General features: G+C 36.9%; 1 protein-coding gene and 1 long non-coding RNA gene across 4 annotated transcripts; both read left to right on the top strand.

Annotated features, from left to right (window-relative positions):
• Positions 1-54,768: 54,768 nt before the first annotated feature.
• Positions 54,769-57,800, top strand: LOC126818844 (uncharacterized). 2 transcript variants are annotated; one of them, XR_007679356.2, is made up of 4 exons: positions 54,769-55,993; positions 56,208-56,520; positions 56,805-57,045; positions 57,322-57,800. It is a non-coding gene; the product is annotated as an uncharacterized LOC126818844 (long non-coding RNA). The 2 variants fall into 2 exon arrangements; XR_007679355.2 differs by lacking the exon at positions 54,769-55,993 and having other exon boundaries at positions 56,020-56,520.
• Positions 57,801-72,108: 14,308 nt separating this feature from the next.
• Positions 72,109-222,871, top strand: LOC126818831 (nucleolar protein 4-like). 2 transcript variants are annotated; one of them, XM_050546466.2, is made up of 7 exons: positions 72,109-72,220; positions 153,526-153,713; positions 165,537-165,680; positions 179,707-179,910; positions 180,286-180,402; positions 215,814-216,123; positions 218,871-222,871. In XM_050546466.2, the coding sequence occupies exons 2-7, from the start codon at positions 153,552-153,554 to the stop codon at positions 219,029-219,031; spliced, it is 1,098 nt and encodes a 365-aa protein (XP_050402423.1). In that variant the 5' UTR covers positions 72,109-72,220; positions 153,526-153,551; the 3' UTR covers positions 219,032-222,871. The 2 variants fall into 2 exon arrangements, with proteins under 2 accessions (XP_050402423.1, XP_050402422.1); XM_050546465.2 differs by lacking the exon at positions 72,109-72,220 and adding an exon at positions 117,543-117,818.
• The last annotated feature ends 12,173 nt before the right edge of the window (positions 222,872-235,044 follow it).

Genomic DNA, 235,044 nt, shown 5'->3' with positions numbered 1-235,044 from the left:
ATTATTTCACCAAACCAAACATATCTAGTAATAAACTATATATTTCTGGACATATGAGGTTCGCCAGGCAGATTCTCAAAGAGGACACCCTAGGCCACTAAAATTAATCATAAAAAAACAACTTTGTATACAATTTCCAGGTTCACTCGAAATATTGGGCTTGGCGACCGGACTAAACCTTGTTATGGATAGGACAAAATGGTCCCATAAATAGTGGTTGATAATGGGCTTGTGAAACCGATAACATGACATCACGACAGTATTAACGCATTCATACGACACTTTATTCTGTCGCAACATCGTGTTATTATTGTCGTGGTCACGTATCGTCGACCTAACGCATTTAGTCTCTTTCTACAAGACACAAAACCATACTTTTGCAAGCACTACAGTAGCTTATATTTGGGGGTCATTACATCATGTAAGAAGCAGAATAGATAAATATAAGTTCAAAAGTAAATTATTTTTGGTAGTTTTCAGGTAATCTAGAATTACAACTGCAGGATGAAAGTTAGTTAGTTATGTTAATTCTTCGAATAAGAAGTGGTAAAGGGAGTACTCGAACCAGTCAGCATAGCCTGCCTCGTGTGCGACACCCGTCAATAACTGGAGCGATAGCTTAAAGCGGGATTTCAGAAGATTTCACATTATTGTTCTACATAAAGTTGGAAAAGGAATTGTAGAAAGACTTAAATCAGGAAAAAAGCTCTCAAATACCGCATTGGTGTTAGCACACTCCATTGACATTATCGTATATTCATTCTTCCGTTTGCCGTATTCGCTATTGGGATCAAGACCTGGATGATTGAAAATAGGCACAATATTGCCTTCAGCGATTGTGAACACTCTCTAAAAGTTCCATATTTCTCCAATGGAATGATCCCGGGGTTACTCGCCCCCACACGCACTTATTTGTTTTATAATTTTGGAATCAACAATGTAATGGTATCAATGATATTTGATACGACTGGAAAATAATATAAGCCTAAAATTGATTAACCGAACTAGGGTAGTAAAGAGAAAATATTAACATTTGGATCCGTATCAACAATAACGTACATTTACTCAAAATATTTCTTCCAATGAATAATCATTGAACATGACGACCAAAGAAAAAAAAAAGATTCATGATCATGCCGAATTTGAACCAAAATCCATTAAGATTCGCGGCCCGTAGAGTGTTTACACACGAAATGTAAACAAAAAAGCGTCCCTTGGAGTTGAGCATTCACCAATATTTTAATATTAAAATAGGTACCATAGCGGTGTTGAAATCATTGATCATGCCGAATTTGAGCAAAATCTGTTAATAATTGCAGCCTGTAGAGTTTTAAAGACAGGGTATAAACAAAAAGTGGGCATTTATTTCTATTAACCTTGGCCAGTATACAAGAAGTTAAGCTGCATATTGGTTGCATTGAAACGTGTAAGCCCATCCCCTAAAAATGTCAATGTGCTAACAAATCCAACCTGTGCCCACATAAGTAATACTGTTAAAGGGATATAGCTAATAGCCATGTTCTTCTATCCCTGGCTTATATACATACATATAAACACAGGTACTTGTAAGAAATATGAATTATTTATTAAAATATGGGTTGATCAATTTAAAACAAATGCTGTATTTAGGTGATAATTAACCACTGTAATAAAGGTGTCACAAAACACCAAATTTTTTAAAAATGGAAATATTTCAGTATTTAAAACACCTTAAATATCAGGAGATATCCTTGAAATTACATAGTGTAATTATTTTGTGAAAGTAAGCTGTTTTAATCATTACATCAATTCCCTGACAAAATGAGGAGGAAAAAAGGAGTTATGACATAAATCACAGTATAAAAAGGAGTATGAAAAGGCTATTAAATGTTTTATTGCTCTGCAAGTGTCACATGTTAAAAAATCCCCACAGATAATAGATTTACATCCAAAATGTACAATATTAAGCTGCAAGAGACACATCTACAATATATCCATTTTGATGTGTACTCATTTGAAAGAAATGTCATAGGATTATATGTTTAGCCGTAAACAAAAAGTCTTAGAAATCCTTAAAATCTTAAAAGTAACTATTTGTTGGTGCAAAACAAAATGCCCAGTTATAATTCAAGCTCACAATCGAATTGCTGCTGATTGAAGTTAATGTATGTTGAATTAAATATCCACAAATCGTGTTCAAGAAAAGGGGCGGGATGGTGAGGGTGAGCCAGACTCGATGATATCAAGACAGAGAAATTTCTCTGTAAACACATGGATTTTACTTTCTCAGGAAGGGCAACACAACAATTTCAAGTTTTAAAAGATTAAATTTGTGTTAAGAGGAACACAGCAGCAAAATGCAGTTCATCCATGGTTTGAAAAATCTAACATACCCCAGCAGCACATAACTAGACTAAATTTCTGAATTTTTAAATTTCTGTGAAAATATTGAGGCATTTTCAATATCTGACAAACACATGGATCTTTTCCAGGTTATTAGCCGTCAACAAAAAGTCTTAGAAATACTTAAAATCGTAAAAGTAACTATTTGTTGGTGCAAAAAAAAAAAAAAAAAAAATGCCCAGTTACAATTCAAGCACAGAATCGAATTACTGCTGATTGAAGTCAATATATACTATTCAAAAAAAGTAGGGGATATTTGATTTTTAAGTGTTATTAAAGTCACCTAATGAAACTGACGAAGAAACAAATGACAAAATGAAATGAAGTTCACGTTCATCGATTTATTCCAAATGATCGTTAGACTAAGTAAGGCACAGACTGACCATTATAAGGGTAAAATGATACCCGGGGTCAAACAGCAAAGTTACCACAGCATCACAACCAAGTCAGTAACGGGTAAATCCTCCTCTGTTTGCCAAACAAGCATTGATCCGACGTGGCATACTCCTAATGAGACGTCTAAGGTCATTTTGGTCCAGATTGTCCCATTCCTGTTGCAACGCAGCAGCAAGTTCTTGGACATTGGCAGGACGTTGTTGACGTTGACGTAACCTCTGTCCAAGCATGTCCCAGACATGCTCGATGGGGGAGAGGTCGGGACTCAGTGCTGGCCAAGGTAATGTGGTGATGTTCTGTTGTTGGAGGTAACCTGTAACGATCCTGGCCCTGTGACATCTTGCGTTGTCATCCTGGAAGATGAAACGGCGGCCATGACGTCGTGCGAACGGCACAACATGGACTGCCAAGATGTTGTCCCGGTAGAACTGGCCTGTAACACGCCCTGCAACAACATGTAAAGCCGTTCTTCCAGCAACAGTGATGCCTCCTCACACCATAACAGAACCACCCCCAAATCGATCATGTCTGATGACGTTAACGTCTTGGAAGCGCTCGTTTCGACGACGCCACACCCTCCTACGTCTGTCCAAAAAATCAACAGTGAACCTTGACTCATCTGAAAACATCACATTGCTCCAGCGTCGATTATCCCAGTGTTGACGATCCCTACACCAACGACGTCTTGCCTGAATGTGATGATCTCTCAAACAAGGGATCACGCGAGGACGTCGGGCGCGAAGGTGACCCCTATGCAGTCGATTCCGAATCGTCTGGCCACTCACTCTCACACCAGTGTCTGTTTGAAGACGAGCGCTGATCTGATTTGCTGTGATGACACGATTTCTCAAGGCCAAGGTACGGATAAATCGATCCTGGGCTTGAGTTGTCGCCCTTGGTCGACCTGAGCGTGGTCTGTCCTGTACAGATTGTGTATCACGGTATCTGGACCATAGCCTGCTTATGACAGACTGAGAAACATTCATCGTCCGCACCACAACCGCCTGTGTTGTGCCGATCTGTAGCATGCCAAGGGCACGTAACCTTTCATTTTGGGTAAGCCGACGCATATCAAAATTTGTTTTCTGGTCACTAAAACAATTAAACTGATGTTTCCACCCTGGAATTCAATGCCACAATGACTGTAACATTCAAAGTCAGAGTCGTGCAAATCTTGGGTTGGACCCCCATGATGATCCCAAGCATCACCTGCATTCCATGCGGTAGCTATTGGTGCGTTTGGGCGTCACATGTAACTGGAAATGTTTCTTCTGTTAGGTTCTATAGTGACTTTTTTCGTAGTCATTTGCATATTTTAGTATTATGCCCCCAAAATCAAATATCCCCTACTTTTTTTGAATAGTATATGTTAAATTAAATATCCAAATATCGTCTTCAAGAAAAGGGGTGGGATGGGAAGGGTGAGTCAGACTCAATGACATGAAGACAGAGAAATTTGAAAAATCTAACATACCTCAGCAGTACATAACTCGACTAAATTTCTGAATTTTTAAATTTCTGTGAAAATATTGTTGCATTTTTAATATCTGACAAACACATGGATAAAAACAATTCTATGGATAACAATTACTGTATTTATAATAAAGCTACATTTCAAAAATGATTCTCTTGTCGTTATCAAGCACAATACTGATACAGACAGAAGGTACGAAATAAATATACTATCTACTCGTAATACATTTACATCCTCCAAACTTAACCATTCCCGAGATATCGGAGTTTTAAGTTTCAATGGCGGCCATATTGGATTTATGCATCTGTACCACTTTCCTATCTACCCGTAGTACATTTACCCCTCCAAACTCAACTTTTTCCGAGATATTGCAGTTTTAAGGTGCCAATGGCGGCCATATTGGAATTATGCTAATTACTCGAAAACCTATCTTTTAATTTTGGGCGATTTTTGTTTGGGAGACCTTCAGGTACCCCTCTACCAGATTCCATCGAAAAAAATTATGTTGCAATTTTTTCTAGGTATCCACTCCATATGACTTATCTTTAATCGACTAGTGTATTATTATAAAATGATCAATTTGCTTAGTAAAGTGAAAACATGAACTTGTGTCTTTTGTAGAAGAGTGCCAATATTTTACTACATGTAAGGCTTATATAGTTTATCTGAAAATGAAGAAAACATTTAGTATTACCAATATACTGGTATGAGTATTATAGCTGTAATGCAATTTGATAGAATGACATTATTGATTGTTGATATTTTTTTGTAATTGGTGATTGAAAATGTGTTTCACATGTAATGCAATTTTGATCAAATAGTATAATTTGACTGTTGATATTTCTGTAGATTCTTCCGTTTTCTTTGAAACTGCTGAAAATCTGTAGCTAATTGCATTAATACACCCGAACTGTAAGCCTATTTACCTGTATTTCACCTGTGATGCAATTTTGATCAAATAGTCTTCTTAACTGAATATTGAATTGATTAAAAGTTGATTTTTTTTATCCTGTTATGTTTCATTGAAATTGAAGAAATGGTTACATAAGTTGCTTATTTATTACACCTGAATTTACCTGTATTTACCTGTAAGTGCAGTTTTCACCATTGTTGTTGCTGTTATAGTTATTACTATTTGATATATTTTAATTTAAAATGGTTAGTGAAAAATTGGTGACAAATTGGGCATTTCTTTGTACACCTCAGTTTAATTGTATTTCCATCTGTGACACTCCTTTGATCAAATGATATTATTGATTGTTGATATTTTTTGTAATTGGTGATTGAAAATGTATATATTAGTTGCAACTGTATTTCAAATGTAATGCAATTTTGATCAAATAATATAATTTGATGTTGATATTTCTGTAAATTTTTCTGTTTTCTTCGAAACTGCTGAAACGGTCTATGCTAATTGCATTAATACACCCGTGAGTCTGTTTACCTGTATTTCACCTGTGTTGCAATTTTAATCAAATAATCTTCTCAACTAAATATTGATTTGTTTAAAAAGATTTTTTTTTATCCCGTTAGGTTTCATTTAAATTGAGGAAATGGTGTACACAAGTTGCTTATTTATTTATTACACCTGAATTTACATGTATTTACCTGTAAATGCAGTTTTCACCATTGTTGATACTGTTACAGTTATTATCATTTTCATTTGATGTTTTAATTTAAAATGGTTAGTGAAAAACTTGGTGACAATTTGTACATTTCTTAGTAGACCTCAATTTACCCGTATTCTCACCTGTGATACTCCATTATTTTTTTCAAAGTTTTAACTTGTTGTTTCGAAATTCACTATTTATTTGGTTTTTACTTAATAAAATTTTGAGAAAACAAAGTATTTTTTATCTTTGTTTATAATTTTTTTACCTAAGCTACACCTGTATTTACCTGGGTAAAATTGTTCCAATTACAAAGTTTTTGCATTTTCAAGTGATGTGGTGTATAAGCATGTGTCTCACCAAGTTTCGTGAATTTTGATAACATAGTTGTAAAGATATAATGATTTTAGGATTAATCTCGGCTTCAAATTTACTCACTAATTATTGTTTCTAATGTTTTGCATAGAGTTGGTGTGAGACTGATTGGACGATAGGGCGTTGTTTCATTTTTGTCCTTGTTGTGTTTATGCAGGGGAATGACTGAGGCAGTCTTCCATTCGTGTGGTGTTTTTTCTTTTGACCATGAGAGATTATAGATATCTAGGACTAACGCCAGTGCTTTCTCGGGTAGACATGTAGCCTGTGCTTTCTCGGGTAGACATGTAGCCTATAGTACGTTGATTTTATCAACCAATTACGCAGATCCACTGGAAATTCTCGAATTGGTTAACGTTGACAAATCTAACTGTGATGTGCTTAATCTTGAGATATCCAAGGAAGAGATTCGGAAGGCAATGAAGGAACTGAAACCTAGAAAAGCTTCCGGCTATGATCAAATACCAGCGGAAATTTTGAAAAATGAGACTGCTGTAACAATTCTCCATCTTGAAACCAAACTCTTGATGATAAACAGGTATCAAATTATAGAGGTATATCATTGGTATCTGTACCGAGTAAAGTTTACTGTCACATTTTAAATACTAGATTAAATAAATGGTTAGAATTTAATAATTTGATATCTGATTGTCAGAATGGTTTCAGGAAACATCGGGTATGTTCAGACCACATTTATTCATTATATAACATAATTAATGATAGAAAATCGAGCAAAAAATCAACATTTATATGTTATGTCGATTTCAAATAAGCATTTGACGGTCTGACTCGCCCTTATTTGTAGTATAAACTGCAGGGTATTGGTATAAGTGGAAAGATGCTTGAAGCTCTTAAATCACTGTATGAACATACAAAATGTGCTGTCCGGATAAACAACCAACTCACGCCATGGTTCGGTATCGAGTCGGGTGTAAAACAAGGCTGTTTGATATCACCAACTTTATTTTCTATATACATTAATGATTTGGCAAGGGATATTACAAAAATAAACTGTGGTATACAAATAGGAGACACTAACATTTCAATATTGTTATATGCTGATGATATAGCCTTGATAGCCCCAGACGAACAACCAATGCAAAAGCTGCTACGGGTGCTTTCAAACTGGTGTGACAAATGGAAAATGAACCTTAATACGAGTTAAACCAAAATTGTTCATTATCGAGTGTCCTCTAAAACAAGATCCTGTCATGTTTTTAAATGCGGTAAACATGAGATTGTATATAGCGACACCTATCGTTATTTAGGGTTATGGTTAAATGAACATCTAGACATGTCAAAAACAGCAAAAGAACTCGCAAAATCAGCTAGTAGAGCTTTGTGGGTTCTATGCACTAAATTTAAATATTCTTGTGGAATGTCCTATAAAGTATTTACAACTCTATATGAGGCTTTAGTAGAGCCAATATTGTACTATTATGGTGGCATTTGGGGAACACGATCTTATTCATGTATAAATTCAGTACAAAATAAAGCAATGAAATTTTTCTTGGGCGTGGGTAGGTCCACTGCCAAATTATCAGTTAGAGGCGATATGGGCTGGACAAGTTGCTTTACTAAACATTAAATAAGAATGTATCAGACAGCTCTGTAAACTGTATCGCCTTGATAACAATCGCTTACTATTTAAGATTTGTTCATATTTATATATGTCGTTCTAAAAAGAAAAGGGGGTGGATAAATAGTGTTTAAGTTTGTAAAATCTATTAATATCAATAGTATTGTCTTGAATGGTAATATTAGAGTAAAATATGTATCAAATGTTGCAAAGTGTAAACTAAGAGAATTGGATAACAGTGAGTGGGTATCAGAGGTTTTCAATGACCGTAACAATGTTAACGGTAACAAGCTGCAAACATACAGGAAGTTTAAATCATGCTTATCACGCGAGGCTGAAGTCACTGACCTAAACATACCCAGATACCAAAGGAGATTGATATGTCAGCTGAGAAGTGGTTCTTTCCCAATCGCAATAGAGACTGGCCGATATTCAAAACTCCCAACTCCCCTAGAACAAAGACTATGCAAACTGATTGAAGATGAATTCCATTTTATATCCCAATGCCCGTGTTACAATGACCTACGGTCAGAACTTTTACTAAAGTAAAAACATCAAGATTTTAATCTTTTAGCCACATATGACGAGTTTCTATATATTTTAATATATCCCATTGAATGCCAACTTGGAATGTTCTTAGACAAACTTAAAAATAGACGAAACATCCTGAAAAACACTGTATAGTTTTAAATTCTGTGATTGACTCAAAACGTTTACTTTTAGAATTTGTTATGATTGTTTTTTTAAGATATTGGATGGAATTTTATTATTAGAATAGGTATTTTATATACATACTTTGTTTTATCTCTATTTTTGCCTTATAGTTTTGGATATAGTATGGACTTTTGTGATTTTGAATAGATATTTTCAATAAATGTGATTACGTAATTAATTGTTTTACCGGTATTTATTGTTTTATATCATATTATTTAATGTTTTATCTGTAGTGTCTCATAGGCCTATGTTGACCAGGAATCATTTGTATCATGTTGTATAATCTCTGTAAATATTCAACTGATTTGTGACACTTTAATAAAATAAATTATTATTAGGTTTCGTCTGAAAGCCTATTGAGATTACTAAAATTATTATTAGGCGTTCAGACTTTCGTCCTATTGAGATTACTAAATTTTTTATTAGGATTTCAGACTTTCGTCTGAAAGCCTATTGAAATTACTAAAATTATTATTATTAGGCTTTCAGACTTTCGTCTGAAAGCCTATTGAGATTACTAAAATTATTATTATTATTATTAGGGTTTCACACTGCGTAGCTTGTGTGAAACACTATTGTTTTTGTTAAAATTATTCTTATTATTATTCTTCTTCTTATTATTATTTATTTTTTTTCCAATTTGATTGTATCTCAGAAACTACTTGTCGGATTGATTCGATGTCTTCGGTTTTACTGGAAAAGTGGGTGTGACTTAGAGATTAAAGCTATTTCGAACGTTCTGCGACAATGCGAAATGTCCGAAATCGTCGAATTTGTCGATTTTTGAAATATTGCCGTAATATTAACAATAATCGTCGGATTTTAACATTGGATACATTTTGACATAGCCAGAGACAAGGCACATAGCCACGGTTCTTTAGATTTTTGATTTTCCACGAATCGTCGGAGATATTAGGCGTCAAATTTTGAAAATTTAAATTTTTACAAAAAACTTTTTTATTCATGAATATTTTAATGTGGTATTTTACCCAGGGTTAAAGAGTCATCTGATTTGACCAAAAATGGCAGAATTTTTTATCATCGTAAATTACCTTGGCCGCCATTGGCTAATTCGGTTTTTCACTTTTGGATTAATTATTTATTGTATAAAACAAAGTTCATATGCTCCGTAATCCAAAATGTCATTTTTTTTGTTACCGGTAAAGTTACCTTTCGGCAACAGAAGTGACGTAAATTTAGCAAAAACTACAATTTTGACAGTTCGGTACCACTTTTTGAAAGCAAATATTATTTTTTTTCAAATCTGGTATGACTGAAAGTGTGTGCCCTGTAAAGGCGCAGAAAACATCGGGCTCAGTTTTTTTAATTTCGATTTCGTTTTCGGGTCATTTTGATTTAAAGGTGAAAAAAGGTGAAAAAATGAGCTATTTACAACCCATTCAGGCTTTTCATATTTTAAAATATTTCTTCGCAACTTTGATAAACTTGTAGCATTAATCCATACGAAGAGAATCTATCTCAAAATTAGTTTGTAATATGAGCAGTTGCCGAGAAATGGTCAATTTTGCATGAGTCACTCTTTACGCTATTGTGTCTGTAAAAGAGTCAATTATTATTGGATTTTCATAAAAGTGACACCATTTGATGCGTAATGTCAATTGTGACTAGTTCAACTCAATTTAACATTTTCCATGTCACCGGAAATGACGAAATTTGGGTAAAAACTGTATTTATAGCCTTAGAAACAAATAATTTATTGAAATGAGTCGTATTTGTTGTTTGTTTAATATTTTGATATTTGATTCTAATCAACTAATAGAATGAACCCATACGATCATATAGGTATCACAAAATGGTTTCTAACTTGTTCAGTTGTAGAGAAATAGGTAGTTTTCAACAGGTCACTTTTCAAGGTTTTTTGTCCATAAAAGTGTCAGTTATTATTCGATTTTCATGAAATTTTCACTATGTGATACCTAATGCCATTTACGATTTCATACAAGTAATTTAAGATTTTCATTATCACCGGAAGTAACGTCATTTTGGCAAAAACTGTATTTTTAGCTTTCAAAACAGATATTTTATTCAAATGAGTCTGAGTTGTTATGTTTTTAAAATTATGATATTTGATTCCAATCAACAAATAGAATAAACCCATACGATCATACAGATTCCAAAAAATGGTTTCTAACTTGTATGGTTGCAGAGCAATTGACGGTTTTCTACAAGTCACTTTTTAAGGTTTTTGGTCTATAAAAGTGGCAATTATTATTCGATTTACATAAAATTTTCACCATGTGATGCCTTATGCCATTTCTGATTTCATAAAACTAATTGAATATTTTCATTATCACCGGAAGTACTGTACACTTACATGTAACAAATATATAAAATGAATTGATATTGCTGGATTTTGTTGATTCGGCGTCCATTTTATTTGATGTGTGCAATGATGAGGTGGAAACCTGTTTAATGGTTTCATTGGTACCGGAAGTGACATATGTTTAGGGTAACGTGGCACCGGTGAAACCCGTCATTACTGCATCGCAGTTCTAGTTATTAGGGTTTCACACTGCGTAGCTTGTGTGAAACACTATTGTTTTTGTTAAAATTATTAGGGTTTCACACTGCGTAGCTTGTGTGAAACACTATTGTTTTTGTTAAAATTATTAAGCTTTCATATTACATATGAAAGCTTATTGTTTCTGTTAAGATTATTATTGTTATTTTTTTTTTGTGTTTTGTCCACAAATCGGATTTCTCAGAATCTAACCATAGGATCGTTCTGAAACTTTTACCTATCCCCCCAAAAATGGGTGGTGGCTGTTGATTAAATATATTTTCAAAACGTTTTACGAATCCGAAATCACCGAATTTTACGAAGGAATGCATTTGACCTACAATGCTGTAACTCTGTGACTATTTGACCTATTTTACTAATTCTTTTTTCTTTGAGTATCTTGAAACATTTACTTCAAATCTGCAATTTCGGATTTTGGCATTTCGAAAATTCGTTGCTGTCATTTCGAACCTGTATTTATGACCAATTTGACAACTTCTTTAATAGTTGTGCGATTTTCGTAAAATTTAGAATGTTAGTAGATCTTGCCAATGCGACTTCAATGATGTCCTTGGAAATTTTCTAAATTATCTCCCCTTGGTGAAATTAAGGATCAAAGTTTTCAAAAAAATCGACGAAATATAGGTCAGATTGCCTTGAAATTTTTTTTCTGTACTAGCTAAGACAGTACTGATGAGTACACAAAACATGGAGTTTGTCGAGCAAACCGGAAGTGCCACCATCTCAAAATGTGAAAAGTCCATACGGCTTTTGCAATATTTTACTTAAAGACATAAGAGTTACATTTTCTGAATGCTTGAAGGAAAGCCTAAAAATCTATCGGTTTAGAATTTTGATTTAGGTCAACTGATGGACGCCATTTTGAAATGAAAATGAAAATTAGTGAAAAATCCACATTTATGGGCTTGAAAACATACACAATTGGTCGTGGCTTAGAGAATCTGTCTCCTATTACCGAAATTAATACATTTGAGGATAGCCTGGATCATGGTCGAATGTTTGGTATTTGAATATTTCAAAAGTTCGAATTTCTCCTTTGATGTTTTCCGTGCCGACAAGGTTGTTTTCGAGTTTAGCTGGTTTTGATTTCGCGCATGCGCTACACAGGAACCAACGGTACCATGAGTACTAAATTCCGGCGAGCAACTTTTCACGTTGGTACCTAGGCACCCTGAAAATTTCAAGGTGATACCTGCATTCGTTCAAGTCGTTTGTTCTTGTCACCTGCCTTTCGTCAATTTACGGCTTCCATGAGGGGAAAAAAGTGGAATTTCGCCGTGACACCGGCACCGATTGTCCGAAAACCATGAAATTTGGACACAATACGCCCATTACCACCCCGGACTCTGTGCTTTACCCCCATTTTGATCCCATTAAAAAAAAAGAGTTTTAGCAAAAAAACGATTTTCGGAATTTAATATTGGTTTTAACCCTGTAATACCCAGACATGATATATTATTATAATCCCTATGAAATATTTTAATTATTTACTGCTATAATATGAATTAACACTTATTCCCCGTTAAATAAATATCGGTCACCTGGTGCCGCTGTACAACTTAAAGGACACTGGCCTCGAGTCAATTTACGGAGAGAGAGAGAGAGAGAGAGAAATGGGGTTTAACGTCCACTCGACACAAACTAGGTCATTTCGGGACCAACATATGGTTTAATTTTATTTCAATAATTCGCTTGCGCGTAGGGGTCTTTAGCAGTGGGAGGAAACCGGAGGACCCGGAGAAAACCCACAAGGTTGGACAGGCGACCCTACTCCTTGCGTCAATTTACGGCTTCCATGAGGGGAAAAAAGTGGAATTTCGCCGTGACACCGGCACCGATTGTCCGAAAACCATGAAATTAGGACACAATACGCCCATTACCACCCCTGACTCTGTGCTTTACCCCCATTTTGATCACATTAAAAAGAAAAGAGTTTTAGCAAAAAAACGATTTTCGGAATTTAATATTGGTTTTAATTAATTTTGAAATTGGAAATGCAAAGAGATTTTATCGCCTCTTCCGTATGTGATAGGTATTGGTACTATACACATTATCCTTAAAAGACAATTTTTTAAACTGACCGTAACGATGCATCGACACTAGAAACCGAAATCGCCTATTTTGACCTATTTTGACTGCTGGGGTATCTTTCCGTACGTGACAAGGAGTAGGTCGCCCGTCCAACCTGTGTATTTTTTCAGGATCACCCGGTTTCCCCCCACTGCTAGACCCCTACGCGCAAGCGAATTATTGAAATAAAATTGAACCATACGTTAGTCCCGAAATGACCTAGTTTGTGTCGAGTGGTCGATCAACCCCATTTCGCTCTCTCAATTTTAGCACTCCTAACTCTAAAACTAAATGCAAGGAACGGGCCTATTTACAGAGGTCACAATTTTAACCTACATGCACACCTACATGATATACATATTATTATAATCCCTATGGGATATTTTAATTATTTACTGTTATAATATGAATTATCACTTATTCCCCGTTAAATAAATATCGGTCACCGGGTGCAGCTGTACAACTTCAAGGACCTTGGCCTCAAGTGCATGGGACCAACTCTACATTTTCTGAAATGTCAATAAAAGCCCTGGAATGATTTCATTAAAAAAAAATAATCAGAAAGTAAATCTAGTTTTATTTATATGCTATTTGTTGCCAGAAAATATATTTTGTTACGAGTCTAATTCAAATTTAAAAATAAACAATGGGTCTGAGGCATATTTTATTGATATATAGAAATTAATGCAGTGTTCTCATTATGTGATAAAAGAGTGCCAGAAATGTCTCGAAATTCAGCCATTTGTGTATTTAGTATATCAAGTATATGCGTGTATTACAAAGCTCTGATTTGTGTACACCCCGCTCCCCCCCCCCTCCTCGTGTCACTATCATGTACATATCAATTCTGCTGCCAACCCACCCACGCGAACATGACTAAATTATGAAACATTGTCTAGTCGTTTGTATGTTACGACAAAACGAGGCCAGCGTGGCTCATTTGCTGCAGAACGGAAGGCCTTGCAAGGATTAGTGTCTAGTCGTTTGGATGGTACGAAAACCCGAGGTCAAAGTGGTTCCCCGTTGGCAGTGGTGAAGTATGGAAGGCCTAGCAAGGATCTGTGTCTAGTCGTTTCGATGAAACGAAAAACGCCCGTCCCCTCGTCCATGGTACAAGGATTAGTGCCTAGTCGCTTGGATGGTATGCAAAACAGAGGTCCCCGTTCTCTCCCTTTGTCTGTGGTTCTTGACCGAAGGCCCGACAACTAACTTTGCGTGCAGTTTTTTAGGTAGGACGAAAAATCGAAATCCTGTGTGCATATTGGCGTGCACGAAAAATAACCCTTTGCATTTGGAATTTTATGCACCCACCCCACCCTCGAACAACGCTTAACATAACATTTTGTTTTCACTACCTACATTGTAAAATTTGTTTGATTTCAGATGACTTAGCCCCGGTTTTTCACAGTGAAAGATTTTGATGAAACTTGACATGCATGTTTATAACCCAAAGATATGGTTCCTTTCGATATTTGCGCATATCGAATCGTAACTTCATGAATTATGGTCCCTGATTGTAAGAAAAATCACTTTATATTTCGCGTGTTCTCTATCTATCTCTCGGAAATGGAATATGGAAATACACAAGCTAGCTAGTGTATTACAGGTTGGTGGTGGTGGGGATGAGGTCTTCTATTTGCAATGATTTTTTGACTACAAAATATACGCTCTAACTCATTACTCAAACTACAGCAAAAAAAAAGCGGAACGGAAACCCGATTTTATATATTCTTACAATAGCAACGCACTTCGGGATTAACTTAGAAATGGTTCCACTACTGATGTCTTTTGCCTTACTCCTGCCACAGTAGTGGCTTGTCCTACGGAGTTCCTTTCCGCAAGTTTTTTTTAGTCAAATGACTACAAAAAGGTTACTGGCCTATGTATAGCTCCCTTAATTTACACATAAACTGACCTAAAACTGCACTGCACATATAATAAACCAATTCCCATTGAAATAAAGGTGAAGCCGTACCGCATAATTATATGATTTGATGAAACCCAACTGCTACCTGAAGTTTCTCGCCTATCGAAGTTATAATATCCGCCGGTGTCATGGCGGCTCGCACATTATAAGAATCATTGCTTTGAAAATGTAGAACGCATTAACACAAAGAAAAACTGATGGGTAACTAGTTTAGTGGTCCAGTCTTCACTATAATTTGTGATAGAATTACTTATTTAAAAAAAACTGAATGATGTAAAAATAAAAATGGTTGGAGTGCCCAAGTTTAGATTTGTCGTTGATTTCATAAAGATGTTAGGATATAGAACGTTAAATACTATGTGATTCAACATGGCGGCCGAGGTGTTTAATATGATATAAGTACGAAATACATGTACATGTAGTACCAAATGGTTTATATGTATGAGAGTCAAGGTTTGGACTAAATGTCTTGGGGAAGTAGGGGGCGACTAGCATGTGCCTCTCTTTAGTGGACCGATGTGAGATTGCCCATTGTATTAACTGGACGGGTAGGCCTATTCACCTTCAGTTATGTGTCAATGTCAAATAAGCGGCTTCGTATCAACACGGTCGGCTCTGGGCCGGTTTAATTCTACGTATCTCTCGTAGCTGAGAGAAAAAAGATTTTTTAGCCCAGAGAATATCTTCCGTCAGAGTGGTTGTTGATTCATAGATTCTAATAACCCCTTTTGAAGTTTATATGAAAGCTTTGATATCTGCTATGCAGATCTAGTTATTCTTATTCTTATTATTATTCTTCTTTTGTTTTGAGTAGATCTCAGCAACTGATTGTCGGATCGTTACGATTTCTTCAGTTTTACTGAAAAAGTGGGTGTGACTTAGAGGATAAAGCTATTTTGAACGTTCTGCGACAATGCGAAATGTCCGAAATCACCGAAGCTATCGTTTTTAGAAATATTGCAGTAATTTTAACAATAATCATTGGATTTTAACTTTCGATGCATTTTGGCATAGCCGGAGACCGGGCACATAGCTACGCTACTTTTGATTTTTGATTATCGGCAAATCTTCGCAGATATTAGGCGCTAAATTTAGAAAATTTAAATTTTTACAAAAAACTTTTTTATTTATGAATATTTTTTAGTCGTGTTTTACACAAATATAACGAGTCCTCTGACTTGGACAAAAATGTGAAAAATTTTTGTCCCGGTAATTTTCCTTGGCCCCCATTGGCTAATTCAGTTTTTCAGTCCTAGATTAATTATTTATTGTTCGATTTGTATAAAACAAAGTTCATATGCTCCGTTGTCTCAATTGTCATTTTTTTTGTTACCAATAGTGTTATCTGTCGGCACCGGAAGTGGCGTAAATTGACAAAAAACTACAATTTTGACAGTTAGGTACCATTTTTCGAAAGCAAATATTATTTTTTTCAAATCTGGTATAACTGAAATTGTTGGGACCAGTTTTTTTAATTTCGATTCCGTTTTCGGGCTATTTTGATTAAAAGGTGAAAAAAGGTGTAAATTAAGCTATTTACAACCCATCCAGCGTTTTCATATTTTAAAATATTACTTCGTAACTTTCATAAACTCGTAGCAATAATCTATACGGAGAGAATGTATTTGAAAATTAATTTGTAATATGCGCAGTTGCAGAGAAATTGGCAATTTTGCATGAGTCACTTTTTACGCTAGTTTGCCTGTAAAAGAGTCAATTATTTACAACCCATCCAGCGTTTTCATATTTTAAAATATTACTTCGTAACTTTCATAAACTCGTAGTAATAATCTATACGGAGAGAATGTATGTGAAAATTAATTTGTAATATGCGCAGTTGCCGAGAAATGGGCAATTTTGCATGAGTCACTTTTTACGCTAGTTTGCCTGTAAAAGAGTCAATTATTATTCGATTTTCATAAAAGTGACACCATTTGATGTGTAATGTCAATTTTAACTAGGTCAAACCAATTTAACATTTTCAATATCACCGGAAATGACGTACTTTGGGCAAAAATTGTATTTATAGCCTTCGAAACCAGTAATTTATTCAAATGAGTCATATTTGTTATTTGTTTAAAATTTTGATATTTGATTCAAATCAACTAATACAATGAACCCTTACGATCTTATAGGTATCACAAAATGGTTTCTAACTTGTTCAGTTGCGGAGAAATAGGCAATTTTCAACAGGTCACTTTTTAAGGTTTTTTGTCAATAAAAGTGTCAATTATTATTCGATTTTCATGAAATTTTCACTGTGTGATACCTAATGCCATTTACGATTTCATACAAGTAATTTAAGATTTTTATTATCACCGGAAGTAACGTCATTTTGGCAAAAACTGTATTTTTAGCCTTCAAAACAGATATTTTATTCAAATGAATCAGATTTGTAATGTTTTTAAAATTATGATATTTAATTCCAATCAACAAATAGAATGAACTCATTCGATCATACAGATACCTCAAAATGGTTTCTAACTTGTACGGTTGCAGAGAAATAGGCGATTTTCTACAAGTCATTTTTCAAGGTTTTTGGTCTATAAAGGTGGCAATTATTATAGGATTTACATAAAATTTTCACCATGTGATGATGCTATTTCTGATTTCATAAACCAATTTAACATTTTCATTATCACCGGAAGTAATGTAATTTTGACAGGATCACTGACATGTAGCAAATGAATTGATTGCTGGATTTGGTTGTTTCTGCGTCCATTTTATTTCATGTGTGCAATGCTTATGTGGAAACCTGTTTAACGGTTTCATTGGTACCGGAAGTGACATAAGTTCAAGGGTAACGTGGCACCGGTGAAACCCGTCATTACTGCTTCGCAGTTCTAGTTATTAGGGTTTCACACTGCGTAGCTTGTGTGAAACACTATTGTTTTTGTTAAAATTATTATTCTTATTATTATTATTCTTCTTTTGTTTTGAGTAGATCTCAGCAACTGATTGTCGGATCGTTACGATTTCTTCGGTTTTATCGGAAAAGTGGGTGTGACTTAGAGGATAAAGCTATTTTGAACGTTCTGCGACAATGCAAAATGTCCGAAATCACCGAAGCTATCGTTTTTAGAAATATTGCAGTAATTTTAACAATAATCATTGGATTTTAACTTTCGATGCATTTTGGCATAGCCGGAGACGGGGCACATAGCTACGCTACTTTTGATTTTTGATTTTCGGCAAATCTTCGCAGATATTAGGCGCTAAATTTAGAAAATTAAAATTTTTACAAAAAACTTTTTTATTTATGAATATTCTTTAATCGTGTTTTACACAAATATAACGAGTCATCTGACTTGGGCAAAAATGTGAAAAAATTTTGTTTCGGTAATTTTCCTTGGCCCCCATTGGCTAATTCAGTTTTTCAGTCCTAGATTAATTATTTATTGTTCGATTTGTATAAAACAAAGTTCATATGCTCCGTTGTCTCAATTGTCATTTTGTTTGTTACCAATAGTGTTATCTGTCGGCACCGGAAGTGGCGTAAATTGACAAAAAACTACAATTTTGACAGTTAGGTACCATTTTTCGAAAGCAAATATTATTTTTTTCAAATCTGGTATAACTGAAATTGTGCGCCCTTTAAAGGCGCACAAAATGTTGGGACCATTTTTTTTAATTTCGATTCCGTTTTCGGGCTATTTCGATTAAAAGGTGAAAAAAGGTGTAAAATTAAGCTATTTACAACCCATCCAGCGTTTTCATATTTTAAAATATTACTTCGTAACTTTCATAAACTCGTAGCAATAATCTGTACGGAGAGAATGTATGTGAAAATTAATTTGTAATATGCGCAGTTGCCGAGAAATGGGCAATTTTGCATGAGTCACTTTTTACGCTAGTTTGCCTGTAAAAGAGTCAATTATTATTCGATTTTCATAAAAGTGACACCATTTGATGTGTAATGTCAATTTTAACTAGGTCAAACCAATTTAACATTTTCAATATCACCGGAAATGACGTAATTTGGGCAAAAATTGTATTTATAGCCTTCGAAACCAGTAATTTATTCAAATGAGTCATATTTGTTATTTGTTTAAAATTTTGATATTTGATTCAAATCAACTAATACAATGAACCCTTACGATCATATAGATATCACAAAATGGTTTCTAACTTGTTCAGTTGCGGAGAAATAGGCAATTTTCAACAGGTCACTTTTTAAGGTTTTTTGTCAATAAAAGTGTCAATTATTATTCGATTTTCATGAAATTTTCACTGTGTGATACATAATGCCATTTACGATTTCATACAAGTAATTTAAGATTTTCATTATCACCAGAAGTAACGTCATTTTGGCAAAAACTGTATTTTTAGCCTTCAAAACAGATATTTTATTCAAATGAATCAGATTTGTAATGTTTTTAAAATTATGATATTTGATTCCAATCAACAAATAGAATGAACTCATTCGATCATACAGATACCTCAAAATGGTTTCTAACTTGTACGGTTGCAGAGAAATAGGCGATTTTCTACAAGTCATTTTTCAAGGTTTTTGGTCTATAAAATATGGCAATTATTATAGGATTTACATAAAATTTTCACCATGTGATGATGCTATTTCTGATTTCATAAACCAATTTAACATTTTCATTATCACCGGAAGTAATGTAATTTTGACAGGATCACTGACATGTAGCAAATGAATTGATTGCTGGATTTGGTTGTTTCTGCGTCCATTTTATTTCATGTGTGCAATGCTTATGTGGAAACCTGTTTAACGGTTTCATTGGTACAGGAAGTGACATAAGTTCAAGGGTAACGTGGCACCGGTGAAACCCGTCATTACTGCTTCGCAGTTCTAGTTATTATTATTATTCTTCTTTTGTTTTGAGTAGATCTCAGCAACTGATTGTCGGATCGTTACGATTTCTTCGGTTTTATCGGAAAAGTGGGTGTGACTTAGAGGATAAAGCTATTTTGAACGTTCTGCGACAATGCGAAATGTCCGAAATCACCGAAGCTATCGTTTTTAGAAATATTGCAGTAATTTTAACAATAATCATTGGATTTTAACTTTCGATGCATTTTGGCATAGCCGGAGACGGGGCACATAGCTACGCTACTTTTGATTTTTGATTTTCGGCAAATCTTCGCAGATATTAGGCGCTAAATTTAGAAAATTTAAATTTTTACAAAAAACTTTTTTATTTATGAATATTTTTTAATCGTGTTTTACACAAATATAACGAGTCCTCTGACTTGGGCAAAAATGTGAAAATTTTTTGTCTCGGTAATTTTCCTTGGCCCCCATTGGCTAATTCAGTTTTTCAGTCCTAGATTAATTATTTATTGTTCGATTTGTATAAAACAAAGTTCATATGCCCCGTTGTCTCAATTGTCATTTTTTTTGTTACCAATAGTGTTATCTGTCGGCACCGGAAGTGGCGTAAATTGACAAAAAACTACAATTTTGACAGTTAGGTACCATTTTTCGAAAGCAAATATTATTTTTTTCAAATCTGGTATAACTGAAATTGTGCGCCCTTTAAAGGCGCACAAAATGTTGGGACCATTTTTTTTAATTTCGATTCCGTTTTCGGGCTATTTCGATTAAAAGGTGAAAAAAGGTGTAAAATTAAGCTATTTACAACCCATCCAGCGTTTTCATATTTTAAAATATTACTTCGTAACTTTCATAAACTCGTAGCAATAATCTATACGGAGAGAATGTATGTGAAAATTAATTTGTAATATGCGCAGTTGCCGAGAAATGGGCAATTTTGCATGAGTCACTTTTTACGCTAGTTTGCCTGTAAAAGAGTCAATTATTATTCGATTTTCATAAAAGTGACACCATTTGATGTGTAATGTCAATTTTAACTAGGTCAAACCAATTTAACATTTTCAATATCACCGGAAATGACGTAATTTGGGCAAAAATTGTATTTATAGCCATCGAAACCAGTAATTTATTCAAATGAGTCATATTTGTTATTTGTTTAAAATTTTGATATTTGATTCAAATCAACTAATACAATGAACCCTTACGATCATATAGATATCACAAAATGGTTTCTAACTTGTTCAGTTGCGGAGAAATAGGCAATTTTCAACAGGTCACTTTTTAAGGTTTTTTTGTCAATAAAAGTGTCAATTATTATTCGATTTTCATGAAATTTTCACTGTGTGATACATAATGCCATTTACGATATCATACAAGTAATTTAAGATTTTCATTATCACCGGAAGTAACGTCATTTTGGCAAAAACTGTATTTTTAGCCTTCAAAACAGATATTTTATTCAAATGAATCAGATTTGTAATGTTTTTAAAATTATGATATTTGATTCCAATCAACAAATAGAATGAACTCATTCGATCATACAGATACCTCAAAATGGTTTCTAACTTGTACGGTTGCAGAGAAATAGGCGATTTTCTACAAGTCATTTTTCAAGGTTTTTGGTCTATAAAGGTGGCAATTATTATAGGATTTACATAAAATTTTCAACATGTGATGATGCTATTTCTGATTTCATAAACCAATTTAACATTTTCATTATCACCGGAAGTAATGTAATTTTGACAGGATCACTGACATGTAGCAAATGAATTGATTGCTGGATTTGGTTGTTTCTGCGTCCATTTTATTTCATGTGTGCAATGCTTATGTGGAAACCTGTTTAACGGTTTCATTGGTACCGGAAGTGACATAAGTTCAAGGGTAACGTGGCACCGGTGAAACCCGTCATTACTGCTTCGCAGTTCTAGTTCTTCTTATTATTATTATTCTTCTTTTGTTTTGAGTAGATCTCAGCAACTGATTGTCGGATCGTTACGATTTCTTCGGTTTTATCGGAAAAGTGGGTGTGACTTAGAGGATAAAGCTATTTTGAACGTTCTGCGACAATGCGAAATGTCCGAAATCACCGAAGCTATCGTTTTTAGAAATATTGCAGTAATTTTAACAATAATCATTGGATTTTAACTTTCGATGCATTTTGGCATAGCCGGAGACGGGGCACATAGCTACGCTACTTTTGATTTTTGATTTTCGGCAAATCTTCGCAGATATTAGGCGCTAAATTTAGAAAATTTAAATTTTTACAAAAAACTTTTTTATTTATGAATATTTTTTAGTCGTGTTTTACACAAATATAACGAGTCCTCTGACTTGGGCAAAAATGTGAAATTTTTTTGTCTCGGTAATTTTCCTTGGCCCCCATTGGCTAATTCAGTTTTTCAGTCCTAGATTAATTATTTATTGTTCGATTTGTATAAAACAAAGTTCATATGTCCGTTGTCTCAATTGTCATTTTTTTTGTTACCAATAGTGTTATCTGTCGGCACCGGAAGTGGCGTAAATTGACAAAAAAACTACAATTTTGACAGTTAGGTACCATTTTTCGAAAGCAAATATTATTTTTTTCAAATCTGGTATAACTGAAATTGTGCGCCCTTTAAAGGCGCGCAAAATGTTGGGACCAGTTTTTTTAATTTCGATTCCGTTTTCGGGCTATTTCGATTAAAAGGTGAAAAAAGGTGTAAAATTAAGCTATTTACAACCCATCCAGCGTTTTCATATTTTAAAATATTACTTCGTAACTTTCATAAACTCGTAGCAATAATCTATACGGAGAGAATGTATGTGAAAATTAATTTGTAATATGCGCAGTTGCCGAGAAATGGGCAATTATGCATGAGTCACTTTTTACGCTACTTTGCCTGTAAAAGAGTCAATTATTATTCGATTTTCATAAAAGTGACACCATTTGATGTGTAATGTCAATTTTAACTAGGTCAAACCAATTTAACATTTTCAATATCACCGGAAATGACGTAATTTGGGCAAAAATTGTATTTATAGCCTTCGAAACCAGTAATTTATTCAAATGAGTCATATTTGTTATTTGTTTAAAATTTTGATATTTGATTCAAATCAACTAATACAATGAACCCTTACGATCATATAGATATCACAAAATGGTTTCTAACTTGTTCAGTTGCGGAGAAATAGGCAATTTTCAACAGGTCACTTTTTAAGGTTTTTTGTCAATAAAAGTGTCAATTATTATTCGATTTTCATGAAATTTTCACTGTGTGATACATAATGCCATTTACGATTTCATACAAGTAATATAAGATTTTCATTATCACCGGGAGTAACGTCATTTTGGCAAAAACTGTATTTTTAGCCTTCAAAACAGATATTTTATTCAAATGAATCAGATTTGTAATGTTTTTTAAATTATGATATTTGATTCCAATCAACAAATAGAATAAACTCATTCGATCATACAGATACCTCAAAATGGTTTCTAACTTGTACGGTTGCAGAGAAATAGGCGATTTTCTACAAGTCATTTTTCAAGGTTTTTGGTCTATAAAGGTGGCAATTATTATAGGATTTACATAAAATTTTCACCATGTGATGATGCTATTTCTGATTTCATAAGCCAATTTAACATTTTCATTATCACCGGAAGTAATGTAATTTTGACAGGATCACTGACATGTAGCAAATGAATTGATTGCTGGATTTGGTTGTTTATTTCATGTGTGCAATGCTTATGTGGAAACCTGTTTAACGGTTTCATTGGTACCGTAAGTGACATAAGTTCAAGGGTAACGTGGCACCGGTGAAACCCGTCATTACTGCTTCGCAGTTCTAGTTATTATTATTATTATTATTATTTACCGCGGGAGCCTAGATCTCCATGATCGAAAACAGATATCCATCTGGAATTAGATTTTCTATCGGGAAACCATGTGGTGGCTACTTGATAAAATATTTTTGAAATTTCTGCGCATACCGGAAGTGACCGAACTTTGTACGTTGTCTAAAAATTGAAAATTGGCCATAGTTTCGTCAATTCTTTATCCATTTTCAAGCAAATTACATTTTTGGAATTCCTGAATCTTTTCTGAGACAATGGCTATCTCACATTTTTCAATTTCGAACATTCGTCTATGACTTTTATCGTTCGAATATTGAAAACATGTTGTTTACGAGACAATTTTTGTTATTTTTCAAAATTTTCAAATTTGACTTACATTTTTGGATACCTGAAGTCCATCCGATTCCAGTAACATAAGTTTTATCCAGAGTTATCGCCCTTTATTTTTCGATTTTTTTCGAATTTTCTTCCCATTTTGTGAGCTCGGGTTTCGTTTTATGGCAGCATTGACGTTTCTGAAACTTCTGGAACATGAAGTTATAGTCCAATACCAACTTATAAAGCAATTTCGACAAGAATCCTTAAACCGGAAGTAGTCGAAATAATATGCGATATTTTGAAAAAAACGTGAAAAATTGGTGTTTTGGGTAAAAACACGATTTCTCCGTCCGATATCAACGGATTAAACAAATTAAGGTATCATTTGGTCGGGCGGTGATTGGACCACTGAATGATACCCAATTCCTGCGGATACTATGATCAGGCAGCAAAATATGGCACGCTGAAAATCAAGTATTTTCTGATTTTTAGCATTTTTGGACGCCTGTATCTCAAAAACTACGCCAGCGATTTTTATGAAACTTTCTCTATCGACAGACCTTGTGGTAGTCTTGTGTACGTAGCATTCCATTACGACTTTGAAATATCTGGAATAGGTGAAATAACGGACTGAAAATCGAAAAAAGTCTAAAAATCGTCAAATTTTGGAAAATGCTCTACTATTTTTTTATTTTAAGAGATTTTCATAAAAAGGTTGTATATTCTTATAGCTGACCTAATTACGATTCTAACGATGTATAATATGTATGTAGTTATTGAAATTTAATTTTCGATATTTTAATTTTTTTGCATTGTTGGCACTTTTGAACATAGGATTTCTCAGGGCCATTTTATCTGATCAGATAATGTAATATATCATTACAGAGCCCTGTGGCTATTTTTGTGCCCAAACCGGCTATTAAAACTATTCCGACAATAATAACCATACCGGAAGTATTCAAAAAATGAAAAAAAAAAAGGTTAAAAACATTGTCGCACTTGCTAAAAAATTGATTTCTCCCTTAGGTAATAGCGGACCAAAAGAACTAAAGTGTCGTTGGATAGCCCTAATAATGGACCATCATATGGTATCTAAATAATACGATTTTGATGGTAAGGAAATAAATTATTGTATGAAGAAAAATCTAGTATTTTCCGATTTTTTAACATTCTGATACGCCATTTTCTCGAAAACGACGCCTACGATTTTTCTTAAACTTGTCTTACTCAAAGTCCTATCGGTTGTCTATATAGTGAATCCAAAATAAAAAGCATTGAAATAATATAGGTGGTCCAAAAATGGCCTCAAACTTTGAAAAAAATTGAAAAATCGTTAAATTTTTGGAAACGCTCTTTGATTTATCTTTTTTTCCAAAACTACTCATTGGATGTTTCTGACACTTCTGGTACAGAAAGTTAAGTATCCAAAGAACTTCATAAAGCTATCACGACAATGATCGTAAAACCGGAAGTAGTCGAAAAAATGTCCGATATTTTGAAAAAAATTTTTTTTTTACGAAAACCTTTTTAATTTTTTTTTACGAAAACCTTTTTTATTTATGAATATTTTTTGATGGTATTTTACACATGGTTAAAATATCATCCTACTTGAGCAGAAATGAGAAAGTTACCTATTCAAACAACATGTTAAAACTATCCCGACAATGATCCAAAAACCGGAAGTAGTCGAAAAAATATCCGATATTTTGAAAAAAACAACTTAAAAAGTAAAAAATGGTGATCTTGCGAAAAAAGTGATTACAACGCCATATTTCAACGAATCAAAACAACTAAAGTGTCATTGGATAGCCCGAACAATGGGCGATCTTATGACATCTCAATGGTAAAAAATCGCTGGTTACGTAATATATTATGAGATGCTGAAAATCTAGTATTTCCGTTTTTGGAGCCTATTCAGACGCTTTTATCTCGAAAATTACTCTTATTTCCTTTCTTAAACTTCTGTTACTTAGAGTCCTAACGCTGGTCTGGGGTGTGAATCCAAATTTAAAAGCCTTAATATAGTATAAATGGTCCAAAAGGGATACAATATTTTAAAAAAGTCGAAAAATCGTTATATCTGTAAATCTGCTTCTAGTGGTATAAGGGAGGTAAAACTGTCCAATGGATCTTCCTGAAACTTCTGGTACAGGAAGTTAAGTTCCCATACCACTTGTTAAATCTATCCCGATAATGATCCCTAAACAGGAAGTAGTCAAAAAAATATTCGATATTTTAAAAAAAAAGACAGTAAAAAAATCGGTGCTCTTGGAACAATCAGGATTTCACCGTCGGGTGTGACCGGATAAAAACATCTAAAGTATCGTTTGATAGCTCGATAAATAGGCTATTGTATGACACACTTCCTGTCTGATTCCTGAAAGCCGGTTCAGTGCTGCTTGCAGGTCTAGTTATTATTATTATTATTATTATTTACCGCGGGAGCCGATTTCTCCATGATCGAAAACAGATATCGATCTGGGGTTCAATTTTCTATCAGGCAACCATGTTGTGGTTACTTGATAAAGTATTTTTGAAACTTCTGCGCAGACCAGAAGTGGCCGAATTTTGAACGGTAGCAATAAATAAAAACGCGGCCGCGGTTTCGCCAATTCTTTACCTATTTTAAAACAATTCACATTTTTGGAAATCCTGAATCTTTTCCGAGACAATGGCTATCTCACATTTTTCAATTTCGAACATTCATCTATGGCTTTTGGCGTTCGAAATTTGAAAATTTAAATTTTTACAAAAAACTTTTTTATTTATGACTATTTTCTAGTCGTATTTTACACAAAATTAACGAGTCATCTGACTTAGGGAAAAATGTGAAATGTTTTTGTCTCAGTAATTTTCCTTTGCCGCTATTGGCTAATTCAGTTTTTCAGTCCTAGATTAATTATTTATTGCTCGATTTGTATAAAACAAAGTTCATTTACTCCGTTGTCCCAATTGTCATTTTTTTTGTTACCGATAGAGTTATCTGTCGGAAGTGGCTTAATTTGACCAAAAACTACAATTTTGACAGTTAGGTACCATTTTTCGAAAGCAAATATTATTTTTTAAAAAAAACCCTGATATAACTAAAAGAGTTAGGGAAAAATGTGAAATGTTTTTGTCTCAGTAATTTTCCTTTGCCGCTATTGGCTAATTCAGTTTTTCAGTCCTAGATTAATTATTTATTGCTCGATTTGTATAAAACAAAGTTCATTTACTCCGTTGTCCCAATTGTCATTTTTTTTGTTACCGATAGAGTTATCTGTCGGAAGTGGCTTAATTTGACCAAAAACTACAATTTTGACAGTTAGGTACCATTTTTCGAAAGCAAATATTATTTTTTAAAAAAAAACCTGATATAACTAAAAGAGTGTGCCATGTTGGGCTCGTTTTTTTTTTAATTTCGATTTCATTTTCGAGCAAATTCGATTAAGAGGTGAAAAAAGGTGTAAAATTGATCTATTTACAACCCATTCAGGCTTTTCAGATTTTAAAATATTTCTACGTAACTTTTATAAACTTGTAGCTATAATCCATACGAAGGAAATGTATGTTAAAATTAGTTTGTAATATAAGCAGTTACCTAGAAATCACTGTTTTCGTTATTTTGCCTGTAAAATAGTCAATTATTATTGGATTTTCACAAAAGTCACACCATTTGATTCAAAAAGCAAGTATGCGTCGTATCAAATTGATTACAATTTAAAATTGACACCGAAAGTGACGCCATTTTGTCAAAAAATGCATTTTTAACTTTTAAAATCAATATTTTTTTCAACCAAGAATTATTTAATATGTATTAATAATTTTAACTTTTGGTTTACATTTACATATTAATAAAATTCATACGGCCATATAGATTTCACAAAATTCTTTCTAACTTGTTAAGTTGCGGAGAAATAGGCGATTTTCAACAGGTCACATTTCAAGGTTTTTGGTCCATAAAAATGTCAATTATTATTCGATTTTCATAAAAGTTTCACTGTGTGATACCTAATGCCATTTACAATTTCATACAAGTAAGTTAAGATTTTCATTATCACCGGAAGTAACGTCATTTTGGCAAAAACTGTATTTTTAGCCTTCAAAACAGATATTTTATTCAAATGAGTCTGATTTGTAATGTTTTTAAAATTATGATATTTGATTCCAATCAACAAATAGATTGAACCCATACGATCATACAGATACCAGAAAATGGTTTCTAACTTGTACGGTTGCAGAGAAACTTTTGGTCTATAAAAGTGGCAATTATTCGATTTACATAAAATTTTCACCATGTGATGCCTTATGCCCTTTCTGGCTTCATAAAACTAATTGAAGATTTTCATTATCACCGGAAGTACTGTACACTTACATGTAACAAATGTATAAAATGAATTGATATTGCTGGATTTGGTTGATTCGGCGTCCATTTTATTTGATGTGTGCAATTATGTGGAAACCCGTTTAATGGTTTCATTGGTACCGGAAGTGACATTTACCGAATCAAAACAACTAAAGTGTCATTGGATAGCCCGAACAATGGACGATCGTATAACATCTAAATGGTAAAAATTCTCTGGTTAGGCAATATATAATGGGACGCTGAAAATCTAGTATGTTCATTTTTGGGGGCTATTCAGATGCTTTCATCCCGAAAACTTCTCTTATTTCCTTTCTTAAACTTCTGTTACTTAGAGTCCTAACGGTGGTCTAGGGTGTGAATCCAAATTTAAAAGCCCCAATATAGAATAAATGGTCCAAAAAGGGCCACAATCTTTGAAAAAAGTCGAAAAATCGTTATATCTTCTTCTAATGGTATAAGGGAGATAACACATTGGCATCAGACTACCAATTATTTGCTAAATATTGTTAAATATCTTCTAAATTTCCTTTCTTTTAAAAACTGTCCCATGGATCTTTCTGAAACTTCTGGTACAGGAAGTGAATTTCCCATACAACGTGTTAAATCTATCCCGACAATGATCCGTAAACCGGAAGTAGTCAAAAAAATATTCGATATTTTAAAAAAAAACCCAGTAAAAATCAGTGCTCTTGCAAAAATCCTGATTTCACCGTCGGGTGTGACCGAATCAAAACACCTAAAGTATCGTTTGGTAGGTCGATGAATGGGCTATTGTATGACAGACTTCCTGTCTGATTCCTGAAAGCCGGTTCAGTGCTGCTTGCAGGTCTAGTTATTATTATTATTATTATTATTATTAAATAATAGTTTTACCCATTTTCTTGCCAACGCACATGTTCTTGCCAATTGTTTAAACCACACCAGGCATGCTCACCGGGCCTATTCCTTTGATCTACCAGTTTATTGGGCCAATAAAAAAATCAACAACTTCAACTACAGACATCTAAACACCAATTAGCATGCAAGTCTGTCTGTGTAAAAAATACCTTTCTTATACTGTACTTGTGGACACCCGAATTAAGACTTTGTATGGAATTCAATTTTTAAAAAAACAAAATTTGTTTTGACGGTACACTTTACTTGTGTTAATTATATGGAAAAAACACAAGATTTTATAAATCTACTCAAGTTTGTGTAGAATAATTTTCACACAAGTACTTGTGTTGAGATCCATCAGAAGAGTTTTTTAAGTGTACACAAAAGATGTACACTGATGCATTAAATAACATACCACAATATATACAAATCACTTAAAAGATTAATTTATGTATATATGCAAGTTCATAAAACAGAAAGTTTGAATACATAGATATAACATGTATTAACAAATGTACAATATGTACATGCGTATAATATGGAGATATACAGAATACATGTACAAATACTTGTAATAAGAAATATACGGGGGGGGGGGGATTTTTTAGGATAATATAGTTGGAGTAGATTTAAGGTAAAGGAGAAGTTTTTTCCTGAAAAAGATTCAAGTTATTTAAAGTTTTTAAGAGGGTGGCAACGAATTCCATAGCGTATACAGCTTTTAACTATGTTAATGTTTGGCTTGAGGGTAGTAAGTTTGGTAAGAGGTCAAATAAGTAATCAGTAATTGTTTTAGCAGAATGGGGGTGATAAGAATATACCCTTCGTATTTCCTGCGTGTCGTAAGAGGCGACTAAAGGGATCCCTGTAATGGGGCTGTGCGTTGCGACCCGTGTCGGTGGAGAGTGGAATCCTGGTAATTTAGTGGAGATTTGGCTTGTATACGGGAGGTCAGAGTAGCCCACTCTGATCAATCGGCTATGGTCGTTTTAGCTCTGTAGAATGTACCCTTTTCCAGTATAATGCTCTGTTGTTTATTCACTCAGCTATTAACTACCTCTGTGTCCTTAATACATTCTACAGAGCGGCGGCTTGGGTCAATCAGGTTGGAGTAGTATTTTTACTTTCTGGCTTGAGTATACCCCTCGTCGAGCCCTGAGGCCACGCGCTGGTTATCCGTGCTAGACCCCCCCCCCCTTAGTAGGCAGGGCAGTAACCTGGGGGACGGCGAGGGGTTAAATAAACAAAAAAATATGTTCATGGATACCCCAAATCCCCCGGGCCATACTATATACCGGAAAACACCGGAAAACAACCGGAAAACACCGGAAAACAACCGGAAAACACCATGTTATACTGAATACCGGAAAACACCGGAAAAACACTAAATACCGGAAAACATCCTAAATACCGGAAAACACCCTAAATAGGTAACCCGGAGCCTAGTCCTCTGTGTGCGGTTTTGGACCAAGTGAGCGCCGATGAAGGAAGGTCAAGGTCATTACGATGTTCATTTTACAAATAGCCCCCCGTCCCCCCCCCCCCCCCCAAAAAAAAAAATCCGATTGTTTTTCTCCCAAATTTTGTTGATGTCTATTATGTTTTGAATGTTTTAAAAGACGCAATCAGTCTACCTCCATCATTGACCATATTTTATTTTGTATTTTAGTTTTCAGTAAATTTCAGTAGATTTCAGTGTTTCAGTATTTCAGTAGATTAAACACTGCCCTCGGAGGGCCCCATTATATGCCGGTTGCGCCGGTCTCCTGATTCTTACCAGTAACGCTGGCATCAGGGTGGTACGAATTAGTGGAAGGCACGACTAGGCCAACTCCTCCCTAGGTAACAAAAAATCGCATCATAAAACAGCAAGTATCATCAAAAGCGAGTTAATAAATCTCTGAATAGTTCGAGTTGAAGTTCCAGGTTTAACCGCTATGTGTCCTAATCACCAAACGAAATGGATGCCACGCAATTCTCGGACAGGCTGTAATCTGAAAAGTGTCTATCCTTTCCAAGAGCTATCCATCTCGTTGGAAGGGCACAAAATCTACTTGTTTCTGAGCTTACTTTCATTCCAGGGTCAAATATAATCACTTGAACCATAATAATATTCAACATATTCCATCATATTCCGAGGGCCGCACACAGGATTTTTTTCTGGATTACTTTTCGAGCTTTTTTCCCCAACTTGTTGACCAGTTTTCCTTCAGAAAACCCCAACTTTCGCCCAACTGTCCATGAGAAAACTACATATTCTATCTTACTGCATTGACGGGAAGTGGTAAGCTGTACGTCTGTGAAAAGGGTTGATCGATAAATTTTCAAGGAAGCAATTGTTGTGTTTGCTTGTGAAATAGAGGACTCTAGCCGATGAGGCTACTTCCCCCCCGAGAACCTCAGGCAACCAATTTGTTTTATGTACTACTATCGTAGTAAAACATTACTATGTTAACCACTTCCTGGTGGCTGAAGACTTACAACGAATGCGTATTCGGAACAAAATGTCCCCGAGAAAATGTTTTTTCCGATAATCGATATTCGAGATGTCTTCTGTTGCACAAATTATGCTACACTGTGTAAGAACTTGCATCCTTTTATCTGAAGATTGTAGATGGAAAAGTATCATTTGCACTATTTCAAAGTAAACCTGCATTTTCGTATATCATCCCGTAATTTGAGATGACTGTGGAAATAATATGGGTTGAGGAACGGACGATCTATGTTCGTCACGTGACTGGACAATTCCACCCCCGTCCCACCCTGACGATGATCCCTCCAGGAGCGGCGCGGCGCGGCGCGCTCTCTAAAAAAATCTCGGGCACAGTTTACTCTTCTAAGTTTTCCGGTAGCTATTTAGTAACCCGGAGTTTGGTCCTCATGTGTGGTTTTGGACCAGGTGAGCGCTGATGAAATAAGTTCATTAACATACATACGGTCAAAGGAAAATTTCTTTTCAGATTTTTTTAAACAATTTCTTCTCCCAAATTTCTCTCAAGAAAAAATCAAATTTTTTTTCCAGTATTTTTCTATGTAAAATTATTATCTACGCAATGTTTTTTTTTTTAAACCAATTTTTCGGAAAAATTCGAATTTTTTTTTTTGTGACAGAAAATTTCTTTCGTCAAAAAAATTTCGGAGAAAAACAAATCGGAAATTTTTTTGGGGGGTGGGGGTGCTATTTGTAAAACGAACATAGTAATGACCTTGACCTTCCTTCATCGGCACTCACTTGGTCCAAAACCGCACACAGAGGACCAGGCTCCGGGTTACCTATTTAGGGTGTTTTCCGGTATTTACGGTGTTTTCCGGTATTTAGTGTTTTTCCAGTGTTTCCGGTATTCAGTACAAAATGGTGTTTTCCGGTGTTTTCCTGTGTTTTCTGGTATATAGTATTGCCGCAACCCCCCCCCCCTCCCCAATCAATGAACGACAGCATCAGAAACGTCCCAATTCGGAGGACGTTTGTAACATATTCAAAAATAAATTGGCAAAGTCATGGCTGAGGTTTCTCTTGATTGAGAGTCCCTCTACTGACTTACCTAAAGTCTCACCTTTTTTGGTAGCTAAGAGCATTGCCGGTGAGTCCAAAGCTATTAAAAAATTGAGAAATGGAACACTCTTGATAGAATGTGTCAAGGAGCTTCTCAAATCAACAACTTTGGCAGACATTCCTATCAAGGTGTCTCCACACAGATCATTAAATTCTTGTAGAGTTGTTATTCGATGTCGGGACCTTGAAGGCAGCAGTGAGGATGAAATGGTTGAATACCTTTCTTCTCGAGGCGTCCAACATGTTAAACTAATTAGTGTACGCAGAGGAGATCAGTTGATTCCTACAAGCACCTATATCCTCACTTTTAATCGTCCCAACATACCGAAATCAATCAAGGCAGGTTATTTAAATATACCTGTCGATTCTTATATTTCCAACCCTCTTCGCTGCTATAAATGTCAGAAATTTGGACACAGTAATACCGTCTGCAGGGGCAAAGACACCTGCGCTCGTTGTGGTAATGATGGCCACGAGAGCGCTGCCTGCCAGACTAAGTTTTGCTGCGTTAATTGCAAGGGTAAGCATTTTGCTTATTCTCGCGAATGTCCAATATGGCAGAAAGAGAAAGGAATTCAACAAGTAATGTCCGAACGGAAGATTCCATATTTTTATCACTCATTCCCATTGCACGACAAGGGAACTCTTTTTGGAGTGTAGTTAAAGTATCTACTAAATCCATATCTGTTCAGACAGGCATAACCTGGCCTTACAAAAAAACGAACCCGAAGACTTTGCCTACAACATAAGATCATGTAAAAGGGGTCTGGAGCTCCACTGAGAGCACTAACTCTCTCCCTGATGAGATTGCCATACAAAATGGCAAGGGGGCTCCTCCCTTGCGCCCCTCTAAAGCTGACACTGCTGATTCCAGTTCCACTGGGCCAGGGGTGCAGTTAAAGATTCAAAGGTTTCAAAAAACCATATCACTCTCTTTAATAAATATGGTGATGAGCTGATAGACGACATTACTGTAGTGGATGTCCATGTTGACCCACTCAGTAAGCCGCCAAAAATTAAATTTCCCTGACAATGGTAAATGCCATTATTCAATGGAATTGTCGTGGTTTAAAACCAAATTTTAATGAAGTTCAATTACTAATCCAAACATACAATCCTTTAGCTATTTATTTACAGGAAACCTTCTTAAAGAATTCTGACTCTTTGTCTTTTAGACATTTTGTTGGTTACCATCATCACTCAGTTGGTGATGGTAGAGCTCATGGGGGCGTTTCTATTATTCTTAATGGAGATATCCCTCAGAGTCAAATCACTCTCAACTCGCCTTTATACTCTGATCTATTTATCTTCCACCAAGTTTACATCTTAAGCCCAGAGAACTTGATGACCTTGTTGCACAACTCCCTCTCCCGTTTATAATTACGGGAAATTTCAATGGTCATCATTCCTTCTGGGGGTAGTTCATATGATAACAACAGAGGTAAACAAATAGCGGACTTCATTAACCTTACTAAAATGTGTTTATTAAATGATGACTCGCCTACTTATCTACATCCTGTCACAGCTTTTTTTTCTTCCCTGGATCTCACCGTTTGCTCTCCGGTCCTATTTCATGATTTTACGTGGAGAGTAAATGGAGATCTATGTGGTAGTGACCACTTTCCTATATTGATTGATAATAATGGTTCCTCTCCGGTCGAAAGACCCAAGAGGTGGAAGTTGCATAAGGCTGACTGGGCTCTATTTGAATCTTTGTGTCTCTTCTCTTTAGAAGATGCAGATTAGCCCATGGCCTTATTCGCTTCAATTCTTCAAGATGTAGCTGAGCAGGCGATTCCAAAAACCACGACTGAATCAAACGTTTCAATAAACCATGTTATAATGACGATTGCAAATCCGCTCTTAAAGAGCGTGATCGTATCCTGAGACGACTAAAGATACATCCTTCAATGGAGAATATTGCGGCATACCAACTGGTCCAGGCGAAGGCCCGTAGAACCATACGTCAACAAAAAAGTCTTCATGGCAAGGTTATGTCTCAAAGATCAAATCCCGTACCACATCCAAATCGGTATTGGATCGGATTCGTAGGATTAAAGGTTAAAGTAGTGCATTATCAGTTAACCATCTCTATGTTGATAATAACACCTTAAAAACATTTCCTGATATTGCTAATTCTCTGGCCAGTACTTTTTCATTTAATTCATCATCCAATTTCTCCTCTGATGCCTTTCGGGGCATTAAAGCTCAACAACTGAAAAGGCGACTTAATTTCAAGTCCCGCTATGATGAATGCAACAATGATAGTTTTTCCATTGTAGAGCTTCGCGATTCGCTAAAGCCATCTCGGGATACTGCAACTGGTCCAGATGAAATACACTACCAAATGCTAAAACATTTACCCTTTTCCACTCTCTTAATTTTACTGGATCTTTTTAAACGGATTTGAGTTAATGGGAAGGTTCCCTCCTTCGTGGCATGAAGCCACAATAATTCCCATCCCTAAACCGGGTAAAGATCAAACGAATCCTACCAACTATCGTCCGATCGCTTTAACTAGCTGTATTTGCAAAACCATTGAGAGGTTGATTAATCGAACGCTTGTTTGGTACCTTGAGTCCAACAACCTTATTACTGACCTCCAATGTGGATTTCGGTCCCAAAGGAGCACTCGTCAGGGCCTACGAGGCCGCTTACCTATCTTCATTAAATATTTCCTGGAAGATAGGTCATTTAAGGTACGAGTCGGATCAATATTCTCTGACCCATTTCCTGGGGAAATGATGGTTCTAAATGCAAGTATTTTATCTCCAACTCTTTTTGCGATAAAAATTAATACTATTCCAGCGTGCCTTAAACCTGGTACAAATTGCACTCTTTATGTTGATGATAATCGAACGTAAGTTGCAGCTTTGTTTCAATTCACTTCAACAATGCGCAACCGAAAATGGATTTCGTTTTTCGAAATCCAAGACTGTCTGCATGCATTACTGTCAGAAACGAGGTTTGCATCCCGATCCAGAACTTTTCTTGGATGGCAATCGCCTTCCAATCGTGGATGAGACCAAATTTCTGGGGCTGATATTTGATAAGAAATTATCATTTACCCCCCACATTAAAAACCTCAAAAAGAAATGTCTGAAAGCCCTCAACATATAGAGAGTCTTATCAAATACTGACTGGGGGGCAGACCGCAAGGTCTTGCTCAGATTATATCGAGCACTCATAAGATCAAAACTCGATTATGTGTATATTGTGTATGGGTCTGCCCGCGAGTCTTATCTCAACGACCTCGACACCATACACAATCAGGGACTTAGAATCAGTTTAGAAGCCTTTCGTACATCTCCAGTGAACAGTTTGTACGTCGAGGCGCATGGGCCCTCATTGCACAACAGAAGTGATAAACTGGCCCTGCAGTATGCTACGAAAATCGCATCTCTTCCAAATCGCATCTCTTTAACACCATATTTAGATCATATCACGAGCATCTATATCTGCTCAAGACTAAAGTTATTCCACCATTTGGTATTCGCATACAACCCCTTTTGTCTGAGGCTGGTATCAGCCTTAACAGTATTGCGAATACCCCTTTCTTTATTACCCCACCGTGGGCTATATCTCCCCCAAAGATCGATTTTGATCTTACTCAACATAAAAAGAAAGATACTAGCTCTACGGTTTTCCAATCTCTGTTTAGAGAATTAAGGTCTAAGTATGGTGATTATGCTCCTATTTACACAGATGGTTCTAAAGATGGTGATCGGGTAGCTTCGGCTACCGTGATGCCATCCGAGACTATTTCTGTGTGTCTTTCACCTGCTGCTTCAATATTTACAGCTGAGTTCCAGGCCATTCTTCAGGCCTTGGAGTTCGTTCAATTCTCTTCATCCTTAAACCATATCATCTTTACTGATTCTCTGTCCTCCCTTCAAGCAATTAACAATAAACAGCTTGAACACCCATTAGTAGCAGATGTTTATCGCCTGCTACTATCACACGAGTTCAACGGCAAAGACGTCGTCTTTTGCTAGCTCCCCAGTCACGTTGATATAAGGGGAAATGATCAAGCACATTTAGCTGCCAAAGCTGCTTTAGATCTTTCCCTATCAAATATTTTAATACCATATAAAGATTTTAAAACATGTATTAATCATTTTATTTATGACCGCTGGCAATGGTCTTGGGTTTTACAGACATAAACAAACTTCTTCACATTAAGCTTGTCTTAGGAGACTGGCCAAGCTCCTACAGGTCTAACAGGAGAGATGAAGTTGTTTTGTGTCGCTCTCGCATTGGTCATACTTTTTAACGCATGTGATATTGATTTTATTTATGCATGTAATTTGTTCTGTGATATAATTTAGTCTGTCTCAAAATAATCACCGTATGTTTGGCGCAATATATCCCGGTTGGAGCTTATGTGCCATTAAACAACATTTCATTCATTCATTTATTCACATCTAAGATTAATTTTAAGGTCATTATTTGCTGCCGAGAAAGACGATCAAGAGATTTAGCGTCACAACGGCCCCATACTGAGGAAGTTAGATTATGATTGAGAAAAACACCTAATATTTTTTTACAGAGGAGACGACTTCTAATGGTTCATTACGTAATTTAATATTCAATGTAGCAGGGAGGATAATTTTTTTTTGTTGCGTCGTAATCAGCATAGTTTCGATATATTTAATCTCATATGGTTTTTATCACACCAGGCTAATACTATATTGGCATATAGGTGTAGACGGTTATGTCATCCGCAAAGAGGTCAGTTTTAGAGGATAGGTATAAAGGTAAATACTTTTTAAAAGTATCAAATAATATGGGTCCTCATATTGATCCTTATTCTCAGATAATATGCCATTAACAGACGTGCACTGACTTCTGTTTTTTAAATATGATTCTAGAAAGAGAATTGATTTTCTAGAAAATTTAAAATGTTTACATTTGTCAATAAGAATGTGATGATTTACTAAGTCGAACGTATTTTTAAAGTCAAAGAATATTGCTCCACAAAGGAAATTGTTGTTAATATAAACATACATGTTTTCAATAATATCTGTTAAGGCTGTTTGACTCTGATTGCCGTTAACGTGTGTGGAGACGTCTTGGGGAACGTCTTGCAGACTGCTTCGTCTTCGAAACAAATCGATGGGGTGGGGGAAGTGTAATGGTGTGGGGAGGCTTCACATTTCATCACCGGACCGCCCTACACATTTGTAGGGGTCGCGTTAATATTGATGATGTCTTGTAACCAATTGTTGTTCCGATGTTTCGAGCGCACCCACAACTTCAGCACTTCCAACAGGATAATGCACGTCCGCATACCGCCCGTTTTAGTATGGACTACCTGGCTGCTAACAACATCAATGTCTTGGACTGGCCAGCCATGTCTCCGGACATGGCACCGATAGAACATGTCTGGGATGAGATTGGACGCCGTCTGTATCGGAGACTACAGATGCACACCATTGCTACTTTAGAAGCTGCTCTTGTCCAAGAATGGAACAATTTGCCCCAGGCCTTCTTTCAAACATTGGTAAATTCCATGCGACGTCGCTGCACAGCGTGCGTAAGAGCCCGTGGAGGACACACGCGCTACTGACATATGTGTCGTACTTTTGGTTTTGACCCCTTTGACTTTGTACGTTGATTACAGATTAAACACCCATAAGTGTACAAATGTGTTGTTATTGATGTGTTCCCATTTGAATATTGTTCACAATAAGAAGCAAAATAAATAAGATATGTTTACAGGATCATTTTGTTATACGAAAAACCTAAGTGATGCGTTTTCCATGGCGCTCAGTATATTTGGAAGAATTGATATCGGCCTATAATTATTGTGGTCATCTTTGGTACCTCCTTTATAAAGTGGAATAACTTTATCTTGTTTAAATAAAGAAGGGTACATGTTATGATTTATTGACAAGTTAAAACCGTGCGTGAGACTAGCAGAAAGTTGAACAGCACCTAAGCGAAGAAAAGGTAGATTTATTTAATCAAGACCGACTGCTTTGAAAACATCTAATTATTGTAGGGAATTAACCACATCAAGATACGCCATCGGTTACTTTAGAGTTTACATAGGTTTTTAAATTATCATCAAGCCTTCTATTACTATGGATATTATCTGTATGGGCATGAAGTATTTTATCGCGTACGTTAGAGAAGAAGTTATTAACTATATTGCTGTCCAGTGGTATGTGGGGACTGCTATTACTATTGTTAGCTGCTGAGTTTAATGCATTCCATATTTGTTTAGAATTTTTGTTATCTCCGACCAGATCCTGGAGGTACTTTGATTTAGACTGACAAATCATTATTTTTAAATGATTTCGACATTTTTTATATTCGGTGTCCTTTTTCTTACTTTTATGGAAATCACGCTGTCGCATTAAATTTAAAATTTCACTAGTGAGCCAATGAGGTTTGATAGCGGTCTTAACACGTCTGATAGAAGCATGGTGGTCAATTATTGGAGTTACTAACTAATACCAAATTTAAAGAGCACCTGTTGGGTTCTTTATCAGGTACATATTTTCAAAGTTAATTAAGCGTAAGTCATGCATGTAATTATCTTCAACGAAATTTCGAAAGGATCTGTATGCAACATATAATATATGTTTTGTTTTGGGGATCTGTACTCCTCTTTTGGACAATGTAAATCAAGTTGGAAAGTGGTCTGATATAGAATAACATGGCACTTTAATTTCAATAATATGGTTTGGGGCAGATACAATGACGCGATCAATTAACGTAGAAGTTGAATTTGTAACACGGGTTGGAGAAGAAATGATTTGAGTTAAATTGTAAAAATTGAGTGAATCCGTTCAATAAGAATTTTTGTTGTCTAACAGTTTACTTCCTTGATTCCAAGCAGAATCAATCCTTAATTTAAATTCATCATGCCATTTAACATTAGATGCCGGATTTCTGTATAAACAACATATTAAAATAGGTGATGTCTTTTTCATAGTAATTCCATTCCAAATGACTTCAAGAGTATCGCGTTCCAAATCAGTTCTCCTTTTACAATTAATAGATTCTCTTACATATAACATAGTGCCAGTAGAACTAAATGTAGTTTTATCTCTTCTAAATGGTGAATGAAAACCTGGGAAAATAATAGAACCATCATTTCCAAAGTCTGATCAATGTGTTTCAGTGAAACCAAAAATATCAAATTCTTCAAGAAGTAATTTGAGTTCCACTGCTTTGTTTATAAAATGACAAACATTTAAATGTCCTATGTGAAGACCTTTCTTGGTCAGAAAATTAAACATACCGGTATTGAAAACAAACAAAACTAAACTAATCACAATTAATCATCAACAAACAAACTGGTTAGTGCATTTATAGCGAGTGTGTAAGCTGCGAAAAATTCTCACTTAAATACAATGACTGTTACCTGTGTAGTAGAGTAATTTTATTTATTGTATGGACATTTTAATATGGTCACAATTCTAATTTACTCTTAGATAATATGTTACACATCACTGCATCTTTAAACTGTTCTGTTCTATACACTCTTCTTAAAGGTATACAGTGAGTTAGAGTTCACTCAACCTGCTCACTGGTGTTTCATTTTCACCTTTGACCCGAAGGTTTCTTGGAGTTGTTTGTAAAATCACCTTGGTCACTATTAGATAGAATTTGGTAGAGTAAGGTTGTATGTTTCATCCAACCTTGGTATCATTTTTATATTTAGAGTTTCTTGTCGATTCGATTGTTATTTTCATCAATCATGTGTAATAGTATTTATTAGTAGCAATATTATCTACAGATTTGTTGTTTACAGTTAAAGAGAGCGTATAAGGTACTTCACCTCATTCCAATCTCTGGCTACTTCCATTTAAAAACCCCTTCTTGGGTTTTTTTTTTACTGAATATTAAATAAACTGTTGTGAAACTGAACCCTTGTGTGGTCGTTTTATAGATAATTTGACCCCCTACAACATTTGGAGCCCGATAAGGGACTACAACAGTTGAAACCTAACAAGGTGTACAACATTTGGAGTCCGATAAGATGTAATAGTAATGGTTTATGGTATATGGAAAAAAACAGTAATGGTGTGAATTGAATCTTCTCAACAGTGAGCTCACACACGTGCGCGTTCGCGAAATCTCCTGAAGGATCGTATGTGGTAGTGCAGTGACATTAACTTTATTTGTGTGTTTTCATTTCTGTGTTTCATATTTGGATCATTATGAGGATATCTATATAAGGTTCGTTAAAATCTATTTAATTTTCATATATGTATTGATATGTGAATTATCTCCCTTACAAGTTACAATAAGCTTTATTATATATATTTGTTTACTTAAGTAAATTTAGAATTATTAGGTAATTAGCCTACTATATTAATTAGTATATGAAAATAATATTTTCTGCTAGGTATTCATTAAACCTATATTATTTGCATTTAAGTGCTATTTAGTGAAAATTAGAGCATTTGAAATTTTGTGTCCATACAACTTTAGCCATTTTGTTTACATTTTCAACTTCCTGTTGACATATATTTATTTATAGCTACTTCCTGTTAACCTACATTAACTACTTCCTATTCATCTACATTAGCAACTTCCTGTTTACCCATTTCATTCACTTCCTGTAAGTTTGCATACAGATTTGTTTTAAAATAACAATATTCTACATTTACATTAGGAAATAAACATTAGTACACACTACAGACATTCAATAACTTTATACAGTACTCATAAATTGGTGTTTAAAAATTAGTGATTGTTTTCAGAATTCATTTTGTTTTTTCAGAATTAGTATTTTTTTTCAGGTTCAGACTTTGTAAATTTAACTTTGGTCTTTACTTTCAATTTGTGGATTTTGATTTTCAGATTTTGGATTTTGATTTTTGGATTTGTAACTTCGAAAATTTTCTGTTTTTGAAATTGTGTTTGAGTTCAAAGGTTTTGTTTACATTTGAGTTGATTATTGATTGAAAGTTTTGTGTATTGAAGTTTGGACTTAAGTTTGTATGAATTTATTCTCATGTTTTGATTTTTCAGCATTCTTGTTGTGTTGATATTTCTTCATTGTCTATATTGTTTCGACTTTTCATTTTATACTTATACATTTGAAAAGTATATTTTCTTGTATTTATATGGAAGATTTTGTCTTCTGAAGTATATATCCTACTCTGATCTGTATTTTTCCGTCTTCATTTCCGTCTTATACCACTGCACTTAACCACTAACTAACAACCTGCACTCAGAATATTTATTTGATTAATACCTAGGGTTGGGTTTGAATTTTTATATCATTGCTGAATAGTTTTGTGTATTGATTGTGGGACTTATTTGTCAGTTTGGTATTTCGAATTTTGTTTCGGAATCATTTTCAGTTTATATCGTTTTGATTTGAGTGTGATTGTGTTGTTCTTAGTTGGTCGTTTGATTACCAACTGATGTATTTTACAGTTTATTATTGGTGAACATATCCAGCATTCGAGTTTATTGTTTTCCTGATTTCAACGTAATAGTGTACTTCATACTACGTCTTCAAGGAACAACAACTTAGTGTATTTTATTGTTGGATTGCGTCTGTTTTCTTATTTTTAGTTTTAGATTTTGATTATTTTGTGTGTTTTCTTCAAGATGGCAACAGGTGGATCTCATGAAAATCCTAATAGTACCTTGTCTGAGGAAGAACATCAAATTTTAAATGATGCGTTTTCAGATATGGGCGTTAAACCTAAAACAGATTCGCCGGAACAGTTGATTGATTGGATGTACGGTTATCTCAAGTCTATGGGGAAGGTAAAAGATGAACCATCTGAAGATGTACATACATCAGCCACCACAGAAAATGTTTTTGCCCCTCCACCAACAACACCACCAGTTGACAAACTTCGTTTTGTCCCGCAACTTCCTCGTGTATCAACCTTTTCAGGTGATTGTCTAGTAAAGGGGATACGTCGTTTGACTTGTGGAGATTTGAGGTAATGAGTCTTTTGAAAGATCGTCAACACAGTCCAGATTCCATCAAGATGGCAGTTACAAAATCGTTAAAAGGTGAGGCAGCTCGAGTAGCAATGCGTTTAGGTCACAGTGTCTCTACAAGAACTTTGGTTGACAGACTTGAAGGCAGGTTTGGGGATGTTCAGCAAGGCCAGTGTTTGCTATCCCAGTTTTACTCTACCAGCCAAGCACAAGATGAAACTGTTTCCAAGTGGGCCTGTAGAATTGAGGATCCTCTTGACAGAGCCAGAGAAGAGGGTGAAGTTGATGTAGATACTTTTGACTCGAAACTTCGTGCAAAGTTTTGGAGTGGACTTCATCAGGACTTAAAGGACAGATCAGCCCACAAGTATGATCGTATAACTGATTTTGAAGATCTTCTAAAGGAGGTGCGTCGGATAGAGCGAGATACTGTCATAGCCTCAACACCTACTCCTAAGCCTGCTCTAAGATCCCACATGAAGATGGTGCAGCCACCAGCAGAGGAGGATTTACGAACACTGGTAGCTAACTTGACTGCATCAGTGCACTCTTTGCAGAAGGAGATGAAAGAGATGAAAAATGATAAGGAAAGACAACCAACATCATTCTTTTCACCATCTCAGATGTCAACACCAAAACCATCTTCACGTCATCAACCTGCGACAGTGTCAAAGCAGCGCCAGAAGCCTTCACCTGTAGCTGACAATTACAGATGTCGCCGATGTGGGGAATGGGGTCATATCGCGTTAGGTTGCCGAATGATACTGCCTGATTTAAACTAGAAGATGTCTCTGTCGAGGGACAGCCAGAAGACATGAATATTTTAAGTCCCAAGAATGTTATTGGACACAGTAATACCACAGTCATTAAATTAAACAATAAAGTATGTTCCGGGTTATTAGATACAGGATCTACCATCTCTACAGTATGCCTGTCATTTTTTGAGAAACACCTTAAGTCAGAGGATTGTTTTTTAACTCCACTTGACCAGCTGATAGTGATAGAAGGTGCAGGAGGACATACTTTGCCATATTTAGGATGCGTTTCTGTAGCAATACAGATACCTAGTTTAAAGTCAAAGACCATCGATTGTTTGTTTCTTGTTGTTCCTGATACGCCATTCCACAGCAATACACCAGCTCTAGTAGGAACCAACGTTTTGAAGCCTATGTTAAACCAACAATGACAATGACATTCAGATGTATGCAGGTACAAGAGAAAGAACACAAGAACTGTGCAGGAATAGTCAAATGTACAGAGGATTCATCAATTGTGCTGAGCAGCAACCGATCCATCTGCCTAATTGGAAAGATTGACAGCCTGAAAATAACTCGTCGTCAACGCTTGCTTTTTCAGCGGTCACCTGATTCGCTGATACCATCTTCAGTAGAAGTGACACCTACAGTTTTAGAGGTGTATCCTGATGAAGAGGGGAAAGAAGTGGTTGTGCAGTTATCCAATCTGTCATTGACACCAGTTAGGATTTATCCTCATACCATCCTCTGTGAGTTACAGATAGTTGACTTGGCGAGAAAGGCATCGGTTAACAGTATTTTACCAACCACATCTACCAATGAAACATCTAGTACTGGTACATTTCTTGATAACATCGATCTTTCATCATCAGCCTTAACTGAAGAACAGCTCAAGTCTTTCAAGAACTATCTTCTTGGTTGGTCAGACATATTTTCTCAAGGAGACAACGACATTGGTAGCATCAGTTTGGTGAAACATAAGATCAATCTTACTGACGATGTTCCGTTCAAGCAACCTCATCGGCGAATACCACCTGCAATGTATGAAGAGGTTAAAGATCATCTCCAGGAATTGATGGAAGCTGGTATTATAAGACGAAGTTGCAGTCCTTATGCGTCACCTATAGTTCTAGCCCGGAAGAAAGACTCATCGCTTCGTATGTGTGTAGACCGTTCGTGATGCCTATGCATTACCACGCATAGAGGAGATGTTGGATAACCTAGTGGGATCGCAGTATTTCTCTGTAGTTGACATGAAGTCTGGTTACCACCAAGTCAGTATAAAGGAAGAAGATATACCAAAGACAGCTTTCACTGTGGGACCATTAGGATTTTATGAGTACAAAAGACTTCCTTTTGGGCTTACCAATGCGCCAGCGTCTTACCAACGACTTATGCAAGATTGCCTAGGAGACCTGAATTGGAAGATCTGTGCCATTTTCATAGACGATTTAATCATCTTCAGCAAGACCTATGAAGAACACATCGAGAGGTATCCCAAGTATTTGGTAAACTAGCGGAACATGGAATCAAGCTATCACCCAAGGAATGTGAGTTTTTCAAAGAAAAGGTAAGGTATTTAGGTCACATCGTTTCAGCAGAGGGTGTATGTACTGACCCGAAGAAGACAAACAAGGTAACTTCTTGGCCAACTCCCACCAATACAGATGAACTGAGACGTTTCCTCGGCTTTGTAGGATACTACAGGAGGTTCATTAAGGATTTTTCCAAGACAGCAAAACCACTTAACGAATTGCTAGTTGGAGGTCCAACTAAAAAGAAGAGGGGGAGAGCAGCTAAGGACAAAGAGACCAATAAATGGAAATGGGGAGAAGATCTCTTGTGGAACCACCAGTCCTGGCATATGCAGATTTTTCTCAACCATTTATTCTTCACACTGACGCTAATGGACATGGTTTAGGTGCTATACTTTACTAGAAGAAGGATGACACGGAGAAAGTGATTGCCTACGCCAGTAAAAGTCTGTCAAGATCAGAAAATAATTACCCTGCGAATAAGTTGGAGTTTCTTGCTTTAAAGTGGGCAGTGACAGAGAAATTTCATCAGTACCTGTTCAATAACACCTTCACAGTGTACACAGACAACAATCCTCTGACTTATATCTTGACCACGGCGAAGTTAGATGCCACAGGACACCGTTGGTTAGCTGCTTTAACCAACTACAACTTTACCATCTATTACCGTGCGGGAAAGAAGAATATAGATGCGGATGCCCTGAGCAGAACGACACAACCAGATTTTGAAGAAATAGACTCTGATGTAATTGGTGCTTTGAAGAACATTGACCTAGAAGATGGATTTATACAAACCATTAGCATGTCTCACCAAGCAACACCAGCTACAACGGCATCTACAACACCTATTGTGAGAGACGATGAATGGGAGAAGAAACAGAAGGAAGATCCATTATTAGCCCAGTTACACCATGATATTCCAGAAGGTAGACCAGCTAAGCGACGTAACTACTCACCTGAAGAATCTGCTATATACAGGGATTTTGAACACTTCGTTCTACAGTCTGGTGTATTGTATAGACGCAGCCATGTATCAGGAGTAGAGACTTTTCAGCTGGTGCTTCCAAAGGCTTACAGGAATCTGGCGATGGTAGGAATCCATGACGATATGGGACACCAAGGCAGGGACAGAACTATTGGTCAAGCTCGAGAACGTTTTTACTGGCCGAAGATGACATCTGACATAGAAAGCTACATAAAGAACTGTTCTCGCTGCATCAGGAGGAAATCTGTACCATCAACCTGTGCACTGATTAACATTACATCGTGTCAACCGCTAGAACTGGTGTGTATGGATTACATGTGTGTGGAGGAATCTCGTGGAGGCTATGACAGTATTCTCGTCATCACCGATCACTTCACCAAGTACACGCAAGCTGTTCCAGTAAGAAATACTACAGCCAAGACAACAGCCAAGGCATTTTTCGAAAACTTTGTCGTTCACTATGGAATTCCCCAAAGGATACATAGCGATCAGGGTCAGCAGTTTGAGGGACGTGTCATAAGAGAGCTGTGTCAACTTACTAGAATGGAAAAATCGCGAACCACAACATATCATCCACAAGGGAATGGTCAATGTGAGCGATTCAATCGGACTTTGCTCAACATGTTAGGTACCCTGCATCCTGAACAGAAGTCTAATTGGAAAACTTACATTGCACCTATGGTGTATGCGTACAACTGTACCAGGCATTCTTCGACAGGGTATTCTCCGTATGAGTTGATGTTTGGTAGGAAACCGACATTGGCGGTAGACGTTATGCTTGGACTCGTGGGGCGTAAAGAGGCCATAAAAAGCTACAACGCCTACGTAGAATCCCTGAAGGAGAAACTGGAGTACGCGTACCTAACCGCTTCAGCCCTTGTGGATGATACACAGTAGGAACAACGGAAGCGTTACAATCTACGAGCCAGAACTAACACTTTGGAGCCTGGCGATACCGTTTTAGTAAAGAGGTTAGCATTTAAGGAGGGCAGACATAAGATAGCTGATAAGTGGGAGGACAAGCCATACAAGATCCTCAGAAGACCAAATCAAGACATTCCAGTGTACGAGCTGCAGGAATTAGGAGGCAACCGAAAGAGAACTCTCCACCGTAACCACCTTTTACCCATCAGCAGTCTCCCAGCGATCGAACCAATCAATAGGGGTCCAACACCAAAGCCAAGGAAATTTCAACCACCAAAGGTGACAGAAACAGAAATCAAGGAACCGGAAGAGGCAGAGAGTGAAGAAGATGAGCTTGTGTATCTGGTGGAAAGTGCAGTTTTCTGCACCCAGCTTGCCCAGCAGAGTCACAGGTCATAGAAATGAAATGAAATGGGGTTTAACGTCCTACTGTTCTGCTCCTAACCTGGGCTAATGAAGACGGGCATACGCCATACAGTGTGCTATGAGGGAAATTTTGCCCGGGCAGCGGCACTACGGCCTACTCTTATATCGAATTCCAACTGCCTAGGGATCTTTTACGTGCACGCCAATGTGTACACGGGACCTCGGTTTTTCGTCCCATCCGAACGACTAGACAGCTTTCCTTGTCAGCCCCTCCATCCTGCATCACTGACAAGGGAGAACCACGCCGGAAAATCTGGATGAACTTTCTCGGCCAATGCAGGGATCGAACACCCGACCACCAGGCTAGCGAGCTAGCGTCTTACCCACTTAGCCACGTGATCCCCACACAGGTCATAGAGGATGTGGTAGAACCTGAGCTTGATATTTCACATCAAGATGATGCAGTTAGGCCTGAAGCATCAGTCTCAGATTCAGAGACATCAGAGGAATCACACTTGCCAGAAGATCCTACTCCCAGAAGATCGGAGAGAGAGAGAAGACAACCAGCCCGGTATACCGACTACGTCATGTCTCAGCAACACCCAGTAGCTTCTACTCCACAGTTCCGAGCAGATTTGGCGAAGTCTCTACTACCATCTGATTTCATGAGCTTATCACCTGATCGTTTACAAATTGTTTAAGTTCGTTACCATCTCTGTGTAAGAGTCTGTTTCCGGATGTGTTTTACTAGTTTATGGTTCGTGTGGTTTTAAATGTTAGGGACAACATTTTCCCAAAGGGAGGGAGTATGTAGTAGAGTAATTTTATTTATTGTATGGACATTTTAATATGGTCACAATTCTAATTTACTCTTAGATAATATGTTACACATCACTGCATCTTTAAACTGTTCTGTTCTATACACTCTTCTTAAAGGTATACAGTGAGTTAGAGTTCGTTCACTCAACCTGCTCACTGGTGTTTCATTTTCACCTTTGACCCGAAGGTTTCTTGGAGTTGTTTGTAAAATCACCTTGGTCACTATTAGATAGAATTTGGTAGAGTAAGGTTGTATGTTTCATCCAACCTTGGATTCATTTTTATATTTAGAGTTTCTTGTCGATTCGATTGTTATTTGCTCAATCGTGTGTAATAGTATTTATTAGTAGCATTATTATCTACAGATTTGTTGTTTACAGTTAAAGAGAGCGTATAAGGTACTTCACCTCATTCCAGTCTCTGGCTACTTCCATTAAAAAAACCCTTCTTGGGTTTTTTTTTTACTGAATATTAAATAAACTGTTGTGAAACTGAACCCTTGTGTGGTCGTTTTATAGATAATTTGACCCCCTACAACACCTGCACAACCAAATGAAATATAAAGAATCAGAAAATAGCATTCAGCTGGTTGAACAAATCGAGTTTCTGTATCTTGACACACCTTGCAGAAATTATTGTTCAGTCCTTTTACAGACAGGTTGAAATCTTTGGAGTCTCTGGGTAGCAGTTCCACTGGTACAAACCAATTCACGAAATTCAAACTCAACTGTCATTATGGTGTAACGGTAATATATTAAAATGTTTTTTATAATCGGATAAAAATTAAACCTGCATAGGTTCCACAGGCTCAAAACACGTTTTTTTGTTCAATCCGGGGCCATAATCCAGGAAGTTACTGTCCGATATGCGCCAATATCGCAAGGAATCGAGATCTTTGCGTTATAAATACACATGTTCAGTTTCATCAAACTGGGCTAATAATTGTGACCTCTAGTGTGTACAGTCACGAGCCATTATCCATGAAGTTACGGTCCCATACAAGCCAATATCGAAAGGAACCGAGATATTTGAGATATATATATTTCAAGTTATGACCTGTAGAGTGTCCACAAAGAATATGTGAAAATGTGGGCGTATAAAAACGTATCATCGATCTAGTGCCGAACGTACTATTAACCGGATAAGTGACATATAACGGAAGGATTTAAGTGGAATTCTTTATGTAGAAATCAACATTCGGTCATGTGACATTTCGGTAACTATGAAGCTTTAAAGTAATTTCATGTTCTGTAATTTAATTTGTTCAGAGAATAAATTATCCCAAAATACATGTTCATTTTTCAGATACTTGTCTATTATTGGTATTTTCTTAAACAATCGTCTATTATTTATAAAACTGTCCATTATTTTTTGAAAATAATGGAGAGTTTTATAAATAATAGACGATTGTTTAAGAAAATACCAATAAATCAACAATCGGTCATGTGACATTTCGGTAACTATGAAGCTTTAAAGTAATTTCATGTTCTGTAATTTAATTTGTTCAGAGAATAAATTATCCCAAAATACATGTTCATTTTTCAGATACGTGTCTATTATTGGTATTTTCTTAAACAATCGTCTATTATTTATAAAACTGTCCATTATTTTTTGAAAATAATGGAGAGTTTTATAAATAATAGACGATTGTTTAAGAAAATACCAATAAATCAACATTCGGTCATGTGACATTTCGGTAACTATGAAGCTTTAAAGTAATTTCATGTTCTGTAATTTAATTTGTTCAGAGAATAAATTATCCCAAAATACATGTTCATTTTTCAGATACGTGTCTATTATTGGTATTTTCTTAAACAATCGTCTATTATTTATAAAACTGTCCATTATTTTTTGAAAATAATGGAGAGTTTTATAAATAATAGACGATTGTTTAAGAAAAGCGTACATTCTCCTATATACTGGTTAAAAATATCAAAGGGTGACGTTATATCTATGTTTTAAGTTCCTCAGTCAATGTTGTAACCTTGGTCTTAAAGGAGTTAAGTCGCTAATATTTGGGATCTAGAAATTGACACAAATGGGTCGCAACACATATAATAATGTAAACTGTATATAAACTGATTTACATTCAATCATTTCTGTTTTTACTGTAATTTCTAATCAGTTATATTCGACGAAATACGCCAGAAGTCTCGATCGAATGGCAATCTCTAGCGTCTTGTTATTCCAGTCTACACCGATAGTATTTATTACACATTCTCTCCAGATAAGAATATGTCGTCACCATTTGATATGTCTTGTAGAATATGTCTAAACCCGTTCATCGAGTCCCTTGTTAGAAATGGCGCTGAAACGCATTATGGTACACGATTCGTGTACCAATGGTAAAATGTTTATTTTGTCTTAAATATTGGATACCAGAAGTTCATATTTTCCCGGTAAGTTCATAACATCAATGTTGATTTAAATTGACAACTAATTCGTGTTTTCTGCATTAGATTTAGTCAGTTCACAGTAGGCTGATTCAAGTTTAAGTTTCAAACGTGAGACAATATCCGGAAGTTCATCTACCTCTGTACTAGATTGGGGAATTTTTGGTTTAATGACTGGCGGTTTACTACATGTGCTGTGTAATTTGGAGCTTCTAGTAACAGGCTTGCTGACAACTGATTTTGTTATTGATTTGTTACACAAGCCTGTTGATGAAGAAACACAACTTTTTAGTCAATGTTGCTTTTGGAGTAATGATATGTGTTGCACGTCGTGATGTACCTGGTGTGTGTTCTACTGCTACATGCGAAGAAGATATGTGTTACCTGTGTGAGGTTAGATACTTGATGGGTATGTTTAACTGCAGGCGACTCGTTGTTGCGAAGTCGATCAATTGTAACTTTATTTTGAAGTGTATCTTTAAAATTGTCGTTGAGAGAAGCAGCTGCGTCTAAGTTCTTGTTTTTCAGAACATTAGGTAAATGATCAGATAGAAAAATATTTTCATTTACGCCGTTGAAAAAGATTTATAGTGTATCTACAATCTAGGTTTTTCCCAGAGGAGTTCACTCTGGTTATAGAAGATTCAACTTGGGATTTAACATCAACTTTCTTAGTTATGCATACCTACTCCGATGATACGTCGAAAATTCAAGACTACGTCTAAACTCAAGGTAATGTCCAGAAACAAAATGTAACCTGATCCCACGGCCTGTTTTGTAGATTGTGATGTAGTCACAAAAAGTGGCTTTCAACAGTTTTTCGAGGGTTTTTTGAATGTTAAGTTCATACGATTGTTGTATAGTACATGTAAGCTGTGGCTGACAAAATGGTGTAGATTTCCGATTATAACTGGCAAACGACTTCAGTTTGCACAAACTTGAAGCTGAAACAGACGCATCTTTAATGTCCGACTTTAGACTTGAGTCTGCCATTTTGTCAGTTTGAATTATGAGAACAGGAACAAGGAAGATAAATAAAATCGTTAGATATTCAAATGTTAGATACTTATCACATCAGATAAACAATATAGAAAGAAGAGTTTCACATCAGAATCACAAACGTCATGAAATAATCCATAAAAACGAAGAAATGTCTGATAGAATGCAGGTAAACAATCATAATTTTAAAGAGAAAATTCAAAAGCTGCCATCTTGGTTGCTACGTCCAACGATACGCGTTCCCTCAAATATCGATATAATACAGTTTTATACTTGTATATAAAAACAACAAATTTAAAATTGATCAGTGATATTGAAAATGAATAAGTTTCTAGCTGTAAACGAATGAATATTGTGCTCTCTCTGACGTCTGTGCTCACCGATATCTGTGCGATATGTATCTTTGTGTAATAATGTTATTTTAGTTATCTAATCCTGTATTCGTGGTGTAATATTTATACCCTTTGTTTTTCACCGAGGATTACTCCACTCTTATTTTAAGTATCTAAGGCTTTATGGCAGTGTGAAGTTTGATCGTTTTTCGTTATTCGTTATTCACCAATAACGAATAACGAATAACGAGGTGGATCACCTAGTTATTCGCGAATAACGAGGGATACGCCACCTCGTTATTCGTTATTCAGCTTTTTATTCGTGATTCAAATATGCAGCTAGCCATGACTAGAATGATGGATGTCAAGTATCCCCCAGTAGTATAAAAGACAGCAAAACGACTTCTAGACGAAAACAGTCCACATTGTTATTCAAGCAGCGAATAACGAGCTGTTTGTTATTCGTTTTTCACCTCTTTATTCAGGATTCACATATGAAGAGGTTCATGCATCTTTAATGAGGATAATTCAGAATTTAATTCAAAACGATCACTATACAATATTAGAATAATGGATTGTAAAGTATCCCCTAGCAGTGGAAAACTCATTAGTAGACGTATAGTACTTAAATAAACCAGATTGTTATTCAAGCGGTGAATAACGAATAACGAATAACGAGCTGTTTGTTATTCGTTTTTCACCTCATTATTCGGGATTCACATATGAAGTGGTTCATGCATCTTTAATGAGGATAATTCAGGATTTAATTCAAAACGATCACTATACAACGATAGAATAATGGATTGTAAAGTATCCCCTAGCTGTAGAAAACATTAAATGAAGTATAGTCGATAAATAAACCAGATTATTATTGAAGCGGCGAATAACGTATAACGAGCTGTTTGTTATTCGTTTTTCACCTCGTTATTCGGGATTCACATATAAAGGGGTTCATGCATCTTTAATGAGGATAATTCAGAATTTAATTCAAAACGATCACAATACAACAATAGAATAATGGATTTCAAAGTATCCCCTAGCAGTAGAAAACATATTAAATGACGTATAGTCGGTAAATAAATCAGATTGTTATTCAAGCGGTGAATAACGAATAACGAGCTGTTTGTTATTCGTTTTTCACCTCGTTATTCGGGATTCACATATGAAGTGGTTCATGCATCTTTAATGAGGATAATTCAGAATTTAATTCAAAACGATCACTATACAACGATATGGAATGTAAAGTGCCCCCATGCAGTAGAAAACATATTAAATGACGTATAGTCGATAAATAAAACAGATTGTTATTCAAGCGGTGAATAACGAATAACGAGCTGTTTGTTATTCGTTTTTCACCTCGTTATTCGGGATTCACATATGAAGGGGTTCATGCATCTTTAATGAGGATAATTCAGGATTTAATTCAAAACGATCACTATACAACGATAGAATAATGGAATGTAAAGTATCCTCTAGCAGGAGAAAACATATTAAAATTAAATGACGTATAGTCGATAAATAAACCAGATTGTTATTCAAGCGGTAAATAACGAATAACGAGCTGTTTGTTATTCGTTTTTCACCTCGTTATTCGGGATTCACATATAAGGTGTTCATGTATCTTTAATGAATATATTTCCGGGTTTAATTCTAAACGATCATTAGGCAACAATAGAATAATGGATTGCAAAGTATCCCCTAGCAGTAGAAAACATATTAAATAACGTATAGTCGGTAAATAAACCAGATTATTATTCAAGCGGTGAATAACGAATAACGAGCTGTTTGTTATTCGTTTTTCACCTCGTTATTCGGGATTCACATATGAAGTGGTTCATGCATCTTTAATAAGGATAATTCAGGATTTAATTTCAAAACGATCACTATACAGTGATAGAATAATTGATTGTAAAGTATCCCCTTGCAGTAGAAAACATATTAAATTAGGTATAGTCGGACCAGATTGTTATTCAAGCGTTGAATAACGAATAACGAGCTGTTTGTTATTCGTTTTTCACCTCGTTATTCGGGATTCACATATGAAGTGGGTCATGCATCTTTAATGAGGATAATTCAGGTTTTAATTCAATGATCTTTTAGAATTAAATCCTGAAATATCTTCATTAAAGATACATGAACACCTTATATCTGAATCCCGTATAACGAGGTGAAAAACGAATAACAAACAGCTCGTTATTCGATATTAGTTATTCACCGCTTGAATAACAATTTGGTTTTTTTTATCGAATATACGTCATTTAATATGTTTTCTAAGGCTACGGGATACTTTACATTCCATTATTCTATCGTTGTATAGTGATCGATTGAATTAAAACCTGAATTATCCTCATTAAAGATGCATGACCCACTTCATATGTGAATCCCGAATAACGAGGTGAAAAACGAATAACAAACAGCTCGTTATTCGTTAGTCACCGCTTGAATAACAATCTGGTTTATTTATCGACTATACGACGTTTAATATGTTTTCTACTGCATGGGGGTACTTTACATTCCATTATTCTATCGTTGTATAGTGATTGTTTTGAATTAAATCCTGAATTATCCTCATTAAAGATGCATGAACCACTCCATATGTAAATCCCGAATAACGAGGTGAAAAACGAATAACAAACAGCTCGTTATTAGTTATTCACCGCTTGAATAACAATCTGGTTTATTTACCGACTATACGTCTACTAATGAGTTTTCCACTGCTAGGGGATACTTTACAATCCATTATTCTATTGTTGTATAGTGATCGTTTTAAATTAAATCATGAATTATCCTCATTAAAGATTCATGAACCCCTTCATATGTGAATCCCGAATAACGAGGTGAAAAACGAATAACAAACAGCTCGTTATTCGCTACTTGAATAACAATGTGGACTGTTTTCGTCTAGAAGTCTTTTTGCTGTCTTTTATACTACTGGGGGATACATCCATCATTCTAGTCATGGCTAGCTGCATATTTGAATCACGAATAAAAAGCTGAATAACGAATAACGATTAACGAGGTGGCGTATCCTTCGTTATTCGCGAATAACGAGGTGATCCACCTCGTTATTCGTTATTCACCAATAACGAATAACGAAAAACGATCCAACTTCACACTGCCAGCCTTTATTCACAAATGTATCAGTAATAGCATATGGTTTTTTGTGTGATTACTTATTATCCAATGTATGTAGTAGATATAAAGCTTTCGCATCTTTGCTCATTTGTTAATTGTGTATGCTTGATAACGCATATTGAAATCTTGTCGAAACGTCGTGTGTGTTTAATATGGTGAGTATTTTATTTATAGGAATGTGTTATTGTTTAAAGGGATATTCCCAGATCGATTTTGGAGAATAAAACTGCTTAATTTTGTGTGAAAACCCCTTAAAGACATCTAACTTAGCCTCGCGCAACTACGAGTACCACAAGCCATGTGATATGTTTTCAAACAACTTCCAATCGTCGGTATTGCTCTATGTATTACGACTGGCATCCAGGTTACACGATACAACGTCTCTGGATAACACTATACAATGTTCTGCGCGCGCATTGACATTTCCGGGTTCCTTTCTGGGTTTTTTTTGTTCTAGTCCCGTGACAAATGATTCTTAGGTTTGATCGTTTTTGTTGTTACCGTATTCTGCGCTAAATATTTATATTATAGACATAGCCACAACTAAACGCCATTTGAATCTAGCGCGGAATTATAAAATATCCTATTTCATGTATCTCGAGACTCGAAATGTTTCACTTTTCATTTCGGAGTCAATCAGCCATGTCATGACAAATGTAAATTATAGTTTGTTACTATAACCATGATCACGGCTTCCTCGGTGCTCTTTTGGTCAATCTTTTGGATGGGTTGTTGTTTTTATATTTTTGTGTGATCAAATAGATACTTTTGATCTGCAAATAATATATTGTATACTATACTAAAATACAGAATGGATTCTTTGTAATTGGGAAGAGGTAATTAGTGATAGCATGGGGTTGTCCCGTATAAAAGGAATGGCAGATAATTTTTGTCAGATTTTGTCAGTTGAAAAACTGTCATTCAAAATGGTTGAGAAGTGTGTAAAGTGTAGTAAGGCTGTGAAGAAAAACCAACAGGCAATTTCGTGAAACAAGTGAGATCAGTGGACACACAGGATTTGTGGTACAAGTATGTCTTCTTTCTTTATGTAAGTTTTTTGACCAAATAAAAAAGACTATCTTTTGTTGAAAGACTTGAAAAAAGTAATTGTGTATTACAATGCGTATATTTGTTTTAAATTCAATGAAAGAAATCTATGACTAATGTATAAACCAAATGGCAATATCCTTGGAATGATTTTTGTTGATATTTTCACGAGGTGTGAATGTTTTGTTTTCTTCAGAATTGTTTAGAAATGTAGAGGCAGCAAAAGTGGGAAAGCTATCGATTTTTTTGTGCATTATATTCCGAGTGCATTGTAGGTGACACATCAAGTAATCCATCCACCAGTATTCCTACACCACTATCAAGTTCTGATGATATTGAAAGTTTTCCGGATTTGCCAACACCATAAGACCCATCCACAAAACCTTCCCCTCTACCAAAGCGTAGGAAAACTGTGCACAGATGTGTTGTGAGGCGTCCAAGAGATGTCACAAGAGACCACAGAAGAAAGCGTGGCAAGGTTGAGATTTTAGAGAATTGATGGATTGAAGGTATAAATAACAGTAATTTCTTTACTACCACCCTTATGCTGTCGTATGCTTACTGTAGATGAGGGGGTTTTGTAGTCCCCCGTTAAAAAACCCAGAATGATTTTGTTTAGAGCGCCAAATGACGGCAAACAGATAACTGACAAGTTTATATCATTTACATTTTGTATGGCATGCAAATACGTATAAAAACAAATCATTTTAATTCTCTGGCTGTTATGTGAGCTTATTTATTATAAAATTACAAAAAATATTTCATTACATATGATTACATTTAATATTTACAGATGTTAATATCACGACTGGATGATGAAAAAAAATGTAATTGCTGGTTGGCATAACAGAAAGACATCCAGGCTTGATATATGCGACAGATTGACAATTCCAGCTAGAGACACACCAGTCACATCCCTACCACGGACAAAAAATCCTGACTGGTGTTTGTGTAATAATTGTCAAGAAATGCCAACAGACAGAGAGAACCTATGTTGTAGGTTTTCGGCTCAAAATTGCTTATCTCCAAGACCGGTATGTACTTGTAATTTATAAAATCTAACATTTCATGCAGTGTTAAATTTTATAGTTGGAATATCGGTGAATTAACTGTTACTTTATGGTAACTTGTGATTTTATGACAACCAAATAATTTTTACATCAACAACTGGTATACTCAGAGACTCTTAATATTTACATTCAGGACAAACTATGTTTACAAAATACAAAAAAAAAGCATTTGTCAATAAACAACTAATAGTTATATAAATCTATAATATATTTATACATATCTTAACATTTTACTTTCAGGAAATTGATCAGTATTGTTTAGATGACGGGGTGCTGCAGATCGCATTACAAACAAGAAATTACATTTTTAGGCTGCCAGATGGCGATGAACAGGAAAGGTTTCGCCATCAGTTTATTTACTGGAGGCACGGTTGACTTGGAAGAGATAACAGACAAGTAATACCAAGCTGGATAGACTGCAAAGTAAGGAGGACGTATTACCATGGATGAAGGAGCACTGTTCAAAAGACCTACCAAAATTATCAAGCAAAACATTTCTGCGTTTAATCCTCAACAGATCTTGAACAGCAGATCAGATTTAAATCCAATGAAAATCGGATATATAAGACGCCGTCAAGTGTTGATTATGGTCTTGGCATGCTAATATATGTCTAATTAATAGTTTATATAACATTTAAGGCCTGAAGAAAGACCTGCAAATAGGAAGATTTACCTCTTACATAATGCATGTTTATTAAACATTGATGCTATTACACACATTCCGGTTTTCTATTGTGTATTTAATTTTAGTCAGAATATATTATATTCTGTAATTTTCTTAAAATCGTGTGGCCTGAATCTTCACAACATCTTCCAGAGTGGGTGGATTTGTGGGAGCGAGGGATCTTCGTATTCTTATTGGAACAGTTGGGTCATTATCTACTCGGGCAGGTATGACTGCCCCAGATTAAGTGTTACTTAAGACTGTCTTATCAAGTCGGGTATATAACGGTATGTTTTCCTAGGCATTAAAGGTACTGCTGACCATATTGCCGATCTTTTTGAGTATATTTTTTGCACCTGAAAAATAAATTAGATTAATGGAAATAGGAATATGTCATGCGGTGTCATATGTGGGAAATTATCGAAGCAGTGATATTTCGATTGTCAGGGGATCTGTATCATGCTACTAATGGTATACCCCCCCCCCCCCCACATCCTGTATCGCCGGCCGTGAGAAAACAATGATTCAAAATGTAGAAGAACTTTCTTGGACCTCATGGTTAGTGAGCCAGCTCAGTTTGATTGTACTGAGATGAGACACAATAATTTGACGTTTTCTCATATTTAAGAAACACATTTGACCAGTGGTTACAATTGACCAATTAATTTCTTACATGATTGTTGTCAGATGTTGTTGAATGTTATTACATAATTAAAGCTGAACTCCGTTACAAAACTACAGAAATAATTAAAAAAAAAAATAAACAAAGGGTAACGCCCGAAACAACCGCCATACTTGTTTTCAATTTGTAGAACAAACATGGAGATCGCTTTGGGCGGACAAACACACTGCTATGCCACGCCCACTTCCAGTGTATGCCGTGTCAATCGAAGTGTCCACATCCGGTTACCTAGTCCACTACCAATTACCTCCTGACTGATTTTATTTTTTTACGAAATAAGTCAACCACGATGTACTTTTGCTCTAAAAATAACAGAAAAACGGCCTTACCCCAAACAATAACAAATCTACCAGCACCAGCCAATTTTTTCTTATTTCGTGAAAAGTTTTGTTCAACAGAGTAGAAACACCAAATACTTTTCTGCGTCATAAAGTCTAGTATTATCGTTCCAAAATATATCCAAATTGAAAACTAGTATGGCGGCTGCTTTGGGCGTTACCTTTTTTTATTTAATTAATTCTGTAGTTTTGTAATCGGAGTTCAGCATGGAAATTAACTTCCACAGCTACCAACAAACATCTTGCATGGTAAACCGATGGACTGCAAAATAATGTCATGGTGTAATGTAGGATGGTGTATGGATTACACAAAAAAAACTGTTGCGCTCCTTGAAGCAGCATATTATGTTGGGGCTCTTTCTAACATTTAAAAAGAGTTCAGGGGTAAAGGGAGGTAATCAGGCTTTACCTGTATCCTAGAGACTGGGATAGTAATTGTGTCGCGCTTTGATCATAAACTTAGTTTGTGGAAATAGCGCATTATAAATATGCACATTATTATTATTAGATACATTATTAACGTTGATGTCGAACATCTTTCATTAATTTTACTTTTTAAAGAAGGAACGTAAAAAAAGTGAGGGAGAGAAATGGAGTTTAACGACCACTCATCACAAACTAGGTCATTTCGGAACTAATATGGTTCAATTTTATTTAAATAATTTGCTTGCGCATAAGTCTTTAGCTGTGGAAGGAAATCAGAGGACCCGGAGAAAACCCACGAGGTTTGGCAGACGACCATACGCCACTTGACTCAATGATCCAACGCAAGAGTAGGCCATAGTGCCGCATGTCTGTCTTCATTAGCCCAGTAGGGCGTTAAACCCCAGTTCATTTCATTTCTGATCCAACGCGCACGCGTTAACCATTCGTTCATCCAACCGAACTTCAAAAGAAAGTGGAAATCATAACAAATCATCAAAACTACCAGGCCTAGTTTGAACTACAAATGCGGGTATGTATTGGTTGTAATTACCTGTAACTTAGTGATATGGAATAATAATAATAATAAAAACTTTATTTAATGAGGCAACATATTTAGTTTGCAAGAAAAACCCCCCTAATCTTTCATAAGTCCCTCCTAAGCTACAAAGACATGTAATATCAGGATAAACTCCAAATCATTTGAAATACAATAGCATTTTAAAGTGGGAAGTTTGATAAGTCACTCCTAAACTAAAAAAACATATATATTATACAAGTAGAATATAGGAAGAACACTATAATTACACACAAAATAAGATAGAATGCAGTTTCAAGTTAAATATAAGCATGTCATCAGTTGAATATTGTGTTTTTTTCAGTGCTCAATATAAATGAGTTTTCAGTTTAATCTTAAAATTTTCTTAAAATTGTTCCATAAAAGACATGCAGAATAATGAAAAGTACGTTTCATGGATTCCGTTTTGCATTTTTGAAGGAAAAGAGATTTACTGGTCTGTGAATGGAGCAAGATATCAGTTTTGGAAACGAAATGAAATGAAATGGGGTTTAACGTCCTACTGTTCTGCTCCTAAACTGGGCTAATGAAGACGGGCATACGCCATACAGTGTGCTATGCGGGAAATTTTGCCCGGTCAGCGGCGCTACGGCCTACTCTTATATCGAATTCCAACTGCCAAGGGATCTTTTACGTGCACGCCAATATGTACACGGGGCCTCGGTTTTTCGTCCCATCCGAACGACTAGACAGATGTTCTTGCCAGGCCCTCCGTCCTGCATCACTGGATGAACTTTCTCGGCCAATGCAGGGAGTTTTGGAAACGAGAGATTTTTCAATAAAATAGGAGTTTAGATAAAGTGGAGTATTAAATGTAATAATTTTGAATGGTAAGACAATTTTATTACAAAGAATCCTCTGTATAATGGGAATCCAACCGAGTTTAGTAAATAAAGAGTTGGACGGAGTTTCAATTGGTGCATTAAGAATACTTCTTGCTGCCCTCTTTTGTAATTTTAAAAGAATGTCTAATCTACTCTTGGTAGCATTCCCCCAAATTATAGAGCAATAATCAAATATTGGTAGTATGTAACTATTATAAAACAAAATTCTTGTCTCGTAAGGTAAATGATCTTTTATCTTATTTAGGAGAAATACTTTTGATGCAAGTTTTTTAGACATATGGAAATGACTCAACATTTCCTGTGTGCCTGTAAAATAAAGAAGTCCTTTTATTTTATTTTTGTATATGTTTACATCATAATATATTTCTGTACATTAAAGCATATAAATAAATGGGAAGTTGAAGGTATCAATCACAAATCAGAATAATAAATTGAAAATAATATTGGCCCTTTTATTCTTTCCTATATCGAACAGAGCCATCAAAGATAAAACTAAGTGAATGAAACTGTATGTAATATCACTAAAAAAATAAAATAAAAAATTGTTAAAAATAAAAGCTGTGATGTACTGTAGTACATACGTCTCTGGCAAAAATGGAAGATTCTGAAAGACAATAAAAAATTTTTTTTTATGTTATACCAGTACTACTAATGTACACTATTTACAGATGATTCCTCCAATAAAATTTCATATTGAAAGTTTTTTATTGCTTCAGATTTATAGGCGTTCTTGTCTGCCAGCAGGCCCTACTAGTAGGCCTACACGTAAATATCATCAGAACATGTTCCTTTTTGATTGGATTTTTTTTTTATACTTTTGAATTGTAGACATGGCAAGGTTTGGGGGCGTTTGGAGTGTATTGGGTCTGTTGTGTTTTTCGCCACAAGAGTTCCACAAAATATTAGACTTTGAAAAAATATCATTATTTTCAAAAATTTCTTCTTAGACCTCCCTATATGCCTGTGTGGTACCACATTCCACAAGATTTTCGAATAATTTTGATAGAGTGTTTTGGGTCTGCGGTGTTCTACACCACAAGAGTTCCACAAGAATATAGTACCACACAGGCCCAGAGGGAGGTCTGAGAAAAAATATTTGAAAAAATTGATGAAAAACACCACAGACCCAAAACACTGTATCAAAATTATTCGAAAATGTTGTGGAATGTGGTACGACACAGGCAAATAGGGAAGTATGAGAAGACATTTTTGAATTTTTTTTTTCTAAGTCCAATATCTTGTGGAACTCTTGTGGTGAAAAACACCACAGACCTAAAAAAACTCTTATCAAAATTATACTAAGTCGAAAATTTTGTGGAATGTGGTACCATAGAGGCACATGGGGAGGTCTGAGAAGAATGTTTGTGAAAAATTGATTTTATTTCTAAGTCCAATATCTTTTGGAACTCTTGTGGTGAAAAACACCACAGACCCAAAACACTCTATCAAAATCATGTGGAATGTGGTGCCACACAGGCACATAGAGAGGTATGAGATGAAATTTTTATGGAACTCTTGTGGTGAAAAACACCACAGACCCAAAACACTCTATCAAAATTATTCTAAGTTGAAAATCTTGAGGAATGTGGTACCACACAGGCACATAGGGAGGTCTGAGAAGAATATTTTGAAAAATGATTTTTTTTTTCTAAATCCAATCTCTTGTGGAACTCTTGTGGTGAAAAACACCACAGACCCAAACCACTCTATGTATATTATTTTTAGTCGAAAGTCTTGTGGAATGTATTTATTTTCAGAAACCCAGTATCTTGTGGAACTCTTGTGGTGAAAAGTTCCACACAAATGTCCCCAAACCTTGCCATAGATATTGAATTGACACATATAAAAAATCAAGTAGCATTTTGGCAACGTCTTCGTGAAGTTCGTCATCATTGCAATCAAAATTGCCAGAGTGGCTTTGAAATCATTCCAATTTTCATCTCGCTTTGACCCTTTCGAGGGTTATCCATCATGAATTGAACAATATAATTCTCCCAACTTTCAATTTTACCCGAATGATTAACTTTTCTGGCGGATGTACCTTTAAACTATAGCGATTGGCTTTGTAAAAATAAACATCCAATCAGGTTTCTTATCTCAAATTATAGCTTACCGCTAACAATCTGAGTGAATCAAAGCTCTCTATTGGTATAGAATAGTCGCCCTTATCGAGAGCTAGCGAAAGGTTTGACGCGAACTTCTTGAAAATGCTCGTGTCCGGATAAGCGGTTTTGACGTTCACGTCCAAACGACTCAATATTTTGAACTGGACTTTTCAGACAATGTCAATACACAATTCCACTATATTTTGGCGTTTAAATGTCATACGTACACGGACTGTTATGTCTTAGACTCTATCAAATTCGGGAATAGCCCTTTAACAGTAAATATTGTATTATAAGAAATTGACCAATATTGTACCCGGTGTATATATCGAAACTTTGAGTGTAATATATCGAAAACGGTTGCGACCGACATAAACTTTGATGATGAAGAGGTCAAAGAAAATCTTGGATATAGAAGCAAGAAGAGAGGATTATCTGCAATTAGTTGTTACGGCTATTTAAAGTGTTGGACATGAAATAATCTGAATCCGAATCTAAAAGGTATATTGTAAATCAGTATGTTGGTATTTGAAAGATGACGTTGATATGGGTCAAGCACGTGCATGCGTGACGCGTGTTTAGCTGCGGTTGATTGATTAGGGCCACACTGATCAGAAGTGAATATTCGCTAGGCCGCTACAATCACTGATAAGGATAACATCGATGCGACTTAATGAGCCACAACTATTAACTTTTTTCCTCCGTCAAATTAAATTCTAAAACATTTTTTTATGTATTAGAAAAATAAATAAAGCCGTTTGAAGTATTTTTAGGTAAAAAATATTTCCTATTTAGTTTAAATGGGTATTAAAATGAGTAAAAGGCACAATTCTGCCCGAACCAGTAACGTCTTATGTAAACAATGCTCGCGCCATTGAGTCAATGAACGACGCCGCGTGATGTGACGTCACGTGTTGAAGGCAATCATCTTTTACAGAGATATTAGAAGACTTTCCTAATCCTCTGTGAAACAGATCGGATTAGGGTGTGTTGCCAACTCCACTACGATAAATAAATTAAATGTCTGATCTATTTTATTAATGATTTTGGGTGAGCCTGTTCAGCCTTGTTGTTCCGCAGTTGGTATTTGAAGGAAGACGTTGACATGGGTCAAGCACGTGCATGCGTGCCGCATGTTTAGCCGTGATTGATTGATTAGGGTGTGTTGCCAACTCCACTACGGTAATAAATGTCTGATTGATTTTATTAATGAGTTTGGGTGAGCCTGCTCAGCCTTGTTGTTCCGCAGTCTAACCTGGAACATACACCAAGACTAGGTTGTCTTGATTTATTTCTACTGTGTCGACAAGTAGTAAAGTGAATCTTCTTCTTTAATAATTTTGGGCGAGCCTTGTTGTTCCGCAATCTAACATGGAACATACTATAAGGTTGTCTTAATTTATTTATATTTAGTCGGCAACTCAAATAGTAAAATGATTGACCTCTTTTTGGAGTATATAAGAGGGCTTACCGTGTGAAAGCAAAGTTAAGGGGCTTACCTGTTTGGAATCAAATTAAGGGGGCTTACCTGTGTGGAAGAAAATTAAAGGGGATTACATGCGTGAAAGCAAAGTTGGAGGGCTTACCTGTGTGGAAGCTAATTTAAGGGGGATTACTAGCGTGGGAATGAATTACGGGGGATTACTAGCATGGACGCGAATTAAAGGGCTTACCGGTGTGGAAGCAAAGTGTAGATAAGCTTACCTGTTTCTTTATTTCAAAACCGGTAATCCCCGCTTAATTTGCTTCCATTTTGGAGTATCTTCGTAGTTGCAGTCCCGATAAATTAACCCTAATGATTTTAGCTAAATTTTAATGCTCCATATGAAAACGTCATATGACCATTATAGATGACTAAACTCAAATTGCTTTGCCCCCTTTCCTTGATTTCACACCTGTAATCCCCGCTCAATTTGCTTCCACGCAGGTAAGTCCCCTCAAAGCTGAATTCCGATTACAAAATTTACATAAATAATTAAATAAGAAAAAGGTAACACCCTAAACGACCGCCATACTTGTTTTAAATTTGAGGAATAAACATGGCGATCGCTTAGGGATAACAAAAACACAGACAGGCCACGCCCATATCCAGTGTATCCCGTGTCAAGCAAACTATCCACATCCGCTTAGCCAGTCAACTACCAGTTACCTCCTGGCTGATCGAAGTTCTTTCTCTATCACTACTATCAGCTAACTAACAATATTATTGCTACACAATTATTATGTCTGATCAGGTACATATTATTTTACTAATTAGATGAAATAAGCCAACCACGATGTACTTTTGCTCTAAAAAATACGAGAAAAACTGTCTTACCCCAAACAATAACTATGCCAACGCCATTCAATTCTTCTTATTTCATGTAATGTTTTGGGCAACAACGTAGAAACGCGAAATAATTTTCTGCATCATAAAGCCTAGTATTCAAAATGTATCCAACCAGCAATTAATAAAACTGTTCTTCTCTCAATCAAATACTTGTAGGTATATTTTTACTTCAAAATAATCAAGAAAGGTCACTCTCTTGTTATTATGATGCTCAATTCAAGGGACATAATTTTGGATGGCGATATTTTTTTCGTGGACATTATTTCCCTTGAGTTTATTTCAACAACATGGAACTTTATACCCTTTTGAAGTGAAAATATTCCTATTTGATGGAGAACAATAGTGTTATTGCTGTCTTAGATATATTTTGGAACGATAATACTAGACTTTATCATGCAGAAAATTAATTGGTGTTTCAACATTGTTGTGAAAAACATTTCACGAAATAAGAAAAAGAAATTGGTTGGTGTTCGTTGGTAGGTTTGTTATTGTTTGGGGTAAGGCAGTTTTTCTGTTATTCTTAGAGCAAATGTACATCGTGGTTGACTTATTTGTCTAATTAGTAAAATGATATGTACCTGATCAGACATAATAATTGTGTGGCAATAATATTTTAAGTTAGCTAATAGTAGTGATAGTGAAAGAACTTCGATCAGTCAGGGGGTAATTGGTAGTTGACTATCTAACCGGATGTAGACAGTTTGCTTGACACGGCAATTACTGGAACTGGGCGTGGCCTGCGTGTGTTTTTTGTTATCCCTAAGCGATCGCCTTGTTTCTTCTACAAATTGAAAACAAGTATGGCGGTCGTTTAGGGCTTTACTTTTTTTTTTTAATTATTTCTGTAGTTATGTAATCGGAATTCAGCTTTGAGGGAACTTACCTGCGTGGAAGCAAATTGAGCGGGGATTACAGGTGAGAAATCAAAGAAAGGGGGCAAAGCAATTTGAGTTTAGTCATCTATAATGGTCATATGACGTTTTCATATGGAGCATTACAATTTAGCTAAAATAATTAGGGTTAATTTATCGGGACTGCAACTACGAAGATACTCCAAAATGGAAGCAAATTAAGCGGGGATTACCGGTTTTGAATCAAAGAAAGGGGGCAAATCAATTTGCGTTTAGTGTAGACATCTTGTGTTATGCACCTAACAGGCAGCCATTGTAATTTAGCTCTATGTTTGCTCTAAGTTTTTGGAGTTTTTTCATTGTGTACAACTTTCAAAGTTGTTCTGTCATTTTCTGTTGTTCTGTCTCATTGAACTTTCTCTATTCAACAGTTTGTTAAACCCGGTTTCTACTCATCTAAACACAGTGATGTACACGTATTCAAGGGAAAAACATTTCTCAATTAAAAACTTTGGTCAAAAATTTGTGAAAATTTAGAGGTTAGCTTTCTGAAACATCTTGGAATATTTTGCAGTGGTCGAAGAAGTCGGGGAGGAAAGCGTAAGGTGAACTATGATCAGGGTATCTTTCCTATTATGGTACATGCGACATTAAATTCTGAAAACAAAAACTGTCAACACCCTTCCACAGGCACCAATATAAGAAACCTTGTAGAAGTCTATCCGCAGCATAAGTCATCTCAACTGAATCTATTTCTCTGGAACTCACGTTCCTGCCGTAAAAAGACACTTGAAATTTTCGACTTTATCATTGAAAATCAAATTGATATTCTGTATCTAACAGAGACTTGGTTAAGGTCAAACGGCGGTGAGGCTAAAATAGCTGAATTAACCCCACCAGGCTATACGTTCAAGCATGTTCCCAGGAATACATCAGTAGGTGGTGGAGTCGCTGTTATCTATAAATACCAGTTATCTAACCCCCCCGAAACATGTTAAGTACTCCTCATTTGAATATATTGAGACACTAATCAAGCATTGCAAAACATCCACTCGTGCTGTTTGTATCTATAGGCCCCCTCCATCAAGAACAAACACACTGACATGTGGTCAATTCCATGACGATTTATCTACATTTCTAGGTTCCTTAAGTGTTCAAAAGGGGAAACTGCTCCTTCTGGGTGATGAACAGCATCAACCATATGTCAAAAAGATTCTTAGTCTTTTAAATACTCATAAGCTTATCCAGCACGTAAACACAGTCACTCATAAAAATGGACACATCATTGACTGGGTTGTTTCTCGACAATCTGATTCAGTAGTTCAGTCAGTTTCTGTTAAAGATCATCAAATGTCTGATCATTTTATGATCAAAATATCTTCGAACTGTTCTAAACCACCAAACCCAAAGCAGGTGCTAGATTGCAGAAATATTAAGTGTATCTCAAAGACATATTTTAAAAAGGATTTGTTAGATTCAAGCCTCCTTAAAAATACACCTGAGAAGGTTGACGAACTCGTTGACCTGTACAATTCAATCCTTACCTCCCTTTTGGACAAACACGCTCCATGTAAATCCAAAGTTGTTCGTGTCAAATCCCATGCCCCGTGGTACACTGATGAAATTGCTGTATTGAAAGGTAAGCGACGGGTAGCTGAGCGAAGATGGCGGAAGACAAGACTTGAAGTACACAGGCAAATTTTCTGTCAAGCCAGATCAGATGTGAACAATAAACTCCGACATGTGAAAACTCATTATTACAATAACCAAATCTTAACCAATTCTGGAAATTCTAAGGCTTTATTCACTCATCTGTTTGATTTATTAGGACAAAGAATATCGTCCCCACTTCCAGCAGCACAGGATTATACCACCCTGGCAAATGTCTTTGCAAGTTTTTTCGAAGGGAAGATTGATAAAATCCGAGATGACTTGATTAAATCAGTAAGGAATGACACTACATATACATCACAACACACACCCAGGCCGTCTCCACCGTCTCTTTGTTACTCAAACATTATACGGAAGATTAAGTATTGAAAATAATAAAATATTCTAAGCCTACAAGTTGTGAGTTAGACCCTGTTCCAACTAAATTCCTCTTGGATTATGTAAATGTGCTTCTCCAAGTCATTACGTGTATCATTAATAAAAGCTTGGAATGTGGCGTTGTTCCCCAAAGTCTCAAAGAAGCAGTGGTTAAGCCCCTGTTAAAGAAACCTCATCTTGAAGTCTCCTCCCTATCAAACTACCGCTCTGTCTCCAATTTATCTTTTCTTTCTAAGATACTAGAGAAGGCTGTCAAATCTCAACTCATGGACCATCTGATTCATCATGATCTTATGGATGAATTCCAATCCGCATATCGTGTTGAACACCGCACTGAAACTGGACTGTTAAGAGTGACAAATAATATTCGAATGTCTGTGGATGCTTTAAGTACCTCCCTATTGGTCCTCTTGGACTTTTCCACAGCTTTCGACACGATCAATCATGACAGGCTGCTTGGGTGTCTTAAACATGACTTTGGTCTAGATGGTGTCATATTAAAGTGGTCCTTTTTGTGATGTATACTAAGAATTTAGGACAACTAATCGATAAACATGGTCTAGGACGACATTCTTATGCAGATGATACACAGCTGACTGTAAATTACTCCATTTCAAAAACTGTTCCATCCCAAAAAATTTCTGACATCAAATTGTGTACACGTGCCATTAAAGACTGGATGACAAGAAACATGTTGAAATTGAATGACAGTAAAACAGAATGTATCTTTGGTCCAAATACTCGTCTGAAAAATCCAGGTTCAAATGGTGTGGTTGTAGGAGATGCAATAATTGCACCATCAAACACTGTGAAGAACTTAGGTGTCCTCTTAGAGCCAAATATAAGCATGGATAGTCACATTCGCGAAATTTGTCGAAAATGCTATTTTCAGCTCAGAAACATTGGCCATATAAGACACTTGGTTAGGCAGGAAGCAGCTGTTACACTTGTATGTTCTCTGGTATTCTCAAGGATTGACTACTGTAACAGCTTGTTAGCAGAAACATCTAGTGCCAATATTAAAAGAACTTCAACTTGTCCAAAATACCGCAGCTCGAATTGTTACCAGATCATCAAAATACTCTCATATAACTCCTGTTCTGAAATCACTCCATTAGCTGCCAATAAATGAAAGAATCATCTTCAAAATTCTGTCAGTGTGTAAATGGCTTAGCTCCAAAATACTTATCCAACCTTATGCAAATACATGTTCCCTCACGTAACCTCCGATCAAACAGACTTCATCGGATGTGTTGCCCAAGGTGGAAGCTAAAATCATTCGGATACAGATCGTTCGCAGTTAATGAACCTAAAGAGTGGAACAATCTACCAGAAATCATTAAATCATCTCCAACTCTCTCTTGTTTTAAATCAAGACTTAAAACCCATCTTTTTGAGAAATTTTATCATGATTAATCAAATTAATTAGCGCTGGAGTACTAGCGCTATATAAATGTACATATTATTATTATTATTATTATAATGGTAAAATGAGCTTTTAATCTGGGGCATTAAAATTTAGCTAAAATCATTGGGGTTAATTTATCGGGGCTGCAACTACGAAGATACTCCCAAAATGGGAACTAAATGTATAAAAGTTTAAAGCTTTTATGTACAGAATAGTGTGCCGGTATTACCAAAAATGGGTTAAAGCGGAAAATATGTGGTGGGATACAATGTGTTATGGAGCGAAGTGTGTTTTGATATTAGTAAACTGTTTCCGGAGTGGAAGCACGGTAATTCAGAGGAAAATATACTATTCTTTACAGTATGTCAACTGTATGTCAGTCAGCACGTAAACGCCTTTCTAAAGTTTGAATTATTACTACCCCTTCACAATTCACAAACACAACCACCCATACCCACTCAACCACACACACACACACACACACACTCAACCACACACACAACCACACACACACACACCCAGTTCTGGGTGGATATATACTTATTATACGGAGATACGAAAGATTGCATTACCCGACCAAGAATACGATTGGCGTTGATATCCATACAAAACACATGGGTGCAACCGGGCAAAAACTGTTTTGTTTTTTTTTAGTATTTGGAATTTCATACAATAGAGTTTGTTTGTATTTTTTGTTCGAAGTTAACTCTTTGCCACAATAGGCGACTTTATTCTACTTGTAAACCCGACTCCGGCCATCATATTTCACGAATCCTGAATCACAGAATTTTACTGACGAAGAATTTGACCCACATGGATGTAAAGTTTTGACTTTTTGACCCGTTTTACTAATTCTTTTTTCTTTGAGTACCTTGAAATACTTTAAATGTTATTTTTGATGAAATTGGGAATATAAGTAGATCTGGCTGATCCGAATTCAACGATGACATGTCTTAGGAGACATTAAGGATCAAAGTTGTTTGAAAATCAGAAAAAAAGTAGGTCAGAAAATCAAGTTTGTTGACAAAACCGGAGATACCACCATCTTAAAACGTAAAAAAACAAATAGGCTTTTACGTTATTTTACCGGCGGTTACATTGTCAGAATCCTTGAAGGAATGTTTTAAAAAGTATGAGAGCATAATTTTGATTTCGGTCCAGTGATGGGCACAATTGTGAATATGAACAATAGTGAAAACTCCACGTTGACCGGCTTGAACATAAACACAGTAGGCCATAGTTTGGCGAATTCGCGCAAATTTCAGAAACTAATACATTTCTGGATAACCCTGCTCAGGGTCTAATAGCATTCGAAAATTTCTTTTTTTTTTTTTTTTTTTTTTTTTTTTTTTTTTTTTTTTTTTTGCTTAAATTTGACGAAGCTATTCGATCAGCTTAGGTCAATCCGATTCCAGAAATATCGGTTTTAACAGTTTACGTATGGGTCTTAAGAACTCACCAGCCACCTTCCAACGAGTTATGGAAGCTGTTATGCGGGGTATATCCTGGAAAATATGCGTAAGTGACTGCATTGTGTTTATTCGAGATTTTCCATCTCACATTCGGCACATACGAGAAGTATTTAACCGACTAAGATCCGCCAATCTTCGTTTACATACTGGGAAATGTTTTTTGGGACACACTAAGATACATTATTTAGGCCATGTTGTTAGTTCCAGTGGCATTCCTACAGATCCAGTGAAAATTGCAGAGAAACCCGGTGATTTCTTAAGACCCATAGGTAAGCGACGATATTGATATAGCCCAATGTGACAGTGGAAAGTTGTATATGTCTTAGAATCAGGATGGATTGAAATCTAATGTTGTAAAGAAAGAAGGACTATCGGCTCCAACAGTCTCAAGAGTGTCCTCGGTGGTTGGTAAAGAGTGTGCAATGTAACGTTGTACATTCATTTAAGCGACGAAAATCAGCGACGAAACGGTATGACTGCGAGATTTTCTTCGAAATGAGTAAACATGGGGCAGCAAATGGAGTCGTCGATTCTTCAATAACCCCGTGGTTTAATAAATCTTGAATGGCGTTTTCCATAGCAATCTCCTGTTTCAAACCCAATTAATAGTCGCGTTGACGCAGAGGTTTCTGATGTGGATTAATCCGAATCTCATGTTGTAAGATGTCACAATCTCCCAAGCGATTATCATCCCCAACAAAAATCAAAGTTTGTACTTGACTGATCTAACGACAATTCACGAGAAACATTAGTTGAAACACTGTCACACTTTTTATTCACATCAGTACAAAATTATTGGGAAGCTACCTTTAAATCACTGTTAAATTGTGGTATGTTTTTGGAAATATCAACGCAAATGTCTTTCTTTGAAATACATACAAATTTACCAATGACTGTTCCTTTAGGAACCGAAACGGTCTCATCATTGAAATTACAAATTCCTTGATAAACAGACTTCTGGGATAACCTACAAAGTGATTTCCCCGGTAAAAGTCCTGTAGATACTAAAGTGTTAGAACCTGTCACTAATCCAAGCACACCGTGCGGTAAACACTCCGAGTCTGGACACTTAATTAGCACAAGAGTGGTGACTTGTGACTTGGGAGGTACAATAATTTCCTCAGTGCTAGCTAATTGTCTTCTAGGATCAATAGAGACCAATTTATTACTAAAGTCTATTTTAACATTGTGCGCATTAAAAAAATCAAGTCCTAATATTATTTTAGGGTGCAAATTCTTTATAACAAAAAATCGAACTGATAAACATCTTTCTCCTATTTGTAGCTGAAGATGGACTTGACCTAAGATTAAAGTGCGTTCCTTATTCGCAGTTGTAATAAATGTCTTCTCTTTAAGCGGTAACAAGACACAAAAATCAGCACCACTGTCTAATAAAGTAAGTGTCCCACAATTATTTATTTTCACACGAATATAATTACCTAAAAGTTCACAGTTCAATGTGTCTAATTTTAATTCTTCTCCTTTAGACACTCTTACAACAAACGGAGAAACTTTATTGGAATTCGTCAGTTTTAGTTCCGGAGAAAACAATTTCTAGCAAAGTTATTAGGCCCACCACACCTGTAACAGACAATTGGTTCTCGATCGTGACTAGGCCGTACACGTGGGACTCGATTCAGTGACGCGCGTGGTACTTGATCCTGGTTTACATGTTGTACACGATTCGCTGCCCCCCCCCCCCCACACACACACACACACTGTACGTGATTCTGTTCACTTCGTTGAAACTGTTGACAATTATTACGATTTCCATAACTACTACTGCCTTGGTTTTTAAATTGATAACACTGGCGAGCAATGTGTCCATATTTATTACATAGTTGACATTTAACCTGAGGACCGCCAATATCTTCGACACGGGCTGACGTAACAGAATTACTAACCGGCAACTTGTTCTTGAAGACTGTTGAGAGCGGTGAGAACTGAGCCACTTACCCCATCACTCGTAACTAACAGCGACCGATTTACTACTCGGGCCAGCTGTACGGCATCTTGGAATGTTTGATTACAATGCTGGATTACAGTTTGGGGGTCAGTCCCCTAATAAAAATTGACAGTTTCTCCTGATCAGTCTTATTAAGCCTGAAAGGGCTATACACCCGGAAAACACCCGGAAAACTACCGGAAAATACCATGTTATACTGAATACCGGAAAACACCGGAAAAACACTAAATATCGGAAAACACACTAAATACCGGAAACCACCCTAAATACTAGGTAACCCGGAGAAGGGCTATACTATGAACCGGAAACTAACCCTAACCCAGGCACACAGAGGACCAGGCTCCCGGTTATCTATTTAGGGTGCTAGTCTCCTGGTTACCTATTTAGGGTATTTTCAGGAACAAACCCGGCAGAGGTAAAAAATTATTCACAGAAAAATCCACATTGAAACCACCTAAAAAGTCATTATCACCAGCGCCATCCTAAAAACTTTCGACGAAATGAACACAGAAATATCATCCCTTCAGCCACAATCACAAATACCAAATCTCAACCGAGCAACTAAAACAGCATTAAACGCCCTCAAAAAAGACAAAAACATAATAATTAAGAAAAGCGACAAAGGCTCGTGTTGTATCATGATGAATCGCGCAGACTATATCTCAGAGGCAGAAAAACAATTAAGTAATCCTATACATTACACTAAATTAGACCAACCCATCTTTGAGGACACCGCAACTTTAATAAACAACATCTTACATGAAGTGCAAGACAAGGAATACATAACAGCAAAACAATATGATTATCTATCTGCTAAATCTGACTGCCGACAAAGACATCTCTATACACTACCAAAAATACATAAAAATCCAGAAACAGAATGGTTTATATCTAATAAATTATCCAAGGGGCGCCCAATAATATACTGTGGCAGCGAATCATACAACATATCACAATATATAGACCATTTCTTATTACCCCTAGCATGCCAACACCCATCCTACCTTAAAGACACTAACGATTTCATTCACAAAATCAAACAGTTAAGAGTCCCCGAACACACCATTTTAATATCCATCGACGTACAGAGCATGTACACGAACATCTATAATAACACGGGTATTGAAGCAGTTAGGAAAGCATTTCTTAGGAACCCGCAAGCATCCAGGCCGGACGAAGAAATCCTCAAACTACTCGACATTTGTCTGAGGAGGAATGACTTTGCTTTCAACGACCAAGTATACCTCCAGTCTTCTGGAACTGCGATGGGAAAACGATTTGCCCCGAGTTATGCAAACCTCTTCATGGCGGAGTGGGAAAGGGAAGTTCTGCCGCTCTGCCCATTAAAGCCGGATTTCTAGGGGCGCGTTCTAGATGACGTTTTCATAGTCTGGACGTAAACACTAGACGAATTTTGGACGTTTTTCAACATTCTGAACAATCATCATCCATCTGTCAAATTAACCGCAAATGTAAGTCATAACAGCATAGATTTTCTTGACACCACCATCTTTAAAAGTAGCAACACCAAAAACACCGGCAAACTGGAAAATAAAGTATTTTTCAAAGAAACCGATACACATCAATTATTGTTCAAGAGCAGCTTTCACCCCAAACATACCTTCTCTGGCATCATAAAATCACAGATTCTCCGTTTTCATAGGATATGTACTCAGAAGACCGACTTTGAGTCAGCATGTACGCTGGTATTTGGCAAACTAAGAGAAAGGGGATACTCCAAACGCTATCTACGTCGTATTAAAAACAACACTCTAGCTGAACTTGCCGCCAAAGAAACAAATAATATGCAATCAGCAGTTACAACGAAAACTTGTGGCCATCCAAGATGTCAAACATGCAAAATCTTAAACATATCCGACCATTTCCATAACAAAACATCTGGCACACAATTCCCAATATTAGACCAACTTTCATGCAGTAGTTCAAATATAAGTTATCTAATTTTATGCAGACAATGTGACAAGCAATACGTAGGGGAGACTCAAAATGCACTTAGGGAAAGAATTAACGGTCACCGATCAGACACCGGAAAACAAGCGGAAAACACCGGAAAACTACCGTAAAACACCATGTTATACTGAATACCGGAAAACGCCAGAAAAACACTAAATACCGGAAAACACACTAAATAGCGGAAACCACCCTAAAGAGGTAACCCGGAGAAGGGCTATACTATAAACCGGAAACTAACCCTAACCCTAACCCTAACCCAGGCACATAGAGGACCAGGCTCCCGGTTACCTATTTAGGGTGCCAGTCTCCGGCTTACCTATTTAGGGTATTTTCCGGTATTTAGTGTGTTTCCGGTATTTAGTGTTTTTCCGGTGTTTCCGGTATTCAGTATAAAATGGTGTTTTCCGGTTGTTTCCCGGTGGTTTTCCGGTGTTTTCCGGTATATAGTATTGCCTTATAATGTTCAATATTTTGTAAAGAATGCATTTGACGTTTCCATAACCATGTTGGTTGATTTGAAAAATGTTCATTAAAATTATTATGAACCGTTATGATCCATGTCCACTTTTTGAACTAGTTACCTTACATCATGTCGAATATAATGGAAGCCAGTTTCACTGCTCGTAGTAAGATTTATAGATTATTCTATTGTAATATTTAAATTTCGTATGTATCTAAGTTAATTATTATTCCATTTCATAATTATTATCTAATATGTACTATTTATTTGACTTGTCATTTATAACATGCTTTGGAAATAATAACAGACAAGGCACCGTTGACCGCGTGCATATGACTGACAGGTAGTAGGCGTGGTTATTGAAGTACGTTTGGTCGGGAAATTAACATTGTCTGCGATATCACTTCGGTGGAAGCGGACGTTAAATAAAGCTATTTCACACACACGGAAATGAACAGAAGTCATGATGCGTCAGTGGCGGTAAGACCTTGCCAGTAGACGAACTCGTGGGATTGGCGCGGCGGTTCGAGAGAGAGAGAGAGAGAGAGAGAGAGTTAGAGCTCAAGGGGGAGCCGTGCACTGTAAAGAGAGGATTTATAATAAAGAAAAGAAAAAGTAGAAGTCGTTGTTCTTCGCCACCTTTTGGCTGGCTACCTGACCCTCCGCTGAAAAGCGAGCTACTCTACCATTTAGGGGCTATAGCTAGGCCCCTGTCCGTCTGTTCACTACACAGTGTATGTCTTTTTGGTGGCAGAGGTGGGATAAATGCGACTTTGTACAGATGGAACTACAGGACACTGATGACGGAGAAGTATTTATTACGAACAGAAATAAGTTACAGAAATTACTGTCGGAGAAGAGCGATTTAATGTCCGACATGGCGAGTTCTCCTGGAAATGAGCAGAGTCAAGGTACAGCAGACGACAAAGAACAAAAAATGGAAACTCCGTTAGCGAGTTATCGAAGTTTTGGAAGAGGTCTACGGAGACCAGATATATTTAATAGAGATTCATTTTACAATCGAGCTTCTGGTGCTATACGTAAGCGTTGTACGACTACCTATGACGATGACAACAGCAATCAGGAAAAACTGGAGACCCCTCCATTGGGAGCTGAAGGGGGAGTTGGAAGTGCACCTCGAAGAAATGGGCCAAATCCTATGCCAGGGCGAACAATGATAAAGCCCCAGACCTTTGATGGAACCACTTCTTTGTTAGATTACCAGATACATTTTGAGACCTGTGCGGAGTTGAACCAATGGAACCCGATGGATAAAGTCCTTCGTCTAGCTGGAGTTTAAACCGACAATGTGTAATCAGTTTGCCGTCGCTAAGACCAGAAGAGCGAAGGAATTATGATTTACTTATGAGTGTCCTAATAAAAAGATTTTTACCAGCTAATCAAACCCATCTATATTGCGCAGAGTTGCGAGCCAGGGGTCGTAAACCAAGAGAAAGTCTGCCGGAATTAGGACAGGCGATACGTCGGAAGCTCAGTCTTTCATATCCGACGGCTACGCTAGAACTACAGGATACTTTATCTCGAGACGCCTTTTACGACGCTCTCCAATCGGACAGAGAACTGGTTTGGAGAGTCCAGCAGTCTAGGCCAGTAAGTTTGGAACAAGCAATTCAAATAGCCGTTGAATTTGAAGCATTCATGTCTGCTAACAAACATAATTATGATCATGGTTTCTCGAGAGTTGTCGAAGGAGAAGGTAAATTAACCAAGCTACAAAGAGATATGGAAGACATGAAACATTTAATAAAAGATATGGAAGTGGCATTGAAAGCTGAAAACAGACAATGGAGTAATCAAAGTTGTCCCGCTTGGAACGGAAGTAATACATGGAATAACCAGCGCCAACGACAGAGTGGCGGAGGTAATACAGAAAGAGTATTTACACCAGGGAAGTTTGAACAAAACAGTCGAGCAGATGAAGACTATGTGTGTTATCGGTGTGGAGAAGGAAACGGTCACATAGCAAGAAACTGTGGCACACCTGGAAATAATTTCCGAGTCATCAGAGGGAAACGCAATACGAGACTCCCGTCTAATGTATTTGAGTGAGGCGGGGCTTCACATTAAAGCAAAAATATATGATGTGGCGAGTCATTGTCTGTTGGATACGGGCGCGACTCTAACAATAGTATCACATGAACTTTACATGTTGATTTCGAAAGGTAATAGACCTGTTTTGCATCCCATAAAGCAGACGTTAAGAGCAGCAAATGGACAATGTTTAAAGACACACGAAAAGGGTATATTCATGTTTAATATAGATGGCTCCATATATGAACACGAGGCCGTGGTAGCAGAAATAGGGTCACAGTGCATCATCGGTCTGGACTTCCTCCAAAACAATAACTGTACAATCGATGTAATGGGAAAAGTTTTAACAGTCGCGGACAAGAAATATGACGCTCACTTAGAAGGCAACATTGGCATTTGTCGAGTAAGTTTAGCTGAAACAACGAGTTTACCTGCACGACACGAGAAAATCGTACCAGCTTTTCTTCGGGCGGATAAAAAAAAATATGGCTTGACACGCCAGGAATAATAGAGCCAATTGCTTCCTTGAAAATTTATCGATCAACCCTTTTCACAGACGTCCAGCTTACCACTTCCCGTCAATGCAGTAAGATAGAATATGTAGTTTTCTCATGGACAATTGAGCGAAAGTTGGGGTTTTCTCAAGGAAAACTGGTCAACGAGTTGGGGAAAAAAGCTCGAAAAGTAATCCAGAAAAAAAATCCTGTGTGCGGCCCGCGGAATATGATGAATATGTTGAATATTATTATGGTTCAAGTGATTATATTTGGTCCTGGAATGAAAGTAAGCTCAGAAACAAGTAGATTCTTAGCCCTTCCAACGAGATGGATAGCTCTTGGAAAGGATAGACACTTTTCAGATTACAGCCTGTCCGAGAATTGCGTGGCATCCATTTCGTTAGGTGATTAGGACACATAGCGGTTAAACCTGGAACTTCAACTCGAACCATTCAGAGATTTATTAACTCGCTTTTGATGATCTTTGCTGTTTTATGATGCAATTTTTTGTTACCTAGGGAGGAGTTGGCCTGATCGTGTCTTCCACTAATTCTTACAACCCTGATGCCAGCGTTACTAGTAAGAATCAGGAGACCGGCGCAACCGGTATATAACGGGGCCCTCAGAGGGCTGTGTTTAATCTACTGAAATACTGAAACACTGAAATCTACTGAAAACTAAAATTAAAATACAAAATAAAATATGGTCAATGATGGAGGTAGATTGATTGCGTCTTTTAAAACATTCAAAACATAAAAGGCATCAACAAAATTTTGGAGAAAAAAAATCGGAATTTTTTTTTTTTTTGTGTGTGTGTGTGTGTGTGTGTGTGTGTGTGGGGGGGGGGGCTATTTGTAAAACGAACATCGTAATGACCTTGACCTTCCTTCATCGGCGCTCACTTGGTCCAAAACCGCACACAGAGGACCAGGCTCCGGGTTACCTATTTAGGGTGTTTTCCGGTATTTAGGATGTTTTCCGGTATTTAGTTTTTTTCCGGTGTTTTCCGGTATTCAGTATAAAATGGTGTTTTCCGGTTGTTTTCCGGTGTTTTCCGGTATATAGTATGGCCCGGCGAGTCCCATAGTTTTAGTAAAGAAAAAGGACGGGTCATTAATATTTTGCGTCGACTACCGACCTATTAATGATCTTACAGAGAAAGACGCACACCCGCTCCCGAGAATAGACCAAACTCTAGATTGCCTGGGTGGAGTTAAATGGTTTTCCACCCTTGATCTTCTCTCGGGCTACTGGCAGGTTGAAGTTAAGGACGAAGATAAACCAAAGACTGCATTTACCACAATGTATGGATTATTTCAGTTCCGAGTGATGCCCCAAGCACATTCGAACGTTTAACAGTGGGGAGTTTGCCTAGTCCATCTTGATAACATAATTGTCTTCTCTAAGGATTTCCATCAACATATAAAAAATTTAGATATGGTATTTAACAGAATATCTGATTCTGGTTTAAAATTTAAACCGTCAAAATGTTGTTTGTTCCAAAGGAAAGTAGATTTATTGGGTCATGTGATATCTTCAGATGGGATATCTACTGATCCTGGTAAAATAAGAAGCATTCGTGATTGTCCCGAGCCCAGCTCTGTTAGTGAGGTGCGGAGTTTTCTCGGACTATGTGGATATTATAGAAGATTTATTGAGAGTTACGCTCGAATTGCTAGTCCACTAGACCGACTTACGGAGAAAGGGAGGGACTTCAAATGGACCAAAGAATGCCAGGAAGCATTTGACACCCTTAAGAGTAGGCTTATTACAGCTCCTATACTTACGTTTCCTAATCCAGAGCTCCCATTCGTGCTAGACACAGATGCAAGTGGGAATGGCATTGGGGCCGTCTTATCGCAAGTTGTCGATTCACATGAAAAGGTTATAGCTTATGCTTCTCGCTCACTATCTAAAACAGTAAGAAATGATTGTGTTACCCGTAGAGAGTTGTTAGTGGTGGTCCATTTCGTTAAACATTTTAAGCCGTATTTATACGGGCGTCAATTTACAATCAGAACCGACCATGAGGCTCTGAAATGGCTGCTCAACTTTAAAAACCCTGATGAACAACTAGCTCGGTGGTAGGAGACGGTGGCTATGTATGACTTTAAAAAAGTATTTCGGCCTGGAAGAGTCCACAATAATGCCGACGCTCTTTCAAGAAATCCCTGCTTGAAGTGTCCTAAATCATCCGAAAATTCATGTTTACATTTAATTGGGATCGATATAACTGGCTTTAGTATCAAACAGAAGAAAGATCACGATATCTCATTAATTATCGACTGGATATCGCTAAGTGGTAAACCAGTTGTCTCCATGGAGAGTCCATTTGTAAAGAAACTATGGAGCAAATTTCTACCAATTGGTTATTCAAAATGATGTCCTTTATATAGAGGAACAGAAACTCGGCTTACCTGCACGGAAAAGAATTGTTGTACCCACTTCAGAAAGAAACGAAATAATAAGACTTTCCCATGATATTCCATCTAGTGCGCATCTAGGTGTAACAAAAACTACCGAAAGAATTAAGCAGAAATATTTCTGGCCAGGCTTAAAACGAGATGTTATGGAATTTGTTGCTACGTGCCTTGTGTGTTGCCCTATTAAAATGCGAAAAAGAAAAGCCGGATTAGAATCTTATGCAGCAGGTGCGCCAGTGGAAAGAATAGCGGTCGACATAGTAGGGAGGATAGAACCAGCTACAGAACGCGGTAATGCGTACATACTTGTAACAGACTATTATACAAAGTACACAGAGGCCTACGCTTTGAGAAATATGGAGGCCATAACGGTTGCGAGGGTATTACTCGAAAACTTCTTACTACGATTCGGATTACCACGACAGTTGCATTCTGATCAAGGGCGTCAATTGAGAGCACCGTATTTCAAGTGTTGTGTTCGCTATCGGTAATCGAAAAAACAAGGACAACACCGTATCGTACACAATCTTATGGACAAGTCGAAAGAGCTAATATGACTCTAAAGTCCATGCTTTCATCCTATGTTCAGGAAAGGGGCGACGATTGGGACGTTGTCTTAACTTATGTTATGTTTGCATACAGATCCACGACACACCAAGCGACGAATGAAATACCAAACTTCTCATGTTTGGACGGGATGTCAACACGCCCGTTGACCTACAATTTGGAGTACCTCCAGGAGAATCATACTGCGAAACTCAACACTGGAGTAATTTTATTAGAAGAACAATGGAAGAAGCCCATCGTATAACCAGGAAATACCTCGAAGGACAACTTCGACGACAGAAAAACTATTATGACCCAAAACATGGACGCGAACCTTTGATTACTGGAACATTAGTATGGTTATATTCGCCAGTGAAAAAGCCAAACATTCCTAATAAACTACAAAAATATTGGAGAGGCCTGTTTCGTGTGCTTAAGAAATATTCCGATATTACGTACGAAATAATAGATGAGCAATCGGATCGCCGTCAAGAAGTCCACATTGATCGATTACGCGAATTCAGGAAACGTGCGGAGAATGATCCGATTGTAACGGCGGAAAGTGATCTATCCAGTGACGATGAACCTCAAGTACCTGCTCAAGAACCATTACATTATTGTGATAACAATGATAATCAATCCGACTACAACGAGCTCTTTAGATTAGGTTTCCAAACCAAACGTACTAGTCTGGGACGAGTGACTAAACGACCAGCCTATTTAGATAATTATGTATGCTGAACTTTCCTTAGGTGCCAAATTTAGATTATGATTCTTATTTTTGTAGAGTCTATGGGTTATTTTAGATATCGGAGGTGTGGTTTTGCTACAACTAAATCCACGAATTGGAAAAGGCATCTGGACTCCAAACGCCACATGAATATATCCGAAGCACTGGATAAAGAAGAGACACGGCAGAAGATAACGATACCCCGCTTTTCAAAGTCCCTAAAAAAATCCAGTAACAAACCCGCTACTGTTACAAGGGAGGATGTTACTAGTATTTCTTCTGAGCTGGATATTGGAGAAGAACCTCAAATTGAGTCATTCCCTAGATCGCCAATTCGCATAACGTTATCTCCAGAAAGGAATACGCCTAGTATGAAATCTGTCGGTGTTCAGTGCAATTTGGTAGCTATCGAAGAACCATTTACCGCTACAGAACGTCTTCAAGGTGACAGATTAGTCAGCAGGAGTATATGTACATCGTATGCTGCTGATGTTGACAGCTATTTTAATACGATGGATGCTCTTAAGAGACCATAATTTATCGGTAGAATTCCAGGACTATGTTATTTTGAAAACATTTTAATAAGTGACAATGAACATGAAGTATAAACAGGATAGGACTCCACATTTGATTATTTGATGAGCTGAGTTGTTACAATATGCCGCATAGGCTAATGTCCATTAATAATTTGTTTACATTTTTATATTGGTTTTCATTGTTTGTTTATAGTTTGTTTGTTTCTCTCTCTTACGCATGCGTTTATCGGTATATTAAAAGGATATTATAATGCGTGGACGCATTTATACGAAGGCGTGGGGTGTGTTATGAACCGTTATGATCCATGTCCACTTTTTGAACTAGTTACCTTATATCATGTCGAATACAATGGAAGCCAGTTCAGTTCCACTGCTCGTAGTAAGATTTATAGATTATTCTATTGTAATATTTTAATTTCATACGTAACTAAGTTAATTATTGTACCATTTCATAATTATTATCTAATATGTACTATTTATTTGACTTGTCATTTATAACATGCTTTGGAAATAATAACAGACAAGGCACCGTTGACCGCGTGCATATGACTGACGGGTGACTCGCTAGCATATAAAAATACGTTTGGTCGGGAAATGAACAGAAGTCATGATGCGTCTGTGGCGGTAAGACCTTGCCAGTAAACGGACTCGTGGGATTGGCGCGGTGGTTCGAGAGAGAGAGTTAGGCCTCAAGAGAGAGCCGAGCACTGTAAAGAGAGGATTTATAATAAAGATAAAGAATGGTTTCTCTTTGTCAGTGATGCAGGATGGAGGACCTGACAAGGACAGCTGTCTAGTCGTTCGGATGGGACGAAAAACCGAGGTCCCGTGTACACATTGGCGTGCACTTAAAAGATCCCTTGGCAGTTGGAATTCGATATAAGAGTAGGCCGTAGAGCCGCTGCCCGGGCAAAATTTCCCTCATAGCACACTGTATGGCGTATGCCCGTCTTCATTAGCCCAGGTTAGGAGCAGAACAGTAGGACGTTAAACCCCATTTCATTTCATTTCATTTCATTTTATAATAAAGAAAAGAAAAAGTACAAGTCGTTGTTCTTCGCCACCTTTTGGTTGGCTACCTGACCCTCCGCTGAAAAGCGAGCTACTCTACCATTTAGGGGCTATAGCTAGACCCCTGTCCGTCCGTTCACTACAAATAAAATAAAACCAAGTACGAACAATCCAAACCATTAGACAAAATTCGAAGTCCTAAAAAAACGGTATAGGCAAAATAGTGTAATAAGGCAAAATAGTGTAATCAGCATATGGACTGTTCACCGTGTACAAAATACACGACAAACAGTGGTAACAGGTGTCCGGAAGAGTAAGCTTACCCTGCCTGGCGCCACACCCGCCATAGCTGCATCCAAACTATTAGGCGAAATCTCGGTAAAATAGCGTGATTGGCCAATGGACTATCAATGACAGCCTACACCGGTTGTGTTCCCAAAACAAACGGTATAGGCAAAATAGTGTAATCAGGCAAAATAGTGTAATCAGCAAATGGACTGCTCACCGTGTACAAAATACACGACAAACAGTGGTAACAGGTGTCCGGAAGAGTAAGCTTACCCTGCCTGGCGCCACACCCGCCATAGCTGCATCCAAACTATTAGGCGAAATCTCGGTAAAATAGCGTGATTGGCCAATGAACTATCAGTATGCAAAATGCACGTGATGAACAGTGTTAACGATGTAGTAGACAGACATTATCAGGGAGATAGTATACGCGTCAATTAAATATATCTAGAATAATAGCCGAGAGAGACATGTTATATTTACCAAATCAAGTAAATATGACGGCCATAAAACTTTTTAAAGGTTTTAATAAGTTTAGTTCGCAAGTATCCCTGTAGTTGCAGCTTAGATGACAAATGCCTCGATCTACTTAAAAAATCAGAATCAAATGAACAAGCTCTCGCGTAACGAATTAGTTGAGACACAAACACTCCATAAGCTGGTGATATTGGAATGTTACTACTAATAAATGGAAAGTTAACAATCGGAAAGTCAAAGTCATCACGTTTATCGTACAATTTAACACTAAGTTTATGGCAATTGTCAAAATCGAGACGCAAATCCAAGTAGGAAGCGTAATTGTCACCGTCAGTAGTGTTTTTAATTTCGAGCTCATCAGGATATATGAATTCTACATAATCACTAAATTTTGGATTATTCAGTGATAGAACATCATCGATATATCGATAAGTGAAATTAAAATGTCTGACTAATCGTTTATTTGATTTTACAAGTGCCTGTATGTAATCGGCTTCGTAGGAATAGAGAAACAAATCAAAAATGAAATGAAATGAAATGGAGTTTAACGTCCTACTGTTCTGCTCCTAACCTGGGCTAATGAAGACGGGCATACGCCATACAGTGTGCTATGAGGGAAATTTTGCCCGGACAGCGGCACTACGGCCTACTCTTATATCGAATTCCAACTGCCAAGGGATCTTTTACGTGCATTCCAATGTATACACGGGACCTCGGTTTTTCGTCTCATCCGAAGGACTAGACAGCTATCCTTGTCAGGCCCTCCGTCCTGCATCACTGACAAGGGGGAACCACGCCGGAAAATCTGGATGAACTTTCTCGGCCAATGCAGGGATCGAACACCCGACCTCCAGGCTAGCGAGCTAGCGTCTTACCCACTTAGCCACGTGATCCCCAGAAACAAATCAGCAAGCAAAGGTGCACAGTTGGTGCCCATGGGGATACCTACAACTTGCTGATAAATTTCCCTTCCAAATTCAACAAAGATATTATCAATTAAAAAATCCAACATCTGAATTATCTTGTTGGCGGTGAATTTATTTTTGGAATCACTATGGTTCTTGACAAAATATGTGGAATTGTAATTAACAACTAAATATTGATATCTAACATTTCCTGATTTAGATGAAAAGACACTGTGAATAATGTCTTTTAACCGAGCTTTTAATTTACTATGGGGAATTTTAGTGTACAAAGTAGAAAAGTCAAACGTTTGTATAGATGAGATTGAAGCAAGTGATCTAGATTTTAAACCATCAAGTAATTCTTTGGAATTTTTTAATATCCACATTTGATTAGAACCACTACGAGAGTATATTTTGTCGCAGTATTTTTGAATACCCTCTTTCACTGCCGTTAGTATGGATGTCAATACTTTTGAAAGTGGTTTTGTGGAACAACGGGATGAACCTGCTATAAAACGTTGCTTGCAGGGATTTTTATGTAGTTTAGGTATCCAATATAACAAGGGCAGATCTGTATGGGTATCTCCACATGGAGTACCAAATGAAGTGAGTACAGATCTGTGATTGGATATAATTTCATCCTTACTAAGCGTAGAGCGTTTATACGTAGCACTGTCGATTGATTTCCCGAAATTAAGTTCTTTGAACAGGCAGTCATAATAATATCGTTTACATATAAACACTAAGTTATTGGACGCTTTGTCAGCCGGTACAATGACATAATTGTCATGTAAGGCGTTGAGATTTTCAACAATGCTAACATCATTGAAAACACATTTAGGCCTAGTATCAACTAACAAACGTTGCATATAAATTCTTCGTTTAAGTAAACGACTGATAGACTTAGTCCAATCTGAGAGACTATCAGAGATAACATCTTCCCTCTTGGCCCATGATCTGGCGTAGTCCTCTACGGCATCCATAATAAGTTTGAAATTTTGATCCCATGAAAATGGTTGCGGTTCCAGGTATTTGGGTCCTTTGGACAAAATCTCACGTAACTTATTATTCTGGACTATGTTTAAATCACCAGTGACTACATTTCCAGCTGGTTGGTAAATGAAGGACGACGTAGAGCAAGAACAGGGTAGAGGGTCATCATATAATTCGTTTGCATTGATGTTAGATAATGCGTTTCTGTAATTAAATATTTTGGATGCAATGAGTTTAGTATACGTATAAGAAATCCTAGGAACAGTAACAGTTTTGAAGTCAGGAGGGATGTGTGCTGTGACTTGCTTATGGTGTAATATTTGGCTTAACCCGATAGCATCAATGCCTTTATTAGCAAATTTCAGTTTTAGAAAGGAACTCTTGGTGGTGTTCGACACATCCGGCTCAGTCGCAATGTCCAAACGACGGTGGGCAATGTCAAGAACAATGGATACAACCCTGTATTCAGTGGATGCAGGATCAGTGCAATTTGAATCCAAACATTCAGATTTAAGTAATTTCAAAATAGTAAGTGGAATCGAATATAATTTAGTACGTATATGGTGTGGCCCTAGTGGTTCTTGGATAATTTCCAAAAGGGCATCAAGTGAAATCGTGCTGAGCTTGGGTGGTGTGTAGCGACGATGTCCATGACTGCGTTTTCGACGAAAAACTTTGGGTATAACGTCATGACATTAACATTGCTACACGCAGGGCTAGACAAATTTCCAATACTAGCTACATTGTCATTGCATCCGTAAGGGGTGGTAGTACCTAATGTACGTATCCAATATTCCTCCCGGATTCTGCGAAAGGGAGTACTCAAAGTAGGGCTGTTGGTATGGTGGTAAATTTTCTCTAATATAGACACCCTCAAAGATAGTACAGAGTGGTCAGGTTGGTTAAAATGCCTATAAAGAATCTGGTTACTACCCTTATTAATATTGTGACGATGACCGTTAATGCGTAAATGTAAAGGTCCTTTAGTTTCGCCAACATAAACCAGTCCGCAGAGTGTACATTCTATACCGTAGATAATATTGGAGGTTTTACAATTTAGTTTCTCAAACCCACGTGTAAAATAAGTTTTCTTAGTTAATGAACTTGTAAAAAAATTATTACTATTCAAAATAGGACAGGTTTTACAATTTTTAGACATACATTTAGAAATATAACAATTATATTGATCTGATGAAAAATGCAAAATATCAGTTAGTTTGACAGAACATGGTTGGGTTGAGATTAATGAAGTATCCGAGGAATTTAAAACATTACAGGCACCTGAACGAAGAATATCTCCCATACTATTACTAGTATTTTGGGATATATCAAGTCTTGTAGGATTTTGTTGTACACCGACAGGCAAACGCTGGAACCACTGCAATGCGGCATAAATGCTGGGCCAATTTGTTCATTTCTCAATCTCCGCAACTGTGCCCATGCTTGAAATCGTGTGAGCCAAGTAAACGGATCCTCTGACGGTTGGCCGGAAAAACTTTCGAGTCGAACGGAAGAATTCATTACCCCGGTTGAAAACTCCAGTGAAGACAGACAAATCAGGACTAAATTAACAAAAATCATCACAGCGACATATTTTCACAATTACAACGGATTAAGCATACTCCACCATATGTGACGTTTCTTTGTACGCCACGGGCCAAGGAATTAGTCAGTTCTGGGAGTGTTTAGCTCCATAACACACAAATATACCACATTTATCTAAACCACGTTTTATTTACACTATTTACATTCATGGAGAACATCAACTCTCGGGTTCACACAATAAACCACGGTGTTACGTCATATTACACAAAAAGCTTGTTATCTCCCTTTAATCGTAAATGGACAGGAGAGCTATACTTCACAGTTACACAATAGCGCGACGTCAAAACAGGGACATAACTCCAGTATGTCAAAAGGCAAATTAATTATTTATAAAATGAATGTTCATCTTCGTCCATTAAGCTTCGGAGAGAATAACTCTATTAGTCTGTTCTCTTTGGCTTCCAGCAACAGTTCATTGGTGAAATTCAATTTATATATTGGTGTTACTTTGAATTTGCCCTTTCCACAGGTTTCTAGATGACTACCAAGCGGAATTGTTCTATTTTCCGGATGTAGTATTTGGGACCTGTGTAAGTTCCTTCGTAGATTCAACTGTTTGTCGTTTTTGCCAAATAGAATTATTCTCTCCGAAGCTTAATGGACAAAGATGAACATTCATTTTATAAATAATTAATTCTCCTTTGACAGACTGGAGTTATGTCCCTGTTTTGACGTCGCGCTATTGTGTAACTAAGCGACGCCATTGTCTTTTGTATTAGCCCTGAAGACGCCGTAAGGCCGATAGATCTTGGCACTAATGTAAAAGTTATTTAAATATAGATTATTCCATCCAAATATTAGTATTCTTTGGTATATAAATCTGGAGTTCGTTCTTTTAACTCGTTTAATTCTATATATATATATATATATATATATATCAAACACAACAGGGATACATTTAAATCTGAGGTAGAATTTGTTTATTCAAACAAATGTTTGTGGATTTGACATTTGCCCATATATATTTTATAAAGATCTTACCAAGTCTGCGTAATAGTTCTAGGTGATCTTGGCTTAATTTATATGTCAGTAGATATTTGAGTGGGTGCACATCAGTATAAAAGAGATCTGAAGACAAACCAAGAATGCTGTCTATATTTATGACCATTCCCATAAATCCTGTTTTCCTGAAATTAGCAGCATTTAAAGAGATTAATATTCTTTGCTTGAAAAAGATACAAGAAAAATACAGTCGTTAATGATTCTTATTTTCAGTTATATGTTTGTGTAAAAGATCAACTTTACTATGGGGATTTTTAGTGTATAAAGTAGAAAAGTCAAACGTTTGAATAGATGAGACTGAAGCAAGGGATCTAGATTGCAAACCATCAAGTAATTCTTTGGAATTTTTCAATATCCACATTTGATTTATACCACTACGAGAGTATATTTTGTCACAGTATTTTTGAATACCCTCTTTAACAGCCGTTAGTATAGATGTCAATACTTTTGAAAGTGGTTTTGTGGAACAACGGGATAAACCTGCTATAAAACGTTGCTTGTAGGGATTTTTATGTAGTTTAGGTATCCAATATAACAAGGGCAAATCTGTATAGGTATCTCCACACGGAGTACCAAATGAAGTGAGTACAGATTTGTGATTGGATATAATTTAATCCTTACTAAGAGTAGATCGTTTATATGTAGCACTGTCGATTGGTTTCCCGAAATTAAGTTCTTGAACAGACAGTCAAAATAATGTCGTTTACATGTTATCACATGAGGCTGAGCGCGATATGCTGCTCGCGTTCTACCTGTGGGAATTTTTCGATTTTTATGTTATTTATATACAATTTTAACGTGCCATTTTTTGCATGGACTTTTTAGGACTACTGTGGATACATTGTGGGAGGTAATTTTTTAAGCTTTTTGTGTGAATTTTGCAAAATTTTGCAAGATTTGTTTGTCTATGGATTTTTAATAGTGATCATTCAAGTGTGACATTGACTTTCACCCTAACAAACGCGAGCGGATTAGTAACATTCAGTGATTACTTATCAGTAATGTCGCTTAAGTACTCCAGAGACTTCTTGCTGCAATTTTCTTTAAGTAATATATTCGACAAAAATATTTTGAGCTTTCTAAAAAACGCCACGATGCGTCTAGTTAAACGCACGAGACGTGGCTGTTCTGCGGGGAAAAGGCGTCGATCTAAGACCCCAAATCGAATCCCTGTCCATACAACAAACAGAATCGTCAGTAAACCAAACGACCGTCTTGTCAATCACAACAATCTCCTTGTACCAAAGATTGATAATGATGCTAAAATTAAAAAATTCCATGTCTCTCTCTTGAATGCGCGATCAGTTAACAACAAGGCAACTGAAATAAATGACTTAATTTGTGAATCAAAAGTTGATGTTCTTGCTATAACCGAAACTTGGCTCGGTACTGACAGTGACAATTATACTATCTCTGCTCTTGTTCCCAAAGGATATCATATAAAGAACATAAACCGTCATACTAGGAGTGGCGGCGTAGCTCTAATTTACAAAGGCAATATTAAAGTCTTCGTCCAGAAAAACCTTAAATTTTCTTCATTTGAATACATCGACTGTATTTTATCTGTCAATCGGAGTAAACTCAGGTTAATAACTATATACAGACCCCCAGCAAAGCAGCATGAACAATTGTTTCTTGAAGACTTTAGTCTACTCCTGGATTCGATATCACAATCTAGTCTTCAGCTACTTATAACTGGCGATTTTAATTGTCATTACGATGATACTAACAATTCTTTTGCGTCTAATTTCAAAGACGTTATTGACAAATATTCTCTTAAACAACATGTCTCTTCGCCGACTCATAAACACGGTCACATTTTGGACTTGATTCTGACGAGAAAATCTGAACTGGAAGTTGTTAATATTCAAGTCACGAATAAGCTTTTATCTGACCATTTTTTAATTAATTTTTACATTAACATTGAAAGATCGAACTTCGAAAATAAGCAATATTCCTTTCGCAAATTTAAAGCAATTGATATAGAACAGTTTATCAGTGAGGTAAAATCATCAAATTTCATGGAAGCCATAGCCATCAAAAACATCGACAGGAAGATGGATATTTACAATAATTCTTTATTTTCTGTTATTGATTCTGTCCTCCCTCTCCAACATAAACGTGTCCGTGTTCGTCCTGGAACAGAGTGGTATACGCCTGAAGTCGACACCGCCAAAAAAGCTCGTAACTCCGCAGAAAAAACTTGGCGTAGCACTGGTCTGCAAATTCATAAAGACATTTATGACACACTTAGGCTTAAAGTAAAAACTCTCATCGAAACCACAAAAACTGACTTTTATGCAAATAAAATCTTAAGCAGCACAAACAAACAAAAAGATCTTTATAGAGTTGTGAATTCCCTTTTAGACCCTAATTTTGGAAAAATCATCCTGCCAACAGAAAATTGTTCTGATTTACCAAACAGATTTGCCGATTATTTCTCCGACAAAATATCAAAAATCCGTAATGATCTGTCTGCGAATGCAACTGCCGAAGATATTATCTCTGAGCCTTTTGACCCTATTACTGATGTGTGTCCTTTGAGTAGTTTTTGTGAACTAGATGAACTGAACTTAACGAAGATAATCATATCCATGAAATCCACTTCCTGTTCGCTGGATCCTATACCTGCCTGGTTCCTTAAAACCCACCTTGAAGTGTTCTTACCGGTCATATTGAATATTATCAACGCATCGCTTAAATCTGGAATATTTCCAAACCCGTTAAAGACTGCTTATGTGTCTCCACTCATCAAGAAACTGTCTTTAGATCCAAACATCGACAAAAACTACAGACCTGTCTCAAACCTTAGCTTCTTATCTAAAGTACTCGAAAAATGCATAGCTGAACAATTTAAACGCCATCTTAGTGAACAGAATTTACTTGACAAATTTCAAAGTGCCTATAGAAAATTCCACTCCACTGAAACTGCGTTATTGAAAGTTCACAACGACATCTTAACATCAGTTGATAATAATAAATGTGTACGGCTGGTACTTCTCGATTTATCCGCAGCTTTTGACACGGTGGACCATGATACCTTGCTGTCACGTCTTAAATCTGAATTCTGTGTTCACGGTACAGTGCTTGAAATGTTCCGTTCGTATCTAGCTGGTAGAAGGCAGTCAGTGTTAATCCATGGAAAACTATCTAACTCGACGGATGTTAAGTATGGTGTGCCTCAAGGCTCAATTTTGGGTCCAATCCTCTTCACCGTTTACACGACCCCGCTCGGTAAAATTGTGCAAAGGTACGGCGTTTGTTTCCATCTATATGCTGACGATACGCAACTCTACATAGCATTTAAACCATGCGATATTAATTCTTCGAAGGCAAAACTTGAACAGTGTATCAGTGAAATTAAATGTTTGATGCGTACTAATTTCTTGAAACTCAACGATGATAAAACTGAGTATCTCCTATTAGGAACAAAATCTTCTTTAAGTAAAGCAGAAGCGGGGGGTGATACAAGTATACAAATCGGTTCCCATACTATCTGTCCGGTTGAATCCGCCCGAAATATTGGTGTACTTTTTGACGATTATATGTCTATGAATGCCCAAATTAACAATATCTGTAAACTCTGTTATTACCATCTAAGAAACATTAGTAAAATAAGGTCAACCCTCACTATTGATGCCATTAAAACTGTCGTAAACTCCCTAGTAACATCAAGATTAGATAATTGCAACTCCCTTTTAACAGGAATACCAGATGTTTTAATTAATAAACTACAAATGGTACAAAATAGTGCAGCAAGGCTTATCACCAGATCAAAGTTTAGAGAGCACATAACCCCTATTTTAATTGAATTACACTGGCTACCTATTTATTTTAGAATTCAATATAAAATCCTTCTTTTAGTTTTTAAATGTCTTAATGGTCTTGCACCTCTTTACTTACGAGATTTACTTGAATTATATACTCCGTCCCGAACGCTTCGTTCCTCCTCTGATCCATTAATTTTATGTTCTAAACGATCAAGACTCAAAACAATTGGTGATAGAGCTTTTAGTGTGCAGGCGCCAATTGCATGGAACAAGCTTCCATTTTCTATCAGAAACGCTGTGTCTCTTTCTGTTTTTAAAAAATCTGTCAAAACGTTCTTATATAAAGAAGCCTTTAGCTTATAACGATTTTAATTATTTGTGAATCTCTTAGTAATATTTTATTTTACTGACTTCTGTTATTTTGTTTACTAAATAATTTATGATTATATTGTTTATCTGTGATACTGTTTTGTAATAATTTATAATGTGTGATAATTTATAATGTTTTGTAAAGCGCATTTGAGCACCTAGTGAATTGTGCGCTATAAAAATGTTCATAATAATAATAATAATATAATAATAAACACTATGTTATCGTACGCCTTGTCAGCCGGAACAATGACATACTTGTCATGCAAGGTGTCACAGACCTGGCCTAAACCGCAACAGAAAGTGTTTATTTGAATCCCGTCCTCAACATTGCAGACGAACCGAGACTTTATGGTTACCGGTACTTAATTAAACTGCTTCCCTGCGTCTATATAAACATGAGCCCCAAATGCTATTTAACTACACAGTACTTATAATAAAGTTTATTATAACAGTTCAACGATAAGATCAGCTACAATTTTACGACTTCACAAGTTACAGTCTTACTAGGGCCTAGCTTACGTACAGTGTGGCATGTCAAAACGTGGTTTGCTAATAACCATTCAACAATTGAGCTTAAATACAAAAGTTACCGTAACACTACAGTTTACATTTACACAATGTCATCTCTCCTATTCTATCAGGATGGCTAACCGCCGAAAACTACTGTTAACATGTAAACACAATATCGATAAAACATCATAATGGCTAGACTGCCTGGCACACACGCCATGTTTCCTACCCGGAACGCTCTTCTCTCTTTCGCGCCAAAAAGCATCATGTGACTCATTATTATTCATTTTACTGTTACGATTGCATCATCTACTCTAGCAACTATATTTAGATTAGATACTGGACAGGGATCTCACATCCCCCCAGCCTAGATCGAATGACATCCCCGGCATGTACAGATGAATAAGAGTTTAACTCCTATACCTAATTCAACAACATTATACCTTAATATACATGTACTTAAACTAAGCTTAATTACAATCTTAAATTACATGTACTATAACCAATTACATTTCACTTGAACAATATTACAACTGAAATTGTACAAACTAATGCCTTTAGTTTCTTATTATTACATGCACATTAAACATCTAAATATTTAATACTCCTGCAATTAAAATAAAATACACAGAACAAAACAGGATTTATTTTATCAAAAACAACTTCAATTAAAAGTTTAACACAAATATTATACAGTCTCTCTAATGTTTATATTGTCTACACTTTAGAGCATCTCCATGAATTTCAAAATCTGTATAATGTCTCTGATTACATTGTCTTTGGGAGCGTCTCACAACTACTGATTCATCGGTTTCTGTAGAACTTTTAATACCATCATTTGGATTAGAGTCTGATTGTTTGTCATCCACTGGCACAATGACAGTTCCATCGCATTCCGCATTATGATCACTTTCAAAAGTTTCTAATGAATTGTCCACAGAATTATCAAAATATTCTACATATCCTAACAGTTCTTCATCATCGCTATAATCATCATCAGACAAAAAATCATTTTGTTTTCTCCGATCTCTTTATCAGGCACTAAAGTTCTATTACACACCCTTTTTAGTTTACTATGATGTAACAACACAATTTTACCATCTTCTCTTTCGATTTCGTATATAACAGGATTGTTTTCTAAAGTTTTACGAACAACACCTTAAATGTCCGACGTTAACTTAATAGGGTCTTTAATCAGCACTTTATCACCCACGCGTAAGGGTTGAAACTGAACATGTTTATGGCGTTCAGCTTGGTAACGATTATGTGTTTTCTGCAAATGTTCATTCGCGACACGGATAGCTTTAGTTAACTTCTTTTCTAGGCTCTGGGCATACTCGTTAACATCCACACATTTACTGTCTCGAATTGAAGGACACATCATTTCTTCTGGCAATCTGGTTTCTCTACCCCGATGCAAAAAGTTTGGAGTGAAACCGGTTGAACTGTGAATAGTTGAATTATGGGCAAGCAACAAAAATGGTAACATATCAATCCATTTATAATTGTTCTTAACATACACTTTTAACATAGATTTCAAAGTACTATTCCAGCGTTCAATTGCACCATTACTAGAAGGTGAATAAGGTAAAGTTCTAACACCTTTTATATTCAAAATATCTAACATTTCCTTAAATAATTCACTTATGAAATTACTACCATTATCAGATAATATCATATTTGGAATTACAAAAATATTTAGTAACCAAAACATTAGCAGTTTTCTTTGCGGTTAGAGTTCGCAATGTAAAGGCTTGTGAGAATTTCGAAAAATCATCCATAACACAAACAGCATATTGATAACCTTCACGAGATTTCGGCAACGGACCGATACAATCGATACACAACTTTTCATCTGGAGCACTGGGTCTATATGGCTCCTGTAGAGGCGGAACCTGAATACTGCGTTTACACGCCACACATGATTTACACGATTTGATCCAATTATCTGACTCTCTTTTCATTCCGATCCAGAAGAATTTCTCCCGTAATCTGGTTAAGGTATTCGCGACTCCTCTATGACCCGCAAGTATATGATCATGCGCTAACTCCAAAATTTGGTAACGAAATTTCAAAGGTACAGTCAAACGATATACGTTTTCATTTGGATGAACATACCACAATAATCTGTATTCCAATTTGATTCTATTAAAGATATTCCAATAAGATTTCAACACATTATTTTCACTAGGAATGTCATTATATGCGCACTTTTGATTCTTTGATATCCAGTCGTGCACTATTCCAATGACCTCATCTTCTCTTTGCACGAGTTCCATTTGTTCCTTAGAAATTACAGATAGCCATGACTTGTCTTGTAGATTAAGAACCGATACAACTTTATCAATTTCAGTTTCACAATCAAGACATTTTTCATATCCCGGATATCTCGATAAGGCGTCTGCTACTCGATTTGAGGATCCAGGTCGATGCACAATATCGAAATTGAAACTTGACAGCACTTCCACATATCTAGCTAGCACAGCAGATTGTTTAGACTCAGTCGACATTAAGTATGTCAATGCACGACAGTCCGTCCTTAAGGTGAATTTCGCACCTAATAAGAAATGTCTGTACTTTTGAACGAAATAAACCATAGCTAAAGCCTCTTGTCTGTGGGCTGAATAATTTTTCTCAGTATTCGTCAATTGTCTAGAACCGAAAGCAATGGGTCGATCACCACCGTCAATTATCTGTGATAACACACCTCTTAAAGCAAAACCGGAAGCGTCCGTTGTCAAAACAAATGGTTCTTTGAAGTTTGGATGTACTAAAATGGGAGCATCAACTAACATTGTTTTCAATTTTTCAAAGGCAGTCTCTCTTTCTTTAGTCCATTCCCACTTTACATTATGTTTAGTCAATTTAGTTAATGGTGCAGATATTTCAGCGAAATGATTTATGAACTTTCTATAATATTGAAGCATTCCCATGAATTTTCGAATGTCCTTGACTGTTTGAGGTATAGGCCAATCTTTAATTATCTGAACTCTATCCGAATCCATCTCAATACCCTTTCCCGATACTTTATAGCCTACGAATATGACTTCGTTTTGAAACCACTCGCATTTAGCAGGTTTTATATGTAAATTATGTTCCTGTAACCTACATAAAACTTTTTTCAGTGCTTCAATATGAGATTGTTCATCTTTGCTAAATATTATAATGTCATCAATATAGACATAACAAAGTCACCGAGTACCGTCTTCATCATTCTATAAAAACTCCCGGGACTACGATTTAATCCGAATGGGATCCTACAATATTGATAGTTACCTACTGGACATACAAATGCACAAATGGGCCTGCTTTCCGGATCTAAAGACTGCTGATGGAATCCCGCTTGAAGATCAATCGTTGTAAAATATTTCATGCCATGAAACTGACTTAAAATGTCCTCAATATTTGTGATTGGAAAGGTCTCATTGTATACTTGTTTATTTACCCTACGCAAGTCAACACATATTCTAATTCCACCACCATTACGTTTTTGAACGATCACAAGGGGGCTTGACCAATTACTGTTACTTTTTTTCAATAATTCCCGAGTCTAACATGCGTTTTAATTCCTCCTTTAAATTCTCTTTTAAATGATAAGGCACGCGCCTCGGTAATGACTGTACTGGTTTAGCGTCTGGTTTTAACACAATTTTATGGGGTACAATATCACATTCCCCAAGGTCCCATTGATTACGTGAAAATACATTATGGTATTCAGAGCAAACACTCTCAAAGTTTAATTTCGCCTCAGTAGAAATCTTTAAATTGTCAAAGTCAACTAACTTTTGCTTCCTAATGTCACTTGGCTTTTTACTATTTTCAGAATTTTTGTCAACAATAGGCCTGTCATCACTTTTACACATTACCCTATTGATGTGCAATAAGTATTACATGTTCATATTTCTGACCACCAATTTCAATGATTGACTTAAAGCTACCTTTAACAACAAGATTTTCCGTTGAAGCCACAGAAAGTTTTAAATTATTAGGTTCTAATTCACCAATTATTACACCTTTTAATGTTCTATCATTTATGCATTGTATAAAACGATCAGTTATTCGAATGTTCATATCGCCTGTTTCTGAAACACACATATTCCCTTCCTTGTCAAAAGTAACCTCGTGAGCAAAAGCTTGATAAGTCAGACTTCTGACCCGATCCATAAGAGTCCAATACTTTTCATTGTCTTTGTGTTCGATTAATGACAACGCCCTACTAGCATGAGCTTTGTCTGCTTCGGTACAAAACATCTTAACCAATTCGTCTCGAAATAGGGTCCAAGAGTGCCATTGTTTTGCAGCTGACCTAATAAACGACCTTGCCGGTTCAATGCATTGCATAATAAACAAGTTAGGTTTAATTCCTTGTGATATTTTCCGAATGCGACATTCCTCTTCAAAAATTTTCAGAAAATGTATTAATGTCAGTCCATCATTTTCAATTGAGCCAGAAAATGAATTATGAGGCAACACGCAATGTAGTTTTGGCTGCTCAAACGCTCTGTACATAGGAACTGTAGAATTGTCATTTTGAGTTTCTATAACTGCATTATTCTGAATCCCTGTATTATTAACAGTATTATTTTGAGTTCCAACATTTATACGACTATCGGTATCTGGGGATTCGCTCACAGGCGTAGTGATATTTGTTGTAGGTTTATCATTGTTTTCGTTTCTATCTATTAATAATCTATTTATAGAATCTGCTAAAGACACAAATTTAACATTTAATTCCGACATGTCTTTCATTATTTCGCCGACTTTTTCATCAGTTTGCTGAATATTTAATTGTAAATCACGAATCTGAGAGTCAGTGTCATTTCTCTTTAAATTTAAATCATCACTACTAGATCTACTGAAAGTACTATCCTTGCTAGGCCTATCTGACGACTTGGGAATTTCACTACTTGCTTTGTCTGCCATTTTAAACCACGACCTAATTTGACGATTACAATAACATACGTCTGTACTGAATCCACAGTTTAATAATATTACTATGCACAATGACCATGACTTCTCGTTCATCATGTTTTAGTTGATTTGACGAGATCCCATCCTCGTCGCCATGTTTTCTGTCACAGACCTGGCCTAAACCGCAACAGAAAGTGTTTATTTGAATCCCGTCCTCAACATTGCAAACGAACCGAGACTTTATGGTTACCGGTACTTAATTAAACTGCTTCCCTGCGTCTATATGAACATGAGCCCCAAATGCTATTTAACTACACAGTACTTATAATAAAGTTTATTATAACAGTTCAACGATAAGATCAGCTACAATTTTACGACTTCACAAGTTACAGTCTTACTAGGGCCTAGCTTACGTACAGTGTGGCATGTCAAAACGTGGTTTGCTAATAACCATTCAACAATTGAGCTTAAATACAAAAGTTACCTTAACACTACAGTTTACATTTACACAATGTCATCTCTCCTATTCTATCAAGATGGCTAACCGCCGAAAACTACTGTAAACATGTAAACACAATATCGATAAAACATCACAATGGCTAGACTGCCTGGCACACACGCCATGTTTCCTACCCGGAATGCTCTTCTCTCTTTCGCGCCAAAAAGCATCATGTGACTCATTATTATTCATTTTACTGTTACGATTGCATCATCTACTCTAGCAACTATATTTAGATTAGATACTGGACAGGGATCTCACACAAGGCATTGAGATTTTCAACAATGCTAACATCATGGAAAATAAACTTAGGCCTAGTGTCAACTGACAAACGTTGCATGTATATTCTCCGTTTAAGTAAACGACTGATAGACTTAGTCCAATCAGAGAGAGTATCCGAGATAACATCTTCCCTCTTGGCCCATGATCTAGCGTAATCCTCTACGGCATCCATAATAAGTTTGAAATTTTGATCCCATGAAAATGGTTGCGGTTCCCGGTATTTGGGTCCTTTGGACAAAATTTCACGTAGCTTATTATTCTGGACTATGTTCAAATCACCAGTGACGACATCTCCAGCTGGTGGGTAAAGGAAGGACGACGTAGAGCAAGAACATGGTAGAGGGTTATTATATAAGTCTTTTGCATTAATGTCAGATAATGCGTTTCTGTAACTAAATATTTTGGATGCAATGGGTTTAGTATAAGTATAAGAAATCCTAGGAACAGTAACAGTTTTGAAGTAAGGAGGGATGTGTGCTGTGACTTGCTTATGGTGTAATATTTGGCTTAACCCGATAGCATCAATGCCTTTATTAGCAAATTTCAGTTTTAGAAATTAACTGTTGGTGGTGTGCGACGCATCAGGCTCAGTCGCAATGTCCAAACGACGGTGGGCAATGTCAAGAACAATGACATTGTCGGATGAGACGAAAATCGAGGTCCCGTGTATACATTGGATTGCACGTAAAAGATCCCTTGGCAGTTGGAATTCGATATAAGAGTAGGCGATAGTGCCGCTGCTCGGGCAAAATTTCCCTCATAGCACACTGTATGTCGTATGCCCGTCTTCATCAGCCCAGAATAAGAGCAGAACAGTAGGACGTTAAACTCCATTTCATTTCATTCCATTTACATTACTCTTTAGTCTTACGACTTGTCCAGTTTAATCCATACAGTCATTATTAAAATGATCAGTGCACAAGAGAGATCGAATCGATGACTTTTTGTCTCGTCTTCTGCAATATCTCTCCCACATTAAAAATATATTCAGCACCTTTTGTTTATTGGGTAATCTAATTTAAAGCAAAACAAAATTGTTTATTTTTCTACAGCCTATTGTTAATTTTAATTACGACAAACTTGTAATATAAGTTTCATTTCATTAAATTTAAATTGCTAACCTATAATTAAAGGTTCATTCTAACTTCAGTTCTCGTACCATAATAATACGACCTTAACATCCAATAAGCCTCCATCTAAAATTTAATTAATGGTAGCAGTAGATCAGTAATAAATTGGCTAAATTTAAAAAGCCATCACTTGGTGACTAGCGAACCTTCCTTCATCGTCAGTTAATCACTGATTAAATCACGAAAGAATTTTTTTTTGTAGAATCTGAATTAAAATTCACTCCGGTTGTGTACTACTACTAGTACTACTACTAATAATAATGAAAAGTACAACTTCCATGGGTTATTTAATCTCTAAAGATAGGTTATGTTTAGGAAACGGTAGGATATGTCAACATGCATCAGTGACAATCAGTGTGAGTGTTGCATAATAATACTAAAATTAAACACTTCACTTACTTGACCTACAATTAGCCTACTACAAAAACACAGGACGCTGATGAACGCTTGAACACTCCGGTTTCTTAATTCATATAATCACTATGGAATTTCTTACCTGTGGAAGGTTTTCCATTTAATTTGATGTGGGGTTTTGATAGTTGGTGCAGGTAATGTCAAAACATTCAGTCCCTTTGGTGGATACTGAAAACGTAAAAGTTTTATTTTCGTTCGCATAACTAGACGACGCCATTTTGTTACGCAGGATCAATGTACCAATATGGCCGAGATCTGCACATGTCGCGATGGCGACTTTTAATTGGCCGTGGCCATTCTAGTCTATTCTTATACTCTTCAAAAAAAAGTAGGGGTTATTGAAATGCAAATACCTATGCAGGTTGTGATATGATAAATAGTCATGGACACTTGACATGCTTTGAGAGTATGTTCACAGATGAAGAACTTATCGCCCCAACAAAACCACTGAGCTGTATGTGCGACACGCAATAGCGCCATACTCGTGGGAGAGGTTCATTGTCAAATTTGACACTTCAAGGAAGGGTTGATGAAAACTACCGCTTGCTGGTTTATCCTATCCATGTTTGCTTTCCTATCGGTTCTTGCATAAGATTTACTGTTTAGCGTATCTTTGCTTTAGTGTGTTACGTTTAAGTTGATCGGAAGACGTGTTCTTCGACGTCAACGTCAACCGACAACACTGCAAGAATTGGCCGTGACACTGCAAGAGGAGTGGGTCAGATTGCCCCAAATCGTGATTGGGCGGTTGATTAGGAGCATGCCACGGCGAATTGCTAAATGCCTGAGGATTGGTGGAGCAATTACTCATTATTAAGACAAAAATCAAAAACGTCCATTTTCACTTTTGACGGTGTACCTCTTTGCGAGTGAAATGGGGCCGTCAGATAAGCCACCCATATGAACTGTTTATGTTCATGTGTAGGCAAGTGGCCTGTTATTAACATACACTGGTTACCTCTAATAAAAACAGCAGTGCATTTCCGCAGTTTTGTTTTGTTTCTGAATATCCCCTACTTTTTTTGAAGAGTATATATTTCTATGGGTTTCATATATCAGCTATCAACAGAAGTGCAACGATACATGGGTATCGACATATGCAACTTCTAAACTGGTAAGTAAAAATACTAAATGTAACATGCTTACGGGTCAGTAGATTTAATCGACAATACCCTACTGTCTCACCCGACCATGTCCGTAACTCTATAAAACATAATAAAACATGTAATCTGTCCATGCCCAGCCCCTTTCCACGTTACGCGAAGCAACACCAAACAAACCAACACATCGTCGTGACTTGGATTTGTTCCTTAAATGCACTGATTCGCAGTTCTATCTTTTGTGATGTTAGTCCGAGTATTCAGTCAAAACTGTGCATGGTGGAAACATCTTGGCATCGCATGTTTTCTAGTCGTCATCGGAACTATGTAATAAATGTAAATTGGGTCAGTTTTGACAAACTGGTATAGTTTTATGGATTAGACAAACAATTTGCCCATATCTTTGTAATTTCCTAATGGATCTGCATTGGATTTTCATTTTTGGATTGCTTTGACAAATTCAATAAGGGTTCTCGCTGAATGTTTTTGAAGTTATGAAGTTAACCGGCTTAGTTTTCAAATCAAAGATTTTTGCACATTTTTATCGGCATTTTTTCGACATTCAAAATGGCATATCTCCGTCACTATTTTAGATAGCAAGTTGAACATTAAAGGACAAAGGAATACATCGATGCTGTCAAAATAGTATACCGGAAAGTTTTGTGACGACATCCGGAAATTTCCGAGGCCTTTTGTTTTTTCCCGAACACGAATATTTCTCTCAATTTCTAAATGGACTAAAAATGGCATATGTCCGTGTTAGCCCCGGATATTATCTTTCATTTCAAGTGACCTGTCGCCTGTCCAACCTCGTGGGTTTTTTCCGGGTCCTCCGGTTTCCTCCCACTGCTAAAGACCCCTACGTGCAAGCGAATTGTTGAAGTAAAATTGAGCCATGTGTTGACCTAGTTTGTGTCGAATGGACCTTAAACCCCATTTCTCTCTCTCTCAAGTGACCTTGTTCATTAACATTTTCAATCGTTTGGCTGCCATATTGGATTTAACAAAAAAGACTTAAATCGATAATCAGCCGCAATCTTTTATCCGATTTTCGTAAACATTTTTTCATTTCGAAGCTATTGTTGGTGGCAACAATTCATAGGAAGCCGATTTTTTAATTTCGATTTTGTTCACTTACGGCCCCAATATAAAGTGACCATGTACTTCAATGACGTTTGACCTTTACATATTGGATTACTTTGACCTCTACTGACAAATAATATATATATATATATATATATATATATATATAAAAGTAGTTAGAAGATTCCATTAGAAGTAGATAATATACGTAAAATAGAGTAAATGCGTCCATTCTAGATAGTTATTTTATTACTGACATGTTTCATATAATTTTCAAAGTAATGTAGGTAACTAGGTATAGAAACAATAGTGTGACGTAATTACGTCATTATAATGGAGAATAATACATTATGTGAATGGGTTCAAATCAAACCATTTAATTTCGGTTTATATTTATCGATGAAATATTTTTCTTTGATCCCCATTCGTATATTATCAGATGTAGACATTTTATAGAATGGATATACGACAAAATTAGGGTTTTTATCCTTCGCACAGGTATCAATATGTGCACTTAATGGGATCATTCTTGTTTTGAGGTCCCTTATTTGTTGTCTATGTACATTCATTCAATTTCTGAGATTGTTCGTACACCCGATATAGTTTTCAGCACATCCACAACAAGTGATAGCTATGTTGGCCCATGGTCGCAATAGCGTTTTTTGGGTTATTTTTTGTATTTCATTTAAAATACTAAAAATATTAGTAAAAAAGAAGAAACATTTTTTTTTATTATTTTACAAAATAACTAAATATAACTAAATATAAAATCCAATTTTAGTAGATACTTCGATTTTGATTGGCTAAGCTAAAATTTGGATTTTATCTTAGTTAACCAGGCCCCAGACGAAGTCCGTAGGCTATCATGCTCTATTTTGTCTTTGAAATTGATGTTGTGCGCCATCGCACTTTCGCACCTCTTACCAGTGCCCGTGGTCGTAGCGGGGGACTAGCGATGACCTCAGGGAGAGCAGGTGTTTCACAAAAACTGAAGCTAAAACCACTAACATAGATTTTAACTAAAATCAAAGTGAAATTTGAAATTTATGCGTTTCACGAAGATCGATTGTAACTTAAAATTTAAATTTAATAGATTTTAGTTAAAATTACTTGTGCCTTGATGTGAGGTACGTAACTATAGACTCGTTTCTTGTCGCTCGAGTCTATACGGTCTTCATAGATCCCACACAGGATAATCTGAACGACAGACCCACGAGGTTTGACAGGTCATCCTACTCCTTGTCACGTACAACCGTGGATTCGAAATCACGCCAGTTGACTCAATGACGGGCTTTATGATATGACAGGCTTTATGATACAGCGCGCACGTGCTAACCATTCGCCCCCCCCCCCCGGGCTACTTCGTAGTACGCCTATACTTGGAGGATTAGTTGCAAGAGAGAGAGAAATGGGGTTTAACGCCCACTCGACACAAACTAGGTCATTTCGGGACTAACATACGGATTAATTTTATTTACATAATTCGCTTGCGCGTAGGGGTCTTTAGCAGTGGGAGAAAACCGGAGGACCCCGGAGAAAACCCACGAGGTTGGACAGGCGACCCTACTCCTTGTCACGTACAACCGGGGATTCGAAACCACGCCAGTGGACTCAATGACAGACTTTATGATACAGCGCGCGCACGCTAACTATTCAGCCACCCAACCCCCCCAAAGTTAACTACTTTTGAAATTCGACAGTAATTTAAGTCTATCTACAGTTCGTAAAACGTGACAATTGCCGTTGGTTGAGTCGTACCTTATATCGCTATGCTCTGTCTAATCATATTAAAAATATTAATTATGTTTTGTAAATTCCCGAAGAACGCCCACAAATTTCATGTGTGACAATTCTCAATAGTTTCTGTCATACAAAATACTGCAATTTGGCACCGTCTCTGGCCGTAGGAGATGTTTAGGGGGAATAGTGAGGATCTTGACCTCAGGGAGACCAAGTGTTTTAAAAACATTACATAAGCCTTTTGAGGGGAGAATAGGCTTTGTGCACTAGTAGTACTTTAGTAGTAGGCCGAATGGTGTCATTAAAGTCAATGACTTCAAACGTCATTATGTATGTAGGCCTAGTTCTAGTTAGACTGGATAACCTAGTCTAAATGACGCCAGGCTTCTATAGTCTATTAAATATACATTTCTATGGACTTGCATATGTATAGATACATATATCCAAGTCCATAGACGTCATGGGTGGAAAATCGTGTTTCACGTGTTGATGTCTGTTTACTTTTTTCCTTTCAGAAGGGGAGATAACTACAAACTCGTTTCTTGTCGCTCGGGTTATGCCACATAGGATAATCGAGACACTATAGCAACAATGGGCCCCGAGGTATTTCTGGTCACTCGAGTCTAATAATAGCTGTCATAGGCTGACTTTATACTGAATCTGGATAATCAATAATTATTTCAATAATTCGCTTGCGCGTGGGGGGAAACCAGAAGACCCGTAGAAAACCCACGAAGTTGGACAGGAAATAATATATAAAAAAGTTTGATCTGGAAGTATATTTTCTTAAGAATTAGGTTTTTTTCCACTTTAATACATAATTGATGTTACTTTTCACGACAGTTCGTGGTGTACCTCGGCTAATGACGTGGTGTGGCATGACACGACGTGACATGTAATGACATGAATTACTTGATGACGTGACGAGGTGACGTAGTTTGATATATCAGCTATCAATAGAGATCCAATGTTACACGAGTATCAATATGATATTTACAGTTCTATTCGCAAATAAAAATACTAAATTTAATGGACCTAATATTGAAAATGAATCTGTTTTTAGCTGTGAACGCATGGATATGGTGCTTTCACTGACGCCCTGGCTTACTCAATATCTGCGCAATAGGTGATATGTATCGTAGTATTCATACACTATGATTTTCTGCTATGTTTACCCCACTCTTATTTTGGTTATGGAAACCTTCATTCACAAATGTAGCTGTTAAAGTCCATTGTTTCTCGTGAGATAACCATATATTCAATGTATGTAGACATAGCACTTTCGCGTGTATGCTCTTTTGTAAATTGTGTATGCTTGATAAAGAAGGTTGAAATCTTGAAGCGTGAAATGATGACGCGGTGTGGCGCATTTAGCCAAAACACGTCCAAACTGACAGTGTGAAGTTAGCTCGATTTATGTGAATCCACTGCTCATGCATCCTTATTTAAGATATCTTTAGTTCGTTTTAGAAAACGTATTTAATCAAATGTGTTTTGGATACATATTGTAGATATACATCCATCAAATGTGCTTTTTTGAGATTCAAGCCTGAATATCGAAAAAGGAGCTACACGTTTTCCGACATTCGCCACTATCAAAAAACAAGTAGAAAGACTAATTTTTATGTGAATCCACTGCTCAGGCATCCTCATTAATGATATCTTTAGTTCGTTTTACAAAACTGAGCTACTCGTTTTTCGATATTCAAACTTGAATCTCAAAAAAAAGAAGATTTAATGGATGTACATCGACAGAATGTCTCCAAAACACATTTGATTAAATCAGTTTTGTAAAACGAACTAAATAAATTGATTTAATCAAATGTCTTTTGGAGACATTTTATCTATGTACATCCATTAAATCTACTTTTTTGAGATTCAAGTTTGAATATCGAAAAACGAGTAGCTTGTTTTTCGAGATTCGCCAATATCAAAAACAAGGAGAAATAATAGTTTTATGTGAATCCACTGCTCAGGCATCCTCATTTATGATATCTTTAGTTCGATTTAGAAAACGTATTTAATCAAATGTGTTTTGGATACATATTGTAGATATACACCCATCAAATGTGCTTTTTTGAGATTCAAGTTTGAATATCGAAAAACGAGTAGCTCGTTTTTCGTTATTCACCAATATCGAAAAACGAAAATCGAGCTAACTTGACACTGTCAGTTTGGACGTGTTTCGGCTAAATGCGCCACACCGCGTCATCATTTCACGCTTCAAGATTTCAACCTTCTTTATCAAGCATACACAATTTACAAATGGGCATACACGCGAAAGTGCTATCTATATATATATTTGTGACTGTCGTCTGTCTGTCTGTTCGAGGTTGGCGGCTACACTAGGTCTACCCTGAGTCTGAAATTTGGGGTATAGGGGTAGCTCGGACCGGGGAGTAACATAGGCCAAGTGGCGTTAGTCTATCACTTCCGGTTTCGGAGTTATGACCCCCCGAGCGAAGCCGGTCTGTTCGGGGTTGGCGGCTACACTAGGTCTGCCCCGAGTCTGAAATTTGGGGTATAGGGGTAGCTCGGACCGGGGAGTAACATAGGCCAGGTGGCGTTAGTCTACCAGTTTCGGTTTCGGAGTTATGACCCCCGAGCGAAGTCTGTCTGTTCGGGGTTGGCGGCTACATCTGCCCCGAGTCTGAAATTTGGGGTTTAGGGGTAGCTCGGACCGGGGAGTAACAGAGGCTAGGTGGCGTTAGTCTACCACTTCCGGTTTCGGCGGTATGACCCCCGAGCGGAGCCGGTCTGTTCGGGGTTGGCGGCTACACTAGGTCTGCCCCGAGTCTGAAATTTAGGGTATAGGGGTAGCTCGGACCGGAGAGTAACATAGGCCAGGTGGCGTTAGTCTACCACTTCCGGTTTCGGAGTTATGACCCCCGAGCGAAGTCTGTCTGTTCGGGGTTGGCGGCTACACTAGGTCTGCCCCGAGTCTGAAATTTGGGGTATAGGGGTAGCTCGGACCGGGGAGTAACATAGGCCAGGTGGCGTTATTCTACCACTTCCAGTTTCGGAGTTATGACCCCCGAGCGAAGCCGGTCTGTTCGGGGTTGGCGGCTACACTAGGTCTGCCCCGAGTTTGAAATTTGGGGTATAGGGGTAGCTCGGACCGGGGAGTAACATAGGCCAGGTGGCGTTAGTCTACCACTTCCGGTTTCGGAGTTATGACCCCCGGGCGTCAGTGAAAGCACCATATCCATGCGTTCACAGCTAAAAACAGATTCATTTTCAATATTAGGTCCATTAAATTTAGTATTTTTATTTGCGAATAGAACTGTAAATATCATATTGATACTCGTGTAACATTGGATCTCTATTGATAGCTGATATATCAAACTACGCCTCGTCACGTCATCAAGTAATTCAGCAAAGTCACGACATGTCACTCATGTCATTACATGTCACGTCGTGTCATGCCACACCACGTCATTAGCCGAGGTACATCACGAACTGTCGTGAAAAGTAACATCAATTATGTATTAAAGTGAAAAAAAAATTATTTCTTAAGAAAATATACTTCCAGATCAAACTTTTTTATATATTATTTCCTGTCCAACTTCGTTGGTTTTCTCCGGGTCCTCCGGTTTCCCCCCCACTGCTAGAGACCCCTACGCGCAAGCGAATTATTGAAATAAAATTAAACCATATGTTAGTGGACGTTAAACCCCATTTCTCTCTCTCTCTCTCTCTCTCTCTCTCTCTCTCTCTCTCTCTATATATATATATATATATATATATATATATACGTAAAATAGAGTAAATGCTTCCATTCTAGATAGTTATTTCATTACTGACATGTTTCATATAATTTTCAAAGTAATGTAGGTAACTAGGTATAGAAACAATAGTCTGACGTAATTACGTCATTATAATGGAGAATAATACATTATGTGAATGGGTTCAAATCAAACCATTTAATTTCGGTTTATATTTATAGATGAAATATTTTTCTTTGATCCCCATTCGTATATTATCAGGTGTAGACATTTTATAGAATGGATATACGACAAAATTAGGGTTTTTATCCTTCGCACAGGTATCAATATGTTTCGGGGTCCCGTATTTGTTGTCTATGTACATTCATTCTATTTCTGAGATTGTTCGTACACCCGATATAGTTTTCACCACATCCACAACAAGTGATAGTATATATTAAATAATTGACGTTACATGTCATATTACTATTCAAACTTGAATCTCAAAAAAGTGGATTTAATGGATGTACATCGACAGAATGTCTCCAAAACACATTTGATTAAATCAGTTTTGTAAAACGAACTAAATATATCGTAATAGAGGATGCCTGAGCTGTGTATTCACATAAAAACTGCTCTTTCTCCTTGTTTTTCGATATTGACGAATTTCGAAAAACGAGCTACTCGTTTTTTGATATTCAGGCTTGAATGTCAAAAATACAGATTTTAATCACGTATATCATTAATGAGGATGCCTGAGCAGTGGATTCACATAAAAATTGCTCTTTCTACTTGTTTTTTGATAGTGGCGAATGTCGGAAAACGTATAGCTCGTTTTTCGATATTCAGGCTTGAATCTCCAAAAATCACATTTGATGGATGTATATCTACAGAATGTTTCCAAAAACACATTTGATTAAATACGTTTTCTAAAACGAACTAAAGATATCATAAATGAGGATGCCTGAGCAGTGTATTCACATAAAACTGATATTTCTCCTTGTTTTTTTTTCTATATTGGCGAATCTCGAAAAACGAGCCACTCGCTTTTCGATATTCAAACTTGAATCTCAAAAAAGTAGATTTAATGGATGTACATAGACAGGTCTCCAAAACACATTTGATTAAATCAGTTTTGTAAAACGAACTAAAGATATCATTAATGAGAAGTAAAAATATCATAAATGAGGATGCCTGAGCAGTGGATTCACATAAAACTGCTCTTTCACCTTGTTTTTTTGATATTGGCGAATCTCGAAAAACGAGCTACTCTTTTTCGTCCGTCCGTCAACAATTGTTTGTGAACAGTCTACAGGTCACAATTTTTATCCGTTTTCAACGAAACTTGAAATATAGGTTTATCACCCTAAGATCTCGGTTCCTTTCGATATTGGCATGTATCGGACTGTAACTTCATGGATTATGGCCCCTGATTGTACGAAAAATCACGTTTTTAGCTTGTGAACACTGTAGAGGTCACAATTTTTATCCGATTTGGTTTAAACTTGAAAAGTATGATTATAACCCAAAGATCTCGACTCCTTTCGATATTCGCGCATTTCGGAACGTAACTTCCTGCATTATTGCCCCTGATTGTACGAAAAATCGTGTTTTTAGCTTGTGGACCCTATAGAGGTCATAATTTTTATCCGATTTAAAGGGACAATAACACTCTTTCTGGCTTGACAGCTCCAGAAAATAAATAATATCTCTATCTAAGTACTAGATGTTTAAGTGTCCTACCTGTTGTGTAAATTATATATTACATCCAATTTTACTTGTCCAGAGGGTTCGAAAATATTTTTAAATTGAAGTTTCATTTGAAAAGGTTTACGTTAGACGTTTCAAACCATTATGTTGAATTTTTCAAAATTTTTAAATAAGGTGTGTTAAGATGAAATTTGTATCATCAATTAATTGAAATATTCTAAAATAGTACAATTTGTTGACCAGAATAAAGATTGGGACATATTATTCAGTTACAACGAGAGTGGTATTGCACCGTTACACCCCAAGGACGACTGAGTTCGAATTTCGTGAAAATCGGACCAAAACTGACAGACAAAATGGCCGCCCTTCGTTCTCAAATAGCGTAAAAATATGGTATATCAAGGTTGTGGAGCCTATAGAGGTCACAATTTTAATCTTATTTTGACGAAACTTGAAATGTAAGTTTATAACCCAAAGATCTCGGTTCCCTTTGATATTCGCGCATATCGGACCGTAACTTCATGAAATATGGCCCCTGATTGCACGAAAAATCGCGTTTTTAGATTGTGAACCATATAGAGGTCATAATTTTTATCCGATTTAAAAAACCGTATTATTATATCGCCGTTACACCCTAAGGACGACTGAGTTCGAATTTCGTGAAAATCGGCCCAAAACTGGCAGACAAAATGGCCGCGCCTGGTACTCAAGTAGCGTAAAAAAATATGGTATATTAAGGTTGTGGACACTATAGAGGTCACAATTTTTATCCGATTTTGTTGAAACTTGAAATGTAAGTTTATAACCAAACGATCTCGGTTCCGTTCGATAATCGCGCATATCGGACCGTAACTTCCTGAATTATGGCCCCTGATTGTACGAAAAATCGCGTTTTTAGCTTTTGGACCCTACAGAGGCCATAATGTTTATTCGATTTTGTTGAAACTTGAAATGTAAGTTTATAACCCAAAGATCTCGGTTCCTTTCGATATTTGCGCATATCGAATTGTAATTTCCTGAATTATGGCCCTTGATTGTGGGAAAAATCACTTTCTTTTTAGCTTGTTCTCTATCCATCTCTCGAAAATGTGGGCGTATCCTGCCTGGCAGCCGCTGGTTCTATATTCAAACGAACTAAAAATATCATAAATGAGGATGCCTGAGCAATGGATTCACATAAAACTGCTCTTTCTCCTTGATTTTTTTTTATATTGGCGATATTCAAACTTGAATCTCAAAAAAGTAGATTTAATGGATGTACATCGACAGAATGTCTCTAAAACACATTTGACTAAATCAGTTTTGTAAAACGAACTAAATATATCGTAATAGAGGATGCCTGAGTTGTGTATTCACATAAAAACTGCTCTTTCAGGCTTGAATGTCAAAAATACAGATTTTAATCATGTATATCTACAGAATGTCTCCAAAACACATTTATGATATCTTTAGTTTGTTTTAGAAAAGGTATTTAATCAAATGTGTTTTGGAGAAATTCTGTAGATATACATCCATCAAATCTGCTTTTTTGAGATTCAAGCCTCAATATTTAAAACAGGTAGAAAGAGTAGTTTTTATGTGAATCCACTGCTCAGGTATCCTCATTAGTGATATCTTTAGTTCGTTTTACAAAACTGATTTAATCACATGTGTTTTGGAGATATTCTGTAGATGTCAGTCCATTAAATCTGCTTTTTTGAGATTCAAGTTTTAATATCGAAAAACGAGTAGTAAGAAGGAGAAAGAGCAGTTTTTATGCGAATACACTGCTCAGGCATCCTCTATTACGATATATTTAGTTCGTTTTACAAAACTGATTTAATCAAATGTGTTTTGGAGATATTCTGTAGATGTCATTCCATTAAATCTGCTTTTTTGAGATTCAAAAGTTTGAATATCGAAAAACGAGTAGGTCGTTTTTTAGATTCGCCAATATCAAAAAAAACAAGGAGAAAGAGCAGTTTTATGTGAATCTACTGCTCAAGCATCCTCATTTATGATATCTTTAGTTCGTTTTAGAAAACGTATTTAATCAAATGTGTTTTGGAGACATTCTGTAGATATACATCCATAAAATCTGCTTTTCTGAGATTCAAGTTTGAATATCCAAAAACGAGTGGCTCGTTTTTCGACATTCGCCAATATCGAAAAACGAGCTGGTTGTTTTTCGTTATTCGCCAATATCGAAAAACGAGTAGCTCGTTTTTCGTTATTCACCAATATAGAAAAACGAAAAACGAAAATCGAGCTAACTTCACACTGCTGTGTAAACTTGGGCCATTTTGTTGGTGTCCGCGGTGTTACGTATTAAATATAAATTGGGTTAATTTAGACTAACCGGAAGTGTTTTGTCAATATCTCTGGTATTTCTCAACAGATTTTCTTCAGGTTTGATTTTTGGCGACTGTGGACAAATCACATAGGGGCTCTGACTGATGTTTTTGTGGAATTCGGACGTTTTAGAATCAAAGATTTTTGAAAATTTTCATCAGCATTTTTCGACATTCACGACGAATTATCTCCGTCACTTTTTGGGGTATCAGACTAAAACTTGGTAGGTATAAGGCAAATATCGATGCCTTTAAAAGGGCATACTAAACGTTTTTGTGACGGATTCCGGAAACTTCCGGAAAATACCGAAGCCTTCCGTTTTTCCCGAACATGAATATTTCTTTCCATTTTCAAAATAGACTTAAAACGGCACATGGCCATATTAGCCCCAGATATTATCATTCATTTTAAGTTGCCTTGTTTACTAACATATAGGACTTTACAAAAAAAGCGCCCAATCGATATTCAGCCGCCATCTTTTATATGATTTTCTCAAATATTTGTTTTGTTTTGAAGCTAGACCAGATGATAACACTCATCAGGAACCAGATTCTTTTAATTTCGGTTTTTTTTTTCTGTTCCACTTTGAAATGTTTCGACTTGTATAGCTTTTACTAATCTTATATCACGTGACCACACCCTTCAATGCCCTTTGACCTGTACTAACAACTTCTGTTAAAAAAAGTTTCATCTTGACGTATAACTTCTGGTTTTATTAAGAGTTGAAAATAACATGTATTTTTCCATCTTAATAGATATTTGATGTTATTATACAGATACTGGACAGTGCATGGTGTGTCCTGATTGGTGACGTGACCAGGCATAGCATGACGTGACCTGGCGTAACAAGACGAGACATGACGTGAAATATATCGTGACACATGCGCAGCTTAAAGCGTTTTTTGCCTTATATTTGTTGCTTTGAAAATTAATATCCGTTATTGATTTCGCTTTGTGACGAACCGGATTTAATTTAATTAACCGATAGTGATGGTAAGTAATCGTATACAAATGTAAACGTTTATAATAATTATCACGTTATGATATTCATTTTAGTTTATTAATCATCGTGTGGAGAATCACATTTTGTAAATTTTGGTATATTGCTAACTATGTATATAATTTCCATTATTTATAAGATCTATAAAGTATATTACTGTTCCTAATACTTTCTTGTCTACGATATCACCTATGGTGGAAGTGGACGTAAAACGTTAGATTTGAACGAGCTAATACTTTAATCAGATTGTGAAAATTTTCATAAATGTATAAATATGTATTTTGAGAGTCGACATGTAGGTTGTGTTATCTCGTCATCAGGCTTGCCTGAAGACGGTTGGTATTACCGATTGACCGATGTAAGCTAGACCAGTCTCTCTCTGCTGAAAATTGACAGTACTGCAAGCTTTTATCTGAAAGCATCATACCGGTAAATCGCTCAGGTGTAGCGGTAGGTAATCGAAAGTTGCAGACTTCGATTGTAAAAAAAAAATTGGTTCGACATCTTTCTTGTAGCGGGCGGTAAGAATATTGTTTTTTACCTATTGTTAAACATACATTACGCAAGAGCAAAATCTGATTATTGCAAGACTTAATTTAGGCTTCAGATGTTATAGAAATTATAAATTAGATCTTTATTTAAACAACAAGCCCAAAATCAACTCTGTAGACCCACGGATGGCTCGGCTACAGCTCGGATTTAAATAGGAATTAACTGATTGATTAATTCAAATATAGCGCACCCTGATGAGAATACGTCAGTTAGATCGAGGCTAAATGATAGAGTGTACGTAGCGAGGCCGTTGTAGAGCGTTTCCGCATGCCATTGAAAACATTACTGGATAATCGAGATATGTAGGTGGAGTTAACGCCTGTCAATCAAACGATCGGCCAAGGTGAAGGCACATTTCACTACCATTTCTAGTCAAATATTACAACGATGATAACTATGTTCAGAATAAAGTAATTTGACTGAAATTTTCAATATATTCTTCTTTCATCTTCTACTTTTGAACTGTTATAGCAAGAATGGCCAACTCTCTATAAAAAATCTCCCATAATGTATCTTTAACCAAATGTGTAGTACGCACCGATGGAATTACAAATTATAACTGGTAATATAAAGAGAACTTAAATTTGAGTTTGTCCTCGGTGATATTCGAACCCCTGGCCCACAGTACAAAACCGCGTAGCCTATGACAGTCAAGCGTTCTACCGACTGAGCTACACCCACCTCTGTCCACACGCTGATGGGCATGACATGGCGTTACCTGACATTGCACAATATAATGACGTGTGACGAGGTGGTGTTCCTGATTGGTAATACATGTACCGAAATACGTCTGTACCGCCTAATTGTATTTGGTACCTCGCACGTCCCCCACCCCCACCTTCGAACCCTTAGCAAAGAGATAAATGTCTGTCGTTTGCGGTGTCGTTTCAAATATGTCAAATATTGTAGACCCTGTTTAGGCCTGAATTGGATGTCCCCATGTCCTCACGAAACGGGGGTCTCCGACAGACTACAATATCTCTTCAGCTCAGATGCCCACTATGGCAGTATATTAGACTCAAAATTCTAACATGCTATCGTCTAATTTCTAACTTCTATTCATGTAATTTCTAACTTCTATTCATGTAATTTCTAACTTCTATTCATGTAATTTCTAAATTATGACAATGTATAATCCAACTTCTTTTTTTGTTCAGTGTAAATTTGAATTCTATTCCATCTTATTTCTATTATTTAGATGCCTTCTTCGTTGAGGCTTTACATGTTAAGCATGAAAGTCAAACAAATTTAGAATTTTGATACTTCTACTTAGCAACCATCATTATGACGTCGTTTGGTGTCGCCACCGTGTGATCGGGTCCATTATGTTGATACCAACGACTCGCTCATCTTCAGGTTGAATGGTTTGGCGGAGTGTTGAAATTGAAAACAACATCGAACGTGACATGGTTTGCAAATTGAAATACTATTTCAAATATAAGCTAAACCGCAAATGTTGTTTAGCTTGTATTTGAAATAGTATTTGCCAACCATATCACGTTCGATGTTGTTTTCAATTTCAACACTCCGCCAAACCATTCAACCTGAAGAAGAGCGAGTCGTTGGTATCAACATAATGGACCCGATCATACGGTGGCGACACCAAACGACGTCATAATGATGGTTGCTAAGTAGAAGTATCAAAATTCTAAATTTGTTTGACTTTCATGCTTAACATGTAAAGCGACAAGAAAGTAGACATTTTTCGTCTTTTAAGATTAAAATAATAGAAATAAGATGAAACAGAATTAAAGTTTACACTCAACAAAAAAAGAAGTTGGATTATACATTGTCTTAATATAGAAATTACATGAATAGAAGTTAGAAATTACATGAATAGAAGATAGAAATTAGACGATAGCATGTTAGAATTTTAAGTCTAATATACTGCCATAGCCCACTACACCATCCGCTCCCACACTCAAACCTTTATGAACGCCGCGGTATAAGAAGTCTTACCATCATGCTCAAAATTATAAACAAAACGCATCTCAATACCCACTAAACATTATTCATGGCTTTGAAAGCAATGCATATGCATACAATTTAAGAACTAGTGGTGATGTTTCCACACCTACTGTAGAATTTCATTATATAAACTTTCCATCAACAATTCGAACTCATCATACAGTAACGCTTAAATAGAAATTGTCTGAGAGATTCAAGATAATAAAAGCTCCGAAAAAATTGGATGGAATGGAATTTGTTTCACAATGAAAGTACTGCACTTTTCAGTGCTTTTTGGAACTTCCGAATCATCAACTTAAATATACTTCTTTCGGGTGATTCTAGTTTAAAAACTGACAGTAACATATATATTTTTAATCAAGTTCAAAAATATATAAAATCAACTAAAAGATTCGTGCGTAGTGTATTTTTTCCCTTTCCTTTTGCACTACTGTAAAAACGTTATTTAGTTGGGGTTTTTTTATCTTTGTGTACGTAATACTGTTACATTGTGAGTTGCTTTCCTTGCAATTTTCCATTTCGATTTTTATTCGTAAGGGTATGATAATCATATTGGATTTCAATACACGACACTAAATCCTTCATTGAGATTCTTTGGATATGTATAGAAATCATAATTCGAATATTATTTTTTTTTACATTAATGTGATTTTCAACTATTTATTATAACATTTATATCTTCCATTTTTTTTCTCTTCTCTTTTTCCTTAATAATTGGACTATTATAACTGTCAATTTCAACGTATGTGCAGAGGGCATCGATAAATTTTCGTAGCTTTTGTCCCCATCCTTTTGTACTACATTTATGTTCTGGTACAAAAAAATATGTTTAAAACAAGCTTAGATATTGTACCTAGTTCAACTACACCGAAGGCCCTCGGCTGCCATTACTAAGGAGGATTTAACCAAAAATATATAGAAATTTCGTCATAAAAGACGTTTAGTCAGTGTTTGTCGGGGATTTATATTTAACTTATAGGAACAAATCATCTGAAATTATAATAGATAAACCATTCCATCTAGATTAAATTGTTGAATTGGGTCAACATGAATGCATCTTAATTTTGATCTGATTTGTTAAACTGAACACAAAATCAGTTACTGCTTTACCGACAGGTCATGTTGTTTTAAAGTATAATTAAGCGATTAAAGTTATTGGCTATCGTATTTCCTGTTGTGTTTACACCTGTATTACTACATACGTTATTCAGGTGCAAGATAATTCTTATGTCGCCATCAGATGTATGTTATTTATTGCAAGTGTTATAGTTTACATGCTCATGAAATATAATAAGTGATATTTACTAAAGAAATAATGGGTTTGTTGTTATCAATTGTACAAAGGACGCGTGGAATCACAATGCATTTTGGCAAACAAAGGGTACCCTGAACTATGGCTATAGACAAAGCTTGGTGAATTTTGTCCCTAGGACATCACCTATAGTTGGTTTATACTTCTGATCCGTCGATGGTGTAATGAGCCTAGTTGCCTTAGCAACGGTTCCGAGCACGCGACATTTTTGTCAGTAAGAGCCACACCTGTTGTATGTGTGAAAGACAGGGGTTGAACTAGAGAACAAAGCTTATGAAACACAACACATTTTTCCGTGACCAAAAGTAAAACCTTTAATCGATTTTTTTTATTTTATATTCTCAAATATACAATGGAATAATTTACTTTAAAATGTTATAAGGCTTGACTGAACGTCATATTTAAACGTTTATTTGAACTAAGTGTATTATTCTTAATTTGAACAAGCATTATTTTAATACATGGTCAATGTTCATCCAATACGAGTAAGTACAGGCTGCATGACCATAGTATGTCTCAAAATTATACATATGAAAATCAATAGTACCTACTGTCTTTAACATATCTGATAATAATTGTTAGAAATTATATTAGAATTTGATGGGAATATATTGTAGATATTATTACCGTTTGACATAAATATAATAAGGCATGAAGGTTTTTTTTTTTATTTTATATTTGCCGGAATTCGGTTTGATTGACATTATTCTTTTTAAAAGAAAAACAGAAGAACATGCGTTTTTCTCACATACGGCTCTTCGGTCCGGTGTTATCTAGGAGAGTACCGAAAGGAAGACTAGGAAGGGGAGTAAGTAGACGTGTTCAGCATGGTTGTTTTATTCTATTCATACTAACAGTTGTAATCAATGTTCCGAAAGGCCTAGCTAGAGAGAACGTGAGTTGATAACTGTATCGATTTTGCGAGACAACATAGCGAAAGAGTACTGACTACAACGTGGACAAAAATGTGTAGGGCCTTCATTGTGCGCCGCATTATATTGATTGTCATTTAGTTCAGGTAAAAGCAGAGGTGTGAGTCAGCCTCTTGTACCATCTTGACACAGGTGGACACTTGGTTAAAATATTTATAAGGATTCGTGGTCTACAGATATGTCTTCTAAATCACCCAGCATTCTGTCAGGTAAGGTACTCTGGCTTACATTATTTTTAATTCCGTCCTATATAACAGCCTGGTAAACAGCCGTAGAAAAACGCGTTAATCTTTTGATCATTATATATAATGTACCATTACTTAAAATTTAATCAGGGTTAATATACGATATATCCTCTTTGCTATTATAAAACAGATCATGTTTGTTTGAACGTGGTATTAATTAAAATTGTATTAGCTTCATCATAGAAAATAGTTTTATGTTTCACTTCTGTTCACTAATCTTCTTTATGAGGCTACATTTTTCTGGTATTTCATCTTTTTGTCATACTCACATGTTGACTAATCATGCTGTGTACTATTTACAACTTGATCTTGATAAGTATGTGTTTATACATGAATGAGTTGTTTGTAATATAGAGAACAAGTAGCCTTATATAGTAGTTGCATGCTACAGGGCACATGTAATACCAATATTACGACAGAAAGCAATTACTTATCCATTAGCATAGATATCAATTTCTTTGTGTAATATATTTAAAACTGGCACTCTGTATCGTAATAGATACAGTTAAATTCCATCTAAATGCAATGGCAGTGTGGTATACCGTAAATCTTGTTGTTTGACATGAAGCCCTCATCGATCCATTGGTAAAGTGCGCACTTTCGTGTGATAGACATTATATGGCGGAGAACATATTGATTAATACACCCCAGACAGGTGTAGATACAAAATTTCATCGAATGGTAGGTTTTATGTAGAACTGACTATTGGAGCTGTTATTTTCGGTAGTCAAGAAAAACTAGATCAATAAAGCCATTGATGAAGAGATTTTACTTCTACTCAGTAAAATTTAATGCTTTATATATTTTACAGTAAATTTGTCAAATCAGCCATTTGGCCAAACACGTGGTCAATATTTTCTAAGAGCAGTTCGTTTTTATTAAAAATAACATCTTTCTTACTAAAAAGGAACTATTTTTATTTAATTGACTTTGATACGCCATAATGTAATCAGGTTCAGTAAAAGTGAAATTGATAGTAAAAAATTATATTTATTTATTTTTGCATGTAAGAAAGGATTGAGTGATAAAAAAACCCTCCTACTCGTCTTTTTTGATATCAAAAAATACCAACACACGTCGATAAAGTAAAAAAAAAAAACCTCGGCAGAGCCTCTTTTTTTCACTTTATCGACTTGTGTTGATGTTTTTTGATATCAAAAAAGACTCGTAGGTACGGAAGCCCATTAGGGTCAATCAAATGAAAAAAATTACAAGATACGGAGAAGCCCATGAGTAACTTATTTTAAGGTCGCCATACACTGATTTATCGAATAGCTAGGTCAACGCCGTATTTTATTTTATGTTACAGAATCGGCACATTCATGTCATGTTCCCATAAATATTATTCGTTGTTTTCGTGCCTCCATTAAAATCATAAAGTTCATACTCTCATTAACTTCATACTCCCAACAACTTCATATTAATATCATAATTCATCAATTTTAATGCTCTCCTTAAAGCCACAGGACGCTATTTACATTTTTCGGAAAACTTATTTAAATTATGATTTTTGGCTGTTTTATTTTCTGCAGAAGTTACCGAGTTTAGCGATTTTTTTCCATTTCGACAGGAAATTAAAAACTGTGCGAAGTCAAAACGAACTAAAACAAAAAACATTTTTACGGTTAATCATCAACGGCAGATATGATTCAAATCTGTTGAAAATCGGAGTTGTCTAATTAAAGATACATTATAGGAGATTTTTATAGAGAGTTGGCCATTCTTGCTATAACAGTTCAAAAGTAGACGACGAAAGAAGAATATATTAAAAATTTTAGTCAAATGACTTTATTCTGAACAAAGTTATCATCATTGTAATATTTGACTAGAAATGGTTTGATTGACTGGCGTTAACTCCACCTACATAATCTCGATTATCAAGTAACGTTTTCAATGGCTTGAGACGGGGGTTGCAGTTCAATTCGTATCACATTTATTTTTACTACAAATTAAAAATAAGACTTTTATTATATAGATAAAAAGCGAAAGTTTGAAAGGACTGGACCAAATCAATGAGGCATAATTATAGCCGACTTCTTGTTAGCCTGCGTGTACTCTTGTACTGTAACGTTACGTGACTTCCGAAGCAGACAAATACTGAATAGGAAAGACTACAGTGATCCAATGGGGCTGCGTTAGCTGCGATGTTTATCAATTTTTCTGTAAACGCAAGTGACAAAAGAGCGTATAATACCAACATCCAAACTCTCATTTTAACCACAACTGAACATAATATCAAGGCCGTATATATCGAACTTTCAATCAAATTGACTGACATGCGGCATCGCTCAACAGCGGCCTCGCTTCGTACGCTTTATCATTTAGCCTCGATCTAACTGAAGACGTCAACGTAACGGTTAATAATCTCCGCATGGGGCGCCATTTTTTATTTAATCAATCAGTGAAATCCTATTTAAATCCAAGCTGTAGCCGAGCCATCCGTGGGTCTACAGAGTTGATTTTGGGCTTGTTTTTTAAATAAAGATTTAATTTATAATTTCTATAAGATCTGAAGCCTAAATTAAGACTTGCAATAATCAGATTTAGCTCTTGCATAATGTATGTTTAATAGTTTATATAACATTTCAGGCCTAAAGAAAGACCTCCGATAGGCAGATTTAGCTCTTGCATATCCTACAACATAATGTGGAAGTAATTAGTAAAGGCTCATTCACAAACGACAAAATAATAATTTAAAAAACGCGTAGAATGCACTAAGCCGGCGTAAACGACTGCCGTTCAATTTGAACTGTTCGCGTAATTCACCGAACATAATTGATTAGAAATTACAATATCCTTTTTTTCAAAAATTGAATTATCACTTTACATATATTCATATTATATTAATATATGCTTTTAGAACCATTTTTGTCTATTTGAAGGTTACAAATAATAGAACCATACACTCTTTAATAAGAACCCACTGACATATATTAAGTTAAATCTTTATCACATTTTTGGCCGTTTTGTTTTCGTTCGTTTTAACTTTACACGGTCATATAAGTTTTGGTCGTTTTGGATAAACGCCTTTTAGTCTATATCCCTTTTAAACAAGCCGTTGCCGTCTTTACGTTTCGCTGAACCTCCTTCATGCGTCTCTATTTAATTCGATTGAATCCAAACCTGAAAATTAGCTATCGTTGCGATCTTGATTTTGAGTTCTTTAATGATTAATTGGTATACATTCAGGCTTGGATTTTCAAAAGTTTCTGAAAAATATAAATGGCATTCCATGGCTTTAAAGATACATTGTGTCGAAAGTATTTATCGGGTGGTTATTTCGAATAAAAGTATAGCAAATTTGGTATATAATAATAATAATAATATCTTTATTCGTACTTAATTGTACACTTTCAAAGGGGAAAAAATAACAATGAAAAGTTACATGATATGTACAATAGTTCATTAGGTATTTACAGTTAAAACTAGACACCATTCTTATGAAATACACAAATGATCAATGATTTCGTCAATGTCAGGGTCTTGATTTGAGTCTCTAAATAAAATAAAGTCTTTTATTCTATTAGCTGCCAATACATCATTTACACTATTATTTTCAGTGTCATATTTATTAATCGTTTTTAGTATATCATTTACATTCATGTCGCTAATATTATATTTATTAACATTATATTTGTAACATATATAGTTAATATTATTACAAATAGTGGATTTACTTCCATGCAGAGCATGCAGAGCACAGATGTGCGTGCATTCATTTTTACTTTTTAATATACTGCTGATAAATTTCATACATCGTTTTTGAAGCTGAGCTTCTATTGTAAAATCATTGCAAATTAAATGTAGTAAGGCATTATGGGTGCGATTTGGTAAATTGAGCAGCCTCCTGACACTCTTGCGCCAAGCACAATAAAATCTCCCTATTGATTAGTGCGTTATGTCCCATAAAGGAAAGTATAGACACCCAATCTTACTGGAAAAATACTATATTACCCGAAAAACACCAATGGGGCAAGCAATGGGCAAAAATGTCAGGGTATCATTAACTGGCAACCCGACTGTTGTCTGCCAGCTTATTGTGTGCTAGCTTGACTGGGGGGGGGGGGGGCGGTTTTATTTCTTGATCAAATGGTTAGGCGGTTTGGGGAACATTGAGGGTGTGAACGGAAAAAGTAGTTGACAGAAAATAATTAAGAATTTACTTAGGTCAAATATGTACGATAAATTGACAGTAAGTAACGAAAATACATTCTGAAAAATGGACACGGCGTCTAACAACAGTTTATTTATAGCTTGCGGTATCTCCCGACGAATACAAAGTTTTGAGAGGGATTTGAAGTAAATTTTTGATAGATTAATTAGTTTGAATATGTTTTTAGTCCAAATATATCATCATATCACATAGTTTGTACGCGGGAAATTATCTTTAAGGAGAGCATGAAATCAATGAATCATTAATAAATGATATCAATGAGAGTATAAAGTTGGTGAGACTATCAAGTTAATGAGAGTATGAACTTAATGAATGGTTTTTAATGAGGGCACAAAATAGCTAATGATATGAATGGGAGCATGACCTGAATGTGCCGATCCCGTAACATAAAAAACGACTTCATTTGCCTAGCTATCCGATAAATCAGTATAGGGCGACCTTGAAATAAACTGGTTAGAACACTTTTTTTTCAATTAATTGATCCTAATGGGCTACTCCATATCTTGTAATTACAAGATAGTTACAAGAAAACTATCTTGTAATCACAAGATAGCCCAATATAACCTATAGCCTAATATGACCTATCATAGTTATATAAAAGATTGTCAGAATAGGTAAAATCTAAGTTTATTCTATAAATATATTCCATATACAGGTAGTGTAAGGGGGATAAAGGTTACTTCTTGCTGCACTCCAAGCCGAAATGACCCAGACTGTTGCACTTGAGATTGTTCTTGCAACACGTGTATCTCTTTGGTGTCTAGAAAATTTACCACGGCAAAATACCTTTGGCTCCAGAATGGTCCCACTATGTGTTTCATGATTTATGTTAATTAATTAGGCTTTCATTCTTTATTTAGAAAAGAAATAATTAAAGATATTAAAAATGAATTTCAAGTAGGCCTAGACCAATAACATTTTTCAGTTAACAGATTTGAGCTTGTTGGTTTATCTTTTTACAAATAATCCTAATCCCAAAACTAATGTGTATTGCAGACCGTCTAATAGCAAGAAACTGGGGTGTTCCCACTTTGTCGGCAGGCTTTGATGTCAAATTTTACCGCTAATCCAGAGTTAATCCTAGAACAATGGTGTTATAAACTATAGTCCATATCTTTTTAAAGAATAAAACTGTATTGATTTCAACAAATTTAACTTTTATTAAATAACATTAAATAATTTACACATATAAAAATGCATTACAATTTACACATTATAGTGAATTGAATTCATGTTTGAAGGCATAACGCCGGCATGAATAGTGTTCAAAATGGCATTAATTAGTTGGTTAATAAATTGTATTAAGAGGGATTAAGAGCTCATTAACGCTGAACAATAGTGAACAGTTCTTGAGTGACGACTTTTAAACAGAGTATAGTTTTAAGATCAATTAAAGGATTAACAGTCTGCCGGCATAGTGGGAACACACCAAGACACTGTCCATTTTAAACCATTGTACAGAGAGAGAGATATTCTTTATTTCACAAACCGTACATAGATACAGTGTAGAAACAATAACATATTTACATCAACAAAATATAACATATATATACATGTATGGATAGGATTTAACCAGGGGGTGTAACCTTTGTGTTATAACCTTAATTAATCCGTGTAAACTATTTAATACATAAGGGTGAGTACAGTTAAACAATTCGCTCAACTTGTGTATATTTGGTCGTAAGTAGAACTTAGGCAATATAGACAATTTCCTTTTCTTTAAAATAACCGAATCTGTACAAATAAATAAATAGTGGAATTCGTCGCCAATATCAGTTAGATTGCATAATTTACAGGTTCTATTTTCTCTCGGGGGTTTCTTCCATCGGCCAGTTTCTGTGGGTAATTTGGTATTACAAGTTCTAAATCTACATATTAGTTTAGATTTGTACATGGGTAAGACTGAAAGATATTTTTCGAAATCAAGACTATGTTTCATTAATCTGTAATTTAAACCCTTTGGAGATAATGCTATGCTACTATGCCATGATTGTAAAAACTGGTCTTTTAGAGAATGGGCAATACGGGTTTTCAGCCATTTTATATTTAAAAAGGTTTGTGTTACATATATGCATGATAAGCCACATTCGTGAAGGATGTTTTTAATGCATCTCATCCAGGGTGTAGTGCAAGATTTTGACAGTTTGTATAGTTTAGTTGTCAGTTTGTTTTCATCAGTTACTACTTTAGCCCAGTAACATACCATTCGTACTTTAATAATATCGATAATTAAGGGTTACCTGCCCAGTTCACCAAAGACCATCGAAGAACTTGTGGAATTATTTAGTGATAATATGTATTTACAATATTTCATATGGATTCTTTCGATATTGGTAATATATTATTGGTAATGGTCGAGAGCGAGACATTAAGTAATATATTGTAACAACAAGAGGGCCGGGCCGTGTGGCCCGAGTGTTTTTAAAATATATTACGCAATGTCTTAAGCTCGAGACCATTAAACGACTTAAAATACAGACACTCCGCACGTGCTTTTACTGTGAAATTCGTCACACGAGTCCAGTATTTCACTAGTATAAATAATGTACGATTGGCAAGTTGCCCGTGCGATTATTTGACATTATGGTACGCCAACTTCAAAGGGTGACGTCATATCAATCCGAGGGAGAGAGAGAGAGTTTATATCCGACATATACAACGTTATAGTTTTAATCACCGTAAAATTAAATGGACTTTTCCATTAAAAGTCCACAATGATTGGATAATTGATCGATAGTTTCCGCCAAATAACGAACATTACCGAACTAATCACGTGAATAGAATGTTTATACCCACTACTGACGCCATTTGGGGGGGGGGGGGGCGGGGGGGCCGAAAGGTTAGCACGTTGTACGTGACAAGTAGTAGGGTCGCCTGTTCAACCTCGTGGGTTTTCTCTAGGTCCTCCGCTTTCACCCCACTGCTAAAGACCCATACGCGCAAGCGAATTATTGAAATAAAATTGAACCATATTTTAGTCCCCAAATGACCTACTTTGTGTCGAGTCGACGTTAAACCCCATTTCTTCTCTCTCCCTTCGTCTCTCTCTCTCTCTCTCTCTCTCTCTCTCTGTCGCCATTTCGAGTAAATATAGGTTCAATTGAATTGAAAGCAAAAACAAAATGGATAGTAATACGTTATCAGACGAATAATCAATCCTTTTTTGCCAAAAGATTGACGGTGGAATAGACGTGAATGCAAATTCCGACGAGGATCTACTAGTTGCTAGTCAAAGACTGAAGAAAATTTGGATCAAAGGGCAATCTTCTCCGTGAAGGTTTTCGATATGTTCAGAGAAGGATTTGGCCGACTCTGTTAAGTGGACTGTACCCAAAAATACTTTACAAGGGAACTCTTGGCTATAAATGCACTCAAGTCTTGGGGTGTGATAAATAATCTAAATGTGGACGAAAATAAAATTATTTGAAAGATATCTTAGGTATGGATAACCGATCTATATATACTATTCAAAAAAAGTAGGGGATATTTGATTTTGGGGGCATAATACTAAAATATGAAAATGACTACGAAAAAAGTCACTATAGAACCTAACAGAAGAAACATTTCCAGTTACATGTGACGCCCAAACGCACCAATAGCTACCGCATGGAATGCAGGTGATGCTTGGGATCATCATGGGGGTCCAACCCAAGATTTGCACGACTCTGACTTTGAATGTTACAGTCATTGTGGCATTGAATTCCAGGGTGGAAACATCAGTTTAATTGTTTTAGTGACCAGAAAACAAATTTTGATATGCGTCGGCTTACCCAAAATGAAAGGTTACGTGCCCTTGGCATGCTACAGATCGGCACAACACAGGCGGTTGTGGCGCGGACGATGAATGTTTCTCAGTCTGTCATAAGCAGGCTATGGTCCAGATACCGTGATACACAATCTGTACAGGACAGACCACGCTCAGGTCGACCAAGGGCGACAACTCAAGCCCAGGATCGATTTATCCGTACCTTGGCCTTGAGAAATCGTGTCATCACAGCAAATCAGATCAGCGCTCGTCTTCAAACAGACACTGGTGTGAGAGTGAGTGGCCAGACGATTCGGAATCGACTGCATAGGGGTCACCTTCGCGCCCGACGTCCTCGCGTGATCCCTTGTTTGAGAGATCATCACATTCAGGCAAGACGTCGTTGGTGTAGGGATCGTCAACACTGGGATAATCGACGCTGGAGCAATGTGATGTTTTCAGATGAGTCAAGGTTCACTGTTGATTTTTTGGACAGACGTAGGAGGGTGTGGCGTCGTCGAAACGAGCGCTTCCAAGACGTTAACGTCATCAGACATGATCGATTTGGGGGTGGTTCTGTTATGGTGTGGGGAGGCATCACTGTTGCTGGAAGAACGGCTTTACATGTTGTTGCAGGGCGTGTTACAGGCCAGTACTACCGGGACAACATCTTGGCAGTCCATGTTGTGCCGTTCGCACGACGTCATGGCCGCCGTTTCATCTTCCAGGATGACAACGCAAGATGTCACAGGGCCAGGATCGTTACAGGTTACCTCCAACAACAGAACATCACCACATTACCTTGGCCAGCACTGAGTCCCGACTTCTCCCCCATCGAGCATATCTGGGACATGCTTGGACAGAGGTTACGTCAACGTCAACAACGTCCTGCCAATGTCCAAGAACTTGCTGCTGCGTTGCAACAGGAATGGGACAATCTGGACCAAAATGACCTTAGACGTCTCATTAGGAGTATGCCACGTCGGATCAATGCTTGTTTGGCAAACAGAGGAGGATTTACCCGTTACTGACTTGGTTGTGATGCTGTGGTAACTTTGCTGTTTGACCCCGGGTATCATTTTACCCTTATAATGGTCAGTCTGTGCCTTACTTAGTCTAACGATCATTTGGAATAAATCGATGAATGTGAACTTCATTTCATTTTGTCATTTGTTTCTTCGTCAGTTTCATTAGGTGACTTTAATAACACTTAAAAATCAAATATCCCCTACTTTTTTTGAATAGTATATATGCCGATAAGTACGCCGTATGTTTCGGTGCGGAATGCTAACAAACTGTACCATAAAAAAAATTTAATTGTCAAAAAAATATAAAGTTATTTTTGTGTTCTTTGTATTATTTCGATCATCAACGTCATGAGCGCTTGGTATGAACCGAATATATCAACCTGAGATGACGTCATGACAGGTTGATATGAACCGAATATATCAACCCATGATGACGCCATAACAAGTTGACATGAGATGTAACTGCTACGCACATCAAAGAAAAACCTACCGCCAGTTGTATATTAATAAATAAGTGTGTTCTTCTAATTGCTTAATTTGCCTTACGATAAAATAAACGAATAGGTTGCAGTGGTATTTTCCATGCTACGAAAGAGAAGGCATGGAATGCCCTCAAAGAGATTGAGTGAGAATTGTTTTTGTGAATGATGGTATGTAAATATTCCTTTTCCCGGTCGACATCAGTGTATTAACATTATTCCAAATAGATCTATCTATCGCTATAGATATAACAACCAAGCTCTAATCAAGGTTTATTTATGTCGTCATCTTAAGTTAGGTGAAGCAGAGGACTGTCCAAAATTAAAATTGATTTTAGTTAATCTGCATCAACAAAAATAACTAGGTAACTCAGGAACTCCCAGAAATATAATGACTAAGGCATATTAGGCAATATCTTTAATAGGATCTGCTTATCTGTAGTCATTTGGGGGGTTGGATGGCCGAATGGTTAGCACGTGCGCGCAGCGGGCTGTATCATAAGGCCTGTCATTGAGTCAACTGGCGTGGTTTCGAATCCCCGGTTGTACGTGACAAGGAGTAGGGTCGCCTGTCCAACCTCGTGGGTTTTCTCCGGGTCCTCCGGTTTCCTCCCACTGCTAAAGACCCCTACGCGCAAGCGATTTATTAAAATAAAATTAAACCATATGCTAGTCCCGAAATGACCTAGTTTGTGTCGAGTGGACGTTATACCCCATTTCTCTCTCTCTCTCTCTGTAGTCATTTGGCCAAATGACTGGAATATTCAGGCAATTGACCAAATGCTTGTCCGCGTTGGGCGTTTGACCAAATGCCTTGGCGTTCGACCAAATGTCTAGGCGTTCGACCAAATACCCGGTTTTATAGACTGACTGTGACATATACATACAAACCTAAATTTTTATATGGTTTGGAGAACTGTAAGAATTTTGCTCCAATTTATCGGTAAATATGGAACGTAAATATTACATTTACAGGGGTAAAAATCACGAATACTACCAGAAAACGTTATTATACGGATACATTGGTGGGATGGGGTCGTTCTGTAGAAAACTATATGCCATCGTAAACTTTTCAATGATACAATATCCATCAAACGCAAGTCTCTGTAAAGCTTGCAAAATATATAAGTACTATTGATGACAATACACAAAACTCACTGTACAAGCGCAGACAGAATCTTCCTTTGTTTGGTTCACCAGTTTGTTGATGGGATTCTTGGGAATCTCCCATTATTATGAAAGACGACAACACTTCAACAATCAATAGAAGGTTAAATAACGATATTTTTATGCTCCAAATGTAAACATAAAGCCCGGCCCATACCGCCACGACTTGCCCAGACTCTACCCAACGCAACGTCTTGTCTCAGATAATCAGCGCAGTGTGGACAGTCGCACGACCACGATTCAATCGATTTCCGTCGCGTCGTGGCCCGTCGGCCCGATTGAACATGTTCAATCGTAGTCGGATGCAATTGGTTGCAGTCGTAACTTATCGTGTTTGTGTAGAATTTTTGGACAGAAGAGAGAGAGGATGGGTTGGTTTACATGTGGGAGGCACGCCCATGTCTCTACAACCCAGCATTGAAGTCCTGTCGGGCCTGTGTGGACTGGTACCGTCGTAGGCAAGTGAAGTAAAGGCGCGACCCGATATTTTTTTACAACTACCCAAGACGCTGAGTCCTGTCGGATTGTGTGTAGTCGTAGCGGTATGGGCCGGGCTTAAGATGACGGAGCCCACTTGGCGTCGTACTAATCTCGTATTTATAAAGTCATATATAAACAAAGGAAAACTCAGTCTAAAAAATAAACCCAAAACAATTACAATTCTAATCAAATGCAAAGTAGTGAATAATACCTCGAACTGACTGTGCAGGTACTAAAGAGCTTGCTAAAAATGTTTGTCATTTTTCTTCAAATAAAATGAAACTGATTAGGAAAATCTTTTCGAAACCAATCGCAACACTGCTTATGTTAAGCCCTCGGCAGACCGTGGTGGCGTACTTACTGCGCTGCTGCGACTGTACGGCGACCAGAAAATGCACAAGGTCGCCGGCAAACGTGAACACAACGCGAGAAAATGTCCCCCAAAATTACAAACTTGAAAAACGCCGCCTTCTCACAGCGCTCCTGGTCAGATCGCAGAACTTTGGTGTTTGTTTTGAACATGCTCAAAACAAGCGCCGTGACTCGGCGATCATTGGCAACTACGGGGTCCACAGCACGATATCTAGCGTTTCCTTCACGCTTTTACCACGCTAATGACGATCTTGGCGCGACCTGAGACCATTTTCCGCCGCCGTAGCAGCGCAGTAAGGACGCCACTCCGGTCTGACGGGGGTATTAGCGACGTTCCGTTGCCAATATTTGAGTTCAGTAACTAAATCTACTGTGTATCCACTTGTAAGACCAGCCTCGAAGACATGTACGCCATCTATATCCACATCTTTATTAAAACATTATCTGGATGAAAAATATTCCCGGTGTCATACAGGTAATAAAATGTTGTATTACAGATGCATTATGTAAGAGCTAAATCTGCCTATTGGAGATCTTTCGTGATTAGGCATTTGTTTATTTCACTGACCCCAAATCAACTCTCTAGAACATTGGATGGTTGTGATTTTCAACACGATCTACAGTTTTAAAGTATTATGGCGATAACTGTTAGCTAAATCTTACATAATTCATTTTTAATAAATCTGTGGTTCCGCATAATTAGGAAACGTTATTTTGGCTGTTAAAAATTCAAATCTGCATAGAATTGTTTTTTTTTAAATTAGTTACCCAAAGATTTTGGAACAATGTGTTGAGCAAATATTCTCAGTCAGCTGATAATAAAAATGAGTAGGCTCCAGTCTGACGATGAAAATACTATTCTTTGAAAAGGTTATCTTATGGGTAGAAAACAGTGAGTAGTGTTTCATTCAAAGAACATGAAATTCTATTGGGAGTATCAAAAGGTCGTGTAATTCAAAACGGTCTTTGAAGATTTTCAAGTCCGTTCTTACTTGCCAGGTGGTCGAGAAAAACCAACGCCCCGCGTACATATTCTTCGTGCACGTAATAGATCCATTGACCGTTGGAATTTAAAGAAGATTAGGTGGATATGCCACTCTCCAGGCAAAATTCTTGCCCTCTATTAGTAAGTGCAAGAGAATCCGTGATAGAATGCATGACTTTGAATACACATGTATGCAGAAGACACACAATTGTATATTACCGTCAAACCATCTAAGTTTGGTGCGTGTAAATTAAACCTCGAAGAATGTATCAATGAATTTCCAAATTGGATGTCATATATTGTTTGCTTTACATTTACGCCTACAGCAAATGTGGCTACACTATTTTTCTCGTACCTGCGACTAATGTCACATATACGAACTTATTTTCAAACTACTTCCGATTAGTTCCAAACATTACTGGCATTATTTCGATGGGATTTTATGTTGGGTTTTCTCCAGGGGTACGTTCCCTGAAATCTCGGGCCACTTTCATTGGTTAGGGATTCTGGGTTTTCGGATTCCTTTTAATTTTATCGCTTACGTGTGCTGCACTCGGCGCCATTTCTCATTTTCTCCGATTTCGCATCCCAAATGCCAAAAGCCAGGTTTGTAAAAAGCAATAGGAGCCGATTTTGCGCTTAATTAAAGGACAATAATTTGTTCAATAGTGACAATATTCGAAGAATTGGTGAAATTTTGACAAGAGGAGATTTTTCAAAGGCGCCTAGTTTGGAACCCGAATCATTTAAGACAAAGGAAACTCGTTAATATGTCATTAAAGGGACAATAACACTCTTGCTGGCTTGAAAGCTCCAGAAAATAAATAATATCTCTATCTAAGTACTAGATGTTTAAGTGTCCTACCTGTTGTGTAAATTATCCATTACATCCTATTTTACTTGTCCAGAGGGTTCGAAAATATTTTTTAATCGAACTTTCTTTAGACGTTTTGAACCATTATGTTGAATTTTTCAAAAATTTTAAATAAGGTGTGTTAAGATAAAATTTGTATCATCAATTAATTGAAATATTCTAAAATAGTACAATTTGTTGACCAGAATAAAGATTGGGACATATTATTCAGTTACAACAAGAGTGGTGTTGAGCCTTTAAAAGACAGATATAAATATAAATTCGTGTGCTTTCCTGACATATTATACCGAAATGATTTTTTACAGGACCGCGTGAATAAATATAGTATAAGAAAACTTTTGACTTTAAATCAACCTCTAAAATACTGTTTTATTTGGATGTTTGGCTGTTTATTTTATAAACTGATTTTACTTTGATCCATTTTTAAATCTTTGTTAATTTCTTTTAAAACTTTTATTTTATGTTATGTTATATATCGGGACTAACATATAGTTCAGTATTATTTCATTTACTTACTTGCGCAAATGGTGTTTAACAGTGAGACGAAACCGTGGGACCAGAGAAACCCCACCTTGTTTGACACATGACCCCACACCTTGTCACTATCAAGCGGTAAGAGAGAGATGGGAATAAAATGTGGTATATGGTTACTTGTTTTTCTTCTTGGAAACTAACTGCAAAGCCAAAGAAGATGATTAATCTGAGTAGCAATCTAAAATCTATTTATCGGTTGTAAAGGGAGATAACTGGGTAAACATTTCAATTTTCTGCCAAATATCGAATATTCGTTGCAGTAGTTATACTAATGTGCTGTTATTTGAAAAATTAGGTTGTTATTTGATCATATTGGGTAGTATTTGATGAGTATTTGTTAGTAATGGGTTATTATTAGCTTGTTTTGGGTGGTATAGGGAGGCAAATGGAACAGCCAGACATCGGTATTGCATTTGAAGCACATTTCCCGCGATATAACTCTGTATTTTCAAAAAAATCATATTGATATGTCTATTTTGCATCATCATGTTGTACTATTGGGTAGTATGTGGTGATATTGAGGTGGTATTAGGTAGTATTGGGTAGTATTGGGTAAATCGTCCCACCCTGATGCGTACACATAGTATGGAGTTTGTCGATCGAACCGGAAGTAAAACGTGAAAAATCCCTTAGGCTTTTGCGAGATTTTACTTACAGACATTTCTGAATCCTTGAAGGAATGCCTAAAAAACGTTCGGAGCAGAATTTAGATTTCGGTCAACTGATGGTCACCATCTTGAATTGTATATGAAAAAGTGAAAAATCGACGGTAACGGGCATGATAATAAACACTATAGGCCATAGTTTGTAGAATACGTCTTCTATTTCCGAGACGAATACATTTCTGCATAGTCTAGATCAGGGTCGAATTTTGATATTTGAACATTTCACAATTTTGAATTTTGCCTTTGACGTGTTTCGTGCCGACAAAGTTTGGAAATAGACGAATTCACATTAAGGGCTTGGAAATAATCGGAATAGGCCGCCGTTTCGTGAATCCGTCTCCTATTTCCAAAATTACTACATTTCTGGTTAGCCCGCTTCCAAGAATGGGTGGTGACTTTTGAATACATATATTTTAAAAATGTTTTACGAATCCCAAATCACCGAATTTTACTGACGAAAAAATTGACCTATATACCTGTAACTTTGTGACTATTTGACCAATTTTACTAATTCTTTTTTTCTTTTAGTACCTTGAAACATTTACTTTAAATCGACTATTTCCGATTTTTGAATTTCAAAAATTAGGCTATTGACATCCCGGAAGTAAAAATCAACTTGACGACTTATTTAATAAATACAGAATTTTCATGAAATTTGGGATGTATGTAGATCTGATAGATCCAACCTCAACAATGTCATTAGAAATTTTCTAACTTATCTCCTCTTGAAGAGGAGAAATTTAGGACCAAAGTTTTCAAAAAAAAAAAAAAAAAAAAAATTAGTTCAGATTGCCGTGAATTTATTTTTCTGTACTAGATAAGAAACTACTGATGCGTACTTAAAATATGAAGATTTTTGATCGAACCGGAAATGCCACCATCTTGAAACGTGAAAAATCCCTAAGACTTTTACATTATTTTACTTACAGATACGGGAGTCACAGTTTCAGAAACCCGGAAGGAATGTCTAGAACATTATCGGAGCAGAATTTAGATTTCGGTCAACCGTTGGTCACCATATTGAATTGAATATGAATAATAGTGAAAAATCCACGTTAACGGGTGTGAAAATAAACACAATAGTAGGGTGCCCCACCATAAATAAATATCTCCAAATAGCCGAACAATTACACCACAATATTTATATGTATACCAATCCTTAAATCTGTTTGGCACATTTATAGCCACTAAATAAACGGCCATGTTGTACTTAATAAGCTATGACCATTTAACCATCGATAAATAATATACTGAAAAATTGTTCCGAGTGCCGTCCATAACATCCAGGCACTTTTGAGCAAAACATAGGTTTACGTGCCCTTGTTTTGAAATTAGTCTCGCTTAACCAGTCTGCCGACCATTCTCCGTCTGATTGACAGACCTGGATAATCAAGACTACTTTTTTTTACGAAACATGACAGGAAGCTGGAACAAGAAACACGCACGGTAGGCAACTTAACAAATGTTTAAAGAACCTTATAAAAGTTAAATGAAACTACTGCTACTATCATGTTCCTGTCTAACCCGAGTTTTTCAGATATATTATTTGTACTAAACCAAAAGATGCCGCTCCTGGTATAGTTAACGATAAAGCAATTTAAAAAATAAAACGAACGTAATTTCTAAAGCTGCTGTAATAACCAAAAAGCTAAATATTAATACTATTCAGAATCATCAATAAGAGATTTGTTACGGCTGTAATAGTTGATAGTGTTGAGAATTTCACGTGCGATGGCTATTTATAGACTCAAAGCGAGTACGTTACTAGCCAGAAATCACTTCGAGACACCCCAATGAAGCGTGCACATTCAACGTATCGAGTGCCTCTTTTAGTAGGGAAAATTTTCGGCACATGGGGCACCCTAACAATAGACCGTAGTTTGCCTTTGACGTTTTAGGTGCCGATAAAGTTGTTTACGAGTGAAACATCTGCATTAACGGCTTAGAAATAATCGGAAGAGGCCGCAAAAAATCAAATTATTATCCACTAGCATCATTTGTTTCAATAATCTAACTTTATGTTGGGAATTAACATGTCTTGGTTTTTTTAAAACTATTTTGACAAACATCCGAGAGAATGTGAATGACGTGGAGGCAGACCACCATTAATTTTATCATTGACTTCAATGTTAATTCTGTCTCTTTACCCGGCTTTAACTTTCCCCAAATTTTCGTTGGGCTGAATGCTCTTCAAACTTGAATAGCATATTTAAAACTTGTAACATATCACCGTAACCAGCCTGTTAACTCTATTATCCGCCCAACCCTAAGCCATGAATATGTACCAAAACCGGTCAGAAAATGTTAATTCAAACCATCATCGTCCATTCTAGAGCAAAAAAATCAACAAAAATGGGCATGCAAAAGGAAAGAAAGGGGGAAGGGAGAGAGAATAGCGGGTACGGATATGGTGAAATTTAACAGTGGTCTGCCTCCCCGTGAAATGTATTACTTCTCTCCCACGTAAGCGACATTAACCTATAGATAATTGTGGATATCTACGTTTCTGCTTCATTAGTGATTTTTAAAGAAAAAAAACAAACTTGATATAAATACAGTTGCTTTCATACAAGAACACATCTTCACTTTATTAGTTCACTCGATTTCACTGACGAATGTTTCAGTCCGGTTCATTTCTTACTAGGTTAAATCTTATTGATATTTTTATTTCGGTTTCATGTTTGCACAATACTGTACGTAGCGTAGTTTTGATTTCGTCTGATGTATGGAAACACCTGACCTAGCTAGGTAACTGTATTTTAACTCTTTGAAACGTGATAATATTATATACAAAAATTACTAACCAAGTCAAATGTTGATCGTAAAAGATTAAGTGGGTCATTTGGTGCTTATTTAGAAAGTTTATCAAAATCGGTTTGTAACCTATGGATCTGTTCAACTTTTAAAATGTTTAAAAGGAAATTTTACCCGATTGAAATGTTTACCATTAAATCAGGTCAAATGTTGATCGCAAACGAATAAGGAAACTACACACACGGCGATGACATTAAAGGACAATATTGGTGTCAGTCAATATCACATATGTGATAGAACTGGTTAAACACGTTCCAAATATTATTTTAACACATAGATCATTGCTACGATAGATGCGTAATGAAAATTAAAAAAAAACCCAAAAAAAACCCAAAAAACCCCCCAGAAGTGACGAAAGCAAAAGGAAAGCACAAGTTATCCTTCTATAGCTGACAAGTGAGGAGTGATAACAGATACACCGGCGAATTTTTACTCACTAATAATTCCTTCGAAGACTAAAAGTTGTTATGTGAGACTATGAGTGAATATTCAAAAAAGAAATAGTCAGTACATTCCCTTGCTTTTTATTCATTCTATACTTAATAAAAACATGGTAATGCACGGATTTTCTATTTAATTCGTTTTCTCTTATCTAGTGACAGTCAATTATTTTTTTTTATGAAATGTCAGATATCCTGCCACTGCCTCAATAACAAAGTTTGGTCTTGGAAGGAATTATTAGTGAGCATAAATTCGCCCGTGTATCTGTTATCGAGAGAGAGATAGAGAAATGGGGTTTAACGTCTACTCAATACAAACTAGGTCATTTCGGGACTAACATATGGTTTAATTTTTTATTTCAATAATTCGCTTCCGCGTAGGGGTCTTTAGCAGTGGGAGGAAACCAGATGACCCGCGTTACTTCAATGGTTTAAACATATTTTATTACCACAATGTAAAAGGATCGGACAAAAGTTACATAAACTTACAAAAACATCCTTTCCTTCATAAGTACATGAAATTATTCAATATAACAAGAGGTGCAAAATAAAGAAAAGAATTAAGACGGTGCTGTGGAATAAATCTCAAGATTGACGAAGATGATCATAAGAAAACTATCTGAGAATTATTCCAGTGAGTGCAAGGATCTTGAAATTTTAACCCCATTTGCAACTATCTTACAGCAGAAAATATCGAAAGGTTACAAGAGCTGTTGGTACGAGGTTATTTCAAGCTTAAAGGTGTATTTCCAAATAGTAACTTAGGATAAGGACCACTCGTATGCCACTGGCGAATGGTCATTTACACCTCACTAAAATCTATGGTGTTGGAAGTACACATTTAAAATGTTGACCCAAATCTGGTTTTAAACAATTTTACTGTTTATTTCGAATATAAAGAAAAGTAATAGTTAGAAAACATTGTCAAATCTTTTTGTATCTTTAAGATATTTATGTATGTTTTGAATGAGTCGATTATTTTGAGAATTACTTAAGTTCTCATCACCCCATAATAATGTATTAATACTAATGTTGCTTACCAAATCGTGGCGCCGTTTCTGGTAATTTGGACAGTCCAAGAAATAATGTTGTGCATTTTCATTGGTATGGCCGCATTGGCAATTTTGATTTTCGACCAGGTTAACTCGGTATAGATCCGATTTAAGTGTACTGCAGTTATGGCGTAGTTTTGTATGGATTATCACATATTTACGTTCCCCTGTACATAGGAATTCCGAAATAGTTTTTGTGTTGGGTTTGGGTTTGATATTACGTTTAAAAATGGACTTAATTCTAGATGTTTTAGTTGTAGTGTTCAGACGATTCCAGGCGTTGATGGCAGAGGGGGAGAAGAATTTTTGGAATGTTGTGGTTCTAGCAATTGGTGGTTTGAGGTTTTGAGGGTTTCGTAGTGTGTATGTAGTATTAGGAGGTTTATAATTGTTTACGATTTCCGATAAGTACGTAGGACATTGGTTATTGTGAATTTCGTATAGAGTTGTGAGTTTCCTTTCGATCAAGCTTTCCCATCCTGTTTCCAGATATAACGATTGTTTGCTTGCATATGTCAGTAAACCGGTAACGATGCGGGCAGCTTCTAATTGGATTTTTTCTAGTTTTGCGCAGTCGGAGTCATTACACCAATCCCAAACTTGGCAAGAGTATTCCAGGTTAGGTCTTATATATGTTTTATAGATTGTGTCCAGAGAGTTTTTTTTAATGAATATTTCAGTTTTCGTAGAATACCAAGTTGTTTGGATACCGAAGAACATATAGTGTCAGTGTGTTTTGACCACCTGAAGTCACATGATAGTGTAACACCGAGGTGTTTATGTGTGGGGACTATTTCTAATTCTATGTCACCGAGTTTTACGTTTGGTAGATGTGAATGGGGATTAAATGATAATAACAGGACTTCTAATTTAATAGGGTTAAAAATTTATTAACCATTTTTGCGACCAATTATTTAGGGTATTTAAATCATGGTTTAGAGATAATTCTATATCATTAACCGTTTTTCCGTTGCAGCCTAAAGCTGTATCATCAGCAAATAATCGTGCTATGTTTGTCAATGTATCTTGGATGTCATTTGTATAGATTAAAAAGAGGAAAGGTCCCAAAACAGAACCCGGAGGAATTCCTGACATTAGAGTTGTTTCGTGTGATCTAACACCTCTGATGGTTACCGCCTGTTTCTTGTTACTTATATAGCTTGATAGTTACTTAAGACATTGGTCGTCAATACCATAGTTTTTTTTAGTTTATGTATCAGACCTCTGTGATATACTAGATCAAAGGCTTTTGAGACATCAAAGAAGACATAGCAGGACAATCTGTGGTCCTCGAACGCAGTGACGTGATATATTTCAAGAAGTAGATGAATTGTCGAGTGTTGTGGTCTGAATCCAGTTTGCAAGCCGTATAGAAGGTTATGGACTGAAAGAAATTGTATAGATGTTTGAATATTATACGTTCGAGAAGTTTACTAACAGTGCTTAAAAGAGAAATGGGTCTGTAGTTTGATGGAACCCATGGGTCGCCCTTTTTGAAGATGGGAATTACATTTGCTATCTTCCATTGAGCATGAAATATTCCCTCAGTGATGGACTTGTTAAAAAGAATAGTCAAGGGAATACACATTGAATTAATAGTGTTTAATTAAAATGTGACTAATCCTGTCAGGACCACTGGCCTTTCTGGCACTAAGACATTTCAGTATATCCATTAGTTCAGAGTCAGCAATAATTGGTAGAGAAAATGAACAGAGGGTTCTAGGGTTAAAAGTTGGAAGGTCATCTCCGGTTGTGTTATTGGCAACAGACCCAAGGAAATTGTTTAGCGTTTGTGCTTTATCAAAATTTGAGTGGGCAAAGCTTCCGTCTTTTTTCTGTAATGGAGGGATATTTGAAAATTTGTTTCTTTTCAACAACTGGTTCATACATTTCCAGTAATTTTCTTTTGGTTTGGATATGTTATTAACGTTATCTAGAATTTCCTCATTATAATTTGCTTTTAGAATTTTTTTGAAATTGTTAACTTTGTTGCGTTGATTTTTATATTTTTTAATGTCATTTGGATGCTGGGATTGTTTGGCCTATCTATTCTTATATCTGTATTAAACCACGGTTTATCGTTTGGCCTTATTATAATTTGCCTTTTTGGAATTGTGTTTCCTATAAATTCACTTATTTTGCCATAAAATAATGTGCACGCATCTTCAATGCTTAAATAATCAAGTTCGACTTTCCAGTCAACGTTTTGTATAAGTCTATTGAGCTCATTAAAATTACCATGCTTGTAAGAAAATATTTCTCTCTTGAAGATTTGGTATTTCACAACCTTTTCCTTTATGATCTGAGATATATGAGTCAACATCAAAAGTTTCGGTAAAAACAACATTGATATCCCTCGAGACTAGAATAAGATCTAATAGAGACGAACAAGAAAGTGTGATTCTAGTGGGCTCCTGGGTGCCATTTGTTAGACTGTTTGTTAAAAGCAAATCATGAAGCGTACCTGAGCGGTTTCGTAGTATATCAACATTGAAGTCATCAAGAAGTACAATTTTATTTGTGGTATTGTATGCCGCGTCTATAGAGATATCAAGTTGGTGCCAGACCTCTTGTGATGAATTAGGTGGTCTGTACATACAGGAAATAAGTAGAGGACCTGTTTGAAGAGTGATTTCAACCCAGATACATTCTGTATTGCCGACTTCGAGATCATGTCGTCGTTTATAAATCAGTAGTTCAGATACATAAACGGGTACTCCACCTCCAAAGCAGTTCCTGTCCCCCCTACAGATAGGTTAAATCCAGGCCAAGAAATGATCTCATTACTAATAGATTCGTCAAGATGGGTTTCAGAAAAGGTGATAATGTGTAAGTCATTAGTCAGGTTTTGTACCTCGGTTAGTTTATTTCTGATACTGCGAGTATTTAGATGGAAGATAGAAAGGTTGTGGAAATCTGCTTGTTTTTGTGATGAATTGGGGTCTGGATTAGGAGAAATATCATTTGCTAGAACAACTAACAGTAAACTTATGTATGGATTTTGGCTTTTGGGAGTGATAGTGAGTTTGTTAAGCAAAAACCTATTATTAATTAGAGTTCTGAACATACGTTTGATTTATATCTTAAGAATTTGTTACTGGTATTGAAATGACAGTGGGCTTCATACCAATGTGTTTCACTGAATGTTGTGATTTGGGTCAATGACATGACAAATAGAATGTGCTGAAAGAAAATGTGCGCAAGTGAATGAAAATAAAGAATATATAAAGTCATACAGATAATTCAAATAGGAAAATTTGCCCTAGACACCCTTTTTCTGGGTATTGTGATGGAATAAATAATTTCGTGTAATGTTGTAGAGACAGTCTGGTTTCTTACATTTCAGGAGAACATTGTAAATTGACCGAAAATCATTTAACTTGAAATAGCTTACAAGCGAATGAGTATTTCTTTCATATAGCTATATGCATCTATTAGGATCGAATTAACTCGGCGTTTGTTCAAATACCGGTTGGTTATTTATTCTGTACGATTCGGTGGATGACAACCGACTGTCCCTTTGAATTTGTCAATAAAATAGTTTTCTGGGCATTTGAAACTTATATAAACTTATAACTTGTAACTTATAAGATGAGGGACATGTAGTGTGGCGTCACACTATGTCTTGTGTTCTCGGGATAAGTTAGTGTGGTTTTTTCCACAGATGGTTACAAACATGTTATGTGTTAAAGATACTAATGGAGTGACATCATGTTAGCCAGACGCAATATTACATGGTTATTTATAGATAACGAAATCTGTGAACAAAAACGAGGCGAGGTAAACTAAGGAGTATGAGTACCGTAAATGCGTTGTGTACACAAATCGAAATTTCATATAATTGTCATCGAGTGAGTAAATTTCAGGTTCGAGGTTTTACAAGATAATCCTCTGCCTGAGTTCGCGTTGACCTTGTCAATATTTTTGGCGACTTGTCAGAATTAACGAGCTCTGTTATGGTTTGCAGCTTTTAAGAGTTGTTCATCAATATCAACATCAGGTTGTAACTTGCACGAGTTACCTTGATTCCCCTGAATAAAAATCTTCCCATTTGCAAACCACGCATTCTTAACACTAGAATGAGCATTCGTTTTGGTTAGTAATTGAACAGTTCTGAATGTCATATCATCAGATATTGAGACACCTGAATGCTTTAATTCTTTCCTCTTAAACATAATTTTCTATTTGTGATCTCGTCTAAGAATTTTAACAATAATACCTCGCGGTCTAAGTTTCACCTCTCTATCATTATTAGCCAGCTTAACAACTCCAACGCGATGTGGTGCATCGACAATTACATCTTCCTGGATGTTTAATTTATCTTTAAAGATCCGTTAGGCAATTTCAGCACAATTTTCTCGGTATTTTCCTTGATCCCAAAAATGCGAATGTGTGATTTTCTGGAGTATTGTTCAAGATCATTCAATTTATTGTCTAGTAGCCTAATTTCTGCATCTTTCTATGCGATAACTGACTCGAGTTTTGATACTCTTTCTTCAAATTTATCAAGTTCAAATCCTACTCCCCTGCTGTCTTCCTCGATGGTAGTTATCCGAATGTCGATTGAGCGTAACTTTTCTTGTATTGCCTTCCTTAAATCAACCTCTAACTGCGCTACTGCAACAGCTACGGCTTTATTTATAATTTCAATAAGAGTCGTTTTATCTAGAAAAGGTTCTCCATTACCTTGATTAATGCTCTCCGACATGTCTACATGGGGTTTCTTTAAAACAGGTGAATCTATACTAGATGTGCTTGACAAACTGTGTCGCGAGTTCTTTCCGTATTCGTTGGTTCGTGTTGAGAAACTATTTGATGATTCTGCCACTTTCAAACAATTTACACATTTTACTTAAGATTACTAAGCTATTGGTTATCCTTCCAAGTTTATAATTGTTCATTAGATGCCATTGCGAATTAGACCGTCTAAAAAGAGAAAACTATAGAGGAGACATTTTCGTGGCTTACACCCTCCGCCATCAATCAATTAAATTGAAGGATAACTCGTCTTTTCCTTGTGCTTTCGTCACTTCCGTTTATTGAAATCTTCATTACGCATCTGTCGTAGCATTGATCTGTGTGTTAAAATTATATCTGGAACGTTTTGAACCAGTTCTAATCACATATGTGATCATGACTGACACCAATATTGTCCTTTAAACATAAGCTAAATATAAGTTCTCTATCATTTAGCGTGTGTTCTGTGGCGAAAGCCATTCCGGCCTCTAAGCCGAGGGGGCTGTGGGTATGATATTCCCCTAGGAACTGTGAATGATGTCTCTCCTAGGATCTCTAAATGATGTCTTCACCCTAGCCCCTAAGCCGAGGCTGTGGATATGATGTTCCACAGGGAACTCCGAATGATGTCTGAAGGGAATGTAACCCCGCTGTGTCACTACAGACCCGGGACTGTACAGCGCAGTGGACGCTTACGGCTAGCCCCCGGATCCATTCACTTTATTTGAATTGTCTGTATGTTTGTGTTTTCCTGAGTATGATGTCCTGTCCATGTATTTGTTTTTGTGTAAATTTTGTGTGGTGCAGTCCCCCTGCACTTACTAGTATATAGAAAGTATAGATGTGTCAGCTATTAGGGCGGGACAATTAGCATTTTTGGGTAGGTGTTTCGTATGGGCACCGTTTTACACCAACATTATTCTATTTAATTGGACTAACCTGTGCACGAGATGACTGATCGATAATACCTTACTTTCAGCAATTGATGATGGCAGAAAGCGTCTGTGAGTTAGTCTAAGAAAGACGAATCTTGCAAAATACCTACTTAGCCTATTTTTCGATGTTTAACCACTTCAATTAAACAGAACACCTTTCATAAAACTAAATAAACCCTATAGTATTACAACAGCGCAATCCGTTAAATTATATTATATTTAGAAAATCAATTGAAACGATTCCTCGACGATGTATTCTGTATTTGGAATGATAAAATTGATAAAAAGATGATAATATCTATGGAAGCCTATTGCGGCCATTTCAGAATCTCGTGTTCTCGCTGCGAGAAGTCGAGGGCGCGAAGACGAGAAGTCGAGGGAGAGAACACGAGGAAATAGGGCGAGAATACGAGGATCTCGCCCCAAGAACACCAGATTACTTTCACCTCGACTTCTCGCTCCCTCGTGTTCTCGCCTTTGAAAAACCTCGTGTTCTCGCACTCTCGCCCTCAACTTCTCGTGTTCTCGCCTTTGAAAAACCTCGTGTTCTCGCTCCCTCGCCTTTGAGTTAATCTCGTCCTCTCGTGTTCTCGCTCCCTCGCTTCGTCATAATCTCGTCTTCTCGTGTTCTCGCCTTGGAAGTGCAGTTTATACGCATGTCCACTGACTACCGTATCGGCATTTATATTTGGACATGGATTATAATAAACGGAAATGTTTCAAGTTCTAGAAAATTTAATAGTTCTAAACAATTTTTATCTCTTCTTGCACAGATAGTATTGTATTCTGTAATCGATTTTAAGTCTTCAGTCGAATCTTTCTTTGCTCTCTAACTTGTCAGTCCTGTAGGATGTAGAGCCTGACAAGGGACAACGTATAGTCGTTCGAATGGGATTAAAAAAGCGAGGTCCCGTGCCCTCTACGGTGGCCCAGACGTTTGCTTTCTAACGTATAGTCGTTCGGATGGAATACAAATAACCGAGATCCCGTGTCCGGAATTTAAATGAAGTGTGAGCTACGATGACTCAGTTAGTAGGACGTTTGCTCTCTTACTTCATCAAAGTTCTCCTGGATTTTTCGGTCGGGGTTCCTGCTTGTCAGTGATATAGTCGTTTGAATGGGATTAAAAAAGCGAGGTCCTGTGCCCTCTACGGTGGCCCAGACATTTGCTTTCTAACGTATAGTCGTTCGGATGGAATACAAATAACCGAGATCCCGTGTCCGGAATTTAAATGAAGTGTGAGCTACGATGACTCAGTGAGTAGGACGTTTGCTCTCTTACTTCATCAAAGTTCTCCTGGATTTTTCGGTCGGGGTTCCTGCTTGTCAGTGATATAGTCGTTTGAATGGGATTAAAAAAGCGAGGTCCTGTGCCCTCTACGGTGGCCCAGACGTTTGCTTTCTAACGTATAGTCGTTCGGATGGAATACAAATAACCGAGATCCCGTGTCCGGAATTTAAATGAAGTGTGAGCTACGATGACTCAGTGAGTAGGACGTTTGCTCTCTTACTTCATCAAAGTTCTCCTGGATTTTTCGGTCGGGTTCCTGCTTGTCAGTGATATAGTCGTTTGAATGGTATAAATGAAAAATGAGGTTCCTTGTCCGAAATGGAAATGAAGTGGGGGCTATGGTGGCTCAGTGAGTAGGACGTTTGCTCTCTAACTTCATCAAAGTGCATCGGGATTTTTCTGGAGATGTCCTCCCTTGTCAGTTGTGTAGGATGGAGGACGGGGGGCCTGGCAACGGATAACGTGTAGTTGTTCAGATGGGACAAAAAAAAAAACAGGGTCCCGTGTACACAATGGCGTCTGTCATTGAGTTAAGTGGCTCGGTTTCGATTCGCCGCTTGAACGTGACAATGATTAGGATCGTCTGTCCAATCGTGTGGGTTTTCTCCGGGTTCTCCGGGTTTCCACCACTGCTAAAGACCCCTAAACGCAAGCAAATTATTGAAATAAAATTGTTAGTTCCGGAATGACCTGGTTTGTGCCTCTCTTTCTCTCTTTCACACTCATTGGTGTCCAGGTACAAGAACCCTTTACCGTTAGAATTCGAAATAAGAGTAGGCCCTCGTAGCACACTGCATGACGTATATTCACTTTCATTAGCTCAGTTGGAGAAGAACATTATGGGTTTTGGTAGCCGAATGGTTAACGCGTTCGCATTTGATCATAAGGACTGTCATTGAATCAACTGGCGGGGTATCGATTCCCCGCTTGAACGTGTCAAGGGATAGGTCGCCTGTCGAACCACATGGGTTTTTCCGGGTCCTGAAAGTGTGCAGTCTGGTAGTTGATTCTGTGAAATAAATAACATTTTGCCACCAAGTTGATCAAGGCTCATTTAGGTGGTTTTGATGCACCCTGAACGTACCCTTTGGTTTGTCCCGAATCCGGGTCATGAGAACTTTGCAGTGACATCTATATCAATACAATCAAGTTGTGTATGTATGTAGGTAGGTATGGATGTATGGATGTTCGCCCATCACGCTTCGTGGCCATGAGAACTTTGCGGTGATATCTATATAAATAAAATCTAAGTGTGTATGAGTGTGTGTATGTATCTCTGTATGTATTTTCGCCCATCACGCTTCGTCGCCGCGCTCTACCACCCACTCATTATTATGTGGTATTGAATTAACCATCATCATAACATGAATGTTTTAGGCCATTAAATTCGGGTCCCAGGCGAATTGCGATTCGTCGCCGCGCTCCACCCCACATATCTCGTATCAAATTAAAAAGCACGACCACATGAATGTTTTAGACCATCGAATCTAGGCTCCAGGCGAATTTGGGCCAAGAACGAATTGGGCCTCGGGGGAATTTTGGTTCCGTGCGAATTTGAGCATTGGGCGAATATGGGCCACTTGCAAATTTGGGCTACGGGCGAACTTGGACCAAGGGCAAATTTAGGCTCCGGGCGAGTTTGGGCACGTGTAAAGCCGGGTCTCCTACGAGTAATTTGATAATGCATCATAGAAAGGTAATGAACATTGATATGTTCATAACTTATTCATCCGTTAATTCGAAAACATAAACATCTTGGAGCCACCAAAGCTAGTTAAGAAGTTATTATGTGCGCAGTGAGCCTAAAATAACCCGATTTTACCATATTTTTGGTACGCCTATGGTAATATATGTCGACAAAAAAGCAAAGGAGGCTTCTGGAATTTTGCAGTCTAGTAGTTTATTCATCCCTTGATTCTCTGAAATATTAAGTATGCTGCAACCAAAGCTGGTTTGAATACTTTTTGATGCAGGTACCCTTTTCTGCGTGCTCACTTTGTCTAGTGTGCGACATTTTAGTGTGTGTACAGTAATGACTTAATGTGGTTATTTTTTGTCTAGTACTTATATTATGTATTAATGTGTTTTAAAACGTTATTTTCTAATACAAAGGTAACAATTATTATCGGTTTTTATTGACGTTCGAAATGAAAATGAAATGAGAGGGGGGGGGATGGGGTTGAACGTCTATTCTACAAATCAAGCAATTAACAGTTTTTTTAGTGGGGGTGGGGCGGAGGACCTGAAGAAAACCCACAAGGTTGGACAGACGACCCTACTCCTTGTCACATATAAGCGGCGGATCGAAACTAGAGTCCCTCCCTCCGCGCCCCACACATCACCAGACCAATGTGTACACAGGACCTCGGTTTTTCATGCCATCCGAACAACATGCTGTCCCTATGCCTTCCGTCCTACACCACTGACAAGGGGATCCCTTGCCAGAAAAGTCCCGACTACGCACGCACTGAGCCACAGCAGTCCCTACTTCATTTCAAATTCGGACACAGAACTTCGGTCTTTTTTTATCCCATCCTTCCTTCACAACTGGGGGGTTGGATGGCCGAATGGTTAGCACGTGCGTGTTGTATCATACGGCTCGTCATTGAGTCAACTGGCGTGGTTTCGAATCCCCGGTTGTACGTGACAAGGAGTAGGGTCGCCTGTCCAACCTCGTGTGTTTTCTCCGGGTCCTCCGGTTTCCCCCCACTGCTAAAGACCCCTACGAGCAATTGAATGATTGAAATAAAATTAACCATATGTTAGTCCTGAAATGACCTAGTTTGTGTCGAGTGGACGTTAAACACCATTTCTCTCTTTCTCTCCTTCACAACTGACATTGGTAAACCCCGCCAGAAAATTTGAGATAAACTTTGATGAAATGAAATGAAATAGGGTTTAACGTCCTACTGTTCTGCTCCGACTGGGCTAATGAGGACGGGCATACGCCTTACAGTGTGCTATGAGGAAAATTGTGCCCGGGCAGCGACACCAAGGCCTCTGCTTATATCAAATTCAAACTTCCAATTACGTGCACACCAATTTATAGCCTCGGTTTTAGGACCCATCCGAACAACTAGACAGCTGTCCTTGCTAAGCCCTCCGCCCTGCACCACTGACAAGGGGAAACCACATCGGAAAACCCTGATGAACTTTCTCGGCCAATGCAGGGATCGAACATGTGACCTCCAGTTTAGTAAGCCAGCGTTTTACCCACTTAGCCACCGTGGCTCCGAACTTTAATGATGTTAGAGAGCAAACGTCCTACTCACTGAGCCACCCTAACTCCCACTTCATTTCGATTCCGGACAAGGGGCCTCGTTTTTTTTATGCCATCCGAACGACAAAACGTGGTCCCTTACCAGGGCTTTCCTCCTACTCCACTGAAGTGAAGTAAGAGTGCAAACGTCCCACTCACTGACCCACCGTAGCTCCTACTTCATTTAGATTCCGGACATGAGAGCTTGGTTATTTTTATTCCATCTGAACGATATGTTGTCTCTTGTCAGACGCTTCGTCCTACACCACTGACAAGGGTGGACATAGCCAGAAAAATCACAATGAACTTTGATGAAGTTAGAGAGCAAACGTGCTACTCACTGAGCCACCGTAGCCCTCACTTCATTCAATTTCGGACAAGGAATCTCGTTTTTTATTTATACCATTCGAACGACTATACCACTGACAAGCCACAACCACCTGAAAAATGAGAACTTTGATGAAGAAAGAGAGCAAACGTCCTACTCACTGAGCCATCGTAGCACACACTTCATTTAGATTCCGGACACAGGATCTCGGTTATTTGTATTCCCGAACGCTATACGTTGTCCCTTCTCAGGCTTTCCGTCCTAGGGTGGACATCGCCAGAAAAATCACGACGAACTTTGATGAAGTTAGAGAGCAAACGTCCTACTCACTGGGCCACCGTAGAACCAACTTCATTTTGATTACAGGCACGGGACATCGGTTTTTTTTAATCCCATTCGAACGACTATGCGTTGTCCCTTGTCAGACTCTACATCCTACAACGCTGATAAGACCACGCATCAAAAAACACGATGAAGGTTATTGAAGTTAGAGGGCAAAGAAAGATTCGACTGAAGACTTTTAAAATCGATTAGAATACAATACTATCTGTGCAAGAAGCGATTAAAATTGTTTAGGACTATTAAATTTTCTAGACCTTCATACATTTCCGTGTATTATAATTCATGTCCAAATATAAATGCCGATACGGTAGTCAATGGACATGCGTATAAACTGCACTTCCGAGGCGAGAACACGAGAAATCGAGATTGTGACGAAGCGAGGGAGCGAGAACACGAGAAGACGAGATTAACTCAAAGGCGAGGAAGCGAGAACACAAGGTTTTTCAAAGGCGAGAAGTCGAGGGCAAGAACACGAGAAGTCGAGGGCGAGAGTGCGAGAACACGAGGTTTTTCAAAGGCGAGAAGTCGAGGGACGAGGGAGCGAGAAGTCGAGGTGAAAGTAATCTCGTGTTCTCGGGGCAAGATCCTCGTATTCTCGCCCTATTTCCTCGTCTTCTCGTGTTCTCGCCCTCGACTTCTCGTGTTCTCGCCCTCAACTTCTCGCGGCGAGAACACGAGATTCTGAAATGGCCGCAATAGGCTTCCATAAATATCATTGCATTATCGCTAACCATAACCCCAAACATACCAACTTCTTTTAAACAATGCTCGAGAGCAGGACAATCCCGGCATCAAACGATGACCTCAGAACGAAATCTGACAATGTTCAATTTATTAAATCACAATGACAGCCACCTTATCTGAAACGCCTTCTAACCAAAGTAAAATTGAATTCATCTACCAAAAACTATCTCTCTTATAAATCATGTCACCCACGCCATACCAAAAGTAATATATAGAAAAGTATGCACCATTGTGATAGATGAAGACTTCCGGATTATCAGATTAGGTGAGCTAATGAGAAATTTATTGAAACAGCATTAACGCGGTAATAGAGGTTGGGATAAATAATAATTTGACAATTGATAAAAAGACAGTTCGGATAATATCATTGCATTATCGCTACCCATAACCCCAAATATACCAACTTCTTTTAAACAATGCTCGAGAGCAGGACAATCCCGGCATCAAACGATGACCTCAGAACGAAATCTGACAATGTTCAATTTATTAAATCACAATGACCGCCACCTTATCTGAAACGCCTTCTAACCAAAGTAAAATTGAATTCATCTACCAAAAACTATCTCTCTTATAAATCATGTCACCCACGCCATACCAAAAATAATATATAGAAAAGTATGCACCATTGTGATAGATGAAGACTTCCGGATTATCAGATTAGGTGAGCTAATGAGAAATTTATTGAAACAGCATTAACGCGGTAATAGAGGTTGGGATAAATAATAATTTGACAATTGATAAAAAGACAGTTCGGATAATATCATTGCATTATCGCTACCCATAACCCCAAATATACCAACTTCTTTTAAACAATGCTCGAGAGCAGGACAATCCCGGCATCAAACGATAACCTCAGAACGAAATCTGACAATGTTCAATTTATTAAATCACAAAGACAGCCACCTAATCTGAAACGCCTTCTAACCAAAGTAAAATTGAATTCATCTATCACAAGGGCCGCCTTTTACGTATCTAAATGCCCGGATCTTCGATGTAAATATTGCGACCATTTAACGCCATATAACAAATATAATTTTCACAACTTTACTTTTGCATCAATGAAAATACGAATTATGACACAAAAATCTCATATATATATTTGTCTTGAATTGTAATGGTCGTCGAAATTTCTATGTCGGAGAAACGGACCACATCTACGGGATAGAGTACGCAACAATCGACGGGATTGTAACATTGAAAATGGGCCCTTATTTGTACGACGTAAATAGCCATATCTTCAGATGTGCTCAACACCTACAAGTCAAATTTCAAATTTCCCCCTTTTTATAAAATGAAAGTCGATGACATGACGAAAAGAAAAATAATGGAAAACCATTTTATTAAAAAAAATACGTTCCTCGACTTAATAGTCAATATGTACAACTGGCCATTAATTCCATAATTTTCTTAATCTATCCTAAGACAAGGACAGCTGTCTAGACGTTCGGATGGGACGAAAAACCGAGGTCCCGTGTACACATTTGCGTGCACGTAAAAAAATCCCTTGACAGTTGGAATTCGATATAAGAGTAGGCCGTAGTGCCGTTGTCTTTGATGTTTTCGATATAATTGTACATACCCGCCTCGCAGGATGACTTGATCTGAATATCCGATATATATTAAAGTAGATGAAGTACAAGTACTTTTATGATTAAGGTAGATACATCAATAAAATAATAAAAAATACGTCCAGGAATACCCTGGAAAGATAGCCTATTATATTTGCAACTGGCATATCCTTTTAGTGTATGTATGTTATCGGTATTAGTGGTTTTCAGAAAATCTTACTCGTGGTCTTAATTGGCGCTTTAATTGGGTAGTCCTCAGTTAAATTACGGCGTGGTTGTCATTTTCCAAGTGTGGACGGTTTCCTCGGTGTTTGTTTGTGGATGTAACCCCATACAACTTAAAAACCAATAAATTAATTAGACATACATTATACAAGAGCTAAATCTACTTATTGCAGGTCTTGCTTTAGGCCTGAGATGTTATATTAATTATTAATTACTGTCTACTAAGCGGAAAAAGAAACGTCAGTTTGATATGTTACTCTGAATAAACGCATTGCATAAAACTTGCCAAATGTTTTTATTGTATATTTGTGACCACATCTCCAAATTTACCTTAGCAATAAGGCTCCTTCCCAAACACAGAATATATGGCAATGTGTTCTCCATGATTTTTATGTAACTCATGCTACACGTGCTGTTTACCGGGACCAGCCCTATAAAATGCACCCCCCATACCTGGTTGAATCATTCACACTACAATGTCAGCAGCATGGCACGACTGACAACACCTCAGAGGAACTGCAGACGCTTGGAAGACTCGACGCTGGCCACACTGCCCAAGCCGTTGCCAATCACTTACAGGTCAATGTAGGGACCATCTACAGGTTTCAGCAACGCTTACGGGCCACCAACACCACGGATGATCGCCCCCGAACTGGTAGACCAAGGGTTACCACAAGGCGACAAGACCGCCATGTTGTGCGACAGTACGTGCAGAATCCCTTCACACAGGCATTTGAGACAGCACGTCAGACAGTGGGAACACACGGAAGACCCATCAGTACCGATACAGTGCGCCGACGTCTCACCAGAGAGAACATCCATTGCCGAAGACCTTACCGTGGACCGATCCTCACCATCGGTGTCAACGTCTGCAGTTTGTCCAACAACACCAGAACTGGCAACACAGGCAATGGAGAGCTGTTCTGTTCACAAATGAGAGTCGGTATTGCGTATCAACTGCAGATGTCAGGACCAGAATATGGCGTTGACGTGGCCAGCGTTATTTTGACCAATGTGTCATGGAACGAGACTCATGGGGAGGTCCAAGCAAAATGGTTTGGTTTGCAATCGGCCTGAACCAGAGAGTGGGCCCGTGGTGTTCCGAAATTTTGGTCCAGGGAAAGGAGGCTGCATTACGACGCCCGTGCCCACACCGCCAGAGTTACTCGGGACTTTCTACAGCAGAACAGTGTCAACCCGACTGAACATCTTTGGGATGAAATTCAGAGGAGACTTAATAACGTCGTACCGAGACCAAACACAGCCGATGCATTGCGCCAGGCTTTTCTGAGAGTGTGGTTCCAAGTGCCAATGGTGTTCATCAATCGTCTGGTCCATGTATAGACGCTGCGCTGCTGTTATCGACACTTGCGGTGAACACACCAGATACTGATGTATAGACTGTATACAGATTCTAAACCTTCTCGTAATGTCTTGGAATTGTGATGTATTAAACACTAATGTGTAAACATACTGTTAAAAAAAAATTGCTTTGATCCATTTAGCAAGTCATTTTCTAGAATGATTTGATTAAAGTGCCTCTCTTGAAATCGTACTGACGTTTTTTTGCTGTTTAGTATATTTAATATCCCAACGAATAAAAAAAAATCTCTCTTGAAAAATTGAACTCTCACAAACTTTTGACATCGGGCAATACCAAAATGGAGCCCGATTACGTCACTCTTCGGGCGAGATCATTTCGTATAAAGGTGTGAGAGCATGCCACATGGAAACGGTTTGCGGTACATTTACGACAATTAAAGGTATAAGCTATCAGTCTCGGCTCGGTATTGAGTTTGGGCGTTCAGACATATAACTGCTCGCATCCCTTTATTTTTCTACCATCTTTTTACATTCTAGTAAAATCCCTGTTTATAGATTTTCTTTTAAAATAATATTTTGTTTTAATTATTTGATTAGTCGGATGGGACAATTTTCTTTTGAACACAATGCGTCACAAAAAGTAATGACATTCGTTTAACGGACTTTAAAATTGAACCCATGTTGTTTGTTAAATTATTTATAATATAAAGAAGATAGAAAAGTTTTAGTTCATATATGATTTTATTTTTACGAGTATCCATGCAATCATTGATATTTTTATTGTGAATAAAATCTGGTAGACTGGCCATCAATGGATTCAATATAAATCTTCTATGCAACTGCCTTCAGTTGATATTTTTCGTCACCCAAACTCAAACGATCGAAACGATCGCGGTTTGTTTTCATTGCAACACGTGGTTGTCAAACTCTCTGTCAAAGTTAAACAACCCCCGCAACAGCCTAGTTGGTTTCGTCCATCACGTGACGAAATCAGTGTTGTCTTGTGCTCAGTCGAAAATATAAGTAAACACGTCAAATCTTTCAAGAGAAAACTTTTTTATTCGTTGGGATATTTAATTGTGCAATGGATTTTATTTAACTGGATTTGATTTCAAACACACGGGTATGTTTATAATATCCAAAGTTACATAGTTTGTTCATAATCGAAGAAATCCGTTTTAAAAATAGGAAGGTTCAGACAGTAGACATTAAATAACTTATCCAAACCATAATCAATTCCCGATGGCATGGGATACTCGAGATTTTAATGGATCTTCATTTAAAAATGTAACTTGAAAATGGGAAAGCGAGGCTTAGTCTCGAACACACCAGTGCCCTGGTTACCATAATGGACACATTTTATCTAAACTACAAACAGTGATAACTTGGCTCAGAATGAAGTAATCTGACTGGAATTTTCAGTATTTTTGTTTTATATTATCTATTTTTGACCTAATATAGCAAGCATATTCAGCTCTTTATCTAAATCTTACATAATGTATCTTTTATTAATGTGCGGTTAGATACGAAAATCTAAGCCCATTCGGTAAACTTTTTCTTGTGTTTTTACTTATGCATATCGACTGACTGTTTGAATTTCACTGTTTCATTAATAGGATTGAGACCACTAGCTATTTTAATAAACTTTTGACTTGACTTTGTTTTGACTTTAAATATTCGGTGCAATCGCCACAGTCACTGTCGGTATACGCATATGAAAGTCATTCAGAGTCAAATCAATATCTCACATGCTGTCACTTTCTGCCGATGCCATTATATCAGATAATGGCAAATGTATCGACTGCTAGACGAGCTGTCTTCATAAATCCAGTCGGTGCAGAACAGTAGGACATTAAACGGCATTTCATAACATTTCATTTTGCTAGACGAGAGCAAAGCCGTATATAGATATACAGGGCTTTGGACGAGAATCGTCTATGACGTCGTGTCACGTGATTTAGATTCAGCTCATTAATTGTCGGATGCCGAAAATGTTTATCAACTTTATTTGTTACTAAAAACAATATTTTTTTATAAATAATTTTGAAATTCGTTGAACTTATTAGACTATTACTATACTATTTTCCTTTAAGTATATTTTTATTTCCAGAGCAAAGTGTTGAGGAGGGACAAAGCATGACACCTATGGACGTAGCTTCACCACAAGGTGCCGGGACGGGGATTTTAGATGAAGACAGGCCATTAAATATGACCAACAAGTCGTTTGAAGCAGACCTAAAATCAGAAGACAAGGGACAGACTGAGAGAAAAAGGCGTGCTAGTAATGAAAGTGAAGATGTAAGTAAATGTTTGCTTAATATGTAAAAGAAATTACAATTGCAAAGCATATGAAGCGAGGTTAATACTTATTTCATAAATACAGTACATGTATTGACTGGCTTGATATACACTGTTATTCATGTTTTGTAAGTCTTTAGTCAATTTCCTTAGAAGATTATAACGATCTAAAGATTGATATAGGCATTCATATTTTAACACTGTTTGAAGCCCTCCAATGCACTCGTTAACCGATTAACTCGAAAACCCCTACATCATAATAACAAATACTTTGGCCGCAATGTCCTTAAAGATGCATTATGTACCGAAAAAACCCGAAAATAACAGAAAAATACCGAAAAATACTGAAAAACTCCGAAAAAATTCCGAAAAATACAAAATAAAAATCACTAATTACCGAAAAAAACCTAGGCCACAAATACAAATTGTTATGTGGGTAATGGGTCAGACTAGACCACCCATAATAATTGTGGGGAACTCTAGATTACGGATAAAAATGGTTGACACTCTAGGTGGCTAATGGGTCACGCTAGGCCATACATAAATAAATAGGGGGAACTAGGTTTGTCACGGATCACAATATGTCCCGCATAAGACTGTGGGTGTGTCATGTGACAGACTAGGCCACTCAACACAAAATAGACCTTAAGTAGTGGACTGGGCCACGGATCATCAGTGGTGGACTATGACACAATAGATCATCAGTGCTGGAAAATTCATCGTTTCCAGGCAGATTTAATGTATTAAGGTCAAAGCTGATTTTGAAAGTTGATCAGTTCGCCTGAATATTGCGTCCATATTTCAAATCAGGGTGAGTAGGGTAATTTTTCCAAAACGGGCCCCCCTAGTTGACAGCTCGGTGAGATTTTGAAACTAGTAGTAACCTACTAAGCGAAGTAATTATCCATCATAGTTGAAAGTAAAGTCATCACTAAAGACATAAAGTCCATACGAAAGATAACCTGCTTTTCCCCAGGCCGGAAGTAGATCTTCAATATGTGCACATTTGGAATGATACGTACGTTTGCATGTATTACAGGGAAAGCAGCCATGATCCCTTGTACAGTTTTTACTGCATGTAGGGCATGGCCTTTTACCAGGAGGAAACTGAAACTTGTAAAAGTTCTAGTTTATGTGTTAGTTCGGCGGTACCCCCATCCCAAATAACGTCACAGTAGTCGAAATTGGGAAGAAAATATGAGGTATACATGGTTTGGAGAGATCTACGACTTAACCTATATTTTAATGAGCGAAGACAATTTACCAGTTTACTTGTTTTAGCCAAAATCTTATTTATATGAGTATCCCACTTGCAGGTTGTTTGGATAGTCAGGCCCAGGTAATTGTGCGCAGAAACCTCTGTAATTGCAACATTGTCTAGATTTAGTGTCGGAAGAAATGGATTCTTTTTATTTGCTAGAGTTAGTGTTACAGTTATCAACGGGTTAAAAGATAAAAGAGACATCTTAGCCCAAAGATTTATTCTCTCTAGATCACTATTTAAGACTTCTGCGCATTTGGTTTGGTCAGTTATTTTCTTATATAAACTAGTGTCATCAGCGAATAATCTAATGTTTGATTTTATGCTATTTACTATGTCCTTGATGTATGTAATGAAAAGTAATGAACCGAGAACAGAGCCCTGTGGAACACTAGCAGGGACCGTTAATGGCTCAGAGGAGGCTTCGTTCACAACCTTCTGTGGTCTGTTGTCTGTCTCTGAACCATTCTAACAAGTCTCCTCTGAGCCAGGCTATCCAGCAGTACATTAATTTCAGAAACTGCGGCCTATTGAGTTTATTTTCAAGTCCGTTAATGTGGGCTTTTCGCTATTTTTCATATTCAATTCAAAATGGTGACCATCGGTTGACCTAAATCAATTTTATGCTCTCCGCATTTTATAGGCATTTCTTCGGGGTTTCAGAAAATGTAACTACCATATCTGTAGGTAAAATACTGAAAAAACCTTAGGGATTTTTCCTGTTTCAAGATGTTGGCACTTCCGGTTAGCTCGACAAACACCATATTTTGTGTACTCATCAGTAGTGGCTTAGCTAGTACAGAAACAAAATAATCAAGGCAATCTGACCTACTTTTTTTTCAATTTTCGAAATCCGAAAATCAGAAATTACAAGTGAAAATGAATTTCATCAAGGTAGTCAAGGAAAAAAGAATTAGTAAAATTTAAGAGGCAGATATCATTGGGTTCCGGACAGATACCATCTGAGTTCCTAGAGTGTGTAGACATCGCCTTGGTTCTTTAGACGACCATATGATGTATCCGTTTCCTGAGCCTAGCCATGCTGGTTAGACTTTTACAGGAGCAAGATGTTAATTTTAAGTATGCTATACAATTTAATATATTATGCTTGTAATATACGTGTCACCGAGCTTTCTATAAAAAGTAGAACTAAGCTGTTACATTGTTATTCCTGGTAAGACAAACGTCTTAACTACTGCGAAGATAAACGTCTTAAGTGAGGAGATAGTGAGAAGAAAATACACAACGTGAAACGAAGCAAAGCAGACAATCACGTCGCTATTAAGATATATAGTAAGAAGGGAGTGTATGGGTCATACATTGAATGTGGCGACCGGATTTGAAGGCCCGCTGTCCACGTCTGACAAAAGACTCATGGTGCTGCACTACTTTTATTTCGCCCTACCATGCATGTGCTAAAGGGAAATTTATCCCCGGGCAGCGGCGCTACGGTCTACTCGTATTTTTATCCAACTGACAAGGGTTCTTTTTAGTGCACACCAATGTGTACACGGGACCACAATCTTTGTCCCATCTGAACGACTGGCACTAGTGATAAGAGGAAACCACGAGGAACCCTCTCGGACTTCCTGGTTAGCGAGGCAGCGCCTTACTCACTAAGCCATCGGGGCTCTTTTGAAAAATAGAAGTAAGATTAGATTTTCAAAGCGGCTCAAATGTTCTTAACGACACTTGTATATCTTCAAATTATGAGACAATCGTTTTACTTTACAACAGCGCCACACGAGATTTTAGTTTTAATAGTATTCGATGAAGACATCGTGTAGACAAAAGACGTGCCATATAAATTCAATGGAAAACAATTCGATGGCAAACAATTACATAACCAATATTAAGGGTGTTGTGCAATAATCTATCACATTAAATTTGATTTTATAGTTGCACATAACCTTTGTTTACAAACTGATTTTGATAAAACTTTCAGAATATGTACCAAATGAATCAATTTATCGTTTGTCATTGACATTTTACCTGATTTCAAAGTATTCCTAGGTCAAAATTAATTTCAAAATTCTAAACTCAGCTATCAAATGGTTTCCAAGACTAAAAAGATATTGAAAATCGGATAAGAATTGTCGGACGAGGTAGAATTTTAAGATTGACTTACATTTTCAAAATGGAGTCATTTCCGGTGAATTTTAACTTGATAGAGATTACTCTAAACTGTGGATAGACGACTCCTATTGACAAATATTTTCATCAGAATTTTCACTGTTTTCACATTTGAGCTTAACATCAGAGCATACGCATGCGTGGTAGAGACCACATTCTGCAAGACAAAACGTCATTTTAGCTAACATTTCTAATTACAAGGGAATACCGTTCAGGTAGTATATAGATTATTTCTGTAGAATATGTAATTTTTCATAAAAGCGAGTGGGAAAAAAAGTATTATTTGTAAAACATGAAATTATTGCGATTTGGGGTGGTGAAACATAATTGCGACATGAAATTATTGCGAATTTCTATAGTGGGGAAAAAATTATTGCGACATGAAATTATTGCGAATTTAAATAATTTTTTTTTAGTAAATTTGTCTATAAAATGTGGTAGATTGTTAAATTTGAGGTGACAGTCGGCTCTTCAAAACATCGGTTGATTGGTGATCATTAGTAACAGCAAATAGTGTAAACTTGTCATTTTGTACCAACCTTCGATACTACTGTCTACCATTGTGATGCATTCGATAATATTTATCCATTTTTGTGAAGAAAATTGATGAATTAATTTTATTTTATCAAAAAAGCACATGAACAAAAACACACCACTAATTTTATTTCCTGTTTACAGGGGGTGTAACTCTGTATGTAATATTATAGGAGGCACTAAAACGTCTGTTTAACAATAAAGTGGCAATGGAAAAGAGATACTAGATGATCGTGACAAAACTCGGTACTTTTATTTTATTCAATCAGTATCAAATAATGTGTGGTTACGCGTGAAAACAATGACCAGGTTAGTTGTTTAATAAAACAAAAGATTAATTAATAGATAATCCCGGGTTACATTTCTTTTTACCTGATCAGTGGGGGTCCAGTTAATTAACTACTACTCACGGGATTAACGGGGGTGCTACAAAGAACGACAAGATGGTAACATTCAACAATGGCCGTTGAATGGGCGATGTTTTGTTAAATTTATTTGTAAAATAGTGACCGCTGGCCGCTTTAGAGGAGTGACCGTTGAATAAAGAGATGAAACAACAGAATTTTTACGGGGGGAATTTATCGTGACCGTTTACAAGGAGATGTCGCTGAATAGGAGTCGCTGCTCATACAGATTCTAATGTACTTATTGGTACTCTTTCTTGTGAAGAGTAATGAAGGGGGAGTAATTCAATATGGCCGACATTTTAACGAATTTTCACGAAATTATTGCGAGAGGGCCTCGCTCGCAATTTTCGCAATAATTTCATGCTCGCAATAATTTCATGTTTTACATAATAACTAGATCTATAAGCTTTCATGGATTCTATCAAGAATCTTAAAAAGAAAAAAAATAATTATTAAAATCGGTTAAAAAATGGCTAAGTTATAAGGAGAAACATTTCACGCGATCGAGAAAATAATCTGAAAAATAATAGGAGATGCTTGAGACTTACATTGGTGGAATCAAATTGATGGCCCGTTCCCAAAAAAAAAAATTGATCAAGCCGTTTAAAAACGAGTATAAAAAAGAATTATTAAGATCCTCCAAAAAATCCTAATAACAAGAAACATTTGAACCGGACAAAATTTCCCGTTAGATGTTACAGATTAAATCAGCCAATCGTAACTTCCCATCAGATGTTAATGATTTCGTCAATAATCTTATTTGTAAGTTGTAATGTTAAGTATTCAACCGGGCAAAATTTTACATCTTAAAAGTTGCACATAACCTTTGTTTCCAAATCAATTTTGACCACACTTTCAAAATAAACACCAAATTACCTACTAAATCGTTTGCCATCAACATTTGACCTGATTTCAAGGTTTTTGAAAATTAAGGAATAAAATATGTCCTGTAAACAACTTTGTCGGCACGAAAAACATCAAAGTGGAAATTCGAAATTGTCGAAATTCGAACCTGAGCCAGGCTATCCAGAAGTATATTTATTTCGGAAACAGGAGTTACAAGTCCGTTGATGTAGACCTAAATCAATATTCTACTGTGAACTTTTTTGAAAGCATTCCTTCGAGGATTCAGAAAATGTAACTTCCATATCTGTAAATGAAATATCGCAAAAGCCTTAGGGACTTTTCACGTTTCAAGATGGTAACAAGAATGTCAAAATAAAGAAAAAGATAATGATTTAGATCGGCCAAACACTCGCGAAGTTAGAAGTCTAAATAAAGCGAGAAACAATTCACCCGGGTGAAAATATAATCTGGGAAATTACTGAGACTTGTATTGTTGTAATCAGATTCACTTCCCGTTTAAGATGTTGCAGAAAAATGGACCAAGCCGTCAGAAAATGAAACGAAAATGGCGGGAAAGGCCTAAAACACGGCGGGAAAATGTGGAAAAATTAATCAGATAAATTGAATGGAACTTTTTTTTGGGGGGGGGGGGCAGATTGACATCAGCTGTTCGAATATTTAGGTCAAAGTTGTAAATTTGAAAATTAAGGAAATAAATTGTCCTGTAAACAACTTCGAAATTTTTAAATTTTCAAATACCATAACTTCGAACCTGATCCCGGCTATCCAGAAATGTATTCGTTTAGGGAATAGGTGACGAATTCTCCAAACTGCGGACTATTGTGTTTATTCTCACGCCCGTTAGCGTGGATTTTTCACTTTTTTCCATATTCAATTCAAAATGGTGACCGTCAGTTGTCAGTAATCAAAATTCTGCTCTGAACGTTTTTTTAGACATTCCTTCAAGGATTCAGAATATGTAACTCCCATGCCCGTTAGTAAAATATCGCAAAAGCCTTAGGGATTTTTCACGTTTCAAGAATGTCAAAACGAAAAAAAAAAAAAATTGAATAATTATTTAGATCGGCCAAAAACTTGCGAAGTTATAAGCCTAAATAAAGCGAAAAACATTTCGCCCGGGCGAAAATATAATCTGGGAAATGACTGAGACTTGTATTGTTGTAATCAGATTCACTTCCCGTTTAAGATGTTGCAGAAAAATGGATCACGCGGTTTAAAAACGGGACGGGTCAGAAAATGAAATGAAAATGGCGGGAAAGGACTAAAACATGGCGGGAAAATATCGAAAAATTAAAGCAGATAAATTTAATGGAATTTATTAAAAAAAAAAAAAAAATTTTTTTTTGGGGGGGGGGGGGGCATATTGACATCAGTTGTTCGAATATTTGGGTCAAAGTTGTAAATTTGAAAATTAAGGAAATAAGTTATCCTGTAAACAACCTTGAAATTTTAAAATGTTCAAATACCAAAACTCCGACCCTGATCCCGGCTAACCAGAAATGTATTCATTTCGGAAATTGGAGACGAATTCTATAAACTACGGCCCATTCTGTTTATTTTCACGCCCGTCAACGTGGACTTTTCACTATTTTTCATATTCAATTCAAAATGATGTACACCAGTTGACCGAAATCAAAATTCTGCACTAGTTTTTGGGGCATTCCTTCAAGGATTCACAAAATGTAACTCCCATGTCTGTAAGTACTGTAAAATATCGCAAAAGCCATAGGAATTTTTCACGTTTCAAGATTGTGGCACTTCCGGTTCGATCGGCAAACTCCATATTTTGTGTGAGATGTCAAGGACATAATTTTCGAATTTGTAAAATAGGTCAAATAGTCCCAAAGTTACAGCTATGTATGTCAACTGTTTTTGGCAGTAAAATTCGGTGATTTTGGATTCGTAAAACGTTTTGAAAATATATTCATTCCAAAGCCACCAGCCATGTATGTATTAATTTAGGAAATAACAGACGAATTCAACAAACGACGGCAGTCTGACCTACTTTTGTCGATCTTTTTGAAAACTCTGATCATTAAATTTCTCCAAGGGGATATAAGTTAGAAAATTTCTATTGACATCGTTCAAGTCGCCTCAGTATGATCTGTGTGTGGAATTAGGAAGATTTTTGCTAGCGCAAAAAATAAAAAGAATTGAATTGTTATTTTAGAAAATAAAAAACTCCATAATTAGTTTATCAAAGTTTTTTTTCTGAAATATGACAAAGAAGACAACGCCACACAATACAACAAGTTAATATCATACTTGAAATGTTAAGCAGTATGACTCGTTTCGGTGGAATGTGTCACGTAATATCGAGTTATGTTACGGCAATCAATTGGAAAAATACTGCCATTTTCAACTCTCAATAAAATCGGAAGCTATACTTCAAGATTGAACTTTTTGATATTAAGCCAAAGGTGACTGTGTGGATAGGTTACCAGATAATAGGTTAGTAAAGTCTTCAGAAATTGAAAAAAATACAAAATCGAAATTCAAATTCGGTTCCTTGCGAATTTTTGCCATTTCGCCCGAACTTCAAAATAAAAAAAAGTTGCTAAAGTCTGATGGCAGCTGAATGTCGATTTAAAGCTCCTTTTTAAAAATAAAATCCAATATGGCGGCCAAACGGTTGAAAGTAAATGAAAGTAAATAAAATGAAATTGGTTTAGCATTCAAACCAGAACGACCAGACACAGTCTAATTGATTTAGAGTAACGTGTTATTTTATTACGTCACATATAACCATTGATTTTTGATGTCTCCCTGATCGTATATCTGCATACTATTCGTTGAATGGAGGTAGAAAATATTATTCTTAAACAGTGATGAATAACACTCTTTGAACAAAAAACTATCAATTTTTAAAGGTTAAAGGTTAAATAGGTTATTTTTAAAATCGCGTCACTTCCGGTAATACTGGCAGTTTTTGCTTGTGTTTCATGACAACGTGCATTAGTCCTCCTTCAGTTAGTGTTTAATTTCCGCTTCCATCGATGATGATATCGCAAACAAGTTGTCTTATTTTATTATGTTTAGCGCACGCACAGGGGTCTTTCCTGTCTAAACCTTGACCGCAAGCCAGGTGTGGCCGGACAGCTAGAGCTCGAATTGCGACACTCTACTAGATTAACGATCTTTTTGTTTCTGATTGTTATATTCTCGGTTTCATCGTCATTTAATTTTAGACAGTTGCTGTACATCCATGACTTGACTTGTTAAGTACCATCGTACTGTTCTGTTATCATGAGAATGGTCTAGTTCAGCATATAACTGAGAGGTAATTGAGCCCAGCCTCGCGGATTGTGTCACCGATTCGCGTAATGTAAAACGTAAATAGGACAGGGTACTTTAAGGATTGATTGAATGAATTCTATTTGCTTACACCGTATCAGTTCTGACAGGTAGGAATGTTACCACCGGATGCAATGTCCAAATACGAAATTCCAGGTATCATGTTACATATTAGTGATGAGTACGTTCATTTCTGTTTGTAAATATGTAAATAGTTTTCTGGCACAGTCATATTTTCATAATTTAAATCCAATAAATATCACACTATTAAAGGGGTATTCAAGTAGAAATACTGGTCTAAATACGAAATTCCAGATACCACGTTACGTATCACTGATTGCTCTTTTAAAATATGCAAATAATTTTCTGGGACATTCATATTAGCTTAACTTTACAAAATAAGATTAAAGTTGAAGTGAAGGAAGGGTGGTGTGTGTGTGTGAGGTGGGAGGGGGCTAAACAAATCTAAAATAAAGATACGGGGCTTAATCAAAAATTCTCTATGCCCATACGAAAAAACGTATTGTCATTCCTCTCTTTAAATATTTTATTTATTTGTTGGGCACAATGCTTATATATTGTTGTTTTTATAATGGATGAAAGTTAATTAGGCTGTACTCAACTCTGTTTATAGAGAGACCGGAAAGAGTGGGGGTGTTTAAAATATCAAAGTACGGGTATTAATACGAAATTCCAGTTATTGTGTTATTAATTACTGGAAAGTATCTTTCTTTGGCTGTTTGAATCTATCAATTATTTCCTGGCACATTCATGATTACACACGGTCGTCTAGATAGTTTCTTATGGTGTGCCAGCTTGATAAACTGTTATCGCCCTACCATGCAGTGTGCTAAAGGGAAATTTATCCCCGGGCAGCGGCGCTACGGTCTACTCGTATTTTTTTCCAACTGGCAAGGGTTCTTTTTAGTGCACGCCAATGTGTACACGGGACCACAATCTTTGTCCCATCTGAACGACAATTCGATGGCAAACAATTACATAACCAATATTAAAGGTGCTGTGCAATAATCTATCACATTAAATTTGATTTTATAGTTGCACATAACCTTTGTTTACAAACTGATTTTGATAAAACTTTCAGAATATGTACCAAATGAATCAATTTATCGTTTGTCATTGACATTTTACCTGATTTCAAAGTCTTACTAGGTCAAAATTAGTTTCAAAATTCTAAACTCAGCGATCAAATGGTTCCAAGACTAAAAAGATATTGAAAATCGGATAAGAATTGTAGGACGAGATAGATTTTTAAGATTGACTTACATTTTCAAAATGGAGGCATTTCCGGTGAATTTTAACTTGATGGAGATTACTCTAAACTGTGGATAGACGACTCCTATTGACAAATATTTTCATCAGAATTTTCACTGTTTTCACATTTGAGCTTAACATCAGGGCATACGCATGCGTGGTAGACACCACATTCTGCAAGACAAAACGTCATTTCAGATAACATTTCTAATTACAAGGGAATACCTTTCAGGTAGTATATAGATTATTTCTGTAGAATATGTAATTTTTGCATAAATGCGAGTGGAAAAAAAAGAATAATAATAATAACTAGATCTATAAGCTTTCATGGATTCTATCAAGAATCTTAAAAAGAAAAAAAATAATTATTAAAATCGGGCTTAATCAAAAATTCTCTATGTCCATACTAAAAAACATATAGTCATTCCTCTCTTTAAATATATTATTTATTTGTTGGGCATAATGCTTATATATTGTTATTTTTTTAATGGATGAAAGTTAATTAGGCTGTACTCAACTCTGTTTAACGTCCTACTGTTCTGCTCATATACTGGGCTAATGAAGACGGGCATACGCCATACAGTGTGCTATGAGGGAAATTTTGCCCGGGCAGCGGCACTATCGCCTACTCTTATATCGAATTCCAACTGCCATGCGATCTTTTACGTGCATTCCAATGTATATACGGGACCTCGGTTTTTCGACTCATCCGAAGGACTAGACAGCTGTCCTTGTCAGGCCCTCCGTCCTGCATCACTGAAAAGGGAGAACCACGCCGGAAAATCGGGATGAACATTCTCGGCCAATGCAGGGATCGAACACCCGACCTCCAGGCTAGCGAGCTAGCGTCTTACCCACTTAGCCACGTTATACTCTGTTTATAGAGAGACCAGAAAGAGTGGGGGTGTTTAAAATATCAAAGTACGGGTATTAATACGAAATTCAAGTTATTGTGTTATAAATTACTGGAAAGTATCTTTCTTTGGCTGTTTGAATCTATCAATTATTTTCTGGCACATTCATGATTACGCACGGTCGTCTAGATAGTTTCTTATGGTGTGCCAGCTTGATTAACTGTTATCGTGCGGTGAATATCCTTATAGTGTGCCGGGTTTCCGTATATGTTAATTAATAAGTCACGTGATATCCTACATTTGCATATAAAAGTTGATGCTGTGCGAAAGTTGCTATGTAGAAAGCGTGAAGGACAAATTGGATGTGTCACAGCGCAAATGTAAAATGAAATGAGAGAAATGTAAAATGTAGACAGTCAAAAAAAAAAACATTTTACCACAAAAAATTTGTCATTAAACAATTAACATTTGACGTTTTACATTTAACTCTTACCTTAGAGGTATTTTGACTTTATCATTATCGGTATTAGGACTTTGTACATTGTACTTTTTACATATAATCAATGGAAACGACATTGTCGCAGAGCATTAACTATTGGCAGCGATACCCTTCCATACGACTGGGCTAATGGAGTTGCAGATAAAGACGAATTAAAAAGTGCAATTTCCGCTACTTAGCACTTGTGGCAGCGGTTGATTCAACCAAAACCCTTTACAATCTATAGATAATATTACAATCTATCTAGTATCCTTGAATCTTCTCTTCCAGACGTACTAGAACGTTGACGGTTTTTTACTTCATTAATCTGTTGATTTTTTCACAATAATCGACTAATAGTGGAGGGATGATGAACCAACTCTCAGACAATATGTCTCATTGACATCCAATCATTCCTCATGCCAATAACTTGCCATAGTGTTGCTTTGGTGAGGTTTTGAGGTCCCATTGTGAAATACAGACAGTGAACTTTCCTCACTAACATGCTTTTTATGACGCAAAGGGTTCGTGCTTTCCTTGCGTCAGCTTTCACTGGTATGTATAAAGGTCAGAATAACACAACATTTTCATTTCACTTTCGCATATACTTATATACGTAATAAATTTCTCTTGAGCGCAAAAACATTCATGTGATACTTTTTTCTCTGTGTATATATATATACGGGATGCTATTTCACAAAGCTATTTTTTATCATTTCCTAGAGCGTGGTAACTAAAGCTAGTGAAGGAGGAGTAGGTGATGATATTCTGGGTAGCAAGGATGAAGAAGATGACGATGATAATGAAGAAGATGAAAATGAAAAATTGTCGAAAAATCATGACCCCGAGCGATTAAAAGCTTTTAATGTAAGTATTCCAAACACGTTTGTTACGTATTCTGAAGAAAAAAATAAGCAATGTAAAACTTTGAAGCAGTATGAATATGGTAATGCTAGAGAGAGAGAGAAAGAAATGCGGTTTAACGTCTACTCGACACAAACTAGGTCATTTCGGGACTAACATATGGTTCAATTTTATTTCAGTAATTCCCTTGCGTGTAGGGGTCTTTAGCAGTGGGAGGAAACCGGAGGAACTGGATAAAACCCATGGGGCTGGACAGACTACCCTACTCCCATGTCACGTACAACCGGGGAATCGAAACCACGCTAGTTGACTCAATGACAGACCTTATGATGCATGGCGCACGCGCTAACCATCTGGCCATCTAATCTCTCAATTACGATAGGCTTATCGGTCATTTTGTGTTCGATTCAAACTAACCATACCGTATTTAGTAATTGAATATATAATAATAAAACACAATTTATATGGAAAACAATCACTGAGTTTATTTCACACTACGTTTCAACAAGTTCCTCTTGTCGTTCTCAAGTAAATAATGATGTTGTTAAAGATTTAACGTCCAATACAATGAATATGATTATTATGGACAGGTTGATTTAATTAAATTATTTATACTTGAAAATTGTTAAAAACACAAAATAAAATGATCCTAGGATACCAAAAGATTCTTAAAGCACACTTTTAAATTCGCTGTCGTGAGAAGAGAGGGCGGGTCGTCTTCTCCCTTTGTCATAATAAGGTTAACACAGGAGGTCCAACTGACTGATGTTTGGCGTCATCAGAGCGGATAAAAAAAAAACCCGTTGGGAAAAAAGAATCCGCTGGCTTTATGTGGAAAAGCGAAGTGCTCTCAGTAAAAACCACATAGCTGGACCCGTAGATTATTTACATATTAAAAGTGTTCGTCCAATAAGTTCCATGTTGTTAAAAAATTAACTAAGAGTTCAAGACTTCAAGTTTAAAAGTTGAAGGCATTCCATTAGAGTTTTCCTTGAGTATGGCTATCCACAGATACAAAGTTACCTGAAAAGAAAAGAAGAGCCAGCAGCAACACAAATTGAACCATTTATAGGAATAAATAAATTTTAAAACACGGGTTAAATTAAATTGATTGATGTGCACTGTCATTGTTAATAATGGTTGTGTAGGTCCGTATTCCTTTATTTTGTTATTATTCTTCCCTTGTGTGTTATTATATTAGATCATGCAGCAGGCTAAACCGCCATACTGTCCTACAACAATAGTTCCTTTCTTTGTAACTAGATATGTTGTTCCCTATCTTAACGTTAATTTGTTCTCATATTATTAAAGCATCCAGGTGGCTTAGGGGCCAACCTGGTCTACACAACTAGTTATCTTTCTTTGACTAGTGCTCTTTTAACGCAACTAACTTAACAGTTAATTCCCGATTCTGCTATGAATTTTGAGATAGCTTCATAAATTTTATATGATATATTCCTAGGAGGGAAGAGTACATTTTGGACGATATATTGAAGTTTGGCATTTTCCATTAAACTTTGTACAGGGAGTCTTTTCTTTTCCAATTTATTGCACGCAATGATGACATGATTAACGGTCAAATTATGGCCACATTCGCACTTCACTGGGTTAAATTTATGGTCGGTAATTAAATCCTTAGTTCTTAATCTTGTGATTAACCCACAAATTTTGCGCGATGGGTGATTAATCTCCGTCTTTACAACCAGATCGTTGTTTAAATTGAATCTAAAAGTATTTGCTCTGGCCAACTCAATTTTCCATTCTGATTTAATTTTAGTTTTGACGATGCTATTAAATTCCTGAACGCTATATTTTAAGTATTCAGTCTCGCAGAGGCTGAGTCCTTTGCGAGTCAGATTGTCTGCGGACTCATTGCCTGCTATGCCAACATGGGATGGTATCCATGTAAATTATACGGTTTTATTTTTGTACAATAAACACTTTCTCGACTATTCTGAACAATTTCTGGTCTAGGTGTTTTTTTGTCCTGTATTATTGACTTTATGCTGCTGAGGGAGTCTTAAACAATGACTGCTCTTTGAACGGTGGATGACACGAGCCACTCAAGAGTTGTGGATATTGCCTTTAGTTCTGCTGTATAGATAGGGCATCCATCTGATAGTCTTTTCGATATATTAATATTAAATTCGAGAATGACCACACCTAATGCAGTTTTGGTAGTATCTGGATCGTGAGACCCATCCGTGTATATTTTCACATGCGATGACCATTTTTTGTTCAAGAATTCCCTCTATAGCATTAGAGCTTGTTGTGGATTTTCTTTTTTCTTGACAACGTTACCTAGGCTTATGGCATAGTTTGGATGTAAAAAGGTCCATGGGGCTTGATACGAAAATACCCTATCAGTAATCTGATAGTGATCTAATCTTAGGTCTTTTAATAGATCATTTGCTCTATGTCCGAAAGTCTGAGTCTCTGATTTGACATTTCTTTTGAATTTTTTCCTTGATGTTTTCGAACACTTAAATGTTGGACAGCTGTCCCCAAGATACTGTAATTTGGCCCAGTATCTCAATGCCAGTTCGTTTCGCCTCAATTTGAATGACATTTCACCTACTTCCTGCAAAAGACTTTCCCTTTTTGTGCCAAATGAAGCTTTCGTTGCTATCTTTATTGCCCGATATTGTAAACTGTCTAGTTTAGCAAGAGCTATTTTATTTGCACTTGTAAATAATGACAGTGTAATCAAATTATATACAACAAGGTGACAAAAACAATAACTAATATGTAACCATCAAGGAATAAAAATAAAAAGAACAATAATCACATTACAAAAATGAAAGATACTGATTAAGGATTAATTAGGCTTAATTAATTAGCTATCATAACTCTTTGGAAGATATAATCCCCCGTCTCTATTAAGTTCAGGTTTTAATCTCTTGATTTGGTTGGCTTCTTGTAGTTTTTTGGATTTCTTGTTATGAAGATGTTTATTTAGCTCTTTGGCGTCAGAGTAGTTTACTTTGTGGCGTTTGTTCAGGTTCAGGTGCTCATATACAGCGGATTTGTTGTCTGTACTTTTCGATTGGTGTTGTTTCAACCTCTTTACAAGTGGCCATTTCGTTTCACGAATGTATGTCATTGAACAGGGGCACATGATTTGGTACACACAACCCTTGGATTGTTTAACTGGTGACGATTCAGTTTTTCCATTGGCACCAAGTATGTTTTTTATAGTTTCACCCGTTTTGAAGTAGACCTTGATACCAGTTTCTTGGAGGATTCTTGTTATCTTGTAAGAGATAATTCCTTGATATGGCACTGAAATGGCTATCGGGAGATCTACAAGAGGCCATCCAAATTAAGAGATTCAAACCTGAACTTAATAGAGACGAGGGATTATATATTCCAAGGAGTTATGATAGCCTAATTAATCTTTAATCGGTATCTTTGATGTCAATTTTGTAATGTCATTATTGTTCTTTTATTATTTTTATTCCCTTGATGGTTTCATATTAGTTATTGTTTTTGTTATCATGTTGTATATAATTTGATTTCTTGCCATTACATTATTTACTTGAGAACGAGAAGAGGAACTTGTTGAAACGAAGTGTGAAATAAACTCAGTGATTGTTTTCCATATAAATTGTGTTTTATTATTCTGATGGTACTGAGATCAAGAATGTGAAAGTAACAGTAACTCGATTTTCAAAATTTCCTCATTGTGACTCATTTTGCCAGCACGGGTCACGTATGTTTAATGTCTGCAACTGAGACCACTAGCATCACAATTCAGGATGTTGAAATTTTAGATCTCTTTCAGATAGTTTTCATGTGCCCACAATAATGTGGTCGTACAGTAGAATCTGTATGAGCAGCCACTCCTATTCAGCGACATCTCCTTGTAAGCGGTCACGAGAAATTCCCCCTGTAAGCATAACTGTGTAACATTGTTATAATTTGTTATATTTTACCATATAAGTACATGTTAGAATAAAATACACCCTGTTGCTTCTTCAAAATGAAAGATGGAGGTGGAATAAATTAGACTTCTAACGTTGAAGGAAGTTCATGGAGTATGACATAATTCCAATATATTACAAGATTTAGGTATCCATCCGACACATGGGGTAACACGTGCTTACCCTCCTCCCAGTCAGTATTATTCCTAGAATGGAGTTTGTTAGTTATAACAAAATGCTTGATATGCGTTGTTATATTTATCTTTATATTGATATGGTCTAAAACAGTATTACAATGATTCCATATTATTTGTGAGAATGGGTATAACACAAGATATTCCACTGTTTCTATATTAGACTCGCAGAAGGTACTTAGTGTGTTAACTACGTTTTTGATATTGAATAATTTATTATTTGTAAACATAATGCTGGAGAAATATTAGTATGCAAAACTCATCAGTTTTGTACTAAAGTATTTATTATTTCTAATGCATTTTCTACATCTAGATCGCTTAACTCTGTATCGAGAATGTGTTTCCATTTTCAACAGCTCTTGCCCTGTTGAACTTTGCTTTTATCCAGCCGTGATAAATATCTTTTGAATTTACGTTATGAAGCTCAGTTACAATTAAACTATTCGTGTATTGAGTTTTAAATTTCGTTAGAGTCCTTTACATATACAATGTATATTGTAATCACCCTTTCCGCCCGTCGTTCCTTCTTGTCAGCGCAATCGCGGCGTTTTTTATCGAATTTTTAAAAAACTTTTCTGGAAACTTACTTCTATTATCGCAAGAAGAAGATTGGTGGGGTTTTTTTTTCGGCAAAATGAGATTAATAGGTCTAGAGTTATGCCCCTTTTTGCCGAACTGTCCACACGTTTTGTCAGCGCAATAGTGGCTGCAGTTTTTATCAGGTTATTCTGAAACTTTAAGGAAACTTGTATTATGACAAGACGAGGACCCGTTTTCACTTCGTCAAAATCGCATTTATATTTATATAGTTGTGTCCATTTTTGTCGAAACCAGTCCATACTGGTTGTAATGCCTGTCGGCCGTTCAAAATGCCGTGAAAGACTGCTTGAAAATCACTGCATTAAGAAGATGAAAACAAGTGGACCAAACAAAGTCAACCTGGTCGCCCGCGTTTGTTTTCATCGGGGTAACATGCTTGGGTGATGGAAATTAACCTTTGAACGGACAATGGCACGGTTACGAGAACGATTATTGTATTGCAATGTAAACGGTGCTATTTCTGGTACTCTGCCGAGTACGGTACGCTTATCCCGACGAGGTGTAAACGCAGCTTATGAATACGGTTCGCAGTTCAATTCATTCAACCTCTAAACAAAGTCAACCTGATCGCCCGCGTTTGTTTTCATCGGGGTAAAATGCTTCAGTGATGGAAATTAACTTTTGTACGGACCATGGCACAGTTACGAGAACGATTATTTTATTGCAATGTAAACGGTGCAATTTCTTGAATTTTATCGTGGCCTGGAACTCTTTCGAGTACGGTAACACAATTTAAAGTGACGGTGTTTAATCAAAAACCAAAATGTCAGATTGAGGTAACAAATCCCCACCTCCCCCCACCCCCTCTTAGCTTTTTTGTCCCCCGCCTTTCGAAGAAAGCAGGGGACTATTAAAATGGGTTCGTCTGTCTGTCCGTCCGTCACACTTTTTGGGACACAATAACTCTCTTTCTAATTGTATGTGTAGGTATTTATTAGGTCAATGCCTTGATGGAGTTCGAAGATGAGCATTTTCTGCTTAGGGTAAGCAGATATAAGCAATTTGATTGGTTGATGCTTTGGGGCACGATAACTTGAGTTCTAATTAAGTGAGAGTGATGGAACTTGGTGTATAGTTTCATTACATCTTTTCCTGGACTAAGTTCGATGATGATCATTTTCTGCTCAGGGTAAGTAGGGCGATAAGCAATTTGATTGGCTGAGACTTTGGAACACGTTTACTCTCCTTCTTATTGAGCTAGAATGTTCAAACTTGGTGTAGGTATTTATTAGGTCAATGCCTTGATGGAGTTCGAAAATGAGCATTTTCTGCTTAGGGTAAGCAGATATAAGCAATTTGATTGGTTGATGCTTTGGGGCACGATAACTTGAGTTCTAATTAAGTGAGAGTGATGGAACTTGGTGTATAGTTTCATTACATCTTTTCCTTGACTAAGTTCGATGATGATCATTTTCTGCTCAGGGTAAGTAGGGCGATAAGCAATTTGATTGGCTGAGACTTTGGAACACGTTTACTCTCCTTCTAATTGAGCTAGAATGTTCAAACTTGGTGTAGGTGTTTATTAGTTCAATGCCTTGATAGAGTTCGAAGATGAGCATTTTCGGCTTAACGTAAGCAAAGATAAGCAATTTGATTGGTTGATGCTTTGGGCCACGGTAACTTTGGTTCTAATTAAGTGAGAGTGATGAAATTTGGTGTATAGTTTTATCAAACAATACCTTGACTAAGTTCGATAATGTGCATTTTCTGCTCAGGGTAAACAGAGCGATAAGCAATTTGATTGGTCGAGACTTTGGAACACAACTCTCCTTCTAATTGAGGTAGAATGTTCATACTTGGTGTAGGCGTTTATTAGGCGAATGCCTTGATGGAGTTCGATGATAAACATTGTCTGATTACGGTCAACAGAGATAAGCAATCTGATTGGTTGATGCTTTGGGGCACGATAACCTTTGTTTTAATTAAGTGAGAGTGGTGAAACTCATTACCTTGACTAAGTTTGTTGATGAGAATTTTCTGCTTAGGCTAAGGATCGATAAGCAGTTTGATTGGTCGATACTTTGGAACACAATAACTCGCCTTCTAATTGAGGTAGAATAATGTTCAAACTTTCATTCTATCTGATAGAGAGTGATGAAACTTAGTGTATAGTTGATAATCAGTTTGACTGCTTGATACTTTTGAAAAAAATAAATGTGCGATTAATGAATATGTGTCATCTATTTATTTTGGGTTTTCGGCGGGGGACATCAGCCTCACTGTTGGCTTGTTACCTAGTACCTTCACGTAATCAATAGATACAAAATGGTGACAAATCATTCAACGCAGACTGTCCCTGTTCCCTCGTAAGCCCGTGAAATACCTTTGAATGCAGCTTAACCGCTCACAAACCGTTTCGTTCTACCTGCTGAATGTAAGGACGATAAACCTCATTAAACGTTTTCAAAACGAAACGAAATTTAGATATCTATTTTAATCAGATTGACTGTGGCATCAAGTAAGATTCTCAGCATGTCAGATATAACACTAATGTGCAATTACAAGATAACACCATGTTACACTTGAACTGACGTCACTTCGCATACCAATGAAACCGTTAAAAAGATTTCCACATGAGCATGGCACACGTGTTATAAAATAGACGTCAAATAACCATTGATAAAACAATTAAATGATATGAAATGAAAAGGAACTTAAAAACGTTTAATACATTTTTATTTAGATTGTCTTCGATTGCATTAGTGCTACAGGTTTATGAAAGTATAGAAGAAATATTTCAAAATATGAAGACGGCGAATAGATTGAAAAATAGATAAATTTTACACCTTTTTTCACCATTAAATCGAAATAACGTAAATGCGAAACCGAATTCAAAAGAACTGAGCTCAACATTGCATCCGCCTTTAGTAGGGTCATCCATCTTGATATATCAAATTTGTAATAAAACTTAATATTTGCTTCCGAAAAGCCGTTTCGATCTGTCAAAATTGCAGTGTTTGTCAAATTACGCCACGTGTGGTACCGACAGAAAAAAAATTGGCGGTAACAAAACAGTTGAGACTTTGCACCACGTAGCATATACACTTTGTTTTATAGAAATCTGAAATAAGCAAAACTAAAATTTAGTACCCCAAAAATGAATTTGCCAATAAATCTAGAAATATCAGTTCCATTTATAAATTTGTTACCATTTGTTACATGTCATAAAAGAATTACGGTAATCGAAGACTTGATACGATGACATCACTTCCGTTATCAACAAAATATTTATATTAAATTACAGAAATAACTACTTCGATTGTCCTTTGCATGATAGACAATTGATTAAAAATTGAACAGAATTAAAATGCGAAAAATCTTAAAAAAGTGATCCTGACAAAATTAGTTATTTCGCGGCAAGGGAAGATGTCAGAAACAAACTATCTATATAAACGTATTGATTCATTCTATTGGTCCACTGGAATCAAATATAGTGATTTTAAACGAATAATGAAATTTAACTCACTTCAAATAAATATTTGTTTTGGAGCCTAAAATACATTTTTTGGCAAAATGACATTACTTCAGCTGATAATGAAAATGTTAAATTAGGCATTTGGCATCGCATGGTGAAAATTTTATGAAAATCGAATGATAATTGACAATTTTATGGACCAAAAACCATGAAAAGTGAGTTGTAGAGAATCATCTTTTTTCCGCAATTGAACAAGTTAGAAACGATTTTGTGATATCTATATAACCATATTCCTTTTATTAATCTGTTGATTTAAACTAAAAGTTAAAATTTTCAAAACGTAGAGAATAATACTCAGTTCGCGGTCATCGTAGAAAAGGGGAGTAACTGGTTTATAATTTATCAGGATCGGGCAACGATTGATCTCATCTGTATTCAGTACTGACATGGGCTGGCATGGTAAGCTTTTATATTAGTAGAATTTAACCAAAGTAGCTCCTTTTCAGCAATGACCAACGATTATCTTCAAATGACTACTGATCATGACCATTACCTCTAATATTTCGTTATTTAAACGTGCCTCAAGTCAAATAGATCATTTTGTTTAAAATCAGAAAACCTGACTTTACGCTCGCTTCATAGCCATAGAAACTCTTCAAGTCTTCAAGCCACGGGCGACTAACAGTTTGTGATCAAGGACTTAGCTGATATGTTTTTCTACCACTCAAGAATTATCGCGGTTCGGTTCGTCAGTTCTCCACGGAACATTTCCATCCACAAGAACGTACCGAAGATGCTACTGCGAAACTTCTGCAGCTATTGGCAGCGTAGTGATCTTTTACCCAAGAGTTGAAATATGCTTACTCTGAATCGTGTATCATATTTCACCTTTCATTACCATATCATATTCATATAAGATGATTTATTCTGTGTAAATTGCATTGGACATTCATATGCCCCTTGTATAACACATAGGTTTTAGATCATATAGTCCGATTGGGTTTGTTACATAATTCCCATCATTCGGCTTTTCGCGTAGAAATCGTGGAATAAGCTTTATTTTGAAGGTTTTGATGTTTCATGACAAAAAACCAATGTTGACATTTTTTATGAGAAGGCCATTATTTGAGGGTAGCCATTTTGCCATAATATTCCACTTTATTTTTTTTCTATTTTCACCTATAATTTTATCGACATATCAACTGTGATTTGACAATGTATTAATATTGGCAGGGGTCGCGACTATATTTCAGACTTTTTTCCACAACTTCATAAAGATATTTCCAAGATGGCGACCATTTTTGGCGGGAACATCGGACGATGTGCTGATTATGATTAAGTAGTAGTGTTTGGTGCCAATATATATGTTTTCAGGGGCACAGATCCCATTTCTACCGTTACAACTATGTAAAATGATCACATGTTCACCTATTTTGCATATTTCCAAGATGGCGGTCATTTTTGGTGGGAAAATTGGACAATGTGCTGATTTAAGTAGTCATCTTTGGTTTTAATATACCTGTTTCCATTTCTGTCAGTTAAACTGTGTAAAATGACCACATGCTCACCTATTTTGCATATTTCCAAGATGACGACCATTTTGGGCCGGAAAATGGGACGATGTACTGATTTTGATTAAATAGTCATCTTTGGTGTCAATATATGTGTTTTGGGGGCACAGATTCCATTTCTGCCGTTTACAACAGTGTAAAATGATCACATGTTCACATATTTAGCCTGTTTCTAATATGGCCGCAATTTGTGGCGGGAAAATGTGACGATGTGCTGATGTTGATTAAACGTAGTCGTGTTTTGTGTCAATATATGTTTTCGGGGTAGTAGATTCGATTTCTGCACTTTTACAACTGCGTGAAATGATGATATGTTCACCAAGTCAGCATATTTCGATGATGGCCGCCGTTTGTTGCAGGATATTTTCTAAATACGTGTCGTGTTTACCCATTAGGTATATTATCTAACTATGTCCACTGAGCTCATAATATCAATGTTCAAGGAAAATAGCACATTTATTTGGTCGATCGCGTTGTAGTAGTTGGACTCCAAGTTGGTTTTATTATAAGACTTGGTGGCGCCATCGACACTTTCAGTTGATGTTGTCTGTCATACAAAATTAACGATGGTTAAAAATGTGAGACTTGCAACTTTTGAAAAGGTAATTAATAAATAAATGTATGATATTAAATGTTAAGCAGTATACAAAGAAATAAAAAATAGGACTGCAAATGAAATAGGAATACTTGCTATAAGAAACCTTTGTGGCATATATTATATTATCCACTGACCCCAAGCTGCGTGTGGAAGCAGTCGTTTAGAGGAATGTTGTTGCGTTGGAAAAACAAACTATATTTCCAGTTTGTTTTTCCAACGCAACAGCATTCCTATGAACGACTCCTTCCACACGCAGCTTGGCCAGTTATATGGAAGGTACTGAGCCTCGTCCATCTGCTCCAGTCTAGCATCCAAAGAGGAAACACCAGGAAAACTAACAAATGTTCTTAATTTCTTGGCTTTTGGTCGTTCTCTGGTTTGAAGGTGAATGGGGATGGGGTGAACATGACACAGTATCTATAGGCGTGGCGAGAGAGCGGCTTACACCTGGTAGGCATGTCACGGGAGTGTGGCGAGAACTTATCCCGGCCTTACGGCTAACCACGAGAGCATGGTGGGAACACGGCGGGTGTAGCCAGAGCTTGGTCATGAGCGTAGTAAGAGCTTGATTGGAGCGCGCTTGTTGTGGTCGTGGCAGGAGCACGATGAGCGCGTGTCAATTTCTTGCCACGGTTATTTACGCAAGCTTCACGCTGCCGTTACGCTCTCTTTGCCTTCATGCCAGGAGAATAGGCTTTTCCTACCCAGGAAAATCGATATCAGCTCACTGGTCATCTCGAATTAGTAATTTTCATCGTTGGATAGTATACCAAATGTGTACGACTCGGTATCGGCTTTCAGGAATGTGCTATAAGCTAATAGTCTACGTAGCAGAATTAGACTCAGAAACCTGTAATAACAACTACAAGTTAATAAATGATTATAATATGTTTAGAAAACGTTCCTCGATCTTGGAAATATGCTAAATTGATGAACATACAATCATTTTACACCGTTGTTTATGGCAGAAATCGAATCTGTGATCCGAAAACATAGATATTGACACCAAAGACGACTACTGAATCAAAATCAGCACAACGTCTGATTTTCCCTCCACAAGTGGCAGCAATGTTGAAAATGTGCTAAATATGTGAACATGACATCATTTTACATGGTTGTAAATGTCAGAAAGAGAATCTGCTCCCCCGTAAACATATATATTGACACCAAACACTACTACTTAATCAAAATCTGCACATCGTCCCATGTTCCCACCAAAAATGGCCACCATCTCGGGTGGTTTCCGGTATTTAGTGTGTTTTCCGGCATTTAGTGTTTTTCCGGTGTTTTCCGGTATTCAATATAACATGGTGTTTTCCGGCGTTTTCCGGTTGTTTTCCGGTGTTTTCCGGTATATAGTATTGCCCCTCGTCCCTGCAAAGAACGAGCAATAGCATCTCAAACATTGGTGTTCATTAAATTCAATTTTCAGAGAGAGTTGGGTATCCGGCCAGTACAAAGGTAGAATTAGCAGTAGAAACCTCAAAATCGGTGTGTAGGAGGAACCTGATTGGTCCTACTAATGCCCAAATTTTATCTGTCCAAATCATTTATTGTCCGAATAGCAGATCATCCAAATTTTGTTGCTTATTTTTCTATTAGAAATATTATTCCAAATTTTCCAGTTCGGTATGAACTGAATCAATCTAATATTTTGTGGGAATATATTTGGGTACTAACCCATCTCATACTCATAGAAAAAAATTTGGTCCAAATCCCTGACCCAAGGGTTATCACCCCCTGCATGGTGCTCACGCGGACACGCTCTTAAAGTTTAAATTCAACCGGTATAGATGTATGCGTTATATATTGTTCCAAAGACAGTCATATTACCGATGAAAGTAACTTAAATAGAGAAAAAAAATCGTAAAATTAACTTTAATTGGAAATATACAAACAATTAAAATAATTGGTATTTAAAATAGTAAAATTATCTTTAATTGGAAATATACAAACAATTAAAATAATTAGTATTTAAAATAGTAAAATTATCTTTTTAATTGGAAATATACAAACAATTAAAATAATTGGTATTTAAAAAAAAACCCTCATTACCCGTCCCCTATTAACTAAGTGTCTACTATTCAAAAACTAAATTCAATATTTTACAAATTTATATGGAACGGTCCTGATAGAAAAACAGCTAGACATTCTTAAACATAATAGTAAAGATTGTGGAATAAAATGATAGAATTCTTAATATGTAATTGTAGTTTTTCGTTTTAGATTTAAAATATATGTCAGTCACCTATTCAAACATGACTCATACCATATGAATTCATAATGGCTGAATATGGTGGTAATTTATACATAAGAAGATAGATAATAAATATTATATAGGAATATATATATATTATATATTAATTTCCATCACCCAAGCATGTTACCCCGATGAAAACAAACGCGGGCGACCAGGTTGACTTTGTTTGGTCCACTTGTTTTCATCTTCTTAATGCAGTGATTTTCAAGCAGTCTTTCACGGCATTTTGAACGGCCGACAGGCATTACAACCAGTATGGACTGGTTTCGACAAAAATGGACACAACTATATAAATATAAATGCGATTTTGACGAAGTGAAAACGGGTCCTCGTCTTGTCATAATACAAGTTTCCTGAAAGTTTCAGAATAACCTGATAAAAACTGCAGCCTCTATTGCGCTGACAAAACGTGTGGACAGTTCGGCAAAAAGGGGCATAACTCTAGACCTATTAATCTCATTTTGCCGAAAAAAAACCCCACCAATCTTCTTCTTGCGATAATAGAAGTAAGTTTCCAGAAAAGTTTTTTAAAAATTCGATAAAAAACGCCGCGATTGCGCTGACAAGAAGGAACGACGGGCGGAAAGGGTGATTACAATATACATTGTATATGTAAAGGACTCTAACGAAATTTAAAACTCAATACACGAATAGTTTAATTGTAACTGAGCTTCATAACGTAAATTCAAAAGATATTTATCACGGCTGGATAAAAGCAAAGTTCAACAGGGCAAGAGCCGTTGAAAATGGAAACACATTCTCGATACAGAGTTAAGCGATCTAGATGTATAAAATGCATTAGAAATAATAAATACTTTAGTACAAAACTGATGAGGTTTGCATACTAATATTTCTCCAGCATTATGTTTACAAATAATAAATTATTCAAAATCAAAAACGTAGTTAACACACTAAGTACCTTCTGCGAGTCTAATATAGAAACTGTGGAATATCTTGTGTTGTACCCATTCTCACAAATAATATGGAATCATTGTAATACTGTTTTAGACCATATCAATATAAAGATAAATATAACAACGCATATCAAGCATTTTGTTATAACTAACAAACTCCATTCTAGGAATAATACTGACTGGGAGGAGGGTAAGCACGTGTTACCCCATGTGTCGGATGGATACCTAAATCTTGTAATATATTGGAATTATGTCATACTCCATGAACTTCCTTCAACGTTAGAAGTCTAATTTATTCCACCTCCATCTTTCATTTTGAAGAAGCAACAGGGTGTATTTTATTCTAACATGTACTTATATGGTAAAATATAACAAATTGTAACAATGTTACACAGTTATGCTTACAGTTAAATCCGTGCTACTAATTGCAAAACGTGATATAATGTTTCACTGCAATGCCTGCCTTCCCAGTCAAATTGCTGCATGATACGATTTAAACCCATTGATAACGCTGCTAAACCACAACACATTGACTTGAATATTTATGATTGTAGATGTTTTGCCGTTTATTTGTGGATGAAAATTTGGACCGAACAGTTCCTATTTCAAAACAACCTAAAGACAAAGTTCAGGCTATTTTAGAGGCCTGTGATAGACAATTTCCAGAATTCCACGTTCGATCACGGAAACGAATTAGAACATATCTTAAATCGTGTCGAAGAATGAGAAGAACTAAAGAACAGAATGGATGGGAACCGGTAAGCTAACGAAGTGCATGATCCTTATTGGTTTAATATTCAGACATGGTTTGAGTAGTTCATCCAGTAATATCTTAGTCTCTGTTTTAACAGTAACAATTTATTTTTGAGTGCGGAACACGAAAGTTTGCATACAGACCAAAATATGGTGGGATGGGATAATCAAATCCTCCTTTATGTCTGGTTAGTAGAAATCCCGAAGAAACTGGGACGGTAAGAGGGGTGACAGAGCGACCAACGGACACTAGGTCATTGTGCTTCTTACTATGATACAGACACACAGATATAGATATCGCCAATCTTAGTTATAGAATAAAACTAATAATGTTATGTTTGTTTATTCGACTTATTGATACATTTTTTCCTGTTCTTCAGCTGCGACCAACACCACCTCATCTGACGTCTGCTGCAGCAGAGAGTCTTTTGGCACAGGCGTGTGAAAATGAAAGCACAAATGCAAAACGTATGAGAATGGGAATGGAACCATTACCGGTAAGTCGCGAAGACTCTATCTATTAAGAGCAATTGGAAACTACGTCCGAAAGTAGGACGTCAACCCCATTTCTATTATTCATTCAATTGTCTTGGAATTTTGTACGAGTCCTTCTGTTGGTGTACCAAAGTTCCTCAAACTCCTACAATTTGTGCGCAATGAAAGTGCTATCAAAACTGCATTTATCATTACCATAAATTGATATTTAGCACTCCAAACGTGTCCCGAAATTAGGTCACTTCCGACTTTGACAGAAAACCTCCTACAGTTTGTGCGCAATGAAAGTGCTATCAAAACTGCATTAACCATTACCATAATCTGATATTTAGCACTCCAAACGTGTTCCGAAATTAGGTCACTTCCGACGTTGACAGAAAACCTTTTTTAAAATACAGATATTAACTCACAGAGCATATGAAATTAATTTTAGACAAACGTAGCTAGAGCCCCAAACTCTTTTACGAATTACGGATAAGTGAGAGATAATCCAGAAAAAATGTTTTCATATTTTTTAACCTTCAGGCCACCCTATATTCCTATGTAAAAGTCATATACAAAAATAAAAAAATGGGTAAAATTTGGCGGCATATAACTTTCCTTAGCCCGACGTTACTAAGATGCAACAATAGTTGAAATCGGTCCGAATTACAGCAATATTGAAAATCAAACTTTATAAATTTAACGATTTCGGGCATTTCACATTGTGCACAATGTCGCAAATTAGTCACAACCATTCAGGCCGAGATGCCAAAGACTGTGAAACGATACTAGAATATTAAACAAAATTATGCTAACTAGAACTGCGATGCAGTGACGATGGGGTTTTCACAGGTGTCCTTTACCCTTTAAAGAGCACATCAAATGACCAAACAAAATTATATGTACGTATATCCAGTGATTGCTATATTCACATTACGGCATTTTTTTTAAAAAGTTTATTGCCTTTATAATAGAACAAATCAATTTACAAAAGTACATGCGTTGACATAAGGATACAACCGACAGGCTTAAATAATAAAATAATATAGTATACACTGTACCAGGGTTAATTAAGAAATCAGAGTTACGATACATCATACTGCTATTTTGAACTCAAATTAGGATTTGCAGATAGTTTAAGTTCAATTAAAATAAAATAAAATAAAACCAAGTACTAACAATCCAAACCATTAGACAAAATTCGAAGTCCTAAAAAAATGGTATAGGCAAAATAGTGTAATCAGCAAATGGACTGTCCGTCGTTTCTTATGTAAGCCATATAATGTTCGTTGGAAGGTGTTTTACCTAAAGATTTTAATTTGAAGATGAAATATTTTGTTAGAAGAATTATATAATTGATGGATTCTAACTGGGATTTGTTTTCAAATTTGCTAATATCATCATGTAGATTGTAATATCCAAAATGTATGACAGAAGGTGATAGATTACTGTATATCATATTTTTAATCGAGATGTCAGTAAGAGTATTCCACAGGCTTTGAGAATAGGGACATTGAATAAATAGGTGCTCTTCAGTATATTATCTTGTGTATGTATTTAAACTGGACATTTCGGACTTTTATATGTGTATGACTTAAATTAAATATGGATTTTATAGTTTGTTCATCTTTTTGTCTACCTAAATATTCTTCCCATTTTAATATAGCAGTTGGTTTAATAAACATCCCATTAATTCTTTTGAAATAAATATCCTTTGACGTTAAAGTGTCTGAATGAACATTATAAAATAGATACAAATTATTTATTATATCAGTAGCAATAGCAATAAGTATCTCATCTGAGAGGTAATATAATAATGTATAAATTGGATATGATGGTATAATGACAACACAAACAATAAATTGGAAATGGGAAAATTAGCAATTTAACATCGATGATTGTGCTTCGATACTAATCATGTTTATTAGTTCGATGCATGTTTACTTTGTCTGTGATATTGTCAAATAGATCAAAGCTAAGACGTTCATTTTGGTAGGTCTTCGCATGAACGGAACCGTTAAACACCTAAGCACTCTGGATGCTGTTATTATTTTTCAGACGATTTATTAGTTGATTGTTTCGTTTAGTTACGTCCTCAAAGAGGAGGATACCCTTCACTTTAAAATTTTGTCTTTTTCTCATGAGAGCGATTTTGACATCTGACTGGAGAAGTTTAACAATGATAGGTCTGGGGTATTCGCTGTTATTAGAGGCCAGTCTATGGATGGCGACTATCTGCGCGTCACTTAATTGGACCTCTGCATATTCAAAGGATATTTTTTTTAAAAAATCGGCTCTCAGATTAGCCCGATCTTTCTCATTATCTCCTTGAGTAATGCTCATTTCTATTCCCAATCTTTATTGAATCTCAGATACCATTTTCCATATGTTGTTGATTACGGCAAATTAACACCAATCTGATTAAAATTATTTCTCATATTACCATTTAAGCAGCAGGCACCCGAAAACACTTTTTAATTTTCCAATTACAACCTTAATCCGGTCGATTGGCTGGGGACGTCACATGGACATCGCATACAATATATACTCTTCAAAAAAAGTAGGGGATATTCAGAAACAATACAAAACTACGGAAATGCACTGCTGTTTTTATTAGAGGTAACCAGTGTATGTTAATAACAGGCCAATTTCCTACACATGAACATAAACAGTTCATGTGGGCGGCTTATCTGACGGTCCCATTTCACTTGCAAAGAGATACACTGTCAAAAGTGAAAATGGACGTTTTTGATTTTTGTCTTAATAATGAGTAATTGCTCCACCAATCCTCAGACATTCAGCAATTCGTTGTGGCATGCTCCTAATCAACCGTCCAATCACGATTTGGGGCAATCTGACCCACTCCAATTCTTGCAGTGTTGTCGGTTGAAGTTGACGTCGACGAACACGTCTCCCGATCAAATTAAACGTAATACACTAAAGCAAAGTTACGCTAAACAGTAAATCTTATGCAAGAACCGATAGGAAAGCAAACATGGATAGGATAAAACAGCAAGCGGAAGTTTTCATCAACCCTTCCTTGAAGTGTCAAATTTGACAATGAACCCCTCCCACGTGTATGGCGCCATTGCGTATCGCACATGCAGCTCAGTGGTTCTGTTGGGGTGATAAGTTCTTCATCTCTGAACATACCCTCAAAGCATGTCAAGTGTCCATTATCATAACCTGCTTAAGTATTTGCATTTCAATATCCCTTATCACTGTTTATACACACTGTTACATGACTAGTGTTTATTAACGGTTCAGTTAACATACTGGCTGACCTAATCATTACATCATTATAATTATCTACATGTAAGTATTGAAAATGTTCACCGTTTCATGTTGGCCTTTAAACAACGTTTAAAAGACGTCAACATCCAAGAATGATCGAGTAAACTGACATTGAGCGAAATTCTGAAAGACTATAGTAACTTTAAGTTAGAGTTATGTCGATGTCAATTAAAGGTATATATTGTGTCTGCGTAATATTGCCTGACTTTGATTAAATCGCTTGCCACTTTCTGTAAACTTATATAGAAGCAACTAGAATATTTTAGAGTGAATTTTAAAATGCCGCATTATCTTTAAAAGACATAGCCACCTTCCGCGTATTATCATGTCTGTTATTGGTGTACGTGACCTTTTACAGCTATTTATGTATGGGGTTTTAAAAGAACTAGTTTCAATATGGAAAAAATGTTAAAGGTGTTAATAAGCAGCGATTTGCATCGATATATTTTGCGTATATATGCGGAATATTTTGCTGTTGGTGAATGGAAAATGGTTAAAATATTGTGTAATAACAAATTGCCTGTCAGGTGGGACCACGTGGCAATTCTTACGAATATCCGAGAATGGAGAAACCACATGCGGACATACGGCATATTTTTTTATGACTTACGTGTCGATTGTTGGGAGGGCGTTATGTATTTTCATCAAGACCAATAAAAAGATTGCACGCGCAACCATTTTTGGGTGCGGGTGGTGCCCGAGAAAAATCCTATTTAAAATTAAAATGAATTACTACACAAATTATTCCGTAGTTAATTGTTTTATTTAGTTAATGAGATTACAGACACATCCTGGTGTGTATAGGCAATTAAGGAATACACATTTCTAATGCATTTGGTCACCGTAAAGTCACTGGCGTCCGAGGGGATTAAGGGTGTATTCGTTAATTAATAAAGTCGTTTTAAGAGGAGGTCTACATTTACGACTTTGAGTGAAGATGACTCAATTAATTTTATTCAGATTGGTGTGAACTTGCCGTAAAGTGTGTATAGTAACCATTGGCTATAAGTTCATACATTTTTGTTTGGTCATTTGATGTGTTCTTTAACTATTTAAGATTTAGAAACACAAAGAAAAAGGCCCAAGTTAAAAATACAGTTTTGCCAAAATGATGCACATAATCACCAGTTTCGGGAAGTTCGCGTGGTTGGGAAATTCGCAAACTTTCCAAAGTAATGTTAATGTCTTAGTCACATCCACTTTTCCATCAACGCAGAAAATTTCAAAGCGATCACGTGAGCACTTTTATTTTTTAAAAGGAAATTGCAAAAATAAATAAAACGACATTGTTTCTAAATTCGACAGTTTTGAACTGCAATCTGCTCAGGAATGTCTCCGGCTATCCAAAAATGTATCTATTTAAGAAATCGGTTGAAAATTACCATAATTATAGCCGATTTTCAATTTTCGTAAACGTTAAAAGTTTCCATCATTTCCGGTCTTCTTACACCTTTCGCAATGCTTATAATTGCTAACTGTTGACAACTTTCATGAGGAATAATCTATCGCTTCTTACAGTTTCTGAGATTTACGCGAAATGGAAAAGGCAGTCTTTAGCATTCTAATAAACAACAGCTGTTGTATTGATTCTAAATAGCTGTTCACTGGTATAAAGTGATGACGTCATGTAGACAAAAAAACTGGGACATTAAATTCAGGGGAAACTGTTACTTACTAAAATGACGTATTTTCATTCTAGAAGAACCAATTCCATATTCTGGTTAACATTAAAACACTCGTAGTTCAAATATTGTCACTGTAAATAAAGGGTCTCTATATAAATATGCTCTATATGCTGGCAATACGTACCGATTTTATCCACTCTCATGGTACGTTTCTGTTAACAATGAAATGTGCCGTTTTCAATTCTCGATCCCTTTATTCTCCTACTCCTGATATTTCGATATTTCAGACTGTTGTACAAAGGTTTCATGCACAAGAATACCGATTAGAGTCGCTAAAGAAGTTAAAAAAAAATAAGTGGACTTTTCGAGACAACGGCGTCTAAACTTGCTCATAACTTTTTTAGTTTGTAATAGAAATGAAATGAAATGGTGTTTAACGTCCTACTGTTTTGCTCCGAACTGGGCTAATGAAGAGGGGTTTGTAATAGAAACTTATCGCTTTAGTACCATCTAGTAGACAATTCACTTGGCTATCAAACGATAGTGAACTTTAACTACTCGGTAAACAGCGAATTTATACATCGAATTTTTCGCAGAGACAGCCATTTTTCTGAATTTTGTCAAAATTTTGATACTTTTGATCACTTCCGGTGATTAGAGGATTTTGATTTACAGTTTCAGGACTAGTTTAGTCCTTCTACTTCATATTCCTGAAGTTTCAGAAAAATTGTATTTACCGTTTTAACAAATAAGAACTCTACGATTTGACTAAAATGCGAAAAAAATTGAAAAATCATAGTTAACATTTCAGAACAACACTTATATCATTGGAATCGGATTGATGTCAGCTATCGAAAGATGTAATCAGAATGTAAATCTCAAAACAGTTTTTTTTTTTTAAAATTTAGAAAATTTTCCAACTTTCACCCAAAAAAATGAGAACGACAGAGTTTCAAAATTCGAGGTTTTGTAACCGCTGCTTGCTCAGAAATGTCTCCGGCTATCCCAAAATGTAAATATCTACATAAATCGGTTGAGAATTAACAGAATTATGGCCGATTTTCAATTTTTGTGCACGTTAAAGATTTCACGCATTTCCGCTATGCGCACAAATTTCGAAATAGCTTTATAGAGTAACTGTACCACACTTTCGCGGAACAAAATCATACTTCAACCCTCTACCTCTTATAGTTGCTGAGAAATAAGCCCCCCCCCTCCCCCCAGTAAAAAAGAAAAATGACTAGACTTGCATGGCAGTGCTGAACCCGGCTTTCACGCTACCCAAAACTTTACAGGGTGCAAAGCAAAGACTAACCCCACACACCACAGACACACATGCATAACTCAGATATTGACATGTTCTTTGCATGCGCATTACAATAGAAGGGAATTAAAAAAATAAAGTTGAACAATTCACAACATAATAAACTTAAATCGGTAGAATCGGAAAGACGTCGGCTATCCAAATATGTAATTGAAAACTCAAAATTCCAAGAGATAACAATTTAAGTAAATTTTCAAAGTTTAAAGAATAAATGAGAACGACATGGTATCTTAATTCGACAGTTATCGCATCCGCAATATCCCCGGCGGCTGTACAAAAATATAACTTTTTCGAAAATCGGTTGGGAATTGACATAATTATGGGCGATTTTCAATTTTCTGTTACAGTTTCTGAAATCTTCGCTAATTGGAAAACGGAATAAAGGAACAGTTTTGCGAATGGGACAAAAAGCATCTCAAATGTAACATTACTACCAGAGCCTATAGTACCCTTACCAACATCTGTTTTTCTTTAATAATTAAGAAAGGCGACTTAGTTCTAAATAGATGCAGCCGAGGGTTTTATTTTCAATATTATTAAGTAATGACGTCATGTACACAACAGACCTAACACATTAAATCGACGACAAAATGTTATTTACTAAAACAACTTATTTTCACTCTAGAAGCACCAATCCCATATTTTGGTTAACTGTAAAACACTCCTAGTTCAAATATTGTCACTTTGAAAAAAAAACAACGCTCTATATATATATGCTTTATACGTATGGAATACGTACAGATTTTGACCATTTCTGACTATTGTCGATGTACAGTGCTTTTTCTTGCCACTCCTGAGATTTTGGACCGCTGTACGGTGGTTTTATACACAAGAGTATCAATTAGAGTCTCTGTAGAAGAAGTTACAAAAAAATATTAGGTTGACTTTTTGAGAAAAAGACGTCTAAACATGCTCCAAATCGTGGTCTCGTTTTGGGGTACCTCTGATATTCTGAACTGCTGTACAAAGTTTTCATACGCAAGAATACCGAATAGACTCTCTATAGAAGAAGTTAAAAACAAAAATATGTCTTCGTGCACACTACTACCGAAGGGACTTTCGATAGAGAAAGTTTAAGAAAACTCGCTGGAGCAATTTTCGAGATACAGTCGTCAAAAAAAGACACCAAATCGTAAAATACTTGATTTTCAGCGTACCATATTTGGCTTTCTGATAAGGGTATCTGTATGAATTTGGTATCATACAATAGTCGAGTTTAATCCATTGAGATCGCAGGGAGAAATCGCATTTTCCCCAAAAGCATCTATTTTTGCATTTTGTCAGAATATCGAACATTATTTCGACTACCCAACGGTTTGACCATATGGCTTTACGCTCCAAGGGTTTCAAAAACATCGATTAATCCTGTAAAAAAATTATATTTGTTAGAAAATCAGCCGAAAAATCGAAACAATTCGAAAAATAAAGGGCGATAACGCTAAATGAAACTTATATTACTGGAACCGGATGGACTTCAGGTATCCAAAAATGTAGGGCAAATTTACAAATTTTGAAAAATAACAAAAATTGTGTCATAGACAACGTGTTTTCAATTTTCGAACGATAGAAGTCGCAGACGAATATTTGAAATTGAAAAAATGTAAGATAGGGTTTCCGAAAATGTCATTTGTTTGAAATTGACGAAACCACGCCCGATTTTAATTTCTCGCCACCGTTCAAAAAATTCGACCACTTCCGGTCTGAGCACAAGTTTCACATGATTTCTCAATAGAAACTTTGATCCCAGACTGATATCTGTTTTCCATCATGGAGAAATAGGCCCCCGCGGTAAATAATAAGAATAACTAGACCTGCATGGCAGTGCTGAATCGGCTTTCAGGCATCAGACCCGAAGGAATCATAGGAGAGTCCATTCACCGGGATATCCAACGATACTTTAGCTGTTTAGATCCTGTAATATCCGACGGAAAAATCGCTTTTTTCGCAAAAACCTTCATTTTTGTGCATTATTTTTATTGAACATATCGGATATGTTTTCGACTACTTACGGTTTACAGATCATTGTCGAATAGCACTTAACTTCATATACCAAAAGTTTCAGAAACATCCATTGGGCACTTTAAAGAAAAAAGATTAGAAGAGCATTTAATTTTCAGTAAGTTACCGAGTTATCAACTGGTTTCAAAGCCCAGCGCCATTATTGGACCCTTTATATCATAATGAGGCTTTTAAATCTGGATTCACAACCTAGACAACCAATAGGACTCTGAGTAAATGAAGTTAAAGAAAAGAAATAACAGTAGTTTTCAAGATAAAGGCGTCTGAATAGGCCCCATAAAGGAAAATACTAGATTTTCAGCGTCCCATAATCTATTGCCTAACCATCGAATTTGTATTATTTGGATGTCATAAGACCATCCATTATTCGGGCTATCCAATGACACTTTATTTGTTTTAATTAGGTGAAATCTGGCGTAGTAATTACTTTTTAATTTTTACGTTATTTTTTCAAAATATCGGATATTTTTTCGATTTTTGGATCATTGTCGGGATAGTTTTAACAAGTTGTGTGGATATTTAACTTTCTGTACCAAAAGTTTCAGAAACATCCATAGAGCTGTTTTAAAAAATAACAAAAATAGAAGAGCATTTTCAGTAATTTAACGATTTTTTTAAAACTTATATTATTTCAATGCTTTTATTTTTGGATTCACACCCTATACCACCGATAGGAAATAACAGTAGTTTTTGTGATAAAAGCGTCTGAATAGGCTACAAAAATCGTAGGTGTCGTTTTTGAGAAAAAGGCGTCCCAAAAGGCTCCAAAACGGAAAATACTAGATTTTCGGCGTACCATATAATTTATTTCCTAACCATCGAATTCGTATCATTTAGATGTCATATAATAATCCACCCATGGGACTATCCAACGACACGTTGAGCACTTGAATTGTCACTGGGCTCTATAATGATATATTACATTATCTGATCAGATGAAATCACCAGGGGGAATCCATGTTCAAATGTGCCATAAATGCAAATATGACATAATATCGAAAATTAAATTTCAATAACTGAATACATATATATTATAAATTACTAGAATCACCATTAGATCAGCTATCTTAATACAGTAGAATCTGTATGAGCAGCCACTCCTATTCAGCGACATCTCCTTGTAAGCGGTCACGATAAATTCCCCCCGTAGAAACTCTGTTGTTTCATCTCTTTATTCAACGGTCACTCCTCTAACGCGGCCAGTGGTCACTATTTTACTAATAAATTCAACAAAACATCGCCCATTCAACGGCCATTGTTGAATGATACCATCTTGTCGTTCTTTGTAACACCCCCGCTAATCCCGTGATTAGTAGTTAATTAACTGGACCCCCACTGATCAGGTAAAAAGAAATGTAAACATAACAATCAACCCGGGATTATCTGTTAATTAATCTTTTGTTTTATTAAACGACTAACCTGATCATTGTTTTCACGCGTAACGACACATTATTTGATACTGATTGAATAAAATAAAAGTACCGAGTTTTGTCACGATCATCTAGTATCTCTCTTAGCGCCTCCTATAATATTACATACAGAGTTACACCCCCTGTAAAAAGGAGATAAAATTAGCGATGTTTTTTGTTCATGTGCTTTTTTGATAAAATAAAATGAATTCATCGATTTTCTTCACAAAAATGGATAAATATTATCGAATACATCACAATGGTAGACAGTAGTATCGAAGTTTGGTACAAAATGACAAGTTTACAGAAGTTATGTCCGAGATTTGAGTAAAGAATTTTCGTCCGGCGCAAGATTCAGCGACGGCCAAATTTACCGCTTCCAATGCATCCAAGCGTAATATTTAATTTATGTCGACACAAAAAGCAACGAGATTTTATTAAGAGGCCACGCCCGTTAAGTTATGTCCGAGATTTGAGTAAAGAATTTTCGTTCGGCGCAAGATTCAGCGACGGCCAAATTTACCGCTTCCAACCAATGCATCCAAGCGTAATGTTTAATTTATGTCGGCACAAAAAGCAACGAGATTTTATTAAGAGGCCACTCCCGTTAAGCGGTCAGTTGTGAAAATTCCCTTGGGTGGCTGCTTAATGCAGATTCTACTGTATATAAACCTTTTTTGAAAATGTGTAAAAACAAGAGTAAAATAGAGCATTTTCCAAAATTTAACGGTTTTTCGTCTTTTTTCGATTTTTTGTGGACGTTGTCCATCCATTAGACTATCAAACGACACTTTAATTATTTTGGTTCACTAATATCTGACGGAGAATTCAAATTTTTGGCAAGAGGGTCAACTTTTTTACCTTTTGTTTCGTATTTTGGATTAGTTCCGGTATACGAATCATTGTCTGGATAGTTTTAACAACTGGTTTGGGAACTTGAATGGTAGCAGGACTCTTTAACGATAAAGGACATTATCTGATCAAATAAAACCCCCATGAGAACCCCTATGTTCAAACGTGCCAGAAATGCAAAATTTAATGTCAAAGTATCGAAAATTAAATTCCAATAGCTCAATACATATTATACATAGTTAGAATCGTAATTAGGTCAGCTATCTGAATGTATAGCCTTTTTTTGAAAATATGTTAAAATAAAAAACAGCGGCTGCCAGGCAGGATACGCCCACATTTTCGAGAGATGGATAGAGAACAAGTTAAAAAGAAAGTGATTTTTCGTACAATCAAGGGCCATAATTCAGGAAATTACAATTCGATATGCGCAAATATCGAAAGGAACCAAGATCTTTGGGTTATAAACTTACATTTCAAGTTTCATCAAAATAGGATTAAATTTGTGACCTCTATTATATGGTCCACAACCTTGATATACCATATTTTTATGCTATTTGAGAACGAGGGGCGGCCATTTTGTCTGTCAGGTTTGGGCCGATTTTCACGAAATTCGAACTCAGCCGTCCTTAGGGTGTAACGATGATATAATAATACGTTTTTTTTAAATCGGATAAAAATTATGACCTCTATAGGGTCCACAAGCTAACAACGCAATTTTTCGTACAATCAGGGGCCATAATTCAGGAAGTTACGGTCCGATACGCGCGAATATCAAAAGGGACCGAGATCTTTGGGTTATAAACTTTCATTTCAAGTTTCAACAAAATCGGATAAAAATTGTGACCTCTATAGGGTCCACAACCTCGATATACCATATTTTTACGCTATTTGAGAACGAACGGCGGCCATTTTGTCTGTCAGTTTTTAAATCGGATAAAAATTATGACCTCTAGAGGGTCCACAAGCTAAAAACGCGATTTTTCGTACAATCAGGGGCCATAATTCAGGAAGTTACGGTCCAATATGCCCGAATATCGAAAGGAACCAAGATCTTTGGGTTATAAACTTACATTTCCAGCTTCAACAAAATCGGATAAAAATTGTGACCTCTATAGGGTCCACGACATTGATATACCATATTTTTACGCTATTTGAGAACGAAGGGCGGCCTTTTGTCTGACAGTTTTGGGCCGATTTTCACGAAATTCGAACTCAGCCGTCCTTAGGGTGTAACGGTGATATAATAATACGGTTTTTTTAAAAATCGGATAAAAATTATGACCTCTATAGGGTCCACAAGCTAAAAACGCAATTTTTCGTACAATCAGGGGCCATAATTCAGGAAGTTACGGTCCGATATGCGCGAATATCAAAAGGAACCGCGATCTTTGGGTTATAAACTTACATTTCAATTTTCAACAAAATCGGATAAAAATTGAGACCTCTATATTGTCCACAACCTTGATATACCATATTTTTACGCTATTCGAACTCAGCCGTCACGGTGATATAATAATACGTTTTTTTTAAATCGGATAAAAATTATGACCTCTATAGGGTCCACAAGCTAAAGGAACCGAGATATTTGGGTTATAAGCATACATTTCAAGTTTAAACCAAATCGGATAAAAATTGTGACCTCTACAGTGTTCACAAGCTAAAAACGTGATTTTTCGTACAATCAAGGGCCATAATCCGCGAAGTTACAGTCCGATACATGCCACTATCGACAAGAACCGAGATTATAGGGTGCTAAACCTATATTTCAAGTTTCATTGAAATCGGATAAAAATTGTGACCTGTGGACTGTTCAGAAACAATTGTGGACGGACGGACGGACGGACAGGGGCGACGACAATATACGTCCACATGAAAATGTGGGCGTATAAAAATAATAGAGCATTTTCGAAAATTTCACGATTTTTCTACTTTTTTCTATTTTCAGTCCCTTTTGTAACCAACCTATTACAATTATTTCAAAGCCTTACTGGATGACTTCGTGTACAAGACTACCGAAGGGACTCTTGATAGAGAAAGTTAAAAAAAAATATCATATTTTAAGTTTTCGAGATAAAGTCGTCCAAAAACGCCCCATATCAGAAAATACTTGATATTCAGCGTGCCATATTTTGATGCCTGTTCATAGTATCCGTATGAATTGGGTATCATACGACAGTCAAATCCTCGTGCCACCCAACTATAGCTTAATTTGTTTAATCAGATGATATCTGACGAAGAAATTGCGTTTTCCCCCAAAACATCCATTTTTTGCGAGTTTTTTTTCTCCAAAATATCGGACATTATTTCGACTACTTCCAGTTTACGGATCGTTGTTGGAATTGCTTTATCCATAGGTTTGACCATATGGCTTTAAGTTACAGAATTTCAGAAACATCGATTGAGTCTTTCTAAAAAACATAAGGGTTATAAAATGGGCGGAAAATTCGAAAAAAAAACCACGGAAAACTAAAGTGCGATAACTCCGAATGAAATCTAAATTACCGGAATCGGATAGACTGCAGGTATCCAAAAATGTAGGTCAAATTTGAAAATGTTGAAAAATAACAAACATTGTCTCGTAAACAACGTGATTTCAATTTTCGAACGATTGAAGTCAACGACGAAGTTTCGAAATTGCAAAATCTGAGATAGCTATTGTCTTGGAACAGATTTAGGGATTCCGAAAATGTGATATGTTTGAAAATAGGAAAAGAATTGACGAAACTATAGCCGATTTTCACTTTCGGGACAACGTACAAATTTTGACCACTTCCGGTATGCGCTGAAGTTTCAAAAATAGTTTATCAAATAGGCACCACATAATTTCCCAACAGAACATTTGATCCCAGACCGATATCGGTTTTCCATCATGGAGAAATAGGCTCCCTGTGTAAATAATAATAATAACTAGACCCGCAGGCAGCACTGAACCGGCTTTCAGGAATCGGACAAGAAGAGTGTCATACAATAGTCCATTCATCGAGCTACCCGAGGGAGAAATCGCGATTTTCGCAAGAATAAACGATAACGGTACTAAGCGTTTCAAACGGGCAAAATTTCCCGTTTTTACATATTCAATCACATGTCATGGGTTATATAAAGAATCTGAACAAGAAAAAAATAATTATTAAAATCGGACAAAAACTTGCGAAGGTATCAGCCAAAATATGGCAAGAAACATTTCAGAAAAATGGATCAAGCCGTTGAAAAATCGGGGCGGATCAGAAAATGAAATGGAAAAGGCGGGAAAGAACTAAAAGATGGCGGGGAAATATCGAAAAATTGTGAACAACTTGTCCGCACGTAAAATGTCAAACGCGAAATTCGAAATTGTGAAATTTTCAAATACCGAAAATCCGACCCTGATCCCGGCACTAATTCTCCAAACCACGGCTTATTGTGTTTATTTTCGGGCCCGTTAACGTGGATTTGTTTTTCTCTACTAGCTAAGAAATTATTGATACCTACACCATCTTGAAACGTGAAAAATTCATATTTACCGACACGGGAGTTACATTTTCTAAATCACTGAAGGAATTCCTGAAAATCTATCTGGGCAGAATTTTGATATGGGTCAACTGGTGGTCAAGATTTTGACTTTAATATGAAAAAAAGTGAAAAATCGACGTTAACGGGGGTATAAATGAACATAGTAGGCCGTAGATTAAATAATACCTCTCCTATTTCCAAAATGTTTACATTTCTGGATAGCCGTAATCAGCTTGAATTTTTGATCTTAAAAATTTTAAAATTTCGAATTTCGTCTTTGACCTTTTTCGTTGCGACAAAGTTTTTTACGAGTGAAAAATCAACATTAAAGGACAATAACTGACTGAAGTGACGAGTGATAACAGATATACGGGCGAAGTTGTTATACGAGACTGTAAGAGGATATATATTCTGACAATTCAAAAAAGTAATTCTATTTTTCTATTTTTCCTTCGTGTTCGCTTATCTAGTGACAGTCAGTTCTTTTTATGAATTGTCAGATATCCTCTCACAGTCTCACATCACAACTTTTGGTCTTCGAAGGAATTATTAGTGAGCAGAAATTCGCCCATGTATCTGTTATCACTCGTCTCTTCAGTCAGTTATATAGAGGGATAACTCGTGTTTTCCTTTTACGTTCAAACGATTACGATGGTCAGTGGGAGCTTATTTTTAAAGTTTTATCAAAATCCGTTGTTAACCAGAGGCTCTGTGCAACTTTTAAAATGTTAAAACGGGAAATTTTGCCCTGTTGAAATATTTACCGTTATAATTTAGTTAAAAATACTTTCCTCTTTAAGATTTTTAAACGCCCACATTTTCATGTGGACGTATATTGTCGTCGCCCCTGTCTGTCCGGACGTCCGTCTGTCCACAATTGTTTGTGAACAGCCTACAGGTCACAATGTTTATCCGATTTCAATGAAACTTGAAATATAGGTTTATCACCCTAAGATCTCGGTTCCTTTCGATATTGGCATGTATCGGATTGTAACTTCATGGATTATGACCCCCTGATTTTATCTTGTGAACACTGTAGAGGTCACAATTTTTATCCGATTTGGTTTAAACTTGAAATGTATGCTTATAACTCACAGATCTCAGTTCCTTTCGATATTCGCGCATATTGAAACTTAACTTCCTGAATTATGGCCCCTGATTATACGAAAAATCGCGTTTTTAGCTTGTGGACCCTATAGAGGTCATAATTGTTATCCGATTTAAAAAAAACGTATTATTATATCACGGTTACACCCTAAGGACGACTGAGTTCGAATTTCGTGAATTATGGCCCCTGATTATACGAAAAATCGCGTTTTTAGCTTGTGGACCCTATAGAGGTCATAATTTTTATCCGATTTAAAAAACCGTATGATTATATGACGGTTACACCCTAAGGACGGCTGAGTTCGAATTTCGTAAAAATCGGCCCAAAACTGACAGATAAAATGGCCGCCCTTCGTTCTCAAATAGCGTAAAAATATGGTATATCAAGGTTGTGGACCCTATAGAGGTCACAATTTTTATCAGATTTTGTTGAAACATGAAATGTAAGTTTATAACCCAAAGATCTAAGTTCCTGTCGATATTCGCGCTTATCGGACCGTAACTTCCTGAATTATGGCCCCTGATTGTACGAAAAATCACGTTTTTAGCTTGTGGACCCTATAGAGGTCATAATTTTTATCCGATTTAAAAAATCGTATTATTATATCACCGTTACACCCTAAGGACGGCTGAGTTTGAATTTCGTGAAAATCGACCCAAAACTGACGGACAAAATGGCCGCCCCTCGTTCTCAAATAGCGTAAAAATATGGTATATCAAGGTTGTGGACCCTATGGAGGTCACAACTTTTATCCGATTTTGTTGAAACTGGATATGTAAGTTTATAACCCAAAGATCTAAGTTCCTGTCGATATTCGCGCTTATCGGACCGTAACTTCCTGAATTATGGCCCCTGATTGTACGAAAAATTGCGATTTTAGCTTGTGGACCCTATAGAGGTCATAATTTTTATTCGATTTAAAAAAACGTATTATTTTATCACCGTTACACCCTAAGGACGACTGAGTTCGAATTTCGTGAAAATCGTCCCAAAACTGGCAGACAAAATGGCCGCCCCTCGTACTCAAGTAGCGTAAAAATATGGTATATCAAGGTTGTGGTCACTATATAGATCACAATTTTTATCCGATTTTGTTGAAACTTGAAATGTAAGTTTATAACCCACAGATCTCGGTTCCTTTCGATATTCGCGCATATTGGACCGTAACTTCCTGAATTATGGCCCCTGATTGTACGAAAAATCGCGTTTTTAGCTTGTGGACCCTAGAGAAGTCATAATGTTTATCCGATTTAAAAAAAACGTATTATTATATCACCGTTACACCTTAAGGGCGGCTGAGTTCGAATTTCGTGAAAATCGGGCCAAAACTGACAGACAAAATGGCCGCCCCTCGTTCTCACATAGCGTAAAAATATGGTATATCAAGGTTGTGGACCCTATAGAGGTCACATTCTTTATCCGATTTTGTTGAAACTTGAAATGTAAGTTTATAACACAAAGATCTCGGTTCCTTTTGATATTTGCGCATTTCGAATTGTAATTTCCTGAATTATGGCCCTTGATTGTAGGAAAAATCACTTTCTTTTTAGCTTGTTCTCTATCCATCTTTCGAAAATGTGGGCGTATCATGCCTGGCAGCCGCTGGTTGACAAAATCAGTAACATCTGACGTAAAGTTATGCCTGGTTGAAACATTTCCCGTTCTTACTCAGAATTATTTTTTTTTTTAAAAACTGCAGAAATTTGAAATCAGATCAAATGTTGGACATTAGATGCTTATTTTATCAAAATCGATTGGTAGCCAAAGGTTCTATGCAATTTATATATAAAACTTTGCCATGTTTATATGATTCTTTTCTGCCGATTTAAATAATTCCTTTTTTCTTTTTTAAGATTATTGACAACATCGCGAACATGAAGTGTTAAAATATCTCGTTATAACCCAGTCAGTTGCTGGTCAAAAAGCGCAGAGCTATCAAATCTGGTCAAATTTTGATCGCGAACGATTAATTCGACCAGTGGGCGCTTATTTGTAAAGTTTTGTCAAAATCGGTTGGCAATCAAAGGTACTGTGCCACTTAAACCGTTAAAATGGAAAATTATGTCCGGTTGAAATGTTTACCCTGATAACCTAGTTAATAATTCTGTTCTCTTTAAGATTGTTGACAAAATTAATAACATCTAATGGAAAGTGATGCACTGTCGTTATGACAGTTTTTGACCGATTTAATTGGAAACATATAACAGCAAATTCTGACCGGTTGAAATGTTTCTCGTTATAATTCAGCGAGTTTTTTGCCGAACAAAATGAAATGAAATGAAACGTCCTACTGTTCTGCTCCTATGCTGGGCTAATGAAGACGAGCATACGCAATACAGTGTGCTATGAGGGAAATTTTGCCCGGGCAGCGGCACTATCGCCTACTCTTATATCGAATTCCAAGGGATCTTTTACGTGCATTCCAATGTATACACGGGACCTCGGTTTTTCGTCTCATCCAAAGGACTAGACAGCTGTCCTTGTTAGGCCCTCCGTCCTGTATCACTGACAAGGGGGAACCACGCCGGAAAATCTGGATGAACTTTCTCGGCCAATGCAGGGATCGAACACCCGACCTCCAGGCTAGCGAGCCAGCGTCTTACCCACTTAGCCACGTGATCCCCTTTTTGCCGAACACAATAGGCCGTAGTTTGGAGAATACGTCTCCTATTTCGGAAATGAATACATTTCTGGATAGTCTTGATCAGGGTAGAAATTTTGGTATTTGAAAATTTCGCAATTTTGAATTTTGCCTTTGGGGTTTTTCGGGCCAACAATTTTTTTTTATACAGGACAATTATTTCCTTAATTTCCAAAATTTACAATTTTGACCTATTCCAATAGCTGAGATCAATCTGGTTCCAAAAAACATAAGCTCCATTCAAAGTTATCTCATTTTATTTCTCGATATGTTCCCGCCATTTTAGTCCTTTGACGGCATTTTCAATTCATTTTCAGATCCGTCCTGTTTTTAAAGGGCTTGATCAATGTTTCTGAATTTTCTGGAACGGGAATTACTACAGCAATACAAGTCTCAGTTATCTCCCTTTACTTTTCAGGGTTTTTTTACTTTTTTCGCCCGGGTGAAATGTTTCTCGCTATATTGAAACGTGAAAAATCACTAAGGTTTTTGTGATATTTTTCAAAGAAGCATGGGAGGTACATTTTCTGAATCATTGAAGGAATGCCTAAAACTCTATCCGGGCAGAAGTTTGATTTCGGTCAACTGATTGTCATCATTTTGAATCGAATATAAAATATAGTGAAATATCTACATTAACAGCCTGTAAATAAGCACAACAGGTTTGATGAATTCTATTTCTCAAATAATTACATATGTGGATAGCCTGGATCATGTTCAAATTTTTGGTATTTGAAACACTCAAAATTTCGAATTACGCCTTTGACGCTTTTCGTGCCGACAAAGTTGTTTACGAGTGAAAAATTCCCATTAAAGTCTTGGAAATACTCGGAAAAGGCCGTGGTTTCGTGAATTTGTCTTCTATTTCCGAAAATAATAAATTTCTGGTTAGCCTCCTTCCACGGATGAGGGGATCACGTGGCTAATTGGGTAAGACGCTGGCTCGCTAGCCTGGAGGTTGGGTGTTCGGTCCCTGCATTGGCCGAGAAAGTTCATCCGGATTTTCCAACGTGGTTTTCCCTTGTCAGTGATGCAGGACGGAGGGCCTGGCAGCTGTCTAGTCGTTCAGATGGGACGAAAAACCGAGGTCCCGGGTACACATTTGTGTGCACGTAAAAGATCCCTTGACAGTTGGAATTCGATATAAGAGTAGGCCGTAGTGCCGCTGTCAGGGCAAAATTTCCCTCATAGCACACTGTATGGCGTATTCCCGTCTTCATTAGCCCAGTTTAGGAGCAAAATAGTAGGACGTTAAACCCCATTTCATTTCATTTCATTTCCTTCCACGGATGGGTGGTGGGTTTAGAATGAATATATTTTCAAAACGTTTTACGAATCTGAAATCACTGAATTTCACAGTTGACCTACATAGTTGTAACTTTGTGACTATTTGACATGTTTTACTAATTCTTTTTTCTTTGAGTACCTTAAAACATTTACATTAAATCCGTTATTTCCGATTTGTGTATTTTTTTAATATTTAGTTTACTAATTCTTTTTTTCTTTGAGTACCTTAAAACATTTACTTTAAATCTATTTCCGATTATCGAATTTCGAAATTTACGTCACTGACATCTCATCCCGGAAGTAAAATCCAACTTGACAACTTCTTTAATATTCCACGATATTCATGAAACTTGGCATGTAAGTAGACCTAGCTGATCCAACTTCTCCCCTTGGAGTGATTAAGGATTAGAGTTTTCAGAAGTCTCCACACACAATAAGGCCGTAGTTTGTTGAATTCGTATCGTATAGGCGGGATCAGGATCGAATTTGTGATATTTCGAATTTCGCCTTTGACGTTTTCTGTGCCAACAAAGTTGTTTATGGGCGAAGCATCTGCATTAACGGCTTGGAAATAATTGGAATAGGCGGTCGAAAATCAAATCATCCTGTTTCAATAATATAACCATATGTTGGCAAGATGTTTTAGTTGATTTGAAACTATTTGTACGAACACACGAAAGATGGTGAATGATAAACCTTTCAAAAAAGACGGTAGGTTGGATGGCCGAATGGTTAGCACGTGCGCGCTCTATCATGAGTTCTGTCATTGAGTCAACTGGATGGTTTCGATTCTCCGGTCGTACGTGACAAGGAGTAGGGTTGCCTGTCTAACCTCCTGGGTTTCCTCCGGGTCCCCCGGTTTCCTCCCACTGCTAAAGACCACTACGCGCAAGCGAATTATTGAAATAAAATTGAACCATATGTTAGTCCCAAAATGACCTAGTTTGTGTCAAGTGGACGTTAAACTCCATTTCTCTCTGGGAGCCACGGTGGCTAGGTGGTTAAGACGCTGGCCCGCTAGCCTGGAGGTCGGGTGTTCGATCCCTGCATTGGCCGAGAAAGTTCATCTGGATTTTCCGACGTGGTTCAGAACGGAGGGCCTGACAAGGACAGCTGTCTAGTCCTTCGGATGAGACGAAAAACCGAGGTCCCGTGTATACATTGGAATGCACGTAAAAGATCCCTTGGCAGTTGGAATTCGATATAAGAGTAGGCGATAGTGCCGCTGCCCGGGCAAAATTTCCCTCATAGCACACTGTATGGCGTATGCCCGTCTTCATTAGCCCAGTATAGGAGCAGAGCAGTAGGACGTTAAACCCCATTTCATTTCATTTCCATTTCTCTCTCTCGTTCAAAAAAGACTAACAGCGATGCAAGGTAGATAACTCTTGTAAATGACGTGGATGCAGACCACCATTGATTTCAATGTTAATTCTGTCTCTTTGCCGGACTCAAATGTCCGTTATTCTGAATGCTTTTCTGAATACAGAGAAATAAATAGTTATGTCTTTGCACCAAAATTTGTATGAGGTTGACAAGCAAAACTTTGAGATATATAAACCTGAATAGCATACTTAAAACATGTAACTATTCGCTGTACATATTGCGGATGCGGATATTTTCATTTCATTTTCTGACCCGTCGAGTTTTTAAACGGGTTGATCCATTTTTCTAAAACTTTTGGAACGGCAAATCTATCCAATTACATCAATACAAGTCTCAGTTATATCCTTTTATTATTCAGATCATTTTTTCGACCGGGTGAAATGTTTCTCGCTATATTTAGGCTTATAACTTCGTGAGTTTTTGATCAATTTTAATAATTATCTTTTCTTGTTGAGCACATATTCTACAGAATTATACTCTATACTACCTGAAAGGTATTTAGTTCAACAGGTGATTGAATAACCAAAAATTTAAAAATGATTACAGGAAGTGACGTCATCGACGAAAATAGACCAATATTAGACATCAAAGGAAACATTTTTGTTTTTATGTCAACTTGAATGCAGTTTTCATCAATTTGTAGCTGTTTGTATTTGCCACCTTTTAGGTTGAGACATTGTTGCCTCTACAACGCCTGCGTATTGCCTAATTTTAAGGTTAAATTTGAAAACTTTGAAATTTGTGTGCGTAACATTTTTTTTATTATTATTTTTGAAGTTTTCAAGCTGAAACTTTCAGAATCCGTTATAAATCGATGTATTAAGCCAAAAATGCCGACAGAAATTTTTCCGATTACTTCTCTTCTGAAGACGAATTCAGATTTCCAATTTCTTTAATTTTGCCATATTTAAAAATATTTGTCAATAGAAGTCGTCTATCAACCGTTTAGAGTAATCCCATCAAGATAAAAATCAACGGAAGTGCCATTATTTTGAAAACGAATGTTAGTCTTTAAAATCCTACCTGTCAAACAATTCTTATCCGAATGCCAATAGCTTGGTATTTTTGGAAAGTATTAACTATTAGCAATCGATTGTCGGAGTAGAAATTTGATACTTGACCCACATCGTTTTTAAAGTGACGTCATATAATTCATTTTTTTTTTTAAAACTTTGTAAAACTTTTAATTCAGTTAGAATTTGGATGATTAACGATTAATTGAATCATTTAGTGCGTATTCTGTAAGTCTTATCAAAATCGGTTTGTTAATAAAGAATCTGTGCAATGTATAATGTGAATCTAAATCGTTTAAAATTATTATAGAACCGGTAGTTGTTATCACGTGATTTACCTCATAACGGCTCTTCTTTCATTTAAAGTCCTCCTCACTTTATGTCAAAACCTCAACAAAGCAAATACTCTTAATAGTAAGTGCAGGGGGGCCGCTATGGTGGCCCATGGTCGCAATAGCGTTTTTTTGGTTATTTTTTTGTATTTCATTTAAAATAATAAAAATATTAGTAAAAAAAAAAAAAGAAACATTTTTTTTGTTTTGTTTTACAAAATAATAAAAAAAATCTTTTTAAAATTTAAAAAAAAAAATCTTTTTAAAATTTAAAAAAAAAGAAATCTTTTTAAAATTTAAAAAAAAAGAAATCTTTTTAAAATAAAAAAAAAAATCAATATATATATATATATATATATATATATATATATAAATAATAAAATATATTTAAAAAAATAAAAAAGAAATAATATTAAAAACAAAAATTAAATGAAAAAAAAAAAAATTGAAAAAGAGAAGATAAAAAATAATTCCCGACGTGGCCCATCGTCGCAATAGTGTCTTGAGTATCCAGACCCAGTATACAGCTATCATTAGACTAGAGCGACGAGAAACATTTTGTGGCCCATTGTTGCAGTAGTATCTCGATTATCATGTGTGGGATCCATGAACAAGGTGTACACTCGAACGACAAGAAACGAGTCTGTAGTTATCTCACATCACATGTGAGTGACGGAACTTTTAACTAAAGATAAAATCCAATTTTAGTAGATACTTCAATTTTGATTGACTAAGCACTAAACTAAATCTAATATTATCTATTATCCAATCAAATACTAAATTTTGGATTTTATCTTAGTTAAACAGGCCCCAGACGAAGTCCACGTAGGCTATCATGCTCTATTTTGTCTTTGAAATTGATGTTGTGCGCCATCGCACTTTCGCACCTCTTACCAGTTCCTGTGGTCGTAGCGGGGGACTAGCTATGACCTCACTGTCCTCAGCCTCAGGGAGAGCAGGGGTGTCTCAAAAACTGAAGCTAAAATCACAAACATAGATTTTAACTAAAATGAAAGTGAAATTTTAAATTTATGCGTTTCACGAAGATCGATTGTAACTTAAAATTTAATTTTAATAGATTTTAGTTAAAATTACTTGTGCCTTGATGTGAGGTAACTATAGACTGGTTTCTTGTCGCTCGAGTCTATACGTTGTTCATAGATCCCACACAGGATAATCTGAACGACAGACCCACGAGGTTTGACAGGTCACCCTATTCCTTGTCACGTACAACCGGGGATTCGAAATCACGCCAGTTGACTCAATGACGGGCTTTATGATATGACGGGCTTTATGATACAGCGCGCACGTGCTAACCATTCGCCCCCCCCCCGGCTACTTAGTAGTAGGCCTATACTTCGAGGATTAGTTTCAAAGTTGTTAACTACTTTTGAAATTCGACAGTAATTTACAGTCTACCTACAGTTCGTAAGACGTGGCAATTGCCGTTGGTTGAGTCGTACCTTATATCGCTATGCTCTGTCTAATCATCTATTAAAAATATTAATTATGTTTTGTAAATTCCCGAAGAACATCAAAAAATTTCATGTGTGACAATTCTCAATATAGTTTCTGTCATACAATTTGGCACCGTCTCTGGCCGTAGGAGATGTTTAGGGGGAATAGTGAGGATCTTGTCCTCAGGGAGACCAAGTGTTTTAAAAACATTACATAAGCCTTTTGAGGGGAGAATAGGCCTTGTGCACTAGTAGGCCGAATGGTATTATTAAAGTCAATGACTTTATGTATGTAGGCCTAGTTCTAGTTAGACTAGTCTAAATGACGCCAGGCTTCTATAGTCTATTGATTATTCATTTCTATTGACTTGCATATGTATAATTGTAACATGCTTAAGGGTGAATCTTGCGTTTTGATTGGTCGATTAGACACTGTCTATTGGACAATAACACCCCTCTAAATTAGAAAAATCACTGCGTATTAATATTATGCGCACTACTTTAATGGAGATAACCTGAGATTTTACATTAGAACACTCGACGCTAACGCGTCTTGGGTCCTAATGATCTCAGGACATGTCTATTGGACAATAACACCCCTCTAAATGCGAAACAGGAGGTGTTTATCTCCTAAATACATATATCCAAGTCCATAGACGTCATGGGTGGAAAATCGTGTTTCACGTGTTGATGCCTGTTTACTTTTTTCCTTTCGGAAGGGGAGATAACTACAGACTCCTTTCTTGTCGCTCGGGTTATGTCACATAGGATAATCGAGACACTATAGCAACAATGGGCCACGAGGTATTTCTGGTCACTCGAATCTAATGATAGCTGTCGTAGGCTGACTTTATACCGAGTCTGGATAATCAAGACACTATTACGACGATGGGCAGCGTGCAGAATTCTTTTTTGATTTTTTCTATTTCACTTAATTTTCTTTTAATTAAAATGTTATTTTTTTTATAGATTTTTTTAATCTTAAATATTTTATTAATTTTTTTTATAAATTTTTTTATTTTAAAAATAATTTCTTTTTTAAATTTTAAAAATAATTTTTTTTTGATTTTTTAAAACAAAAGAAAAAAAAATGTTTCTTTTTTTTTTACTTTTATTTTTTATTATTTTAAATGAAATAAAAAAAAATAACCCAAAAAACGCTATTGCGACCATGGGCCACCATAGACCGCACTACACTCAAAACAAAAATCTACAAGATAAACCTGCCGACAAGGCAGACAATAGACATAAGTAATAGTTGATTTATCCACTCGTTCACTATATTTGCCGAACAGGGTTTTTTTTTTTTTGTAGAAAGTCATTCATCATGGTACATTGTTTTGTATGTAATTTACTGTGATTTTTGGTGATCTTTGCGTATCACTATCAAACTGGAACTGTACACAGATTCGTTTGCGCTGGTTAGGCCTACTTATCCGACGTTTTTAGTAAATTAACTGCTATTACAATAACAAGGGGGTGAAACAGCCGGGGATGAAACAGCCCGATAAAAAATAGGTTGGGATGAAAAATCCCGGGATGAAACGGTCGTTGGATAAACTGACCAGCACCCTGGCAGGCATAAGCTTGTAGGATCTGTCCTCTATGGACTTTGTACTATAATCACTGTATAATTAGTATGTGTGCTAAGAAAATAAGATTTAAATTCGAGTTTACAGTATCTCGCAATCTTCGCTGATCACGTGACTGAATGTCAAAAAATATATTTCCTGCAATATGTTGATATGTTGTTTGTTTTTATGGTCCGAGATAGCTACGAGAACGTATCTAATACTGTTGGACTATACAGAAATGCGTGTTTTTAACTAATAGTAAGTGCAGGGGGACTGCACCACACATAATTCACATAAAAACAAATACATGGACAAGACATCATACTCAGAAACCACAAATAAACAAACAATTCAAAAAGAGTGAATGGATCCGGGGGCTAGCCGTAAGCGTCCACTGAGCTGTACAGTCCCGGGCCTGTAGTGACACAGACTTCACTCCAATTTGAAAACAATCAGGAATACAACCCAAAGAAATCATTGTGTAATGTCAGCATGAGTCATGATCTGTTATGATTATGCTACAAGCATGCTGTAGGCTAGTAAAATTCAACTATAGCCTACAAGTATCGTGAAATGTATAAAAAAAAAGTAGTCTAAAAACTAAATACTCTAAATGAATAGAAACGTTTCAGTATTCAATGGAATTGAGGTAATTGAATAAATTTAGGGCGCATGTTCCACCCGTCACAAAAACAAACAAAACTGAATACAAAGAAGCAAATTATAGGAAATGTAGACTGTCTTGAATTGAAAGACAGCCGTCGCTGACTGAATGACGTGACGTAAAAAGCCGTTGTTTTGGAAATGACGTCATAGCTTAGAAGTTGACAAAATTCCACAATAAAAAGGGCGATAATCCAGATAAAATAACGTTAAAACCGAACTATAAGTTTTAGCGACTAACCGGAATTATTAAGTTATATAATTGTACAAATTATAATATGTAGTAGCCCACACAAGAAATGCAAAACAGAAAACACTATATAGCGTGGTATCTGGTATGTTACTATAAATTGACGGGTATTTTACTACTTCAAAACCAAACTTTTATGGTCTTGAAATAATTTTAGTAAGATTGGATCTCTTTAGTTTCACCAGACAAACTTAATTTCTTTATTAATGCATGTAATAATACCAAAATCAATCGTTGTTTTCAAGAAAGAAAAAAAAAATAACAACATGTCAGTTTTGCTTATCGAAATAATGATTCGCATCATACTTTTCATGGTGAATCTAGGCCTATATATAAACTACAGACAGTAGTACCATTTCTTATCTCGAGACAATTAAAATAAAATACCGGTTAAATATATTGTTATTTATTTATCGGATTTTATTTAATAGACGGGTAAGTAGGCCTGCATAACATCGAATAAATAATTATGTGTTTCAGACCTTCGGTCGAAACACGTATTGTTTCTGTAAGTGTTATTATTATTATTTTTTTTATGTGTGTAGGGGGGGGGGGGGTAGTCAGATTGTGCAGCCAAAACTCTACATAGTGCAATCATTTTGTCAACGTAGATATTGTTGGCCTGCGTGGATCTATTTATTAAATATAAATTGGGTCATTTTTGCCGAACAGGAAGTGTTTTACGGATGAGACAGAAAAATAATCTCCGATTGCCCATATCTTGGTTATTTCTCAACTGATCTTCTTCGGGTTTTCAATTTTGGATTCTATGGACGAATCGAATCCCATGGGCTCTGACTGATGGTTTTTCGAAATTCGGAAGTTCTCTCGATACATACTAGCATCAAAGATTTGTGATTTTTTTTGACATTCAAGATGGCGGATGTTCGTCACTACTTGGTAGGAATAAGGAACACATCGATGCATTCAAAACGGCATATAAATAAAAAAAAATTTTGCCGAACATTAATAGTTCTCTCCATTTAAAAAATAGACAAAAAATGACATGGCGGTGTTAACCCCAGATATTATCTTTCAATTTGAAAGACCTTGTTACAAAAAGACAATTAAATCGATATTCAGCCGCCATTTTAATTCCGATTTTCGAAAACTTTGTTTTTGTATTGAAGCTACTCCAAATGGCAACAATTCTTAGGGAGCCGATTTTTGAATTTCGTTTTAGTTTACTTCCGGTTTCACATTGAATTTTTACACCTTCTAGATGGTGACTTAACCCTTCCATGACCCTTGAACTTTGTGTGTATGATAACCCTGACGTTTACTAACAATAATTAATATAAAAAGTTCGGTCAAGAAATATAACTTCCGGTTTTATTAAGAGTTCAAAATGACAACTTTTTCCACTTTAATACGTATTAGATGTTACTATAGTCACTAATTCATGCTGTAACTTGAATGTTGGCGTGACGAGGCGTGACGTAGAGCGGGGTTACTTTATTAGACCACAACATGTTTTGATGATATTTAAAACATTTCCCAAAAACCATCAAATTTTCAGGACTTGCAACTAACTAATTGTTATATTCAATTCTTACATTTTTAACCAAAGTTTATATCCCTAACAGTAACATGTTCTGTTGCATAGTAACATAAATAATATTGGCAAAATTCTCATTTTTTTGTCATTTGCTGTAAATTTTGTCACTCCTTAGTTCATTTGTCACAAGAAATCATCTGGTAAGGTTTTGTTCTTGCCCCTAACAACCGAAACAACTCCTGATTTGGGGCTACTTTAGACTTTCTGAAATATTCCAAATTATTTGAAAAGCCCTGTGTCAAAATGTGGTCAGGTTTCGAAGTTGACTATATTCTAAATGTAAATAAATATCATTTACACAAAACAACGGTACATGTACTTGAATGATATTTTTGTGTGCTTTACTTTAGACGCTCTTTCAAGAGAAAATCTAAGTGATATTTTTGTAAACTGTCGTTGGTCGAAAATAGACCGTGTAGCCCATATTATTTTGGCCTCACAAGCAGATTTGAGACAATTTGGTATAAGCGTCTAAAGCAGTGATTTTCAACCAGTGTGCCACGGCACACAGGTGTATCGCGAGATCTTCCTAATAGTGTGCCGCGAAATTTTGAAGGCACACTAAGAAAATGCGAAAAACCACGTGATCTCAATTGAATATTCACAGGTGTCTACTAAGAGGTTCATAGCTATGTATTTCCTTATTTAGTTTGAGTCATTCTATGTGTCTATGACTAGTCTCTGTCTATGGTTTTATGCTGTCTGACATACCATGTTTTTATTTTGTAAAATTCAAATATTTTTCATATATAATTAGCCAGGTGTGCCGCTATTTATCCATGTGTTCCAAGGCGCGCCCTTGGCAAAAAAGGTTGAGAACCACTGGTCTAAAGTTAGATCATCACATGGGGTAACTTTAGCCCTCATGTTATCCCCAACTCCACACCAGGAGACCACATATAACATAACAATAACTGTGCATGATGAAACACTGAAGCTATGTGCACATTATAGAAATATAATAAATCAGATTACATTGTTAAAACAATGTCACTTACATTTTCTATTGATAAAGCGTCTAAAGTAGCCCCACTCTACGATACTGCTTCCATTTCTATGCTTTAAAATAGTGTAATATAATTACATATTATTATCGGTTGAATGAACATACTAGTTTATGATGTAAACATATTGCCCACCTCTTTGATCTGAAACATTCTGAGATCAATTACTGTGACCCGTATTATGTCTGCAGAATACATATTTTCCCATTTCAGAGAAATAAGGACTTATGCCCAAACTTTGTAGTTAATACACTTAAATTCTTCCACACGTTTATAATGTATTGTCGTGTTTTGGTCCCTATTTAGTTGGGCCATACTATATACCGGAAAACACCGGAAAACAACCGGAAAACACCATTTTATACTGAATACCGGAAAACACTGGAAAAACACTTAATACCGGAAAACATCCTAAATACCGGAAAACACCCTAAATAGGTTACCCGGAGCCTGGTCCTCTGTGTGCGGTTTTTGACCAAGTGAGCGCCGATTCCGATTCCGATGAAGGAAGGTCAAGGTCATTACGATGTTCGTTTTACAAATAGCACCCCCCCCCCCCCAAAAAATTTTTTTTTTTAATAAATTCCGATTTTATTTTCTCCAAAATTTTGTTGAAGCCTATTATGTTTTGAATGTTTTAAAAGACGCAATCAGTCTACCTCCATCATTTACCATATTATATTTTGTATTTTAATTTTTGTTTTCAGTAAATTTCAGTGTTTCGGTATTTCAGTAGATTAAACACTATATGCCGGTTGCGCCGGTCTCCTGATTCTTACCAGTAACGCTGGAATCAGGGTGGTACGAATTAGTGGAAGGCGCGACTAGGCCAACTCCTCCCTAGGTAACAAAAAAACCGCATTATAAAACAGCAAGTATCATCAAAAGCGAGTTAATAAATCTCTGAATAGTTCGAGTTGAAGTTCCAGGTTTAACCGCTATGTGTCCTAATCACCAAACGAAATGGATGCCACGCAATTCTTGGACAGGCTGTAATCTGAAAAGTGTCTATCCTTTCCAAGAGCTATCCATCTCGTTGGAAGGGCTAAAAATCTACTTGTTTCTGAGCTTACTTTCATTCCCGGATCAAATATAATCACTTGAATCATAATAATATTCAACATATTCCATCATATTCCGAGGGCCGCACACATGATTTTTTTCTGGATTACTTTTCGAGCTTTTTTCCCCAACTTGTTGACCAGTTTTCCTTTAGAAAACCCCAGCTTTCGCCCAATTGTCCATGAGAAAAGTACATATTCTATCTTACTACATTGACGGGAAGTTGTAAGCTGGACGTCTGTAAAAAGGGTTGATCGATAAATTTTCAAGGAAGCAATTGTTGTTTTTGTTTTTGAAATAGAGGACTCTAGCCGATGTGGCTACTTTCTCCCAGAGAACCTCAGGCAACCAATTTGTTTTATGTACTACTATCGTAATAAAACATTACTATGTTAACCACTTCCTGGTGGCTAAAGACTTACACCCAATGCGTATTCGGAAACAAAAGGCCCCGTGAAAATGTTTTTTCCGACAATCGATATTCGAGATGTCTTCTGTTGCACAAATTATACTGCACTGTATAAGAACTTGCATCCTTTGATCTGAAGATTGTAGATGGAAAAGTATCATTTGCACTATTTCAAAGTAAACCTGCATTTTCGTATATCATCCCGTAATTTCAGATTAATGACAATGACTGTAGAAATAATATGGCTTGAGGAACGAGAGATCTATTCCACCCCCGTCCCACTCTGACGATGATCCCTCCCGGAGCGGCGCGGCGCGGCGCGCTCTCTAAACAAAATCTCGGGCACAGTTTACTCTTCTAAGTTTTCCGGTCGCTATTTAGTAACCCGGAGTTTGGTCCTCGTGTGTGGTTTTGGACCAGGTGAGCGCTGATGAAATAAGTTCATTAACATACAAGCGAGCGATCGCCTACGGTCAAAGAAAAATTTCTTTTCAGATTTTTTTTTAACAATTTCTTCTCCAAAATTTCTCTGTAAAATTATTTTGTAAATCCAATTTTTCGTCCAAAAAATTTTGGAGAAAAAAAAATCGGAATTTTCAGATTTTTTTAAACAATTTCTTCTCAAAAATTTCTCTCAAAAAAAAATTCTAAATTTTTCTACGGAATGTTTTTTTGTAAAACCAATTTTTCGGAAAAATTCGAATTTTTTTTTTTTTTTTGTGACAGAAAATTTTTTCCGTCCAAAAAATTTTGGAGAAAAAAATCGGAATTTTTTTTTTGGGGGGGTGGGGGGGCTATTTGTAAAGCGAACATCGTAATGACCTTGACCTTCCTTCATCGGCGCTCACTTGGTCCAAAACCGCACGCAGAGGACCAGGCTCCGGGTTACCTATTTAGGGTGTTTTCCGGTATTTAGGATGTTTTCCGGTATATAGTGTTTTTCCGGTGTTTTCCGGTATTCAGTATAAAATGGTGTTTTCCGGTTGTTTTTCGGTTGTTTTCCGGTGTTTTTCGGTATATAGTATTGTCAATTTAGTTTCACTTCGACAATACTATATACCGGAAAACACCGTAGTGTGTTTCCTACTACGAACTGGATTTTCTAAAAATGTGTTTGTTCCACATCACCGGGTTAGGGCTAGGGATTGTTATATCTAGTTGATTTTATTTACTAACGGTTAGGGTGGAGACTGGTCTTATTTAATCTAATTTACTGTGCAATGGGATGTCGTTCAGATTTTTATTTTTAGAATATGCAATTATAAGTTTCTTTGTGAAGATTTTCGGGTGATTTTGTTGGAGATCAGTATAGCGTTTACTGATGATTTTGGATGCACTTGCTGCTGTTGCGCTAAATGGAACCACAAAACGGACTACTGCGCTAGCCGTAAGAATATTCAAACCTAGGGGGGCTGTTGTTTTCAATTTGTCAATCCATATTTTTTCTCTTGTTAGCCTAAACGTTTTAATTTCTTCTGCAGTTTCAAAGTCGCTCTTGGTCTTTTCTATTGGCGTGACAATGAGATCAGAAATATCATGATTTGGTTGGTTGAAATGAATAGAGACCGGTTTGTCTTTTTTGGTGACTATGTCTGATCGGTGATCTTTAATTCTTTCCCTAAGTGCATTCTGAGTCTCCCCTACGTATTGTTTGTCACATTGTCTACATGAAATTAAATAAATTATGTTTGAACTACTGCATGAAAGTTGGTCTAATATTGGGAATTGTGTGCCAGATGTTTTGTTATGGAAATGGTCGGATATGTTTATGATTTTGCAGGTTTGACATCTCGGATGGCCACAAGTTTTGGTTTTAACTGCTGATTGCATATTATTTGTTCCTTTGGCGGCAAGTCCAGCTAGAGTGTTGTTTTTTTATACGTCAGAGATAGCGTTTGGAGTATCCCATTTCTCTTAGTTTGCTAAATACCAGCGTACATGCTGACTCAACGTCCGTCTTCTTTGTGCATATCCTATGAAAATGGAGAATCTGAGATTTTATGATGCCAGAGAATGTATGTTTGGGGTGGAAGGAGCCCTTGAACAATAATTGACGTGTATCGGTTTCTTCGAAAAATACTTTAGTTTCCAGTTGACCTGTGTTTTTGGTGTTGCTACTTTTAAGGACGGTGGTGTCAAGGAAATCTATGCTGTTATGACTTACATTTGCGGTTAATTTGACAGATAGATGATGATTGTCCAGACTATGAAAACGTCATCTAGAAAACGTCCATAGAAATCTGGTTTTAATGGGCAGAGCGGCAGAACTTCCCTTTCCCACTCCGCCATGAAGAGATTTGCATAACTCGGGGCAAATCGTTTTCCCATCGCAGTTCCGGAAGACTGGAGGTATACTTGGTCGTTGAAAGTGAAATCATTCCTCCTCAGACAAATGTCGAGTAGATTTGGATTTCTTCGTCCGGCCTAGATGCTTGTGGGTTCCTAAGAAAAGCTTTCCTAACTGCTTCAATACCTGTGTTATTATCGATATTCATGTACATGCTCTGTACGTCGATGATATTAAAATGGTGTGTTCAGGGACTCTTAACTGTTTGAATAAAATCGTTAGTGGCTTTTAGGTAGGATGGGTGTTGGCATGCTAGGGGTAATAAGAAATGGTCTATATATTGTGATACGTTATATGATTCGCTGCCACAGTCTGATATTATTGGGCGCCCCTTGGGTAATTTATTAGGTATAAATCATTCCGTTTCTGGATTTTTATGTATTTTTGGTAGCGTATAGAGATGTCGTTGGTCTAATTTAGTGTAATGTTTAGGATTATTTAATTGTTTTTCTGCTGCAGAGATATAGTCTGCGCGATTCATTATGACACAACACGAACCTTTGTCGCTTTTCTTAATTATTATGTTTTTGTCTTTTTTGAGGGTGTTTAATGCTGGTTTAGTTGCTCGGTTGAGATTGGTTTTTTTGTGATTGTGGTTGAAGGGGTGATATTTCTGTGTTCATTTCGTCAAAAGTTTTTAGAATGGCTGGTGATGATGACTTTTTAGGTGGTTTCCATGTGGATTTTTCTGTGAATAATTTTTTTAACTGCCGGGTTTGTTCCTAAAAAAATGAGTCCGTGAAAGTGTTCTTTGGAAGGCGATCGGTTGCCTGGGTGATGGGGTCTATGGGTCTTATTGTGGGGGTTGGGATGAATTTAAGGCCTTTATCAAGAATGTTCATTTCTAGGGGGCTGAGAAGTCTGTCGCTCAAATTGACAACTGTCTGTCCTAAAGACGGCTTCTCATTCCTTTTCCCTAATCCTAGTTTAAATTCCTCATCCAGCAGTTGATGATCTCTCTGGCCGTGTCTGGGCTCCAGTGGATGGCGTCGTTACCTTTCAGTTGACCGTGACTACATCTAGCATCTGCTCGTGTATCCTTGGTCCACTTTCCTCCATGTTGTTGAGCCCGGCGTGTATCACTCATTCCTCTTGTGCAGGACACATGTAGTTTTTGAGAATCTATTTGATGTGACTGATCTTGGCCCCAGAATAGCTATGGATCTCCCACCCCCCGAGGAAGGATACAATCCTAGCCAGGTTACATTATCCAATAACCAGGGTCTGTGCCATGACGGGTGGTAGGTACCATAAATCCTTCTCGTCTTTACCTTTGTAACCGTGAGGTCTCTTTAGCGATAGGTTGAGTGATCGCCTTCATCTGGTGGAAGATCTGGTGGTGATTCTAGGGTTAGGAATGATGGGCGATCTAGGGGACAGACAGTCGACAAGCGCGTTCAGTGGCGATGTAGATCCCGAGGAAGTAGATGAGCCAGACACAACCCGGGGCGAACTGGTTGATCTAGATGCACGCTTCGAGGGAATGTTAATGCAAGTGCTTTTTCCAGCGGATAATTTTCTCTTGTTGGGTGTGTTTCGTTTTGGTGTGTCCCGGAGAAAGTTGTGTGTAATATGCATTGGTGATGGGGGAGGGTGCGTGACAGTTTTAGAGACCGTGGACAGTAGGCGATGGAACTCTGTCTTCTCACTATCCTGAAGTCGCTTGCCGTAGGACTTCTTGGCCCATACTAGGGGTGGCTAGAGTACTCTTGTACAGCATCTTTGGTAAAGTGGTAAAGTGACGTGACTTCAGGTACTCCAGTTTCTCCGCTAGCAGGGCTCGGCAGTGTGTCGACAAGGGTGAGGCGACGTCCTTGGCCCATTTCAAGTTCAATGTCTGAATGGTAGTGGCGTCTTCATGGCCGGCTTCACCAACTTATTCAGATCTTGGATCTTCCAAGTGAAACTTCTGGTTGGTGTTCCATTCTCCTGACTCTCCATAATGATCAAGTGGTGGAGGACCTGAAAAAAGGCTTTCACAACACCTGCATTCTCTGGAGGTGGTTGGCGCTGGTTTGGTTGTTGTTTTGGTTGGCGCTGGTTTGGTTGTCGACTTGGTTGGTGCTGGTAATGCTGTCGACTTGGTTGGTGCTGGTTTGGTTGTCGACTCGGTTGGTGCTGGTTTGGTTGTCGACTTGGTTGGTGCTGGTAGCGGAATCCAGGCGGTGGTTGGTGGAATCCTGGTGGTGGTCGGTGGAAACCTGGTGGTGGTTGGTGGTAGCCTGGTGGTGGTTGGTGGAAGCCTGGTGATGGCTGGAATCTTTTTCGTAGCTGTGGCAATTCCATTGGTAGTTGAGTGGGCGTGGGGAGGAGTGGGCGTCTGGTGCGGGGCCTATCCAATTTAAAACTATTAACAAATATAAAAATAAAATTACATGAAAATATACAAAGAAAAAAACCCTTACAACTAATATAGACGGGTCGTTCCTCGATTATATCGTGATGCACATTTCGGAGTGGTATCCTTTGTCAAGCGATGATAGCCATAGTTGTTTTCCGGTATTTAGTTTGTTTTCCGATATTTAGTGTTTTTCCAGTGTTTTCCTGTATTCAGTATAACATGGTGTTTCCCGGTAGGTTTCCGGTGTTTTTCGGTGTCTTCCGGTATATAGTATAGCCCTTTCACTTCGCCTTTTATTACATTTCACGAAAGTGGTCACTTTTAAAGGTTTTGTCCTTCAACGTGTCTACATTTATACTTCATGTAGCGCATAGCCGACGTTGATACACACTAGTATGGGAAATATTCCACTCCCTCCTCTTTTTACTTGAATTGCTTCCCTTATTGTTAGTTTGTTTTTCATTTTGAGTAATGCCTGTATCACACAGGCGCGGGATTATACAGCGCATTGGACGATGACGGCTAGCCCCCCCCCCTCCCGAATCCATTCAATTCATCAGATATGTGCGTTTGTTGTTTGTAGTGTCTGTATTTTCTGTCTTGCCCATAGGTTTGTCTTGTGTAATTGTCTGTGTGTGGTGCCCCCCCCCCCCACATCACACCTTTAGGCAAATATACTCTCTATCACAGTAATACACATTAATTGCATCCTGTACAAAGTTGTTCGATGTGATGAAAATAATCCTAACATTGATGTTTCTATGACCGCTGGTGCTATTTCTGATATGATTTATCTTATTGACAGAAGTAATAAACATAAAGAACATCTAAACTGTATATTAGAATACCTTTGTACAAAATAAGTATATAGACATATATTTATTATTGTAAGTGTATTGTATTATATTGTACTCATAGTACGAATAAATATATTATTATTAATACACTAAAATCTTCATTCTTATCAAAATTGTCTCTATATTTCAGGCTAGATCTATGACCATAGCACCTGTTACTCCAACGATAACTGCGCCTCATCCCCAGACTACCCAGTCGCCTAAAGCTAACAGTCAACCACATGCAGATCGCAATGCTCCCACAAATAACGACTTTGTTCGCCACCAGACTCAAGCCCCTGCCTTCAGACCCGCTCCGGATTTCCCTTCCCCCTTTTTCGCCAATGGCAACGGATTATTTCGGCCTGGTTTTCCTGGTTATCAGCATCCGGCTCATCACCACCCAACAGTTTTACAGCATCCGGTTATTCAGAACAATAACGTTCAAAATGGTGAATTCGGTTAGTAATAATTAAACAAAACGTTCAATTATATCTTTGAAGTTCGCTTTCACGCATAGCGAAGAACTTGCTACGTGCTTATAATGTTCTTTTTACGCCCAAAATCGCCGAAATTTCACCCTTTTCCACGGTATCACTACGCGTACACCACGTCCCATTACGTCCTCGCTGCGCTCTTACCATGCTCCAGCCACTTTCCCACCGCGCTCAATCACGTTGCCACCACGCCCTAGAAGACCGCGCCACGCTGACATGACGCTCCTACCACGTGCTTGCTACCCTGTTACAAAGACCTGATTACGCTGGTGTGAAACATGCACTATAGCCGCTTGGCGAGGTCGTAGTTGAAAAGTGTGGTGAGAGCAGGGACAGCGTAGAACCCGCTCCAATCAGCGTGGCTCGATAGGCAAGTAATTGACTACGCCCCCATCACGCTTACGACAGGACCACTTCACGTCTGTTTGGTCGCAGAAAGAACGTCGTCGGGATGCGGTGCGCATAGCGAGGGCGTGAACATGTAATCGGTGTTCTTCCCGCTCCCACTGCTCTATCGCTACGCTTTGTTTTCCAACATGTCTTCGGAACGCGGGTATTGCCCGAGATGTTACAATTACTCTGCTTCTAATTGGGGGAAGTGGTGAAACTTGGTGTATAGTTTTAATACATAAATACCTTGATATTCAGCATTTTTTGTTTAGGTTGAGCAGATTGATAAACAATGTGATTCCTATATGATCTATAAAATGAAATCAAAATGAAATGGGGTTTAACGTCCTACTGTTCTGCTCCTATACTGGGCTAGTGAAGACGGGCATACGCCATACAGTGTGCTATGAGGGAAATTTTGCCCGGGCAGCGGCACTATCGCCTACTCTTATATCGAATTCCAACTGCCAAGGGATCTTTTACGTGCATTCTAATGTATACACGGGACCTCGGTTTTTCGTCTCATCCGAAGGACTAGACAGCTGTCCTTGTCAGGCCCTCCGTTCTGCACCACTGACAAGGGGAAACCACGTCGGAAAATCTGGATGAACTTTCTCGGCCAATGCAGGATCGAGCGCGCGAATCAATAATGAGATAAAGACAAAATAAGTGAAAATATTGGTTTTGATCGAAATTGAGATTTTCACAAAAACGAATCTATAAATATACTATCTATCGACACAAAAGATCAAAATAGCAATAAAACATTTTAAAACACCAGGGCCCTTATTCAGGAAAACTTAAACTAAGTTACAACCGAAATTTTAAGAAATACTGCAACTTCATTGGATATATGCAAATTGATTTTACTGGTCGGCCAATCGAATTGCAGTATTTCTTAAAATTTCGATTGTATCTTAGTTTAAGTTTTCGTGAATAAGGGCCCTGTATTTGAACGTTTTGAAAGAGTACCGTATTCTTAAATCTGTCCTATTTCTTAAAATTCTCGGCGAAATTAGTTATTTTTCTTCGCTCGCAGCGGGACGACCGGTCATTCCTCTTGCATAATAATTGGCATCGTTGTAAAGCGGAGCATCTTTAATTTACAAATATGATCAAAATATTGTCGATGAATTGATTTTGAACGGATACAATCGAGTTTTACCCCCCCCCCCCCCCCAAATATAAATAAACTCCGCCTGTTGCCATGCTGTCTACACAACTCGTTTGCTGATTGGCCCAGACATCGATAAAAATTTGGTTTTGGCGATAATGTTTTTGGTCAACTTCATGCGATTCACTCTGATAAGTGGCAGAAAAAAAAATAATTCTGATCGTATATAGATTGCCGTTGAGTGTTAATCGAAACCACATGGCTGATGATGTAAATTAATTGACAAGCGGGTGTATGTCATTGAGTAATACTATTACTAATCAACTGTCACGGGTCAATGATAAAGCCGTCGACAACTCATTATTTACTCCGAATAATTAATCCAAGTAGTGATTATTTGATATCTCATGTTTTTGGGCAATGTTTTTGGGCAACTTCATGCGATTCACTCTGATAAGTGGCAGAAAAAAAAACAACAGTTAATCTCTCCAAAGTTATAATATACACAACAGACTACTAATGAATAGATTGTTCTCCAGTATAACACTATCATGTGAATATTATGCCGTATGTATTGTGGATGTTTCGTTACGAAAGGGGTACATTTATTACGATTTTCGTCGTCAGTACCCTTGAAACCCTAAATTAAAAACATATTAAACGACAAAATAGCAAATAAATTGCGGAAATAGTCGGATCAAATTTTCACTACGATTTTCGTCTTCAACACCCCTGAAAACCCATGGAAAGATATATTCAACGACAAAACAGCAGATAAATGGCCTGGTTGCTATGGGATTTTGTTTTGGAACATACCAAATCTTTGACTTGCTTTTTCTCAAAACTTACTTTTGTGAGTTGGGTAGCTTCTAATGGACACAGCTCAGTCAATTTTTGCCCAATTCAAACAAACTATACATCAAATTGATGTATGTAATGAGTTGGAGAATGTGAAAATAACAATAACTCAATATTCAAAATTTCCTCATTGTGACTCAGTATGCTAAGGGGGGGGGGGGGGGATCACAAACGATGAATGTGATTGCAAGAACCTTTATGGGCAAATAATTAAATTTGGCATAGTGGACACCAGACTAACTGTTGGCTTCTTGTTTTTATCTTAATTTACCTTTAAAAACATTTTGTATTTTGTTGCGATAATAGGCAACAGTCCTTCGAAAATATATTCTAAGTTGTTTTATTACAGGCCCTACAGATCTTAGTATGAAAAAACAGAATAACAAAAGTCAACTGAGTGGAACAGAGCTTTCCACCATCAAACAGTTGATAGCAGGATATCGAGAATCAGCCGCTTTCTTATACAGATCAGCAGATGAACTTGAACAATTACTTCTTCATCAGAATTAAGAATATTTATATATTTGTAATAGAAGCCAACTGGTGTGCATAAATTTTACATTACACAATTGATATCGACGACAAGATTTTATTAGGCTAGCAATCGGGGTAATAATGATATCATCTTTTGTCCTTTATTTATACACAGATCAGCAGATGAACTTGGACAATTACTTCTTCATCAGAATTAAGAATATTTTTAAACATGTAATAGAAGCCAACTGGTGTGCATAAATTTTACATTACACAATTGATATCGACAACAAGTTTTTATTAGACTAGCAATCGGGGTAATAATGATATCATCCTTTGTCCTTTATTTATATACAGATCAGCAGATGAACTTGAACAATTACTTCTTCATCAGAATTAAGAATATTTATAAACATGTAATAGAAGCCAACTGGTGTGCATAAATTTTACATTACACGACTGATATCGACGACAATTTTTATTAGGCTAGCAATCAGGGTAATAATGATATCATCTTTTGTCCTTTATTTATAGGGGGTGGATGGCCAAATGGTTAGCACGCGCGTGCTGTATCATACAGTCTGTCATTGAGAATGACGACATTTCAGCACCACCTTTGTTTTATCCTAAACCAAAAGTTTATACTTTCGTATCTTTTTATCTGACAGACATTAAATGCCACCGACCTTACAATATGGTCGAAAATATTGTCATACGCAAATTGAGACAATGCCTCAATATGCCCAGAAAAGTGTTCAACTTGTTAATTAAAGGTCTGTGTCAGACCTTTCAATAAACAGAAACTATATTAACGTTAAATATACGTGCGAAAAAAAACTTGACACTAATTGTTTATGCCCAGAACGAAATGTAATATTTTATTGTTGTCCACGGGTTAGCGAGAGATTGAGGTATTCTCCCAGAACTTTTCTAAACAAAATTCGAATGAATATCAATTTGCCTTTTACTGATGGTTGTAATATATATTTTTCTAGTCAATGTTTTACTGATATTTCAAATATTTAATCTATTTTTCCACATGATATTATGAGGAAAGAAACACAGAATTATGCGATATATATAAGATATATGTAAGTGTGTGTATATTGTTTACTCGTATATGTTTATTCCATTATATATATATTAAAAAACTAAAATACTGAGGAAAGAAACTGTGTTTCTTTATTCAACATTTTATTTTTCATATATACAAGCTAAGAGCGACCATCAATTATAATTTTATATATATGGTGGTCGGTGTGCGTGGGCTGTAAGTGTGTATATATTGTTTTATCGTATATGTTTATTCTAGTTAGTTACTTAGATAAGAGTCCATTTAAGATTCTTAATATTTATCGTCTTGTAAAATACCTGTATTTTCGGTGCATTTATTGAGCATTGGTACATATTTGTATGACTTACTTCTTTTAAATTCCTGTATAGATCAGGTCTGTCAGGTCTGTAGGTTTGACACATGTGGGTGTGGAATTAACTGGTTAATGTCTATTTATATACGTTTCTAAAAATGTATGAATGAGTATTAATCTCAGATTTAAATAGTTTTATTCGGGACTGAGCATAGCCACCACCACCACCGTCCCGGGCTTGAAAATCTTAATTCAAATTGCAGGGTTACAGTTGGGGTTATTGATTTGGATGCCATTTTGCATTACTCATTATTTGTTTAAACCCGTATGATTAACCCAACAATATAATTTATATAAAAGAAAACCTAGTAAGGGAACTCAGGGAACCTGTCCAATCGTTTGTCCATCAGTATGTCGTTCACATTATTTGTAGTTTACTAGAGGCCACAATAATAGATGTATGTTAATTTTCAGTGTTTTTCGATATTCACCGAGGTATGCTCCTTGTTCCGAAATGTATATATAAATTTTTAGTGTTTTTTCGATATTTATCGAGGTATTCTCCTTATTCCGAAATCATGTAGAGTTTAGAGCATTGAAGGTAAAAACCTTGATGATTTTCAGCAAAATTTCCGATGAACGCCCCAGAATTATGCCCATTTTGTACCAAACCTAGTTAACTGATCTTTCTGAAAATTGTACGATTTGTCCATTTGATTAAAGGGAAAAAAATCATATTCATCGATTTTGATGGCTGAGTTAAGACTGTTTTGTTAGGAAATCTATCAACCAATATTTCTTAAATTTGTATTGCATCCCTATCCTGACGGAAGGAAGAAGTGTAGTGCTTTTCGGCGACTTTTGATGACCACTTAGTTACAAACTATGATAGCCACAATTATCAACTAGACGTTTTGAAATTGTTAAGGGTTGCCCTAACTTATTATTATAAATTCTTCTACTGAACTTCAACAATTTTTCGATCACCACGTGTTAGCACAGTAGCGGTTGCGATTATCAACTAATATTTTCTTAACTTATTGCAAATAAAACTCATGTTGATTTTCAACGATATTTTAATAATATCCAGTGTTGAGCCCTTTTGCTACAAAATCATCTTACCACTCTAGAGATCTGAGTTATCAACCGATCTGTTCGGTTTGTCTAGCTCATTGAATGGACACGACTGGACCGAGCCTCAATGATATTCGGTAACCAATTCCAGGTTTATCCCACTTTTGAAAATATATTCTTTGCTATATAATTGTGTAAATCATCACTGAAAAAGTTTTTGCAGAGCTTAGAAGACAAAGCTATTAGTGGGTCATTGTTCGTTATCAGGCAACCTATTTGTTTAGTATAAATTATTATAAACGTCAAATATACTTTGTAATTAGAACATGCTTTAACATGTTAATGTTAGGTTTGAATTGTTATAAGTGCCAGAAAAAAAAGATTTAGTTCTCACTATTGATTAATATACATAATACAGGTAACTGTGCATTCCCTACTCTGAATATTGTATAATTATGTTTTAATGTATTTCGCTTTTTATGCAATCTAATTAAACATATATACCACCCTATTTCGTAAATTGATAGAAAGTACTAAAATTAAAGCTAAGTATCGGTCCGTATAAAGCAGTTGCATTTTGAGTAGTGAAATGAAAACTTGTTATTTGTAAAGGACCTATATGTGGGTGTCTTAGTTTCTCAACAATAATTATCAACAATACATAACATTTAGTCACAGAATTTCCAGACTACAGAAATTGAAATTTATCAATTCAAAATCAAGTTTCGTCCGAATTTTAATGGAATAAGGTGCAGGGGTCCCGAAATTGTTATTAGATAATTGTTATATAATAAATGTTTAATCGACCTCCTGTAAAACAGGGCTATACTATATACCGGAAAACACCGGAAAACAACCGGAAAACTACCGGAAAACACCATGTTATACTAAATACCGGAAAACACCGCAAAAACACAAAATACCGGAAAACACACTAAATACCGGAAACCACCCTAAATAGGTAACCCGGAGAAGGTCTATACTATAAAGCAGAAACTAACCAGGCTTCCGGTTACCTATTTAGGGTGCTAGTCTCCGGGTTACCTATTTAGGGTATTTTCCGGTATTTAGTGTGTTTTCCGATATTTAATGTTTTTCCAGTGTTTTCCGGTATTCAGTATAAAATGGTGTTTTCCGGTGTTTTCCGGTTGTTTTCCGGTATATAGTATTGCCGTGTAAAACATGTGAAGCGTTTTTGGGTTGTTTTTTTTTTGCTATCGTTTACTTGTTACTATTTGTTTGTTTATTTAGTTTAACATCAATCCTTTATGTACACCTCATTGTCCTGCCTAAGTGCAATTTTAATATTTTACTTGATATCAGACACCAAGTTTGTGCAATATTTATTTTTGTTGTCATTTCCATCCTTATATCCTATTGTAATTTCATAAAACATAAATTCATTTTAATCATATCGTGAGCACTTTTCTTTCTTTTGCATAAAAGTAGTTTGTTTTCTGTTTTACGATGAATACTGCTATTCGTCATTTTTGACCTTTCAGCAAATCGTATAATGTGATATCCTGTGTCACAGCAGTGCTCCAGGGTCTTGATAAATGACCAACTTCTGAAGACCGCTAAATTAAATTGATATGATACTGATTTCTACAACAACACAATAACGTTTAAAAACATTTAAAAACCTGTCTACTCTGGCTATTTTCGCCCAGCCGTCTGCGGCGAAACCGCGTCTGTCTAATTTATATAAAATTTTTTAGATACGCAAGCATTTGGGGCGGACTATTACCATATTACCGTTTATGCCTAGTTATATATTACAGCTATATCATTGTTTGTCGTATGTTTTTGGGATAGTGGATACACACATTCCGAATATAACTGAATGATTTCAATGATTTCTACTATGTAAGAACACATGTGGTAATTAAATAATGTTACGGTGTCGAAAAATGCCGCTTCGGAATACACTGTCCTGAAAAAAAGGTCTGGACAATTTATAGCCAATAGCATATTTTATCGGCGCTCTTTATTTGTTTTGTATTTTGGAAGGTGAGAGTGACTAGTTTGTACCAATCGAATATTAAATCGCAGTATTGTTCTCCGCTCATTGTCCAGAAATGTTCTACCTTCGAATTGTAGTCACAAAACTGATTTAAATTAACCCTGGACTATCTAGCCGTCAAGAACCACGGAAGAAGATGCGATAGTTTTCAGAATTACTCAGAATTTTTAAAAAAAACTTCATTTCTTACGGCCAATTAGGAACGTATGATAATATTGCCAATGACCCGGGTCACATTATTTTAGAATACCATCATTCACAAAAACAATTCTCATTCATTTTCGGTTCATAGCATGGGAAATACAGCTAAGGTCCACCCGTTTATTTTATTGTAAGGCAATTTAAGCATTTAGATGACGCCCAAAATTAGAATCCCAAGAAAGAAAAAAACACTCAGAACTGCAGTAAACAAAGCCCTTTGTTACTGTTTTATATATGACCATATGATTCAAGTATAAATTATACTATTTTCAAATAATTAAGAGAAAAAAAAAACAAAAAAAAAAAACGCTAAAAGAAAATCACTTCATATCTAATGTCATGTAAGGAAGGGCACTCTTATCTATAAAGAAAAGATCTTCGTGTAGGCCTATGATGGTTTAAAATGGCCAATTGCTAGGTATTAGAAGGCCTAGTGGCCTATAATATACTAAGCAGCAAAAGAAACGTCAGGTTGGTATGTTACTCTAAATAGACGCACTGCATAAAACTTGCCAAATGTTTTTATTGTATATTAATTGTGACCACATCTCCAACTTTACCTGAGCAATAAGGCTCCTTCCCAAACACAGAATTGAACCACCAGGAAATGTTCTCAAAAACGCAACCTGACTTCTGAGATGGTAATGTATTCTCCATGATTTTAATGTAACTCATGCTGCACGTGCTGTTCACCGGAATCAGCCCTATAAAGTGCACCCCATACCTGATTGAATCATTCACGCTACAACGTCAGCAGCATGCTCAGAGGAACCAGGCGCTTGGAAGACTCGACGTTGGCCACACTGCCCAAGCCGTTACCAATCACTTCCAGATCAATGCTCGGACCATCTACAGGCTTCAGCAACGCTTTCGGGCCAACAACACCACGGATGATCTCCTCCGAACTGGTAGACCAAGGGTTACCACAAGGTGATAAGACCGTCATGTTGTGCGACAGCTGCTGTTAATGACACTCGCGGTGGACACACCAGATACTGATGTACAGACCCTAAACCTTCTCGCAAGGTTTGATGAAATTATCACTAATGTGTCAACATACTGTTCACAAAAAAATGTTTTGATCCATTTATTAAGTCGTTTTCTTGGAATTGTGATGAATTAATCACTAATGCGTCAAAATAGTGTTCACAAAAAATTGCTTTGATCCATTTAGTAAGTCGTTTTCTAGAATGATTTGATAAAAGTGCCTCTCTGATTTTGAAATCTTACTGACTTTTGTTGCTGATTAGTATACTAGACATGCCATAAGCATAGTATTTACTTATATGATTTAGGGTTATGATGATTTGTAAAAAGATAAATCATTAATCTCAAATGTGTTTACTGAAAAATGTTATAGGCCTATTTGAAATTAAATTTTAATATCATAAATTTATTATTATTTCATAATGAAGGCTTACGTTAATAAAACAACATAAATAAGAGCAAATTTTAGGGGCCAAAGCCATTGTATCATGGGAAAAAAGGATTTTAACTGAGTAAGATAGATAGGCACTTTGACATTTTAAAGTATCATTGAAAGAGTCTATGGGGATGACATTTCAATTCAAATCTAACTAAACCAATTAAATGGTAGTTGCTGACATGCAAGGCTCTAAAAATGAGCTAACAGGCCAGATAACTTTGTTGCCTTGAGCATTATTTAAAAGACATGATTCGCGTAACGCCTTGAATTTACGGGCTAAATGTAATCATTATAATTTCATCCACAATGATTGATGTGAATTTGTAAAATGACCTTGATCGTGGTATCGCTTGTGGCTGGAAACTTTTAAAGAGAATGCTTTGCTAGGTGGAGTTAAATCCAGTAACAGATTATCGGCAATTTCGCCTTTTCGTAGTCTATTAACTTGATGGGGACACTTGCCGTCTCTTTAATTATTTCATGTAGGTTTTAGGACATTAGATAATGTCTTTGCCTTGACAAACAATTGTAGACATTGTTTGTTCTCATTTATCCCGGGTCAGCATTGTGCTCTTTAAACATGCATTTAGTCAGTTTGTGCCGCCAAAGCTGTACATGGTGTAAACATTCTGCCAACGTAGATGTGGTTTGCCTCCGTGGATCTATTTATTAAATATGTATTGCGTCATTTTTGACAAACAGGAGGTGTTTTACGGATGGGACAAAAATAATTTCAGATTGCCCATGTCTCGGTTATTTCGCAACGGATCGCCCTCGAGTTTTCATTTTTGGATTTTTTTGACGAATCCCATATGGGCTCTGGCTGACGGTTTTTCGAAATTCGTAACTTCGCTCGATTAATATTATCATCAAAGATTTGTGAAATTTTTCTTCATCATTTTTTCGACATTTACGATGGTGTATCTCCGTTGCTATTTGATGTATCAAGTTGAAACTTGGTAGGAATAAGGAACATACCGATGCCTTCAATGTTGGTAAATGGCTCGAATATGTCTGTTGCTGGTTGAGTGGTAGATCTAGCTGGTGTACAGGAAGAGTTCGGCCTGTATACATCCAGCTATACATTTCGTCAGCCATTTCGGACAGGAACGGGTCTGATACCAGCCATTCTTCGTCGCCAAACATCCATTCATCGTCGCTGTAGGCGCCCTCGTCGTCTCCCTCGTACTCGGTCTCCGGCGTGTGGACTGCTACCGTCTCACCCAACATGTCTTCTTCTTGCCAGTCTTCCATTAACAAGTCTTCAAACATCTCGAAAGAACCCATGGTGGAATGACAGATAAGTGCGACCGAGCGGCCTTTTATGCAAAATAACGGGATCGAAATCTCAGAGCCCCCACTAGCGCGGACCTCATAGAGAGCACCCTTTTGATAAAACCTAAGAAGAAAAAAAAAAGGAAATAGGATTGGAAAATGGAGTTGGGAAATGGAGTTGAAAGTCCGAGCCCGCCTTAGCGCGGGCCTCATAGAGAGGAACGAGCCCCCTTCTCATAAACAGATTTTAAAACACATTTGAAATGAATCTGAAATGAATTTGAAATGTATACTATATTAGGCGAGAGAATTTAATATATTATCTTAAAATATGGACACGAATGGACGAAATAGGATCTTATTATGATTTTTATTATGATTTTTAATATGATTTTTGGTTTGTTTACTATTTAAAATCAAAATAGAATATGAATACTCTTTCTGAATGAGTTGGTGGCCCTGAAAAGGGCCGTTTGGGTGGCCCTGAAAAGGGCCTTTTATAGCTTGCCTCACAGTCGAGGGTATAGACTGTAAGGCGGTGGGGGTGGCGGTAGGGGAAGTACCCCATCGGCTTGCAGCCGATAGAGGTCCAACAGCTCCTCTCTACGAGCATCCAACTCCAAGGCCTCTAACCGATGGAGCTCGCGGCGGGTCTGCCGCAACAGTTTCTGGAGGTACCCTCTCTCCTCCAAAAACCGTTGTCGCTCGGCCTGATCTTGGGAATTTGGTTGGTTGTCAACCCAACGACTTTGTGCGATTTAGTGTATCGCACCCGGGACTCAAGACGTTTCAACCGTGGCAAGATGTAAGACCAAATCACATATTGGATCCGCTGGCCCGAATATTACAATCCAACGAAAAATTTAAGATGGATGAACGCCTGAGACTTCATGTGTGTAACGTAGCCCCTCCTAATGGATCCGGTAGTGGACACCCCATCAAAAAGAAGAACATGAGTTCATTTGAAACGGAAGAGAGGCATCGTAGTCATTAAAAATTGGGAACAGCTCTGTTTTCAGCGTGCTTTGGTGGTGGCCAAACACTATGCCAACAAGAACGACACTCCAGAATGGGAAGCAGAAAGAAAAAGAATAGTCAAGCATTGTGGACCCGACAGCTGGCAGACACGAATGACCCGCCGATTAATTGAAGAGGTAGGAGGTGCCTACAAAGCCTGTCGTGGCCCCGAGACCTGGGAACAATACCAACGTGTGATGGGTCCGCAGGGGTACCAGATCAATGTTGGAAAACTGATGTTTAAAGGAACCAAATACGTCGTAGGTGGTCAGTCTAAAGTATTACATTTATATCATCACGCCAATCATTATGACGTCATCACGTCCATGCCGGCTTTTTTTGAAAGAAACTACTTTGCGAGGCCTGTCAGAAAGGTTACGATCATCCCGATCGACACGATTGTCATGCCATGTGTCACAGCTGCCAACAGTTGGGCCGCGTGTTTGGAAGACGCTACCCGTCGAGACTGTGACACATGTCATCGACGTTTTCCGAATCAGATATGCTACGAACGGCACCTAAAACCCCGGCAACCAGGAACACCAACGATCTGTCAACGGTGGACAAAATGTCTACAGTGCGGCAAAGAATGGGATATTCTGAAAAGACATAGGACATTGGCCGAACACGTGTGTGGGTAATACGAGTGCTCTGTTTGTAAGAAATGGCATCAACGCGGAGAACGTTGGTGTTCTATTCAAAAACTCAAATCGCCTATCGATCTAACTCAGCCGGACCGGTCACAGCAGTTAGCAAAACTCCAAGAAAAAGAGTTGACTCGTTTTGTGTTTTATGATTTTGAGTGCACCCAAGATACGGGAGAACATGTAGTAAACTTGTGTGTGCTGCAGTGCTGTTGTCATTTCTGCATGGCATCATCGGACGCCTGTGATTACTGTGATCCTTTCTGGAATGGTCAACGTGAATGGGTGTTTCGGACGTTGGACGACGTGGGCTAATGGTTCATCTATTTATCGGCACACGGTACAGTTCCCGGAGGAAGAAAATCTCGCAAGTCTACACACATCATAGCCGTTGCACATAATTTCAAGGGATACGATGGGTTACTAATGTTGCAAACGATACACGACCATGCGATAGCCGCTCCTCAAGTTGTTATGAGTGGTGGAAAAGTGATGACAGTGACCTTGGGAGCTGTTAAATTTGTAGATTCGCTAAACTTTTTACCGATGCCCTTACGAGATTTACCCAAGCCGTTTAGCCTCACGGAACTGAAGAAGGGTTATTTTCCACACTTTTTTAACAAGCCAGACCATTATGCGTACGTGGGTCCTTATCCACCAGCCGAAGAATACGATACTGAAGGCATGGGTGTGTCTGAACGTAAAGCCTTTTACGCCTGGTACCAACAACACAAACACGAACCGTTTGATTTTCAACACGAGCTGCAAGAGCGATGTGGATGTACTCAAACGCGGCTGTGTTGCTTTCAGTGACATGTTTTTGCTGGACACGGGCCTCAATCCTTTTGTGGGAAGTCTCACGTTGGCGGCGGCCTGTAATAAAGTATTTCGTACGCATTGTTTGGAACCCGACATGATGGCCATCATTCCCCGAGCCCTGATGCAGGAACCCGAAGCCGGAAAAGATTGGAAACAATTTCGACCGCCACAGCAATCTAACATAGCCTTGGGATGGTTGGAATGGGAACAGCACGGTCAGACTCTAAAAGCTTTGCGAGATGGAAGTCGCGTTCCACAGATTCGACATGCTCGTTATCAGGGTGAAGTGAGAATTGGCGCGTATCATTTAGATGGCTACGACGATAACACGGGCTACGAATTCATAGGGTGTGCCTATCACGGATGTCCTCGCTGCTACCCAGGACCCATACAAGACGTGAAACATCATCACCCCTATGATCCGTCTAGAACCATGCGTGATTTGTATCAACACACTCAAGATCGTCTTTACAAATTACGCCACGAGTATGGCCTATCTGAGATCAAAATCATGTGGGAATGTGAACTGACCGAAGAACGTCGTCGTAATCCAGAGTTTAGAAGCGCAGGGATTGCCATGTCCGGATCCTCTGTCGCCCAGAGCGAATGGAGAAAATCCAAGTCTGGAGGATTATTTGCTGGATACATTGATCATTACCTGAAAAAGAAGATGGAAGCTAGTGGATATCCGGACGATTGCTCCACGAAGGACGATAAACGACATTTCATTCAAGACGTGTACGACAAGGAAGGCATTCAACTAGATCACGAAGCCATGATACCTAACAAAAGCCTGAGGAGCTTTAGCAAGCTCAAATTGAACACGTTATGGGAAAAATTCGGACAACGCGACAATTTTACCCAAACAGTGTACATGACAGACCCTGCCGATTATTTTCCTCTCATGATGGATGTCACCGAAACCATCAAAGATGTTCGAGTCGTGAACGAAAACATGGTTATGGTGGAAAAGATCAAAAAAGAAGAACACGCGAGACCATATCCTATTACCAACGTCGTCGTGGCGGTTTTTGTAACAGCCCAAGCCCGGTCGAAATTGTATTCGGTATTGGAACCGCTGGAAGAACGTGTGTGCTACTTTGATAGGGACAGTGTCATTTTTAAATATGATCGTAATCGGTGGCCCACCCCCCGGAAGGAAGTTCGTTAGGCGAATGGAAGAATGAATTACCCGAGACACTGTCGATACGCCAGTTTGTATCCGGTGGACCGAAGAATTACGCTTACCAACTGAGTAACGGCGAAACGGTGTGTAAAATCAGGTGATTTACGCTCAATTACCGTAATAGTCAACTATTGACACCGTGAAACAGATAGTCCGTGGTTTAGCCCAAGACAAAATCACAGTCACCAATCCGCACAAGGTCCCTTGTGGAAGACAAAGTTTATAAGATAGTATACAACAAACGTTTTGTGTTATTGGAAAAAGACGGTCAACCCAGCAACACCTTACCTTATAGATACCACCAGGAAGAACATGAGGCAGAGATGGCCGACGTATAGCGTCAGGCGTCGTTATTTACGCTAAAAGAAAATCACTTCATATCTAATGTCATGTAAGGAAGGGCACTCTTATCTATAAAGAAAAGATCTTCGTGTAGGCCTATGATGGTTTAAAATGGCCAATTGCTAGGTATTAGAAGGCCTAGTGGCCTATAATATACTAAGCAGCAAAAGAAACGTCAGGTTGGTATGTTACTCTAAATAGACGCACTGCATAAAACTTGCCAAATGTTTTTATTGTATATTAATTGTGACCACATCTCCAACTTTACCTGAGCAATAAGGCTCCTTCCCAAACACAGAATTGAACCACCAGGAAATGTTCTCAAAAACGCAACCTGACTTCTGAGATGGTAATGTATTCTCCATGATTTTAATGTAACTCATGCTGCACGTGCTGTTCACCGGAATCAGCCCTATAAAGTGCACCCCATACCTGATTGAATCATTCACGCTACAACGTCAGCAGCATGCTCAGAGGAACCAGGCGCTTGGAAGACTCGACGTTGGCCACACTGCCCAAGCCGTTACCAATCACTTCCAGATCAATGCTCGGACCATCTACAGGCTTCAGCAACGCTTTCGGGCCAACAACACCACGGATGATCTCCTCCGAACTGGTAGACCAAGGGTTACCACAAGGTGATAAGACCGTCATGTTGTGCGACAGCACGCGCAGAATCCCTTCACACGGGCATCTGAGACAGCACGTCAGAACACACGAAAGACCCATCAGTACCGATATACTATACAGTGCACCGACGTTTCACCAGAAAGAACATCCATTGTCGTAGACCTTACCGTGGACCGATCCTCACCCCTCGCCATCGACGTGAACGTCTACAATTTGCCCAGCTACACCAGAACCGGCGACACAGGCAATGGAGAACTGTTCTGTTCACAGATGAGAGTTGGTATTGCCTATCAACTGGCAGGACCAGCATATGGCGTCGACGTGGCCAGCGTTATTCTGGCCAATGTGTCATGGAACTAGACTCATGGGGAGGTCCAAGCATAATGGTTTGGGGTGGAATCGGCCTGAACCAGAGAGTTGGTCCTGTGGTGTTCCAAAATCTTGGTTCAGGGAGAGCAGCGGCAACACAGCAGGGCGCTACATCGATCAAACTCTCAGACCCCACGTCCTACCACATTTCGCACGTCATCGAAACAACGTGTTCCAACATGACAACGCCGGCCAGAAGAATTACTCGGGACTTTCTACAGCAGAACGGTGTCAACGTTATGCACTGGCCAGCCCTTAGTCCGGACTTAAACCCGATTGAACATCTTTTGGATGAAATTCAGAGGAGACTTAATAACGTCATACCGAGATCAAACACAGCCGATGGATTGCGCCAGGATTTTCTGGGAGTGTGATTCCTTGTGCCAATGGCGTTCATCAATCGTCTGGTCCACTCCATGTACAGACGCTGCGCTGCTGTTAATGACACTCGCGGTGGACACACCAGATACTGATGTACAGACCCTAAACCTTCTCGCAAGGTTTGATGAAATTATCACTAATGTGTCAACATACTGTTCACAAAAAAATGTTTTGATCTATTTATTAAGTCGTTTTCTTGGAATTGTGATGAATTAATCACTAATGCGTCAAAATAGTGTTCACAAAAAATTGCTTTGATCCATTTAGTAAGTCGTTTTCTAGAATGATTTGATAAAAGTGCCTCTCTGATTTTGAAATCTTACTGACTTTTTTTTTTTTGCTGATTAGTATACTAGACATGACATAAGCATAGTATTTACTTATATGTTTTTAGGGTTATGATGATTTGTAAAAAGATAAATCATTAATCTCAAATGTGTTTACTGAAAAATGTTATAGGCCTATTTGAAATTAAATTTTAATATCATAAATTTATTATTATTTCTTAATGAAGGCTTACGTTAATAAAACAACATAAATAAGAGCAAATTTTAGGGGCCAAAGCCATTGTATCATGGGAAAAAAGGATTTTAACTGAGTAAGATAGATAGGCACTTTGACATTTTAAAGTATCATTGAAAGAGTCTATGGGGATGACATTTCAATTCAAATCTAACTAAACCAATTAAATGGTAGTTGCTGACATGCAAGGCTCTAAAAATGAGCTAACAGGCCAGATAACTTTGTTGCCTTGAGCATTATTTAAAAGACATGATTCGCGTAACGCCTTGAATTTACGGGCTAAATGTAATCATTATAATTTCATCCACAATGATTGATGTGAATTTGTAAAATGACCTTGATCGTGGTATCGCTTGTGGCTGGAAACTTTTAAAGAGAATGCTTTGCTAGGTGGAGTTAAATCCAGTAACAGATTATCGGCAATTTCGCCTTTTCGTAGTCTATTAACTTGATGGGGACACTTGCCGTCTCTTTAATTATTTCATGTAGGTTTTAGGACATTAGATAATGTCTTTGCCTTGACAAACAATTGTAGACATTGTTTGTTCTCATTTATCCCGGGTCAGCATTGTGCTCTTTAAACATGCATTTAGTCAGTTTGTGCCGCCAAAGCTGTACATGGTGTAAACATTCTGCCAACGTAGATGTGGTTTGCCTCCGTGGATCTATTTATTAAATATGTATTGCGTCATTTTTGACAAACAGGAGGTGTTTTACGGATGGGACAAAAATAATTTCAGATTGCCCATGTCTCGGTTATTTCGCAACGGATCGCCCTCGAGTTTTCATTTTTGGATTTTTTTGACGAATCCCATATGGGCTCTGGCTGACGGTTTTTCGAAATTCGTAACTTCGCTCGTTTAATATTATCATCAAAGATTTGTGAAATTTTTCTTCATCATTTTTTCGACATTTACGATGGTGTATCTCCGTTGCTATTTGATGTATCAAGTTGAAACTTGGTAGGAATAAGGAACATACCGATGCCTTCAATGTTGGTAAATGGCTCGAATATGTCTGTTGCTGGTTGAGTGGTAGATCTAGCTGGTGTACAGGAAGAGTTCGGCCTGTATACATCCAGCTATACATTTCGTCAGCCATTTCGGACAGGAACGGGTCTGATACCAGCCATTCTTCGTCGCCAAACATCCATTCATCGTCGCTGTAGGCGCCCTCGTCGTCTCCCTCGTACTCGGTCTCCGGCGTGTGGACTGCTACCGTCTCACCCAACATGTCTTCTTCTTGCCAGTCTTCCATTAACAAGTCTTCAAACATCTCGAAAGAACCCATGGTGGAATGACAGATAAGTGCGACCGAGCGGCCTTTTATGCAAAATAACGGGATCGAAATCTCAGAGCCCCCATTAGCGCGGACCTCATAGAGAGCACCCTTTTGATAAAACCTAAGAAGAAAAAAAAAAGGAAATAGGATTGGAAAATGGAGTTGGGAAATGGAGTTGAAAGTCCGAGCCCGCCTTAGCGCGGGCCTCATAGAGAGGAACGAGCCCCCTTCTCAAAAACAGATTTTAAAACACATTTGAAATGAATCTGAAATGAATTTGAAATGTATACTATATTAGGCGAGAGAATTTAATATATTATCTTAAAATATGGACACGAATGGACGAAATAGGATCTTATTATGATTTTTATTATGATTTTTAATATGATTTTTGGTTTGTTTACTATTTAAAATCAAAATAGAATATGAATACTCTTTCTGAATGAGTTGGTGGCCCTGAAAAGGGCCGTTTGGGTGGCCCTGAAAAGGGCCTTTTATAGCTTGCCTCACAGTCGAGGGTATAGACTGTAAGGCGGTGGGGGTGGCGGTAGGGGAAGTACCCCATCGGCTTGCAGCCGATAGAGGTCCAACAGCTCCTCTCTACGAGCATCCAACTCCAAGGCCTCTAACCGATGGAGCTCGCGGCGGGTCTGCCGCAACAGTTTCTGGAGGTACCCTCTCTCCTCCAAAAACCGTTGTCGCTCGGCCTGATCTTGGGAATTTGGTTGGTTGTCAACCCAACGACTTTGTGCGATTTAGTGTATCGCACCCGGGACTCAAGACGTTTCAACCGTGGCAAGATGTAAGACCAAATCACATATTGGATCCGCTGGCCCGAATATTACAATCCAACGAAAAATTTAAGATGGATGAACGCCTGAGACTTCATGTGTGTAACGTAGCCCCTCCTAATGGATCCGGTAGTGGACACCCCATCAAAAAGAAGAACATGAGTTCATTTGAAACGGAAGAGAGGCATCGTAGTCATTAAAAATTGGGAACAGCTCTGTTTTCAGCGTGCTTTGGTGGTGGCCAAACACTATGCCAACAAGAACGACACTCCAGAATGGGAAGCAGAAAGAAAAAGAATAGTCAAGCATTGTGGACCCGACAGCTGGCAGACACGAATGACCCGCCGATTAATTGAAGAGGTAGGAGGTGCCTACAAAGCCTGTCGTGGCCCCGAGACCTGGGAACAATACCAACGTGTGATGGGTCCGCAGGGGTACCAGATCAATGTTGGAAAACTGATGTTTAAAGGAACCAAATACGTCGTAGGTGGTCAGTCTAAAGTATTACATTTATATCATCACGCCAATCATTATGACGTCATCACGTCCATGCCGGCTTTTTTTGAAAGAAACTACTTTGCGAGGCCTGTCAGAAAGGTTGCGATCATCCCGATCGACACGATTGTCATGCCATGTGTCACAGCTGCCAACAGTTGGGCCGCGTGTTTGGAAGACGCTACCCGTCGAGACTGTGACACATG

The sequence above is a fragment of the Patella vulgata genome, chromosome 4 (genome assembly GCF_932274485.2).
Source record: "Patella vulgata chromosome 4, xgPatVulg1.2, whole genome shotgun sequence".
NCBI classification, from domain to species: Eukaryota; Metazoa; Mollusca; class Gastropoda; family Patellidae; genus Patella; species Patella vulgata.
This window is presented reverse-complemented; position numbering and strand designations above follow the sequence as displayed.

What these genes read in the sequence shown, in the direction of transcription:
- LOC126818831 (XM_050546465.2), top strand. Translation starts at nt 117,788, where the DNA reads ATGTCTTCTAAATCACCCAGCATTCTGTCAG. An exon ending in CTAGTAATGAAAGTGAAGAT is followed by an intron (nt 153,714 to 165,536) that starts GTAAGTAAATGT and finishes ATCATTTCCTAG; the next exon opens with AGCGTGGTAACTAAAGCTAG. An exon ending in AACAGAATGGATGGGAACCG is followed by an intron (nt 179,911 to 180,285) that starts GTAAGCTAACGA and finishes CCTGTTCTTCAG; the next exon opens with CTGCGACCAACACCACCTCA.